Raw genomic sequence first — 253,869 nt, 5'->3', positions numbered from 1 at the left:
GAAGTCCCTCCTTTTGCGGCGGACAGATGTAACCAGGTTCCCGAAGAGAAGCAGCACTTGGCTCCTTGGAAAGTGCGTCTGGGCCTAACGTGGCTACAGAGGTGAGCATTCTGGGGCCACGTGGACTGCAGAATGGGCCTGCTCTGAGCATTCAGTGAGCAAGCCCAGCCCAGGCGCCCTCCCAGCCCGGGGTGGAGCTGTATCCTCGGCAGCCACCGACCTCCTATTAGGGAATGGGGGCATCCTTTGCTTCGTTTGAGAAGACACAAACCAGCACGAACAAGCTAGGAAACTGGGTCAGAATCAGTCCCAGGAAGAGGGTGTCTGGAGACAGGAGGGCCACCACGACACGGCCACCTCAGGCCCATTGTGAGCCTGTGGGTCAGGAGACGGCTCCGTCCATTCCAGAACCCTCCCCGGGGGGGCAAGAGACAGAGACTCACTTGCAAAGCCACCCCAACCAAGGAGCCATTCCCGGTGCTGGCCTCTTTCTCATAGCCATGCTCGGATGCAGCCGGGCCATGGTCAGCCCTCTGTCCACCCGGACACGGACGAAGAGGCCCAGTTAGGGAAAAGGCCACCACCCTTTACTCCCGGCTGTCAGTGTAAAGCTGAGACCCACTCTGAGTCAAATCAAAGTTCCCCACTCACACCTTGCAGCCACCAGTCAGGTGGCCTTCTCTCGGCTTCCCTGTTGCCTGATTCTCCCCTCAAGACGGGGCATGGAGCCTTGTACCATGTCTTGCAGGCAATGAAGGAACGGGGCGGGGGGCGGGACTTTTGCTGAGGGACACGCAGAGAAGTGGCGTGAAGTGCCGTGTGGGCCAGACCCCGCTTGGGACTCAGAGCCGGCTGCCGGCACCTTGTCGCATTTAGAGCTGACGGCAGCCCGCCAGGTGATTCTCTCGTTTCACGGATGAGGAAGCTGGGGCTCCCGCGTCTTGAGGGGGAAGAACGCGGACGCGTGACTCTGCACTTCCTCCCACGCCGACCGTGTCCGATGGACGTGAACGAGCACTGAGGTTAAGGCACCCCCCCCCCACACATTCATTTTGAGTCATAATCCCACGTGCACCAACCCCCGGTGGGCAAACCAAGAATAATGACGCTAAACCTTTATGCAGGTGTCTATCTAACGGGCTCGCGTAAAACGAGGTCTCCTATGATGCCTTAAGAGTTGGTGATTTCGTTGCTTAGCACATGCTGAAGAATGAAGAACACTTTCAGGGTTCTCGCCGTACACAAACAGCCCGTTCATCTGCGCCATGGCCTCCGGGTGGGCTGCGGACCGGGACTGGTACCGGTCCACACACGTTTATTGTCCACTGGCAACCGGTCACGTGCAGAAACTGAGAAACGTGTGTGGCGTTTCGACGTTACGACGTACACATGCACGGTCAGAGGGGCTGCGTTTTGTAAGTCACTCCTTTTTGATTATAGCTCCCAGAACTGTCCATCTGAGATGGACCCGGGCTGGGGGAGGGGCGGGGTGGTGATAACACTGGTCCCCACCACAGACAAGCATGGCCTCTGTGTCCTCGGAGAGACTCAAATCTCTCTGAGAGATTTGGTCGGGATTTTGTGAACTGGTTATCAACTCCTAGAAGGCGATGGCCTGCATAAATACCGAGGTTCTCTCTCTCCCCGCTCCCTCCTGCCCCCTCGTGGCTCTACAAATTTTGAAATTCTGGAAGGACTCAGGGCACTCCGCCCTGAGAAAGGTATCCGCAGAAACACTCACAGCGATGCTAAGACCCTTTTCTGAAATTTTCCTAAACACCGGGTGACCAAGAGCAACTTTCCAAAGGATCGTCAACGCTTGACCAGAGCAGCCGGCTCAAGAAGGGGGAGCACGCAGGCCAGCGGCGAGGACAGAATGATGTGATCTCCCATGATGCTTCGAAACAAGGCCGGGGAGGAGCAGGAGGCAGAGAAAGACCCCGAGAGAGAATCGCCTCTCGCTTCCTCCTCCCTCTCTCACCCCTGGCCTCTCCAGAGCCCTCAGAGAAGAGAAGAGAAAACCGGAATGTGGCCGGGGAACCAGATCGACTCTTCCAGAACTTTCCGCTGACCCTCACACAGGCCATGCTGATGGAAAATCACTTCACGAGCTCCCCGTGCCTTTTCCACTTGGCCGGTTCCTGAGGTTTTCCAGCCCAGTGAGCAGTGCACTGAGATGGGCGGTGTTTGTGCGGCAGGAAGAAAATTCGGGAGTGCTGCGGCAGGGAGCGCCTGGCGGGGTCCAGGGAAGCCGCCCCGAGGGGGCGACCCAGGGCCGAGAGCCGAGTGACAGACAGAGGTCACCTGTGTGAAGGTCGAGGAGGACTGTTCCCGGCAAGGGAACAGAAAGTACGAGGGCTCAGCACCGGGGTGGGGTCGGGGAGGGTGTGATGTGTTTAAGCCACAGGGCAAAGCTCATTGTGGGGGGTGGGGGCTCGTGGGCCAAGTGAGAGCATGATACGCGATCCACGAGGGGGCCGAGGTGGGACCCTGGGTCTTGTTGGTCGAGGTGAGGAGTTGAGGTCGCATTCATGGTGTTCAATGAAGGTCGCCGGATAAAGCAGGTTGCTCAGTTAAATCTGAATTTGAATTTCAGATCAGTTTTGGGACGTGCTTATTCTAAAAAAACAATATTCTTGGAGTGTCTGGAATTCCAGTTTCTCCGGGCATCCTGTATTGTTGTCTGCTGGATGGATTTCCAAGCCCTATCTGGAACGCAGTCGCGGGTGAAGCACCGAGCGGCGACTTGAGCTGATTTATGCCCTGTTTGGGTCGCTCGGCCCCAGGCCCACTGTGCGGATGGCGGGTGGTGGTGGGGCGGGAGGAGAAGTGAGGACGGCACCGGACAAGGAGACAGAGTGGCTGCTGGGCCAGGCTGGGGGTCAAGGGGCACGGCCGAGCCGGTGCGTGGACACTCACCACGGCCCATCCGCTCAGGGTCCGCTGACCTCAGTCCTTGGTCCAGCCCCGGGCTGCAGGCTCCCTTGCCACCAGCAGCAGCGCTTCTGCGCTGGCAAAACTCTGAGACACCTGAGAAGCCTCGTGACACCTGGCGTCTCACTTGGCCACCTCCTTGTTGGATGGCTCTCCAGGCGGACTCAGGATGTGCGTGGCCGAGAGCAAGAGGAATTCTCAGAGAATCATGCGTGGCCTCCAGTGAACAAGCCATGTTACAAAATGTGAGGTGGATCACCCCCGCGCGGGGAGAGCAGGGCGGCCGAGTACCAGGCCTGTGGATCACCTCGGGAACGGCTGTCCCGGAGAGAAACTTGGGGGGACGCCCACAGGCAGGCCCTGCCGTGGCCCCAGGGTCCCAAAGCCTCATCAGTGAGCTGGCACCAACACACACGAGTCCGGACACTGGTGGCTTGTATTTACCCCGCTCCCCCAGAACAAAAGGCTCATTGCATTATTTCCTTGGGGAGTTTCAGGCAAAACTGTGGGTCTTTGGCTCTAACCCCTGGGTGACGCCTGCTGCCTGCAATGTTCCAAACCCAGGTCCAGGCCGAGGTGGGCCAGTGGTCTGGAGGTGCACCCTCGGTGCCAGAACATGCCAGGCAGTGTCACGTGTGGAAATGGGCGAATGCCCCCGACCCTCTCTGTGTCCTGCCTTGTCACCGGGCCCCACAGCGGCATGGCAGACACCCACAAGGCCGTCAGCCTCTTGGAAATCCGTTCCGTCAGCTCTGTCTGGAACCTCTCCCTCCCCACTGGACGGTGGCTGAAGTCTGGGTGACCAGGTACACAACCACTCACAGCCGCCGTGAAGGCACCTTCCCTCCCCGAAAATAAGCTCACGCATGTAGACACCTGGCTGGCTCGTCAGGCATGCCCACTGCGTTGGGCCTCACCTGGCTCTGGCTGCAGCACAGCGAATTCTTTTACTCTTTTATTCGAGCACGGCTCTGTCTGTACGTATCATCCTGTATTCGTTTTCGGTGCCTGCGCTAACCAGTCACCACAGGCTGAAGGGCCTAAAATAGCACGTGTCTGCCGTCTGACAGTTTTGGAGGCCAGAGGTCAAGATCCAGGTGTGGGCGGGGCTAGCTCCTTGGCGGGGGTGGGGGGTGGGGGGGTGGGGGGGGCTCTCAGGGGCAGCCCTCTCCTTGCCCCTTCTAACCTCTGGAGATAGCTGGTGTTCTCTGGCTGTGGCCACATCACCTCAGTCTCCCCTTCCACTGCCTCTGCGGCCTGCCGCCTCCCTCTCACAGGGACCCCTGTGATCACATCTGCCCCTCTCTGAATCCTTCACTTAATCACACCTGCAAAATCCCTTTTGCCATGCAAAGCGATGTTCCCAGGTTCCGGGGATTAGGACCCTGGGGATCTTTGTGGCCATTATTCTGTCAACCGACTGCATCTCTCCGTTCATCCCCTCATTTCCTGTTCTCAATGGCTCTGGGAGGGTGGGACGCTGAAGCTCCAAAAGGTTCCGCCTGTGCGGAAAGTCACCCAGCTGGAGGGCTGGAGGGCAGGGGTGGTGGGTCCTCACCGAACTGAAGAGATTATGAAACGGAGTAAGAGCAGGACCAGGCGTCTGCAACGTGGGAAAGGCCTGCTTTTCTCTCTGTGATTTCTGCTCCTCCACACGCCCCTGTGGGTCTTTGTTCTTCTTCTCTCTTTCAAGGGGGGAGAGCTGTGTGTCTGTCGAGCAGACAGACTGTCCCCATTCAAGGAGTGACCCACATGACAAGACGGAGCTACGCAGGCCACAGCTGGGTCCCGGTCTTTAGGGCAGTTCAGAGATTGCTCGCACCGCACGTGCCAATGTGGTCTGGTAAATGATTTTCTTAATGAAGCTGTAAGTTAGTAATAAACTTCCTGCGACTTAAGGAGATGCCCCATATCCAGGGGACCTGCAGCCTTGACGGAACAGCCAGGAGAAAGGGAAAGAAATGAAACTCATCTCTTTGGTTCTGACCCAGCAGAAAGAAAAAAAAAAGGGCTTTAGAGCAATATAATTGTGTTTTAAATAAGGCACTGTCAGCTCCCTATGCCGTTGGTGTCAGAGGGGGGCAGCGAGCATAATGCCTTCCCTGGGCATCCCTAATGCACCGTCGCCCTTGCCCGTGAGGACACGTGCTCAGGCCGCAGGAAGACATCGAGTGACTCATGCAGGGCTTGTTGGGGAAGCCACGCCATCGGCCGCGCTGTTCAGCGATGCGGAGATTGCAGAGACGTTAACCACTGTGTTCGAGACTCACTGAGCTCTTTCGGGAGCGCCAGGCGCACACACGACCACTCCCCCATCGCCAGCTGCCGTCCTGTGCACGATGCCCGGCTGCCTGCTGCCTTTCCTGGATGCTGTGCCCGAGCTGTCCCTGTCCAAAAGGGCGTCCAGGAGGAAGGCAGGCCCCTTGCTTTGGGTGAGCAGCAGGTCGGGGAAGATGTCTTGGGGAGGCCAAGAAACCAGGGAAACCGCCCTGGCTGGTGTAGCTCAGTGGATTGAGCACGGGCCTGTGAAGCAAAGCATCACTGGTTCGATTCCCAGTCAGGGCACATGCCTGGGTTGCAGGCCAGGTCCCCTCTTGGGGGCACGTAAGAGGCAACCACACACTGATGTTTCTCTCCCCTCTCTTTCTCTTTCCCTTACTGTATCTCGATTAAATTAAGAAAAAGAGTAAGCAAAAAAGAAACCAGGGAAGCCTGTTCAGTGAGGTCAAGGGGGAAGTGGCGTCTTTGCCGCCTCTCATATCAGCTCAGAGGGGATCGTCCTGCCCCCCCCCCCACGCCCCACACGGGTCAGCTGCTGGTTGCTGGGGAGCGGCTGGGGCCTGGATGAGCAGACAGGCGCCTCACTGCTGGCGGGAAGATCTACAGTCACACCCGTTTTCGGAGAGCAACTTGACGTCGAATTGAAGTCTCACATGTCTTTGGACCCAACAGCTTCATATGAAAATATATTTTAAAAATGCATATTTTAATGGGATCATACATACTTTGAGACACTGATTTGTTTTCCAGATTACCAGGACATTCTGGAAATCTCGGCACTAGACGGCTCCAACAATAATGTCTCAATAGTTGCACAGTGTACAGGTGGGCCGTATTCTAGCTCCTTCCTGCTGGTGGACATCTAAGGTCATGGTGATGTTTTGTATTATAAACAGGGCTGCAAAGGACACCTTTGTAGCTAAATCACTGGCTATTTTGTGGATGTTGTGTTTATTGGTATAAATACCTAAAGTGGATTTGTGTAATTAAAAGGGTATGTATTTCTTCAGTATCTATTGCTGAGAGATACAACTCCCCACCCCACCCCAAATGCAGTGGCTTAAAACAACAGTTAACTAGTTCTTATGACTCTAAGGGAGAAATAAATCCCTTGCAGCGCGACCTCCTTCTGAAGCCACTCACAGGGTTGCACTGGGCTGGAGGGTCCACGGGGCTGGAAGCTTCCAGGTGGCCCGACTCGCATTTCTGGCACTCACCGAGGTCCGTGGTTTTTCCCCTCGTGGACTCCCGCCCCCAGCAGGCCGGTGTGGGGCTGCTGTCCCAGGGGACCCAGGGTTCCCAGAGCATGAGAGCAGAAGCTGCAAGGCCCAGACTCTGAACTCCCACGATACTGCTTCTGCCGCATTCCATGACCCAAAGCAAGCAAGCCCCGGGGCCTGCCCAGATTCCGGAGGGCGGGGAAACGGACTCTATCTCCGGATGGGTGGAGCACCAGGCCAGGGGGCGTGGGCGCAGGGAGGCGGAGTCGCAGGGGCCAAGGTCACAGTGATCTCTACCTCAGTAGGTCACTTCCTAAACTCTTTTCTAACGTGCTGCTACTTGGTCCTCAGAAAGGCGACAGCAATTTCCACTGCCGCCCGCCAGTGTCCTTTGGGAACATTAATTTGAAAACAAACGGGCGCAGTCTCCTCTGAAAGAGCACACACAGTATGTGAGGGCGGAGCGGCTTTCTGCCCCGAGTGGCCGCGGTCGTCCTGCTGGGTGGCAACGGGGGGCGGGGCTTCGTGGCCGGCATTCACGCTGGGCAGTGGGGCGCGGACAGAGCGGGACCTGCGCGGTGTCTCTCCCAGTCTGTGTGATCTGCCCCCACTCCACGCTGTCACTCCTGGGTAAACCCCTCACTTCTGTCCAGCTCACAAACAAAGCTGCTTCTTTTTAAAATTTTTTGTTTGTTTGTTTGTTTGTTTAGAGAGGGGAAGGCAGGGAGAAAGAGAGGGAGAGAAACATCAGTCTGTTGCCTTGCACACCCCCCAACGGGGGCCCGGCCTGAAACCCAGGCATGTGCCCTGACGGGGAATCATTGAAGCTTCAGCCTTCCAGTTCGCAGGGCGGCGCTCAGGCCCCTGAGCCACACCAGCCAGGGCCAGACCCTTCTGAAGTGTGCACACTCCCACGCTGCCCGTCCCCACTCCTTTTGCCACGTGTCATCCAGAATGACTTTCACAAAACGCAGATTTCGTCAGGTCAGACTCAGCTCTAAGACCCTTCAGTCTCCGTGCTGCTCGAGAGAAAGAGACCAACGTCCCTCACGCAGCCTCCAGGTTCCTGGGAGGTCCGCCTTGCCCTACCCAGTCTCTCCTTCCTGCTGGCTCTGCCGGCTCTGGCCCCCCCGCCCCCCCCAGGCTCCTTCCGTGCCTTCCGAAGGTGCCAGGCTCCCCTGCACCCGCTGTCAGGGCGGGGATCTTTTCCGGAACCCCCAACCCCTCCGCTTTTTATGCGTAACAGCTTTATGGAGATCTAATTCATATATCATACTATTCTGGGGTTTTTAGCATATTCGCCGAGAACGGCATTCCTTCTCAAGACTGCATAGTGTTCTGTTACGTGGAGAGACCACATTTTGTTTACCCATTCATCCGTCAGTGGGCATGTTCTTTGTTTTCACCTTTTGGCTACTGTGCTGCCACGCACACTCGTGTACGAGTTCCTGCGTGGATATGTTTTCATTTCTCTTGGGTGTGCACCTAGTGGCCCGACAGACGGCAGCTCCTGTGTCTCATCGTTGGAGGGACTGCCGGGACGTCTTCCAAAGTGGCCGCACCGCGTCACATCCCCAGGACAGCGTGCCAAGGCTCCGTCCGCTTTCTCCGCCCAAACCTGCTTCAGCTCCACCACCGCTCCGTCAGCTGTCAGCCTCAGCGGCCCCTCCCTGGAGAGGGCCACCCTGGGGGCCGGGCCGGCTTCTGAGCTTCAGGCTCCCGGAGGACTGGGCCCCCTCGCCTCGGGCGCCCAGGCACCTGAAGGGCGGCCGTCTCGTCCACGCTGTCTCTCCGCAGGGGGCAGGCTCTGCGGGGCGGGGCCTGTCCGGTTCCCCTTCGAGGCCCTAACCCAGGCCAGCCCCACAGCAGCCCCCCACCAGAACTCCGCACGGCGAGTGAATGAGTCAGTCAAAGCACAAAGGGCACGTGACTCATTCCAAGTCACAAAGCACAAAGTGCCCCAGAAACAAGGGGAGCCTTTCGTCCTACATCCGCCCTGTTCAACAAAGTAGTCACGTGAGCCACGTGTGACCGCTGAGCATTTGAAATGGGGCCCTGCAACCGAGCCGTTAAGTTGTTAATTTATTTCGTTTCGATCTGTTTGAATTTAAATAACCACTGGTGCAGGTAGAGGGGGCAGGTGACAATGGTGCCCTGATACAGGACTGAGTTTGCTTCCCTGGCGTGAGAACCTCCCTTTACCCCATCACGGCCTCTCCCTGCCCCCAGGGAGGTGGCATTCACCCGGAGGTCCTGGAGGATGTTTGGGGTGGCCTCGGGCAGAGAGAGCCTCAGGCGTGGCTGGCCACCACGGCCGCACCACCGCTCCAGGGCCTGGGGGGAGCCGAGAGGCTCAGGGCTCTGGGGGTCTCCGGGATCTGAAGAGACCCAGTCCTCGTTCCAAGGTAGGTCCTGATGTTGCCCTCACTGCTCCTTCTAATTGCCGTGTGGCTATTTAGATTTAAATCCGTTAAAAGGAACTGCAATGAAAACCAATTGCTTAATCACACCAACCCCATTTCAAGTGTCCAGTGGCCACCATACTGGACAGGGTGGATCCAGGATGTGCCCATCGCTGCAGAAAGTTCTGTAGGACACAGCTGTCCCTGAGGTTTCCCTCTCGGCGTTTCTCCCCTCTCTGGCTCCTCTGGGAATGCCTGCCTTCCCCGCCCCCAGCTCTCAAGGCCTCGGGCCTGGGGGCCAGCCCCCTGTGTACTAATGGGGCCCAGGGCTTTCCCTCACCCAGTCCCCAGGGAAGCCCACCTTTCTCCCAGCCGCTCAGCAGGCCCCGCCTCTCCCCTTTCCCATCCTAGGCTTACAGGGGCAAAAATGCGCTCTCCCCTCTCGGTGCCACAGACATACCAGTGTCAGGGCGCAAAGCCCTGTGAGAAGGGGCAATGAAAGAAGTAGCTCTTACTCTTTCTAATTCATTCTCATTCTGAGGACCCCACGGGAACCTAAGACACCATTCAGTCCTTCCCCTGCTCCTCCCGCTCCTGGTTCAGAGGTTCAGTCATTGAGTCTTGCTCTTCTCCACTCTTGGAGTCAGAGGCCCCGATGACTGCCGCTGGACACGTCCACCAAGAATGCCCGGTTCGACCTTTCTGTTTGTGCAGGGGGAAGCAGGCCCCCAGAGGGAAGAGGATGTGCCCAAGGTCACACGGCCTCCACCCTCGACAAGCACGAAATGACTCCAAGCAGCAAGGGAGGAAGAGGAGGAACTTGTGTTAAGCACTGACAGCACTGGGTGATTTAAATGTAACACGTACCACAGGTGTCATTGCCAGCCTCAGCGCAGGCTCCGAGGCTGGAGAGGGGAGGTGACTTCTCCAGGACCGCACACTAGTTTGGAGCAAATCCGACTCCGGCCCTTGAATGCCTGAACTCAGGCCCCACAAGAGCGGCTGTGTGCAGAGCGAATCCTGGGCACCGCGGGTGGAGGGGAGGGTGGGGGAGGCGGGCCGGGGGGTGCGGGGGCGGGGAGGAGCACACAGAGAGGGTCATGGGTTTGGCACACGAGATGCCAAACTGATGAGCACTCGTGCTCACTGCCTTGGGTTTCGGGACTCTGGGTTTCAAATGCCAGTCTAAGACATTTCCACTGGTAAGAAGGGCTTGTCGGGTCATCTGAAGGATTTGTATCTCATACTTTCCGAGTTCAGAGGTCTTTTTTTGACGTCAATGCTGCAGATGTTTGAATGACTCAGCCTCACCTGGAATGCACAGAGAAGTTCACTCAACCGCTAAGCCAGGTGCTACACGATGGGCTTTTAAGTGGCAAATTCCTTCCGCGGAACTGCTGGTTCTCATTTTTGAGGCAGCGCTCGCCCCCTAGTGGAAAGCGCTGGACCCTCTGGGTTACAGCGAACGGTTGGCCCACAGGAGGGTGCTTCCATTTAGGTTATTTCCCATTCTAGAAATTTGGTTTTAAAACTAAAATCAGACAAAGTGGTGAGAGAGATTCACGGGTTGGTTGTTGTTGTTGTTGTTATCGTTTTTTAAATTTTTATTTATTTTTTAGAGACAGGAAGAGAGGGAGAAAGAGAGGGAGAGATACATCAATGTGAGGTTGCCTCTCACACACCCACTACAGGGGACCTGACCCACAACTTAGGCATGCACCCTGACTGGGAATCGAACCGGCGGCCCCTTGCTTTGCAGGCTGGCACTCAATCCATTGAGCCACAGGATCCAGGGCTGTTGTTTTTTGTTTTGTTTTGTTTTGGGGCTTGAGGTAAGGAGGACAATCCGGTGTGTGGGTGCAGCAGGGGACCCTGTCGTGACATTAGCATTTTCAGACTGGAGTCTTCTCCGGGTGGGACTGCAGACCTCCTACCTCACACTCCCTGTGTCTCCCGGACCGCAGTTCAGCCTCTCGAAGTTGGGGACCCACCCAGCATCTGCTTTGCACCAGCTCCCTCGTGACTCTGACAACCGTGGCCCCAGAGGCTGGGGCTGGCGATGAGCCTGCTCTCAGCTGTTGGAACGTCCCCTGTGTACCATTTCCCACCAACGGTCCACCTGCAGGGACACTCCCCATCCTCCGAGGCCCACGCACGTGCATGTCCTCAGTGAGACCACCCTCGCTCTGTGCCACTGCCCTCATTGGAATCGAATGCGGTTTCCCATTTGACAGCCTCTGCATAGCATGGCCCGGAAGACCCCAGAAGCTCAGTGCACAGTTCTGTCGAGTGTATAGTGGGTATTTGACACGCACTTGAACTAAACACGCCTAAGCATTCCCCTCTTCTCAGTGGGCCCCGTGGTTGGCGCCCCCAGGCCTGGCACTTGGAGAAGCCTTGGACGTGTGAAGGCCTTGCTGTCTGGGGTTCAGCTTCCTCCCGCACCAGGCAGGGACACCTCACCCTGTCGACCTTACGGGGGCAGGGGGCTGGAGGAATGCAGCGAGAGGGTGCATGTCACGTGCCTAATGAATGGGTCAGAGATGCTCAGTAAGCATCTTCCAACCAGATCTGCCACTCTGGCTCCTCGAGGTGGGGTCCCCCCCATTCCCCCACCTCCACCACCTTGTGCAAGGAAATGGAAATGGTATCGAGTTACCTTACTTTTCCCAGACCACAGGGTTCCACTTAAAATGACTAATGGTCAGTCACTCTGAACCTTATCATTGCTTCCTTCCCTTCCTACCTCTTGTTCCGGCTGAGCCCAGACTGCCAGGGACCACAGGCAGGTGTGTGATCCACAACCCCACCCCCCGCCCCCGAGCCCACCCCCCCTCGCCCCACCAGTGGGAGGGCGTTGTTACAGCTGGTGCTCCCATCAAAGAGCCCCGAGGCTGTGAGAAATCAGGGCGGGGCTCCAGCTGTTTGGGGGTCAAGGACGGCAGGTGGACTCTCTGGCTCAGGTGCTTTCCGCCCCCAAAGCAATGCAAATGTGGGCGCCACGGTCAAGGTCACCTGTTGAACCCTGACCCCCGAAGTGATGGTATTGGGAGATGGGCCTTTGGAAGGGTGGAGCCCTCACGAGTGGGATCAGCGCCTTGATAGAAGGAAGAGGCCTCGGCCAGCCCTGCAGGGGCCCTTGTCCCTCCCCGTGAGGACACAGCGGGACGTGGGCCAGCTGTGAACCGGGCAGCGGGCGGGCCCTCCCCAGACACCGCTCAGAGTCTGCCAGCATCGCGGGCTCAGACTCGGACTCGCAGGCTCTGGCACGGGGAGCCACACGTTTCTGTCGGCTATAAACCACCCCGTGGCTTAGTCTGGACAAGACTGAGCTGACGGGCTGGAGTTCCCCGAGCCCTCGCTCACTGGGAAAGTCAGCCGCACCCTGGAGTCGGTCCCTTCGCGTCACTTTATTGTCTCGCATGCAGACTGGGGGAAGGAAAACAGATCCCGCCGATTCTTCTGGAAATTGTCAAAATCAGCAAGACACTGGGAAGGTGAACGAAAAACTTACGTAGAGCGGGCTGCCCACGGTTTGGACTTTCAAGACCTGGAAGAGGAAGTAAAACAGAGCGCCTGGGGCTTTCACACGAACACCAGTGGCCCCCGACGGCGGGAGAGGGGGCCCTGACAGGTGTGCAGGGTGCTCGCCCTCAGCTCCGGCTGCACACGAGGGTCACCGAGACAAAGCCCTTAAGATAAACTTTAAAGAAATGTAAGTGTGACTTCAGAACAGGTGTTAAGGGGACCGCTTGGTGAATTTGCACAAGTAAGTGCTCCTGGACGGCCACCCCCCTGGGCAGGACAATGACCCCTTCAGGCCCAGGGGAACGGCCCTTGCAGAATTCCAGCATCCGGGCCTTGCCCGCTCCCACCTCCGCAAAGGACAGGACTCCTCGGATTTCTAACGTCATAGAGAATAACTGGGGAAGCTGTGAAAGATGCTGATACCTGGGCGCCACCATGAAATACCTGGTGTCGCCTGGGTGGCACGCAGCCCTGCGGACTTGGCAAAGGGCCGGGCGACTCTGATGATAGCCAGACTGAGAATTTCACTCTCCAGTTGAAGGCCAAGACCCATCCGTCATAAGGGCAGCATGGGAGGCCCCCCCCCCCGGCCCCCCAGGACTCACAACCCCGAGCTCCTTCTAGGACTACAGACAGACTCTTGGGCAGTTTCTGAATGGCCGCCCTCAGGAGCCAGGCCGGGTACCAAATCCGCCTGGATGCTGGCGTGGCCCGTGGAGGCAGGTGGGCCGGGCCGTGGGTTTCAGCCAAAGTGACAGGTGATATCCAGCCAAGAGCGGAGGTGGAGGGGGCAAATACACTCCACCAAGCCTCCCCTCCTCCAGGAAAACACCCTTCGACATTTCTGTAATGGATCTGGCGTGACCTCCGTCAGGCAGTGTGATTTGGGTTACATTTTTCCGTATCCCCAGCTTCCCATTCTAGGAGATTTCCATTTAGCACTATTCGAAGCTGTGATAATCCTTAAGAAACAGAGCAAGCTTTTCCTGTAGGTCCCATGAGATGTGAAGCTGGTGAGTAGCCCCCCGAAACAGGGTGTAGGCAAGAAAGAGCAGAAATGAAGCGGAAGAGAAGAGACAAGACCAGGACTCACTTGGCTTTTGCAGGTGCGCCCGGTGAACCGGAACTTCTGCACGATCGGGCTGGTGCTGAACTCCTGCCACCGGCTGTCCACCAGGGCCTGGGCTCGGATCTCGTACTTGACCAAGCGCTCCGCCCTCAGGCTAATGAGCCCATACTCGCAGGCCGAGGAGGGGAATCCCGTGTCCGTGTGCCTCACCCTCTGCAAGGAGGGAGATCGAGCGCCTTAGGTGGGCTGATACGGGGTGACCTGGAGTCAGCGACACCTGGCTTCTGGCACGAGGACCCTCCTGCACGATGTGTGCGGAGCGCTCCAGGGCATCTGCCCAGAATCCCGTTTCCTGAGCCCGGCTGCTGTTGAGTCACCCGCAAACCGCTGGCCAGTGGGCCGGGGTTCGGCCGATCCAGAGCAACGCCGTGGAGTCGAGCCTGTTGGATTGGAAGGTCTTCTCACCACTTTGCCAGGATTTCAGAACCAATGTAGTATTCATAGGAGCATGTCGACTGGTGTTGTTATACAATCCACCTCTTCCCACCAGTGAAAGCCACAGTGTAGGGAGGGAAATCCCTGAGTCCCTGGGGACCAAGAACTGATCCGAGGCAGAGACAGGACTCCAGGGCATGTGATGAGGTAGTGGCGATGCTGGGACTAAAGTTCAGGTCTCTTCACTCATGCATTTACTCATTCACCCATGCACTGGACGAACCTACCTCCGCTATGTCCCAGGCACTGTGATCGGCGGTGACAGGAAAAAAGGTGAATAAAATATGGTTTCTCAAGTTGTTGAAGTGGGACAGAGTGGTCCTTTACCATAGTTGTCATCGTCATTGTCATCATCACAGCAGGCTTTGTGTGTCAGGCCCTGTCCTAAGCCCTTTGCACAAACTAATGCATTAACACTCCCAGCAGCCCACTGAGGTAAGTTCATGGGCTCGACAAGGTCTCATGGCTCGCCAGGCTTTTGACTTGAGACTTACTGCTCTATTTTTTTTTTTACAAATTATTATTATTATTTTTTTTTAAGATTTTAAAAAAGATTTTATTTATTTATTTTTAGAGAGAGAAGGGAGGGAGAAAGAGAGAGAGAGAGAGAGAGAGAGAGAGAGAGAGAGAAACATCAATGTGCGGTTGCTGGGGGCCGTGGCATGCAACCCAGGCACGTACCCTGACTGGGAATCGAACCTGCGACACTTTGGTTTGCAGCCCGTGCTCAATCCACTGAGCTACACCAGCCAGGACGAGACTCATTGCTCTTAAACCCAGTGCTCTCCTGCCTCTCCCGAACGTCCCACAAGGGTCCCGGCCCCCAGGCAAAGCCATTCGCCCTACTGTCTTCTCCTGGTGCCCCGTGCCCTGCCCGGCTTTGTCACTCGACATGAGACCATTCCCTCTCCCCCTTGGGCCCCTCTGTTCCTCTGTTATCTCCGCAGAGGAACGACCACCTGTAAGGCATCGCCCACCCATTGTGTGGGAACCGAGGATGAGCTGAGCCCCAAGGGTGGCGTCAGAGGAGACTCGAACCCCGGCTTTGCCGGGAGAAGCCGCGTGAACACGGAGACACTGAGTCACGAGACCTTCGCCTGTGCAGTGGGCCTAGGCAGCGGCCTCCCAAGGCTGCTGCAGAAAGCAAGTGATGTCACATCTGCCAGAGGGACTAGCTCCAGGCTCAACAGCGACTGGTCCATTCTCACTGCTCCAGTGTGACCTGACCCTGAACCCGCAGGGCGGCTGCCAACACGCGCCACCCCAGTGCTCCGGCCTCCTTACCTGCATGTAAAAACTGTAAGATGTAGCATCGTTTCTGATTCCCTTTATCTCAAAGAAGAATCCGTACATAGCGATCATTTTTGAATAGTTCGTGCATTCCTACATTGGGAAAGAAACAACAAAGCAATGGAAAAAAAAAACCCCGTCGGCATTCAAGGGCAAGGGGCTAGAGCGAAACAAGTTCTAGCTGCAACAACTAAAGTGACTGATTTGAAAACTGACGTAAAACACAGTAGCCAGGAGGGTGGGGGGAGAAGGGCATGAGGGGATAAATGGTCATGGAAAAAACACAATAAAAAAAACCACAATAGCCATCCGAGCGTGGGAAGCACAGACAAGGCACACTGCGGTGACTTCACAGGTCCTACAGGACAGCACTGATGACCTGTCACTTGCCCTACACGACTTGCAGACCTTCCAAAGAAGCATTTAGCTCCATCTTGATGAGCCTGCCTGAGGGACACCTCCCACTCAGGGCATTGCAAGGTGTCCCAGCCCGTGTGTTTGCAGCCCGTGCAGGTGGGCAGGTCTCTGCAAGTAAGGGGCTGGACCCAGCCCACCCGGGCCTGACCCAGGGCAGAGTCTCTGACCATAGTCTCAGGGCCCCGAGTCCCTGGAGCACGAGGCGGCGTTAAAGAACTTGGAGGAGAGCAGCAGCTGCGTGGCGGGCCATGTGTATCAGAAGCCGTCCGGAGCACGGGCTCTGGCCTGGACACTGCCCTGCTGGCTGAGCGACCAGGCGCCCTGCCCCCGAGCCTCCCAACCCGCTGTTACTTTGATTCCAGGGACCGTCAAAGAGGTGGCTCAGAAGGGCTCACCCCCGTAACCCTAAACCGAGGCTCGGGGTGGGGGTGTTTCTCTCGGGGAGCTGTTGGCATCTGTGTGTGTGGAGGGGAGAAGACAGCCGCCCCACTCACACCAGCCTGCCCAGGCCTTTCCCGGTTTTAGAATGGAGACTCCCGCTCCCTGAAAACCAGGGCTGTGGGCCGCCCCGTGGGGATATTTCGGATGCACACACACATCGGGTTACTGAATGGCCTCTCCCAGGCCCCTGTCTTGAGAATTTTATTTCCTGGGGGGTGGGAAGCCCGCAGGAGAGGCACCTGTAACTTCCTCTTCGGCCCTGGCCTTCCTACCGGAGGTGAGAGGTGATGCTCAGAGAGGTGCTTAAGCCAGCACAGGAGGGGGCGGCTCTCCCCTTACTCAGGGCCCGCGGTCAGTACCTGGCTGAAGAGCAGCCCGAATCTCACGGCCTGGGTGTCGAAGTCTTTCGCGGGAAACATGTCGCCCCCACTTTCCACCTAGGAAGGAAACACGCGCAGCTCACCGGCCGCCTGACCCGCCGCCACCATCCTCACCAGCGCTCGCGGACCCTCACCACCCCACTGTGCTCGAAAGGGTGCCGCCCCGATCCCACAGCCGGCCGTTGCCCCAGGCCCCAGTGGCGGCAGGAGACCTGCTCGGGGTCGGGGGCCGGGCTCACTGCTTTCAGAGAATGCAAAGACCACAACCAGAAAACGGCCCGAGAAGCCTCACTGGGGAGACACCGTGTGTCTGTAAGTAGCCTGATCACGAGGCAGGGAATGGTCACAGCCCTAAGGTCGAGAGCAAAGATGGCCCCACAGAGCCAGCTCCACCTGCAGGCCGGCCGGGGTGGGACGGGGTGGACTCAGGAGCGTGACACTGGCAGCAGGGGGTAAAAGGAAGGAGCTGGGCAGGGTCAGACGGACATGAAGAGGGCGGTGGGGGACTTCCGGAGGTGTCCAGCCCTGGGGATCGTCCTCCCTCCATGGCCCCACCCCTCCCCTCCCCTCCCTCCTCTCCCTTCCCCCGCTGCGTCAAAGCGCAGCTCTGAATCGGGTCTCGGAGACACGTGGTCCCGTGGAGCCCTCATCTGCTGTGCAGGGGCCACGGAGTTCTGCGCTTTGCACACGACAATAGGTATTTGTTGAGCTGAACCGAATTTTAAGTGGTGACTCATCCGTCTTCAGAACCCACACACTGCCCTACTTCATTCCTAAAAATGCAAGACTGGAAACACATAGGAAGTGCCACCATGTGCATGGACAATCCACCCAGGGTGAAATGCCACGTGGAAAAATAGTAACATTCCCCAGTGAGCAAGGAAATGCCCATTAAAAAAACGAGATGCCATTGTTCGCTTCTCAGTCGGGGAAGTTCCCCGAAGGGAACTGAGAGAGACATGCCGTGCATTGCTGAGCACATACAAAGGGAGGCACTTTCATCAATGACCGCGGGGAAGAGAGTCCTGTGGTCCCAAATTTGCTACTATGAATCAAGGACAAAAATGCACATTCCTTCTGGGGCCAGTATTTTCCACTCTTGAGAATCTCCTATAAGAAAATAACTCGGAGTAGAGTAAAATAAACCATTATGTGCAAATATATTCACCATACTGTCATTTAGAATAGCTACCTAGTAATTAGAAACACCATACATTTTCCATGATAAAGAAATGGCAAAGTAGCGTTGGTAACAGAATATCCTCTCAGTGGAAGAGTTTGTAGCCATTAAAGATCGTGTTCATGAGTCCATTTATTTGTGTTTTTTAAAAAAAAAAAGGGTGAGCCCTGGCTGGCGTAGCTCAATGGATTGAACGTGGGCTGCGAACCAAAGCATCGCAGGTTCGATTCCCAGTCAGGGCACATGCCTGGGTGGCAGGCCATGGACCCCAGCAACTGCACATTGATGTTTCTCTCTCTCTTTCTCCCTCCCTTCCCTCTTTAAAAAATAAATAAATAAAATCTTTTAAAAAATTGTTTTAAAAAGGTGAAATGCAATCACATGCAATAAGATGTTGGCAGTGGTTGTCTTTGGGTGAGGGTCTGAGGGTAGGTACTTGGTATGTGCTTTCTGTCATTCAATTTCTCTGCATTTGGAAACATTTCCGTAAGAAGCACATGTGACATTTGTGTCTGCTGGGGACTCTGTTTCGAGGGCAGTGCGGCTGGCGCTCCTCCACCCCGTCTAACGGTCCCGGTCAACCGGACAGATCCCCGGAGCACCTGGGTTCCAAGGCCCCCTCCCTCCAACCCTCCCCGGGCTTGGCTCCCCCTGCGTCCCCTGGCGGAGAAGCCGGATAGCCCGACCTCAAAGGCCCAGAGATTTCAAGTGCAAAACATATCTCCAGAGAAGGCAAAGTCAGAAAGGCAATACATGTCAGTAACTGTTTTCTTGCTGAGCTGGCAACTCACGGCGTGGTAATGGTTGGCGGTGACCTGGAGCAGCCAGAGCTCGGGGAAGAAGTTAATGCGCCTTAACATATCCAGATCCTTGCCTTGGAAGGAACACAGAAGGAACATTTTTCTGGATTTATTCGTAAGAGAATCCCAAAAGTCCCATGTACAGAGAGAAGAAGGAGGGAGTCGGGAGCTGAGGGTTGGAGGTCCTTCCCAGGGCTCCCGGGAAATCGTAAGGTGTGCGGGACCCAAATGGGACATTATAGAGCACCCCCCCTTCGCCCCCAGCAATCCTGTTGGAGGAGGTGGGGCTGAGACCTGACATTATCCAGTATCTTCAGAGAGTCTCAGAGTGACGGGGACAAAACGGCCTGGGCCCCACCCCCCACCCCTGGGGTTTGGAGCCGCCCACTTGATCTGCACACCTGGACAAGTTCCAAATGTCCTTTCAGGCACAAAGGTCTCAGTGGGTGGCCCTTGGGCCAGCCTGAAACCCACTCCCCAGTTTCCCTCCTCTTTCCAAGTCCCGGCTGTCTTCCCCTGGGCCCAGAGTGTGAGGTTTGGGGAGCTGGAGTCTGGAGCACAGCTCCAGAATTTTCTCCCGACCCACGCAACGAGCCACCTTTTAAAGGGGCGGCCGCTCCAGGAGGCAGGCAGGGCCCAGGGAAGGGGGCAGTGACGTGGCCTTTGCCAGCCGTGTGCCTTCACGACCCATTGTCATACTCCACGGGAGCTCAGCTCACAGCCACTTTCAGAGCAATAAACCGAGAGCAGACAGAGGCTCTCCTAACGCGTCACACAGCTCAGAAGTGACCAGGCGAGAGCTCAGTGGATACCGCTGGGGACATCTGGTGGGGCGGGCCCCCCACTGCCTTCCGCGGACACACCCCCCCCGGCCGAGGCTTACCTTCGGTGATGCCGTGTAGGCGCAGGGAAAGGAAGAGGGGGATCAAGCTACGCTCCTCCTCCTGGTCCAGAAAGCAACTCTTCTTGGAGAGGCTTGGCAGGGGCACAGAGAGGAAGAAAAGGCCTTCAGAAAACCACCCTCTGGGGCGAGCTAGGGCTAGCAACAGCCCCTTCCAAGACACTAGCGGTTTCACCAGCCAGGGGCAGGGGAGGCGTGGGTCTCCTTGGGTGGGGGAGGGGTACGGAAGCAAGAAGGGGCGGGGATAACCTCTGCGAAGGCTGGCCCCGCAGACTGTAATGCGACAAATGGTTACATTCCCCTCTCTGTCTACTACTGAGCCTTGCGCATAGCAGGTGCCCAGGAAATACTCGTTACATGACAGAAGGGAGCACACGTTACTCTGTAGAGGGTTCTGAGATACGTTTTCTCACTTGAGTCTCTCCAGCTTCCCAGGGGGCAGACAGGGAGGGCGGGTATCCTAGGCTCCCCCTTGACAGATGAAAAACAACGGCCGCGCCAGGACTTGAACTTGGGACTTCGGACGCCTCCTCTACCCATTGGTGCCCTTTGAATAAGTGGCCAGTTTAGGGACTTCCAAAGCATTTCCAGATGGAATGCAAAAGGGAAAAGGTCGGATGAGAGGTGACCGGTTTCCGCAGCTGGTTTCATGGTCGCTTCTGGGACCATTGGTGTGAATACCGCGTTCCAGCTTGTTCCCGCCCCTTGGCTGGAGGTCAGGCCGGGTTGAGAGGACCAGACTGCCCTCGGGGAGACACGGACGCACAGACACACAGACACACAGACACACACCCACCACTCTGGCTGTGAAACAACATGCTTCATCACATGGCCACTTTTCACACATGGGGACAGGGGGTTATGTTTTCCAAGTGCCTTCGGGCACGCACAGCCCTTTCCTCACGGCAGGCCCTGCAGGAGACCAGCCGAGGCCCTTTTGGATTATTTTTCCATGAATCAGGAGTGATGGCCAAACCACACCTTGTCCCGGCCAGACTGAACGCATCGCTGGCCCGGCGTCCCGCCTCCACCCAAAGGTGCTGCCAACCTGCCCCCGGGACCATCCGTTTTCATGTCGTCTTGGAATTCCTGGGCCTCTCCAACTCCTCTCTGTGCCGGTGGCCCCCAGGAGGGAGGGTTAGGGGTGCCGAGGAGCCGTGGAGAGGAGAGGCATGCGCAGAAGAATGCATGGATTAGGGGCAATGATCATTTATCAGAATCCCCTGGGCGCCTGTCTCTGGGGGGTGGGTGGACCAGGCATAAGTAAAGGAAGGCCAGTCCCTCCGGGAGTGCAGAGCTGTTGGTCCTGGAACCGGCCCCCTGTCCCCCAGGGCGGGTGGAGCTGGGCTGGTGGGGGCCGTGCCCTGAGAAGACAGATCGCCTAGCTGGATAAATGACCCTCATCCTCCTCCTGTCCCTGACCTGGGCATGCCTCCTTCCCAGGCTCTCTGTCACCATTAATGGAGGAACAAGCCAAGTGGCACCCAGGGTGGGCAGAGGTGCCCAGGAGGGAAGAAGGGGCCGAGCTGGCGCAGCCCCCGGCCTAGCCGAGCGCTCCGGGGAGTGAGCCCGTGCCCTCGGCAATGGCCCCCGTGGCCTGGCGCTGCCCTGACAAGGGAGTGCTTGCTGGAGCTGCAGGTCAAACACAGTCTCACCCCAGGCGGAAACGGAGAGTCAGAAGGACAGCGTCTCCCCTCCTCCGCAGAAGCCCCAGCTCTGCAGCTTTGGGGGGAGGCTGCTGGAGGCCTGGGAGGGAGCCGAGGTCCCCATGCCCCCGTGTGAGGCGCTCAGGCCCCCCGGACCATCAGCGAGGACCCCTCTGGACAGACGTTCTCTCCCAGAGGGTTCGGGAAGAGCTGTGTTGAGAAAGGCGATTGGACTTCATGACTCTGTTGGGTCACAGGGAAGTGGCATTGATGGTGGCTGATTGGGTGAGGTCACAGGTCAGCTCATCCACCGCCCACCCAGGTCCCTGAGCTTGGGCCCTGGAGTGAGACCAGGTCAGGGTCCCGAGCCCGCTGGCCGTCAGTCACGGGACCGAGCCTCCCTGAGCTCCAGCCTCCTTCTCTGTCGAGTGGGGGCTTTAGCCACAGGTGCCTCCCGGGTGGCGTTGGGAGGCCTCAGGTGACAGGGCTTGTGAGGGGCTTGGCACAGCCACTGATACCCGGTGACCCCTCAGTGCCAGGGTCACCGCCACTGTCCCCTGGTCCCAGGGAAATGACCTAGACCCAGGCTGCGCAGGACTGTTCTTGGTGGCATCCACTATGAGCGTCACCCTCTAACCGGCCCAAGAGCCGTGGGCCATCTCAAGAGGAGACAGCGGAGGCCTCAGCTCCGCATTTTCTCAGATCTCAGAGCACCCGGCCCGGTGAGCCGACCCGCGTCTCCCTGCCCAGGGGGCCCAGCAGGGCCGGTGGTTACAGAGCCGGGACTCTACCCATGTCTCCCAGGTCCGGCCCAGCACGTTTGCCCCCAAACTGACTCCTCCCAGCTGTCTGGGTGCGGAGACAGCCGCTACATCAGTGACGAGTCATTGCGTCCCTCCGATGTCACAGGAAGTGGGAGGAGGCTGGCTGCTCTGTCGGCGACCTCTCCACGCAGCTGTCGTGGGACTGTCTGGCATGGACAGCCCCCTGGCACCGAGCGTGGTCTGCGCAGAGACCTCGGGGTTGGGCCCGGACTCTTCCGGGGCAAACGTCAGGCCGTGGTCTCTGCCTCCTGATGTGCGTCGACAAACCTGAGGGGTGTGACCCCTTTAGGGAGGACAGTTTGCAAGGCCTGGGCACCGACAGGCACACTCAGGCTGGCTCTGGGGTCAAAAGGGTTTTTGTCCTGTCCTCAAGGCCCTGGGGACAGAACCCTCTTGGAAGGACAGACTTCCTGAAAGGCAGTGGCTGGGGCAGGTCTCCCTGCTTAGAGCAGCTCTTAGCCACCCTCTCCCCCCAACCCATCCTGTTCTCTGTTGGAGCCTTTACTGGTTCTGCTCAGTCCCTAACTCAGAGCCCCCAGGACCCCAGCCCTTCAACCGTTAGTGTTAAAATATCGTACAGCTTCCCCTTGACTTACATGCCGATAAACCCATCGCACGTGGAAGATGCCATACGTCAAAAACGCATTTAATACACTCAGCCTACGGAACACCCGAGCGTCGCCCAGCCCGCCCTGAACGTGCTCAGGACACGGACACGAAGCTACCGCCGGGCAAAAGCATCTCCCTGCCGCTGCCCGGCGTCCCAGGAGAGCCCCGCACCGCAGGTCACTGGCCGGGGGAAAGATCGGCTTTCAAATTCAAAGCATGGTGTCTCCTGGACGCACGCCAGTGGTACCCTACGCGACGTGGAAAATCCCGAGTCAGACCGTCGCGAGTCAGCGACCGTCTGCACGCATTTCCGAATTCGGACACACGCCACGACCTGGGTGAACCTCGAGGACATGATGCTGCTCGAAGTGAGCCAGACACACAAAGATAAATACTGCACAACTCCGCTTCTCTGAAGTCCCCGGAGCCGTCAGGTTCGTAGGGACCGGAAGGATGGAGGTGGGCGGGGCTTGGGGGGTGGGGCGATTTGAGGAGAGAACAAGGTAATGGTCCTCACGGCCGGCCGTGACTCACGGGTGACTCTGCGAATGCTGTTCATTAATCACAAGAGACACACGACCTCTGCCCGTCCTTGGCCCGCTGTGTCATGGAGCGCGTCCCTCGAGATGGCAGCGGGCTGTGGCGCCAGGGCAGCTGCCCTCTCACGGTGCACGGGGGCGGGGGAGAGTGGGGGGGGTTGGCCCAGCTGGTGCGTGCCCGCACAGCCAGCTCCTGTCCTCTCGGCAAAGCGAGGCTCAGGGGAGGGGACCATTCGGTGTGCAGCTGAGACCCTGGGAGGCTTCCTGGAGGAGTGCTTGGCCAGTTCCGTGGGGGCCGGATCAGACAGGGCACGGGAAGGGGCGGCCCAGCAGCAGAGGTCAGGAGCGTCCATCGGGCAGTGGGGATTGTGCAGAAGCCGGCCTCCTTCCAGTGGGGTCGCACGTCCGTGGCTGGAGCCCACCTCTGCCGAGGCTGAGAGGGACCCAGTGAGGGACTAATACGTGGACTAAGGATAAGAACAGCTGGTGTGTGAATGGCTTGCCCTCACCCCTGCGACCTGGAAGTGAAAGGAAGTGTGGGAGGGGTGGTGACTGCGGTGGGGCCGCTAGTTAGGCAGCTGGTCGAGTCCTGTTCCGTGGCCTAGGTGCTGCTGAGGCAGATGAGGGCGCTTCGTGGGACTCATCCACTGTCAGCTTGTGCACTGCTCTGTGTCTGCTTGATACTTTGATTGAAAACATACTCCTGCCCTGGCTGGCATAGCTCAGTGGATTGAGTGTGGGCTGGGAACCAAAGTGTCGCAAGTTCGATTCCCAGTCAGGACACATGCCTGGGTTGCAGGCCATGGCCCCCAGCAACCACACATTGATGTTTCTCTCTCTCTCTCTCTTTCTCCCTCCCTTCCCTCTCTAAAAATAAATAAATTTAAAAAACAAAACGTACTCTTACCCTGGCTGCTGTGGCTCAGTGGACTGAGCGCCGGCCTGTGAACTGAAAGGTTGCTGGTTCATTCCCAGTCCGGGCACATGCCTGGGTTGTGGGCCAGGTCCCCAGCCAGGGACGTGCGAGAGGCAACCAATCGTCGTTTCTCCCCCTCTCTGTTTCCCTCCCTGCCCCCCTCTGAAAAGAAATAAATAAAATCTTTAAAAAAATAAAATAAAAGTAAAGTCATCTAATAAAAAAAAGTGTACTTTTAAAAAGTGAACAATTTGCCTGCCTCTGGCTCTTCTCCAACCGGTGAGTTTGTGCAGCTTTCCTGGACTTCCCGGGCCGCCGAGCGGGATGCAGCGATGACTAGGCCTCCTCGGAGGAAGGCGACAGCGTTGCATATGGCTTTTTTGTTTGTTTGTTTTCCCTACTAGGAAATGTTACATTTTATTCTGGACAGTGTTTTTGTTTTTCTAAAGTAACCATTGCCAGGAACACAGGCTGTGGGTGCCGAGGGGTGGGGTGTGTGCGTGTGTGTGTGTGTGTGTGTGTGTGTGTGTGAGTGTGAGTCTGTCTCTTTCCTCTCTGGAGGCACTTGGGCAGCAGTAAAAACAAGCCTGAAGAGATCCCCGAGCACCTGGCCAGGGAGAGAAACCACGGCTTCGACTCTCCATCAGGGTCCCCAGCATGCAGTCCGTGCGCAATGAATGTGTGTGGGATACACGAAAGATCGGAAAAATCAGTAAAGAAAACAAGAGGGCAGGAGAGGCTGGGATCTGCTGCAGGGTGCAGTGGGAGAGGGAGACCACGCAGATCCAGTCACCCCGACAGCCTGCCCTCCGGACGCTGCTAAGACGGCGGGGAAAAGGGGCCCCTGATTCGTTTTCCTCAGTTGTGGCTGTCTACCCTCTGCAGGTGCGGGGCTGGCCCGGGCTGGACCCGCAGCAGCAGCAGCCGCCTCTGTCCTGTGGGCCACTGGGCCTCGTTCACTAACATTCACGCAGCTTGTCCCCCAGCCCCCACACCATGTGAGTCCAGTTCCGCTGGGAAGTTCCCCTGTTGGTGAGGCCTCCAAATGCCCACTCCGGCTGCTCCTCCCCAACCCGGGCTTTAGCTTATACCTCACTCCGCCATTGAAATGGTTTCCTCAGCAGATGCAACTGTTACACTTGGGCCCAAATAGTCAACTTTCTCGCTGCTCCTTCCCAAGCCTGTGTACCGTCCCCCAGGAGATCCGCTCTCTGCCCCATGCGGAGATGCTCCTGGCATGTCCCTCTTAGTGGTCACGGATTAGCCGACCCCTTGGGCTTCACTGAACTGTGTCGATCGCCTCCCCTGCTGACCCACTTCTGGCCCCGGCTGACTGTGAGTTCCCACAGGCTGGAGGTGAGGTGGCTTCTCGCCGCCTGAGCCCTCGGGCCCCCACCAGCCGCGTTGGGCCAGCAGCTCCAGGGCCCTGCGCTGCCTCCGGCCAGCCCCGGGGAGCCTCAGGAAGGGATGGCAGACTTGGAGCATGGGTGCCACCACGGCCTGCTTCCATGTCCGGGCAGGTGTAGGTGTCAACAACCTGCCGAGACGTTGCTTCTCCCCGAGCCTAGCGAGCGCCTTCGAGCCCGCCCCAGTCTGGCGCACCGGACCGCCCATCCACAACAATGGGCGTCTGTCCGCGAGCCCCATCACTTCGTGGCGCTCCAGACACGGCGTGCTCCGAAGTTCGCGTCAGCAGGGTAAGACCCGCTTCCCTGAGGGGAACTAGGCTGCATGAAGACGTTCCATGGAGCCTCATTTAGTTTGCTATTAGGTGTCGCGCCCAGTGCCGGGCAAGCTTCCTTGAAGCTGCTCACGGTGCACCTGGGCGGGCAGGACAGACACACGCACAGAGATGCACGAGGTTCATGGGCAGGCAGGCTGAGGACAGGAGGCAGAGCCCTGGGCGGGGTGAGCGGGGGCGGCGATGCCGTTCCCTAGGCTCAGGAGCCGGGGGACTCAGGGACGTGGTTTGCACGGTGGAGGCCACTGACAGGTGGACCTCATGGGTCCCACCGTTCTGGGTAGACCAGTGAGCCAGGGTGGGAGGAGGACCGCCCGTGGCACTAGAACTGGGCCACGTGGTGCTCCCAGCTGGGAGTGGGCCTGGACCACCACAGGGGGCGGTGTCGGAGGCCTAGGCTGCCCCATGTTTGTCCTGGGGGCACACAGGGCTTGCCGGAGGGAGAGAAGAGGGAGCAGGGCAGCCGGGGAGGTTCACAGGCCGTCAGGGTTCACTCCTGCGCTTCAGTCATTGAACGTGGGCCCTGGTGGAAGATGCTGTCGGAACTGCTTAGGTTGGGGTGATTTGGAAGCTTGCGAGTGGTCTCCACCCAGGAAAGCTGTGCAAAACTGGGGGCTTAGGGAAGTGCCGTGAGGAGCGATGGGGTTTGGGGCAAAATGGAATTAACGTAGATCCAAGAGGAACAGGGAAGCCGTGATGGTGAGACACACCTGTGTGGGAGAGAAGGCCCTGAGACTGCAACCCGACAACATGTCTGAGGACACCCCACTTTCACTGGAGGTGGGGGGGGCCCACCAGCCTTCGCTCCCTCATCCCCACTTGTTTCTCTCCCACTAAACACAGAACCCCCAATGAATCACCCCCATTCTCGCTCATTTCCTATCTCCTGGTTCCCAGACGTTTCCAGTAGGAGACCGAATCCGGAGCCAAACAGCAACTTTCCTGGTGTGCGTGACTCATAGGAAAAAGTGTCTCTTGAGCTATTTAAAGTGTAGGGGGGAGGGAGGGATGAAAACATTGGGGTTCAAAGCAAATTATATAGAAACTAAGCGAAGTACTTATCACTTTGGCACTGAACACTGCTTTCTCCAAATAACGAGACAGAGAAAGCGGGCTCCGTCGCTGACGCGGCGCACGGATGTTCCAGCAAAGACTTCAGTGCTGCAGCACAATGCAGACGCAACTTGGCTTAAACAGGTCGACAGGCCGACGACGTGCACGCGGAAGGCGTGTTTATCCACCGAGCCCACGGGAGCGGGAGAAACGGAGCCTCCTGACTCCCCCAACCAGGCCTCCTCCTGCTGGGAGGCCCCGCGGCTGGGGCTACGGGTGCGGGGTGCAGGGTCCTGGACCCGACCCTGAGGGTCATGCCACCAATGACTTCCTGTCTGGGGCAGATCTGCCGAGGGCCACCGGGGGACTGTCTTTGGCTGCAGGGTCCCTGCAGTCCAAGGGCAGCTTGGAGGACGTGAGCCTATGTCACGCAGTTTTAACAGAGGCTGAACACAGAAACCAGATGGATCCCATAAACTATCGCTTCCACACTCATCCTACCCTGGTCCCTGGCCTCGGGCTGCCACAGCAGGCGCCACTCACAGGCGAAGGGGGACACGGCGAGGGGGAGGAAAGCACCGCAAAGCACCACACACATTGAGCCCAGAGGCAGCCTCGGGGTCTTTCTGAGCACCGTGCCCAGGGAGCTGGGCTGAACAGCGAGGCCGGGACCAGGGAGTATACCAGCTGCTGGGCTGGGAATGGGCAGCGAAGTCCCGTGGGACTCCGTGGGTCTGCGTGCAAGTCAGGCTCCACCCCTCTCAGGCGTGGGACTTCGGATAAGAGAGTTCATCTCTACTGGAAAATGGGAATAATGGAGCCAGCCCCTGCGTCTCATGCGGATTAAACGAGATTCCAAGTAGCTGCTTGTCAGGATTACTGCATTCAGCAAGCATCCCAGCGCTCATTATTATTCGGCAATTGTTATTTTTCAGTTAAGTGTTGAGGCGTATGCCTTTTAGCATCGATACCTTTGCAGAGCAGAAGAAACTGCTTAATTCTGTGAAACCTGTGCATGTTCAAATATTTTTTCATTTGTCCAGAAAGTTCAGCATGTGTACGCCCTGTAGCGAGATGTCACTGAGAATGACTGGGTCGGATTTAGGTACGTTTGAGATAGGAAGTTTTCAAGGTCAGGGGAGCGTGATCATGCACCTGCACACCACACAGGTAGGAGGACTACCTTCTGCAGTGTGTCTTTTACTGGACACAGAACACGTTCTCAGAAGCGCAGGATGGTCTCGACATGCCAACACCTACACATCCTCCACGTTTTCAAGGACTCTAGTGGGCCAAAGGCATCCCATAATCTCAGGCTCCATAAAGAAAACCGCATTCTGTGCACTCTGAATGACGCCATGAAAAACAGCATCGCTGATGCTTTCTCCCCGATATTATGAGCAAAAAAAAACCGTGTCCGTACACGTCGCCAACCAACACAAGGTGACACGTTACCTGTGAAAGAACGTCAGCATGGCCTCGTACTCCGGGATGGCCCGAGTCCTGTGGTTCAGGTGCAGGTAGACCCACAGGAGCAGCGTTTTCAGAAGGTGAAGCTCACTAAGCGTAAACAGCCTGGGCAAAATAAGAGGTTGAGAGGACATTGTAGGAATAGAAAAAAAAAGACAAAGACAAAAACGAAAACAGAAGAACCCCACTCTGTGTGCAAGACAACGAAGAGTAAACAGGGAGTTTAGGAAGGAGGCAGCACCCCATCCCCCCCCCCCCCCCGAGTGTGCAGGTGGCTTCAGACAGAGCCCCACGCAGTGCCCTGCTTAGGGTCACGGGGCCGGTAAATGGCGAGCTGGGACTTGAACCGCGGCCACCTGGTGCTGGGGCCTGCTCTTTCATCCGCCCGCTGTGCTGCCCCCAAACAATGGCCATCGTGTAATCGTGTCACGAGCCAGTGTCCCCCATGTTTTATTGGTTTATTTATTTATTTGTCAGCCATGTTTTTATTTTGAAAATATTTTTAAAAAGATCTTATTTGCTTATTTTGGAAGAGAGGGGAGGGGAGGGAGAAAGAGAGGGAGAGAAACATCAATATATGCTTGCCTCTCATGTGCCCCCTACTGGGGACCTAGCCTGCAACCCAGGCATGTGCCCGGACGGGGACTCAAACCCACGACCCTTTGGTTCACAGGCTGGCACTCAATCCACCGAGCCACACCAGCCAGGGCTCTTCTTTTATTTAAATCCACACAACAATCCCACAAAGTTGGGAGAGTCCTGACTTTTACAGATGCGGAAGTTGAAATTGCCCATTTATTTAAAATTGTCGTAGTGTGTTCATCATGGTTTTTCACATTTTTATTTTGAAATGTTGCACTAAAGCAATCTGGATGACAGACTGGTGCCCGCCCCTAGATTTGCACCCGAGGCGAATGTGTCTCTTGTCACATTCTAGTCCCGGCCCTGACTGAGGACTGAAACACAAATAGCTTGTTCGAAGTCACGGATTCCAGGGTCAGACCGGGGCGTGGCTCGGTTCTGCCCCAAACTGCCTGTGGACCCTCCCGAGGGCGGTTCAGCGGCCCTGCAGCCTCAACTCTCCCGTCTGTGAGAGCACGGTGACGCGGCTGCCCAGAGGATAGAGGTACAGGCGACACGAAGGGACACATCGTATGAAGCCCACTGTTGCTGAAACGAGCTGCCACACCCCTTGCGGCTTCGTAATGCACATGTTCATTGTCTCACAGGCGGGAGGTCGGAGGGGCGAAGTGGGTCGTACAGAGCTTGGTGCCACTAGAGGCTCCCACTGAGGATCACGTCCTGGTCTGTTCCGGCTTTGAGAGGCCACCGCGCTCCTTGGCTTGCGGCCCCTCCCCCCATCTTCAAGCCCGCAGCAGGGCACCCTCCAACCGCTCCCTGGTTCCGACTCTGCCGCCTCCCTCTTCCACACTTAAGGAGCCTTGTGATGGCCTTGGGCCACGTGACAATCCAGGATCGCACCCCCTTCTGATATCATCCACGTAGGAACCTTAGTTTCACCTGCAAGCTGAATTCCCCTTTGCTCTGCAAACTAACATATTCACAGGTGCCAAGGGCTGGGATGGGGACATCTCTGGGGACTGTTACTGAGCCGTCCCCACACATGCTGATTGCTTAGCACGGTGCCCGGCTCATGGTAACGCGCTCGGCGAACGGCAGCTCTGAGTCACAGGGAGCAGGGCTGGGTCCTGGCTGCAGGGCCCACGCTGGGGCTGCGGCAGCCTGCGGCCCCCTCCGGAGACAAGTGCCGGAGAGACGCTGCTGCCTTCACACGCCAGCTCTGTAACGTAAGTAAGGACGATTCCCGGACAGCTGCCCGAACAGCCTCTGCAGGGGTTCTCCAGCCCGCTGGAATTTTCCGTCTCTGGCCATGGAGCTGGTCCCCTGGCTTCAAAATACATCACAGCCTCTTCACCCACCGCTTACGGTCAGGGTGGGTGGAGCCCCAGCCAGAGCGTGGCTCTAAAGGGCAGTGGAAATATCACCCACCCACCTCTCACGCTATTTCTGGACACAGGAGAATGGTCTCTTCTCTCTTATTTGTTTCTAAGCCACCTACAGATGCTTGAGCTTTGCCCCTGGCCAGACAGGACACATTTGTCACTGTCTGGGCCATGACGGCGAGGCAGCGGGGGGATGTCGTAGAGCCACCTGGTGTGATGTCCCCACGGAGAACTCTGCCAGGACTCTGCCACCACTGGGTGGCGAGCAACGTGACTCTGGGGCAGAACCCGTGCTCCAGATCCCCAGGCCCAGGGGGTTCTCTGAGACCTTACCAAAAGGGCAGCAGCCACATGGGGGGGGCGGGGTCACGAGAGCTCCATGAACTTTATTTTTCACCCTGGTTTTGTTTTTGAGATGGAGGGTAAATGTTGAAATAAAGCTCTCTCCCTGCCTTTAGGCTGAGTATCAGGACCCTAATGTAGCAGTTCTGCAGGAAATCACCACACAGGAGGACTTCCAAGCAGAGTTTCGTTAACCCTAATCAAGACAATTCACCCAGAGCCCCACCTTCCCTCCGGAAGGTGCCGCCCCGCCCACACCCCAGGCTGCTCCTGGGGCCTTTGCTAATGCTCCCCTCAGAGCAGTGAGGCTGGGGCTGGGGCTGGGGCTGGGGCTGGGGCTGGGGCTGGGGCGGGGTGTTCTTTTCTTGTTCTTTACAAGGAAAAAAAATGCTTTTAACAAGACACTGTTTGTCCTCTATTTTTTTTTTGAGAAAACTGTATATAAATAACAAAGGCCTCCTTTTGAATATAGACCTCAGAGAAAGCCAAGAACAAAAAAAATATGAGCCAGGATGCTCACAGCAGCCTGGATGGTTGCAGGGAAAAATACCGAAGCCAAACACCATAAAACAAAGGGCTGTTAGGAAGGGAATGAAAAAAAAATCCTGTCTGTTGATTCAGCGGAACCCTGGACCACGATTAATTAACAAGGCTAATTAGCTCTGTAAGTACCGCCGTGGAGAGAACACAGCACGTGATGTTAGCAGAGGACGTGAGTAGCAGAACGTCAAGGTCACGACGAGAGCATTTATTTGAAGTTCAAACCTTTGCGAAACAATACGACCCAGTATTTACGCACGCACGTGCGTGCAGTGAGGGTATAACCTCACGGACTGGGTCCGCACGGGTCCACAGCAGCGGAGGGAGGGAGGGAGGGAGGGGGGGTGGGGGGGAGGGCTGGAAGGTCAGTAGGCGACTCCGGCTTCCTTGGTAGTTCTCCATTTTCCAGCTTACAACACATGTCACCCTTTGTCCATTTGGGAGGTGGGTCCCTTTGGCTTTTGTAGTACCCTCCCACCTTTGTGAATTTCTTTTTCCAATAAAAAAAAATATGAACGTCAGTCTCCTTATTGATCCTGACCCTCAGTCAGGTGAAAGGGAGGCCGGAGTGCAGCTGCCCAGCGGGCTGACCGCGGCCACGGGTTTTGAGGCCGCTCAGACCTGGACTCCAGTCCCAGCTGCCATGCCGAAGGGCCTCGGGCCGGTCCTTCCTTTCCCATGGTCGTCGCCATCGCACGGGCAAAGCGTGTGTCACACGGCCCCTCTCTGGGCTGCTGTGGGAGCTAGACCCGATAGCCCTCTCAAGGGCCCTGCGTACCACAAGCGCTCAGTAACTGGAGGGTATTGTCACTAACCAGAGAAGCAGTAGCTTCAGGAACCGTTACCCTGGGGAGGGAGGCCGAGGCGGGCTCCAGACGCTAGTGGACCCGCTGTGGGACAGGCATCCCTGGAGGAGAAGGGCGGCTTCTCCTAGGGAATCCCTGAGCCCTGAAGACTCCTTGCATCATAGGCAGGAAGTCAGGGAGAGGTGGCCACCAGGAGGGACGTGGCCCCCCCCCCCCCCGCCCCCGGCTACAGGGCAGCCTTTCGTGGGCAGAGGCCAGATAGGTTCTCTACCCTCTTAGGTCAACAAGGACCTCTGCTTCCAGAAAATCAGGCCTTGCAATTGTTTTGGTCACGTTAGAGTGAGAACAGCATAACCCAGTGGTGACCTCTAGGGTGAACGTTAACCAGAAACCCGAGGGCCAGGAGGTCAGGGAAACCGTGTGTGTGACCCCAGGTCATTTACAAGTTGGGAAGCAACACCCAGAGGAAGATGAGGTCAAAGGGACTTCGGAAGGAGCAGGGGAGTGGCCCAGAAGCGGATGCGTCAGCGGAGAGATGGATGCTGTTCCAACAGGTGGTGGTGTCCTCTAGCCCAGACACCACGGCTGCAGCCGGGACCTGGGCTGCAGGGCGAGCCATCCCTGCCCCGGGGGAGGGTGGCCTCCCTGCCCAGCCAGTCCAAAGCCACCTGACTTCCCAGGCCGCCCCGGTCCCGGCTGAGTTGGTTGCTGGGAAGCCCTGGCCCCTGTAACAGATGAGATGACGGTGCGGTGAGCAGGGTGGGGGCCGGGACCTGGGAGCCAGGCAGGAGCCCAGCCCGGCCTGTGATCATTCCCCTTCTTTCATGGACAACAACTCTGCCCCCTGCCCTGGGCTGTGGGGATGGAAAGGGGCACCCCAAAATAGTCAACAAAAGTGAACGCTCCCAAAACTTTGTTCTAAATAATGTGCTATCCGTGGAGCCTGGGCCTGGGTAAATTTCTCACACTGTCCCCAGATGTGGCCCAAGCCCCCTCTTTCTGCACCCTCCCCCCCTCCAGCTTTAAAGCAGGTGGCCCCTGGACATCAACGGGGCGAGGAGAGTTTACTCTGGAAGATGTGAGTCAGGGAGCCGTTGGCCTGGCCACGCAGGCACTTGGCGGGCAATGTGCCCGATCCATGCAGCGCTGCCCCCTCCCTGTGCCAGGAGAGCCCGGACGGCCAGTGCAGACGGCTCCTGAGGGGGGGACCAGAGGAGCGACACCCAGTCCTCCCCCCGCCCCCCCCGCCCCGCATCAGTCATGCTCCCCACACTCGAGAGTCCAGACACCCGACACGTCATGTCCTTGATTTCTTTTCCTGCCGGGCACGTGTTTTCTGGTGCCTGGACCATCGCTCATGTCCTGGTTGTGGTCAGCCCTTTTTTTTCTCCCTTTTTTGGTTTAAGGCTACCAAGGCGGGGCAGCTGAATCTTTCCAAGGGCAGGGCAGTGTTCCCAAAAGTCCAAGGGGTGCTCTGTTTATCTTCTCCTCGCCCGTTGCATAAGCTCTGCTCCCCTAGGGGGCGGGAGAGTGCCCTCTCGGGGAAAGCCGAGGTGGGGGCGGTGGGGGTGGAGGGGGGCAGGGGGGACTGGCCCCAGGGAGTCTACCCGGTGGCCTGGGGCTGCTCCTGGGACCCCAGGTCCTGACATCTTCAGGGTTCCCTCAACGCCGGAACGCTGTTCTCCCAACCTCGTCCCTCTGCGCACTGCAAGCTCCCTGGTGAGTTCGAAGCATGGACTCAGTCCACCTCTAACGTCAGAAATCCGGGTGCTTCCTGCCGCGGGAGCACGAGCAAACCCTGACTTCCCGCTCTGCCACTCGTGTCTCTGGCAGAACTGAGTCCTCACTTTTGAAATCCACCCGAAGGGAATGCAAACTCGGTAACTTGCCAGCGGGTATCAAAACATCTTTTAACGAGCCCCGGCGTGGCATGGGCAGGCAAGGGCGGTGCGTGAACCTCGAGTCGAGCCGCGCCAGAGGGACAAGCCGTGCCGGAGAGAACAGCTCCGGGTCGGGGTGGGGGGGCATTACTCCGACGTCCAGCTTCCCGAAGCTGCTCGCTGCCTCGGGATGGTGTTTTACAACATCCTCGTTACTAGAACACGGACACAGGGGTGTTGAGGGGTGAGGAAGCGTGGTGGGTGGTGCGTCGTGCGTCGTGCGTCATGCATGGTGCGTCGTGCGTGGTGCACGCTACTTGCCCTCAGGGGGCTCACGAAGAGATGCGTGGGTGGGCGCACAGGGCCGAAATTGGACAGGGCTACAGGCGTACAGATAGTCTCTGTACTATTCCTGTAACTTTTATTTGTTTGAAATTATTTTCAAATAAAGTGTTTTAGGAATACCAATAAAAACAAACAGAAATTCCTTTTAACTGAGTGAGTTCCCTTCTAGGAATTTAATTTACGGCCACCACGGTGCTATTTATGTCGTAAAACCGTGGTAATGACCCGAGAGGCTAGGTCCTGGGGGAGGTTCCCATGAATTAGTTGGGGGGTGAGGAGCCAGTTTGGGGGGGGGCATTTCAGGTGGGAGGGGCACATTCAAGGAGCCGGGGGGAGCGGGTGTCGGGAAGGCCCCCCCCATGGCTGCTGAGTGGCCTGTGAGATGCCGAGGGGGCCCCAGATGCGGAGGGTCAGTGGCTCTTGGCCGGAGACAGGATCGGAAGGCGGTCAGGAGCAGATGCAAGACCCCGAGGTGAAGGTCCCTGCGGGGTCCAGCTGAGACCCTGGAGGCTTGGCCTCCGGCTGCGGGTACCTGGGAGCGAGGCCCATGGTGACGGGCTGGGTCTGAAGCAGGACTCACGGCTCGTGGGGCGGGAGGGGCAGTGGTGTCCGGAAGGGGCGGCGGCTGGGGGCCGGGGCACCGGGAGTTGGGTTTTAGCCTAAATTGTCAGAGAGGCCGTGCAGGTAGCTCTCTGGGTCCAGAGCTGCTCAGGAGAGGAGCCAGGTCTGAGGAGAGAAACTGATTTAGGGGGTGAGCTTTTATTTTCCTGTTTCTGCTTCTCCCTGTTTTCCAAATTGCCCACAATGAATATATGTTAACATTGGCAGGATTAAAAAAAATTCCTTAGGCAATTGGCATGATGAGTTACCAGGTGGGTAGCAAGATAGTGGGCACCCAGAGGGTGCTTACCTTGGTGAACAGCATGAAGGGGATGCCCTCCCCTCCCCATGCACAGTACCCCACATTCAGCACCCCCACTGGCTGGCCAGGAGGGCGAGAAGTTTGGGGCGCAGGGGGTGTGGCCCACGGACTAGGTCCGGCAGGGGTGTGGGTGCTGCCACTGCTGCAGCATCTCCCTTCCCAACTCCAGTCCCGCCTGGCCAGGCACATCTGCAGGCACGCATTACACATACATGCACACATGTGCACACACATGTGTGCACACACCCCGGAACCAGCTCTGACCTGGGAGACATCAGCACTTTCTGGAGCAGGTTCTTGGGGATTTTCCGGAGGTGGATCTGCCTCCCCATCTGGGGGACCAAGTTCATTTCCAGCCACTTCTCACAGGCCGCGATGAGCGGCTCTTCCTTGTACTGAGAAGGCAAGGAAAGCCAGTAGGTAAAGGAATCCCTGAACTCTCAGCGCCCTCTGCTGGACAGTGATGAGGCTGCACGTGCGCTCCCGGGAGTGTCAGGTCCCAGACATGCTCAGACTTTCTCTTCAAAGTAGGTCAACTGTGAGGTCGGTTCACGATTATCCCTATTTTACTGATGGAGAGAGAAATGGAGGCTCCAAGATTCCTGCTCTTGCCCGTGGTCACCTGCGTAAGCGCAGAGTCGGGTGGAAACCCCGGCGGTCTGACCCCAGGGCTCACCACTGAACTCTCTGGACCGGTCAGTGGCGACGGCCGCCGGGGCCCACCCCAGGTGGAGTGCTAAGTGCATACCCAGAAAGGAACGCCCGGAGAAAGTGGCAGAGGCCTCGGGGACCAGGGCCCTGGGCAGGGCTGAGTGTGTGTTGCATGCGTTGGGGACTCTGGTCCTTCCCCCGCCGAAGAGCACCTGGACGATGCTGACAGACGTGCAGAGGCGCCCCCCACCGCGGGGCTGGCTGGTTAGGGAGGGAGCAAAGGAAAGGACCACGAGTTATCTTTGACAAAGTGGGCGTTCTCGACATTCCCAGAGGCAGGGCACCGCACAGGCTGATTGCGCGTGAGCCGGACATTCTGGCCGAACACGCCCGTGTCGGCGGAAGTGGCCTCACGGTGGGAGGCTGGCATCGGAGGCCCGGAGTTCAGGCCTCTGGCGCGGCCGCTGAGACACTGTGTCACCCTGGCCATATTGCCCCCCTCCTGGGCTCTCTGCCTCCTGAGAGGGTCAGGCCACACCCTGTGCTCCCAGTGCCGACTGGGCCCAGGGGGACAAACCTCGCCCACCTCCAACAAGAGTATCCTGGAAGGCCATTTGCTGTTTTGGTGAGAAAAGGCTATCACCCCCAACCCCCCCACCAAGATCAAAACTATTTTCTACCCTTGCGGTGTTCCAATGTCCTTTTCTAAATGAAATGGCTTTTCTAAATTGTTCGCTTGGCGGAAGAAAACATCGGTACCCCTAGTTGGTGACTTCGGATAGGTATGTGTCAGAGCGGGGCCTGGTGGGTGACCCAGACTCTGGGCGCCCTTGCCGTGCCCTAGGTGCCACCTGCCCGGTCCGGGCTCTTCTCACCTTGCAGCCGGCCAGGTAGAAGTTAGTGATGTTGCTTGGGCTGAGTCCATCGACCATCATGGCCACGCACCTGCAGAGACAGAACCGCTGTTCCCCAGGCTCCCAGGCTGCTCTCAGACCCACCGCTGCCCGCCACCTCCCCGAGGGTCTCATTCAACCCCAGGACCGTGGCACAGCCCTTCCCCGAGGAAGGGGCCTCGTTGGAGAGATGTGGACGTCTGGCCAGAGGACCCCCAGGTGGGCCAGCAGGATCTGAAGGCCCAGGGGAAAGGCTGGGTCCCAAATGGGCAGCTGGATGGACGGGCGATTTTGACTCTGATCTTTGACTTTTTCTCTCTCCTGGAATATCTGCCATGACCACGTGTAGCATTTGTAAAAATCATACTATTTACCCGGCAAAAACAAGGCCCGATCGGAAATGAGTGGGAGGCATGAGTCCTAACAGTGATGGAAAAAGTCAACTTGTCTTCGAACGACCGGTTTTTGGGCGTGGGACTACATGGAGAGAGGCTTTTTCCGCCAAAGAGGAGCGCAAGTGACATGGACAAGCATGGCCTGGGTGCTCCTGGGAAGTCACTCTGCACACCTGAAAACTACCTCCCAGGTTGGAAATCCCCTGCTTGCGTTTCATTCCCGTGAGGCAAGAATCATTCATTAAAAGGAGCGCGTCCCTGGGGACACGGCCCAGCTGTGAGCTGATAGTGTCTGACTTGACTCCTTTGCGGACTCAGAGCTGTTCTCTGTGCAAAGAAAGCCCAGGCACCCCGGCCCACGGAAGAGGAATGCTCCGTGAAGTCGGTCAGCAGGACCCCCTCCCGTCTGTCCCAGGGCCGGCCCTGCACGTGCTTCCCGCATCCCCTTACTTTTGAAACAGGCTGCCGAACTGCAGAATGTGAGCGGAGGCCAGCACCCCCAGCACGTCCTCCAAGTTCATGTCCACCTGGCTCAGGTAGAGGTGCTTCAGTGCCGTGGCGAAGCCTGGGGAGGCAGCATCCGAGAGAGGGCCGTCAGCGTGGGGCTGGGCGCCATGTGTGTCTCACTCACGGGCACCCTCCCTGCCGGATGCTCCGGTGTCCACTTGCTGGGCGGCCAGAGAGGCGCTGACCAGGGCGCAGGCGCCACCCGGGCTCCCAGCCTCCCCAGAGGGCCTGAGGGTGAAGCGGAAGAAAACAGCCCCCTCGGGAAGGTTGCTCCTGTGAGCCTCTCCCCAGAGTCTGTGCCTGGGAGGGGGGGTCTTCCCCTGAGCAGGGGGCCGCGGCCTCGCAGGGAGACGACTGGCCGAACAGGTGCAGGGTGCCGTGTGCCTGCGGGGGCGGCCGGAGTCTGCGCCGGGAGTGACGTGTAACTCACAGCGGACCTTCCTCGGAGTCTGGGGTCTTCAGCAAGTTCACAGGCTCCGGGAGGCGCCCGGCTGATTTGGTATTGGGTGGGCCAAAAAGTCTCATGTTTTTTTCCAGGCGATGGCTCTATGTGCCCTGAGGTGTCTTTCACTCCGTGCGAAACGATGTTGTGAGACTGCACTGTCGCAGCTGTCGTGTCGGCGTGCATTTAAAAACATCAGAACTGGCGAATTTTTGTGCGGCCACTTCAATATTGAAGATGGAAGAAAATGCACAACATTTCTGGAGTATTACGCTTTATTATTTCAAGAAAGGTAAAGACACAACTGGAACACGAAAGAAGATTTGTGCAGTGCGTGGAGAAGCTGCCGTGACTGACCGAACATGTCAAAAGTGGTTTGCGAAGTTTCTTGGCGCTGTTGACTTTTTGGCCAAGCAATTCTCTGCTGTGGGGCTGGCTTATGCTTTGGAAGATGTTTAGCAGCACCCCTGGCCTGTACCCACTAGAAGCCAACAGCAGGAGACAGCCGACACACTCAAAGTATCCAAAGGAACAAAGTTACTGGTGAGAGTGGAAAACCTGTCTTTTATTTTACAGAAAAACCTCATGGACTTTTTGGCCGACCCCGTGGTCTAGGCACCGGGCTCCTGTGACGAGGGGCAGAGGGACGCGGTGTGGACCGGTGCACTCTGAGGACACCTGGCCCGACCAGGGCTCGGGGGACGATCTCCTGATCTATGACAGCACGTGACACGTCACGTTAACAAGGAGTCTGTTTCTAGTGGTCAGGGTGGGATGGGAAGGGGGTGAGCCAAAGGGAGCCCCTGGGGAGGGGACCTGGCGGCTCAGAGGTGGGTCCGGGAGCTCCCCTGGACCATGTGGCCCCGAAGGGCACGTACAACTCCCCTGGGCCCGCTGAGGAGCCTGCTCCTCGCTCCCTCCTCTGCGTCCCTCATGCCTCTGTGCCGAGGCCGCGCCCGTCTCTCTGGCAGCATCTGACCTTCTCGCATTTCCCCAGGTTGCCCCAGCCTTCCTCCCCGCCCCCGGCACTGCCCCGCTGTCTGCAAGAGGGGAGCACCGGGCACGGCGCTTGTTTGCTGTGTTGTGGTGTTGTGTTGTGCGTTTGCCTTAGAAGCCTGGGAGGGCTGCGTCCTCCGGAACGGGAGACCGGGGCACATTACCGATTTTGGTGACCTGGGGGTCGTTGATCTTCAGGGAGATGGCCATCTTCTTGACGAGGGCTGTGTTTCTGCTCTTCCTAGATGGCAGCACTGGTGAAGGAAAAGGGGCGAGGGCGCACCGGCGTGACCGTCCAGACCCCGTCTTAAGCACCCCCCACCCTTTGCACGACCCCTGCCGCCTGGGCAGGTCACTCGCTACATTTCGTTTGCTTTTGTTTGCTTGTTGGCTGAGTGGGTGCAGGTGTGAAATGCGTGCTTATTTGGGAATAGTTGAAGAGTCACGAGAAGTTGCAAAACTAGGGCAGAGCTCCTGTGCTCCAGTTTCTCCCGGGAGCTGCCCGTACGGGTGTCAGAACTGGGGAAAAATGCTCACACTGCACTCGAAGTGTTTATCCCTAGCCCCTCCCCCACCCCCTCCCCTTTGCTCCGCTTTCTCCCCCCAGGCCGCTAGCAGTCTGAGGGGGAGGGCGGGGCCTCAGGGCCCTGGGCGCCGCCAGCCCCTGGCTCACACCTGCTGAAGGACAGCTGAGGTGTCCACCCAGTGGCTCTTGAAACTTTGTCCCACCAGGTCTCCAAACAGACAACCCCATCACTGACGGCTTCCAGGAGGGAGGGAAGGGACCGTGTGATTCAGTGCCAGCCTACCCCATGCACTCGGGGTCATTCTAAAACTCGAGTGACCAAGTGACTGCATACACTGCTCTCAGGTCCCCAGGGCGGGCCCACGCCATTGGTGCAGAGCCCAGGCCCCTGCACTAAGGCCCTCCCACCGGCCTCCTGCTCCCCGGGCCCCGAACCTGCCCCCTAGAGGTTAGCTCCCCAGGACAGACCTGGGGCTCCCTCCCCGGCCACCCGACCCTTATGTTAGGCAGCACCCCACCCACGTTCCCCCAGATGGACTTCCTTTGCCCTCTGGACTGGCCACCTGCTGTCCCACCACCTGCTCTTGAACCACCTGCTGGCTGACTCTGTGAGGCAGGCACAGTGGGTGGTCTCCTCGCCACGCCGTCCCTCAGACCCGGCACAGCCTCGCATGCCGGCGCTCAGCCAACGCCAGCTGGGCGCACGGAACGAATGGCTTCCGCCAGCAGCACCCCCGGCCCAGGGAGCTCAAGGCTGTAGGTCATGAGAAACAGCACGAGCCAGGAGCCGAAAAGCGTGCCACCTGCTGCAACGACCAGGACCGTGGAAGAAAGGAAAAGGAAACACAGAGCCATTGTCCTCAGGCAGCAAGGCCGCCCCGCCTTCCCTCGCCACGTTCGTGCCGCGCTCTAGCTCAGCCAACTCTTGCTGAGCGCCTACTAAGTGCTGGGCCTGGCTCCCGGCTCCGGGGCCCTCTCCTCTCCTGGGTTTCCGCAGCCGCCCCCGACCCTCAGGCTCCGTCTCTCAGTCACTCCCCTCCGGGCCGGGAAATGAGGTGATACACTGAGTATCTGACACATAGTAGGCCCTCAGGGCCTCAGGTGGTTAGTATCTCAGCCTTGTGCTAGTATTTATCACGCTTCGCCATCACCGTGGGTGGCCAAGTTCCTAGCGCAGTGCCTGGCGTGAGTTCGGCACTCGGCAGCGGTGAAAGGAGGAAGGTGCATTACAGCTGGGCCAGGTTCCAGACGTCCCCGCCGCTCAACCCAGGCCAGCAACACACACAAGGTCCGCAGGACCCAGGAGCAAAAACCGCGAGATTCGCACGCAACCATCACGGTGAGATACGTTCCGATCTCAAAAGCAGGCAAAGGCTCCCCCGCGGGTTGGCTCAGCTGGTTGCCGCGTCATCCCATACGCCTAAAGGTCACCGGGTCAATTCCCAGTCAGGGCACGGGCCAAGGCTGCGGGTTCGTTTCCCCGTTGGGGTGTGTGAGAGGCAACCGATCCATGTTTCTCATGCCAATGTTTCTCTCCTGTCTCCCCCTCCCTTCCCCTCTCTCTAAAACCCTTGGGTGAGGATTTTAAAAACAATACTAATAAAATAAAGGCACATGAAGACTGTGATGGTCCCCGCTGAGAGCCATGGAGATTTGAATCCTGGGCGTGGTGCCGTGGCTGGTGCCGTGGCTGGTGCCGTGGCCAGGTGCGGGGGTGGGGGGGAGGTGCAGGGAGGGGAGCCCTGGAAAGTCGTGACAGTTCTGGCACTGGGCCCCGTCTCTGCGGCCGCCCCAGCGTCCTCAGTCAGGTCCAGCCTGGAGCAGGGGTCTGGTTAGGGAGACTGCCTTCGTGGGACCAGGTTTCATCTTTTAAGTGAGGTCGCCCGGACACGTTCAAGATCCCACTGTTAGTGCCTCCGTGTTTCCTTCCCAAACTGCCTGCTTTCCAATGTGCTCGCTGTCTGGGTCTCCGTGACCGTTCATGGGCTGCCTCGCAGGAGCTCTGACCTGGGCCCTGGGGACGCGGAGGGAAGGGCTCCATCCCGCTCCTGAAGACTCTGGGACAAAGGCTTAGAAGGGCGAAGAGGCCCCCGAGTGAGCGCAAGTGTGGGGACTGGCGCAGCCCAAGCAGCTCCCAGGGGGCAGGGGAGGGCTGAGTCTCAAGTCTGTGGCCTGGGGGGTTCCAGCAGGCAGCTGGGGCTCCTGTCCAGGCTCCAGGCAGGCCCGTGACAGGGGGCTCCAGCAGCCTGTCCGGCTCCCGACTAACAGGACTCCGCTGTCACGCCCTGGAAACGTGATCCCTATCTGGCTGGCGCACTGGCTGGCGCTAGCGGCCCTGCCTTTTTTTTTCTGCGGCACCTTTTTTGCTTACGCATCGTCCTGCAGTGACGCCACCTCCATTGCCCAGAGACCTGGGCAAGGCTCCCAGAAGGGGAGGCTGGGGATTATTAGGATTAATGGAGGAGAAAACGACAGACAGAAGTGACCTAAATAGTTTTTGGAACGAGGCGGAGTTAAGAAAAGAGAAGGGAGAGCAAAGGCAAAGTAAAACCCGTGTACACGTGCAAACCTCTGGCCTTAACACTTGGGGCCGAGCAAACCCCAGGCGTCAGAACGGTGCCCCCCTTCCAGAAAGCCCCTCAGAGCACCCTCCTCGGGGGAGAAGCTGGAGACCCTGCCCTCGCTGGCCCGGCAGGACTGGCTTTTCGGAGAACAACAGCAGACGTTACTGAGTGCTCACCACGGACCTGGCATTGTCCTAGACCTTCACAGTGCTAACCCCTTCTCGTCTTTCCTGCACCACAGCAGGAACCCCCACTCTACAGATGGGGACACCGAGGTTAGATCCGTGATGAGGCCACACCACGGGCCGGGCTCTGACTGCCGCCAGGGCGACCACGGCCCCAGAGCAGCCGGACAACCCAGGGCCAGGCCAGAGTCCCTCCCTCCAGGCGGCGCGGCCAGATCGCACCTGGCAGGAGCTGCTCCGTTTCCCTCACGGAGCTCCCTTTCAGGGCCGCGACGTAGAGCTTGCTCAAGGTCTCAGACTGGAACAGCTGCGGCGGGTGCAGCTCCCATTTGAAGCCCAGGCATTCGAGCGTCACAACTGCGGAGAGAGCACAGCGCTGAGCAAACCATTCGTCACGCAGCAACCCGGAGAGGCCGCCAGTCCCGCCACGCGCTCCTCCGCCCAACCACGGCGCCCAGCAGACGAGGGGGCGGTGCCTTCGCTTTCAGGCACCAAGTGGCGAAGTCGACAGTCAGGACCCCGGGGAGCTTACTGCCTCCCCGGGGGGATAGGACAGGCAGGCTCACGAGGTGGCACAGGAAGTAATAACCATCCAAGAGGGCAGCCCACCAACAGCTGCAGGACTTCAGAGGGTCACGGGCTGACCTCCAACGTGGGGAACTGGAAAAGGCTTCATGGGACATGGATGTTGGCTGGGACACTTTGGGGGGCCTCACCGTGCCCTCCCCCCATTACAGTTTCTCTGCCTGGGCTCTGCTCATGTTTGGGGCCAGCCAACTCTCTGTGGTGGGGCTGTCCTGGGCACTGAAGGATGCTTAGCAGCACCCCCAGACTCTACCCACCGGGTGCCACTGGGGTGACAACCAAAATGTCCCCAGATATTACCTCCTGTCCCTGGGTGACAAAAATTGGCTCCCAGTGTCCTGTGGAAAACTACGGAGAGTAAGCTGTTGGTGGCTAATTATGACTCACCTGAAAGGCAACAGCCAAGGGCATGCAGTACAGTAAAAGCCCCGTCACCAGGGGGCAGAGCTCACATGGCCTCACTTTCCTCAAAGGAACAGGGGCCCTCAGAAAGGCAGGTCACAGACTGTAAGGGGGGAGTCTCCCCTGTGGGCAGTGCAGACGATTAAAGGGGTAGAGACTTTGACAGGGCAGGTGGAGGGTGCAAGGACGCCAGGCCAGGTGAGGCATAAGAAGCTGTAGGTAAGAGGGCTCAGCAGGACGGACCTGTTAGCACAGAGATGCAGACAGCGGGTGGTGCTCAGATGGAACCCCCAAAACCCTAAATCTCAACACCGGACAGGACCGGAGAGCTGCTAGCCCCACACCGACTTATTTCTTGGCCTCGCCGTGGTTTTGACTGCATGACCCTGGGTACCTGTTTCATCTTCGGTTGGCGTTATACCTGTCATTCACCAGGTCTGTGAGCGTGTTTGGTGCTGGGGTTTAGAACCTGGGTTTGTGCCTCAAGCCTTGGATCGCTGCAGGGGAAGGTCCCGCTTTGCCGGGTGAAAAGAATCCCACCCTGTAGGTGTGCTTTAGGCAGGAGCAGAGTTGCAGATAAAGGGTGCCCCTTCCCTGGACGTCCACGTCCCCTTTCAGGACGACAAGTGTGTGGCCGTTATCACAGACACGGTCTCAGACTACTTCTCGGGTCCCGGTCAACCAGAGTCCCCAAGCGGGTCAGACTCAGCCCCTCCCGGGAGGGAGGCGGGCTCTGGCCCCGGCAGCCACACCCTGGGACCGGGCTTATCCGAAAGAGCTCCTTAAGGAGCTGACCTGTCCAGGTTTCCTGCGAGGCTCAACGGGCCTTTTCCCCGCTGGACCGACCTAGTCCGGTTCTTGGTTTTAACTCAGGAAAGTCCTCCTGGACAAGTGCAGAAGCGACGTCCCAGTCACGACTGGCCAGAGCGGGAAAGGACAGAAAACAGAAGCCCCTCGCTCGCCAGGACCCTGTCCGGCCTTCCGACTCAACGCCTAGTTGTTCCCATCGGCACACCCGTCTTTCCGGTGACCGCAGGCACGGGAAACCGTGTTTGTCCAGCTCGGCTTCACACGTCACACGTTTGACACATGTGTACGGGCCCCTGGGACATGCTGCACTCTGGGCAGGGGGCAGGAACCGCAACTTACGGACGAGTGACATGACCTCTGGCCTTGTTTCCTTCCACGGGGACCGCAAAGTGCCCCGAGGGCCGCACCGTCCTGACCGAGTCCCCTGGTGACGAGGACTCACCTGTGTCCCTGCTGGGGATGGCCTTGTCCTTGTCCTTCAAATTCTTAGAGAGCTTGTTCTGAGCTTTCGGTGTGCATAACCTCAGGGAAAAACACGAACAAAAGGTGCTGGCGTTACCGCTGGTGTTTTCCTCCAGCCGCCCCCTGGGTCGCTGCAGCGGCCACTCGGTCGTCTGTCCGTGTCGTGCCCTTCGGGGGACTTTCCTCGGGTCGCCCGTTGTCGCTGGTCAGGTCAACTGCAAACCCTGTCTGCCTGGGACCCGAGGTCCCCTGCTTCGTGTGCGGGCGGGCCTTAGTGGGAGGTATGTGACGCTCCGCGGGGCTGCCCAAGGAACCCCTGTTTTGAGGAGTGTCTGACTCAGACAATGCCTGGCACACAGTAGGTGCTCCATAAGTATCTGCCAGAGTAAGGCAGAGAAGGCTCTGGGCATTCCTTGACGTCAACTCACAAACACTTCTGCTGAGGGGCAGCGTGCTCCCCTCTATCTCCAGGTGTCCAAAACCTGACCGTGGCCTCTACCCTGAACCCGCGCCTGCCCCTCCGTGGCAGTTGCCTGTCTCAGGAACCACCTGCAGCCCCCTCCTGTTTCCCAGACCAACCTGCCGAGGGGCCCGTGGCCACGTCGGAGCACTGGCCTGGATTTGATAGTACCTTTTGAATTCACCTGCCTCCCTGATTGTCATGGCCTTTGTCCAAGCCCTGATCCCCTCCCCACTCATCCCTGTAGGCCTCCGGCCCCCAGCGTGCTCCCCTGTGATGTACCCCTCACCCTGCATCTCCCGGGCCCGTCTGGAAGACCCCTCTGGTCTTGGCTGTCTCCCCCTCCCCCACAGCGCTCTTCAGCCTGGCTAAGGAGCTCCTGCTGTCCCTGCGCCTCCGCCCTTGTTGCTTTGTCTGGAGAGGTGGGGCTCGTGGCCCTCCCCTGCTGCCCATCTGGCACAACCCCCCCCCCCCCCCATCCTCCTTCCGCAGCGTCCTGGGGTGGCCTTCTTACTCATGCACCCCCCTACCCGGGCTCTGCCTCCCACACAGACAGAGTCAGCGTTTATTCACTGCTGTCACCCCCGCGCAGCCCTCGTGCGAGCGCTCGGTGAGGGCCCGGGCGGTGACTGAGTGATTTGCAAACATAAGATGATTTTCCATAAGCACTACATCCAGCCTGCTGAGCAAGGACATGAAACAAAGTCTGAGTCACACAATCACAGCTCGAAGACAGTCATCCCAGGGAAGCCGACCAGCCAAGTGACACTCGGTGACCACATCTCGTCAGCGTCACCTTCGCCGTGCTGTTCTCAGCGACCGCAGGAGCCTCAAGGGCCAGGTGCGCGGTGGGGGGGCGTGGGGGCGGGCACCTGCGTCCGGAGTGAGCTCGGCCACCGGCTGCCCTTTCCCAGGGGAGCGGCGGCTCCCGGTGACTCAGCCTCCGGAAGGCGGTGAGAGCCGGCCCTGTTTACCCAGCAGCGGCGGTGGACCCGGCCCCCGAGCCAGCATGACCCCCCTCACCGGCGCGGGTCGCACGTCTGGGAAGAGCTGGCCGAGGTCAGGAGTTCAGACGGTGATCTCGAAATGGAGCAATGGGCTTTGGAAGAAACGATGGGGAGATGCCCATGAGCTCAGCGGCCCTCGCAGACATCGGTGTCATCGGTGGAGCTGGGAGGTTCCAGACAACAGAAGCAGTAACACTGGCCGGTGTCACGGCTGCCCGCCCAGGTATACCAGGTCTGAGGGCAGGGGTCATTTTAGGGGCAAGGGGACAGTTCATGGACTAGATGGCACCTGTGACAGGTCCTGCCCGCCGCCTGAGACTCAGTGGCCCGGGGTGAAGCGGCGCCTGGGCATCCTGGAACGTGCTGTCGGGCTGGGGCTCGCTCCGCCCAGCCACGACCCGCGGCGGTGGGAAGCGAGGCGGGAAATGGGAAACTCTATGTGTTGTTGCATCCAGACTGCCCTCAGCAACCATCCCCGGGGGCTTCTGGCTTGGTACCTGCGAGGCTGCACTTTGACCTCCTGACCCTGGACTTGGAGTTGGGCCGTGTGAGTTTGCTTTGGCCAGTGGGAAGTGAGGGGTGTGCCATGGCAGCCGGTCTTGCCCTACTGCCCTCTGCCATTGCCATTGCCAGGACAAGTTCATGTCCAGGCTAGTTCATGTCAGGACAAGTTCACGAACGGCCCGCTGCGCTGAGCCTGGGTCAGCTGACCACCAGACACGAGGGACCGGCCTGCTCAGGGTGCCCTCGACAGCCAGCCTCCAGTGTCACCGAGCAGAGAGGCAGGTGTGTCGTGCGGCAGCCAAGGTGCTTTGAACTGGGCACGGTGCTGAGAGGCAAAGTGAAATCTGGGGCTGTTGGCTGGCACCCCAGGAAGACGCCACCAGGGCCAGTAACTAAACCCACCCCCCGCTCAGGCCAGAAAGGTAGCAGCTCTGTGTACTGAGCATCTGCTCCTTCCTGGGAACAGCACTGGGCATTTTCAGCGCACTGTCTCATTTCATCGTCCAGATAACTCTTCAAGAGAGATGCCGTTAACACCACTTCACAGATGACAGAACTGAGGCTCAGAGAGGTTAAGCCACTGGCTAGAGGTCACAGAGCTGGTTCATGGAGGGGAAGGAATTCTAACGCTGTCCGACAGACTGCTTTTACGAGTCCTAAAGCCCAGCACAGTGGCCGTCGTCCTCAGGTGGCTGGGCCGCATCTCTCAGGCCGCCCCCCCCACCGCACCGCCAGCTCAGCTCCGGGATCCCACAGACCGTGTCCTGGAGAACTCCGCTCCTGCTTCCCCGCCAGCCTCGCCGGCTTGCCTACACTCCCAGGCCCAGCCCACGCCTGCTCTCCAGCCCGGCCCCGGCCCGAAGGAGTGCAATGAGCTTTGGCAGAACCCTAAGGCATTTTCAAGGCTCTAATCAAACAGAACACAAGATAAATTCAAGGTAGTTGAAGGCTAGCAACAGTCAGTGCAAAACCAGCAACTCTCAATAGGACTTGGTTTTTGTAAGGTGGGGTCAGCAGAGAATTAAAAAAAAAAAGCAGGCGGATGTTGATTTGTTCAAACGTGTGTACGAGCGTCACCTGCGGGGCGGGGGGCACCGCAGCAGGACTGGCCAGCAGGTGCAGGAAGGGAGGATTCAGTCCTTGCTCAGCCGACACGGGCAAGCAGCTCTCTGTGATGGCGCTGCCCGAGGCGCCGGCCAGGCGCAGGCAGGTCTGGCCGTGTGCTCGGACGGCAGGCGCTGCCAGCCCGGGAGGGCAGTGGGCCGAGGCAGGTCTAAAGCACCAGAGAAGCAAAGTGTCCCTTCTGCAATGGGGTCCAGCTCTGTGTCCCCAGGAGGGGCGACAAAGAACTCACAGCACGAAGAAGCGGTGCTCTCTAACCCTACTGCTCAGAATCCCCTGGGAGTGGACGGGGCAGGGGAAGCTTCCCACGGGAAGCCCATCATGGACTGGGCAGAGATGCAGACTCGTGAGAGGGTTCAGGCTCAGGGTCAGGACGAGCTAAGTCTTGTTCGTCAACAAATGAGTCGCTAAACTTAGAACGATCCTGTTAGGGTCCCAGGTTCCCAATGCAAAGGAAAGGCTAGGAAAACAGTGGTCAGTCTCTCTGCACGTCCATCGCCACTGCAGGCATTCCCAGAGGAAGTGTCACGCGGACCCTGTCCCTCCCTACCAATGCGCCTCGTGACAGCCCGTACGCCCAACCATGGGCACTGCCCAGAAGTGGGGTTCGTCGCACCGGGGCACCCCCTCTGTGGGCCTTCGATCTCCCTACCTGCCCGGGTCCTTCAGGGTCTCGTCAGGTTCCGTGCCCGTGGAGCTGCTCATCGGGGAGATGGTCCCCGGAGAAGGGCCCCCCGGAGACAGCCCACCGGTCTGTGAGCCAACTGTCTGGCGTTCCAGCAGAGCACTGTGCTTTTTGGGAAACACAGAGAGAAAATCCTTTCTTAACCTCACATAAACGCCAGACCTTCCAAGTAGTCGCGTAGAAAGAGAACCAAGACAAGTTTTAAATGCTGGTTAGTGTTCAGCCATGGCCAGCGTTTCTCCCGAGCCACCTTCTCCAGGCCAATGCATTCAGCACACAGCCAAGTGCAAACTACAAAGCCATTCGGAAGTTGGGTCAAGGCCGGGAGGTGCCCAAGGCAGCCTGTCTCAGGGGGGTGGCGGGGGGGGGCGGGTAGAGGTCATATCTCTGCCCGTAACCCTGAAGAGCCCACCAGCAGGAACACGGTTAGGCTTCCAGAAACTGCTCTCTACGTCCTCACCCTAAAGGGTGACTCGGAGATACCAAACTGGGGAGAGCCTGTGTGGCAACTGGTTTTGTTTTTGATTTGTGGTACAACACACAAAGTATCCAATTCACCCTTTTGTGCATTCTACAGTGTGGACTGAGTGGCATGTAGTACGTGACGACGCTGCACAGCCGTCACCGCGATCCAGTTCAGGACATTTTCATGGCCCCAGAAGGAAGCCTCGTCGGCCAACTCCCCGCGCCCAGCCCCTGGGAACGGCTCATCGGCCCCCGCCTCCGTGGGTTTGCTGTTCTGGGAGTTTTATGTAAATGCTGTCTTACGGTGTGCGGGCTTCTATATGTGGCTTCTTTCACTTAGCAACAGTGTTTTCCTGTTTCATGCATGCTGTAGCGTGGGTCGAAATTTCCTTCCTTTTTATGGCAGAGTAATATTCCACCGTGTGGGTGGGCCACCTGTTCCCTAGCCTTTCGTTGGAGGTGGACACTCGGGCTCTCTCCAGCGTTTGGCTACTGTGTGCAATGCTGCTCTGGGCTTTTGTGTCCCCGTTTCTGCTGGTACACCTGCCCGCAATTCCTTCGTGCACGCACCCAGGAGCGGAACAGCGGGGTCCCTGGGCAGGGGCTTCTACTTATAGACACTTTTGTCAGCCGCTTCCTTTAGGGAGCAGAAGAGTACGTGGCGTGGATGTAGACCTCAGACGCGGGGGCTCAAGGAAACCTGGCCTGAAAAAGTGCACGGTGCGGGGACCCACAGGCATGGGTGCGACTGGTCCCAAGCCACCGCAGGTGCCGGCAGCAGGGCGGGCAGAGCAGGTGCCACAAAAGGGAAAATCTGGGTTCGAATCTCGTCATTGCACCTGACTGACTGGCGGTGTGACACTGGGCGAGCCATTTAACCTCCCGAGCCCCCCCGGTCCTCACATGTCAAACGGGAATGATGACCGTGATCTCGAGGATGAGGATGACGATGGTGCTGGTGGCGATGTGAAAACGGTAAAATAAAATTAAGTTCGGGAACTATGCCTTAGTGTTATGCCTGGGATACGGTGGGTGGTTGAAAACCGTGGAGTCCGAACCTCGACAGAGTGTGAGGTGTGAACAACGACACTGGCTCCCTGACACCCTCTTCCCCGCAGGCGGGACCCACCCCTCGTGGGCACGGGGAGACACGCGTGTAACCATGAGCTTCGGCTCCTCACCGGTGCCTGCCTCCGGGGAAGCTGAGCTATTGGGCTGGCCAAAAAGTTCGTTTGGTTTTTTCCGTACGGTGGCTCTAGTAGTGCTTAGTGGTCTTTGACTTCATTCCAAACGATTGTGTTAGACTGTATTGTGACAGCTGTCGTATCAGTGTGCATTTAAAAAAAGACTTACCAAAATTGGTGAATTTTTGTGTAGCCATTTTAATATGGAAGATGAAAGAAAATAGGCAACGTTTTTTGGAGCATTCTGCGTTATTATTTCAAGAAAGTTAAAAACACAATGAAATGCAAAAAAAAATTTTGTGCAACATATGGAGAAGGTGCTGTGACAGATTGAACGTGTCAAAAGTGGCTTGTGAAGTTTCGTGCTGGAGGTTTCTCGTGGATGATAACGCTCCATGGTTGGGCAGACCAACTGAAGTTGATCGTGATCAAATCGAGGCATTAATCGAGAACAGTCAATGTTATACCTTGTGGGAGGCACCCGACATCCTCAAAATACCCAAATCAATCGAGTTACTGGTGAAAATGAAAAATGTGTCTTATTTTACAGGAAAAAAAAAACCCCGCATGGACTTTTTGGCCAGCCCAGTACTTCCTCGATTTGACATTCTCGGGAACAACAGTGGGGACCACCCGGAGGTGGGTCGGGGGGGGGGGCTCGGAGAAGCATGTGGAAAGCAAAGAGGGAAAGTTTACGTTTTCCCAAAATTCCCAAAGGGTCTCTTTGGGTTGTTACAGAGGAAATTGGCCCAAAGAATCTATATTCGGCCATAAAAGTAACAGTGAGTAAAGCCTCGAGGGGTGGTTATTATTTATCAAATCAAGAGAACATCTAGTGTTTTAAAAGGGCACCAGGAGACCGAGAGCCCTCTGCCGCCGCTCGGGGGAGGGGCTCCGATGACGCGAGTCCTCACCCTCCCCCCGGGGACGGGGACCAGAAGATGGCCGTAAGCAGGCTGACCACGTGATGTGCTACTTGCGCGGGCCCCAGACACTCTGCCTCCCAGCCTGGACCCCCGAAGCCCCTCCCCGCCAGGTCCCAACAGCACCACTCTGGAAGCAAAGTCTTCTCGAGTGGATCGAGACAGCCAGCCACACTTACTACGAAGCCTGCTCGCCCACCCTCTGCGAGCCTTCACAGGAGACGCCGGGCCGGCAGAGGCGCTCTCATTGCATGTTTGTCCCCGAGTTACAGGTCGCTGGGCCCCTTCTGGGGCTGAGTCTTCAGCGCGCTCGCGACATCTGGGGCTCACGGGTTCCCTTTCTGGGCCAGGGTGCGTTGGCAGGGGGGCTTGCCTTTGGTTTCCTGGGGTTGCTGTGGGCGCCGTGGCAACGTCAGGGAAGGTTCCGAGCGTTTCCTGTTCCAGGCCTGCTTTCAGCGAGGCTGGGGCTGGGGGCTGGGGGCTGGGGGCCGGGGGCTGGGCAGCAGAGACAACCACTGGGGCTCCAGGCACTTCCTCCTCAGCCTTTCTCCTTAGAGGAGCAGGGTCGCCCCTGCCCTGTTTCCTGCCATGCCAAGTGCCCTTATAGCAGTGGGGTGACGTGGAAGATTCTGGAACACGGCCACAGTGAGCACCGGCCCCCTAATCCTCAGGCCTCCTCTGTGATATGAGAAGCTTGACCTGGAACAGCGATTTTCAGCCTTTTTCATCCCACAGCACGCATAATTACTCAAATTCTGCGGCGCACCGAAAAGCAGATGACACATTTTGCCGATCCGACCATCTGAGGGAAAAGAGGTCAGTGCCCCTGACTGAATACTCAGGTGTTGTGTGTGTTAAAAATTCTCGTGGCGCCCCCGGTTGAAAGTCGCTGGACTCAGAGGCCCTCAGGCCCCTCCCAGCCTCGGCGTTCTGGGCGCTCTGTTTCTGCCTTTGGGGTCCAGCAGCGGTTTGACGGAAACATTTACATAAAAACTGGAGAGTTTCGCACTGTGGAAAGCGATGCCTGCCGATTGATTGCATCGATAGACGGTTTTCAATCTGCTGTCCCCAGGAACTAAGGACCGCCTCAGAGTCAGGGACAAGACCCAGAGCCTCCCCTCTGGGCACCGGGCAGGATTCCCCCAGCGTCCCCAGCAGCTGGGTCTGCAAAGCCGGGACCCTGGGCTGGGGGGAGACAAGGGGGCCGCATCTGTTACTCCTGGGGAACTCAGTCCAGGGGCGCCCAGGGTCCCCCACCCAGGGCTCCCCGCAATCCCAGCCACAGTAACAGGAGCCAGGGGTCGGCACAGCTCCCTCCAGCCCCTTCCCCTGCAGCCTCCCCCGTAAGTTACACAGTGAAACAGCTGCTCTGCCCACCTGCAATCGCCTCCTGGAAACAGAAGCCCTCTGTCACTGGGAGGCCCCTCGGCCCCTCAGATCTGGGGTTCTACTCTCCTGACACCCGCATTCTGCTTTGCAGAGCAGGTGGTGGCCGTGGGGTGTCCCCACGGGGCCCAGCCACCAAACCCGGCCCTTAGGAAGGGTTCCACACACGGCTCTGGACGCGTGGAGAACTGGGTGTGCCCATCCCTCGCCACTCTGTGCTCTGCTTTTGCACAGGGATGAGCACTGCCTGTGTGTGAGGGTGCACAGTGCCCACGTGCTCACACTTGCACGGGTGTGCGTCTCTGTGTGGGCCGAGGTCACATCTCAGCAGATGTCTTTGCACAAACGGACAGATTCACTCCTTTTTTGTTGCTCCGCCCCAGCTCCCCCAGCTCCCTGCCCCCGGAATGCAGGGCCCCATGTGAGATTTCATTGAATGGGTTTGAAATACCCTGTCCCGGACCAGCTGGGATCCCTCAGGTACTTACTTCCGAGGCACAGCTCAGAGCAGGCCTTGGGCGCTCTCTAGTGGCCACTCTAGGGAAGTCCACGGAGTGCCAGGCTCCCTGCGGTTCCTAAGCAAGACCCCTGCCGGGCCTGGGCTGGGTGGTCACTCCCTAGGGATCCGAGCTCAGGGACCTAGGACATTCAGCCCACCCCAAAGCCTTCCAACATGCATCCCCTATGGAGCTTTGGGGGCTGAGCTATTAGCCAAAGTCAAAGACAACAAGTACAAGTGAACAGAGATGACCCCGGCACTTTCCCTCAAAGCCCTTTCCTGGCGGTGCCCTGGGTTCGGGGAGCTGCTGTGACCCAGGGCCACAGGGGTCATTTCCGGCCAGATAGGCCGGAAGTCCGGGAGCAAAGGCCTTCGGGGGCTCAGACACCAAACCGCATGGGCAGGCTCTCAGCTAGAACCCCCTGGTACCAGAGTCTCCCGCGCCACGGTTACAGGGGGATCCCGGTGGGACATCCACCTTCCTGAATGCTCCGGGGACGAGGGGCTCACCGCCTTACCCAGCTGCCCAGTCCAGCCCCACTCTGACCAGTCACACGTTGGAGAGGCCGTGGGGTACTCTGAAAATGCACCCGGCCTCGACTCCGGTTCTGTCTGGCACAGGCCAGCTCCGGCACCCCGGACACACCCTGACCTCCCTGGTCTTGCGGTTCGGACCCTCCCCTGACCGCTCCTCCCCTGGCCCGTCGCCAGCCACGCAGAGGACCCCCTCAGAGGAGGAACAAGGGGGGCGGAGAAGAGCCGCACAGACTCCCCCACGAGCCCTGGCAGGGCCACTCCCTTAAGCGTTAAACCCTGGATATGACGTCGAGGCCTCGTCGTGTTTCAGCTCCTGGTCCAGGAGAGCAGCCAGACGCCGCAGCTGACATCAGGACCGGCCTTGGCGGCGAACGACCCCCTGCCCGGTGCCAGCTACCTCGCAGGGGCCACGACCCCGAAAGGACACGCCTGGAACGCCGGGGAAGACGCCTTTTCCCTTTATGTTTATTGTCGTTACTAACCCAGATGTCCCCATTTTCTCCCCATCCCCCAACCCCCGTCCCTCCGGCTGTCCCCACGCTGCTGTCTGCATCTGTGAGTTCGGCACACATGTTCCCTTATTGGGACCCTCCCCCGAGACCTCCAGATGAAAACCCTCAAGGCAGAGGCCTCAGCACGCTCCTTCTGTCGAGCACACCTGCGCCCTGCCCCAGACCCGGGGAGGAGGGCGACGAAGGGGTTAGGTCCCGGGGAGCAGGACCCTGGGCAGGCGAACAGGGCGGCTGCACTGAGCAGAGGTTGCTGGGCGGTGGGACGAGGGAGGCTTAGGGTCCTGGTGCCCGGAGGGAGACGGTGGCGCTATTGCCTGAGCTTCTCTGCCGCATGGAGCCCAAGAGAACAGGCTGGACAGCACAGCTGTCTTTCTCCTCTGTGCTGCTGGGGGACAGCCAAGGCCACATGCCTCCTGAGTTATGGAATGGACCCTCCCACCCCTCAGGGCTGGGGGTGGCCCTATGCAGGGACAGCCCACAGCCACATGGCTGAACAGGAGGAAGGGCACTGGAGCCAAGGGCCATCGGGGTCTCCAGTCTAATTTTTAAGCTTACACCCCACACCACACACATCCCCCTGAAAGGTACATCCACGGCCAAACGGCCGCTACCTATGAACATGCGACCTTATTTGGAAACAGGATCTTGGCAGATGTCATCGAGGACACTGAGATCAGACCACCCTGGGTTTGGGGTGGCGTCCTTGGGAGAGGAAGGAGAGACGCGTGAGGACAGAGGCAGAGACTGGAGGGACGCGGCCAGGAGCCAAGGTGCGCCGGGGACCGCCCCCAGGAGCTGGGGCGGAGGCGCGGCACGGCCTCTCCCTCGGAGCCTCCCGAGGGGGCCAGCCCCACTGACTCTTGGATCGTGGGCTTCCGGAAGTGAGAGAGGATCCGTTTATGTGGTTCGAAGCCTGTCAATTCGTGGCCATTTGTTACCCCAGTCCTGGGAAATAAGGACATCTTCCCACCCCCTCTCACCCCCACCTTCCAACCTGGGGTCTCCGAGAGAGTCAGGAGCAGTTAGGGAATCTCGGGGCGGTTACCTAGTTTGATCTCCACAGTGGCCTGGTGGCCTGCCTCCCACCTTTCCTATTCATGCAGAGGGGACGGACCCTCAGCGCGGACTTGGACACACAGAGGGGACAGAGGGGACAGAGGGGGAGTGACAGCCCGCCGCTTCCCCGAGCCAATAACGGGAAGCGGTTCTGCCCCCTAAGGTCAAAGGGACTTTGTAAGAACAAAATCCAAGCTAATTCAATGCACCCACTGAATTATTTAAGTAGCAAGTCAATACTTCCCATTAGCTTCCACTTACCAACACAGCCCTGATAACAAAGGAGATGTCACTTAAGTCTATGGACAAAGTCACGAGTCAGACGGAGGAGAGGGGAAGGCAGACCTGATAGGGTTTAACAAAGACGAGAAAAGCCTCAGCCCCTTCCCAGAAGGAAAACAAATCACAGCCACACGTATTGCCAAGATCCAAAGAAAAAAATTTATTTACAATAGAGAATTTCATTTGAGACATGCATTTTCTTTCTTCTTTTTTTTTCTTTTTCTTTTTTTGTTTTTTAACAAATCAGCAAATGCAGATCAAGTTATTACACTCCTTAAGGCAAGAGTCCCTGTGCAAGCTGTATGTGTTCATATGCAGTCCAGAAGCCGCTCACCCCGGGAACTCACGGACAGAGGGCAAGGCCAAGGTCAGCGATGTGTGTTTTATTAGAGAATCAGACAGTCTCCCTGATACAGGAACTCTGAGGTCAACTTGCTATGAATTTATACTAGGAAAAATGCAAACCAATAGCAAGAAGTTCTGACAGTCTCCTTAGCACTGCACACCATCCAGCCGCCGTTATTTGGAGAGGGGACACAGCAGTGCATACGAAAGACTGAGAGCAGGGCCTGTCCCCGGGCCTGGCGGGACAGCAGTGTGCCGACGGTCATATTGCACGCAACGGTCAAGTCCAAACGTTTGGTTCCCAGTTAGCTTTTCCCCATTTTGGCAATCAGTTCATCGCAAATCTTGGTGAGTTCTTCTATCTCTTTATTCTGCAAGTGAAGACAAAAAAAGAGAAAAGATCGCTGAAATCTCCTGGTTGCTGGAAGTCAAGCCAATCGGAATGGTCATTGGGTTTTTAGGGGGATGGGATGCTCCAGGCCTAACTTGGTCCCCCTGAGAAATGACTGGCAGACAAATGATCTATCTACCTCCCAGCTCTAGCTGTGTGACCTTGGGCAAGTTGCTCAACTTCTCTGAGCCGTGGTTTCCTTATCTCTAAAATGTGGACGACACCCTCTGTTTCTCTGAGAATTAAGTGAGGTCAGAAATGTGAACTGTCCCCAGCACGGTGACCCGCACACAGTGAAGACCTCACTGGTCCTGGTTTTCTTCCCTTTATTTGCCTTTTTGATCACAGAAGGATGGGCTGGGCGGGCTCTGGGTGGCTCTTCTGAGAAATGCTTCCAGGAGGGGTGAAGCGATTCTACACGAATGGGGATCGCTGGCGTCATTCAGAAGATGCCAGATGAGACAGGGCTGCGACCCAGGGGACAGAGGCCGAGGCCGATGGCTCAGGTGTCCCGCACGCCACACCACCTGGCCCGTCCTCTGACTCCCCGTCATTACGGGGAACCAACCGCAGGCTGATCTCACACCGATGACCCGATGACCTCTAAGAAGGGGGATCGGGCGGGATGACACGCCCCCTCAGCAGGAGGGGCTCAGCTGTGGGATGGGCTAGATGCCGACCTGGTGCCAGTGTGGCTGAACAGCCAACCTCAAATGGCCTTCCCTGAGGGGACTAGGTCTTTCCAGTATCATGGGGACATTTCGCAGCCAGTGTTTCTTCCAGGCCCCCTGGAAGCTGAGTCTCAACCACAGCCTGTTCCTGAGGCTGTACGGAGGCCGCTCCTGGGAAACTTGCAACCTCCAGAGGCACGTTCCAGCCTGGAGCCCTGTGTCTCCCCCCGCCCCCCCGCCCCCCCCCCGGGCCACTCATCATTGTGCTGGTGCCTGGGGAGAATCGGCCTCCTTCGTGGAGGAGACGGTCAGCCCTCGCCGATCCTGTGGTCGTCCAGCCCCCCGCCGGGAGGGAGCCCGCCTGCAGCACCGCCTCAGCTGACCTCCCCCCGAGAGTTTACGGCTCTGACACACCCGTGGGAAGATGGTGCTCTTGTGGAAAGCCGCACCAACCACAGAGCCAGAAATTACTACTACAGCCACCACAGCCGCTGAGGCCGGGGCTGCTCATGGTGACTTTGCATTTTATTGGGGTGCTTGGCAGGCACCAGTCACCATGCTAAGCACACCCCCGGCACTGTGGTCTTGCTCAGTTTTCACCACAGTCCCTTCACGGAAGCCACCGCCCCCCGCTACTGTTTGGTGTGGAGGCTGAGGCTCAGAGAGGTGGGGCGCCGTGCTGGCCGGAGGAGGTGAGCCCAGCACGCACATTCATGCCGGCCTGGCTCCTCTTGGGCCTTGCTGGGCCACGCATTACACATGATGTCTAGGGACTGGTGGCCGGCAGGCACGAGCCGACCCCGACTCTCAGTTCCTGCACAGCCTCCCCTCGGCCCCTCGCACCATCGGCCTGACGCTGAGCCAACTGCCCATCGCAAAGCTCGGCTCCCCAGACAGAAACCTGCCGCGGTCCCCGCTGGGCAAAGGACTTCCCCGGGGGAATCCCGCGTTGGCATCTTTTAAATAACAAATAAAAAATACTGGCTGGCGTAGCTCAGTGGATTGAGCGCGGGCTGCGAATCAAAGTGTCGCAGGTTCGATTCCCAGTCAGGGCACATGCCTGGGTTGCAGGCCATGACCCCCAGCAACCGTATATTGATGTTTCTCTCTCTCTCTTTCTCCCTCCCTTCCCTCTCTAAAAATAAATAAATAAAATCTTTAAAAAAAATGAAATAGCTAAATTTCAAATATTAAAAAAATAAATAAAATAAAACATTAAAAAAAAAAAACAACAGAGACTCTCCTTTGTGTCACGTACAGTCCTTGCGGGAAGAACTCGTGGGATTCACTCATTCTTCCTGAGCTTTCATTCAAGACAAAATTACGTTTCCAGATACGCTTGTATCTTTCCTGTTACCCAGTCCCGGGCCACCCACTGTCCCCTGTGCCTTGTTTGCCGGGGAACTTAGCGTCACTTTCATTTCGCAACTGTACCGTCAGAGCAGTCCGGGCGCCTCGCGAGCCGCCGTCCTGGTTCCCGTTTTGCCTCTATCCACCTGAACTGCACCAACGTGTTGCGATGGCAACACCGTCCAATCTGGACAGAAGCAGGAGGGAATGACCTCCACCGTGTTTGCTGTATTTCTCAGCGAGAAACATTTGCTACACCACTGCCTTCATACCCCCAAATGGCTGGAGAATGTGGTCCTTAATTTACGGAGATATTTCACTTTTCAAAAGTCACCAAATACGCCAGGAGTGGATTATCAACGATCGAAGAGTGAAAACAGACGCCCACTCAGCACTAACACTGCAGTGATTTTCAGTAAGTGCCGAGTGGGCGGGGGCTGGCATTGCGCAGCGCTGACCGTGCTGCCTGTCTCCATGGTAACTGCCAAGAACAACAGTCAGAGCCAGCAACATAGAGGTGGTTGAGCATAGTCCAGGCTTTCTTTTCTTTGGTAAAAATACAATTCTACGAAGTATCGCAGGTTCAATTCCCAGCCAGGGCACATGCCTGGGTTGCAGGCCACGGCCCCCAGCAACCGCACATTGATGTTTCTCTCTCTCTCTCTCTCTCTCTCTCTCTCTCTCTCTTTCTTCCTCCCTTCCCTCTCTAAAAATAAATAAATAAAATCTTAAAAAAAAGGTAATTGTTTAAAAAAATACAATTCTAACCCTGGCTGGTGTGGCTCAGTGGATGGAGTGCCAGCCTGCAAACCAGAGGGTTGCTGGTTCGATTCCCAGTCTGGGCACGTGCCTGGGTTGCGGCCCAGGTCCCTGGTGGGACCGCTCAAGAGGCAACCACACATGGATGTTTCTCTCCCTCTCTCCCTCCCTCCTTTCCCCTCTCTCTAAAAATAAATAAATAAAACCTTAAAAAAAACACAATTGTATGACATTCAACTTCCCAGTGGCCATCTGTCTTTTTCATCCCAAGAGGAACAGGAAAGAAGGAAAGTGACCCAGGGACACGAGTTTCTGGCCGTTTGAATTCTGGGTGACTGGGGGGCCGTGCTGCACCCTGGGATGCCGAGGCAGCTGGAGTCTGGGATGCCGTCAGACTGGACCTCAGGGAACTCCGTTCCGTCACTGGAGCCGTATAATTCTCGGGGCCAGAGGGCACTTTCTAGGTCTTCCGGTTTAACCCTCCAATATTACAGACCTGGACACCGAGGGGAAGGGCGAGGCTTGCCCGGGGCCCTGACAGACGGCAGGGTGGGGTGAGGACCCGAGTCTCGCGAGTCCCAGGGCGTGTCCTGACGTCACGCAGCTGAGGTGACAGGTAGTGCCTGCCGCTGCAGAGATCCGTGTTGCTTGACCCAGGTCCCCCCGGGGACCTCAGCCGGCACCACCGGAATCTTGCTGGGTATGGGCTCCTCAGGAGGGGGGCCAATCCGAGGGCAGCTGGGTGCTGCTGGGTCAGCAGAGGCCATTTGGGAGACATGCTGGACTCCTGGGGCCACCTGCCTACAAAGGACCCCCGCGCACTGCCCGCCAGGTCCCGCCTGGTGCACGAGCAGTGCAGCCAGCTTAGGCGCCTGGGCTCCTGGGTGCCGTCCCGGGGCACGCACCCTAAGGCTCAGTCAGCCAAGCAGAATCAGGCTGCACATCTGGAAGCACGCCCAGGGAGGGGGCCTGCTGCGCCCCCCCACCGCCCCCGCCCCGCACTCAGACTGATAGCACTCCTGGGCAAAAGGGGCTTCTCCCTGAGACATCCAGGGAGGGCGTGTGCCGTGGACTGGGCACTAGATTGAAAATCAGGAAACTTGGGACCAAGCAGGGGGACCTCAGGAGGACCCCTCCCCACCACCCAGGCAAATAGGAGGACACAGCCCGTTTTCTGCACCTACCCACTGTCCTGGTGGGTCCCATCCACTCACCAGTAAGCACACTGGATGCAGTGGTTGAAGTACAAGGTAGGTGCTTAAATACTGGACAGGTAAATGAATGAAAACCAGCAACAAACACCCAAGTGGAGAGCTATTCCCAGACCAGCAGGGAGGAGGCCAGTCTGAGGGCAGGATGAAGCCGGCTCTTCCAGGAAGCAGCAGGGATATACCCCTGGAGCCCCAGTGCACCCTGGGAGCCCCGCAGGGCAAGCCCAGCCTCGGTCCCCCTGAGGGTCTGGCCGGCCTGTCTGCACGCGGGCCACCGTGCCCGGCCCGTACCTTCTGCTCCAGCGTCCTCTCCAGGGCGTCCACGCGCAGCTGCTCCTTCCGCAGGCTGGCCTGGTAGGCAGCCTGCTCCTGCTGGGCCTTGCCCCGGACCTGGGCGATCTCGGCGTTCGCCCTGTGGGAATGCGGGGGTGGGGGACTCAGAAATCATCACCCTTGAGTGTAGACATCTCCCGCCTTCCTCCTCCCAGCTCAGGGTGGCGGGGCGGAGGGGGGGGAGGGAATGGCCTGGCTCCAGCTCCCACCAACAAAGGCCCAGCACAGGCGCCCACGAGATCCCCCATCCTGAACCCCGCCCTCACGACGCCCAGGTGCTCTGAGTATGTGCCCTGGAAATTACAACACGCAGTCTCCACTGATCAGAGTGCATCAGAACTGAGTGCAATCTTATCCCGAACCCTACTGAACTGCACCCAAAAAATGCACACGGTCCCCGGGCCCACGTTAGGGGGGCCATCGGAGCTGCCGGCCAGCCCGGGACCAGCACCAGCTGTTACCTGTCCAGCTTCTCCTCTGCGTGCACCTTCAGGGCCTGGTACCTCTGCTCCTCCTTCTTCACCCGGGACAGGTACTCCTGCGCACACTTCTTCAGCACCTCTTCGTTCTGACACGACAGAGGACAGGGGTCGAGCCCGCGGGTGAAAGGCTGAGGGCTGCTGGGCACCCCAACGACCCTCTGATGAGGGTGTATGCCAGACGGCCAAGTCTGACTCCCCAGCCTGCGAGGATGGCCTTCGGGAAGCCCGGCCGTTTGTCCCCCCGCCTGGCCCACCTCCCCAACCCAACATGTCCCCACACACAAACGCACCTTGCGGAAGCCCTCCAGGACCTCTTTCATCTTCTCGTACCTCCTGAAGAGGTCCGCCAGCGATTTCTCCACGGAGTTCAGGTCAGCCAGGGCCTGCTCCTTCTCCAGAACCAGCTGCTGGACCGTTTGGTGGGAGACCGACTTCTCCCTCTGTTCATCCTCTGGCGGGAGACACAAGCACGAGACCATGGAGCCCACAGAACCCGAGCGCGGTCTTGGGCCAGCAAGGCCTCAGCCTGACTTGTGGGCATCTCAGACTCGGGAGAGACCTGTCCCTTGAGCCCACCCAGGCTCTGCATCTAAGGGAATGAACCCCGTGGCCCCTGCATCCCAGGCCTGGACCTGTGCAGTAGTAGATGGGGTGGACGTTAGCCATTGCTCTGTGACCTGATCGGTGCAGCCCCATAAAAACTATTACACTGGAGACCCCAGTGGCTCCACATGGTGGTTGACAGCAAATAAACAGACCCACGGGTGAGAAAGAAAACATCACTGGATTCTGTGCTGGGCAAAGGGACAAGGTCCTGTCGTCTGGGCTGTGAGGGGCTGGCCTTCCTAAGTAGTGTCATGGTCAAGAGATGGTCATTGAGAAAAGAAAGTCTTCTTCACCCTTAAAACATCCCATGGAGCTGCTTCTGTCAAATGAGTCTCTCAGTTTCGTACAAAAGAATTAAGTTCTGGCCCGGTTCCGAGTGGCTGGTCCCGGTGAGTGGGACTGCCCTGTCCCCAACCCCATGTCTCCAGGCCACCACAAACTAACGTTCTGCATGAACATCGCAAAAACCGCCCAGACTCGTGCGAAAGGCTCTCTCTGACCATGCTACATAACACAGCTGCTGGCCCGCATGGTGCGTGCTGTCTGCTGACCCAGGACTGGTCCGGGTGGGCGGGGAGCCATTTGTTGCCATCTGTCTACGTAGGTGACAGCCCCCATGCAGACCTGTCCCTCCGACAGGGGCGGACACCTGGGGCGGTGCTGCCCACTGCTGGGGACGGCCTCCGCATGCCGCCAGCGCCTGCTGCTCTCTTTATCTAACGCTCCCTCGCCAGCACCCAGTGCCAGACTGGGCGCCCAGAAATCCAGACCGGGTCTCCTCCCTCCTGCTGAGCACCCCAGGGGCCTCCCCTCCACCCCTGGGAACACAGTCCCACTCCTTCCCCAGACACGAGGCCCTCGGCCCCTGCCCTCCCCACCCCCAGGGCACACGGCTGCTGTGTCCTCTGTCAGGAACACGGGCCACAGAGCTGCCAGGGCCCCGGCCTCCCTCAGGCCTCTGATCCCAGGTCACCCCTCCCCCCAACCCGGAGACCCCTTCTCCGGACATCCGTGGGAAACAACGCCTCCTCTCCACTCTCTCGTCCTGTGTTCGCCTCCCAGGAGTGCCCACTCCTCCTCCTTACATCACACACACGTGCATGGTGTGCCCACGTGCGCGTCTGCCGGAGGACCCCGAGTTGGTTTCCCCCACTGCTCTGTCCCAGGGCCTGGGGCAGTGCCTGGCTCACAGGACGACTCAACACACACCCGTGCAGTGGACAAACGCGTGACGCCTCGCCACAGCCCCGGGCAGGCTTCTAATCTCCACTCGCAGCAGCTCTAGGCCCACCACAGACTTGCTCAGAAGTCCCGCCTTTCCGGGTCCTAGGGTCTCATTTCCCAAAGAAGGGGCCCTCCCACCTGAGCTGGGATCCAGATCAGGGGGGGCTTCGTTCCACCACAGGCTGGCGCAGCCCTGTCCCCCGGCCCGGTGGGTGCAGGTTCGGTAGGTCTGGGGGAGGCCTGAGAACAGGCGTCTGTGGCATGTTCCCAGGTGCATGGAGCATGCTGGGGGAACAACAGGCCTGGAAGATGCCGATGACCCCTCCGACCCTGCCTCTCAGACCGCCCTGCCACCGGAACAGTGTGGGGAGAACCCAGTGCCAGAGCCTAAGGGTCCAAGCTCAAGGCCTGGCTCTGGGGCCGCCCCGCTGTGTGGTCTGGGGCAGGGTGTCGAACCTCTGTCTCGGTCTCCTTCCCGGAAATAGGGATCCCAGGGCCGAGCTCCTGGCACTTGGGGGCAGATTAAACAAGAAAACGTGTACAAAGCCTCCGACACGCAGTGAGAACTGGGTTCAGTGGGCCGTCATCAATGGCATCACTGGCAGCGGGGAGCTGGCGTGAGGTCAGGTCACCGTGACCCACGGAGGCAGAGCTTCACGCAGGGCAAGAACAGAACCGCCAGCGCCCTGCCTGCTGCACGGTGGCGCCCAAAAGGGAGGGCGTGGCACCGTTCCGCCAGGAGCCGAGTGCTTCTCATTCTTTGAATCCGAGCCACACTTCCCCAGTTCTCAGCACGCTGCACAATGCACGCTCTGGGCCGGCGTGAGGGCATGTATACGTTTCACTTGGCTCGCAGAGGAGCCATTTGTCGAACAGGGCCCCTCTGATTTCCTGGATCGGAGACTGTGTCTGCCTCAGGTTTCCTCTCCTCCCCGTGCCACCCGGGGAAAAGTAGAATTTCCCAGCTCCAGGGAGACCCAGGAGTCCAGGGGTCGGGAAGGCTTCACACATCTTTTTGTCAATTATAGGAAATCACCCCAAACCCAACAGGCTCTGGACTTAACAACACAGCGATGTCCCTGGAGACTTTTCTGGCTTTTTTTCAGGACAAACGTGATGGAACCACACAGGGAGACAGCCAAGGCACAAAAGCGAAAGTAACAAAAACAGAAAAGCAAACAAACAAACAGAGGTTGCAAAGGGCAGGTGTCAAATTAGGTGAAAAGCATTTACTTACCAGGCTTGCCTGTTTTTGTTTTGCAAGCGAAGGGGCAGAAGCAACAGAAAATGGAAGCAAAACAGATAATCAGGGCAGTTGTTAGGAAAGCAGGAAAAAAACTGCCTGCAACCGTCTGCGACGTGGAGGGCGCGGGGTCTGTCTGTCCTGAGTGCTACATGTTCGGTGTTCCGGCTGAAAGCGTCCTCTTTGGGAACATGGGGAGAGAAGGGGCACTGATGGCAGGCCGACGTCACGGTGGTGTGGCGCGTCTGAGACGGTTAGACCAAAGCCACGGAGTCAGGGAGGGCTTGCTAGCGTGGGTGGGTGGACACTGGTGTTAACTCCAACACGCTGTTCTAGTCCCCCTGGGCCCGCATGGCCGAGCTCTCTGGGCCCGAGTTTCCCCTTCCTCAAGGAATGCTGGCTAGGGGGATGCAAACGAGCAGACAGATATGGAATCCCGACGAGACGTGAGACTCGTGGCCCGCCCGCGGCCACAGTGAGTCCCAGCCGTGCCTTGGCCCGCATCCTCCGTCCTCTACAAGGACACGAGGACCTCAACATCTACGGTGGCCCTGATCAGTGACCCGTGGCAGTGATGGACAGAGGACAACCACAGATGTGCCACCTTTCTGGTGAGGCCAGCTCTGGAAACGTGAATGGTTGAGGGACAGGAAAGGGATGCGTGAGGCCAGGGAATGGGGAATGGGGACACTGTGAGGTCCCCATCCAGAGCGACCATGCTGTGGTGTCCAGCTAGGGACACTGCAGGGGGTCTCACGAAGCCAACTATGAAAGTGCAGTGAAAGTGCTCCAAAGGGGTGAGCTCATGGCTGTGCAAGAGAGGAGCCCTTGGCCAGACACACCAGCTCTCCTGGGCGGGGGAGGGGGAGGGAGGCACTGGCAGGGACAGGGGTGGGCTGGGAGTGGCCGTGGTCGCTGGGATCGGGGTTCGGACACTCCTCAGAGCATCTGGAACTGACATCGCTGTTCTGACTACTCTGCCCTGCCAACACGCTGCCCGGAAAGCGTCAGAGCGGACTCGTCTCGTCGCCTCAAGGACAGGCCATCCACTCCCCTGCAGGGAGTCTTACTCCTTGGGTTTTCAAGAGGGAATGTCTTCTATCAAAACTGCCAGCCAAGCAATGGAAGAGGACGGCTCAGGGCAGCCCCTCCCGGCAGCAACAGCTCCAAGCCCCCCCCCCCCGGCCCCCCAGCCTAAACGTCATCGCCAAGAGAAACACAGAAACGCATGACTCTGGGGCGCAGCCCGGCGCTTCCGGACGAGCCACTGTCGGTGTGAGTGGCGGGTTCACGTCCCCGGACTCCGGGGGGCCCAAAGGCTGTGTGGGGCTTGCCGAATGCCGTGCATTGGAAGCCATAAATCCTCCCTCCCGGCCACTTTCACCGGCAGGTTCGATGCCAAAAGTCTTGTGTTTTATCTCATCCATACGTATTCGTGAATTCTTCTATCAATTTAATAAAGGGGTCTGGTTTGATGGGAAACAGGCGCCAGGTGGCCCATCTGTACAAACACCCGAATGGGCTTCCCCCCAGGCTCAGGGAGAAATGGCCTTTATGCTAATAAATCCAAGTTAGAGCTCCTCTGAATGGGAAGCACTCAACTGGCAGCCTCCTCCTCCTCACCCCCCAGGCTACTCCCACGTGAATCTCGGGGGAGGCTGGAGGGGCGGCGTGACACACGCCCCAGCGTTTGAGGCCGAGGGTCCTCTGCCAGCAGAGTCGAACCCGGACACAGAGGCTGCGGTTTGCGGAGAGCTGGCATTTTTACTCTGTACGTCCTTAGCGGGAAGGGTCTTTACAAAACTGGTATCGTGGAGCTCAGTAAATGAACAGATAAATAGATAAACGGAAACTCCCCCTCTGGAGTCCGAGCGTCCTTTTTGAAAAGCGATCATTCGTGTTAAAACTTGGGCTTAAGAACTTCTGCAAGATCTTTTCTCATTCATTATTTAAAAAGGCCCTGGCCGCCACGAGGCCTGTTGAGACGGACTCTGAGCCGTGTGCCCCAGCTCAGCGAGAGGGTGGCGCCTGGGATCAGGTCACAGGGTCTGCTGCGTCGCAGGGGAAGCAGGGGCGGGCGGCTGGACGGCCGCAGCTCTGCTGCCCTTGTCCGAGACCCCTGTGTGAACAGGCCGAGTGGGTATTTTGTCACTTACGTCTAAACTACTTTTCAGGGTTCAGGGGTTTGACTGCTGGTTTCTCCAATGAGCAAACAGGCCCCAGACGTCCCAGGAACCAGCCCCCATCCCTTTCCCCAGCGGGTGGGCAGCCCTGGCCGGGTCAAATGGTGGCCACTGAGGTGGCCGTCGGGGTTTCCCACAGGCACGAATAATGGTGAGGGACATCCGAGCAGGTGTTTCCTGGGGGGCCCCGGCTCTCCGCCCTGGGGCAAGGACCGCGGGGTCTGACGGGCGTGTAAGGGGGCCCGATCGGAGTCTCCACCTTCAAAGCCCTCCCCGTAGTCTGGAAACCTCAGGGCAGGCCTGAGCCCTGCCAGGCACGGCACCCACCTATCATCTGAGCGATGGTCTTCTCGTACTCGGCCACTATTTTCCTGTAAGAGAAGCGAAAATGCGTTGGGACCGTGACAACAGAACGGCCTTTGATTTCCCAGGGGGCCCGCGTGCCAGGCGTCAGCAGCCTGACCCATGTCAGCTCCAGAGGACAAGTCTTATCTGTCCTGGGTGGCTCACACCCCCAGGGCCACCTCTGACCTCAGCCCTCTCCTTGCACACCCAGGTAGGTGCCTTTTCCTAGCGCACAGCTCTGGACACGCCACTTCCTATGCAAAACCTTCACTGTCCCCCCACTACCTACTAAGGAAAAAATAAAGCCAAACCTGTAGCCTGACCATGCAGCCTTCCACAGCCCAGGCCCACTCTTCCTCATCAGCCTCACCTCCCGCCACGCCGTCTCATGAACACAGCGGAGAAGGAATGATCTCTTGTTTGCTCTGGACTTTCCCACCTCCGTGCCCTTGCCCGTGTTATCCATGTCCCTCCTCTATTTGCACCTTTCACAGTCTCTTCGTTTCTCAAGGCCCCCAATGCAAATGCTTCCTCTTCCAGGAAGCCTTCCCCGATTTCTCCTTCAAGCTCCCTAACATTTTATCTGACTCTTCTTCCAGCATTGCATAGAATACAAGTGGAAGAATCATGGCATGAGAGTGGGAGCTCCTCAAGGCCCACAGACATTTCTTAGTCACCTGTGTTTGGTGGGGAGGGGCAGGCAGAGGAAAGAGTAGCACTTCTTGGATAGTAGTGATAAACAGAAGCTAGGAAAAAAACACTAAGGTCCCTTGCGTGTAAGACCACCTCACTGCAGCCCACAGGTGGGAGGATCCGGGAGTGAAGGATCCCCTCCTCCCAAGTCAACCTTCCAGAAGGAGCCTCTTGAAAAAGACTTGGGGGTTCCACCTACATTATCCAATAATTATTCTCCACGGGGAGCCAGGGGCTGCTGACCACCCACAGACCCAGGGCCCGGGTTCCAGCCGACCCTCCCCCGCAGCTGTGTGACTCAGACTAGCCAGTCACAGGCCCTGGGGGCTCCGCTTCGTCCCCAGCACAGGGAGCAGGAGCCTCCATTTGGAATTGCAGGGCTGTGGGGAATTAAACGAGGTTACAAGGGACCAGAAAAGCAGAGGGCCGTCTGCAAAGGTCTCGCAGCTGCTGTGGGTCTGCCCTTGGCTTTCCGACCGAGGCCCCTGGGCCGGCGCCTCCCCCCGGGGCAGACCCACAACAAGAAGGGTGACCGTGACAGGAGCCCACTTGGGCTCTTCCTCACCCTACCCAGAAGCCTCTCTTCTATGTTTTCTCTGGTGAAATGACACCTCCTTGCATCCGAGAACCAGAAACTGGTGATGAATCTCCGCAGCTGTCTTGTTGCAACTATGACCCCTGAGGACACAGGGTGGCCCGCGGCAGGAGAGGGACGTGTCCTCTCAGAACCGCTGGGGGGGGGGGACCAAGGACCTGACGCTGCTCAGCTGTGCTGTACTTTTGCCTCATCCTCACAGTGACCCCACGAGGTCGTGCCCTCCGTGACCCCAGAGTTGCTGACAGGGGTGCGGAGGCACAGCACCCCGCGGGAACCTCTGCAGGAGCACAGCACGACCAAGTGGCAGAGCCAGGGTCCAAGCCCAGGCGTCGGGTTCGGCAGCCTTTGCCTCCAGGGGCTGGGACTTGCCCCCTTTCACAGATGATGGAAGTGAGGCAGAGTCACGGCACAGGCCCGGAGGCAGGGAGGGAGCAGAGCCCGATTTCCACCTGGTCTGGGTCCCCAGGGGGACGGGGCCGGCCCTGGGCCATCAGACACCAGCGCGGCGGCGCCGGCGGGGGACACGCGAAATCCTATCACACCGGGAGGTACCTATGGGTATAACTCCCCCGGGAGAGGAAAGGTGTTGGGGAGCTCCCAGCCTGCCCTGTGTTCTCTGCCTCATTTCAGGGCAGGCAGAGAACTAAAGCTACCTGTCCCCTCCCCACTACCCTCCTGCCCCCCCCCCCAAAAGAAGAAGAAAGTGATGAAAAAGAATGCACCCACAGGGCCTCCGTCTGAACGTGAACTAGCACAGTCACGTAAACCTCCAGGAGTGGTCCCGAGGGCCTCGGCCGAAAGAACGAACTCACAGAATTTTTTGGAAGGTATTACCGTATTTTTGGACCATAAGATACACCTAGGTTTTAGAGGAGGAAAATAGGAAAAAAAAACTTTGAAGCAAAGAATGTGGTGAAATATTGAATAACATAATATTTCACCAATGTAAATGCAAACAGAACTCAACGGCAGCATTAACCACCATTATTCCTCCCAAATTGGGGGGCAGGGGTGCGTCTTATAGTCCAAAGAATACGGTACTTGACCTAGGAAACGGGGTATGATTACCCAGTTTACTTGCTACTCAATATGCAATTGATTTTGATAATAAATGAACCCCTGCTGTCTCAGTGAGATGCCCTATGAACGTACAAATTCTCCAACTAATTTCTAAACGTTCATCCATTCCTTGACTCCCAACTTGGAGGAGGAAGGAACCCTACCACGGATTTTCAGCGCAGCACAGACCCGCCTTGTAACAGGGACCGTGCTGTTATCCCTGCCTTCTCTTGCAGCCGGAACACCCAAGAGGCGACCCAGCCGGAGCGGAAGGAAGGCAGGGGAGAAAACGTGCACCGTGCTTCCTAGGCCAGGACATCCCAGGGGAAATGCTAGCCCCACAGACGGTTTCTCGGTTTCCAAGACGACGAGAAATGCAGGAAGGAAATAAAGGGGACAAGGGGCAGCGGACACGAGAACAAGGCAGGTAGGCCGGTGATGGGTACAGGAGAAAGAGTCTGGGGTTTGCGGTCAGAAAGGTGAATTCAGACTCATGTTCTTCTAACAAGAAGCTCCAGGACCGTGGGCAAGCCGCCTGACCTCGCTGAGCCTCCTGCCATCAAACAGAGCTGACCGTCCTTCTTGAGGGCTGGGGGGAAGATGCAGAGACCGTGCAGCCTGGGCGACGCCTGGCACGTGGCAGGAGATACTATCTAACATGGTACCAACACGCATATTAACACAGCAGCTATCCCACGCCTGTTAAAAAGCAGCAACTGAAAATAAATCCTTCAAATGAAATTTGGGAGAGAACCTAAGTGTTTATCCATGGAGACTAGTGAAATTGGCTATGTTATAACCGCATGAGGACTACTGAGCAATAGTTAAAACAATGAGGTGGAGATGCGGCAAAACTGTCCCAGGTATGCTAAGTTACAAAGGAGTGTAGAATCACAGATAGCTCCACTTTTGAAGAAAAAAAGGAGCCTCTGTGGGTAATGTGCACATTTGCCACGAGAAATGGAACAATCTGGGAAGAAGTCGCCAGAAATGGTGCCCAGCAGATGCCTGAGGGGTGCGGGGCTGGAGGCCGGTGGGGAAAGAGATTTGTTTTTTGACGGTGTGTACACTTACTGCAGTATTTAACCCACACCCTTGTGACTTTAATCACAAGTAGAACGGTAAAAACACTTTCGTGAAAAATGTGAGCCTTGGTGAAACAGGGCAGATCACTTCTACAGAAGACACTATTCGTGGGCCACACCAGCTCCACCTGTGACCAAACCACGGGGACGGGGGCCCGAGCGCCACACTGACCTCATCTCCATCACTTCCCGCCGGCTTTCTTCGTATTTCTCCTTCCACTCGGACACCTCTCTCTCCTTGGTTAGGATCTGGCCCCAGAGAGAAGACGAGAAAGGTTAGCCCCCAGTGAGTGAATTCAGATCTGAGTGATTCACCGACCGAGACAAGGAGACAGGAGGCAAATGTGGGGTTAATGTCTCCTACATCCAATAATAATTGCATTCAGAGAACTTCACGGAGCACAAGAGACAAACAAGCCAGACCTCAGGCCTTCACAGCGCCCACTGGGCTGCAACTAAAAGGCACGTGCCTTTTGTTATAAATCAAGAAAGACCATAGACGCTCGTTCAACAGTTGTGCCCAGAAGGTCAAAACCCACAGTTTGCCGCCTGTCCACGCCAGTGGGGGTCACAGGAGAACGTCAGTGTCCAAAGATGGACGGGGGTATGTGTATTTATTTACATGTGGCAGACACGGGAGCCTTTCCCCGGGCAGCCCGAGCTGGCCTCGGCCGCACCCGGGCCACACTCACGCCGCCGTACCTCTGCTCTGGCGACCTGCAGGGCGGCGTCCAGGTCGGGCGGCTGGAACAGGAGGCCCGCAGGCTTCTCCACCTCGGCGGTCCCGATGCGGGAGTACAAGGCTGTTTTGGAGATGGGGACGTCTGGCGGGTGAGCAGCTTCTCTCTGCGGAGTGGGTTTTAATTAAAAAAAAAAAAAGTTACCCTCCGTCCTATGACAAAGAGGACTGCATTCATCCTCTCGTGAATGGGTCAGTTGTATGGTTTGGAAACAGAGAACATCCAAAGTATGAGAAAATGCTGGGACTAATGGATGGGGGGATGGCGGACACAGTCTATGGAAATCGATCATTCTGCACCTGGGCAGGCGGACAAAGGGGCCGATGGCGGAGGCCTCCCCCGCGCCCAGCCCTCGGGGTCCAGCGTGTCTGGTGCCCGCTTATCACTGCCATTTATCAGCCGCCGAGGCATTTAGGCACAGCGCGTAAGAACTGAGGTCCTGTTCTCCTGCAGGCGCCCCTTGCCAAACAAAAACCTGACGTGAGTGACGGGGAATCCCAGCCTGCGCTCGCCTAGCTAGTCTCCAGTGACGGCAGAGCCGATCATTTTTATAAGACGGTCCACTGTGTGCCAATCCAGGGGGCGGGGCATGCGGCGAGCTCCGTCGGAGAGGACACGGCTCACACAGAGTTTCAGGCCTACCGGAGCTGCCAACCCCCATCACCTTCCACAGGCTAGTTCCCGGCTGCCCGAAGGCAAGGGTTCAGTCGGGGCTACGTGGCCTTCGGCCCGTTGTGTCCTCGGGGAAACCGAAACCCAGATCGAGGGCAATATCCACCTTTGCGGACGAGGCGGTCCACAAGCGGTGACGTTCCCCGCGCCCTCTAACTGATCCCGGATTGACGGTGCTCCCTCAACAGGGGGGGAGGTCTGCGGTTCCCCCCCCCCCCCCACCCTTCGCACAAAACGATCAGCAGTCGCCAACACGCTGGCAATGCGGTGTTAGGAGCATCCCCACCCAGCACAGCCCGGGAGTCAGTCAGTCCAGTTCCACGGCACCAGGAGCGCCCAACCCGTCGACCTCTCAGTCCTATTCATCAACCTCCCGGCCGCCGTGGCTGCCGAGGCCAACCTCCGCCCTGGTTACGAGCGTCCCGTGCCATGCTACGCGGCGGTGGTCTGGCAGGCACGGTGGGCTGACTGCTTCTTCCTCGGGAATTTACGGGAAAAAGCGAGCAGTGAACAGAGCCCTGTGGCGTGGTAGACAGACAGAGATTTGGGGGAAGAACAGTGCGGACTCATCTTGTAAATGGCAGCAGGTAAGATTAAAGAACCAACAGGCACCAGGAAGGGGGTGCACCCGAAGGCATCTGAGCAGAATTTCTGTCCCTGGTCACGGGAACAGGCGTGCCCCCCCCACCACCGTATCCGGGAAAGTGACCCTGAGACGGCCAAGGGAACTGGGGCGGAAGTTGAATGGATAGGACTGGAGGTGCCCGGGTGAGTTAGGGCCGGTTAGTCGTGCGCATGCGTGGTGAACTCAACGGTCCAGGCCATCCTGGAAGGGAGCCCTGTCCTCGGGTTTCACTGCCCCTGCCTGGCCTTGCGCGCTGGGACCCGAATGGTGGCAACGGCCGGTCAGAGAGGGGAGCGCACGGTTCTCGTCCAACCAGACCCTGGAGACACGCTCCCGTCTCAAACGGGACACCGAGAGCTTTTCAGCCTCGGGTCCTAGACAAGCCCGGGACAGGGCGCTGGACCAGAACACAGGTAGGTGCACAGCCCTCAGGAGCAGGCGGGCTGGCCTCTCGGAAAAAAGTCGCCGGCCGGGGCAGAGCCTCTCCGGTCCTGTGCACAGGAAAATCTTGGCCGCTTTAAGTATTTTAAAAGTTCTCCCTGCGAGAAACTTCTCCGGAAGCAAGTGGAAAATTACGCCTCCACATCAAGACTCATCGTCGTCTGTGTTTGTGGATAAAGTTCATAAACACAAAATTCCAAAGAGGAGTAAAAACGGTTCCCATCACTTTTTAAGTAAAATAATGTGTTCTTTGAAAAAAAAAACCAGAATAGTTAAACTTTCAAAATGGAAATCCCGGTCCTTCCACTGCAGATGAAAAAAAAAATGGAGGATGGAGAGATTTGGCCGAGGTTTCCCAGACGGAGATTCAAGTCCTGACCCAGGATCCACCAGCCCTCGGAAGTGCAAGAGGAAGTGCATTACAGCTAACTGTGTCGTGCTGGGCAGAAACGAAAGCTGACCAACGCGGGAATTAATGATCCCCAGGCTGCCTTTGCAAAGCAAGGGAGAGAATGAAAAAGGAGAAAAACAATGAGCTCTCCCAGGAAACACAGAAGGTTGCTGCCCACTGCCGTGACGCCGTGTCCCTCTTCACCTTGGCCACCTGGTGTTTTCAGTGAAGGAGCGGATGACGCCAGAATCCCGTTGGAGTCGCTACCTGAGTGTCTGTGTGAGTGAAATTCGAGGTACGCACCCTGCTTTTCTCTCACAACCAAGACCTGTTTTTAGCCGAAAGTAATAGGTTTGTCTCCCACTGATATTTTAAGATCAGATTTACATTAAGCTTGGTTTTTCTTATATAACCCTCCGCATGCTGCTTTAGAGGAGCCGAAAAGCTACTAGAATCACAAATTAACGTCGTGTGACACGGCCGTGGCTCAGAGGTCACGAGCCTATGGCACCGACTCCCAACCCCTCCACCCGTGCCCTCCAATCGTGCTCCCTGCGGGCACAGTCACTGCGGTCAGATCTGCAGACCTCACGCCTGGGGTCCTTCTAGCCTTGCAGTCAGGGGCCGGGGGCCCGGCCACTCACCCGGACTCAGTCCCCCTGTGGCCAGTTCCCTGGTGCCGAGCCTCAGGGACAAGCTGCCACCTCTGGGACCAAGGCAGGTTCTCTGTCCCCAGGAGCCAGGCTGGCCGAGCAGCAGGGGAGGAAGGCACTGGGGTGGGGAGCAGGAGGAGAAATCAGGCAGGGAGACCACAGCAAGCTGGGCCAAGGGCATGGAGCGTGGACACAGGCTAGGTGCTTGGGGGTGTCCAGGCCACACTGCGCCAGGCTGGGCAGGAGAGTGGCCTCGCCCCAGGGCCGCCCCACCCAACCCTGACAAAATGAGGAAGGCCCTCCCGTGGGAGCCACTGCCAGGCGCTGCCAGACACTCCCGAGTCCACACACACATGGCCCCCATCCTCCTTGACACGCACTGCAGGTGACAACCACACCTCCTCGGAACCCGCGGGAAGCTGGGACCCGCGTGCCAACCCTCTGTCACCGCTCTGCAGCCTGTTCCCGTGGCTTTCAGGCCGCATGCTGCTCAGCGTTGGGGATGGTGGGTAGTTTCCAGACACAAGGGGAGAGGTCCAGCCACTCACCAGCAGGACAGGTGGCCCCTGACCTAACTCTTCAACGACATAAAGTCCAGGCGTCCGCCTCGATAGGCCAGGCCTTCTGGAGGGTTCCGGCACGGAGGATTACCGTCTTTTCCCTCACAACACTGCCTGTTTCTAGGACTTCCCCCAGTGCTGACGCTGGCCACTCGTGAATGCCTGTCCCCAGATTACCCAGACACACCCTTCCTTCTCTGTGTCTCGACCCCTTCATCCAGAGGGGCCAACGGTTTTAGGGATCGTCACCAATGTCTGCTACACACACAAATTAAAGTACTCCCCCACTCCCTGCCCTGTGCGCCCCTTGGAAAGCCACACAGATGGGACTTTTAGGTTCCGTCTAAACTCCCTGAGTTTAGGTGAAACTCAGGGCTGCCATACCACACAGCCATGCCCCTTGTCAGATTTGCTCCCAGGACAAAACTGAATTCGATTTGGCCAGAATCATGTGGATGGATGGCACTAAGGAGCCACAGTCGGACACCCCAGACCCTCAGGAGGAACCTTACTGTGGCCGCCCAAGGCTGGGGAGACCAGCTGCCCACCTAGAGGGAAACATAAACTTAAGCTGCTTGGAGGGACACCCACATATCCCCCTTCTCTTTCATGCCCTCAGTGTGGTTCCTTTGTTCCAAGTGGTTTCATTCTTGCATTGTCAACAACGCAAGGCCATACCACCAGAAAGACCCGCGATGTCACCGGCACTGAAATAGACGGGCAGAGATAACAGCAAATCAGACCCACGGCAGCCGCTGTGTCCCTACGTCGGCGGTTCCCAGTGCCGGGAGGGGCCGTCGGGCACCCGTGACCAGAAACCCCTAGGAACGGAAGTGGGTTCAGGTAAAGGGCTCTCACCTTTGGGTGGGTCGGGAAATGGCACCTACTTCCCCTGGCCCAAGGCCACGCGACAATATGCTTCTTACAAAAGCAGTGCAAGTTACTACGGCAGAAAAAAATGTCCCTTCCACTCCCAGACACCCCCCCCCCCCCGCCACCCACGGGATGTTTCTCTGAGCACGCCCTTCTGAAACACACGCGGAGGTAGGGAAGCTGGGGCTGTCTCTCCCACCCATGCTCGGTACAGTCACGCCGCAGTGTCTTCTAGATCAAAACCGGGGCACATGGTCTGAGGACAGGCTGTGACTGGCAGGCAGTCAGCTGCTGGCCAGTGCTTGCGGACTGCCATCTCCGATGTGGCCTTCGAGGGGGGAGGCGGGGGCACCAGGCACCCCAGGACGTTTGCTACCCCGTCTGAACTACTCATTAGAATATTCTCAATTCTGCCTCAGACTCCGGAACAGGAATGCACCGTATTTGTAGTATTCTGCCTTTAAGCCACTACCCAAGGACATCAAGCAATAAATCTCACGGGGGAAAATGCTCACCGCTTAATGCTTTCTAAAGTTCTCAAGTGCATGGGAATTAAACCCAAGTTTATGGGTTGGCCACAAGAGCAAGGACATCAGCAATCTATTTTATACTCTTGTCCCTGCCCTCTGTCCCACCGTGTCCATTCTGGACACCCAGGGTGACCCCTTCTTTCACTAAAAGGTGTCTCTGCGCCCCCTCACCCCCAGCTCCAGGGAAACCACCAGTGGGTGCTCCGGGTACAAGCGGCAGACGAACCCCTGACCCTGTACGAGGACGAGGGACGGGCGAGACCGCTGACCCCTCTGCCGGGGGAGCTGCTGCTTGGATGGGCGAGGCGCCCTGTCTGGAAGTCTGAGCTCCGGGTCCTGCCAGGCCGGCAAGTCACTGCCAGGCCTCGGGCTGGTGCCGTGGCTCCCTTCCCCCTCGGTGACATGGGACTCAGACCCACCTACTTAGGAGGGGTGCTGCGAGCGTCTGTCTGATCAGGTAACAGACGAGAAAGTGCAGGTGAGCTCACAGCAGCAGCTCTCCTCTATCGCACACCTACTGTGTGCCAGGCACAGTGCTGCTCTGCACATCACCTATGGTGCTCACAGCAACCTGTGGGCTGGCTGTGGCCAGTCACGTCTCACAGGTGTGCATCTCACAGGCGGAGCAGCCGAGGCTCAGAGAGGTCCCCCAGGGTCATGCAGGGCCACAGCGCGGGCCGCGGTCCAGCTCTGGTCTGACACACCAGGTTCCCGGGGCCACTCAGCTTGGGGTGGGCTCAGCCTTGCAGAGCCACATGCCGCTTTGCGAGTCTTTAGCAACCCATTCAAACTGTTAAAAAAAACAAACACCCCACACTTGGAAGCCAGGCAGAAGATTGTGGCATGCCCTGTCGAGAACACTCGCCACTGCAGAGCGGGGTCTGGCAGACCGCGATGCACCGCCGGCAGCCGGCCGGCCGCCCGCCCGCCGGTGTGCACAGGGTCTCGCTCGGCCCGCCACAGCCACCCGTCAACGCGCCGCCCGCGGCCGCTCCCGAGCGCGGGTGCAGAGCTGCACAGACTGCATGGCCCACGGAGCCTACAGCACTTGCCACCTGCCCTCCGAGGAGAGGGACGGCTTTTCTGTGACCCTCCGGACCCTGGCCGAAGGGCCGTCGGACGTCTCGGGACGGCCTTGCTGTCCCTTAATACTGACTCCGAACCGGAGCCCAGGCTCAGCACAAGGAGAGAGTAACTTGTAGAAAACAGAAGAGCTACAAATCGTCTTGGTTCCGATGAGAAACCAATTTTAGAAATAAGACAAGACCTCCACGGTGGTGGTGATCTGGTGGTTCTGCGCAGCTCGCCGGAGCCAGCCGGACCTCTCACCTCACTGTACGTCCTCTCGCCTCTCACCCTCCTCCCCCCACCCCCGTGACCGCACTGACTGTGCCTCGCCCCCTCCTGTTTGCTTCCATGCGGCCGGCTCTGCCCTCCCTGCCGGCTCCCTCGGTCCCGGGTTAGAGGGGGTCTCAGACACGTGCTCGGTGCGCATTTAGGCAGGCGTTACGCTTTCGGCTGTTTGCGGAATTAGACGTGGTCGAACACCAACAACGCCGGCCCGGCCGAGGGTTAGCAGAGAAGCGTCCGCACCGCACACCATTCTCGAGAGGCGGGGCGCCTCGTGGCAAACCGGCAGGTACCTTGGCGTCGGGGCGGCCGCGGGAGGCCAGGGCGATCTGCCTGGCCAGCTTCAGCGCTTCTATCCGCATGATGGCAAACTCTAGCTCCTCCTGCCGGGGCGGGGGTGGGGGTGAGGCGGGGGGGGGGTGGGGGGGCGGGGGGGCGTGAGCCGCGGGGGGAGACGCACCAAGACAGGACATAAATGTGTCCACATCCACGACATGACAGTGTCTCGTGAATGCGTCATGACAGGTACTCAGGCGAACACACGCTCGGGCTCCCTTTCACAGTGACCACCTCAGCAGATCATGAAGCATGTGTTTCATTTTCCCTCTCTCTCTCTCTTTTTTTTTTTTAAGTCACCCTTTGGAACGTCTATCAGGAAATAGTGTGCATTCAAATGTGACCTGATTTTTTTAAAATGCAGTAAGAATTGTTACTGTGCTCTTTCCTCTGATGTCTTTCCTTTTGCTCATTTAGCACAAAGCTGGCAAACAATGTCCTCGAACGGACTCATGTCTCCCGAGCAACAGTTAGCAATCTCTCTAGGCCTGCTCCGAACCCCATCTCGAGGGCATCGGATTAAGCTGTCGAGTTTAAAGCACCGAGCAGGTCACGGGCTCGGCTCCAGATGCGGGACCGAGTCCAGATGCGGTCTCGGCGGGAGTCGGAGAGCCGAGTCTGTGTAAATAGCTCGGCTCCGTGACGATCCAAGACCCTCGTTTCCGTGAATAAATCACGCAAACTGCTTTCGGGGCTATCAGAACTTCTGAAAAATGACCGGGCCCCGGTTCCAAATTGAAATACAATGGTCGGGCCCACATGTAATCACACAATTTATAGCGCTGTGTGTGGTGTCGTGGGAACAGAACACCACACACGTCAGTCTTGGGGGTGGGGGGGAGACATTTCATGCGGAACATGCTCCGCAATGCTTCCTGAAACCCATCCTTTCCAATGGCCTTTGGGGTGCAGAGGTTCATTCTCTACTGAGGTTTTGACAAACTCCCCAAAGCTCACACGTGGGCTACAAACCTGGAGTTTCTGAGCAAAGAGTGGGGGGTTCTTTTCTGCTAAGTCAGGTTCCAGATAGTCCAGCGCACCACAGAGGGAGGCCGGGTGCGCCAGCCTGCTGAGGAGGGCGTCAGCAGAGGCAAAGGCACCCTCCGGAGCTGTCTGGAGGCCGGCGGGGGGGACAGAGGAGAAAGACAGGAGAGCAGAGTGTCATCGATTCCAAGCAAGGACCACGCATCTATTTGCTGGACATTTCTGCCTTCAGGCTAAAGAGAGGGTCAGTCAGGGCCTGCCTAGTACTGCTCATTTCCTCTGGACTGGGTCCCACAGGCTGACCATGGGCCCCTTGAGAGTGGCAGGCCCCGCCCCCTCCCCAAATGCTGCCTGAGGAACCTCCCCGCCCCCCACCCCACCCCCAGCTCCCTAACTGGTGGGTGGGGGGAATGGCACCATTCGCTTATTTATTGGAAAATCTCGGTGGGCAGGGGACAAGCTATTTGATGGGTTTTCCAAACATGACATAATTCTTTGAAAAAATACCTCCCAGGATAAACATCAAAGAAAGTAAGGTTTTGGCCAAGGTCATTTTCTAAACAATGAAAAGAGAATTTCAAAAGACTTCAAAATCAGAAGCCAGCTTTGTAGGTGCACCCTCCACAGCGATCTACTTGCGAGATTATTTGAGTTCTATGTAGACTCTTTTTGCTCATAGTTTCCCGCTATCCAGCTGCCAGACACATAGTAGGTGCTCAATAGATATTCGATGCACGCATTAGGAATTCATTTACTAATATGGAACAAAGGATAAACACGCTCAACCAACAGCTTTGAACCCCCTTGGAGACTGCTAGGAGGGAGGTGACAGGAACACACATAAGATTCGCCTAGAAGGGGGGTCCGTGTTAAATAGACAAGGAGGGGGACATGGGAGTGGCTTCGGCTCGGCCGATGTGCCCAGAGGCAAGAGGCATAAGTCTCTGTCTACAAGACACGAGGGGTTTCCCGTCACCGAGGACCAGAAAAATCACAGAAAGGAGAGCGTCTCCTGCGCTGCCACTGTCTGCCCCTGAGAAGCAGGTACAGACTGAGGACAATCCCAGAGCAATCCTAAAGGGCTACCAGGGGAAAATAAATAGCCCCGAAGGCAATCAAAACACTTGGGTGATCATTCCACAACCGCGTGCGTAAGAACAGAAAGCCCTTCCTCATTATGGTAGGGGTCCCCGAGGCTGGCTTCTGTGGGCCAGGGGGTGGGGTGGGGCCCATGCCAGGCACCAGGTGAGTACCTGGCCCCTTGGTGGTGGGATCCAGTCGGCCCTGGCCTCCACCCCAGGGATCTCAGGACCCTCTGACCTCACTTACAATTTCGATGGTGTCTGAAGCGGTGCCCAGGGCCATGGCCTCCAGCTCCTTCTGGGAGGGTTTCTCTGGCCCCTGCAAGTGTGGCTCTTGGTTGGGGGCCAGCCCTCGTGCGACGGGATGGGGGATCTTTGCCCCAGCGTTCACAAGGGCTTCAGTCTCCTCAAAACTTGACCTGAGGAGGAGGCAAAGCACATCTTTAGCACTCTCGCTGGAAATCCCATGGAAACAGGCCTGGATGCCCCGCCCCAGTGAACATCCCAAGGGCCCGGACTGCCAGGGCTGCGCTCCCAGAGGGAAAGGGCGTAGGTCTTGGGTGGCTGGGGCCTGCAGGCTGGGCACCCCGAGGGGGGGGGTGGCCCAGCCCCATGCCAGGGCCCGCTGACAAGGGCAGGTCAGAAGCACAGACGTCACTGGCTAAGAGGCAGGAGCTGTGGAGTCGAGCAGACTGCCAGCCGCTTGGGTGTGTACCCCCGGGTGGAGGTGACCGGGTCCTATGTCTCCACTTCTGCAAGACGGAGGCACTACACCTCTCTGTGAAGGTCACCTGCATGTCAGGTGCCACCTGCAGGTAAAGCACTTAACGCTGGGCCTATCACGTGGCGCCACTGTTGTAACAACAGCAGCAGCAGCAGTAACCTCGCCACGCCTGGCAGACTCTACGGTGAGTCCGGGAGGTCAAAGCCACAGCTTTTGTTCCTGCCCGGGGAAAGGGGCAGGCAGGAGACCACGGGAGGGTCCCAGCCCTACAACGATGCCCAACCCGTACCCTGTCCAGCAGCACACAGCTCAGAACCGAACCCCGTCGAACGCTAGTATTCATGTCGATATGGATAATCAGCGTTTATGGGGCGCTTTGTGTGTTCCAGGCCCCACGGCAACTGCTTTCCTTAGCGCCCCTCGGCGTGTCCCTCCCGATGGCGCTGGAGGGCAGCTGCCCCACCGTGGGGGATGCCTGCGAGGCGGAAAGCCTCGTTTGATCTTCGTCTGACCCCGACGGGGCCCGTGGTACTGGCACCCCCGCTTCACGCACAAGGCAACGCAGCACGAGGGGCGTCGAGTGGCTTGCGTCCGATCACACGCCCAGCAAGGGCCGGGGTGGCACACGGGCTCCGAGCGCTGCAGCTCACTGCCTCCCCAGGGGACAAATGACAGAACGAAGTTGTGTGTGCCCTGGGGGGCGATGGGAGAGGCAAGCACATTCAGCTGTGAAAGGATTTCGCCTTAGTCCAAAGGGTGGCCAGTAACGAACCCACTGCATTTACGTCTGGGTGGACAGTCAGCTGCCCGGACACACGCCAAGGAGACGACGTCAGGACAGCAGTGCCAGCGCACTCAGAGGCTGGGGGACCCTGGCCTGCCCTGTGACCCTCTTATCACAGCTGTCGTACCCTGAACATGGCGTCGGGGACTCCGACATCTGGACGGGGGGAGACTTGACCGGGCTCTCCTGAGACGTGTCGAACATAAGGTACAAGGCCGGTTTCTTGGGGGCGTCATCGTCCTGCTGTAGGGGGTGAAAATGCACAGGTCAGCTCGGCTCCCACTGGCCGGGACAAGCTGCAGAGACGTCACCAGAGCGCTCTCGATAGGAACACAGCTCATCAGAGAAAAGCCTTTGTTTTGCTTAAGCCAGAGGAGGGGGGCAGACAGAGAGCAACTGCGTGTGGCTGGGAATGTTTTCGAGGGGAGAAGGGTTTTCACAGCATCGTTGGTCACGTTCTCTACGGGGCGGGGTGGGGCGGGTTGGGGCAGGGAACGGTGCTGGCCACTGAGGTTAAACAGAGGGGCCGGCAAAAGCCCAGTCTGGGCATTGCCCACAGTTGTGAGGCGGGAGGAGCATGACGACCCAGCGTGATGAGTGCCGCTATTGTGGCTGGCTGACCTCCAGCTGCAGTTTAGAGGCGGCAGCCCAGCATTGACAACCATGCAAGAAAGACGAAGAGGGACACACGTGGGCCACTCGGTGTCACGGCACCCCCAGACCTCTAAGGGTATCCCTGGCAGCAGCACAGTGCAGAGGTCATGCGTGGGACCAAATGCTCCGTGGCAACAGATATGAGGCCACAGAGACAGCTGCCCATCATAACCACTGAAAATACAGAGGGAGGGGGTGTCACAGGAAGAGACAATCTTCCGTCACATAACGCAACTGATGAGAAGACCCCAGAAAACGGTCCACCTTAAAAACCTCCTGTTTAAAAGAAACCTCTGATTAGTACTTTGTCAGGCTAGGGAAGTTGTTCTGTAGGAAGGCTAACCGCGTTCTATCATTTTCTCCCTGAAAATGTCATCTGAGGTGGCCTGGGTACAACCCTCAGATTCCCAGCCCCAGTTCTCACTCTCACGGTGCCCCCAGGATGCAGCAGGCACTGGGGGCCCTGCATTTGAGGTCTCAGTTTCTGGGGATGCTTTGCACACAGGAGGAGGCCCCTGCTGTGTTTTCACGATGAAAGGACAGGATGGGAAAGCCAGTGCCCTGATTGGCTGGAAGGAGGAAAACTTACAGGTAAGGAGGAGCCAATTTTCTCCATGTATTCAATTTCATAGGAGTTCCTGTAGTCCAGCTCTGCAGAAGGAACAAAAGGAGAGATGTTAGCGCCAGAGAAAAACATGGAGAGCTTTGAGCTGGGCGGGGTGGGGCCCGGAACAAGAGTCTCAGCTTTTGCGCATGTCCATGGACTAGTGATTTCCAGCACAGTCGAAGGGGAGGCTCACCCTGGCTACCTTCAGACAACTGGTAAACCTCTTCCCAGAAAGGGTCTCCTGCCGCTTGAGAGAATTCCAAGGGAACTAAATGTCATGACCAAGCCCAGGTTTGATGGGGACAAATGTGAGCACCATGCACCAAGTTTTCAGATCAGAGTGAACACACACTCGGGGTGTTGGTTCTCTAAGTCTCGCGTGCGGTGCATGGGGTCTTCCCACGTCCCAGTGACGTCTCAGAATGGGACCCAGAGCTGTTCCGCTCCGAGAACTCAGCTGCAGCCACACCCTGAAGCAGGGGAAGAACCGACGTGCTTCCTTCCGTGTGGCATGTCAGGGAAGCTTTGCAGGTCACCTAGGGTATCCCCCAGAGTTCTGCCAGTGCCCACAGGGCTGGTCCAGGTCAAATGTTCAGGTCCACAGACTTTACAAGTCCCATTCAAGGGAGGAGTGACCTGTTTCACACTGCCTGGAGACTTCGGGCTGCAAAGGAAATCGTGGACACTCACACGGGAGACTAGAATCACGCCGCCTGCCTCCGTTTCCCCGTGGAAACCCAGCTCAGACTCCCCGTCCTATACTCGGAGTCTGAGCACCTACCATGTGCTTCAAACGGCGCTGCGCCCAGCAGGTGCCGTGGTGAGCAAGACCCGAAGGGACTCTCCTCACGGAAGCCACCGTCGGCAGCTACCGGATGGCTTTTTGCTCCTTAAAAAGACAGCCGAGAGGTGACCCGTGACCTGCTCAGAAACCTGCTGGACAAGAGTATCAGCGGCAATGCCTAAACTCTAAGGCCTTCATATTTTTTTTTTGCATAAAAAAGGTCCTTTTCGAAGACCAGAGACCAGAGCCCAAGCAAGCACGTGCTCTGGGCGGGAGCTCGCTGCCCGTGACTGTGACGTCAACCCGGCCGAAGACGCGGAGTGTTCCTTCGTGAAGACGTGTGTGCCCCTCCACAAGGAGGTAGAGGCGGGGGACAGAGCAGGACAGGGGGTTTCTAAGGCCACCCCAGACCCATCACTTTCTGTGTGCAGTTCCCCAGGGCTATCATTTTATTGTCCCATTGACGACTGCTTAAGTTAAGAAAACAATTAGGAACCAGCTGCCTCCTCCAAGGTAGCACTGCCATGGCCGAGGCCTGAGTTACCCCTGAGTCACTGGACAGAAACCCTCGCACGCCCCGTCACGGCACAGAGCACCCAGGATGTGCCAGACACTCTCTGGGACCCGTGGCCTTGGGTCAGTGGCCGGCTCGGGTGACCAGCCCGCCACAGCGAGGCGCCTCGCCCGGAATCTTTGCTTGTTTCCTGGCAACTGACCCGGGCGTGTTTCCGGGCAGGGAGCTCACTTACCTGCCTCCTTTCCTACCTGCCAGGAGGGTTTTCCCTCCCACTGCCGGGTGCCCCCCGTTCCTCCCTTTAGGGGCAGCACCTGACGGGACAATAGTGAGGGTCCCCGACCCCCCAGAGCAATATCTGCCTCTGCAACATGCGCGGTTACAGGGGCCCATGCCCTCCCCGGGGTGGTCACGTCTGGCGAGTGAGGGACTCCGTCCGGGAGGTGTTCCCGAACGTGACCCGACACTTCCCGTCATGTATCATTTACAAACCGGCCTGGGCAGCATGTGAAGAAAAGCAAATGCCTCTTCTTCTCAGCAAGGTGATCAGGTGTATTTTGAAGAGAACATTGGATTGCACTCGGTTTTCAAAAATCTCACTCATCTGCTTTAGGTGCTAGGCCTCCAAGGTGGGGTGCCAGAGAGGCCAGGGGCGCTTTCAGCCACACTCACAGCACACGCCACTGGCGGGCGGGCCAGGCAGGGGAGCGACAGCCCCACCACAGGGCACTGCGTGTCCGCCTCTAAGAGAAGAGGCCTGGAGCTATCACCCATGGGTCCTGTCCCACCCGAGGGCTGTTCTAAAGGGTCATTATTTTTTCTGGGGCCCTGCGCAGCGAGAGGGCTGGGCTGCCGCTTTCATCTGACTCAGGTCACGGGGGCTTGGCCGGGGGGCTGGACCGAGTCCCGGGCCGGGGCCCGAAGGTTGCCCCCGGGTCCAGGTTGCCCTTCTCGGGACCTGGGAAGTCCGTTCGCCGACTTCCCTGCACCCCCCCTGACGTGTCTGCAAAGTGGGGCTCGAACAGCCTACGTACGTCGGGCAGGAAAAAAATGAAATCAGCACGGGACAAAAGTAGGTGTACGGGCGTTTACATGGGAAATAACACAGCAATCAGTAAAATAATAAAGCGAGAATAAACTCTGTGTTTTGGGTACTCACAAGGGTACGCATCTCCCATACAGACAATTGTAGACCCACTTTTTACCCACTCTGTAGCGCAAGATAAAAGCCCTACTGTGGGTTATACAAACGTAACGGATTAGGATGAGGCATATTATTGCTCATCGCTAACATTCTGGAAATTTTACTTAATTTTTAAAATTATTTTTATTTACTTAGTTTTAGAGGCAGGGGAAGGGAGAGAGAAAAGGAGGGAGAGAAACATCCATGTGAGAGAAAACATCGATTGGTTGCCTCTCTTACGCACCCTGACCGGGGACCGAACCCACAACCCAGGCATGTGTCCTGACCGGGAATTAAACCTGTGACCTTTCGCTTTGTGGGATGATGCCCAATCCACTGAGCCACGCTGGCCAGGGTCATTTCTGGGCATGTTAACCCAAGTGATGAAGAAAAGAGCTCTTTGGGAGGGGACAAGGATGCTACTCCCAACCCCTTTGCTGTCACCCCGAACCTCTGCAGGGGACGGCTGGGGCGTCCACCCCTCTGGGAGGCGGGAGGCAGGGGCTGACGGCTGTGTGTGAAGGGAGACAGTGGAACTGAGTGACCGTCCAGGGCCACCCAGACTGTGAACCTGAAACAATTTCTCTCACAGGATCTCTTGGGCCCGAGCGAGGAGAGGTCTCGGAGGCACGCAGAGGGACCCCGTGGACGAGGCTTGTTTCAAAAGCCCGGGCCAGAAAAGGGCACTTACTAAGCAAGCGCTCAGAGAAAAGTGTAAGTGCCCATCGGAGTTTTTAATCGGCGGGAGACTATCAGTGTTCCCACAGTGAGCTGATGTAATTACAGCCCAAACATGCAATTTTAATTAGCCGGACATCCTTCTCAACTGGTTGCACTCAGATTTTTCAAAATAGTGAGCCAACCTGCAGCTCTCGTGGGCCCAGGAAGGGACTCGCCCAACAGTGCAACACCCTCACACTACACACGACACGGGGGAGCCCGTACGAGGCTCGCGCGAGGAGTGGGGGCACAGGGCAGGGCCCTCCGTGTCCGCAGGCCTGGCTCTCCATGGATCAGCCCCATGGCACCCCGAGAGTCTTAGCAGGTCAGAGCCTCTGCTTCCTCGGTCTTGGGTGGGGAGCTCGAGCAGCCCCCTCCCGGGAGCTGGCAGGGCACAATGAAACTACACTGTACAACACTCGGCGGGGCTGGCAGGGAGGGCTGCGGGCCAGCTCCCGCCTCACACGCCGCCCTGAGGGTTCCTACAGTCCTGACTGTGCGTTCGAAGGACAGTTATTGTTTCTAAGGGTCGTTCTGTGGTTTGCAACTTCCGTGCAAGTGCCGCAGTCCAGGCTCTTCCTCAGTATCACAACCACGCCCTCGGGGGTGTGTCTGCGGGTGCTGGCCTAGACCTCGTTCAGGTAACGGGAAGGACGATCCAGTAAGAGATCCTGGGTCCTGGGCCTCTAGGGTCAGGTGAGAGCGAGACAGTCACTGTGAGGCCTCCCACCCGCATCCGGGCGCTGGAGGGAGCCGGGGGTTCCAGGAAGGTGCATGCGGGGTCGGCACCCCCTGGGAGGGCCAGTGCCCTGTATTCACACAGAGCACAGGTTTGCTCCTGCCTGCTGGCTGTCCGCGTGGTTGGGACTTCCCAGCCTTAACAAAGTTTCATTCCAAACTTGCAGATGTACCTACTGGTTGAATCTTTGCAGAAAACAATGACTGAGCCGGGGAGCTGTCTGTTTCAGTGCAACGTTAATGATGAAGGAACTGATGTTACCACGGAAGGAGGCGCCTACCTATTCGCTTAAAACGAGCTATAAGCATCTGTGTATTTCCTAGGAAAATAATGCATGTGTTTGTTTCCCGTCGATACAACCAAATGTGCGCACCCCCCCCTCCAAATCATTCCTTTTGATTCTTATCCACAACGGCGAACCCAGGCTGGCTTCTGAACAGCTCTCTGACAGACAGATATTCCTTATCAAGCGTTAAGAGACACGAACCAGCAGGAAACCACAGGTGCTACCAAAACGGCCAGGTCCATGGTGGGGGCCTCGGTACACCTGCGCTTCTGGGCTGTCACCCCCCACCCCACCCCAGATCTCCCTCCCACCAAGGGCGCCCACTGCAAAGACCAAGCTGAGCGTGCTGCCACTGAGCTGCTTCCCTGCCTGGCCTCGCATTTGCCTTCTCTCACAAAGCTGCCTTTAGCCCTTACTGTGTTCAGGGGAGAGTGGGGACACACAGACGGACCACACAGGTGGCGTGCTTGCCTTCAGGAAACACACAATCTAGCCAGGAAGCAAGAGAGGCACGTGCATCATCATCAGGGCGCTAAGTGACCTCGGAACAGCACACACGAGGCTTCAGGGCAGGCAGAGCAAAGGTGGCGCCCAGGGAGAGGCTGGGAGGGGGCAGGACTAGCACAGGACACAGGGAAAGGGGCATTCCAGCCCGGGCCAGCAGCACAGGCAGCTGAGTGGGGGTGTCCCTGGGGAACAGTGGCGGGGCTCACGGCCCAGGTGTGTGTGCAGAGGAAATGCAGGAGTGAAGAGAGGCGGAGGCCAGGTGCCCCTGCCCCAGCTCTGGGGTCAGGTTGCAGTGAGAGGGTCCCTGTTAAGCTTCCCAAACCCTACACCAGAGGGCCAATCCAAGAGCTCACCAAAAGACCCCAGTCTGCAGAAAATACAAGGCCAAAAAAACATACCCCGAGGACACCTGACCTGCGTCATCTTTCCATCTTCACACTTAGAAGCACAGGTTTCCATGTCTGATCGTCCTCATACGGACAACTATTCAATTTTTCAAACTTGTTAGAAATCACCCTCTTGGAAGGGGAAACTCAGAACCATCGGGACAGTGCGGAGGGATGGAGCCGGGGCCCCCTACTGGGCTCCCAGGCCTCGCAGGGAGGGTCGCAGGGTCGCAGGGTCGCAGCGTCGGGGGTGGAGGACCACCAGACCGTGAAATGATTAACCCTTCAGTGAAATGGTGAGCCCTTCAGCTGAAAGCTCTCATTGCTCCCCCGCCCACTTTCCTGACAAGAAAGCAGGTGTGGAAGCCAATACACAGAATGAGAAAAATCAGTGCTAGTGGAGTTAAGTAAATTTTTAAGAATGATTCACCAAAGCACGTTGCTCCGACTTAGGACGGGTGAGTTTTTCCAGCCTAAGAATCAGGCAGAAGGCTGCCAGTGCGTTCACACGAGAGGAAGGAAGGCATGAGTAAGATCAGCAGTGTGTCTGGGGGGGCCCGTTCCGAGCCGGCAAGCTGGGGGGGAACCGCTGGTCCGGGGCTCGGGCAGAAGGGGCGGCCGCACTGTGGACTCCCCCGTGCGGCCGATGCACAGCAGTGGCACCGACGGGCACAGGGAAGTGGACCGACACTGACCATCTGCCTTGAATGATGCTCCTTGGAGCCGTGTGTGCGTCAAAGTCGCCGCGGGACCACAGCCGCACAGCCGCACGGGAGCAAAGCCTGGTGAGCTCAGGACGGGGGTTAGAGGGGGAGCCGGGGGGAGCCCCAAGCAGCGGTCCCGGGCCACAGCACAGCTGCTCCCAGGCCTCGGGCTACTCCAAAATGCAGCCTTAGCCGGCAGCGCGCAGGCAGACTGCAGCCGGCGGCACAGTTACCTGGCTGAGGAGTGTCTCTCCCGGCCTTTGGCTCCCTAGGGGCGGCAGTGTCTGAGGCGGGGTGGGGGTCCGGCTGGCCGCCCGGGCGCTTACCCTCCGTGGGCGAACTGAACTTGGTCTCGTTCACAAAGGTGGACAGGTCCGAGGGCTGCGGGTAGTCCTGTTTGTCGGCCTCCAGGTCCACCGTCATGCACGTCCACTTCTGGTTGGTGACCGCCAGCTTCTCCTCGTCGGTCGCGTGGACCACGGCGGAGATCACCGGCGGCGTTTCTGGCGTCGCCGCTGGAGTGGGGTCCTGTGAAGAAAAGGGGAGCAGTCACTCCTCTCATCCAGGGTCTGCGTCCGGAACTGCTCCTGCCCACGCGTCTGAGACCGCCCTCCACCCCCCCACAGGCTAGGGCAGGTCCCTGTCCAAACCCCTTGGGTATCCTCACACTCTGCTCAAAATGATCCCGAGGAAGTAAACCCTTTCCTCTATGAATCTCCTTTGCCAGTGGCTTGTTTCAGGGGGTGCCCATGGGTTTTAAAAAAACTGGGATTTTGTGCCTTGGTTACTTGAGATGTTCCTGCTCGTTCACTTCGGGGAAAAATAAGGGAACGTTTGTTTCTGGCAGCGCGGTTACTACGACGACTCGGTTACGGCCACACGGCGCTTCAGGCCTGCACGTTGCCATCATCTGACCATCCTGTCGCTGGGGACAGAGCAAGGGGGTCTTATCTCCACCCGCACAGAGGGCGTGCACCTGAGCAAGGTGGGGTGGGAGCCCAGAAATGCCAGAGCGGAGCTGGCTCTGGGGCCCAAGACCCCTGTGCTGGGGCTGGCTGCTTCTCTCTGCAGCCCCCGCCCTGCGAGGGGCTGGCTGGGGCTGGCTGGCTGGGGCTTTGCTGGCCCAGACTGGGGGTGGGAGGTTTGTTCTGTGACCTGGAACGGCTGGGCATACACGCCCGAGGACAGTCTTCCTGGGCCGTATGTAAACAGGGCAGAAGAAATGGGTTATATTTGGTAGCGGACCGAGGAAGCAGGGGCTAGGGATGCGGAGGAAGAAAGATGGACTTCCTCACTTGGGTTTTACCGCCCAGTGCTCTGCACACAGACCCAGTGTTTCTCACGACGTAGCCCTTTATCTCAGCAGACTTCCTCAACGTGACACTCACGCACGTTTCAGAAAATTAACTGGCCAGAGGGGACTGGCAGGTTTCCCACAGAGCCCTCTAGAAAGACTCACTGACGTTTTTCCTGAACAGCCTCCTACTCTCGGGACACGTACTGAGCTCCCCGCCCAGGGAAGGGGTCCAACGGCGTCTTGCAGACACCAAGAGGCGCCCCACGGAGGAGGCCAGGGGAGGGCGCTGGCCACGTGGCCACGCCGGTGGGGAGTAAACACGTCAGCCTCGACTCCCCCGGGCGACATCAAGTCACAGACATCAAGGGGAACATTATACCTGAGAAGGTGGATCAGAGAGAGGAGACCGTTTTGGCGACTTTTTCACCCTAAATGTGTCACTGGAAACAAAATGGAAAATGTCAGCACAACACGGAGCTACAGAACATTCCAGAGCACACAGAGCAGACCGAAGCCGCCGCCTCTGCTGCCTGCCCGCTGGCCTGCCCAGCCCGCCCTGCCGCCCGCACCGCGCCCACGCCAACCAGCAGGCGTGCACGCCGGCGGTTCCTCGGCGTCTCTGACGGATGCTGCCGTCGCCCTCAAGGGAGGATTCGTCAAGCTGCAAACCTTTCCAAGGATGCCATTTTGGAGGGCTGACCCAGATAATGGAGCTAAATTTAACCAGATGTTCTTATTGTGCTTACTTTAAAAAGCAAGTTTTGGGTGAGCAGATTAACGAGTCTTGGAATCCATCCAGGACTGTCAGAGCCACCCACTGTGGAGGGAAGGGACAGAGGTGCCGACACAATTAACAGGATCCAATTTACAGACGGCCGGGCCGACACATCACTTAAGAAACAACCCTCGGAGCCGTGCGGAGAGTGGCAGAATGTTCTGGGTCTCCAGGGAGAGCTGGCGGATTCCTTCCCGCTCACAGGGACCCTGAGTGGGTGGAGCCCTGGGCCTCTGGGCTTCCGGGCGGGGTCCTGACCACAGGCTGGGGCTGGAGGTGAGATGAGTTTCTTAAATGTTGGTAAAAAAGAAATACACATAACATAAACTGTACCATCTTAAATATTTTTAACCGTACAGTTCAGTGCTGTGAAGTACATCCCCACTGCTGACACTCTCCAGACTCTTTTCAGGGATAAGGTGGATTTTTAAAAATTCTTTTTTTAAAATATCTTGTCCTAACCACAGACAATTCAGGACTCTTTTCTCCCTCCCTATCCTTCCTTCATAGGGAGAGTCGGGGGCAGCGAGGGCGTGAGGCCAAGGAAACATTGGACGAGACCCCCAAGGGCTCAGAGGGAAGGGCCTTTTAGCATGGATGGGTCCGTACAATCCACTGGGAGGTCAGGGGTCCCTTCCAAGGTGAGAACGGAGGCTTCTGCACCTGCAGACCGGCCCCTGCCGCCCGGTCTCAGGCCCCTCTGTGGCACGGTCCTGCCCCAGCGATGACCAGGGCCTGGGCAGGGGGAGCCCCTATTCTTAGGTCCCTCTCCCCTCCGCTGCCCTGACAGTAAACTGAGGGACAGAGCAATGTGGCACTCAGGTTCCTTCCCGTGTTCTCTCAGATAAAACGCTCCGACAATGGCATTCATGAAAAAAAAAAACCCAAAAAACTACAAACGGCTTTTTACAGCCTCGATGGCATTTGCCACATGAACAGTGCAATCTCAGCTTGGAGCATGTATTTATTCACGCATAAAAATATATTAACTGCATATTTTTGATGTTGCTAAGTGGCTCTAAAAATACTAAACTCCCTTGGGCCGAAGAGAGCCCGAGAGACTCCACCCTCTCCTGGGGCCGCTGGGGGCTCGGGACCAGCCGGCCTCCCTTGGAAGCACAGGGGGGCAGAGGAGCTGCTTGTCCCTGGGTCCTTGGGAGCTGCCCACAAGACCCTTCCTGGCCGGGGAGACAAAGCAGCAGAGGCACAGAGGTGGTCTGCTCTGTTTCCACCGACGCCCAGCTGGATGACCGACGACCCACAGGCGGCAGGCCGATCAGTACCCAGCCCGGCCCTGAGTGGCCCAGACCTCAGGCCCGGAGCAGCCTGGCCACGGCTCTCATGGGCATGCGCTCCACTCCGAGCCGTCTCCAATCTCGGGGGGGCGCCCGCAGGCCTCAATTTGGAACAGCCCCAACACTTCTGCGTCGCCTGTCAGCAAGGACAAGCACCGGCCACCGCTGCCTGGGGTCGACGGGACGGTTATTTCCATGCAAAGCCATGGTGCTCCGAAAGCCATCGCCCACCGGTTCCATTTAAAGCGAAAGAATGAAATGAGTGAAAAAAACAGAACAGAACGAAACGTAGGTATGGGATTCAGATGAAGGCATCCAATGTGCAAGGCGGGAAAAGCTCCATTCCGTGACAGGCAGGCAGACGCCGCGCAATGCCGCTTTAAACAGCCAAGCACTTCACGCATGCCGATCGCTACGGAGCGAAGCAAAGCAAGCCGTGCTGCCGGGCAGCCCCATGCCGCGTAGCGCCCCGGCCCGCCACGGCTCCCTCCGCGTGAGCAGCCGCCGCGGGAGGGGAGGAAGCGGCTCGGAGGCAACGACAGAAAGGCAGGACAGGGCGCCGCGCGCGGGAGGGGCGGCCCCGTGAGGTTTACTTACAACAGAGAGCACACAGACATCACATCTTCAACCACCCTAAGACACGGAGACAGAGAAAAAGAGAGGCAGACAGAAGGCACTGACAAAAGAGATAAATCTGCAGACGACTGGTTAGCAGCGGGTGAGGGCGCAGCAGCCATTTGCACGGGGCTCCGCTCGGGAGAGGGGGGTGGGCACGTTCTGCAGAGGGGCTCTCGGGGGACGCCTTCCTCTGACCACCCCACAAAGCGCGGGGCGCCCAAAGAGCTTTGCCCCCCAGGGTGGGACTCCCAGCCACCTGCGCTAGAGGTGAGGCCGCGCGATGGGCCGGCTTCCCTGACCCCAGCTGGCTCTGGGGACAGAACGGGGCACGGCCATGCTGGCTGTGGGGGGTAGGGGAGGAGGCGGCGCCATAAATCTGGCTCTCGTTCCAAAGGAGAGAGAACGTGGCTGTGCATTCTGAGCATGCCAGACTTCCCTCGTTTGAGGCTTAAAATAAAGCTACTATCACAGATTCTATGGGGTCTCTAGCAAAAGTCTGGTCGGGTAACTGGTCTGAACGTCCCCGTTTGGGGCCAGGATTGCCTCCCACCCACCACCAGACAGCTGCAGGGTGGTGCAAGGCCAACGCCTGCTGAGAAAACCTCTTCTCGAATGCTAGATGCCCGAGCGCGCCCAGGACGGGAGGTCAGCCCGTCTCGACCCGCAGAGCGCCAGGCAGACTGGGTTCGATTCGGGGCCAGCAGCTGCGGTCCGTCCTGCTGGTCTCCACGGCCTTACTGACGGCACTTCCCACGAGAGCAAAGGCTCCCCATCCCAAACCACACCACGCTCAGACCAAAGTCCTCAAAATGGGCTCGTGGCCGTCCGAGTTCTGGCTGGGTCCTGGGGTGAGTTCTGGAGGCGTGGACACGCGGTGTTCCAGGGTGTCCTACTTAACCAGTGTTCGTGGACACCAGATCCACGTATTAATGGCCTCCTGGGGACCGTGGGGGCAGCTTTCCCCTTCCAGGATCTACGGGGCCCTTGGACTCCTGTCTGCAAAAGACGGCTAGGGAGACAAGGGGTCTTTCTCCCGGGCCAGCTAGGGTGCGGGGAGGGGCCCAGGCCTCCCGGAGCTTGCCACCGCATTCGCCTCCTGGACCACTCCCCCAAACGGGCAAACACTACAGATTTTAACAGTCTCTTAAAAGGCGTATCTCCTAGCTCCGAGGCCACTCCAGAGAGCAACCCACACGCTAAGTGGAAAAGACCAACAGGGAGGCTGGCCGGGTCTCCGCTGGACTCCTCCCTTCCCGTGGGACCCCAACACGGTGCCCTGGAGCCGAAGGTCGGGTCTTCCACTCAAAGGAAAGCCGCAGACCGCTGACGTACGAGGGCATAAGGGTCACGGACTCCAGATCAAGAGGGTAGGTGGGTGGGGTAAGGCCAGAGTGGGGTCCGGCCACCAACAGGGTGCCCTCCTGGCAGGGGAGGGGGGTGGGACGGGTGAGGACAGTGCGGGTTCATCCAGGGAGGAGACCAAGCCCGACGCCCCGGGCAGCCCCGCCCGCTCCCCTGAACTTACGTCTTCAGTGGCGTCTTCTTCTTCTTGGCGGGCTTGTTCGGCCCGTCCCCGTCTGCTCCGTTGGCCTCCACGGAACTGGCCGGGATCTCGAAGGAGGCTGGGGACTTAGAGGGTGAGCTAGGGGTCTTGGAGGATGTCTTAAAGGGGTCCATGGACTCCTCGCAGGCGTCCGGGTCAAAGCTGTACGATTGTTGTTGGGGCAGTTTGGGAGACTCCTGCATTTTTGAGGTGGAGGAAAAAGGGTTAAAGTTGGGGTCATCCCACTTGTCGATGTCAAAGGTGTAGGTGCCTTTGGCGATAGGGGTGTCACTGGGTTCGGCGGGGGACCTGGCAGGCGAGGCAGGAGTGTTGTCGAGTTTCTCGGGCGCTTTTTTCATCTTTGGCCTCCTTAGGGGCATTTTGGCAACTGGCTTTTTGCCTGTCTTTTTGGTAGGAGGGGGGTTCTCCTGCTGGCTATCCCAGCTACCCTTGTCCTCAGAATAGTCAAACTCCAGCCTCACCGACAGCCCTTTGGCCGGGGAGTCCTCTGGCCCCCCGTTCTCTGACGGGGCCACCTCCACCGCCTCCAGGGCTGTGGCGGGAGGCAAAGCCTTCCTCCCGACGGGGGGTGAGTTCTGCACTCTGCCACCTCCAGAAGCTGGGGGGGCAGCCCCCTCTGCACCCTCGGAGTCCAGGGGGCAGGCGGCCTTGGGCACAGTGGCCGGTTCCAGCGGTGGTGCCTCCTGGGCGAAGGCTGGTCTAGAACCTTCCAGCTGCGCCGACTCCGCTTTTGTCTCGGACGCTCGACTCTCCTCACCGGGGACAGGACCTTCCTCAGCTGGCTCTTGCTGGGCCTCTCTCACTGGGGGGGTTTCCGAGGGTTTCTTCGCGACCTGTTTCTTTTTTAAGGAAGGCGGCCTTGGTTTCTTAGTTCGCTTAAGGGTGCTGGAATCGCCGCTCGCACCCGCGCCGCACACATCGGGGGCCGGGGCCACGGCCTCAGGGTTGCCCGAGCAAGAAGCACCATCAAAGTCACTGGCCTGCAGGCTGAGGGAGCGGGACAGCGTGGACTTAGAGGTGGGGGCAGAGTCCGTGGACTTCCTCCGCGTGCTCACTTTGCATTCCAGACTCCTGGCGTCCGCGGAGCGAGGCTCCGAGGTCTGGAAGTCGTCGACCAGCTCGATGCTGTCGAAGTCCAGGTTGTAGGTCCCGCTGCTGGCTATCGGCTTGTCTTCGTCGAAGATGGCAGAGAAGGACTGGGCCGGAGGGCGGAAAGGGCTGCCTTCCACCGAGGTGCTCCGCGGGCCATCGGGGATGGAGGCCGGCTCAGCGCCGCATCCTGGGGAAACCAGACAGAGCCGTCACCTGAGGACACAGGACACTCAGGAACATCTCCCATCTCATGCCGGATGAGCGCCCTCTAAGCAGAGTCTCCCCCCCACCCCCTGTCAACCCAGCCCATCACGTGGGCACAAACCCTGCTCTGCCCCAGCATCAGCTCCGGGCCCCGCACGGGCTCCCCTCTCCGCCCCCCCGCCCCCCGTAATAAGCAGGAGTGGTAGAACTGCCTAAGGAAGGGCTCAGACCATTCAGCCACCAGAGACACGTGCCCAGCTGGGACCAGGCACTGTTCCGGGAGCTGGGGACTCAACAATGAGCAAAACCAACAACATCCTCGTGCTCCTGGAGTTACGCTCTTCAGGGAGAAGAGAGTCAGGAAGCAAATCCCTAAGGAAAATGTCCAGACTATGAGATGTGTGCTATGGAGAAAAACAAGGCCAGGGTAGGGACACTGCAATTTTAACATAAGGTAGTCAGGCAAAGCCCTCCGTGGAGGAGACAGTGAAACAAAGATGGGGTACAAGGCAGAGGGGTGAACCAGGAGGCCACCCTGTGGGAAGCATCCGAGGCAAAGGGAACAGCAAGTGCAAAGGCCCCGGGGCAGAGGAACGTCACGGGCCAGTGGGGCCGCAGCCAGGGAGAGGGGCAGGTGAGGCGGCACAGGGAGACTTTCGTCAATACCAGCGGCTACTGCCATCGAGCCCGTGCTTGCTCATCACAGCCACCGAGAGGAATGGGCAGCCTTTCCACAGGTCCCATCTGCTGCCTGTCCCTCCTCCAGGCATGCCCTGCAACCTCTCCCTCCAGCACTGCCTGCCACGCTCCTCTTCTCACCGCCCCCCATTCCCTCTCCTCCCTTTGCTGCCTCCTCCCAGCTTCTCCACATCCTCTGCCGGCCAAGGAGGCTGCTCTCGTTCTCCAGTAAGATGCTGGCCAAGAGATGCTCCGTTCCCACTCCCCCACCTCCTGCCCCTGGCCCCACGGGGAGCGGGCCAGCCTGGCCTTGGCTTGGCTGCTCTGGGCCCTGCTTGTACCAGGTGGCGCCTTGCATGCATCTGTGGGTTCTCAGCTGTCCTGGGCAGTCAAGGACGCCAGACAATGATTGGCCAGAAAACCAAAAACGTGTCCCCAGACAAAGGAGGGCGAACGTGGCAAAGCGGTCTGCGGAAGAGGAGATTAAAGGGTTGGCACACACGGGCCTGGGGATGGCATGCGTTCCCAGAGTGTGTTTCCCTGGCGAGAGTTCTGCCCCCAGCCCCCACCCCGCCCCCTGCTGGATAACACACAGGACACTTGATTAAATCTGAATCTCAGATAAATGAACAAGATTTTTAGTGTAAATGCGTCCCAATTCCCAATTCTTCGTTGTTTATCTGAGATCAGAACTCAACGGGGCACCCTGTGGTGTCATTTGCTAAATCCAGCAGCCTGGGCCCCCAGCCCAACACACCCACAAGGTCTGGAGAATGCTCATTGGACCCTGAACCGGCTCACACTGTTGATTTTACTCAACGCAGTGCCTGCTCACGGCCGCACATTCCAGGTGGGGAGTACTCTGCGTACCACCCAGCTTCGCTCACGAGCAGATCTTCCCCGGGAGCACGCGGCAGGGCACCCGGACGATGAGGTGCTGCCTGATGGTGACAGCACAAGGGGACTTCACGCCTCCTGAACGAGGCGGGGGCTGGTCTGATCGTCTCCCCCCCTGCCCCTGCCACACGTGCGGCCCCTTCTCTGGACGGCTCAGTCAGCGCCTCCGGACTGGGGAGCACCTTCCGGAAGCACAGCTTCAGCCACACACGGTTCCAAACCTTCCCCTCCTGTCTGCGCCTGATGCCACCCCAGGCCCCCCCACTCGGAGCAGACGTCCTGTAAGACGGAGCACCGGACGGACTGGACGGACGGCCCTCAGCTCCGCTCTGTCGGCCAAATGCCTCCCTTCGCCCTCCTGCAGCACCCCCGCGTCCTGCCCTTCCCACAAAAGGGGGTGCTCCACCCTCCTTCATCCCAAAGTCAACTCCCTCCCTACTTCCTCTGGGCACCCCCTGCCCCCGGGCAACCCGTTCTCCCATGGTCTTCGCCTGGTCTTCCTGCCCCGGCCACACAGCACAGAGGAAGCAGAAGAGCAGGGGGCTCAGGGGACCGGGTGCCTCCAGGTGGGCCTCTCGGGAGGGAGAGAGGGCCTCAGCCCGCCCCATCGCTCCCACACACGGCCCGCGCGGCCGCCACCTGCTCGCTCTCGGGCCGCTACGGGGGCCCCTGGGGCCCGGGGAGGAGCCCTTCCGAGGCTCCTCGGATGCCGGTGGTTCGGCCCGAATCGCACAGCAGTCCGCAGAGTCAGCTTAACCATCTGCTCACTGCTTCCCCCGGAAGAACGGCTCCCGGTCTGCCTAACACGGCGCTCCTGCCTGGCACTGACGTTCTCTAATTAAATCATCATGGCCCAGGAAACCTAAGCTTACTGCGGGGTTCTCGCCCTCGGCCCGGAGCCACTTCCGTCAGCCTGCGTCGTGGGGGCCGGGCTGTGCTGTGCTGTGCACTGGAGGGAGTTCGGAGCATCCTTGGCCCCACCCACTCGACGCCAGGAGCACCCCCGCTCCGGCTGTGACAACTCAAATTGTCTGCAGAAATTTCCTAATGTCCCCTTGGAGGGCAGCGTTGCCCCTGGTTGAGAATCACTGTCTTACTGGGTGGTGACCAGCGTGGACCACGCATTGCAGGCCTCCCACGCCCTCTTCAGAGGGAGCCTTAGACAGGACAAAGGTCGCTGCCACCTGCAGGCCCTGCTGTTCCAAAGCAGGTGCGGCCCAGCGGGCCCCGCAGCGCGCCCCCGGGGGTCTGCAGCCCGCACGCCGCTCTCTGCATGGGGACCGTTCATTCACTCACTCACTGCACAAGCCATCTGGGCGCCCCTCTCTGGCAGCCACCGCGGGCTGCCAGGGACAGCGGGAGGAAGGACAGGACCCCCGGTGCATCCGTCCACGTGAACTCCACCTCATGTCCCCAGCAGGGCCGACCTGGGCTGGGCCCAGCTGATGATGCAGTCGGCATCCCTGGTTCATCAGAGGCAGAGGCCCACCAGAAGGGTCCTCAGCTGTACCAGCCTGCGTGGCCTGCTACAATACAAAGTACCCCAGACGGGGGCTTCAACGACAGGCACCAGTGCTGGAGGACAGAGTCCGAGGTCGAGGTGTGGCAGACCTGGGGCCCCCTGAGGCCTCTCTGCTTGGCCTGCAGGTGGCCGCCTTCTCCCTGTGCCCTCACACGACCTTTCCTCTGTGTGAGCACATCCCTGGCGCCCCCTCCTCTTCTCTCAGGGACACCAGTGCCATTGAACAAGGGCCCTACCCGTCTGACCCCTTTTGATCTTCAGCACCCCCTTCAGGGCCCCCTGGAATCCAGCCCCACCAAGGAGGGGGCAGGCCCTCGGCCTGTGATTACGGGGAAGTGCAGCGTGTCCACGGCACCAGCGCCGGGCAGCAAAGCCCCCACGCCAGCAAGAAACGGATGCGCTCGGGAATAAGAGGGACTTCCGAGGAAAGGGGACGCTAACAGGAGGCGCCTAATGCCACCCAGTGGATGTCACCGTCCTGTTGTCTCCAAAGGCCACATGGCTCAGCCTCGCTGGGCCGTCTCTGACTGGGGCACTCACTGGCAGCTGCGCTGGGACTTCTCTCCCCATCCCCCGCCCCCCCCCCCCGGCTCGCCCCCCTCGCCTCTGTGAGCTCACTCTGATCAGGGACCCGGGGGCCTGGAGGACCAAAGGGGTCAGACCATGATCTGCCCCCCACCCCGCGCTCACAGACCACAGACTCTTATCCTAAACCAGGATTTCGAGGGTGGGAGGTCTCCCACACAGGGAGCTTAGCTTTCACCTTCTAAGTACAGGAGGATGACTAACAACTGCGGCTCGTAATGTCTGTTCTCTTATCTGGGTTGGAGATGAAACATGTCGAGAGCGTAGCGCAGGGCTGGCACGTGGCCGATGCTACAGTGGGAGCTGCTGTTCAACGATGGGACGTTTAATTAGGTCCCCGGTGGCCGGCCCGAGTTCTAACAAGGCAGGCACTGTAGGGCGGCCCAGCGTCCTGTCCAGGGGACCATGGACAGTGCGGAGGGAAGCGTCTCTGGGGGCTCGAGGGTCGCCCTCTGCACTTGAAAGGTAAGGAAACTGGTCTCGGATAGACTGCATCCTGGCCCAGCCCAGACCAGGCGGGGAGACGCAAGGGGAACCCGGCGACTCACCCGGCCTGCACCCTGCAAAGCCCACACTTGCTGGCGGGACCCGAGATAAGGTGATTGTTTATTTTGTAAAATGTAACTCTCCAGGAGGAAAAATCGTGTCTTTATTCCCTGCCAAAGGTCTCGTCTATTGTTTCTTAGGAGTTTTTTTTCAGTCCCTTTTAGCAATGTCCCGCGCACTTTGCAGAGGAAAACGAAACAATAGCTTTTCCTCTCTCGCCCTTCGTTTCCCATGGTTCTCAGAAGGCAGCTTTCTCCTCCGGCCGCCTCCACAGGCAGAGCACACTGCTTCTCACGCCTGCGCCTCGGCCGCGGGCTGTCTGTCTGCGGAACGGACCAGCAGGCTTCTCTAACACGTGCAGCCAATCCAATGGGTCTTTGTACAGCCCGAGCCAGGGGGGCTTTAAGCACTCACAATCCCAACCGAAAGTGCCCTTATTGTGTAGCCTGCATACATTTAGCCCCACTGCAGTTTCCCCAGAGAAGGGGAAGGTCCCCGTTCAAAGACTCCAACCTGGTGTAACCCAAGTTCCCGCAGAAGCTGCGAGGGATCAACGGCTCCAACCCCTTCCGGGTGGGGCCTCTCTCCCCCTCCTCTACAAAGCTCATTCTTTTGGAAACTGCCACCTAAAACAGAGGTGGGTGCTATGCGAGTCTGTGTTTTTAAGAATGGGAATTGTTCTGCTTTGTTGGAAAGGAAGCCGGGGCAGACAGAATAAGCACAGGCTGAAGAAAAGAACAGAAGAGGCAGCCCCTCCCCCCGGAAGTGGTCCGGCTGGGTGGCTGGAAACCCTAGTGGACGCACGGGCGCTCGCAGCAATGACCTCTCTCTGCACGCTCCCTGGCACCTGTGCGTGGACCCTACGCATGGGACAGGCCGTCCTTTTTCTCCCGAATTCTTTTCAGAAGCACCCCACACGGTTACAGGCATGCACGCATCATACCCCCCCAAAAAGGACGGTTTATTCTCAATCACATGCTTGACCTAGGGATTCCAGTCTGTCGTTCGCTTTCCACTCAGCTTCAGGGTGATTTTAAAAATAAGGTTATAGGAAATGAAGTTTTTGTATGCACTTTAGTATATACAAGAAAGTGGGGATGCAAAAGACTCTCAGAAATGTAAGCAGCCCTCCCGGTTGCTTTTGCAAAAAATCAAATACATTCCAACAATTCCGCCCTCAGAGCCCAGCACTCTGACTGGCTGTGCTGACTCAGGCACTAGCAGCCGAGGAGCTGCCTAAAAGGGGAGAACATGGAAAAACTGCATTTATCAGACCTGCAAAGACGTCTGCTCTCCCTGAAGACGGTCCCACCCCCATCCCCCGAGCCCCAGGGAGCACCATTCGTGAGCAGCCAGAGCCCAGGAGGCCCTGCCCTTCCTGAAACAACAGCCCGCGTGAACCTGGGGCAGGTAAAAAGAACTGTACCCATTTCTTTCCAAAACCGACATCCAAGTCAAAATGTTACTTGGTTTTACAGCCCACCTGGCTCCCGGTCGGGGCAAGAGTACAAACACAGGCCTGGCCCTCAGCCTGCCCCTTCTTCTCCCATCCAAGCTCCGTCCTCACCTGGGGCAGCCTGGAGCACAGGGGGGTGGGGGCTGCAGGTCCCACCCCCATTACTCCTTGGCTGAGGGGGTGCACCCAGGGGCAGAGTTAGTCCTGGGAAGACAGGCTGGGAGAAGGAGGCTGGTGGGCCCAGGCAGTGGCTGCTCCCAGGTGTCACAGCATGGTCCCCAAGGAGTGTGGCCCCGCAGGCCCCTCCCACAGGGAGGACTGTGGCCTGAGGAAAGGGAGTCCTCTGAAGTGGGGGCAGGAGCAGGCAGTCCTGGCCTAAGGATCGGCCTGCCTGGCCCCCTGGCCCCCTGGCCAGCCTGTGGGGCTGTTTCCGACAGCCCCCATTTCCTGCCGGGCCTCGAGTTAAACTTTCATGCCCACGGTGGTCCCGGTCCCTGCCGGTGTAACCGGAGGATGCAGGCAGAGGCCCCCGGCCAGGTGCGCAGGCTGGCGGCGGAGAAATGAGATCCACCCCACCCCCTGGTTATCGCCCCATCTCGAAGGTGCAGAAAGGCCCGCAGGAGGGGGAAGGGACGCGGGGAAGGGATACGAAATCGGGAAACTCGGGGCTGATGAGAAAGAAACGAGCCACCCATGAAGGCGGCTATCTGTCCCTTCCTCCTCTCGCCCGCATGCCCTGTGTCTTCCCTCCCCAAGTCCACGGGGCACACATCCTCCAGTGAAAATGCAGCTCCCACGGGCCGGCCAGAACCAGTGTTCTCACAGGAGCCGGGGGCCAAACGGGAGAATCTCAAATGGCACGGGAAACTCCCCAGACCCACCTGCTCCACTCGAACCCAGTTCTGGGTGCCAGGGGAGACATACCCAGAGCTAAGTGAGTGGTTTTCCCAGGAGCCTCTGCGAAACTCCTGCTAAGTAACCACAGAAGAGTCTGCAGTATCTGCTCCCACTTAGCTTTCGCTCACATAAAACACGGCCTGGAGCCCAGAGGCCCCGGCAACTGCGGTCCAAGGAGCTCCAGCGACAGCCCGTGTGGGTGGGCGCCCTGCTACAGCCTTGCCCGGGGAGGAGTCGCTGTGTCTCCCCAGGGGCAGCTGACTCTTGGTTACCTGGTTCTTCCGGGGCGAGTGGCACGCTGACCTCCGGCTCTGGAATGACTTCTGGGGGTGGTGGGGGTGGGGCCGGGGGAGCTTTGACAGGGGTCGTCGACTCTGGGGTCTCAAATGCTTCTTCAGAGTCAGAACTCCTAATGGAGAGAGAGGGGGAGACACACAAGGTTAGACGGGGGCCAGGGCTGAGTTTGTTCCCGGGGCCGCTGAGCCCCGCGCGACCTCCTGACCCGCCAGCGGAACCAGGCTCGCTGCCCAATTAAACTGTAGCAGGGCAGGGGCACGGAAAATCGTTCTGAAGCGTGATTCCCAAGGGTGGATCTCATTAGCATCAGCTTGGTGCCCGAATGATACATTCTTTAAACTCAGCTCTACTCGAAGTAAGTATTTCTGGCCTGAGTGGCAGATCCCAACACAGTGGGAGCTTCTGCTTCCGATCAACTCCGACACAGGTCATCTGGCGTCTGGTCACACTGATACGGGGGAGTTGCAAAGAGCGCTTTCTGATGCCACGGCTCCGACACCCTGCGGGACCCCATCCACGAATCTCAGCGGGGTTCAGCCTCGCCCCGCCCCGCCTGCTCTCCCACGCTTGTCATCACTCGTTACTACAGATTTATTCGCTCTAATCAAGTTAATTATCTTTCTCCTCTACTGAGCTGAAAAGGTCACGAGGGCAGTCAGGGGAATCCCAGCTTCCCCGAGCCTAAACCAGGAGGCAGTGAAAAAACATCTGTTGAATGAATGAGTGAATGAGTGAATGAATGAATGCCTACAGCCAGTCTGCTGGAGGATGTGCCGGCCCAAGACACAGAGCACAGCCTGCTGACCCCAACAGTGTGAAAATGGCCTTCGCTGGTCTGCAGGGAAGTCTGCTCTCAGGGAGGATTCTCCACTCAGAAAAAATGGACCAAGATTCCACCCAGAGGACACCCCACCCGATAACAAGGGGAGGAGGCCACTCACCACACTAAAGCTTTATCCCGGGCTCCAGACGACCCCGAGCAAACAGCCCTTCTCTACCCACCCTCTTTCTGCTGGGGACTCAATTTTAAGCCAGAAAGATGGAGGTCCCCCAAATCAGAGCCAGGCACGTGTCATCTGGCTGGAGGGCGGCCCCTCGGTCTCCGGAGAGGCTCAGCAGTGCCCAGTCCTGGCCCCACCTCGCTCTGAGCAGGCGAGAGTGCAAGAAGCATCTCCTGGGCTGATCTGCATCCCTCAGGATCTTTTACATAGACCCGAATGCCATTCATTCATTTGCACCAAGGCAGGTAATTATCGAGAGGGTAGATACTTAGGATTGCTGCCGGCACGAGTGACCCGATGGGCAATTCTGGGTGAAGTTGCATAATCGGAGTGACCCGTCAGTGAATATGGAGCATCAAATACTCAGGCTGCCCAGCTCCCACAAAGGTCAAAGGACAGTGACCTCAGCAGAGGTCAGCAACTCCTAAAGCCCGTCTGCTGGCCTGCACAGAGACCAGGAACCAACCAATCCCTGCGTGGTCAGCCGGGACTGAAAAAGGGAGCCATTTGGAGAGTTCGCCTTCAGAAAATCGATGTCGATGCTGCTTTTACAACTCGTTTGTCAGTGACTTGCTTTGTCGGTGCCAAAGACCCCCACCCCACCCCTCCAAGGTCCCCGGCTCCTCCAGCCAGCCACAGATCCCTCCTGGGACCCCAAAAGATGAACAAAAACATCAGAGCTGTTTTTGATGGGATCCCAAGAGCTGGAGCCTGCAAACTATCAAATTTCATGAGTAAAGGCTTAATTCGTGCAAAACCAGCAGGGGCCATACGGACTCACAGACAGACATTAACATTAAAGGGCTCAGCTTTCGTCCAGGGGGAGACTTTAAATTCACGCTTGGACAACAACAGATTCGAGTACCCGAAGTTTTGCCGAGTCTGTTTACCAGCAAGAGAAACACAAGGACGTTACGAAACTGAGCATCAAAGAGGAATGAGAGTTTGGATCTGCCTGGTGGGCCCTGGGCGTCGCCCTGACCCCCGGCACGGCAAGCATCAGGGACAATGCCAACAAAAACACACGGAGCTAATCTCCCTCCTTTTTTAAAAAAAAAGTTTTTATCTATTTATTTTAGAGAGAGGGGAAGAGAGATAGAACCACTGATGTGAGAGAGAGACATCAATTGGTTGGTTACCTGGCTCGCCCTCCAGGCATGCGCCCTGACCAGGAATTGAACTGGCGACCTTTCGGTTTGCAGGACAACACCCAACCCACTGAACCACACAGGTCCGGGCTAACTTGCCTCTTTGCAGGGCTTCCTTGCAGGACCAACACACTGGAGTCCCCACCGCTGGTCACCGCCGTCCACATCCACCGAGCCCACTCCACTGGGGGCCACATCCTCCAGGAGGTAAAAGCCATCTCTGCTGAATTACTGCCTCTGTCCCCCAGACTCCCCCTCCTAGTTCCCTTGCTGGGATCTCTGGGACCTAAACCTCTTCAAGACGTCACCAGAAAGTCAGCTGCACGGATGCCTTGAGCTCTTCCAGCGTCCAGCAGAGATCCAGAGAAAGAGAGGCACTCCTGCGGCTTCTGCATCCCTGGGCCCTGGGGAAGTGTGGCTCTGGAGCACAAAGGGCCCCAGCTCTTTCCCAGCAGCACCAGCAAGCGACAGGGAGGGCCGGATGCTCTTGGGTTCAAGCTGCTGAATTCCAATGAGGCCTCCCTGCTGCAGCTGCCCGGCCCGCACACCTGCTCTGCAGGGACCACCACGCAGCTCCGCCCTGCACGGGAGGCAGCGTGTGGGGAGGCGGAGGGTGCTTCCAGCCGCTCTGTGGCTCCTGGCCCGTTTACTATGAACTACTCATTCTGCATGGGAACGGCACGGGCTACCATGGACGCCCGGAATGGCATTCGCTTCCGACGCAGCCCCGGTTGTTTCCCGATTTCCACGCCCTCTCCCAGGAGCGGAGGGCAAGTTAATTAGAGGAGGCGGATAGCAGCTTTTTAAATTAGCTCTTTCTTTCCCCTCGTCGCTTTCCCAGTGGGCGCCACAAACACTTCCAAGAGCAGGGGTTTCTGCGGTCCACCCACAAAGAGCCTGTGCGTAAAAACAAAGCAGCGTTTTACAGCGCCGCCGCACAGAAGCGGTTCCCCACGGCCGTGAGGTTTTCTCCCACGACAAAAAAGCTGAAGTACAGGAAAGGATTCTGTGAAGGCTCCGAGCACGTTCCAAGTGGAAGAAAAGGAAATTCATTTAATTTGCGATGAAGATGTATCAGAAAGAAAAACGTGCCACTTCGGTATGCTAAAACGTCTCTATAAATTACAGGAAAATGTATTTACCAAGGTATGCACACGCTAAGTTCTCTGTATAAGTAAATATGCAAATAAAATAACGTGTGTGTGTGTGTGTGTGTGTGTATAAATACAGCATAAAGAGGCTGCTCTTAATGGCCAGTGGTGAAATACAGCGACTTCAATGGCCAGCATGAAAAGCATTGGAACAGCTATCGTGTGTAAACCTTCTGTTTTGTATCAGGCACTGGAGTGGGCCCACTTACACAGGTCTCTGGGGAGCGGGCCCACCTCACAGAGGACACGGCCGAGGCCTGGGGAGACCCGTTGCTCTGCCCGAGGCCATCTGGTCGGTAGGCAGGGCTCAGACCCAACCCGGTCTGCCCCTAACACCCGTGCCCACTTCCCGACGTCCGTGGCTTCCAAATGCTTTTAGCAATGGGGCTCTTTTCCCGAAGACTCTCTCTCTGTTCACCCCACACGCTCGCTTCACAGCTCGTCCCTGCCAGAAAGCCCATCGCCGAGAACAGCTCAGCGGCTCTGATGAACCTGCAGACTCAGCACGGAGGGCGGCAGCGTTATCCCTGTCGATGCCCCTCCAGGGTAGCGGGAAAAGTCCTGACCCAAACCCCTGAGGAGCGCAAACAGTGCCCGAGTTTCAGCGGCGCGGCCTCTGACCGTGGGCTGTGGCTCTTTAACGGGCGGACGGGGCAGGAGGGCCACCTCACCGAGCAAAGCCGACCAGCAGCACAGGTGGGGCAGCGTGCGGGTGGTGCCCCCACCGCGCAGCCGGCTGCACAGACGCGGGGAGATGGCGAAGTGTGACGCCAGCCAGCCAGCACAGAGGCTGCGCAGCCCCCGCGGCCCGGGCTCCCCAGGTGTGTGCTGGTCGAGTTTTACATATTTTTTCCACCATTTGCCTGGATTTCAGAGACTCTCTATGGGGCTCTGAAACCCCAGTGAGCACAGTCTGAAAACCTCTGCCCCACGCGACGAGGAACGCGGGCCCTGCGTTAGATGACACGCTGGGCCCAGACCGGGCACTTCATGCAAACTGTCCCTGGAACCCACGGGCCTGCTAGCCTGTATTTGTGCTCTGGTTCGTGTTTTACTTCTATGAACTACAACAACAAAACAGTGCAAGGTCAGCACCCACACACAGATACATTATCGTATAATTAGTATACTACATAAAATAGAAAAGTTGGCATAATGCAGTACAGTGTAATATTAGAATGTCATTAAATATATTAGTGCAATATGGTAAAGTTAGGGTAATATAATATACATACACACCGACACACATATGTATGTGTGGATGTGCATATGTAAGTAAAACATGGCTGTCTTTTAATAAAGAGATCCTATAAACATAGTTTGCCAGCATATCATTAAATGGTTACATCTGCTCAAGTTTTACGGGCGATAATTCAAGGGCTTAAGAGTAAGAAATTTCAGAAACCATAGATTCTTCCACCTTTGAAGCAGGAAGAAAATTTAAAGACCAACTTTCTATTCCAATGCATTCCTCCAACCTTTTCACACAGGTGAGAAAAACAGAGGCCAGAGGGTGGAAGTGACTTCCCAAGGTCACGGCCCACGCAGGGGCACAGGACCGGGCTCGCCTTCCTTAAACACTGCCTCCAAGTAGGAGCCTGAGTTCTAAACACAATGCCCCTCACTTGCCCTGGAAATCCCAAGGCACCTATACTTAAATGTTACCTGATTATCAAGAAATATCTGTTCTTGCCCTGGCCGGTGTGGCTCAGCTGGGTGCCATTCCGCAAAGCAAAAGGTCACTGGTTTGACTCCCAGTCGGGGCACATGCTTGGGTGGCAGGTTCGGTCCCCGGTCAGGGTGCGTGTGAGAGGCAACCGGTCAATGTTTCTCTCACATGTTAATGTTTCTCTTCCTCCCTTCCCCCCCCCTCTAAAAATAAGTAAATAAAATCTTAAAAAAGAAGAAATATCTGTTCTTAAGCAGTGAGAAAGGAGTGGGGTTATTTCCATGAACATATCTATTTCCAGATCTGTTCCTCAGAATGGCAGTCGGCAGCTTCCAACGCAACAGCATCTGGGGATGGAGGTTCTCGAGACCACCCACGAAGACTGAAGACACAGTTCGGACCCTCTGGAGGTGGGGGGCTGCCCCTGACGTCAGCCCCACCCTGGGACTTCCTGGAGGAGGGTACCACCCAAGCAAGAGAAGCAGGTGAGCTACCCAATCAGAACGGAGGCCCTTCTTCTGCCTCCCTCCCCTTGGGGACACATCCCTGGGAAGGCGCCGGTGCTGACCCGAAGCAGTGCTGACCCGGAGCCCTGCGCCAGGCGAGAGACCATCTGTCTGCTGTCCCGAAGAGATGGGGAGGCCTTCCACAAAGGACACGGAGCTCTCGGTGGACCGCACTGTCTCATCCACCCCTTCGGCCCACGTGCGTGAGTGAGGGCTGGGTGCATTTGTGAGAGGGGATGTTTTTGAAACTGCTGTGTGCTAAATTACACTCATCAAAATATTCCGCCTCGGGCAGCCCTGTCAATAAAAGCCGTCCCTGCTCTCTCTCTCTCACTCTCTCTCACACATACACACACGCACACACACACCCCTCCTACCTAAAACAAAAACCGACCAGACAGGTAATTTTTCCAGGCTGACTGCAAAGGGCCTGCCCCTTGCCCATCCTGCATCTAGAAAAGGAATTTTCTCTGCAGTATCTAAGGCTCCTTGGTGTCTGGGTGAAGCGAGGGCGTGGTTTCAACACAACCAAAGACAAAGATGCCTCCTGGACTGGCAGGTGACAGGGAGCCCGCGGCCAGGTGCTGCCTCCCATACGCACAAAGCCAGCTCCGGCGAGCGGGGCTGCCTGAGTTTTCCGGGCCGGCACTCTGGGGACGATCCAGGCAGAGGGTGTCACAGGATCACAAGACTCCTCATGTCTGTCAGGTGGACAAGGCAGGCCCCGTTTTCAGATTCAAGTCTTTGTCACACGGCGGCTGCGCTGACACGTCAGCGGGGCACGCTGGCCACGCTGGGCGAGGCTGCACCCCCACTGAGGGGGGGGCATGGTGAAGGCGAAAGAGCACACAGACGGAGGGGACCACAGACCAGGGGACGGCCAGCTGTCCACGGAGCAGAACCACACGACACAGGAACTGACTCTGGGTAAGGACAGCAAACGTGGAATTAATTGGAAGGCGCGGGTGGCTGAGGAATCAGATTTAAAGAGACAGAGGAACATCTAACGGCGTCAGTCACCTTGAGTCCGTATGATAGGACATGTAGGGAAGACAGAAGTACCCCAAAAGCCAATCAGGAGGTGGGATGGAAGGTAGGCAATCAATCCACAAACAAGTATCTAGCACAGAGTTCCTCCCAGCAACGTCACTCCCTGCAACTGTATGGCCTCAGGTGAGTCACCTGAGTTCCCAGGCCCTCCACTGTTTCTCTGACACGCAGGGATGACGTTTAAACATGGGTGCGTGTTTACCTTGGTACGGGGAGGACGCAGGCTCGAACAGGACAGAGCCCAGCCCTGCTCAGCCCGTTCTCCCAAATCTCAGCTTGGTCCAGGGCCCAAGGAACGGAAGGAAGCTGGGATCTGATCAGCCGAGCTTGCCCAGGGCGACGGGGCACAAGGGGAGAAGCTGACAAGGAGTCTGGAGGCAGCTGGGACACGCCCTGTCCCTCTGCAGAGCCCAGGGCAGACACGCCTGCGGGGGCTGCTCGCCCCAGGGTCTCCCCGTAGGGTGCAGCGGCACCACCCTCCAGGTGACCCCTAGCCAGCGGGAAGCATCCATCCTGCATCTGAAGCTCACCTTCCACAATCATCAAGCATCCTTCCGATGTCAAGGTGGCTTCCCCGCTAGGTGCCTGGGTACCAGGCGAGGGGTGCCCCAGGCAGGAACTGTGAAGCCCACAGCTGCTCACCTCAGCTGACATTTTACACCAAGCACCTCAGAGCTTCCTCATCCATCCATCCGCCCATCGGACCCCCACAACAGGTGACGCACCTGGATGTCGTTCCGTGCCAATTTCAGCAGAGCCTGCCATGTGCTGGGCACCTGGGCAGCTGAGTCAGACAGATCAGCTGCCCACGCTCAAGAAGCCCGTGTCCTCCTGGGCCCTGAGCACGAGAACCCAGAGCCCAGTGGCTCAGCAACTGGCCCAGGGCTCAGAGCCGCGCAGGGGCAGCGGCCAAGGTGAGAGACCACATGTCCTCTGTCCCTGGTGGTAACCCAAGTGCCTTTCTTTGCGTCCTAGAGGTCGACAGGCTGGACTCCTCACTTCCAATCAGTCTCTAGTGTGTCTGGGTTTCCCAGAGCGTCCTCACCTCCAGAGAAAGGACCACAGGGAGTTTCCGCCTGTGCATCTGGGACCACCCCACGGGCGGGCACCAGGCGGGCAGCCAGGCCAGCTCAGGTCTCCTGCTCTGCCCCCTCCCCTCCCCCTTTCTTCCGGCCATACTGTGTCCCCTTCCCTCATTTAACCCAGTGGATGTCTCAGTGTCGGCCACGCCATCCCAACCACGACAGCCTGAGGTTCTCGGAACCTGAGGGAGTGACGAGGGGAGGAAGTGGGCCACCCAGACCCCGGGCTCGCCACAGGCCCTCTGCAGAGGCATCAGCTCGGCCCATAAACCCTGTTGCCGTCAGTGACCCCGAGCAACGGGCAGCACCATCCGAGGGTCACGGGAGGCTGAACACGGCTGCACCTCAAGCAGACGCTTCCAGAGGCCACAGGACTCGGCTGGGCGGGGAGCAGGGCCGCTCCGGCCACTCTGGCCTGGCTCCCGAGATCTTTAATGCGTCCTCACCAGGGCGTCCATCTGTCTGTCTCTGTGTCTGTCTCTGAATGTGCCCTCAGCCTCTCCTCATCTGGGTATTTGCCTTGCTCTCCTCTCCGCGTGTGCACATGTACATATGTGTGCCATGTGCTTGTGTGCCCATGTGCATGTGTGTGCCCGTGTGCGTATGTGCCCACATGTGTGTCCTCCGCCTCCCGCTCTAGTCCACACGAGAAAGGCACATCTGCAGGCTGCCCAGAGGCTCCAAATCCTGCTCCATCCATAATTAAAGCTCGTGCGTTTTGACGTCATAATTCATCACTTATAATTTTGCCTTTAAATTGGTCTTTTGAAGCCTTGCAAATTATTATTAATAACAGCAATCAGGAAAGGATGGGAAGGCTCTCGCTGCGTCGGACACCAGTATCGCTGGGATATATTCATCATTTCTCGATGTTTCTCAAGTATCGATGGACCACTGAGGCACACTGAGGAGCCCCCGTTGTCACAGACACACACACACCCCTCACACGCGCATGTCCACCAGCGTGCCGGAACTCAGCACTGGGAGCATCTTGTGAGACCATCATTGCAGCATCTCGCCCCACCCCGCTGAGAACGCCGACCTTGAGCGAGGCCTCGGGAGACCCTGAAGCTCTGCCTGACAGAGAAAGAATGTGCTTCTGAGCGGGTTGATTTCTGTTGTATTTCCCTTCCCTGAAAACTGGTCATTCTCGCCCTGGCTGGCATAGCTCAGTGGATTGAGCACAGGCTGCGAACCAAAGCATCGCAGGTTCAATTCCCAGCCAGGGCACATGCTTGGGTTGCAGGCTATGACCCCCAGCAACCACACATTGATATTTCTCTCTCTCTCTCTCTCTCTCCCTCCCTTCCCTCTCTAAAAATGGATAAATAAAATCTTAAAAAAAAAACAAAAAAACTGGTCATTCTCGGGGCCCTGCCCAGGGGCCCTGCCGCACCAATACCTCCGACAGCCGCTCCCGCTAACCAAAGACGAGTTCTCCTGAACGTTCTCCCAGCCCTGCTGACGCAGCCCTCAGCAGGTCCCCGCTGGGACGCTGCACGTGGAAATAACACGCGCAACCCTGGACTTGGCTGGGGCGGCCAGAAGAATACTTTAGTAAAAAGTCCGAAATTTAGGAAGTTTTCAAAGCTCACTTCCTACCACCGTCCTTGGACAGTGCTTTTGCACAATGGAGAAGGCGGTCCTGAAGCTTCTGGTCCTTTCCCTCCGATCTCTTCCCAGGAGAAGAGGGGAGCGCGGCTTGCAACCAGCGTCTGGATGGTGGGGGCGAGAGTGCCGCTCCCCACCACCTTGCCAACGCGCTCATCTCCCAGGCGTGGCCCGCCCCGGGCACCTTCACACCGTTCTCGCACACACAGCGCAGCTCGGCCTTCGACCCACTTACTGAACAGTCGGAACCGGTGAGGTCTGAATCAAAGCACCGTCAAGTATCACATCAGAGTGATACGGCTCTGCTGATCTCGCAGAAGCAAACGGCACACGCGAACATGGAAACAAGCACAGACAGGTCTGGTTCCCAAACTCACGCTGGGCCTCCCGGGGAGAGGGGCCTCATTGGGTGGGGCTCCTAGCTTCCCCGGGCCTGACTTCCCCCATCTGTGCCTCGGGGACTGGAGGCGGCGGCACCGCCACCGCCACAGCGGGGGGTGCTCTGAGAACTAAGTCGATGCCTCTAAAGTAGCCTGCACAGCGCCTAGCATTTCCATGGCATTTTCACCGTCTCCAGTCCTCAAAGTGTTAAGACCCTATGACCAGGATGGTTGTGCCCTTCCCATTAACGTCGTCAGAGACACAGCAGAGTGTGGCCATGTTTGCTTTAAAGCCCCCTGTGGCCCGGGGACAGCTGTACCAGCGATGCAGGACTTGACATACCGGTGAGAAAGGAACATGATCTCCTTCTCCCCACACACCCGACACCCCCTGCGCACACACACTCACGCTGCCACCACGGCTGCGGGCGAGGCATTGTAAAATCAAACAACACACTTCACTCGCTTATTCACTGAATTAATTCACAGCCACTCGGAGACACGCTGTCATCAGCATAGCAGGAGTGCTGACAGGCCGGGTCCGCCCGCCTGTCCACCTGGAGTTTCTCTCTCGCGCGCCCGAGAAGAAAGGTCTCTCAGGGGCACGAGGGCAGCCAGGCATTGCACGGCCGGGGAGAGAAGGTTCCAGGCAGAGAGAAGCACAGATGAAGGGCCCTGGCGTGGGGAGGAGCTTGCTGAGTGCAAGCCAGGCGCATAGGCCCCGAGGGAGAGCGAGTGGACAAGGGGGACAACGTCCGGAGGAGGAGCTGGGGTGTCATCCCATGGGGGGGGGGCACTCAGCCTGATTTGTGTTGCTAAGGCTCAGTGCGGCCCCCGAGAACAGTCGCAGGGATGGGAGTGGGCAGAGGTGGTGCGTCCCCCATCAGTGAGGACGTATCCAGGTCCAGGAGAAAGGACGCAGAGCCTCGGACTAGGACAGCAGCCGGCACGAAGGCGGGGGTGGGCCGGAGCGGAGACACCTGCGGGAGGCTGAGGGGACAGGCGAGGGCAGGGAACGAGCTGGGGGTCCCGGTGTGCTTTCACCGAGGTGCGCCCCAAACACGCACCTCTTTCCTCTTGCGCTATAACTGACACGAGGGAGAAAATAGTTTTTCTTGACGCCAAGAGGCTGAACCATCTCACACCAGGGGGTTGGGTAATAGCACGAATATTGGAGCCCTCATGGGTGGCTCAGGCACGACGAGGCTGATGGATAACCTCGGTTTCAGTCACGCGTAACAAAACCCCGCGTCCCGCAGGCAAACCGCCTTGAGTTAAGTAAGGCATTTGTGACGATAACCCAGCCGAGTCCCAACAGACTATCAGAGCTTACTTCTTGCCAACAAACTACCCAATTGCATGATAAAAAGAACAGAATAAAGTATAAACCGGACAACAGTCACCCGGCTATTGCTATTTGTCAAGCCCTCTGACTTACAAACACCCCCCAGCCTTCTCCCTTGCTCTGGGGGCGAGGTGGAAAGGGCCGGCCTCGCGCATTATTTCTCCGATCTCTCGCATCAGACGCTCAGCGTGTCCCGTGTATCGCAAGGCTCCTGCTATTTAAAAGTTGTGCTTCTGGCTTCAGCTGGGATCTTAATGTACATCGAATGGAATAATTAGGGGCTTATCTCTTCTTGATTTGTTGCAGGCCGTGTTACCGGATCGAACATTAGAAATACGAGAAGGAAAGAATCAAGGATTTCACCTAAGTTTTGGCTTATCCCCCTGAGTGAAGGGCGGCGGGATTGGTGCACACTCATGCCTTAGCCTGAGTGGAGAATCCAAGGGCCCAAAATTAAACTGGGAAAGTTCTGACTCTTGACCATTTCCACATCGCCCTTGCTTTTTCTAAAGCTATGAGGCCACACAATGTCCAGGAAACAAATCCATTTTTTCTGTCCGCACATACAACGAGATATTAAATAAAACGACACAGTATTCTCCCTGTAGGACGAGAGGTGGGCGCTGGGCACATGTCACTCTGTCCCCTGCGGGGCTGCCCCGCCCAATCCAGACGGCTCCCCCTGGTGGGCAGCCCCTCATGCACCAAACCGTCACCCGTGTGGGGCAAAGGAGACGGAGCTCTTTACTAACCAGGCGGGGCGTAAGGGAAAACTTCAGGAAAGCCAAAGTTCCAAACAGCGCTAAAGCTAGAAGCCACGCTCTCAATTTGAAAGAGGGTCCAATGGACAGAGCCAGGCCGCCCAGTCTCTGAGGCTGCAAATCTGGAAATCCAGAACGAGAGAAATTCAATTATGGGACCCAAAGCGAGACAAAAAGAAGCAGAGAACAAAGGTGGGCTTTTTCTCCTTCTTTGTCCCTGAGCGCGGCTCAAATCTGATCACAAGGCTCCCTTTTTAACTCCATCAAAGCACCACCCCACCCCCACCACCCCGCCACTGTTTAAACTGCTTAACGGGGGCCTTTCAGGATTTCGCCCCAGTCGCTCCTTTCTAGGGCCAGCCCCCACGCCCACTCCCTGTGCGCCCAGTACTCAGGCCGAACCGCACCCCCTCCCGGCCCCTTCCAGCCCCTCTGCACTTGCTCTTGCTCCTCCCTCCACCTGGCGTGCCATCCTGCCCAGCAGATACCTACTTGTCTTTCTAGGGTCAGCAGAAGTGTCGCTTCCTCCATGCAGTCCCCCCCTCCCCCCGTCCTGCTCTCTCCATTGCTTCACCCCCACAGGAGGCTGAGGTCTCATCCCAGTGCTGACCACACCCATGTGAACAGCATGGGTGCCTGGCCCCCAATTTTCCATGGGCAGCTGTCACTCTGCCACTTTGGCCTAGTCTATGGGACAACTCGACTGTGCCAAGTTCATCTAATATTCATTACGAATAAAAGATTACATCGGGGAATGGGGGAGATGTTTCCCAGGACCCCTGAGATTCGGGCAACTCTGGCTCCAGGAAAGCCTGCACCCAATCATGCCCGCACCTCCGGTTCCCTTCCACACGCCGTGCGTGCCAGGCTCTTACACCCTGAGTTTTAGGGGAGGGGGTCACATCGAGAGAGGTGGGAAAAAGACTGAACCCAAGAAATTCCTGGTATCGGATGGTGGAACCGTCTGAGCACGGACGGGAAATGTGCCATGTACGCCCCGGAGGGCGGGCCCCGGGAACGGAAACTGCGCTACGGAAGGAGCCCCATGTGAACAGGCCAGTTTCTGAGGCTTCGCACCTTCTGTTCCACCTCGCAGGCACTACGGGGTTTTCTTGACGGACACAGCTGAGGTGAGTGGTACTAACGTGTCCTTTTGCTGATGTATTAGCACTTCAGGGTCTTCTTCACCAGCGTAATCTGGGAATTATGCTACATTTAAAAAAAAAACACAAAACCACAAACACCGGGCATTTCTTCTCCAGAGTCCCCCCAACACCAGCAACGCAGTCTCTTACACGCAGACTCCTCCTGCGGCAGCGAGGGGGTGGGGTGCGCCCCCCCACATCACGGATGTCATAACGGAGGCTGGGGAGCTGGTGGTTCTGAGTGCAGGGTGAGTGGCAGCGCCTCGTGCCCAGAAACCCAGGGCAGGTTTGCACTGAGCCAGCGCCGTGGTCCATGAGTGTTTTTTACAGTGTATTCGTCACCTCTGCACCACCTCTCACAGTGGAGAAGGGCTGGTTACTGCTGACTAGCACATGCTCTCACCTCTTCATCTCAGGGGCGGCCGGGCCAGGGCATCAGACACCCCCCACCCAGTCTCAATGCCGCCTGCCTCGCTGGTCCGCATAAAACACTAACGGATCTGCTTCACCAGTCGGAAAGACCATGAGGGCTTCCGGTCAGGAGGAAGCACCCAAGCCCGGTCCACGGAGCCCACGGGCAGGACCCCGGAGCAGGGACCCACTCGCACAGGGAGGGCAGACGTGAGGGAGAAATGCAGGGGGCCGAGAGCTCTGCCGGCCGCAGCCCCCGCTCAGCCCCCGACCCCTGTCCTGACTCCAGGGCAGGCGCCTGGTGGCCACAGGGCACAGGCTCAATCCCACGGGGCCTTGAAGTGTGGAGGCAGCCCCAGGACCGGGCAGGTGTGGTAGGAGCTCTGCCTGGGGGGAGACATGTGTCCACCGAGCTGGCTCACACCCTCCTCCCGCCTCTGTTACTAGAACAGCCGGACACGAGGGATGTCGAGAACAAATGTGTTTCTCCTTCGGAAGTCCTGCTTCCCTCTCTCGTCACTGACAGCGCCTGGAGGCACCCCCTCCGCCAGGTGACCCCTCTCCCTTCTTACCTGGAGCTCTGCCCCATGGACCCCCCTCTGTCCAGGGTCCAGAACCATCAGCCACAAGGCTCCCGGGCAAACACTGCCAGAAGCTTCCAGCCGTGCATAATGCCTCCTGCTCCTTGCCGTGCCTGTGTCTCGGGTTGGCCAGCTCTGCCCCTTGGTACCTACAGATGCTACAGGTGCCCAAACACCTAAGGGTTGTGCAGAAGCAGGCTTCCCCCCACAGCACCCCAGCTGGGGCAGATGACACAGGCAGGGTCACTGAAAGGCAGTTCACGGCCAACCAAGGAGCAGGGCCCAGAGCACTGGCTCTCCTCCTGGTCCCCCCACCTCCCCAGCTCGGCTCCAGGTCCGTGCAGATGCCCCAGGGGCTGCACGTGGGACTCCCCCGGCGGCCAGCCGCCCACCAGAGGTGGCAGGAGGTCAGCGAGGGGCAGCCCCAGGAAGCCTGGGCACACGTCACCTGTCTCAGATCAGAGAAGGTGGTTCTATTAGAGCCACAAACTCTGGTGCTTTAGGTTTTTCAGGGTTTTCTTCCCCTAGCTTTCTTTTAAAGGGAGGGCCCCCTTTTTCTAAAGCCACCCTGACCATTACCCCTGGAAAAAAACCCTGTTACTCATAGGAAACAGATTCCCTCTTTTCTTTAAGTCAGTTTGAATCATCCCCCCGCCCACCCCTCATTGGAGACATAAGGTGCCTGTCGGGCCACAGACAAGGCCCTTGAGAGACGAGACAACTCAGGCTACAGTGACACAGGGTTAGTGTTAGGGACACTCGTGATCCCGCCCCTACAGCCCCTTCCCACCCCCACCACCCCACACAGCAGCTGCCTCCCTTGCGGCGACTCTGCCTCTCCCTTCTCCCCCAAGAGCAGAGCCCCTTGGAGACAGATGCCGAGTGGCGGCCCTCGCCCCCCAGCAGCCCTGCCCGCCAGGAACAGGGTCATGCTTCCCCTCCCCGAGCATGAAAGAAAACCGACACGAGTCACTGGATCCTCCTTTGGACGAGGAGGGGCTGGGAGACTCCACGCGTGACCTGCGTGTGTGCAGATGGTTTCCCCAGAGCAGAGCCAGCCTCCCCTGCCTTCTTCCCGGAGCGAACATGCTCTCAGACCACCCCGGCGGCGTCCCTTTAATGTCGAACAATGCACAATCGGCAGCTCCGCCACGGCAAGGCCTCTGCAGCCCCTCTGGAGCCAGGCTGCTTCGGAAGTTCCCCGGGGACCCTGGTCTGATCCCCATTAAGGCTGCAGGAAGCAGCCGCCCCCCTGGGGTGGGGAAGCCACAGACAGGGTGGGGACTGTCACCGTGAGGTCCTCCCCCAGGGAGCAGCCCCGGGTCTTGAACACTCAAGGCAAGGCCCGAACCCAAGACCTGCTACCGGTCATTTTTATCCTCAAATGAACTGTCCACTACGGGTCCTCGGGGGAGAGAGAACTGGCAGCCTAAGCTATTTCACTGCCGGGGGGAGGGCGCTTTGATTTTAGCCTACCAAAGGATACAGTCCATCTAAAAATACATTTCCCAGCAAACTGGAAGTTAAAGCGAAGGGATGAGACGACTGCCTGACTCACTCTGAATAATGACCGGCTGGACAGGCCTGAGTGAGACTTGGCAGTTGGCGTGCTTGCGGGACGGAGAACGACTTTCTGTCGAGAGAAAGCCCCCTGCGCTGTCCAAGGCCCTGACGTGTCCAGCCGGGCAGTTCTCAGGCTCTGAAACCCCAGACACCCCGGCGGCGTCCCTGATGCTGGGATGCTGCTGGCAACGCGGCCCAGCAGGGGGCCTGAGCTGTCAGCCCTGTAAGGACACAGAACTACTACCATCTTCCTGCAGCGCCCGGAGCCCAGGGCTGGAGCCCGGGGCGGGGCTGCTGCTGCTTCCTTTTAAGGAGACAGTGAGGAGGAAGGGAGAGCAGCGGAGCTGGAAAACTAGCTCTTCTCCGGCAGGTAGGGCACCTGCAGGGAGGACCGCTCCCCCGCAGCACAGCCACCTGTCTGGGCACCCCCCCCAACCCCGAGCAGGAGCAAAGGTAATTCACTGCTCACGTCCTTCCCAGCCCCCTCATTAGCGCCTGCAGCACTTGCAGGTGCCTCCGCCACCCAGTGAAGGGGGGCAGCTTCGAGGGGCGGGAGGAGATGCAGGCAGGGCGAGAGACCCGCCGAGAGAGGGACAGAGGACGGCGCTCTGGGGAGTGGCGTGGAGCTGGGCGCAGAGCTTTGGGAGAAAGCAGACGGCCAAGAAGAGCCAAGCATCCAGGAGAGAGGAGGCATGGGGGGGGCAGGGGGAGGGGAGGGCTGTGTGGCATGTGAGAGGGGACAGGCCCCCACTGCAGCAGCCTACAATGCATCCTCTCTTGGGAGGTGCACAAGAGCACAGGCAGGGTCACACTCCTTTAACCAGGGACACCAGCAGGATCCCGGGACGCCACACGGTGACAATAGGCAGGCCCTCGTGGCAGTGGGCAAGGTCCTCGCGCCAGGCCCACAGAAACTTAACGCCGGGGGTCCCGCCGAGCCTCTCCCTGCCCCTCCAAGACCCCTGCTGCGGGGCCCCTTGGTGCGGCCCAGCGTGCAGCAGGGGCCCGTGACTCTTTCTGCTAGTCAGACACTCATCTACCTGTTCCCGCGTTCCTTCATTCCACACGTTATTTCCTGAGACCCCACCAGGCACCGGGCACTGGGCTCGGTGCTGGGACGCAAGCACGAGCAAGCAGAACGTGCTCACGCGGCTGACGTCCTGACGAGAGCAGTCACAAGAGACCCAGCCAAGACCCACCACGGGGGGTGAGCGTCATGAAGAACTGAGACGAGACCGTGCGGAGCCGCAGCGTCCAACACGACCACCACTTGCCACGTGTGGCGACTTGACTAAAACTCAGTGGAATCCAACATTCGGTTTCTTGGGTGCACTGCTGGTCTGTTTCTTGGGTGCACTGTTGGTCGGTTTCTTGGGTGCACTGCTGGTCAGTTTCTTGGGTGCACATTTCAGGTGCTCCACAGGCACGCGTGGTAGTGGGCTACCATGTCTACCACGCGGACGGCACGGACTAGAGAACCTCACAGCCTCACAGACGCGTCTACGGGACAGCACTGGAGAAGGGGCCGGCCCGGGCAGCTTGCTCTCTGCCAGCGGACGGCAGGTGCAAAGGCTCCGAGGCAGGTGGGCGTCGCCTGTTCAAAGAACTGACAGGTGACCGGTGTGGCCGGAGAACAGCAGGCAAGCGGCGGGGGATGGGGGCCAGACCTGCAGGCCTGGAGGACCCCCACAACGGGGGGTTGGATTTTAGACTAAATAGCAATGGAAGCAGAATCAGGGAAGGAGCGTGATTTTTAGGAAGACAGACGGGGAGGGGAAGGAAGAATACTTGACCAGCAGGCTCCTGACCGGAGCGGCTGGGTGGATGAGGTGCCGCGTGCCGAGGTGGGGACTGACCTAGTTTGCACGCGTGTTTGTGTTATTTCGTTTGGAGGGGAGGGAGGTCGTCAGGTCTATTTGGGACTTGCGCAGCCTGAGCTCCCCTAGAAACCCCAGAAGAGGAAGTGAGCAGCTGCGTGAGTGCAGTGCTCAGAGGAAGGGGACGGGACGGGACGGGCAGGGTATTCTGTGTGGTACGTTACAGCATTAAATCCACGCGCACAGATGAGACGCTTGGAGAAAGAGAGCAGAGAAACAAAGGAGGTGGCCTCAGCCAGACGCCGGAGGACCGCGAATGGATAAGCAGGCCCGAGGTCGTGAGGGCCGGGGGCACGGGTCCTCATCAGCCAGCCGTGCGACCGGGGCGCAGCCACTGACAGCCCCCTCCTGTGTTGGTGAATGAAGTTGCGCCGGAACACCGGTCTTCTAATCGTCTGTGGCTGCTTTCGCGAGCTCATGGCACAGTTGGGTTGTGACGCAGACCACGTGACCTCCAAAGTCGAACATATTGGCTCGCTGGCCCTGTACGGAGAAAGTTTGCTGACCTCTTGATTTAAGCCACCAGATTCCAAGCTTCAGGTTCCAACAGAAAACTGGGGTAGTAGTGCCTGCTTCACTGGGCTAGTGGATATACTGTTTCCGTGACGGAAAACTACTCCGGAGGCTACCCCGCGAGGCTAAGAGAAAGAGCTCTGCTCTCTCGGCTCCAATCCGGCAGCGCCCAGCCCTGTCTCCGCGGTTGGTGACGCACGTAGCACGCACCTGCTCTGCAGAAACAGCCGCTACGCCGAGTCTTCTGTGAATAGGAAACAGAACCAGCGTCGCCTGAACCACCACTCCTGGTGTGGGATGGGCGTGTGCAAGCAGTCTGACCGAGTCCGTTCTTCCTGGCCACGCGGTGCCCCCCAGACCCCCCTCCAGCCCAAACAAAAGCATCAGTCCCTGAACAGCCGGCTTTCACGGGACCGCTGTTTACAATGCCTGAGTCCTCGTTGTGCATCTCAGGGGCAAAGGATGGAGTTGCTCAACATTTTCTGCTTACCCTGGTATGCTGCCCTGGCTCAGGCAATCCATCTGTCAGGAACAGCCAATCATATTTCAAGCTAGAGTGGTTCCTAGGCAACCAAAACTACAGCCACAGAAATAGGCCCGAGGCAGTAGAAAGAAACACAGGGATGGGGGCAGAAGGGCCAATGGGGAGAGACTGGCCCAGAATCCAACGACCTGGATGCAACACTTGTCCACAGTCAGCACCCCAGTCCCGGCTACCTGCCCCCCAGGGCCCTAGCAGAACGGGAGGGCGTGACCCCTCCGGCCACTGATGGCACCTGGAGGGCCTCGGAGAGTCCTTGCCATCAGACCACCTTCGAGAAAACCTGCGGCCAAGTCCCACAGGGAAGGCAGCGAAGGGTCAGGAACCGCTGCATACGGGCACCTGGCCACAGGAGCCATGCGGGACTTACCCAGGCCTGACAGCCCAGGAGAAAGCACCTGCTATGGACTCCATGCTCGTGTCCCCCCCACATCTGTATGCTGAGACCCCAACCCCCGGTGTAGTGGGATCATGATGGGATTAGTGCCCAGGTGAGAAGAGACGCAAGGGAACTCGCTTTTCTCTCCCCCGCCCCCTTCTCTGGCACGTGAGGACACGGGACGGTCATCCGGAAACCAGGCAGCGAGCCCGCAGCAGACGCTGATGCTGCTGACACACTGACCTCGGGCTTCCCGGCCCCAGAACTGTGCGAGGCCAGTGCCTGCTGTGGGAGCCACGGGAGAGCCGGGGCAATCCCGCTGCGGCAGCCCGAACTGAGACAGCCCCCCCGGGAGGTGCCTCGGGGGCTCAGGCAAAGGGCAACGCCCGCTGCAGCGAGACCTTGGCGGCTGGTTCGGTTTTAGGGAGGGGGAAACCACAACTTTTGTCCAACGATAGCGTCCGAAGGGAAATCCGCTTCCGGGAACTGAGGAACTACCCCTGTGAAAGGTCATTCATGTAAGCCGAATGACAGCCAAGGGTCACCTCCGGAAGGAGGGCTTGGCATCAGAGACCCCAAGAGGCCTAGGGGAGACCCCTGCCAGGAGCCCCAGTGGCCCTCGCTGGCCTCTGGGTGACTGCGGCGCTGGCGGTGTTCAGGCCCCCGGTGTCCCCGCTGCCGCAGCTGGGCGGTGCTTTGTCTCCTCCGTCTCCAACCACGTGGCGCCCCACGGCTGAGAGTCGCTCTGAGGCAGGTGGGACCCAACCGGTCGCTGGCGCCACACGAGGCAGAAAGCGATCTCCCCTTTCTCGAGTGTGACCACAGGTCGGGGGCGGGGGGGGGGGCTCCCACCCTCCCAGTGGAACCATTCGCCCCCACCTGCTTCTCGGAGCCCAGCCCGAATCCATCAACTCGCCCCCAGCCACACCCCCCGTCCAGTTTTCTCGCCTCAGTCGTCGGAGCCTAAGACCGCCGTGCCGTCTTCCCGCTCCCGCCTTGTCCGTCACCAGGCCTGCGCCCTCGTTCCTCCCCAGGTCCCTCCCTCCATCCACCCCGGCCCTTCCACCTCCATCCTCACGGGCCCTCGGCCCCCGGTCTTCCTGCTTGTGATTGGCTGTGCAGAGCCCAGATGTGGCGGAGGCACAGTCGAAGCCGTCTGAGCTTGCCAGTGGAACCATCCCTGGTCCTTTCCGATGGCAATGGCCCCGAGCTGCCCCTCGGTGGCCGGGGTGTGAGAATGTGCAGGCAGCTGACGGAGCCCCTGGAACGAGGGTCCCCAACTACACAAAGGGCAAAGGACACAATGCTGCTTGCTCAGCAGAAGCCGAGCCACGAGGGGCTGCCGCGGAAGGAAGGCGGGACTAGTGGGTCTCATGGATAGACGCGGACCATGTTCGCCGGAGCGCTTCCTGTCCCTTTCCTGCGCGTTCCCCGCCCCTCCTGCTGAGAAGTGTTTCCGCAGCGGGGTTCTCCTCTCCCTGCCACCCCTCCTCCGTTTGGAAGCAATGAGACTGCTGCTACCAGGACTTCTCTCCCAGGCAGTAAAGAGGCAGCTAGAGAAGTGGCCGGGGGGTCCACATGGACCAGGGTAAAGAGAGGCTGAACTCGCTCAGGGCTTCTTAGACTTCCTTGCCCATAAATCACACGGCCGTCTTTACAAACCGGCCGGCCTGGGGTGGGGCGGGAGCTTCTCCATTTTGAACCAGCCCCCAGGGGAGATGGGGGACCGCCCTTCCCCAGAAGGGGGGGGACGCTGGACTCCCAGTCTCCCTCCCTCCTCACCCTGCAGCACCCTGTCCAGAAGGGAGCTCTCAGCCAGGCTACCAAAGCTGCCCCAAAGGAACCCCAAACCTGAAATCTGAAGGAAAAAAAAACCCCTAAAACTAAAAAAAAAAGAGAGAGAGAGAAAAAACCCTGTAAGCACCGCCAAATCATCTCCCACCTGCCTCTGTCCCCTGGTTTCTCTAAGACGTGAGACTGGGACCTCCACAGGCCAGTCGTTTGCAGGGAAGCACCGGAGGAAAAGAGAAACATCCCCTCCGGACCCCGCAGCTGCTGCAGACTGTGCCTCAGAGCAGGCGCACCGTGTCCCCGTGGAAGCTTCTGCAGGGCCGCAGGCCACGCGCTGCGCTGCCTGGTGTGCTTCCTACTCCGTGAATGCGTTTCCAGGTGCCTGGAAACACACGGTCTCATGAAAGACCTGGGCCCGTGCGTGCAGAAGGGAGTGCTCTCCTAATACACTTTCTTGAGCCTCTAGACTGGAAATGAGCAAATGTAGAAAAGCCAGCCCTGGTTACTCAGAGAGCGGAGATGGAATTTTAGAGAAGAATGGTTGCTAGGAAGGTAACCAGCCCCAAACATTTCCTCTCTCTCTCCCCGTTTTCAAGAAACAAAAATGTTAGGGGAGAGAAGGTGGGGTTTTGTGAATGAGTAAACACACTAAGGCACAGAGATCCGTATTCACAGACAAAGTAGCAGCTCCAGGGAGAGGTGCCTCAGGCTGGGGGATAAGGACCAACTTGCAACCTTGCACAGCTGCTGCTAAGTAGCTTCCATTACAATGTGGCCAATCCACTTGGGGCTTTATTTAAACACCACTGTCCCCGCAGGGCAGAAGCTTAGGAGACTTTATCAAAAAAGGCAGTGTATCTAACAGAATCTCCCCAGGCTCAGAGGCTCAGACCTCAGCGGAACACTCACTGGTCATTCATCGACTGCACTGGGGTCGCAGGCAGGGAGGCTGGGGCTGGTGGGCTCCCTTTCCAGTGGCTCAGAAGCCTCTTTTCTCAAACCTATAGAGTCACGTTATTTTCTCCCAGTCTCATTCCCTTGGACAGGTCTGAGCTCGGCTGGCTAGCTAGCTCGGGGGCTCGAGGGGACCAATTTCCAGCACAGAGACTTTTTTAAAAAGAGGCTGAAATGGTCCTTTTCTGCTCAGGCTCGCCTCCTTCCCGGTAGCCTTGTATTTCCATGCCTCTAACAATACTCCACGTGGACGAAAACCAGGGCGAGGATAGGCTGGCGGCGCTAAAATAAATAAATAAGTGAACGACTCCTCCAACCTGATCTGCCTCCATTGTAAGGCGACGCTCTCCGGAGCGACGGGGACAAACGAGCACACACCTGCTCCTGAGCGAGGTTCGCTGGAAACGTAGGAGGCTCTCGGCCTGGCATTACATCACCGCGCCGAGCTCCTGGCTGAAGCCCCCGGGCGTGGGGACGCAGGAGGGAGCCCCGTAGGGCAGCCTGTCCCTGCTGAAAGGATTGCTTCGCCGCCCCCCCCACCCCCGCCCCCAGAACCTGGAGGAGAGGCTCTTCTCTCTGGGAAAGGAGCGTGGGTCCGGCTGGAACGTGGAGGCTCACTTTGCAGACAAGCCCGGCCTGCTGACACGGGGCCCCGGCAGCCACAGATGGGCCAGACCCATTCGCTGAGCCCCAGCCTCCACACGCGCCTGGGCCCAGGGAACGGAGACAACCGTGCAACAGACGGCAGCGCTCATGGACACCCACCCAGGAGGAAGGCCACTGTCAGGGCACATTAGCCCTGTGGTGGGGAGGGAAGATCAGGTTCCTGGATCGATGCACAGTCCAATCCTGCCTCCACTAATGGACCAATGACAAGGCCGTTCGGCCGGCTTTCCTAAGGATAGCAAGCGGCCTTGTCCTCGACAGTGGTCCCCGCAGAGTGAGCATGTGGGTGCTCGGGCTAACCCGGTGCAGGTCCGCCGCGATGCTGCATGCCATCTGCCCCACCGTGCGAGTGGACGCCCCTAAACTGGTTTGTCTCGTGGGCACCCAGCTGCCGCACTCAAGGGCTCTGCCCAAGAGGCCCCAGTGGATGCCTGGCTGTTCCCTTGCAGGAAATACCACAGTGCTTTGGGGGGGTGGGGTACAGAGCTAAGATGTTGATGGCAGGAGAAGCCCCCCACCACGCATTGGACCACTGAACAACAAACACAATTCCAGGGGGGGCATTTCTGCCCCTGGGGCAGCATGCTGGGGCTGCCAGATGCTCATGCCAGAGCAGTCACCAAAATGCCAGGAGCAGGTAAAGCCATGCAAGGCTGCCGAGATCCCCGGGGCCGGGCTCAGCTCCAGGCTGCACAGGCGTCAGGGGAGGAGACACTAACAAAGCCCAGGCAGCCTTTCCTGGGGGAGAGGGGCTCCCAGGCGGCCAGGGGAGCACTCACATGGCCTCGGAAACCTCCAGGTTCAGGTCGCAGGCGGGGACTGGCTGCAGGGACTGCGACCCTCCCATCCTCGCTGCGCCCCGGCAAGCAGGCTAGCCGCGAGCAGGGCCAGCGTCCTGGCGCGCTTCCTCCAGCCGGGAGCCCGGGGCGGGCCGGCCGGCGGCCGGGGCTGGTGCACTGCAGAGGGGAGCAGCTGCTGGCATCCGTGACGGCGGCGGCAGCAGGGAGCTGCGGTTCGGGCCGATCCGGAGCCCAGGGAGCAATCGCCGCGGAAGTGTGTGCGCGAGGGTGGCTGGTGCGCGCCCAAGGGTGTGCACGAGTGTGGCCGGCGCGCGGCTCTGCTGGGGCGCGCGAGTCTCAGCGCTTGAGCGCCGGTGTGGTCGGGTCCGCCAGGATCTGCTCCTAAACCCCCGGCAGCCGGGCTCCTGCGTGTGACACGGTGATGTCATCATCCCCCAGCAGCCCCGACCACCGCATCTTCACAAAGCTCCAGCGCCGACTCCTCCGGAAACGGGGCCAGGAGGAGGGAAAGAGAAGACCCTCCCTCCGCACCTACACCGCCTTCCCCAGCCGCCCTCTACCGCTCGCATTGTGTGGCTTTGAAATGCAAATGTGCTGCGGGCAGGGGGGGCTGGGGACGCGGAGCAGGCTGGGGCCCCGGAGGGGCGTGGTGGTCCGCCCGCTGACCGCAGAGTAGTGGGGGGTATTCTCCACCAGGCTGGCTCATCCCTCCTGGAGGAAGGGAATGGACTCTCCCGCCCCAGTGCGGAGGGTGGCTGGAGGAGCAGGTAAACGGGGCGGCCCCAGGAAACCTGAACTTGTTTGCCGGCTCCCCTGCAGCCCCTGCCTCCCTCTGCAGGTAGCAAGGCTGTGGAGGCACTGAGGCCTGAACAAGAGAGAGGAGAGTGCCTGCCGCCCCCCACAACAGTGAGCCCAGGTGGGACCTCCGAAGACACCTTTGCTCACACGACTGGGGAGGCGGGAGGGGGTGTTGAGGCAAGCTGGGGAGAAAGAGGCAGGGGGCTCCCTTCAGGGTCTGCCACCCCACTCCCCACCCCCCGTTGGGCCACTGGATGAGTTCTCTGCAGAGCCAGAGGCTAGGCAAGCCCAGCGGCCCTGTGAGGCCCCTAATGCTGCACGAGGGTGTGCAGGGGAAAGGCAGCTTGCAGCGCTGTGCAACCAAAGGGCCCTTCCCAGTGGCTATGGAGCTCCGTCACAGTGCCCCAGCACCCAGCCCATGCTCCCATGCTCCCATCTCCCAGCTGGGCCAACCGAGCCCAGCCAGCCAGGTCCCCACTCCCAGCTTCTAGATGGCCCCCAAACCCTCCTCCAGTCCTGGGCTCCCAGGCCTTCTCACAAAGGCCGGAGAGGAGCTGCCTCCCCTTCTAGGTTCCGGAGGTGCAGGGCACACAGGGGAACCTGACCCTTCTCTCCTGCCCGCTGGTCAGTGCAGCTCCCCTCCGACCCCCAAACCCAGACTCATGGACTAATTGAACAGGGACCCTCCTCAGTGTCCCCCCCCCCCGCCCTGCCAACCCCCACACAGAAAACCTAAGTGTAGCTAAGTTGTGGCCAAGAGAAAACGAAATGTGAACAAAAATGCTCAAAACATTTTAAAATTCTTCCGACACACCGCGTGTTTGCTCAACGGTGGCCAAGGAGGCTTGGACCGGTCCGTCTGCGGTTACGGCTGGCGACGTCAGGGTGGTTCTGGAGCGTCGCGGTGGGCCGACTCGCCCCTGCTCGTGTTCAAGATCCGTGTCAACAAGAACCCAGAAAAATCAAAATTGCTTCCCAGGACGCAACAACAGGAAATCCCCAGGGCACACTGAGGTTTCTGTGAAAGGAGCTCAGTCTCGCGGGGTGAGCTCGCGGGGAAGGTGACGAATGTCAGGGGGTGGCCTGAGGAGCCCTGCTCTGGAAGGCATCACTCGCGGTCAGGGCTGGGTGTCCTCCGTGGCCAGGGCCCTGCAACTCGTGCATCCTTGGGCCCCCCCGCCCCGGCCCCCGCAGGGTGTGTTTCTCTGTCGGAAAACAACTCTCTCTCGGGCCCCACACGTAGTTGGGAGTCCGAACAATGTCACCACGTGGAGCTGCAAATTTCATGAGCACTAAACCTGGACTTAATTGTTTGAGGAGGCGGCTCCTTCCCTGGGCACCGAGGGTATGGCCTTCAGCCAGGCTTGTTACTGGGAAAGTACGTGGGGGAAACCAATGAGGGACCAGCAACTTGAACTCATCTGATGGCGTTTTTTTCCCCATGCAAAAGCGCAGAACCCCTTGAGTCCCCTTATCCTTAGCAGCGAGGCGTTTGTTACCATAAGAGAGGGCTTTGAAATGAGACGGGAGTTCAAATCCTGACTTCTCGCTCATTTGCTGTGTGGCCTGGGGCCCATTGCTGAACTGTCCCGGGGCTCTGCTTCCCGGCAAAAGAGAGAAAGCAGCCACTTTGCAGGGCATTGGAATACATTAACGAAACCCCCAGGAAACACCGAGGTGTGTAGGAAAATAGCTAACGATCGTGTCAGTCTCGCAGGGAAGGTAACTGACGTCACACGTGACTGAAGGAAAGCCCCTGACCAGGACCCTAGCTGGCGCTGAGGCGGCGCTAATTTCCTTGGCTTCTCTATAAGAAACGGTGTCCCCTGAGCATATACCACACAGGAAACGAGGGGGCATCAAAAGTGTGGCGCTTTTATTTAGAATCCCTCCGACCGAAAAGTAACAGTGTAGAGACAGGCTGACCCGTGTCTCGGACATCAAAAACAGGCCCGAGAACCAGGGGAAATGCAAATACAAGGTGGGCGCTGGGGTCCGGGCACCTGCAGCCAGGGCACCTGCAGCCACATGTCACTTGGTTGTGGGAAGTCCTGGTGGGAGAGCTTCTCCAGCTCTCATTTAAGACCTTCGGATGCTTCCTTTACACGTAATTTAAAACAGGTGGTTATCTCGTAATTGAGCCTGTTGTAAAGCTGGGGTCAGGGGCAGGGGAGGGAGAGCGGTGAGTAAGGAGAAGCCGCTCTGTGGACTGAAACTCTGTGTCCCTGCAAAATTCTTATGTGGAAGCCTGAACCCCCAACACCAAGGGACTTCTGGGGGGCGCCTCTGGGGGGTAATTAGGGTTAGATTAAGTCACTAGGGGCCTCTCGTGATGAGATTAATGCCCTTACAAAAAGGAAGAGGCTCCTGATATGCCCCTCCCCACCCCCTCCAGGTGAGGACACAGTGGGAAAGTGGTCGTCGGCAAGCCGGGAAGAGGGCCCTCCCCCAGACACCCAGACACCCAGCTGAGCTGGCGGCCCGATCTGGAACCCGCGGACTCCAGAACCATGGGGAGTAAGTGTTTCTGTGCAAGCCGCCCAGGCGAGGTTGTTTTTGTTACAGCAGCCCAGGCTGACCGAGACAGGCTGCTTAAAACACTCTCATAGGACCAAGGAAAACAGCTAACGAAAAGGGAACAGGTAGACAAACTATCCAGCCGGATCCAGGCAACGCGAAAGAACAGCCCCCGGCCCCCACCCCGCCGGGTTCCGATTAGCCGATTGGCCGCAAGAACGGCTCAAGACGCAGAGACCACCCCTGCGCAACACACCACCTCCCGCGCTCCCCCTACCCCCCCCACCCCCCCGGCAGCCTCAGATTATTCCTTAAAGGTTAAGTCATGGGGCTGTACAACCAAAACACAGATCCCATTTAGAGTCATTCAACTGCACGCAGTGAGCATTCCAGTCGCTCCTCCCTTCTCGTGTTCAGACCGAGCACCCACTCGGGCCGGGCCGTGGACCGGAGCCGGGACCCCAGACTGTCCCGGATCCCGCTCACTCACAGAGACCCCCCCTCCTTCCAGGTGGCGCTGCCTTCACGAGCCGGCCGCTCCTCCCTTCCTTGCACCGCCTCTTCACCCCCTGGTCCAGTCTCCAGGCTCCACCCTGTCTGCCTGGTGAGGGGCAGAGGCTCAGCCTTTACTTTCTAGACCAACCAGTGACGCCCGGTGCTTCTGGTCACCGCCCTGGTGAGACCCCGAACTCAACCCCTCTGGGACCTGTGGACCACGGTGCGCACATTCCAGCACCCTCGACATAGGCTCAGCCCACCACCCACCCGCCTCCTGACACCCCCCCCCCCACCCCGGACAGCCTGGACACCGGGGTACCTCGAGGAACGCACCCGTCATAGCTAAGACAACGGGCGATTCAATACACACGAAGGCACTTACCATGTGCCTGGCCGATAAATACAGAATAGGCTGAGTTTACTCCCAAGTTATTCACGGACGCAGACCAGAAAGACCAGCAGACCTGCCAAGTCCGTGTAACCAAGACACAAACTATGTGCTGCAGATGCTCACAACCCGCTGAGGTCCGTGAGACGAGCCTGTGGAGAAGGGCGGGCCCTTAGGAGCACCTCTGCCCCCCCAAACCCCGCGCCCCCCAGAAACAAACTTGAGCGGCCCTGGCTCTGCCTCTGGCTTCCGGGAGCCTCCAGTTGCCATAGCAGCGACGCTCTCCAAACACCACCAGCGGACCCCGCACTGCTAATTCGCCCAGGCACACAGGCTGGAGGAAAGTAGGTCAGGTCGCAGAAAAACCCATCTGGAGAGGCCTAGGAACGTAAACACAGATGGAGAACAGACCTGGGCAGGGCCCTGCTGCCGCGCGTCCACGGCCTCGGCCAAGAGCTGCCGGCTGCGGAGTGTGGGGGGGGGGTGGACCGACCCACACCGGGAGCCGCCCCTTTGGGATCCAGCCTTGAGAGGGGCTCCCCGCGTGGGCGGGGCTGGCACTGCTCTCTTGCAACCTTCCCTCCATCTGAGGCCCCAAAAGCCCAGCAACTCCGTGCTGAGCGCGTCCCAAATCCAGAAGCCCTGTGAGGGGCCAGCTCACGCCCTCCCTAAGACTCTAAGGCAGGGAGCTGTTTGAGTTCAGGCCCCCTGTGGCCCGCGTTCAGCAACCACAGGTACATACGAGCGTGAGCCCCGCCCCCACCCAAGCCACCCAGGGAGCTGGACCGGCCTGCAGAGCAGGAACAGCCCATTGCTAGCACTTTCCTTGCCCCGGTCTTACAGCTCTGGGACCCTTCTATTGGGCTTCTGAAGACACGGCTTCCATGTCACTCAGACGTGCTCCAAGAGTTGTCACCACCTTCAAGGGGAGGAAGTAAGTCCCAGTTCTGTGTCTTGGCCTGGGTCCTGTCTCTTGCTCCGTCCTGCCTTCGAGCTGACCCAGGGTCCTTGCTGTGACCTCGCCACTGAGGAGGCACCCCTCCCCCCAACTTCCCCAGCTCTCTCAATCCCTCCCCGGCACCCAGTCCCAGCTCCAGGCGGGGGGGTCTCGCCCGGCCCACAGACCTTCCCATCCTCTCAGCCTCCAGCAGATCTAAGCCTCGGTGCTTCCCCGCCTCGTCAGTCTCCCTCCAGCTGCGTGTCTGGGTCTGTGTCTGATGCAGCCGCTATGCCATGCCATGCACCCTATGTACAGGCACAGACAGACACCTGCGCAGAAAACCTCAGAGGGGGCCCTGGCCAGGTAGCTCAGGTGGTTAGAGCTCGTCTTCCCGATACGCCAAGGTCGAGGTTCGATCCCCAGTCAGGGCACATACAAGAAACACCCAATGAGTGTGTCAGTACAAGTGGAACAGCAAATCGATGTTTCTCTCTCCATGTCCCTCTGCCCCTCTTCTGCTAAAATCAATTTATAAAAAACCCAAAACCCTCAAGGGACACGGAAAAGGGCCAGCGAGTCCTCAGTCTCACGAGGCACAGAGAGAAGGCAGGAGGTCGAACGGCGCCACCGGCGTTCCGCTCGCCGCACGCCCCAACATCCCGTCTCTCGTGCTTCTGCCCCGGGGGTCTCCGTGGTTCTCTCGGGCTGACATTCAAGCTCAGGCAAAACCCCATCTTTTCCAGAAGGTTCTCTTGCTCACTCCTTGAAGAGGGCTGGTCTGTTGGGTGACTCCCGCCCTGCCTTCCCCATACAGAGTGGAGCAAAAGCGGGTGTACAGCGGTGAGCACACGGAGCACGCAGTGTATTCTCGCATTAGCATTTATTAATTGTTGTATTATCTTCCACTGGCACAACATCCAACCTACTTTCTCCCCACCCTGTGTTTACAGAGGAGGCGGGGTGGGGGCAGGGGCTGTGAAAACCCCAGAGCCTGTGCGAAAGGCAAATTAACATTGAGAGGTCTCATCCATATGAATAACCTTCTTTCATTACCAAATTAATTCATCTTTTTTGAGGTGGCAATAGGAGATATTCTTTTTTTTAGATTTTATTTATTTATTTTTAGAGAGGGAAGGGAGGGAGAAGGAGAGGGAGAGAGAGAGAGAGAGAGAGAGAGAGAGAGAGAAACACCAATGTGCGGTTGCTGGGGGCCGTGGCCTGCAACCCAGGCATGTGCCCTGACTGGGAATTGAACCTGCGACACTTTGGTTTGCAGCCCGCGCTCAATCCACTGAGCTACGCCAGCCAGGGCAATTGGAGATATTCTTAAGATGAATTTTTAGACAAGTAATGCTCTACATAATTTTGGAAAAAGTAAAAAAAGAAAAAAAGGACTTAAGCTTGCTATTCGGGACGGCACAGAAGGAAGCCGGGAGAATGGTGGGGGGAAGTCAGAGCGGGCGAGGCCAGGCCGGAGACACGCACCTGAGCCCTGGGGGTAGCCGCAGGCCTGGCTGTAAGTGTCCAGTGGCCGAAAGCCAAAGAAGAGACAATCGTCAGTCATAGAATCCAGAAAACCCAGCCGATTAAAAATAGATAAATAAATAAATACAGGTCACTCCCCGGGGGAGCAGACGTTTTTGTGACGGATGTCTCGGCAGGCGCTCTCACGTGGCCCTCCACCAGCGGACGGTGCCTATGGCGGGCGGGCTCTGCGAGAGTGTCCTCCTGCCGACACCACACGCATGTTCCCACGGCCACTTCGGTGGGCGTGTCGGCCGCTGCTCGGCCCCCCCAGCCATCGCTGTAGGCGTGCAACCGGGAGGTTCCCGGAGGACGCGTTTCTGGTTGCCCCGTCCTGCACGGAGGGGCCCACCGTCCACATGCTCACAGCGACAAGGCCACGCGGGGAAGCAAAGGTCGGCGTGAGGAAGATGTCCCCCAGCGAAGCGGACCCAGGCCTGCCCCCCGCCGGGCACTCCTCCTGGCTTCCCAAGTCCTTGCCAGCTGCCTCCTGTCCTTCCTTGGGCCAGACATACAGCGCCACCAACGGCAAGCGACACCCCCCGCCGAAAACGCCGGGCACCGTGGAGCCCGTGGGACGGAGCCCGGGGAGCGGCTGGAAAGCCAGCGGGAACCACGGAGAAACGGGGGTCTGCACCACTGTGGAAGGAAGGGAAGCCCACCAGGATGGGGGGGTGGGGGCTGCAAGGAGAGGGCCCAAGGCCAAAGAACAAGAGAAACAAACCCTTCGGGACACCGTTCGGGTCCTTCTGTATTTACGGAAAAGTGGCTCCGCGTGGGCCGGGAGGGCCCGTCATGAGGCGGAGAGTACGCAACCCTGAAACTACGGCAGAAAGATTCGGCCAGAAATCTCTGTTCATTTGAAGCATGAACATATGGTTATCATCAAAGTCTGCACCTTGTTAAATAGAAGGCAAATCCTCTTCATAATTTTATTATTTTTTTTTGGCAAGGTAAAGTTCCAGTTAAACATTTGCCCCACTGCAATTCCTTACTTCCTGGGTGGGTTCTTTTTAAGTGGCCTTTCTCAGGTAACAGTTTACTTTAGATAATCCAGACCCCTTCGGGTGACTATTTTTATAAACTAGGTTTAAGATCACAGGGGAAAAAAACCCACCGGGAGGCCCAAGGTAGACATGTGGCGAAATAAAACTCTAACCTCCAAAGTGCAAGCTCGTACTTAGAAAGAAAGTCCAGTTTCATTCAAAACTGGGGAGAGAAAACCGAGTGACTCTCCTCTGTTTGGGCTCCAAAACGTGACCGGTTTTATTTCTCTTTCTTCTCGGGGACCTAGTCCCAGGAAGAACAGAAAATCCCACCAGCACTATACAAACGTTGTGGTCCGGTTAAGGGAGCTTAAACTCCGTGTTTGGTTTGAACGTTGATGTGTTAATCCGTTGAGTTCCTCCAGAGCTGAAGCTTACTGGTTGCAGAGGCTACAGGGGAGGAGGGATAAGAGGCCTTTTAAGGAAAACATTCAGGTGTAAACAGAGATGAGATCTCTCGGCTGCCAAAAAATACAAGTGCGAAGCTGACTTCTGGAAAAACAGGTCGAGACATGCAGGTCTCGCCCACCGGCAGTGGAAGCTGGTTCCCCTCGGCGGCCCCAGGGGCTGCTCGGGGCGCCAGGGCTTCCGAGATGAAAGGGCACGCTGGCTCGCTTGGAAGCACCGAACCCCTGGGCCCTTCCTGCATTGCAAGCAGGGAGTAATTAGTTTCCACGCTTAAGTAGCGGCCTCACCGAGCCTGACACCGGGCTGCCCTACTTGTGGGAGGGGCGGCGGAAAGCAGGAGCCGAGGACCAGAACTGCTGAGTCAGGGCTCCGGGATGGGTGGGAACCCAGAACGGCTGGGCCGGAAATGGCACCCAGGAGCATCTCCTGAGAGCGTCATTAGCAGAAAGTGTGGCAGAGTGTAGAGGAGTGGGCGCGTGTGGGCGTGCACGTGCTTTTGTAGGCGTGTGTGTGCACGCACTTTTACACTACTCTGAGCCCTAAAACTACTCTTCTTGCCCTGGCTGGTGTGGCTCCAGTGGACTAAGTGCCAGCCTGTGAATCAAAGGGTCGCTGGTTCAATTCCCAGCCAGGGCACATGCCTGGGTTGCAGGCCAGGTCCCCAGGAGGGGGTGCACAACCACACATTGATGTGTCTCTCCCTCCCTTCCCCTCTCTCTAAAAATAAATAAAACAAAATCTTTTTTAAGACGATAAAAATAAATAAAACTCTCCTTCTCTTCCATAACCCACCCAAGGGACCTTGACTGTGTATATTCCCTTTGCACCTGCCTACTCATCACTGGATGCAATTAGCTTATAACTGTGCCTAAGGGAAGGGATTTTCTCCCTAATACTCAGATTTATAGGAATTGATTTGCCCACGTGAAGACAGTCTTTCCATGAAAACAGCCTGTCCCACTGCTGCCTCACACCGCTGACCTCAAGGAAATGTGCTGAGACGTCACCAGGTCTCCTGACAACTCTTAGAGGCTGGTGACATGTACAAGTCAGGCGCAGGATAAGTGCAGGTATATGTACTTGTGTGTGTGTGTGTGTGTGTAATTGAAGCTTTTAGTCCAGAAAGAGATGGCATGTTCCTGCCTTAGGAAGGCATGTCCGCAGGGCAGGGCCGCCCAGCCCGAGAGTCAGAGGGCTACCTCTGACCCCCAGCACGGTCCAGGAGATGAGCATCTCTGACCCCTTCAGACCAGGGTATGTCACCCCCCAGCAGCCCTAGCAGCCAGTTTCCCCTTAGAGAGAGAGGCGTGGGCTCCTGGAGGTCTGAGGCCACGCCTCCTCTACGCCCCACAGCATGCCCAACACTTAGCCCCGTCCTGGGCACAGAGGAAGTCCTCAATGACTGTGTGCACAGACGGATGGACAGACGGGTGGACAGGCCTGTGCTTAGAGACACAGAGGAGAGAGGACCAGGTCTCCCACCAGTATCACGGGCAGAGCCCAGAACCGCACTCCGCCGCAGCCCCCCGGCCCCAGACCTCCCCCCACCCCCCAGTGCAGGTCTTGGTCTTCTTGTGTGTGGTTGGGGCGGAGAGGAGCAGGCTGGCTGCCCAGGAACGAGGTTTGAGGTACACGCTCTTCCTCAGACAACCCAGTCAAAAGGATCAAGGATGACAGGGCACGATTTTCCTTACCCGAATCCTTTGTAACTGACCCTGGGAAGTTACCTGACGCCCCTGTTCTTCAGTTTTCTCATCTGTGCAACGGAGTCAAAATAGGACCCCGGCAAACCCCCCGCAGCCTGGCTCTGGGCCCCTCCAAATCTGATGACTGCCTGCTACGGTGGCCACCAACCCCGCTGCTGTGTCCACTTCCAGGGAAGGCTTCCCTCTGTGTCCTCACCCCCGCGCCCCTGGCACTGCTGGCCATTAGGGGGCGCCAACGTCGACGAAGTGCCTCCCACCCATCAAGCACCGAGCTACGTTCTTCTGGGTTTCCTCCAATTACCTACAGCCTCATTTTAAAGATGGGCAAACGAAGGCCCAGAGTGGTCAAGTAACCTGCCCAAAGTCACACAGCTCATAAACGGCCCAGGGGCATGTCTCTCCAACTTGATGTTCCTCCCCCCGACCCTTACACACAGGGGGCGTGGATCAGAATCCACCCAGGCCGCGCCCGCCGAGCAGACGGGCAGACGGCTGGATGAATGGACAGACCGGTGGACCCAAAGCACAGCTCGCACTACGAGATCCACAGTTGGGGGCCCATTTCTCCACCTGATCCTGGCACCTCTGCTTCCACACCTCTCGCCGGGTCCCAGGGCTGAACGGCAAACCCTTGGTTTGGAAGAAAAGTGACCTCCTGCAGTACGAACCCTGGAGCTATGGAGCGGCAGCTGGGAACGGAGGGCAGGCCCCTGGGCCCCGGCTGTCCCGGAACCTTCCACCCACGCAGAGCTGCGCTAGGCACTCCCAGCCTCGCCTTCGCTGGCTCCTCAAAGCTCCGCGGCTCTGTCTCTTCCTCACTGAACCCCACGCCAGGTCGGATTCCCTTCCCGGCTGCCCTAGGGGCCCGGGGACTCCAGCCCAGATGGGGTCCCAAGCTGAAGCCCTGGAGCGCCTCCCGGCTGTGCCCCAGTGAGCAGGGCCAGAGCCCCGCCCCCCTGGCAGCCCCTGTCCTCCGCTGAAGGGCTGGGGTCTTCAGGGGTCCCGCCCTGTCCCCACCTGCTCCTCCCAGACAGAGGGGGCCGCCTCCTGCCGGACTCCTGTGGAGAGTGAAGGGACAGCCTCCTTCTGCCCAGGCTGCTCCCACCAAAGCCAGCGAGACGCAGCTTCCGGGCATGCCCATCCAGCCAGCCAGCCAGCGCCGGGATGCTGGGTTCCCATCCACAGACTGAGACCCGGGTCCGTGGCCTCTGCGTGTCCGGCCAGGATGCCAACACCATCTCCTGGCCCGGGCAGCCCCGTGGGAAGTGGGTGTCCCAGGCGGGAGAAAGACCGAAGTGAAACGCGGTTTAAGTGAACGAGGAACAACAAGGCCGATGGGACGCGTCTGCTCAGGCAGCATGAGCATCTACAACCTCATGAAGACAAGGGACGGTCCCCACCGCACCCGCAGCCCCAGCTCTGAGCAGCCCGGGAGCTGGCTCTGAGGGCGAGGTCGTGCAATAGTTTTCAAGGGTTGGGCGGAAGGGTCCCGCCCTCAGAGGGGCCGGAGAGAAGGGCCCTGCGCTCCTTTTCCTGCCCGGGAAAGGCTCTTGAGCCTGGGAGAAGTGCTGATAAAGAGATGGCAGGGGTTCAGGGCTGCCCACAGCAGGCAGGGGCTGGGGGCACGCACCAGAGCCCCCGGTGAGCTGAAGCCACCTGCCCCTGCCCCTCCCGCCATGGTGCATTCAGGACACCTTTTTTAGGGGTGTGTCCCCTGGCCTCCAGCTCCAGCACCGCGGAACCAGCTTCCTCCCAGCAGATACTTGGCTGCCTCTCCTCTGTCTCATGTTTTCCTGGTCTGTCCAGGCAGCCCTCGGCCAGGTTTCCAAGTTACCGATTCCTAAGGGGCCGCTGTCCCCAGCAGGCAGAGTGGGAGGTCGGCTCTGAACAGGGATGTTGTTTGCTCAGGTTCACGCCCTGCCCGGCCCATGGGGCAACACGCCAGGCTCTTTGCAACACACCCCCGTTCCTCCCAGAATCCAAAACCCCGTGGTCAGCCGTGGCTGCCTTGGCCTGAGTGAAGGCCATCGGCTTTGCATTCCTGGAAATTCTTTATCATCAGATTCCCAACCTGGCTTCGGCCCCTTGGAGCTCACTTGATCCCTGCATGATGCTCTCCCGGTTAGCCAGGGAGGGGTGGGGAGGCGCAGGAAGGGAGGGCCTGTGGGAGGCTTGGCCACCGCAGTGGACGGTGTCCCTCCCAGGAGGAGCTCTGTGCCTGGGGCAGGGCTGGCAAGCGGAGAAAGGAAGCTCTCTCTGCTCCCCATGGCCTCTCTCAGTCACATCTGTTCTCCCCACGGCGAACGGTTACCAGTGGACATGGGGGAGGGGCGGGGCGGGGAAACTCCGGGAGGAAAGCCATTTGTCCTGGGCGTCCTGTGTCACTTCCACAGCAGCATGGGATGCAGGAGGAGGCAGCGGGAAGTCGGCCAGCACGTTCGCGAGCACAGAACATCTGTCAGTCGGCAGTGAGACGCTGCCCCCGGCTTTCTCTGCCGAGACACCAGGTCTCGCTGCCCTGCTGCTCCCCTCCAAGGCCCAGATGTGACACGGGCTGCAGCCGCGTGTCCACGGTGGAAACACGCGGGAGGCGTGCCGGCTCCCACGAGGGCACCGTGGCTGGGAATGGGGGCGGGTGGCGGACGCATCTCTGAATCACGGGAGCAACAGACACCTCAGACGCGGCCCGGGCTTGGTGACGGCGGCTTCCGGTTCAGCAAAACGACTCTGTCCTCCCTGCGTTTTCGAAACTGGCTTTGAAAACCTCCAGGGAACCGCCGGAGGGGAAAAGACCAGATTTATTGAGATCCCTGGATCCAGGCCACGGGGAGAGTGGAGTTGGCAACACCGGGAAGGTGCAGGGAGGGTGTGCTCAAGGCAATGGGATCACAGACATTCCGGTCCCTGACCCTGTCCCCGTCCTGTCCCGTGCCACCAAGCCAGACCACGGGGCCTGTTACGTGCAGAACTTGCTAACAAAGGAAAACATCAGATCAGCTACCGCCCAAACGATCACAGACATGGCATCGCGGGTCCAAACTGCCCACGCTTTGTTGGCGCCATGCCAAGTTCAGCTCGCCCCGAGGCCCAGGGGTGGAGACCACCAGGGCCAGTGACTGTGCAGGGGAAGGGCTCTGTACCCTACCTGGTCAAGTCCTTGGCCAGACCCTGGCAGGAGGCAGCAGGGGCTTCTACTCCATCACTCGCCGAGGCGGAAGGCAAAGACGCGTGTTGTGAGGCCGGGGGACAGGGATCCACGCGGGCAGCGGCTGGGGAGGTGCTGGGACACAAAGGGAGAATTATTCCCAGTGGAACTCGGCTCCTCAATGGCACATTCATCGGGCCTGCACACCCCACCCGACCCACCCACCCACCCACCCACCCACATGGGACGGGCTATTTAAAGACCCAGCACACTGCTCCCCTGGGCTCCCCGCCCGGTTCCTGGGCCAGCTGAGACACCGTGGAGGTGCACCCCACCGTGCAGCAGCCCCCAGGCCGGGCCAAGGGTCCCTCCCTCCTGGGCTCTGGCAGAACCTGGGTGTCTGTGAACAGAGGCCGCCTGGCTGTTCAGGACACTCTGTGTGAGTTGTCTTGTTTGATCTTTGTTTGGGGATGAGGGCTTTTGTACGACCATTTCTAATAGTTCTTTTAATTATACTCCACATTGAGTTGGGAACCAAAATATAACCTTGTAAACTCCCTGAGATTTGCCCCCAAAACCCAAGGGTAAGAAAAACGTCAAGGCAAAAAGGCTGATGGATAATCAAGAAACCTTGTCCCTGCTGGATTTCCACAGCAGAGCAATGCCCCCTCATTCAGTGGGTGAGTGCCCCCTGCTGGACAGCCGGGGAAGCGCTTGGAGTGCAGGGAGGCACTCTTGGGATAGGTCGGCCATCCTCAAATTACCCCCTCAGAGGACAAAAGTCACCAGGGTTTGGAGCTCGTAGCAGGTTGATTTTCCCCTTTGGCGAAAAGCAAGGCCAGCAACACCGGCCACAGACTAAAGCCTGGAGCAGTTTTCAGGTGGAGGTTGGGGGGCGTGGCTCTCCAGGTGTCCACGGGGACGGTGGCGGGCTGAAGTGGCCGAGTGGGGGTTACTTGACTCAGCACCGAGAGCCTGACACCCGGCCTGACATCCAGCCGGGCCCGGAGGCCTCACAGCCCTGCGGGTGGAGGCTTCTTCCTTCCCCCCGGGCGCGAGCACCTGCAGGAAGCCCCGGACTGCAGACCCGCCAGACGCTCGGGTTTCTGGGTCAGCAACGCCCGGCTACCTTCCATCTCCTCCAGCTCCACCTGCGAGGCTGGCTCCCGGCCTGGAGGGCGGCCCGCCCCAACCCACGAAAAGAATTCTCGGTCTTGCCCCAAATCCCTGACACAACTTAGCAGGTCTTGCAGCCAGGCCTCGTCCTCAACCCCACATGTCCTGCACCACTCTGCTCCACTCCAACTGGCCGGGCCCCCTCCGCACCCACATCACCGCCTCCCGGGCTCGCGACCCTCTCCCCGGGCCAGGCCAGCAAGCCCTCAGCTTCCGTGCTTCCGCTCGGCCGTCACTTGTCAACAGCTACAGAAACAGCGGCAGCTCACCCGCACAGGGTGCCCCGCCTGGGTGCGTCGTGCCGGGTGGGTCGCGCCGGGTGCCCAGTCCTGCGTGCCCAGCGCGGGGTGCCTGGTCCTGTGCTGAGTGCTTCACATAGGTGACCTCGCAACAATGCTTTGAGGAGGGTGTCATCATGCTCACTTAACAGAGAAGGGAACTGAGGCCCTGAGAGGTGAGGTCCCTCAGCTGAGGTCACATAGCTAGTAGGGGGTGGAGCCAGGACATGAACCCAGGCAATAAATCCTTAACCACCTCCACGGCCACTTTCATTTTTCGTTTGTCTATTGTATTTTATTGTTTATGCTATTATAATTGTCCCCGCTTTTTCATGTCCACTTTCTAAGAGAGTCCTTTGATATATATACCTGGGAGCCCCACGCTCCTCCTTGGTGACACAGATCACAGAGGACTTGAGGGCTACTAGGGAGACTGGACCCCGAGCTCCCTGAGGACAGGGTGGCATCTGTCATGTTCACCCCAGTGTCCCCCAGTGAGCCGGGGTGTCCCAAGGGGCTATGACCAAGCGGGGTGTTGGGAGTGGATGCAGGGCTGGAACCCGCAAGGAGAGAAGCAGAGAGCAATGACCCCGAGCGAGGACGAAGTGCCCGGACAGGGGGCCCGGCAGGAGTGCGGAGGAGTGGGTTCCCAGCTGGAGTGACGCCGCGCTTGACCACACTGCCCACTGGAGCAACTCGGACAGCAGCTAAAACGACGCGTGTTGTAAAGGAATGACTCAAATAATACAAACTACTGGGCCTCTTAGGCTCTCTAAGAGCCATTCTCATAATTTGGAAGCCTGTATTTATTCATATTCGTAAACAGTAAACAGGCCACTTATGAACCCAAACTACCCAAATTTAGCTTCCTAAAGAAATCCCACGGGCCAAGCTCCATGTTCTGCCCACCCCACGGTGCTTGTAATTCACCGAACCCGAACTGAGGAAAGGCGTACGGGTTGCGGTTCCGTTCCCTTAAGGGTGTTGCATGGATGTGCAGGGAAAGATTTCTATCTCCGAAAACCGCGACAGCGGGGCGGGGAGACTGCCTTGGACCTGTGCCCTCAGAACCGGGCCCACTCTGTCGGGTGACACACTGGGACAATCACAGTGCTCTACTGAGGACGCCGCACGCTGCCCGAGGCCCCCACCCCTGCCAACGCCCCGGCTCGGCTGGGCTCTGCAGCCTCTTCCAGCCTGCAGGCCGGGCGCCTTCCCTCCACTGGCCCCGACCACCAGGGCCCCACCCTTCCTGCCCGGGCCGCTCCCGTCAGCCAAAGGCACCAAACAAATGACTCAGCAGCTCTTTCAGGAATGCCGCCTTCCCTGCCTCCAGGACTCCAGCCTGCTGCTGGCTCGGGAGGTCGGCCTCCAACAGGGGAATGCTCAGGGACTCACGACCGAAGCTCTGACACATGGACCCCCCACGGACACCTCCTGGCCCCAGCGGGACTCCTCCTCCTCCCCTGAATTTCCCCAGCCCGGAGAGCGGCACCCCCAAGCCAGCCGGGCCCTGGCACCAGAAGCTGGGATGGTCCTTGACGCTTCCGGTTCTCTCGCCCTCGCCCCCCATCATCACCTCCTCTTCCTGCTGAGTCATCTCCCCTCTCCTTCCGGAAGCCTCTCTGTCCTGGCCACCTCTGCGGGTCCCGGCCCGAGCCTCTGAGAGCAGGGTTCCTGCACACCCCACCTCCCCTTCGGTCCCTACACATCTGGGTCCTTTCCTTGCCTAACACCGCCCCCCCCATGACCCCCTCCCGCCTCCGAAGGCAGATGAGACTCCCCAGGCTCCGGCACCCACAGTCCGTCTCTGTCCCCTCCCAGGCTTGTCCTCTCCCCCTCCAACCCACCGAGCCAGCCCCACAGTGCTCCTGGCCGTTCCTTGCCTCCGTGTCTTTGCTCAGGCAGACCCCGCCCCGAATGCCCACCTGCCCCTCTCAGACCCACTCCTAGCCCACCCCCCAGTCATCCTGAGGTGCCACCCAAGCCTGGCCCACCCTGCTCTGCCACGCTGGGCTGGGCCTGACCTCTGAGCGTCTGTTTTCTGCTAACATGTCCTTTCCTCCTACCGGAGTCTCCGCCATCCTGGTCTAAATCGCTCAGCACAGCGCAGCCCCCTCCCTCCCACCCCGGGCTTCCCCAACAGGCCACCAACGGTGGGACAACCGTCCTATCTTTTTGGAATCCCAACCCTCTGAGGCGGGACCAGCAATATAATAATCTGGAGGCCAAACGGAATGGCAAATGGAGGCGAGTGAAAACGTGAGCCCCCGGCTTTGAAAGTGCCAGAATTTCAATGACGGCAGCATCACAGCACCGAACCCAGCCCAGGTGGCGGCCACGAGGCCAGCCCTGGTTCCAGGCCCTGACCAGGAGCTTCCACAGGTTCCCTCTCAGCCCCCTGAGCTGCCATGTGGCCACGGCAGGAGGGGGAGAAGCAGGAAGGACAGCTCCTGTCTCCGCCCAAGTCTCCCTCGAGCAGCAGTGACTCCTCTTAAAGACATTATTCTCTGGGAGGGAGTTGGGCCCTTGCCGATACCCAGCACCGCTCCAGCCCTCGGAGAACTCCTGACAGCTGCCACCCCCTCCCTCGCCCCCCACCCCCCAGGGACAGGAACAGCATGGAGGTGGGGGTCTGCACATCTGTTCGCCTTTGACCTCCGCAGGGCATTTACACTCTTTCCCCAAGTCTCCTCCGGGGAGTGGGCCGGGGGGAGGGGAGGGCGACTTTCTAGCCGTAAAAGTCCAGACCCCTTTTCCCACTGAAGGAGTTCATCACTTTTTTCCACGCCTTATTGGAGTAACAGAAAGTTGAATGCGATATCACACAGAGTGTCTATATTTTTGGAAGATGAAGGGAATGATGTAATTTGCGTGTGTTATTTTCCTTTAAGAGGCGAGTTGACAAAAGAACGCACCCGACCCGCCGTACTTTTCGCAGACAGACATGACTTCCTGATCAAAGCATTCTCTCTGCGTGGGCCCAGCTGGACGAGACCCCAAAGATCTTCCCAACCCAGGCCCCCCGGGGGCCGCCACTAACGGGTCGGAGAGCGCCCTCCCCGATCCCGTGCCTCGCCAAGCTCTGGGTGCGGCGCCCGCCCACACGGGGCCGGAGAACCGCGGGGACGTCCGTGCAGGGCCTGCGTTCGGCCCGACCGCCCGGCGAGTGCAGCCGCGGCAGTCCCCATCAGCGACGGCCATCCTGTGATTCCCCATTCAGAGCTCCTGAGTCCTTCTCGGCCGATCCCTCACGGAGCTGATGGCAACTTTCATTTCAGAGAGCAGCTAGAGCTGCCAAATTAAGCCCCTGTCCGGGGACAAACACCAACGCGACCCTGGCTGTCACCGGAGGGCAATAACAGTCCCCAAGACACAGGCCGAACCTATCAGGTCCTGCGGGGCCAGATGGGCGGACGGGGTCTCATCTCCCGTTCCGCATCGCCATCTGGAAGGCATTAGCACAGTGGCCTCCCTCACAGCCTTCTTGGGTTTTTTTTTTTTCCTCCTTGAAATCCCCAAGTGCACACAATGACGTCATGGGGTGAGAGCCGAGGCCAGAGACGGCTCGGATGGAAAGTGAGATGCAGGCTGCCTCGAGGCGAGGGCTCCTGCCGAAACTGTTGGTTTGGGGAGCTGGGCTCGCTAGGCCGGAGCGCCAGACGGGCAGCCCAGCCGAGCCTGGGATTTGACAAAACGAGCCCAGCGACGGCAGATACAACACACACCCCGGAGACGCAGCCACTGAGCAGCAGCAGAGGCAAAGTCAGGAGGCGCCCAGAGAGGCTGGCCAATGGGCTGGAGACTCCAAGGCAGACCCACTGAGCTATTTCGCGCGGCCGGAGGGAGAGATACACCGGCATGAGCACCCCAGCCCACGTGAGAACGAGAACGGCCCCCCCCCCGACACCGCTGATGGCCAGCCAGGGGTGGGGGCTGCGCACCGTTAACCCTGACCCGGCGTGGCGGCTCCTTCCCAGCGTCCGTCTTCTCGCCCCCTTCCCCTCACACAGCGAGTCTGTGCTCAGACGCCAGGAATTACTGTCGCGCTTGGCTGAATTGGGAAGGAGATATTGACCAAGGAAAAGTCATAAACAGCGTCCCAAACTGCACAAGGGGCTTTCATCTGGGTAGGATGGTCCAGGTCGTTAATTCCCACCACTCTCCCCTGCGCGGCTCCCTGGGTCCTCTTCCCAGGGACAAGAGGTGCTCTGATGGGCCCCGGTTACGGGGAATGCAGAGATGGGGGGACCGACAACCGAGGAAACCGACCTCAGGCAGGCAAGTTTAACTGTTCAGAAAGTCGAGAGATCTACCTACATGGATAAAGCAGTTCACGAAACCATGATGAACGCAAACAACAAACGCCCGTGTTAGCGTGAACCACAGGAAAAGGTCAATATTTGACAGTTGCCGAAATGGCGATTCGTGTTCTTCAACAACACAGCCAGCTGGGCCTCGGAAAGTCCAAGGCTCTGAACAAACATGTGGGCGCACCCCCATTTGCTCAGTGCGCTGGGTGCTGGTTACATAAACCTGTTCCCTGAGCTCCTTTTAAACAGCACAAAGGAATTCTGCTACTTGGAGAAGACTTTTAGGTGATCATTTTTCTAAATTAAGAAAATAATGCTCCCTGGCTGGCGTAGCTCAGTGGATTGAGTGCGGGCTGCGAACCAAAGTGTCGCGGGTTCGATTCCCAGTCAGGGTATATGCCTGGGTTGCAGGCCATGACTCCCAGCAACCGCACATTGATGTTTCTCTCTCTCTTTCTCCTTCCCTTCCCTCTCTAAAAATAAATAAAATCTTTAAAAAAAAGAAAATAATGCCTCCATTTCATGCAGCTTTTGGTTGGTGTTTGCTCGAACAAAGGTTCGTCTCAGCTCTAAGGTATAGTTGATCCCACCAGTGCCCCCCCGCCCCCGATAGCTGACGGACAGAAAGATCTGCTGTGCCAACAGCTGAAACCAGAATAAACCACATGCTTCGGACCAAGAGAAAAAAACAGAAGCCGTCAGTCAGTCTGAGTTCCTTGCACTTTCAACTGCGAGAAGTTCTGAAAGTCTCTGTGCTCTCTCCGGCTCTGACGCTAAGCAGGAGCTGCCCGCGCTCCTGGCTCTCTGAGCAGAAGGCAGAGATCGGACGGACACTCAGCCACCAGCAGCTGGGACAGGCGTCCCCGACCCTGGGGAGCTGTGAACGAGACTGCGATTCCCCGAGGGTGGACCCCAGACCAGCAGCAGCTGCAGCAGCCTCACCGGGCACCTTGGTGGAGACGCAAAGTCTCAGGCCTGTCCCCAGGACCCCCTGAAGCAGAAACTGGGGTGTGGCAGCACTCTGAGCTGTAACCAGGTTATTCTGATGTTTGCTGAAGTGTGACTGCCGTGGGCGTGAGTCAGGCGAGCGGTGTTCCAGCTGTGCCCGCGGGAGCCGGCCAGGTCTTTAGAGACCCCGCTGTCCGGGTTCCCAACGGTGGGAAAAGCAGCGGTTCCGGACCCAACCAGGGCGCCCTGTTCCGCTGCTTAATAAATGGTGATACAGCTGGAAGGTTCCATTTGGGAAACAATTCTGCTGCTTTGAAAAACTGTTTTTGAAAACTCTGAACAGATGGGGCCCTGGCTGGTGTGGCTCAGTGGATTGAGTGCGGGCCTGAGAACCAAAGAGTCCCAGGTTTGATTCCCAGTCAGGGCACATGCCTGGGTTGCAGGCCAGGTCCCCAGTAGGGGGCACCTGAGAGGCAACCACACACTGATGTTTCTCTCCCTCTCTTTCTCCCTCCCTTCCCCTCTCTAAAATAAATAAATAAAATCTTAAAAAAAAAAAAAAAAAGAACATTCTGGACAGATGGGACTAGGGAATAATACAGTGCCCATGGGTAATCTAGTCCCTTGCAGAATGTTCTCGGAGGTCTGGACTCAGTTTCCGGTGCCGTCCAGGGAGGCCACAAGCACGATGGGCATTCCGCCACTTTAAGTGGGTTTGGGGCTCTTCCCTGAGGAGGGGGCAAGTTCTGATGTCCTCCAGGGCTTTAAGAAAGAGAAGGGGCGGTCAACATCCCTTCCCTTCTGTCTGAGCACTGCCCCCGAGAGGGGGTGCCTCGGAGATGGGGTGCCCCCTCTCTACTTCCCTGTTCTGAAAGAGGAGCTCCTCACAGGGGAGGAGGTGGTACCCAAAGAATTAGCAAAGGGAGGGATGAAGGGAGGGGCCTGCTCTCTTTCTCTCTCTGGCAGCTTACAGCCAATGCTCCAGCCCACTTTTTAAAATAATTCTTTTAAAAACATACTCTTAAAATTTTCATTGCAATTTATATCTTTTGTGTGGGGTGCCAGCCCTGCTTCTGCGGGGAGGCAAGCCTCCCCTCCACCCGGTTTTCTTCCCCTCCCACCTCCCTGCCGCGCCCTCTGCCTCCCCTGGCCTGACTCCACACAGGAAGGGGGGTGGGGTGGGAACCCACAGGTGGTGCTGTGGGCTGAGTGTTTGAGTCCCCCAAAACTCACAGGTGGGAATCACAGTCTCCAAAGTGAGGTGATATGGTCACGTGGGTGGGGCCTGAGTTGGGGCCGCGCACAGGGTACAGGGGGAACCGTGGTGGGTGCTGGGGCTGCGGGGCGTGACGTACACACAGGGCGAGTGAGGGCAGACTGGCGGGAGACGAGGCAGGAGAAGCCACCCCGCCCCAGGCCCGACTGCCCGGCAAGGGCACGAGGACCTGGCCCTCCCCCCGCTGTGCTGCCGGCCCTCTTCTCCGACCACCACCCAGACAAAGAACAGGCAGTGAACCAGCTGCTGCCCGGGAGGCCAGAAGGCAGCCAACTAAGTCACTCCCTGAAAGGGTATAAATAGCACGCTATCTCTCTCGGAGGACTCCTGTCGTAAATAGAGGTGCTCAAAGTCCGCAAGGGAACTAAATCTCCGAAGTGGCCTTTGTCGGGGGTCTCCTGGTGTCTCCTCAGATCCCCCCTAAGTCCCCAGCCCCGTGCAGGAGGCACGCAGGCCTGTACCAGGGTGGGACTGCCTAGGAGAAGGGGGGAGGGGGGGAGGGGCAGCCTCGGGGATGGGGCCCAGCCCCCACCGTACCTCTGGGCGGTCAGGTCCGTGGACACCTGGCCGATGACAGCACCAGGGTGGGAAGAGGCAGCTAAGAGTGGGTTTCCGAGGTCTTCGCGGGCAGCCGGCCGGGCGGCATCATCTGCTACAGGTGACCTGGGGAGAGAAGAAGACGCCAGGCTCACAAGTGTTCTCTGAAGTTGCATCTGGACCCTGGAGAGGCTGTCACCACTCGGTGACGAGCCAGCACAGAGGCCCGGAGTGAGAGCTGGGGAGCTTCAGAGCAGCCTGACGGAGCAATCTTCGTCCGCCGAATGAGCGGCACCGGCCGGGGCTCGCTGTGTGGGCCCTGAGCTGTGATCCCACCCGGGGGCGACCCTCGCCTCCAGGGGCACCTGGCGAAGTCTGGGACAGTTTCTGGTGGTCACAGCTGGCGGGGGAGGTGCTACTGGCACCCAGTGGGCAGAAGTCGAGGATGCTACTGGACACCCCGCAGTGCACAGGGTGGCCCCACAACAGAAGATTATCTGGTCCAAAATGCCGGTAGCACCAGGGGCGAGGGATCCCGGCTTTGCGTTTTGTGCCATTTTCTAGTAACCCTGCAGATTGAACTGCATTTTCAAAAGTTCTGCTCTGCGCTTCGGCAGAGAGAAAAAAACAACACAGGCCCTCGCCAACGGAGAAGGTCCGCTCTACGTGACCTCCGACAGCCGGCCGCCTCTGCAGGTCCAGAGAGACACGGGTCACGGGGCCCCGTCACTGTCGCCCACACCGGCTCGTCCCGCAGGAAACCCCTCCCGAGCGCAGTTACTGCGTCTCGTTAGTCCATCGGAGGCGGCGAGTGCCGTGCGTTCTGACCGACTGGCCCTTCAGCAGTAAGCAAAGGGACGGTTGTCTCCGCCCCGGAGCAGAGGGTGACCCGGCAGCAGCGCCACGCGGGGAACAAGGAAGAGGCGGTCCCTGCCTTCGAGGAGCATAGTCTCAGGCAGGAGCCAGCCATTTTTATCGGTTTACTTTACATTGTACTTATTTATTTTTAGAGAGAGGGGAAGAGGAGGAGAGAAACATCGACTGGTTGCCTCTCACATGCCACCCACGTGGGACCCGCCCCACAGCCCAGGCATGTGCCCTGACTGGGAACAGAACTGGTGACCTTTCAATTCGCAGGCCGGTGCTCAGTCCACTGAGCCACACCAGCCAGAGCAGGAGACTGACATTTTTTTTTTTATCTGGTGACCATTGTAGTAACCACTCGGAAGGAAAGACACAGACGGCTAAATATCACCATACTTGATCCCCACAGCAACCCGTGAGGTGCATGCTATCATTATCCCAATTTTACAGACAACAAAAGTAAGGCACAGAGAGGCTGAGTAACTTGTACAAAGCTGCACAGCAGAAAAGAGACAGAACCAGGACACATACCCAAGCCTGACTCCAGGAGCCAAGCTCTTAACCGCCACACCAGGCTCCGTCTCAGAGGGTGGAGAGGAAGAGAAAGGGAGATGCCCTCTGGCACAGGGAGCCACGCAGCTGGAGGGCCGGCGTCGGGAGGGGGTGTGGCATTCTGGAGAAAGGTAAAAAGGGCGTCGTGGCTGCACTACACCCGAAGCAGTCCAGGCAGGGGAGAGCTGGGAGGAGCCAGATCCCAAGGCCAGGTCCAGGTCCTGGGACTTGGCTGTTAGCTGAAGAACCAGCCGGAGGCTTCAATCCAATGCTCAGCCACAAACAGCTACCCTTGACATTGAGATGGGCGAGGGGCGGGGAAGCCCAGGTGAATTTCCCAAACTAGGTTCTCAATACAGTCAGAATGGCACTTGCGTGTGCCACCCTCTACTGTTTATTCCCCTGGTCTTCTGATGTTTCCTTCTCCCTCCATGGTTCCCACCCCCCCCCCCCCCCCCAAATCTCCCAGAACCTGATCCCTCAGCCCTAAGGCCACGCCCCAGGAGTCAGCCAGAGGGCGGGGCGAGGGCAAAGGACAGAAGGAGAGAGGATGGCGGGGACCCTGGCTGTCTTTGTTGGATCATGATTCCGAGAGTCCTCACCTACAGGCAGTATTGACTTTCCAAAGCCGTAAAACCTGAGTGGGAAAACGTCACCCGGGAGTTCTGGCAACGCACGCTGAAAGCCATAAAGGACGTCGTTTTGTCTGACACAGCCATTCGTCCAAGAATTTACTCTGAGGACATGATTAAGGGCGTGAGTGAGCAGGGAAGCTGATTGCAGCTGTGACCAGAACAGCAAAACAAAGACGCCCAACAGTAGCAGAGAGTTCATGAAATTCAGGCACAGACACAGAACAGACTCATTGGCAGCTGTTTAAAAAGAATAAGGTAGCTCTCCACGAATCTAGAGGCAAACGTGTCCATTAGGACCTTTTACAGGTTTAAAAACTACTGGCACTGTGATCCAGATTTTCTGTGCACACATGGGATTGCCATGTCTGTGTGTGTGTGTACATGCATGTAGACGCATGCTCAGAAGGAGAGCGACCACGTGAAGAGCACCTGGCCTCGTGGAAGCACACACACGCCAGGGTGCCCATGGGGTGGAATGATGCCTGCTCTTTTTTACCTTCACTGAGTGTATCTCTATCTTCCAGTTCTGTGCGGAACATGAACTGGTTTTAGAAGCAAAATAAACACGAAAACACGTGTAAGGAAAATCTGAAGCGCCAGGGAGCATCTCCGGGTCACAGCTCAGTGACGATGGCGTGCGAGAGATGGGGCAGGCGAGAGAAACGCCGTCCCTCCTCACCTCTGGGTTCCGACTTCCGCTGTGCCCGCCCCGCCGTGTCCGCCCCGCCTCACCCCTCGGGCACCAGCAGGGACAGCGAAGGTCCCCGGGGAGAGTGTTCTGGGTAACAGACGCCTGCCCACACACTCCGTGGGATGGCACTTTATTTGAACTCTTTGGGACAGAAGTATTTTTCATCGCCTATTGGACACGTCCCTGATGTTTTGAACAGAGAATCTGTGCATGTAATTAAAATGTTCTCCGTGACATGTGACCAGCAGCATCCCGAGCAGCTGGGATGTGAGCGGGGGGGAAGGACGCTATGGCACGAGAAAGACGATTCACAAATCGAGGCAAGAGGCCTGGACGCCGGAGCGGCCCCGCCATGGGGTGGGTCTCAGCGGGGCGACGCCCCATCTGGGCAAGTCAGGGCGCTGGGCTCATGACCACCGAGGGCTCCTCCCAGCCAGTCTGGCCCCTCCCTCAGAGGCTGGCAGCCAGGCTCCTGCTTACCAGCCATCTGACCGTGACTTTGCCTTCAAGTTCCCTGCTGCTAATGTGCTCCAGACCGACATGGCTGAGGGGTCAGAACAGGGTGTAAGTCAGGAATTAATGAGCTCTGATAAAGGTTCACAAACCTCCCATACAGCGTAATTCTAACAGCTTTAAAATAAACATGGATGGGTGTCTATGCAGATACATTAGATCGAAGCACAGGAAACTGCTTTAAAAAAAAAAAAGCTGTGAAATTGACGTTGTACCGTCAGCCTGGGGCCTTCCAGTCTCACTTGCTGAGGATCTGGTTACGCCCCAGGGGGAAGGACTGGGAGAGAGCTGAAGTCTAGGGACGCACAGAGCAGTTCTCCATGGACCAACTGGAAGAGGCTATAAATGGCTTCTAAATGCTAGCAGCACTGGTGGTGCTGGGACTACAGGGACTGAACTATTTTTCAGAGGGAATAAAGAATCTGTCAGAGATCTAACCCCCAGCTGCTGCCACCAGCTGCTGGGGCCAGCCCACTGTAAATTTAGGCAGGCCAGCAAAGGGTTGATTTTCCACTGGAATGTCAAGGTGGAAGCTTGTGTCAAGTGCTTCCCCAAAGGGCTGTGAGTCACCCCCCACCCCTGCTTGCAGACGGCAAGAGGCAGACGGGGCTGTGCTTCTAAGAGGAAGAGATTTGCATTCCAGTCTCCGAGGGCAACATCTTCAGTTCTACCCACGGGACCAGGACCACAGGAAGAGCTCTGGCAGGCCCCAGGATGAATGGAATGGGGTCACAAGTAGTAGTAGTAGTAGTAGTAGTAGTAGTAGTAGTAGTAGTAGTAGTAGTAATAATAATAATAATAATACACAGGCAGGAGGAAACTTTGGGAGGTGATGGAAATATTACGGCCTTGAAGGTGATGATGGTTTCACAGGTATAGACTTATCCCCAAACTCGTGTAAGTTATAAAAATTAAGTGTGTACAGCTTTTATATATTGATTATGCCTTAATAAGATTTTTTATAAAGATTTCATTTACCTATATTTAGAGAGAGGGAAATGGAGGGAGAAAGAGAGGGAGAGAAATATCAATGTGTGGCTGCCTCTCACACGCCCCCTATTGGGGACCTGGCCTGCAACCCAGGCATACGCCCCAACTGGGAATTGAACCAGCGACCCTTCGGTTGGTTCATAGGCTGGCACTCAATCCACTGAGCTACACCAGCCAGGGCAGAAGATCTTTTTTTAAATAGGGATCTCACATTCCAGGGTTGGCTAACCAAGAGCAAGGCAAGTTCAAAGTCTGAAGCAAGGAGAACTGGGAAGGGTGGTAACAGAAGAACAAACTGTCATAGGAAAATGGGCTTCTTTCAGGCTGGGGCGAGCTGGGAAGGTCCGGAGGGACAGAGTCAAGTCAGGTGCTTCGACTGGCAAACATGCGCGCGGGCTTTCCAGAAAAAAAAAAACAAAAAAGCTTTTCCCTCCCTCTCCCTGCTGGTTCAGTGGAACACTAGCTCGGCTTCCCCTCCCCCCCCTTGGGCACAGCAAGGAAGGGCACAGGAGAAGGGACAGGTTCTGCAGAGGCAGGGAGGGGACTGCAGTCTTAAGGAAATCATTACCTACAGGAAGATTAGCGGAAAAACACACACCAAGGGTAATGGGAGCCAGGTTCTCGTGGCAGAGACGGATCTGCTTGCACAAAAGCTGAGTCAGCTCCACAGAGCTCCTGGGGCTGGGGTGCGGTCAGAGGCGTCCGGGAGACACGGAACTCGATAGGAGGGGTGTGCGAGTGTGCACACGCGTGTGTACATGTGCAGACACCTACTTCCCAGCTCTGTCTGCGGAGAGGGGTATGTCAAAAGGACATAAAAGCCACATCAAAGAGCCTGCCACTGGCCAAATCCTAATCTGGGAATAATTTAGCATAAAAAATATGGATGCTAATGGATTACAATCCATTGAGAAACATAATAATCCAAGAGTTCATGTACATATAAAAACATGCGCAAATGCATATATGAGGGAGAAGAGAAAGCTCCTCCTTCCAGTACAACACCAACCAGCAGATGCAGGAAGAGGGATGAAAACGGAAAATCGCCACCAAGTTCCCCCGGGATGGTGGTCGGGTCCAGCAGGAGCCCCTGGAAGGGGCCGAGCAGGTAGATGGGACAGGTGTGAGGAAGTGAAGGGCACCGGCGCGGAGCACCTGCCCAGCACACACGGCCGGGTCCCAAGGGGAGGGTGGTGACTTCAGGGCGGAGAAAGGGTACTGAGTAGGGCCACTGGGGGGCACCGAGTAGGTCCGGTGTTGCCCCGCCTTACCTACCGTCCCCAGGGTGGGACGGTCCTCACCCCGTGCTCCAGGACGTGACCCCCTGGGAAGAGCACAGCCTCGCCTCTGTGGGACCCCTGACCAAAGGGGACAGCCAGAGACCTTCATGAGTCGTCTCTGGGCGGACACAGGTTGAGGGACCCTTCCAGACTGGAGGGGCCGTCCTCTGCGAGGCCGTGAGAGGCGGGGAGAGACCGAGACGTTCTTCCGGACTGAAGGAGGGCGGCGGGCACGCCGAGTGTGGCTCCTGCTTTTGGACGGGGTCCCCGGTCAGACGGGGAAGGGGCGGAGCCGGGGAATCGGAGTGGGTTCTGCAGACCAAACGGTGCGGCGACACAGAGATGTCCAGAACAGATGGCCTTATTGGTGTTGTCCCGGACAGTGTCCTTGTTTGGGGGAACTGAACTCTGGAGTGTCTTGTTTTCTTTTGTTTGGAGGGGGACAGCTCCTTGTCTGCACCTTGCTCTCAGGTGATTCAGAAAACAGGTAACGATAGCGGATATGTATCCCTACATGGGTCCGCCCATAAGCATATGTATGTAAAGAGGGGGTGGCAGAGCACGTACAGTCAACTGTGAAGAATTGAGGGATTGGGGCAAAGAGAATAGGGAACTCTCCGTACCGTTCTTGCAACTTTTCTGCGAGTTGGAAATTACTTCAGAAACAAACGGAAAATGGCCGGGGCACGGGCCCGCAGGCACCTGCAGGGCTCGGTTCAGGGTCTAGAGGACAAAGGGGCCGGGCCGGCTACGCGGGAGGCTTCCAGCCGTCCACCCAGCCCCGGGGGCGGGAGGGAGGGAGGGACCCGAGGGGCCGTCACAGACGGCCTGGGGTTTGAGCGCGGCCCGGGCTAGAAAGCCCCGTCAGGAGTCCCCCTGCCACACACGCGATTCCTTGATCCTCCCGCGCTATTATTTGCTTAATACTTATCTTTCAGTGAAGTCAGTTGTTCAATTTAGAGGAATTTACATCATTCTAAGTAATACCACCTGTGAGTCTGTGGCTTCAGTGTGCTGCTTCTACTTTTTTTTTTTCCCTGATACCGAGTAAATACCATGTCCCTCTGACCGCGACCGGGCGGCCTCCGAGCTCGGGCCAAGGCCCCCGGCAGCCGCACAGCACGCTCAGCGAACACCGCCTTCAGTCTCACCCACGCGGCAGAAGGGGAGCCCCGCACCGCTCACATCTGCTCACTCCTTTCAAAAAAACAAAACAAAAACAGAGGCCAGGCCTGCCATCAACCAGCAAAAGAAAGTCTCCTGAGATCTCGCCTCTTTGGGAGCTGCTGGCCAGTGAGGAGCGAGGAACGACCCACGAGAAGCCGTGGCAAAGGCGCGTCGCATGCAGAGCGCACATGTGGGCTCTCCGTGTTCCGACACAAAACCTCCGTCCTGGCCCGAGGAGCGGGCACCCCCGGGCTCCCGTCTGCAGCCGTCTGTGAAGGCCGTGCTCGCCGGGTACCGGCTCCGGGGCCCTGGCACCTCCTCAAAAGGCTTTGCTCCTTTCATCCGCATGGAGGACTGCTCGTCCTTGCTCGGTCTGGCAAATGATGAGTGGGACAAGTGTGCCTGGCGCCCCCGCGGGCCAGGGCCAGGGGCTGGGCCGGGCGGATCAGCAGATTCCTAAGCACAGAGAGTTCCGCTGTTCCCGGGAGCAGAGACAGGTGGACAGGCCGGGTGCGTGGAGGGGCAGGACCACGGTCCCGAGCGTGCTGGCTTTTACGGTCGATGGTAGAATTTGAACATACACTAAACATTGGGACAAATTTAAATAGTGACAAGGAGCATTCCAGGGCTAACAATACATGCCAGTCACGAGAGCAGCTGGCATGGGTGGGTGCTCGTGTCTGCCAGGCACTGCATACCCTCCCCGCCCACCCTGGCTCGCCCAGCCCTTGGAGAGGGGGTGGAGGGCGGCCGAATTCGAATCCAGGTCCAAGAGCCCAGGCTCCAGGCGACCCTGTGGCGTGTGTGCCCTGGGTCTGGCTGGAGCTGGGGCGGCTCCCACAGGACCATGGAAAGAAGCGTGTCTCAGAGCTCTGAGTCAGGGGGAAGAGAGAAAGATTTTTCCACCACCAGATTTTTTTTTAAAAGTCCACAGTTTAAAGATTTAGCCTTCAGTTAAAAAGAAGTAATGAAAAAATCCACAGCTACTTGTATTAGTGCAGCACCTCAGAGCTTTGCCAAATGCTGCCTTTTATGTCCTTCACTCCCCTCCCCCGTGCAGACGGCCGACAACTAATTTTATGGACTAGGAGCCTGAGACTGAAGGAACTAGGAACCTTGGCAAGGAACCACAGGGGCGAGAACCAGGCCTCGGCCACAGACTTCGTCCTCGTTACAGGGGCCCAGGCCGCCCCCCTGGGCCTCTCAGCCAGGAAACCGTGGGCCCCGCGGCAGGAGGGGGACCCTCCGCCTTGCTCCCTGCTGCCCGTGCAGCCCAGAGTCAGCAGGGCAAACAGTCCCAGGGACGGATGAACTGGAAGGGGCAAAGCCACAGGGTGGCGACCCCGCGGCATCATCAGTGCGGTCACCGAGTTCCAGCGAGGAGGTTGGCATGGGATGTTTTACAGACACTTAAAATGGAACATGAGTGCATGTCAGTGACGAGCTGTGCTTTTCACGCTTGGAGCCACATTCTTCTCAGACCTCATGCAAGGAGCAAGGGCCCGTGCCCGCAGTTCCCGAGGTCCCCAGAGAGGACAGCTGGGAACGCGACGGGCTGAGCGTGAGGCTGCCAGGAGAAACGAGGCGGGGTCTCGTCGGCCCGCAAGGAGAGGGCTGACCTCTCCTGACCTCCATGCACCCGGCTGACCGCAAGATGACCCGGGAGCTGTCGAATGCGGGCTCCAGGGCTGGGTAACTCACAGGTGAGCCGGCTTCGGTCAAGGTGCATCAGAGAACACGGGACCTTTTCCTGTTTTGTGCAAAGCAGGCAGCCACCGGGAGCCCGAGGGTTGGAGGTCATGCTGGATTCCGACCTGACCCGACTCTTCCCACCCCTTCTCGCTTTGGACCATGCCCCCATCACTGCCACGAGGTGAAACCAACCCTGTACCCCCAGAGTGTCAGACCCAAGGACGCTGGCCAGGAGCCATCCACTCTGAATGACACAGCCCCCAGGACGGCGCCTGGGCCTCACGGACCCACATGGACACGGCCGTACAGGGAGCAGCAGCAGGAGAGGGACTGGACGTGGGCAAACGTGTGCAGGAGGCAGCGAAGAAACCGCTTTCGCCGTCTAGGTCATTCCCCAGACTTGACCTCTGGGGGCGGAGCTGCCGTGAGCTTCCTATCCGTCCACGTTTGTTCCCTTGCTTCCTGGGTAAAGTACAAATGACCCACGAAAGGGGAAGGTGACAAAACAAGGAAGGATGGCCACAAAGTGAGCCTCCACGGCCGGCTTCCAAATAAAAGAGAACTCCATGGACTCGCCAGCCCTGTTTCCATTTAAAAATAACAACAATAAAAATAAACTCTCGGAGGTGTCAGGAGATCTACCTCCCCTAAATAAATCCCTTTCATCATAACGAGGAGAAAGATATCGACACGACTTCCCATTTGCGCGGATCTTCACAGTTTGTTAAGTATTTCCATCACATGATCGCACTCTCCTTCCCCACCCCACCCCCCACGCCGCTCCCAGAAGCTTGGGCAGCGGTGTCACCACCGTTAATGACAGGAGGAAGTCCTGACTCCGAGACGGTCGGTGACTTGCTCAAGGTCACACGGGCGCTGAAGGGTGGGGCAGGGATTCTCCTACGGGATCTTTGTCTCTAAACTTGAAGCTGTTTCTACACTGCCTCTCCCTGCCCCGGGGAGAATCGGCCTTGGAAACTTCGCTTCCTTTTAATGGGCAGCACCGACTAAACGCACACACACACACTTGCTCAACGACAGGCTGAAACCAGAGACCAGAGCGGACCAGAAGGGAAGGGAAGTGGGCGCAGCTGATGCTCGCGCCTCCAAAGTGCAGCCTCCATTACAGTGAGTGCTCGGTGGTCCCTGGGGTGCACGTCTTGCCGTCTGTGAGCAGAGGCGCCTCCCTGAGAGCGAACTCACGCTCCCCGGCCTTCTTCTCCGTGCCCTTCCCTCCTGCCATATGATTTCACCACCCCTGGGCTGTTCTGCCATCACAGGGGGCTGCTGCGGCCGTGGTTATTTAGGTTGTAAGCAAAGGACCGTGACCACAACAGGGCAGAGGCACACAACACCCAGCCACCAAGACAGACTTCACGAGCCTCAGTCACAGGCCGCGGGCAGGAGGGAACGGGGCGCCGGCCTCTCCTTCTCATCTGCGACTCCATCACCAGCGTCCTAAACTTTCTCCTGACGGTCTGCGCACAAGGTGCCGGACTGCTGAACCCAAACCACAGCTAGCCAAGGTTTGCTGTTGGTCGTACAGCTGGGTCCCAGCAGAATAAACGCACACACAGACACAAACACACACGCCCACACACACCAGCCCCGGACCCAGCCTCGCCCACACCGGTGGCCGGGGACCCAGCAAGCCCACAGACCCCCGTCTCTCGTCTTCCCTGCTAGAACTGGTCTCTCCCAGTTCCTCAAGCCCTTCCGGTGTCTTCTAAGGGGGTGCCGTTGGCATCTGGGGGTGAGGCAGTTCGTGGTCGTGCGGGACTGTCCCTTGCTCAGCTCCCCTGGTTCTCTCTGCCTGGATGACAATAGTGCCCTCTCCGGTCATGGGGACAACCAAAACACCCCCTACTGGGGTGTGCCCCTCACCATAAAAACTGACCAAGGTGCGCATGCTCAGTCATGTCACACACACACACACACACACACACTCACAAACACATACGTATTCACACACACACACACACGCACGCACAACCTCCTTGAAAGCAAGAGCTGTGGCTCATTCACTTCAACCACCACCCCCCCCCCCCACCATGTCACTCCTGTGCAGTGGTATTGCAACCCCGGCTAGTCCTCCAGGGTCTGTCTCCATAGAAACGGCAAATATAAATAACCACCATACAAAGCAGGATGGAACCAAAGAGGCCACTTAGTCTCAAGACTTCGCTGAGAGAACACCAGGCAGGCCAGATGTCTGGGGTCCTAGGCTTGAGCCCGGCTTTCATGTGTGACTGTGGCCAAGACCCTGGACTTCTCTGAGTCTCTCTTATCACAGCTGTGAAATGAAACCTTGATCTTTATGTTTCCTTTCAGCGAAAACAATTCTAAGCACCCGAGCCTAGAGGGCGAAAGGGATGGACGCGAACCCAGGGCCCAGAGGCTAGTTCTGGTCGGGTTTCCCACAGGGGGCACACTGGCCCCGTGGACAGGCAGGGAAGCCTGTGTGTGCCGTGCCCCATAGTGCCTGGCCTAAGGGAGGTAACCCCTGGTGAGGGACTGCTGACCAGGAAGGAGCCAAGAGGCTCTGGAGGGCCGAGAGGTGCCCGCGGTGTCCTATTTCCTGCTCCAAGGCCGCCCACGCCTGGCCTGGCCGGCGGGCGGGCGGAGCCTGCGAGAAGGAGCCCCTGGGGACGCCTCTCCCTTGCGCTCACCTGCCCAGCACAACTGGCCCCATTCTCTGGGACAGCTCCCAGCCTGACCTCAGAGGGGGAGAGCCAGCCGCTCTGGGAGGCCACGAACCCCACAATGCCCAACAAAATCCTTCCTCTGAGTTCTGTCAACTGTCCGAATGGGCCCCTGTGAAATACACGGAGCGTCGGAATGGATGAAACCCACTGATGAAACCCGGCCTCAGGACGTGGGTCCTGACCTTTCCACGGTCATTCCCAAACGCGAGGAAAATGGCTTTTGAAAGGTGGGATCCTCCATAGGGGATCCCAGAAAAACTAGAACAGAGTTCTCCGCCTTCAACGAAGCTCACCTTCCCCTGGCAGAGGGCAGATAGGAAGCTGCAGTAGGACCCTTGGTTCTCCACGCACGGTGACAGCAGGGGCTTGGGACAGTGCTATGCACACGCACGTGCACCCAGACGAAGAGGTGCACAGGCACTAACCCAGCCCCCCCGGCTGCCCTTCCCTGAACTTCTCTCTTTCCGCCTCCCCAGGCCTCCAAGGCCTCCCAGGCTTGGAAGACACGCTTCTCTGTTTCAGCCGTGTGGTAGGCAGCCACCACAGTTTTCTGTCCTAACATGGGACAGAGGCACAGGACAACACCGGTATGATGAGGATGCCGGTTTAGGGAAAGGCAGCCCCCCAGCAGCACCGCAGTCTCCACAGGGGCGCCGGGCAACAGTCTGCTGCGGACGCGGCCCTGAGCTGTGCCAGGAATCACAGTCCTTGCGAAGTCGCGCGACCAGGACGGTGCAAAGGCAGAGGAAGACTCCGGGGGCCAAGGACGCGGAGGGGAAGCGCCACCGGGTCAGGTCACGTGCTGAGCCGGGGCCCTGGAGGGCGCCCGGCCCCGCTGACGTAACTATTCGAGAATTTAAAAGTCCCAATCTCAGAGGGAATCCAGCGCAGTTTTATGGCAAATCCACGCACCCGCTGCTGTGGCCCACCGCGGGCGGGGGGGGGGGGTGGGACCACAGGAACTCGGAATGAGCCCAGCGCGGAGGGCGCGTACTCAATCCAAGGGGATGTGCCCGAATTGCCGGTGGAGCCCCCGGCCACAGCACAGCCCCCACCTGTGGGCGGGGACCTCAACCACGGGCAGGCATCCCAGCCACAGGCGTGCACCGCGACCGAGGGTGCGCATCCCGACCCACCGACCGACCGGCGGAGAGATATCATCGCCCAAAAGAAGGAGCCTCCGGGGCAGACGCGCCTGGCCCCGCCGGCTCCCGGGCAGACACCCTCGTCTGCCAGCAAGGGAAACTGCTGTGTGTTTAGCCACTTTCCTCCCCTTCACCAGCCCCCCGTTGGGGAAAGATGGAATGAGCCTTGGCTTCCACCTCTAGCACACCTTCCGCGGCCAAGGTCCCAGGGGGCGCCAGTCCCACACTTGGCCCCGGGTGCCCGCCCTCCCGCACGAGCATGGCCGCAGCGCACTTACCGGCCTTGGGGCTATCGGGCATGGCCAGCGCGGAGCCGCCTTCCTTTGGGGACGCAGCTGCCAAAGAGCCCCGAGCGGCTGAGTTTTCGGAGCCGGACAGCGGCGCACGCAGTCTCCGCAGCAGACCCCAAGAGGGGACGCGAACTTTCCCGGGGCAACGGCGGCGCGGGGCGGGGACAGGGGAAGCGCGGCGCCCCGACGGGCTCGGGCAAAGTTGCAGCACAAAGGCCAATGCCTGGGAGCGCGGCGGCGGCCGGGCCAGGCTCCTCCCCCAGCTCCCGGCGCTCCTAGCCCGGCAGCGCAGCCAGCTGCTCCAGCAGGGCGCCCGCGGCGCTCTCCTCCCGGCCCAGGAATGTGCGGGCCGGCCCGCGGCGCGCCCAGGCGCACCCAGGGGCCCAGGCGGCCGACAGACTGCTGCCGCTCCCGAGTGCGCTGCAGACTGCTTCCAGGAGTCTTTGAGTCGTGACAACTTGTTACAGTTCCTAGTTTTTCCACGGCGCTTTCCACTACGCATGGCATCGTGGGGAAGGTACTGGCGTGTGAGATGACTGAGAAGGCCAAATACGGGCGGGCTGCCCCAGTTCTGAGGTCCAAGGCAGGGGGAGGACCGGGTGCTGGCCCCGTAAAGAAGCTGAGGATGAAATGATGCCTCGCTGGCTGCTGGAACCAAATGCTTCAGCAGCATTGTGGAGACCCAATGCTGCTTAACCACGGATCCTTCCAGTGCACCGCGCTCACGGGTTCCAAAACGTGTCGTCTGAGTCTCCAAGGCTGTCCCACCCTTCGAAGCAGGGAGAGACGGAATGCAGACCACTTCCCGCTGCCATGTTTCTAGCCAGCATGTGTGTTTCTATTTGTGAGTCGTGGGTTTGGTCTTGTTTTTTTACCTTGCATGGCCCCACATCAGCTCCTTGGCTAACATCGACCTCACACCCAGAAGTGACACTTGCCTGCCTGCCCACACCACTGGAACGTGTCACCTTTTCTCTGGAAATTTCTGCAGCCCAGCCCCCCACATCCAGAAGAGCCTGTGGCTATCTGTGGAGGCCAAGCTCCCTGCTTTAAGTTCAGTGTCAAGAAAGCATGGCTATATTTTATATACATGGGGAGCAAAGGGCAAGAGGCTCACAAATGACTCAATGCTTCCTTTCCTCTTCTTAAAGAGACAGACGCCCAAGGCTTGATGGCCCCAGAAGAGAATTCTCTGTAGAATGAAGAAGTTGGCTTTCACTGCCTTCTGTTCAAGTATTATTTTTTAGAATCACCATGCTTCTAAGAGTCACGTGTCGGGTGGCAGTTTAAATAGATCCCTTGTTCACATGGTCTTCATGTACCCATTGCACAAGTGTGGAAACTGAGACTCGAATGGGCTAATTTGTCTAAATGTGTACCGACACTGTTGTAAAAAAACATACCCCACTCGCCAGCTTCCAAAAAGCTCAAGCACGCCCTGGCTGGCGCAGCTCAGTGGATTGAGTGCGGACTGCGAACTGAAGTGTCGCAGGTTCGATTCCCAGTCAGGGTACATGCCTGGGTTGCAGGCCATGACCCCCAGCAACTGCACATTGATGTTTCTCTCTATCTTCCTCCCTCCCTTCCCTCTCAAATAAATAAATAAATAAATAACAAAAAATTTTTTTAAAAAAAGCTCAAGCACCACAACCAGGCAAAGGGCTAAGACACATGTGAGGTGCCACCCCTTCCCCGAGAAAGAGCCCCTCTCCGGAGGCTGGACACCTCCCCGGAGGCTGGACACCTCTCCTTCACGACACCGGCCGGCACCACTGGCTTCGAAACATGTTGGTGTGGTCAGCGGAAGGAAGCCCCCCACCCCAGGGTGTCCCCATCTTAATCCTGAGGTCTGTGAATATATTAATTTACATGGCAAGGAGTAATTAAGATTATAGATGGAATTTAGGTCGTTGCCATATTTTGTTGTATATAATGTGAACTTTTTTTGCCTGGATTTTTGAAGGAAAAATAAGGGGGCGTATTACACCTGGGTAGCACCTGAAACACCTTGTATCTGTTCTTGTGTTTTATTATTTGTTACCTAAAATTTCTTGTACCATAACATATTCAAAAAAAATGCTAAAATTCCTTTATGATACAAAAAAAACAAGTATCTACATATAAATAAATAGTTGAATTAAAAAATTTAAATGAAACATTTCTTTTTCCTGAAAGTTTGGGCCAAAAACATGGGTGCGCATTATACACAGCAAAATACAGTACTCATCTGACCTTAAAACAGGGAGGTTATCCTTGATTGCCCAGGGGGACCCAGTGGAGTCCCAAGGGTCCTCAGAAGTGAGAGGGAGGAAGAAAGAGGCGCCACAATGGGAGAGGAGTCGGAGAGAGACTTGAAGATGCTGTGTTGCTGGCGCTGAGGATGGAGGAAGGAGCCAGCAGCCCACACACCACCCGTGGGCAGCCCCCAGAAGCTGGAAAAGCAGGGATTCGGGTGTTTCCCTGGGGCTTCCAGAAGGGAACACGGCCTGTGCCTGGATCCCAGCCCAGCGAGACCCATGCCAGAGGTTCCACCTACAGACCTGCAAGGAAGTGACTTTGCATGGCCTTCAGCCACTGGTTGTGTGGTCATGTGTTACAACAGCCACGGGAAACTAGGACAGTAGGTATCTGGGTATTACGGTGACTTAATCTCTTCTTTGAAAGATTTTATGAAAATATCTCGGAGTTCATGAAGTCTCCGGAGTCTAAGACCATTCATTTTCTCATCCAGAGTGTTGCTGCAGAAATGTTCTGGCTGCGAAACGCTTAGCCCCAGCACCTCGCCAAAGTATCTCCAAGCTTCAAGAGCCCCAAGAGGCTGGGCGGCCAGCATTCGGACAGAGTCATGCATGGTCCAGGTAGGGCATACTCATTAGGAGATGTAGTCAAGAGCTCCCAAACCTCATGATATAACAGAGATACATCCACACTGGAAACTCTTAGGCCACCTGCAAAGCCCTGGTCCTAGCCACAGCCAGAACTGCTGCCCAGACAGGGAGCCTACTGCTCCAGGTCAGGGTAATGACAAAACGCTGGTACAGAAGAGGACAGGTAGAGGATGCATGTCTGTGTCCTCCCTCTTGGGATACCTAGAATCTGCAAGGAAAAGGGGGGGCGGAGCTTGAATCACAGGCAGGAAGGATGTGCCTTATAGTAATTGCATCCATGGCTGAAACTTTACATCTTAAGGATTTCTTAAGTACAAGGCCAAGGTCTCTGCGGAAATGTAGTCTGTGTGAGTGTTTTTAGCAATGCCCTAGGGCAACAGCTGTTAGACTGTCTTCTTCAGAGTCCTACGGTTTCTGAAGTTGTCTTAAAGACTGCCTGGGAGACCCCCAGAGCTGCCGCAGCCAGAGCCGTGCCACGCTCACCGATCCTGCCTTTGGGGTCCACGTAAGATTTTATTTGGAGAAAAGGTTCATCTGGAGAGAGAGGGGAAGAAGACAATGCACAAACACTGCCTGATGGGAAAGAATTTGTGCCGTAGGAATCCTAGAATCCAAGGGAGACCCAAAGAAGGAGAGTGACACAACGTATAAGGGTTCAAAGGCGGCGTAGTGGCGGGAGGTGTCTGCAAGGAGGATTTTAAAAAGCTTATGTAGAGCGAACAGTGTAATGAGCCCTGTGTAAGTTCCTCGGTTTCAGTATTGTCACATAGTGGCCAATGGTGTTTCGTTTATACGCACTGTCTTCCCTCTGCTACCCAGGCTGTTCAGAAGCAAGTCCCAGATAGCCTCACCGCATCAGCTGATACATCTGTTTGAATTGCCAAAAGGCAAGCGCTGGGAAGGGAATTTTGAAGTCTAGCTCTTTATTCCTCCTCCTTTACGCCTCAAAAGGATCCTCGCAGCTGAAGGGTCATCTAAGTACTAATCGGAGAGCATCTCAGACACCAGAGTGCTCGGGAAACGCCCTCAGCCCCACCCCAGCCGTGCTGTGCTGCCCCGTCCTTGCAGCTTTCTCTACTACTCTGTGGCGGCAACGGTGTTCTGTTTGGGCTAGGAAGTGACAAGCCACGTGACAATGGGAAGCCAGGCTACAAAAGGCTACAAACCTGTGTCCAAGTGTGCCTGACACAGAAATAACGAGGAACTTATCGAATACTCAGCAAGCACCTGCAATCACTGCTCCAGGTGCCCGTGGGAGTAGCAACGTGTAGGAGACAAGGCCCCTCCTGGGCAGACAGACTGGTGCTGGAGGTGGACGCAGGAGTACGGAAGCAAGGCCGCCAGCAGACACTGGGGCAGTGGGCATTCACAGCAACAAGAACCGGGGGTCCGGCGTTAGTTATTTCAGAAGCCTGAAAGGAACCCCCATTCTCTCCAATTCTATCCATGCTGTCTATTTGACCTCCTCCACCCCACTGGGCCACGGGCCCCTCCCTGCACCACCAAGGCCGCCGTCTGACACACGGAGAAATCCGGGCAACAAGGCCGGCCCCTGGAAACGTGCGAGGCCGGCTGGCCAACAGACAGGGTGTGTGTGGGGCCGAGGGACCCAGGCCGATCTCTCCCCAGGCAGAGAGCGCATGAGCTCCTCTCTGGGCGCGGGAGTCCGAATGGTGGGAGTCTCTGACCCGCTGACGGGCACTCGGGTGGCAGCTGAGGGGCCCTGGGGCCCTGAATTATGGCACGTTGTCCTCAGAGAACGACAGAGCATCCACTCAGGGCACCCACATGTGGCCAGACAACATGGCCTCTCCTAGGCTCAAGGCGTGACACACAGTCACTCAAATCCACGCACTGAGGACCTACTATGATCCTGGCGCCGAGCAAAGTAAGACGCCTCGTGGTCCCCGTGCTTGGTCCTGTGGCCGCCCGAGGAAACGGCCACCACGTGGCAGAGGCAGAAAAGGACTGCTTCCTCAGCCCTGGGGTTCTCCAGAGGAGGGAGTACCTGAGCAGAGCTTTAGAGACTAAGGTGGTGTTACCACATTAAGGGTTCTTACATTGGGGCATTTTGATAGGTATGTAATTAAAGCATATTAGGAAAAAAGACAGGACTTGCACAGCAAACCCGTAACCTCGCAGACATTACCTAGGGCAAAACTAAAGTAATACACCGAAACACAAAGGAAGCAACGTCAGGAAAAACAGTGAGTAGATAACAACACAAGTGATGCCCAGGCGCGGTCAGAGGTGTGTGAGTGGCGTGTGAGTGACAGGCATCAGGAAGACGCTGAGCTAATGAGAAGGAGAGGTGGGCGGGGAGAAGAGACACAGCCTGTTCCAGGGAGTGGGAGTTAGCCCTCCGCCTGAATACACTTAGTAACAGGCTGTGATAAGGAAGTACACGGTTAAGTCATTCGACAGGTATCTTCTTGAGCACTGACAATGCATGAGGTGCTTCTAGGTGCTGGGAGACGGGAGTGAACGGAAGAGACGAAATCCACGCCCCCCGGAGGATACCTTCTAGGGAACTAAGTCCTAGCGGCCGCCTCCGTTAACTGCCGAATGGGGAGCAAAGGTAACGAGGGCCATGAGATGTTTGGATCTTTCCACGCCTGAGCGCTGTGTCTGGAACCGGAGTGGGTCTCCTCCGGGGCAGAAAGCCAAGCCTTGCCCGGTGTGCAGCCAGCAGCCGTGTGGCCTGAGTCTCTGCTGACTCTCAGCCCAGTGCTCACGCCGCCCACCTCTTTCCTCCTCCCCCGGGGCCAGCTTCCACCTGCCGAACCTTCTGCCCCGGACCCCACGGCTCCTCCAGGCCCTTTTCTCTGGCAAGGCGGCACCTCGGGGCTTTACCCAACCACCAGAAACCCAAACCGAAAGGGCATTTCCCCCTAGAAGACGATCCTGTCATCTGCCAGCTTTGAAGGCCGGCAAGGAACCCCCACATGGCAGCACACACTCTGCCTTCCCCATTTAATAATCAGGTTTAAAAAAGAAAACCCAAAAGGCGATTGAAAAACCGTTTTAAATGTCCATGCTAACAGGGACCATTTGTGAGCACTTACTGCCCAGCTGGCATCTGCTAAGGGGCTTACGTCTCCTCTCCCCCCCTAAGCACCGTCTGGGCCTATGTGCCGGTCACTGCCCTTGTCCTCAGCTGCCCAAGTGGGGAACGGACTTGGAGTGGTGACGTCTTTGACTCGGGGTCACACCACACAGAGCCAGGTTCACACACAGGCTGTGTGTCTGCGAACCAAGCCCCTGGCCGGTCCACAGTGACGCCGGGCTCCACCCCGGAGACATTTCTATGGGCTTTGACCGTGTCACTGACTTGGGCTCCTGAGTCCATGCTTCGAGGTCCATTCCTGAACTTCCAACTCAGCAAAACTTAGCTGTGAGGGCGACTAAGAGAAACATGTAGGCGGGATCCAGGCCTTCAAGACATTCAGCCGGTCCCTCCACCCACGCAGACATGAAATGTCAGCTGGAACCCAAAATACACGCGGGGGGTGTGTGGGGGCCGCTTCCCCGTGACCGCTCGGCCCCATCCGGAGTTTCTAGACATGACCTTGGGATTTTCCTTGCGCGCACACAGTCCTACCTCACACACGCACAGACCTGCTGGGCCTGTGTTTGCACTTGGCTTTAGTCCTGCTTTTCAGCAAGTCTTTGACCATCTCGAAGGACACTGGATACTGGGGGTGGCGCCCCCTGGGGACTGGGAGGGTGGGGAAGGCTTCCCAGGCACTACATTTGCCTGAGTCTGTGCAGGTTCCTGAAGAGGGATGTGGTCTCTGGGTGGGGTGGGGGGTGGGGGGGGTGGAGGGGGGGGGGTGACGAGGGCAGAGGGTCAGCCTGGGAGCAGGGCGCGGGCGTCTGGCCCGCGGCTCTCAGCCACGCTGAAGTTCCTGCCTCCGATGCCTTTAAACAAGGGCTGGAGCTGCCTCGGCACACACACCTCTCTGCACATCTTCCCCTCGAAGGAAAGGGGATTTAGAGGAGAAGACACCAATGCCCTTTGTGAGATGTGGGGAATCAGTGGCTTCTCAGGCGGGCCGGGGGAAGGAGCCGGAAGCCATAACATCCCTGTGTTTGGGTCAGTTATGGCCCCCAAATGCCCAATGCAGACGGAGCTCTGAAAAGAACCCCTGCCCCCATGCGGGCCATTTCTGCAGAAAAATTCCATTGCACTGAAGATAAAACACGAACCAAATAAGAGCTGTAAACACAGTTCAACAGGGAGCCTGGTGGTGTCTAACAGATACACTTCCCATCTTCACGCAAGAAAGCAAAACAAAACACAAACTAAACTGGGGCCTGCAAAGGCCATTAGGAGTGTTTTATCTCCCAAGGATGCACGGTCCAACTGTGTGTTAAAGAAACTTGAAACAAACTGTCGTGTCCTTGGAGAGTTTCCTCGATAAATTGCTCACACACACTCCCTCCCTAGATGATGAAACTCAAGTTTCAGCTGAACTTTCTCCCCTGTTGACTCTCATCGGAGACTGCCCTCCCCCCAATCAGCATCCGCACCCCCCACCCCGCCCCCGAGAGTCCTGGGGAATCTGAGAATCTGCTTGTCCGGCTGCTCCCCACAGAGTCCTCCCTGCAGCCCTCTTGCAAACGCCCTCGGCCACAAGTGAAGCGAGCAGGGCCTGTGCACGCACAGGGGCGGCAGGTCAACTCACTCGGCAAAGGGAGCGGAGCAGGCCTGCAAAGGCAGCTTGCCCGGACCTGACCGGAAGACCAGCACCCCCGGGAAACACTCCCTAACATCAGTTCCCACCAGGCTTACCTGGGGTGCCCGCTGTGCACGGCCGAGGTGAGGCCGGGCCACTCCCCAGAGTGCCAGTGGCTCTGCCGGAAAGGACACTGGGCCCGAGGCCGGAGGAAGTGCACGCACCATGACTCAGACCGGTGGGCACCCTCCCCGCCCCCGCCCCCCCCCGCCCCCCGCAATGCGCTGGGTGGTCTTAAGGAAGTCGCACAGCCTCTCTGGGTCTCAGGTTTCTCGTCTGTGAGATGAGGATGCTGGAGGTCGTGCTGGAGGTCCTTCTGGTTCTAGCACCTCATGAGCCGGGGAGGAGGGGGGGCACCCCTCCTCACAGGGCGAGCACCCCTGCTACCAGGACTCAGGAACCAGCAGAGTGTCCACCCCAGACATCCTCCACAGGTGGCCCCGGAAAGGCAGTCCGGCCTTAGCCGAGACTTGAAGCTCAGGCCTGGCGTTCTCCTCTCCCCCCGAATTCTTCTCACTTTCTGCCAGCTCTCGCCGTGCACATTTAGATACCAGCTGCTCGGTCACCTTCCAGGAAGGGTCTCCTCCTCCAGCTATTGTGCTGCGGTGTCTGGCCGGCAGGCAGGGCTGGACAACTTGCAACAACACTGCCCCTCCCTGCAGGGTCGAGCTTTGGGATGGCCTAGCAGCTCCAAACGTCGTCGTGCCAAGAGAGTCGGGGCAATTTGTCCCAGAAAATGCGCTCAGAACTTGCGTTCCGCGGGCGCAGCCCAGCCGGGCTCACCCACACGGGCGTTCCCTCCCTCCCACAAATGTTAGGTTTCGGCCTCTTTGTGGCCACCCTTGGCAAGAGGTTAACCCCAAAGCCCTCGTTTCCCCACGGAAGAGAATGCACTCCCCATGTGTGCCGGATGGCTTGACCTTGCATCAAATACAATATTGCAACACCGAGGCCACCCCCACGGGGAGGCTGGTGGCTACGGGATGGGAGGTAGCGTTAGAGGGTAGTGACACATTCCAGAGAACCCAGGGCAGATGCAAATGAACTTCAGCGAACTTCAACAGGTTCATGTGTCAGAGCACAAGTGTTTACCAGTAGCCCGCCTTAATAATAGTATGAGTGTCATTCAAATGATGGTAGTAGTGATAATAAAGACAGTAGTAATAAAAGCAATTACCCCTGATATCTAAGTGCTTACCACGTGCCAGATGGGCATGAGGCTAAGCTTTTACACATATAGTTTTTATATAATCTCCATAATAACGCCACGTGGTGGCCTGGTACGGGAAACAGGCTTAGGGTGGCTGAGGTATGTGCTCGAAGGTTCAGAGTCATGGCAGAGCCGGAAATTGGACCAGGCCACCTGCCTCCAAAGTCCTGTCCAACCCGGTTTTCTAGGACAGGACGCCTCCAATTCACCTGATAGCAAGTGGGGTTGAATTATTCAGCAAGCGTGTATGGGGTGCCCACTGGGCGCCACGCAGGGTATCGGGTGCTGGGTAACCAGGAGCCGTGTCTGCAGGCCTGACGTTCCCAAGGGAACAACATCGTGACATTCTCTTGGCCAGAGGCCGAGGCCCACTGTCTCTGCCGAGATGACCACGGACAGGTATCCGAGCGAACATGTCTAGACAGAGAATTGGACATCCTGACTCCCCACTCCGGATCCTGGACACCGCGGTCCGGGGAGGGAGAGGAAGGGCAGCCCCCGGGGGAGACGCACAGTGGGGAGACGACAGCCAGCGGGCCACCTGCTGCCTCGGGACTGTGTGAGCGCCGGACTGGGGGTCAGCAGACCCCACGCGTTCCTCACTCACCTGCAGCGTGTCAACTCACACCTGCCCGCCCACCTTCCCGTTTACCCCGGCCCTCTCTCCAGCGGAGAGGTCTGCGCTTAGCGCGTCCGGAGCGCCCACCTGAGCTCTTCCCCGCAGGAGACACCCTGGCTGCCCGCCCAAGCACCCGGCCTGGGTGCTCACTTGCTGCAGTGTCTCGGGGATGCACTTGCCTGGAGACTCCCCGAGACTCAGGGCCCCTGACCGTGGGCCAAGAGCTGACAGCCACCAGCTACTGAAAGCTGGCTTTGCACGGAGTGCGCTGTATCCTGCCTCCTCGGATCTCCCTTAAATCCCAGGGGATGCCGGTGGCTTCGTTTGCCTGGGAAGGAGCTGAGGCTGGAGGAGCTGCAGGGCCATCCAACATGACCCCTGGGGTTGGGGTCGGGATATGAACCCCTAACTTGCTCTGCCTCCAACCCCACTTCCGGTCTCTCCTCTTCTGGCTCTGCTCTCTCACCTGGGGCAGCTTCGGGGGCTCTGCTCCCCTCCACCTTCGGGGGGCTCCGGGCCTGAGAACTCAGCGCGGACCCAAGTCCCCTCGCACTGTGGTCCTCGGTCCTCTCTGGGCCCACCCTGCTCTGCTCACTCCCCGGGTGAAGACGTGCCCCTCCCCCGAGATGCTTCCTCCCAAATACTCCCCCCCCCAGATGCCCAGCAAAAGGAGAGGGCATTTAAAGTATCAGTACTCAGACCTGTTCCAGTCCCTTCCCGGGAAACAGAGAAACACTTCCACAGCCTAGTCTGAATCAGAAGGCTGCTAAAACAGTTAACAAGGACTTCACAGGCAGGCCCTGTGGAGAAAGGGGAGCCCAGGGCGCAGTTCGCTGGGGCCTGCTGGCACCGCACAGCCACGGTGCTTCCCTTCCCACCCGGCCATTTCCCAGCACAAGGACCGCACAGAGCAGAGACGGCGACTGGAAAGCCGGGGTCTGCAGTGAACAGGCGCAGCCTTCCTCCCACCCTGGTAGGTGTGGCCGCTGGGGACGTGTTTGCAGGGAGGGCTCTAGACTCTGTGCAGCTTGACAGCCCGTTGACTGGGTTACCTGGGTGGGGGCGGGGGCGGGGCCTGCATGTGAGGTTGACCCACCGTGAACCTGCCTGACTCAGGTGCTGGGGAGACACGTCCCACTGACCAGTGCTGCCGGGCACTCTGCGGTGCGTACGCCCCAGTCTCCACTCCAGAGACGCAGCCACCGGGCTTCCCCACTTTCGGGGCCACAGGGCACAAGGAGGAACCCTGCGCTCGCTCCCTGAGCACCCCAGGCACCCGAACCCTGGCCAGGCTGCGCACACAGAACCTCACAGCTGACAGCAACTGTCAACCCCCTACATGTGCGTGAAGGAACCATCTTCGAGTTGGGCTCTCCCGTGCAGAGGCCACTAGCCCCACGTGGCCATTTCAACGGTAATAAATCAGAGTCAGATGAAATTCACAAGTCAGTCGCTCAGTGGCCCTGAAACTGACCCTGGACTTTCAAGTGGCCTCATCTCAGGTGCTCAGCAGCCACCTGTGGCTGGCGGCTGCCATGGCAGGCAGAGAAACAGACTCGTTCTACTGTTGTAGGAAGTCCTGGCGGACAGCATCGTCTCGGCCAGCAACCGCCTGCTAATGAGCTAATGATCGGGAACCTAAATACGGATTCGGTGTCTGAAAGCCTTTCCAGCAGAGGGTTGTAGAGGCTGCTCTAACTCTTATTAGCTTTCTGACCTTGAACAAGCCAGGTCACCCGTCTGAGCCTCCCCTTCCCTCCTCTGCAGACGGTGCCTGTTAGAGGAGGTGAGGCTGAAATAGCGTGCTGGGGCCTGGACGTGGAAGAGGACTAATAACGAGTCTCTATTTTGTGTCAGGTGCTCAAACTCAAGTGCCCTTTAATCCTAGGTACCATGTGTCCCGTTTTACAGGTGAGTAAGCAGGGTCAGAGGGTCACGCCCCCAAGGTCACAGAGGTGGAACTTGAGGCTTGTCAACTTTGAGGCCTCTGCTTGTCCCTCGGTAGAACTCAGAATTGTACGGTCTTCTCTCAAAAGCCTAGACACAGGTTGTGTGTGTGTGTGGGGTGGGGGGGCGTTGTTGGCTGATGTTTCGGGGTAGACCAGCCCCCTCCCCTGCGACAGCGTGCTCAGGGCAGCTCGGGCATCAGGGGGGAATATGCCACCGGGGCCATCAAGGGGCGTCGGGGTCACTTAGTTCCCTCGTCTCTTCCCACTTCTGAGCGTCGTCAAGGACACCCCACGCTTCCTTCCTGTCAGATCAAAAATATCCATTTCTCCAACGTTGCTGCTGAAACAAACCTGAATTCCGGTCTAACGCAGCGGCTCCCGCCAGCAGCAGTAATGAGAGGTTCCAGGAAGAGAAGTCCGGTCCGTTTGGACACATTCATTTGGAAAATCACCATCTTGCCCTGCAGCTGCCCCTCGGGTCCAGGTGCGACGGGACAGGGGCCGTGGGCAGAGGGCTCGGCAGCCCCGCGGAGCCGGGAGCCATGGCCGTGCATGCCCACGGGAGGTGCCTGGTGGCAGAGACTCAGCCCCCTGCCCCTGAAGGGACTGCCACCCTCGGTGTGGGTGCCTCACCCACCAGCTTGCCAAAGTGACTTGGCACTTTGCCAAGGGACAGGTGCACCTTTAAGAAAACTGCCTTTAATTATGGAACACGAAAGCTCCAGAACATAAAGGCTATATCCACTGTCAAAGCTCCTCCGACCTTTACAGTGACTGAAGCTGTTGGTAACAATACACATCCAAGTCGTTTGCAGAGCCTTTGGTTCCTAGGTACCTTTGCACCCCGTAACAAGCTCCGCATGAGCCGAGCAGCATCAGCGAATCCCCTGAGGACGGACAGACAGACAGAAGTCCGCACAGAGAGGGCCAACGGCTGGGAGCTGGCTCTCGTCCGGTCTCACGGCGCCCTGTTCCCACAGGGGCTGTGACCACTTCCTCTGAGCCTTGGGCATTTTCTCCTTTTGCTTGCCGGCTGATTTTGAGTCAACACAAGTGACATAATAGCAAGTTGCCATTTTTCTTATGCGCTTACCATATACCAGGCTTCAGGCTAGATGCTTCGGAAACTTTCCAGTTTTATTCTAACTTCAATCCCAATTACTTTTCTCCTTTTATCAATATGGAAACGTAGGTTTGGAAAGTCAAGCGGCTCACCCAAGGTAGCACAGCCAGCGAGAAGCCTCTGAGGTCTGAATGGGCCTGTCTCAACTTCACTGCCTCCCACCGGGGAGGAAAATCGCTCCCAGTGAAAGGGGGATCAGAGCTGTAGCCCAGTGGTAGCCCCGTATTTCTCAGAAGGAAGGTTAAAAATAATAGAAGCAACGTAATATAAAAATCAAACCCCAAGGGATCTTGAGGGGGCAGGATGGAGGGGGGGCGGGGGGTGGGATTATTGTTCCGGCTTTATCTGCTAAGAGAACTACACTTGAATGTTTTCTTTTTCTTTTCTTTAATTTATGCAGCTGTAACCATCCTCAAAACCTTATTCTTAAACTCGAAAACATGGTGTCACAGCTGGTAATTTTAGAAGGAGGCGGAGGAAAGAAGGAAGAAGCAGAGACCTAGTGGGAAGACCGCGTGGGAGGACGGGTGAGGAGCAGGCCCGGGCTTGGTTTCAGGCCCCGCCAGGGCTGCCTCGGCCCCACGCCAGCCACTCCTCCCCGTGGCCCCGCCCCCCTCAGCTTCGCAGCCCAGCCGCCCTCCCGCCCTGCCGCCCTGCCGCCCTGCGTGAGTGAGCCCAGGTCTGCGCAAAGACCCCGAGCATCTGGGAATCATTTAATTCTCTCGAAATGCACTAATAATTGAGAAGGATACTTTTCCAACTATTTTCCCACATGGGAAAGAAAAACCTCTCTTAAATAAAAACCCAGCGAGAAGCCGGCTCGGCGATGCCCGGGACGGACCCAGAACAACGGGTTTGACACCGGTGGTGTGGAGCACAACCTCCCACCCACACGGAAGCGTCGTGTGCACCCCACATCCACAGCAACTCAAACGCCTTCTGTGGAACACCCTGAAAATGAAGCGGGCCTGTCCGTGGGTCCCAGACTCAGCCACAGGGAGGGACCGCACGATGTACAGAAACCCACAGAGCCACCTGTCAACCCTGCTTCTTGGAGTCGGGGGCCCACAGATTACCACCCCCCCCCCCCCGAGTGCGGTGGCGGCAGGAGGTCCACAGGGCCTCAGGACACCTGTGGCACATCCGCCGGCAGGGCCGATTTCACTCCCAAATCGTTGGGAAACAAACAGTAAGCATATCTGTGCTCCCCGCACCCACGTGCGCAGCGTGAGATTGAGTTATCAAGCTGTCCTGCCACGGAGACAGAAGAGACACGTGTTCAGATGCTGAGTCTGGTCTGCGGTGTCAGCCCGTGAAGTCAGCAGCACCCCCCGAATTCCAGAGTCCACAGAGGCCTGCCGCCCGATCTCTAAGGACAGAGAGAGTGTGGTTTTGATTTGCTCTGCTCTTCTCGCGGCAACTCAAAATACTACTTTATGTTGAAATATAGTATGCTACAACACGCAGTAAAAGATACATGTAAGGTTTTGGAATAAAACACAATCTCAAAACCTTTTAACTGGAAGCAGATTGCTGTGGGCTCCACAGTAGAGGGTAAGAAAGAATTCACTCGCCTCAGCCATTAATACATTTCAGCAGACAGCCCTGGCCAGTGTGGCTCCGTTGGTTGGAGCATCGCCCCCTACATCAACAGGCTAGGGGTTCGATTCCTGGCCAGGGCAAACACCTAGGTTGTAGGTTCGATCCCAGGTCAGGGTGCCTATGGGAAGCAACCAACTGATGTTCCTCTCTCACACTGATGTCTGTCTGTCTTTCTCCCCAACCCCTCCCCTCTCTTTAAAATCAATAAACTTTTTTAAAAGATTATTTCAGCACAGAACTCAGTACTGGAGAAGAACGACAGTCAGGCTGGAACCTCAGCCCCAGGAGAACAGGCCCCACCCGAAGACGAAGGGCAGGCGGTCAGTTCTCTGCACGGGAAAGGCCCACCCCCCACAAAACCGTGATGGGAGCCCAACTCCCACCCAGCCCCAGAACCTGCGGGCGCTGCACTTGAATCAGCTATGTCAGACCTCACGGCAACTGGCTGAGGCAGGCACAGACATGCCCATTCTATAGCTGGGTGAACTGAGGCCATGCTTGTAGCCAGGAACGGGCGGAGCTGGGGTGGGAATCCGGAGCCCCCGCACGAATTTCATCGCCACCAGGCCCTGGCAGCTTCCACTGAAGTGTGGCCACCTGGCTTCTCCCAGACTGCTGCTGGACTTCACCTTCCCGTGCAACCAGCTGCTCCCAGGTCACACACATGTCCTGGCCTGGACCAGACTTTCTCTGAGACCTGCCCAGGTCCCTGGCACAGCTCCTCGTGGTGAACAGGTTCACCAGAGGTAGTAAAGCCTCCTCTTCAGGGCAAAGAAGCATTCCCAATGTTTATACTAAACTTGCAGGATTGCGGTTGCTGGGCATAGAGATGCAGGACTGTGGGGACCCCACGGGAAGGCTTGTCGAAACTGTCACAACACTTTGGGGGCTGGGGGGTACAGGGTGGCAGCCACAGGCCACTCACAGCTGCTGAGTGCTGGGAATGTGGCCGGTCCACACTGAGATGTGCTGTGAGCACGAGACACACACAGGATCTCAAAGACTTACTATGAAAACAAGAATGGTCCTAGCTGGCGTAGCTCAGTGGATTGAGCGTGGGCTGCGAACCAAAGTATCACAGGTTCGATTCCCAGTCAGGGCACATGCCTGGGTTGCAGGCCATGACCCCCAGCAACTGCACATTGATGTTTCTCTCTCTCTCTCTTTCTCCCTCCCTTCCCTCTCTGAAAATAAATGGATAAAATCTTTAAAAAAAAGAAATAAAAGTTAAATTAAAAAAAGAAAACAAGAATGGAGAGTATCACCTGGATAATTTTTATATCAATTACATGTTGAAATGAAAGCATTTGTGATAGGCTGTTAAATAAAATATATTATCAAAGAGAATTTGGTAGTTATTAAATTATATATTGTAATTATTTATATATATAATCAAAATTTGTTTCATTTTTAACATGGCTACTAGAAAATTCAAGGTTACATCTGTGGCTCGTGCCATAATTCCACCAGGCAGAGCTGGTCTGGACCCTTCTGGAGACCTTTGACTATCGACTAAGTATAAGCTGGAATCTGTTGCAGCCTATTCGTTCAGAGGTTGATGCCTCTTTAATTCCCCTTAAGGGGGGGGAGCCCAGAGGTCACCTCACCTGGCAGGCTGGAGGGGAGGGCCCAATGAGAATTCTCCCCAGAAATCCTCAACCAATGACAGAGTGGGAGAGCAACTTCCCCAGAGCCCAAAGCACAAGAAAGGCCCGCCCTCTTCATCCTCACTCCTTCAGGGAGCAGGGCAAAGCAGGCTCTGGAAGCAAATGATCTAAGCAGAAATAGACCTGGAACCACAAATGCAAGCCCTGTACTCAAAAGCCACATGTGGGATTTCAAAATTTTGGGGTAGCCACATTTAAAACAAGAAAAAACATAAGTGAAATTCATTTTAATACTATAGTCTAACCCGATACATTCAAAATACGAGTTTAACCTATAGTCAATATGGAAATAATTAATGATACATATTGTCTTTTTCAGGCTACATCTTCAACCTCAGGTGTGTGCTTACACACACAGCACAACACTCACGTCTGGTGAGTGCAGGCATCCCGGTCGGCCCAGCTCTGGAGAGTCTAGAGGGCTATGACTCGAAGGACACTATGCACAGCGGGCAGGAAGCCTCTGTCCCAACCTGAACGCCCACTGCTTGGGAAACTGTGGTAAGGGATGCGACTTCAGCCGCTAAGGCGTGTTGGCGAAGAGTTCTGATGGTGGGGGGGCGGGGAGGGGGGGCAGATCAAGTCTCTGAAAACTTACACAGAAAAAAAGTGGGGGGAAACACACTGAAACGATTAACTATAATCATTAGGTGGTATGGTTGTGAATCCTTCCCTTTCCCGTTATACTTTTCTGTACCTTACAAATTCTTTAATATTAATTTAGAAACTATAATATTGCCCTGGCTGGCGTAGCTCAGGGGATTGAGCGCAGGCTGGGAACCAAAGTATCGCCAGTTCGATTCCCAGTCAGGGCACGTGCCTGGGTTGCAGGCCACGACCCCCAGCAACTGCACATGGATGCTTCTCTCTCTCTCTCTCTCTCTCTCTCTCTCGCTCCTTTCCCTCTCTAAAAATAAATAAGTAAAATATTTTAAAAAAGAAATTATAATATTAAAACATATAGTGATTAAAACAATGAACCATAAAATATTCATTAACCTACAGCACGTTTGGTCCTGAGTTCTCCAAGAAGGGGATAAAATACCCAGGGACACTGAACAAAGAGCTAATCCCTCGTTTGTGGGGTGAGGGAGGGTAGATATTTCTCCTGGTTGGATGTTTTGCCTCCCCTTGAACTGGGAATGTCGAACTGCATGCCGCCAAGGGCTGCGGGGAGATCCGCGCCCGGTCAGCAGCAGACGGCGAGCGTCCGATGCAGACGGAAGCCGCATCTGTCTTGGCCGCAGCGCCTGCACCCCTCCGCCCAATTAGGACAAGCGCTGCCCTTGTCGGGCAGGGCGGCAGCTGGGTGTTGGTGGGTGTGCTCAGACGCGAAGGAACAGGTGACCGCACATTCTTTCAGCGTGCGCACAATGTGAGTCCAACCATTTATAAAATGCCTGCAGCTGTTTGGGAGAACACAATAACAGCCCGTCACAGGTACCAATGTAAAGGCGAACTCCACCCTGCTCGCGTGCGCGCGCATGCTCGCGCGCTCGCGCACGCACAACGCCAGACAGCCGCAGGTCTGAGGAAGGATGTTGTGAAGCCTGTTCACGAGGTACCTGCCCACAATACCTCCATTTCCCCCCAAAGATGAAACTTCCCGGCGGCAAATTTTGCACAACCAGAGGGGGCACTTTGCTTAGGGACGAGGAGGCAGGCACCCTGCAAGTGCCAAGGACTGGGATCTGTTACCTCTGCCGTGTGGCCCCCTCTAACCTTGAGATCTCTGCGGAGCGATGGCTCCTGGTGATCAGAGATTGCTGCTCCAGAGAGTCAACCCGTGTTGAGCCCATTGCCTCAAAAGGTAATGAACTAGATCAGTGGTTGTCTAGGGCTCGGGGGGGCGGGGGGGGTGGAGGATTGAGGTGTGATGTCTAAGGGGTGCAGGATTTTTGGCGGGGAGAGCTGCCAATGATCTAAAATTGTAGTGACGATCGCATAACTCTGATGATACTAAAAGCCATTGAATCGTATACTGTACATGAGCGACTTACACAGTATGCGAATTACCTCTCAGTAAAGCTGGCTTTTTCAAAAGAAATAATAAGCCCCGCTAAGAAAGCCACTCGCTCGGTCCCTCTTACAACCATGGAGCTCTCCGTGACCTCGGGGGCTGCTGCACCCGTGTCAAGAAGGGGGTGGCTCTCTGCTTTCCTCCTGTGTCAGGACTCGTGCCTACGCGGTGCCCCCCTTCGTAAAACACTCCGTGTGCCCCCGCCACGGGCAGGCACCACAGTGCTCCAAAGGCTCCTACCTCTTTGCTGACCTTTCTGCTCCTCCCACACTGCTGGCCTCCTTGGAAATGACCTCGCCCGTGACCTCTGGAGCACCCTTCTCGGGAACTGAAGGGGATGGGCCAGGCCCCGGGCTCGTCCTGAGATGGCATTAAGAAAGCAACAGATGGCCCTGGCTGGCATAGCTCAGTGGATTGAGCGTGGGCTGCAAACCAGGCATCTCAGGTTCGATTCCCAGCCAGGGCACATGCCTGGGTTGCAGGCCATGGTCCCCAGCAACCGCACATTGATGTTTCTCTCTCTCTCTCTCTCTTTCTCCCTCCCTTCCCTCTCTTAAAATAAATAAATAAAATCTTTAAAAAAAAAGAAAGAAAGCAACAGATGGTACGAAGGGCACCGCTCTTCGTGTCCTGTTGAAAATGATTACTAAGTCCACAGCCCTGGGACAGAAATGCGTTTGGGACAGTCCATGGGTTTGGGATGCTTTCGGATCACTTAGGCGTCTCTGCGTAAATAAATACAGATTCAAAAGCAGAGCTGTCTGGACTCCGGGTAAACAGCGATCGACTGTAGCCTGTGACCCAGCGGTGCGCGGCCAGCCGGCAAACAGCTCGTGCTTTGGAAACAGTTTGAGCAGGATGAGTTAACAACACAAGGGAAGGCGTAAGACTGGTTAAACAAACAGGTCCCACGCCTCCACCCATTCCGCCCACAATTTCCATAATCTCAGCACATCCAGAGACGGACTGTAAGCAGGTAAACTGTAAATAATTAGATGTGGAAAAACGTAGCTCCTTAATAACGACCCACCTATTTGACTGACTTACAGAAACCAGGGTGAGAACCACTTGTGAAGCGGACCCCACCTTCCCATGGGAATTTATTCTTTTAAGTACCTTTCAGCATGGAGTGCTTCTGGAGCCAGGCTCTGCAGTTTAGGGTCCCGAGTTTCTTCAGGTCCTGGAGGCGAGGAGACACGTGCCTTCCCGTCCCCAGCAGGAGGCGGAGGCTCAGCCTGCTGGTGCCCAGCTGGGCTCTCCGCACCCAGGGCGTCTGCAGCCTCCATCCCCGGAGCCCCCTGGGAGCAGCCGGGGTCCCCACAGCTCCCTGGCGGTACAGAGGCAGGAGGCACTCCAGGGAACATCCTCGTCGTACCTGTTTCCGGCAGGTCACCAGACACACGTGCCCCGGTCTCAGCTGTGCTCAAAGTGACGTCACCCTCCGCTTCCCTAGCAGCCCCTGCCACCACGCCGGGCTCCGGGGGAGTGTCTGTCACTGCTGCTGGCTCAGGGACACTCTGGTTGCCCGGGGTACTTTGTTCCTCTGAGGTCCCAGCAGCGCCCCCAGGCCTCCTCTCTCCCCCAGGTGTGTCGGGGTTCCAGGGCTCGCTGGCGGCCTCGGCCGTGACAGGCATGTCCCCACGGGGGCCAGATGCTCCCAGGCCAGAGGTGGACACTGGCACGGCACCTGGAGCTCCGGCGTGAGCAAAGCCGCAGGCACCGCCTTCTCTGGGTCGACTGCTGCTGGTGGGTGTGTCCTGGTGCTGCTTCCCAGAAGGAATCCTGTCACCTGGAACCGAGTCCCCTTCTCTGGGGCTCTGCGGAGCCACCGGCAAGTCCGCAGCTTTCCCCGTAGGAGTCTCTGGAGAAGCAGCTCGCGAAGAAGGGCCCGGAGCTGGCGGCTGCCGGCCGCTCCCCTGCTGTGAGCCGGCCTGGCCTCCCAGCCCCGGCCCCGCTTCTCCAGCCCCCTCCAGCTCCTTGCACTCCTTCGGCATCAGCGGGCTGCCAGTCATTTCCTTCCCCACACCGGCACCTGCCGGGCTCTGCCCTGCCAGCCCCAGCAGCTCTTCTGGAGCTGGAGCCTGGGGAACCTCGTGGGAAATCTCAGCCTCAACCGCCAGCTCCGGCTTCTGGTTCTTTGAGTCCCCCCAGAGTCCAGCAGGAGGGGCAGGGAGAGGGGCTACGGCTTCTACTTGAGTCCCACCCGGAAGCTTCTCTGGGCGTAAGGGCACACTGAGGTCCTTGCCCCCCACACTCGGGCCAGCTCCCACCTTTTCTCCTGCCGTGCGCTGGGGCCGGTCGGCAGTCAGGCCTCCGAGCATGGGTTTCTCGAAGATCTTGGTGATGTGCTCCCTGAAGTCAGGGAACCCGGCCGTCATGCCGGTCTGCTTGGAGCCTGTGTCCACACCACCGGACGCGCCCTTCCTCGTGTCCTGGGAAGGTTCTACCATCCTCCCCACGCCCCCCTCACTGGCAGGGCGAGCAGGAATTTCCTGGGGCCGAGTGCTTGCATCAGGCGCTCCGGCCGCTCTCTCCTCCTCTGCTGTCTGCTTGCCACTAGCCAGAGGCAGCATCCTGTCCATGTAGGGCACAGGGTCTGCAGGTCCTTCAAAGTTCCTGGCTTTGGGGCTTCCACTGCTGGCCGGCACTGCAGAGACATCTCCACCTGCAGCTCCTGGGTGGGAGAGGGAGAGGGAGGGGGAGGCGAGGGGGCCCGCAGCCGGCTTCCCGGAGGCGGCGTTTTCCAAGGCACACGGGGGCTCCTGTGTGGGACAAGGGCTTTCACCAAGACCTCTAGGGCTATCTTCTGCCCCTCTCCTGGCAGCACTGTCAATATGCAGGTAAGGAGTGTCAGGAGCGGCCTCTTCTGGTGGCCCCGATGGTAGGGGCTTCTTGGGGTCGGGGACAGCCTGGGCTGCGGGACTAGCCACCATGCTCCTGGAAGTCCCAGCCAGCTCTCCTGCTGGCGGCAAGGCGTCCTGACAGCTGGCTGAGGGCTGCCCAGGGTGGCCGGCTTCCCCTTGGGCAGGGGTGGGAGCTTGCTCCCCTGGGGCGGGACACGGCTCCGTCTGCAGGAGGCCGCCACCCAGAGTACCTTCTCCCGGCTCCTCCGGAGCGCGCGGCCTCCTCGGGTCTCCTTGGCCAACGTCCCCACCAGTCTCGGCAGCAGCCCCTGCCTCACCTCGCTGCCCCTTGGCCGATGGGGAACTTCCAGGAAGCTTCTGGGCCTCTGCCTCCGAGGTGGCAGGACACTCCATTTCCTCCTGTGGGGCCAGCCCTGGTTGCCGCCCGCCTTCCTGGGTTTCATCACACGCCTCGCTCTCCGGGGCATCCTGAGTGGGTGTGACGCCGGGGCTGGCAGGCGCTGGGCCCGGCGGGCCCTGAGCTGCATCCGGGAGAGCTACCGAGTCAGGCCAGCAGGGCAGGGCCCCCGCTGTGTTCCCACTTGCCTCCTGCGTCTTGCCCAAGCCCTGGAGTGGGGGCCAGGCGTCAGCTGCTTCAGAGGCACCTGTGTCCCTGAGACATGCTTCTTCACGCTGGCTGCTGGCTCTCAGCACCCCGACCGGCTCCTGCTGGGACTTGCTCGGCCCCCGCCCAGTGCAACCTTCGTTCCCGCGCAAGCTCCCTGCGAGGGAGGAGTCTTGTGCAGTGTCCGCTGCAGGACGCACGATGCCACAGGGCTCGCTGCCCCTGCACACCACCTCTCGCCCGTCCTCCCCAAGGGCAGGCAACTCGGGGCTCCCTGGGGCCGGCGGCTCCAACTGCTCTGGCACAGGGCTCTCCGGAACCGGGTCCCTGGGAGCCGAACACAGAGCATCAGACAGACTGACTTTGGGGAGCTCCCTTTGAAGCTCTGGTCTGGAAGCCTGCTCCTCTCCTCCGTGCGCGGACAAGGTCACATCCTCCCGAGGTTCCAGGGGTACAGGGATTTGGGGGGAGTCCGCACCTGGGTCCTTAAAACCTGGGTCACCTGGAGAAGTCTTGTCCTCATTTTCACACTGTCGCTGCTTCTCCCCGAGCATGTCAAAGACAGCCCCTTCCGGGCCCGGCTGGGATGGCTGGCGGTGGTTCTCAGGAGAGCCTGAAGGTCCCTCAGGAGCAGCTACTTGGATTTGGTGTCCTGGGCAGGACAGGATTCCCTGCTGATCTTGCTCTGGAAGCCCACGGTCCACTCCTAAGCTCTCCCCCTCAGCGGGATGTGGCCCTTCGGCTTGGACTTCCTGTCCAGCTGCATCTCGCTCCAGCCCATGGGGTCGCGGGGACGTCAGCGAACCCTCCCCGTCACAGCTGCCGGGCGTCTGCGCAGACGGGTGGCCCCTGGTCTTCATTTCTGACGAGCTCTCCACCTCCCCGGCTTCGGGGACGACCTCTGCAGCAGAAGTCGACAGGAAGTCTGATTTCTCAGATTCTAAAGCAGGAAGAGAGTCCATTCTTCCCAGTGCCCCCACGTCCTGAAGGACGTCGTCAGGACATTGGGGCTGCAGTCCTGGCCCCTCCTGGACAGCTCCTCCGGGAACGACATGTTTGCCAGCTCCATCCGGGGCGGGGGGTGTGATGGGGCCCTGAGCATGGAGCGTGTGCAGTGAGCCAGGTGTCTGGACCACGCGGGCTTCTCCCAGAGCCCCACGGGCCACTGGGCTGGGAGCCGCACCCTCTGACGGAGACCCGGGCCCCTCCTTCCTGCGGGGTTGTGCTAAGGCCGTGCTCGGAAGGACTTCGCTCTCCACGTCTCTGGTTCGCTCTGACACCTCCTCTTTCTCCGTCTCTGGGTCGGGCTTGCAGCCGAGGGCCTGGGGGTGCTCTCCCCACGGGTTCGCAGGACCTGCGCTGCCACGTGGCTCTGGGGCTTCTTCCTGTCCTGTAGGAGCAGCCCCAGAGTGTCTGCTTTCCCCCTCAGCCACACCTGGGCTGTCGGGGGCCTTGGCTTCATCCTTGGGCCCTGGTGACCTTCTGGCACTTTCGTCTGGTGCGCTGGGAGGAGGGGGCGGCACCCCTTGTTGGACTTCTCGGCTTCGCTCCGTGCGGCAGATCTCCCCGCTCTCCTTCTGGGGCAAATGGGCGGGACCGTCGGTGGGGGGGCTCCCTTCCGGACCCCCTCCCTCACCTCTGAGGTCTGACGCGGGCGTCTCCTGTCCCGCCAACCCTGCCTCTGCCGGCTCTTTGGCTGGATCTGTAAGCACAGGCACCGCAGGCCCCGGAACCGTCTCCCTGGTCAGCCAGCCGGGTTCTTCTGCGGCAGCCGAGGCCTGGGCGCCGGGCTGGGAAGTGAGGCCCGAAGCTGGACTCGGCTGCTCAGCACTCACAAGCAAAGCCGCCTCAGGCTGGTCCCCTGCTGCCCCACCGGCGGCTTTACTGGGCTCGGGTCCTGGCATCCCTGTCTTCAAGGGATGCTGAGCGTCACTGGCGTCTAGAGTCTCCATCCGAGACCCCCCGGCCCCCGGAGCCAGGGCAGGACCTGGCAGGTCGCAGGCTGGCTCCGCGCACGGCAGTTGTGCCCCCGTTTGCTGCCGGCCGCTTTCCCGGGGGGAAGCAGCGGCCTCGGCTTCTGGAGCAGGCCCTGAATGGCTCCTCGTGGGACAGCGGGCCCCGAGGGAAACTGAGTCAGCGACTGAATCCTGCGGCGGCATCTCTGTTTGGCAACTTCCTCTGTCTGAGGCTCTGGGGGGTGGCACTTCTGGGGCCGGGGTCTCAGGCGTTGGGGGGCCCTCCTCCAGGGCAGCTGAGCTCTTCTCGTCTGATGGGGCTGCAGAAGGGTTTGTGGGGGCCGCCTGCACTCCCGACACCGGTGGAGGGAGGCCACCTGCAGCCTCTTTCCTTTGGGAGTCAAAGCCACCAGGCTGGCCCGCCTCTCCAGCTGGCTGCCCCACCACGGGCTCTCTGGAAGGTGCTGGGGAAATTCCTGGCGACTGATCAATGGAAGCTGATTTCCGCCCCTCTCCTTTTAGGTCGTTCTGTCTTCCAGCCCTGGGGACAAAGGCAGCTGCACTGTGCTCAGTAGGGCTGTCCCCCTGAGGGGCAGGCGCTGCCAGGGTGTTCCCCTGGACATTTGGGGAAGGCTTCTTCCTGGGGTGCCGACCGAGGGGCCGGATGAGGGGCCAGCCTTCAGGGGCAGCTGGTGGGCTTCCTGAGCAAACTTCGGGGGTGCTCTCAGCAAACGGCATGTGCCCCTCTTCCTCCAGTTTGTTCCTTATTCCGGCCCTGGGGACAATGGCAGCTGCACTGTGCCGAGTGAGGCTGTCCCTGTGAGGGGCAGGCGCTGCCAGGGTGTACCCCCAGACATTTGGACAAGATTTCCTCCTGGAGTGCTGAGTGAAGGGCCGGATGAGGGGCCAGCCTTCGGGGGCAGCTGGAGGGCTTGCTAGGCAAGTTTCGGGGAGACCCTCGGCAAAGGGCATGTTCCCCTCTTCCTCTGGGTCGTTCTGTCTTCCAGCCCTGGGGACAATGGCAGCTGCACTGTGCTCAGTAGGGCTGTCCCCCTGGGGGGCAGGCGCTGCCAGGGTGTACCGCTGGACACTTGGGCAAGATTTCCTCCTGGGGTGCCGACCGAGGGGCCTGATGAGGGGCCAGCCTTCAGGTGCAGCTAGAGGGCTTGCGGAGCCTGCTTCGTCAGCGGGGCCCTCGGCAAAGGGCATGGAGCCCGAGGGGCTGTCCTGCTCCCAGGGCGCTGGTGGGCTGGGCAGTGGAGAGTCTTCCGGGCCGCTGGCTTTCTGTGGGTGCTTCCTCGGTTCAGTCACCTCTGGGGACGCGATGCCCGGATCTGAGCTGGCAGCACCCTCAGGAGCGGAGCAGGAGTCTCCGTGCGCGATGCTGTCAACAACGAGAACATTTACTGTGTCATTGGCTCTCAGCGATGCCAAGGACAGAGCCACAGCACAGGCAGAATCACCCTCGTGCTCCCCACCAAAGGCCACGAACCGCACCGTCCCCCCCGTAGCTCCTTCCTCCACACGAGAGATGCCCCCAATCCCGTCCCTCCCAGAACCACTACACGTGGCGTCACTTTCTCCAAAAAGCAACACCAGGAACCGCAAACACTTAGTCTGGGCCTTTCCGGGCTGGTCAGCACTGAGTGCGGAAATGGGGAGACCAGCTCATCGTAGCCTAAAATGCGGGGACTTCAGAAAGTTTTTAAATAAGTTTGGCATAATAGAGGGTGTGAACCATTCCGTGTGGTTTACGAGGAGGTCCCACACACTCCCGGGGATCCTGAGATGTCTGGGGGAAAGGCCCAAGTGAGCACAACTGTGCTTTGAGACAAAGATAATCGTGAGCTTGACTCTTCACATTCAACAGGTGCTACTGTGAGAGGCACAATTCCCAAGTCAGTCCTGCTTGGCTTCGGAATTTCTGCATATGTGCTATATATAGCTCCCGGGGGCCGAGTTCCCTTATGCCCGTATTTGTGCTGAACACACTCAGCTGGGCAGGGCGGGCAGAGGGCCTACGAAACACGCAGGGCCCGACAGGGAACTGGGCTCAAAACTACGGACTCGCTACAAATAACTACCCAGTGACTGTCAAATAGCTTGTCTCCTGCTCTATCTGGGCTGTATTTCTCGGTTCCACATAGTTTTCATTAAGTGCATTTTAAGAATTTTAAAAGAATATTTTGCCAATACAAAATTTTGGGAATGTAGAAAGGTAACAGAAGTATGGTGTTTTTAAAGGCTTTTTTTTTTTTTTTTACCATTTTCTTTAAAGTTATCATAGGGAGGAAAATCGCAAAGGAAAATGTATGGAATCTTCTGGAAACTGTTTGTCATATCCACACACATCCACACATACACAGACCCACAGTGTTTTCAACGTGACCAACAAAAAAAATCCTACATGTTCACTACCCAAATTCTAGCTTTCCATGCAAGGCAATGAGTCTATGCCCATAGGAGGGACTCATACAGTAGCAAGGTCAGGTACATTCCTGCTAAAATTTAGATATGTGTGCAGTGGACTGAGTCGTGTCCCCCACGAAACCCATATGTTGAAGTCCTAACGCCCAGTACGACTGCGTTTGGAGACAGGGCCTTTAAGGAGGTGACCTAGGTTAAAGGAAGTCGCATGGACACAGTCCTGATCCGATGGGGGTGGCGTGCTTTTAAGAGGAGGAGACACCAGGAATGGCCTCTTCCGTGAAAGAACATAGCAGGAAGGAGCCATCTGCAAGCCAAAAAAAAAAAAAAAAAGGGTCTCACCAGAAACCAACCCTGCCCACACCCTGACCTTGGACTTCCAGCCTCCAGAACTGCGAGAAAATAAATGTCTGTTGCCGAAGCGACTGGGTCTGCGGCGTTGTCATGGCAGCCTGAGCAGACGGATGCAGTAGGTACAAGGAGATTGACTGTGCTGTCCCTTCCACATGTTTGAGGTCTCTGGTCTCCCACAATGAAAAGGTGGGAAAATGATAAAGGATGAAATCCGTTAGACATCAACGCTTTGCACGGGTTGCCTCACTGAACCGGGCCGTCACGGTGTGAGGTGGCAACTATTGCCCCCGTTTTGCAGGTGAGAACCACGGAGAACAGAGAGGTTGAGCTCGGATCTGATTGGCCGCCATCTTATTCCCTCCGTGCCGCCTCCGCCTCCGGGAGTAAAACCTTCCAAGGAGGGCCGCTGAGCTGCGTCCCCAAATTCCTCTGTCGAAACCTAATCCCAAGGCAATGATATGAGGAGGTGGGGCCTTTGGGAAGTGATGAGGTCAGGAGGGTGGAGCCCTCACAAATGAGATTAGTGTCCTCATTAAAGGGACCCCAGGGAGCCCCCTGGCCCCTCCCACCGTGTGAGGACACCAGCGAAGATACCTAGGGACTAGGGGGCTGGCTCTCACCAGATGCGGATTCTGCGGCTGCCTTGACCTTGCACCTCCAGCCTCCAGAAGAGGCAGAAATAAACGTCTGTTGTTTGAGTCCCAGTCTACAGCATTTCTGTGACAGCAGCCTGAACCGGCTGAGACAGAGGGGAAGAAGCTTTTGACCCGCCTGCAGTCCAGCCTCTCGCCACGCCCCTCACCTATGATGAGATGCATGTGACGTCAGCCGACATCCTGGCAGGAGGTGTGTGCACCTCGCCATCCTATTCAGTGACCTGAGGATGGTGTGCCTGGGGCACTGGAAAGATTTCAGGTGGGCCCAAGACAGAGGTGGCTAGTGTCTCAACCAGATTATCACTGCATCACCCCAAAGCAGAGCCGACAAGCGCAAGGAAGAGAGAACTCAGAGGGTGAGTTATATGCAGCCCTCCAACTCCCAGATGGTCACGAGGACAGAAGTCCCCGAGGAGAGCCCTGGCCCAGTGCTGGCTGGTGCAAGGGAAAGCCCCCCGGTGGGGGGGGGCAGTTAAGGAGCCAGGCCTGGCCGTCTGGAAAGCACGAGGTTCAAGAAGGTCACAAGCTGTGAGGCTGTTGGCTCAATGGACTTTTCTAGAACCAGCACTTGAACTTCGTTGTGTGTGGGCCATTCGCTAGGGGGTCAAACCACTTAGTAGTTGGGGAGACGAGTGGCGTGTCACTCCAAGATGGAGCCCCCTGTTTATTCACATCTGCTCGCTCACTCAAGGAGCGCAGAACGCCGTCTGCTAATAAAACAGACCAAGCTGCTTGCTCGCCCCCACCTCGGGCAGGACCTGCCAGCTTAGGGGAAGTGCGTCTTCACCGTCCAGAGACAAGATGATAAACTCACTCGATGTGGACACCTTGAAAACTTGTGGGTCTTATCCCAGAGCACCCAGGACCAGACACCCCACTGAGTGTGAGGCCCTCTCTTCTCCTCAAACACAATCGGCCTTTGGTTTGTAGAGCGGAAGCTGAGCAGCACCAGCCCCTTTGATCACCCATCGTCGGAAGCCACTCGCAGGAGTCGATGTGCCTCAGGGCAGGGAAAGTTCTGGGAACGGATCTGTTCAGGGCTCCTCATTAATCAAAGCTCACGTCATGTCCTTTTATGCTTCAAGACTGAGTCAGAGTGTGTGGGATGCCGGTTCTGTTCGGGATTCAAAGGCGCGCTCTCGTGGGCTGGGCTCTCAATGGAAGGCTTTCAGCCCCAAGAGGGCGCTGCCTTTGTCTCGAGGTCAGGAGGGCACCCCGACAGCAGCCGCCTTGGTGTGGGGCGGACACCCCCAGCCCGACAAAGGGGAGGCATGGAGTGCAGACCTGGGGAGGGGGGTGATTTGCTGCAGCACAGTTCCGAGCACATGTGGGGAAGCAGAAAAGGCCCTGCCCACTGCCCAGCGGGAGACAGTCACATCCAGAGGAGACACCCTAACTGCGCCGAAGTCCTGAGCCCAACACACCAGCAGACTAGCAACGCTCGCAGAGGGGAAGGAGGCCAGCTGAGGGAAATAAAACGAGCTCGGCCCCGCGCCGCCAGGCTTGGAGACCAACAGGTCCAGGACGCACCATTGGCAAGATGGAGAGTTCTTGTGCACTGAACATTTACTGAGGTTGGGTCCGTGGGAAACATGTTTCAGTTATGACTGCATTTAATCCACATGGTGCCCCAACAGAGGGAGGACGTCCCTCCTCTTGCACACACAACGAAATATTTCTAGAGCGGTTCAAGACCAGACCTGGGGTCGCAGGGTCACTTTGCCATGCAAGATGGAGCCCCACGCTGCCCGCTGCAGCTGCCCCGCTCTCCCATCCACTCCAGCCCCCTTCCTTCATTCTGGTCTCCAGGTGACCGCTAGAGCAATGGCTTAGAAACCAAAGCCACTCCCTGCACGGTGGGGGGGCAGAACTCTCCAGTGGCCTCACCACGTTAGGTAGAAGCTGAGGCCAGCAGCCCACCTTTCCTGCCTCGGCCAGCACAGAACTCCCCATCCTGCCTCTGCCTGGAGCCTGGGGTCCTCCCCCACCCCCAGCACATCTCAGCTCCAGTCTCCACCTCCCAGCAAAGCTCCCTGGCCTGGCTTCTCGGATCCGAGCTCCTCTCACAGGCCCGCCTGGGGATGACGCTCGTCACAGCTGCCATCACCATGGGTGGATGACCTCCTCCCCCGCTGGGTCTTGTCCTATATCCCAGTGCCCGGCAGGGAGCAAACACGGACTGTGTGAACGTCTGACTGGATAGAGTGCTTGTCGGGGACCCTCACTGGGGGAGGCGTCTCCTATTCCGGAGACCTTGGAAAAGCAGTGTATGTTCTGAATGACCTGTGCAGAGGAAGGAGTTCTCAGGTTACTAAGGAGATGGACGCTGCCATGGTTTCTCAGCCTTCGGGGGGTATTTCACGTGGAAAGGCACCTCCCTCAGACACTTCTTGGCGAGCCTCACAGATTGGGTCCTGTCCACGTGCGTGGGCCTAACGAGGCTGCGCCACGCTCCCTGCACGATGCCAGGGAGCCCACTGACCTCAGCAGCCCTGCCGGACCCAGCTTCGTCTTTTCAATCCAGTTTCAACTCTTGTTTCTGTGCTCATTCTGCAATAGGAGACCAACAAACAAACAAAAACCCACAAAGACCAACATGCTTGAGCAACCTAAGCAACAGAGAAAAAAAAGAAACTATTGGTAGGTTCTAAAGAGCTACTGGGGCCCTGGCTGGTGTGGCTCAGTGGGTTGAGCGCCGGCCTGTGAACCAATAGGTCACCAGTTCGATTCACAGTCAGGGCACATGCCTGGGTTGCAGGCTGGGTCGCCAGTAGGGGGCGCACAAGAGACAACCAACCAAGGTATCTCTCACACATTGACATTTCTCTCCCTCTCTTTCTTCCTCCCTTCCCCTCTCTCTAAAAAGTAAAGAAATAAAATCTTTATTAAAAAAATAAAGAGTTCCTGGGGAGAAAGGTGCATGGCGGGTGCAGTGCATGAAACACCAAAGTATCCTCAATATTCAGCCTATACTTTGCCGCAAGAACTTCTATATGACTTCAAGGTCAAGGTGTCAGTCCATACATGAGGATCTGCCATTCAGCATAGCGGAGGACTGAAATCCAGAAAAATATTTCACAACTGCCTTCTAACACATTTCTTGCAGCCCCCCTCATGGGGTCCTGAGAAGCAGCAGGATAATTAGGGTTTTTCAGAATAGTTCAGGCTGCCGGGGGCTGCCGGGCTGCCGTGCAGGAGGGCCCCCCCCAGCCAGCACGAGCTCCGCCGCTCACGGCGCCTCACCCCCGCCTGTCGTTGTCCTTCAGGGGCGCAGAGACTACCCGTCACAGTGAAACGCCAGTCCACTGAAACACGCTTCTAACATGATTACTTCTGATCATTCGGACGTTTCTTAATAATCGACCACCAAATGTAAGCCTACCATCCCGTTAGAGGGGAAATCTGTTTTTACTCACATGAAAAACAAACAAGAGTTTCGCTTGTGTGCTTGGAGTGTGAGGACATATTTCTTTTCTTTTGATGCCAAGAAAGAAGAAAGAGTGGTAAACAAACACTTGTTATATTCCTTCTTGATAGGACTTCCAACACGTATTAAAATCATTTTCCTGCCTTAGTCAATACAGTACAAAGTAGGGAATATAGTGAAATGCCCTTCACAACTGAAAAATCTTTCTGAGCTCTGGCTGGTGGGGCTCAGTGGACTGAGTACTGGCCCATGAACCAAAAGTTCGCTGGTTCGATTCCTGGTCAGGGCACATGCCTGGGTTGCAGGCTAGATCCCCAGTTGGAGGCGTGCAAGAGGCAGCTGATCGATGTCTCTCTTGCACATGGATGTTTCTACACCTCTCTTTGTCCCTCCCTTCCCCTCTCTCTAAACATAAATAAATCAGACAATAAAAAAAAAAGAAATTAAAAAAAAAATCTTTCAGAGAATTTGGGCCACTCACTGAACAATAAGATGTCACCGGTGTCACCTGTGAGGCTGAGCTCATGTGGACTGAGCTCAAAAATGTGGCTACAGGTTTCTTAAATGTGGTTAGAGTAAGTGCCGGTCACCAGCCTGTTCCACTGAGATTTGCCTCTGTCACCCACTGACCTAAATGAGGGGGTGGAGAGGGGAGGAGTCGACAAGTTACCGGGAGGGAAGTTGATTCAACGTTAAAGACACAGAAACCATTCCAGCCCCTCCCAGCAGTCCCACGGCTGCAGTCGGGAATCTGGGAAAGGTAACTGCCGTCACGGCGAGCATCTGAGCCCGTACAAGACAAGAGACTGCCAGCGCATGAGACAAGCTGCTTTTGATGAGAAAGAAAAACAGTTCTCACCCACGGCCTCTTCTCTCTTATTAGTATTTTTTTCTAGAAGGGTCTCCTCACCTCTCCCAAAATAAATGCCAGGTGACATGCTGCATTTCCATTTAAAACCAGAGGAAGAAATTTGATAGGATGGTGTTTTGATGTTTCCAGAGAGCCCGGATGGGAAAGCATCATGTAAGAGATTGTGAAGTCCAACAGGAGCCCCGGGGAGTGAAAGCCAGTGGTCCTGGTGACGGTGACAGGACACAGCAGAGTAAGCACTGCTGCTGCTCAGAGTAGGGCCTGGGGGGCATGGCCCAGGGAGGCGGGGCCCAGCTGGAACCTGACAGTCCCCCTGACCTGTGGGAAAGACAGAGCTGGGCATTCAGGGAGACCCAGGCAGCTGGAGGTCCCGAGGGACCCAACCAGAGAAAAGAAACCCAGACAAAGAGAGGACGCAGGAGATGTACAAAGTAGCAGCCGGTGCACGCATGTGCAGAAACCACCGAGTCTAGGAGCAAACCGCCCAGAAGGCTTATAGGGAAGAATTCTTGAAACTCACAAAGGGCTGGGAATAGTTCCCACTTCCAGCCAGTGTGGAAAACCTCCTAAGGCGTGGGACACTTGCTGGAGCACGAAGGAGAGTCTGGCCTCCATGGAGGAGACCGTTAACCTTGGACTAAGCACTGCTGTGGTGCCACCTGACAAAGCTTAGAAGCAAAAAACCAAAGGATTCAGCAGTTCCAAGTAACTGCATCCCAGAGCAAAGTTCAAGAATATTTATAGAGATACAGAAATATCCAGAATCCAAAAGCATAAACTCCACAGTGTCTGGCATGCCAAGAAGCAGGAAAATAGGACCCGTAATGAAAAGAAAACTCAGGGAATCGAAGCCAAGCCAGAAATTAGGCCGACGACAGAATCGGTACGCGAGCCCCTCTTGAAAACGGCTATAACTGTATTCCATCTGTGCCGGAGGATGGAGGAAAGATTGAGCACGTTAGGTACTGACAGGGAAGGCGTACAAAAGACCCAAATCAAAGTTTAGAGATGAGGACAGCAGTGTCCAAAAGGAAACCCACTCTGGGGGAGGGGGGGATTAATAACAGATTAGTCATTACAGAGAAAGAGACTAGTGAACGTAAAGACCTAGCAACTGACATGCTCCGACGTGAAACAGGGAGAAAAAGACTGAAAAAAAAGAGTTAAACGGCATCCAGGATCTGTGGGCCAACTTCAAGCAGCTGAACATTGTAATTAACATCCCCAAAGGAGAGGGGATTTTAAAAATTGTATGAAAACATAATGGCTGAAAGGTCTCCAAATATGATGTAAACGGGAAGCCCACGGATCCAAGAATCCAGCTCCAAGCACAAGAAACAGAAAGAAACATACACCAAATCACATCATACACCAACATGTTTCAAACTGATAGAAGGTCAGAAGCAGCCAGAGGAAGAAAGACCAAAGAACAAAAGGAAGGGTGAAATCAGATTTGTTTGTTGGGAACGATGCAAGCTGGAACAGAGTGGGGCGGTATCTTTAAAGTAAACAAAGGAAAACGACACCTGCTTGTCTAGAACTCTTTGCCCAGTGAGGATGTCTTTCTAAGGCCCAGGTGAAGTGAAGACTCTCTCCAGCTACACAGAAAGAATTCATCACCCGCAGACTGACATTCCAAGAAATGCAGAAGGAAATCCTTCAAGCCGAAAGAAAAGAATAACCGATGGCCATTGGGATCAACATAAAAAACACCAGAAATGGTAGTTATGCAGGTAAACATAAAGTCTTTTTCCTTATTATTTAAATCTTTTTAAAAGATGAGGGGCTATACAAAACAAAAAGAACAGAAACTGGATTTGCACCACAAGGAGAAAATAAAATGAGTGGCGGCTGCAGGAGGGCTGTGGGGGACTCGGTGGTAGGCCTTCTTTATCCACACAAAATGATACAGTATCTCGTGACAGTGGGGTGTGATGCCTCAAAGATGCAAGTTACAGATCCCAAAGCAGCCACCTCAAATAGTACAGATAGTCCTAGTAATAAGTCAAAAGGGAGATAAAGTAGAATCATAAAAATGATATCCTCCCCCAAAAAAGATACAAAAAGAGGAAGTTAGGAACAAAAAAGAGATGGGCAGAAAAAATAAATACCAAGTTGTAGATTTAAACCAACTGTAGGAATAATCACATTAAACGTGGATATTACAAACACTCCAGTTAAAATGCACAGATACAATGGATTAAAAATGCAAGCTCCGACCTTGAGCTTCAAAGCACCTATAAGAAAGGTGCTTCAAAGTTTGCTTAGAAGGCACAAATGGGTTAAAAGTAACAGATTGGGGGAAAAAAGATAAACATGATAACCCTGATCAACAGAAACCTGTTGTGCCCGTATCCTATCAGACGAAGAGGGTTCTGGAGCGGAGACCAGGACCAGGCTCACAGAGGGTCACACAGCGAGAGAGGGTTCCGTGTGTCACAAGAACATAGACGTCCTAAAAGTTTATCTCATAGCGGAGTCTCAAAGTCACTGAAGCAAAATGGATTAAAGGAGAGGCAGACACATCCACACGTACAACCTGGTAGTTCCACATCCCTTTTTCAATGATCGATGGCTGAGTGATAGGAAATCGGTAGGGATGCAGAAGATCTGGACAACACTTTAGCCAACACGCCCTAACCGGCATTTAGTAACCGCTCCCCCGCAGTGGCAGAGCGGCATTCTTTTCGAGCGCAGAGGGGACACCTACAAAACAGGCCGCAGTCCACACATAAAAATGTCTCACGAAATTAAAAAAGATTTAAATCACTCAAAGTACATTTTATCTGGTTACCATGGAATTAAATTAGAAATCAGTGACAGAAAACTGTCTGGAAAATGTCTATTTGGAAACTAAATAGCATACTTCTAAAGAGCCCATGAGTTCCAAAGAAGAAATTAAAAGGAAAATTAGAAAGTGTGTGAACCAAATTAAAATAAAAACACAAATATCAAAGTGTGTCAGATGCAGGACTTAGAATCCCTTTTAATAAACTAAAACATCCATATTAAAAAAGAAGGTCTCGCCCTGACTGGTGTGGCTCAGTGGACTGAGTGCAGGTCTGAGAACCAAAGGTTTGCTGGTTTGATTCCCAGTCAGGGCACATGCCTGGGTTGCGGGTCAGGTCCTCAGTACAGAGGGCACGAGAGGCAACCACACATTGATGTTTCTCTCCCTCTCTTCCCTTGTCTCTAAAAATAAATAAATAAAATCTTTAAAAACAAAAAGGAAGGTCTCAAATCAATGACCACAGCTCCTCCCTTAAGAAACTATGGAAACATCTGTAGTTCAACACGAATATTCTTAACACTGCTGGATTGTCCTGAGAGTTAGCTGAGATGGTAAATAGTATGCTATGCAATTTTTTATCACAATAAAAATAATTTTTAAAAAAACAAGAAGGAGCAGTATATAAAAGGAACTAGAACATAAACTGTTTAATCCCATTTACACGAAGTTCAAGAACGGGCAGCCCTAGTCCGTGGCGGTGAGGGTCAGGGGAGTTGCGGCCCGTGGGGGCGGGCCCTGCCCCAGAGCCGGGTGTGAGCACACAGGTGTGCGGGGTTGGGGACCCTCCTCGAGGTTCTCAGGTTCCTGCTCTAACCGTATATATTTTATACTGATAAAGAAAAGATAACAGAAAAAAAAAAAGAAAGAAACCGTGGAGACCGTGAAAAGGTCAGTGTTGCCAGGGGTGACGGGGTGGAGGGGGATGCAGAGAGGGCGCACAGGGGCGTGCAGGGGGCTTTAGAACAGTGAGGCTATCCCGTCTGACACCCTAACGGCGGGTGCGTGGGTCACGCATCTGTCACCCACAGAACGCGCACCACGAGGGCGAACCTTAGTGGCGACTGTAGATTTCAGTCCGCAGTGGTGTGCCCATATTGGCTCGTTAATTGTAACAAACGCACCACAGCAGTGCAAAGTGTTCGTGACACAGAAAACAGAGCACCGTGGAGAGAGAGGTGCGTGGGAGTCCTCTGTACGGCCCGATTTTTCTGTAAACCTGAAACTGCTCTAAAAATAGTCTATTCATGATTTAGTTATAGATTTTTATACTTTTATACATAATGTAGCATATAGGGTAATATATGTTACTTTCATGTGTTTTATATTTAAGGATATATAAGGGTGTATATACACACACAGTTATCTCACACTCGTTAAAGAACTAGAAAAAAAGAAAAGTTTGAGGAAAAACACTGATATTTTAAGAGCAGTTTTCTGTAAGAGGTGGGACAACCGGTGATTTTCTCCCTCTCCTTCCCACTCGTGTCTGTGTTCCCAGTGGTTACAGTAAATGGGCATTGTCTCCGGATGGAAAAATACTCCTCTTTCCTTGAATGTTCTGTTGAAACCAGAGGAGCGGGGAGCGGACACACCCCTGGTTCAGCAGCACCTGGCCCTCTTTCCCAGCCGGCGTCCAAGTGGGGCCCTGGCTCCGTCCCTGCCGGCCTCCCGCTCCCCTCTGGGTGTCGGCCTCCAGCGGGAGACAAACAGTGAGTCAGAAGCAGGACTGGGCGGCAGCGGAGGCTGCACCCGGCTCTGCGGGCCACGCCCTGCCCGGCCGGAGCGTGCAAACAGGCCCGGCTGTCACAGAGGTTTGTTGGGAAGGGGCAGGAGGCTGCAGCTTAGCGCACTGGGCTGGGCCACGAAGAGCTGGCCCCAGTGCTGCTCACGAAACTCATCAGATCTTTTGGGTTTTCGTTTTTTTATCCTCACCTGAGGACATTTTCTAAAAATGTTTTTTTTTTAGATTTCATTGTTTTTAAGAGAGAGGAAGAGAGGGAGAAAGAGAGGGAGAGAAACATCAAGGTGTGGTTGCCTCTCATGTGCCCTCCACTGGGGACCTGGCCTGCAACCCAGGCATTTGTCCTGACCAGGGATCGACTGGTAACGCTTTGGTTTGAAGGCCAGCACTCAATCCACTGAGCCACCCCAGCCAGAGCCTGAGGACACGTTTTCATTGGTTTTAGAGGGAGAGGAAGGGGAGGGAGGGGGAGAAAGAGGGGGGAAGGGGCAAAGAGAGAGAGAGACCTCGATTGGTTGCCTTCCATATGTGCCCTGACTGGGGATTGAACCTGCAACTTGGGTATGTGCCCCGACTGGGGATCGAACCCACAACCTTTCAGTCTACGGGACAATGCTCCAAACAACTGAGCCACACCAGCCAGGGCATCACTTCTTTTGGATTTTTCGGTTTTTTCTGGGTCTGAGAACTGACCTTGTTTAGAGGGAAATGAAACTTGAAGGACAGACTGCGGTTTGCTTTCTAGTTATGAGACCACAACGCAGACATTTTCACACACCTGTGAGAGCTCAAGGAGACCGTTATAGCCGGCGCTTCGAGTGGCTTCAGACCAAGCTGGGTGCTGGCCTGCGTGACCTGGGGCAGGCTCCTTAACCTCTCTGACCCCGGGTTCCCTCACATGGCCCCTCCGTCACCCACACCCAGCTACACTGAGCCTCTCGGCGAGGTGATGGGTGAGGCCCTGGGTCCAGGGCCCAGCATTAGGCAGATTTAGGCCACATGACTAAAATGTGCATCCAGTATAGGGAAAGACATATAAACAAGCAATTCTAGAATGAGCTGAATGCCATAGATGACCCCCTAAAATGACGGGGGGGAACCCAGGGGGGCAAGTCCACTACTTCATTATTTTCGAACCATTTTTCTTCCTTCCCTAATCCGCTGCTACCCAAGCGCCATGGAATTTTTGTTCTAAATTCATCTTTTTTAAAGGCCGAGAGGTTGAGCTTCATAAACACGCTACATCGCCTATTTCCCATATTTAAAGAAGCGCTGACATTTCCTGGTTGAGAGGCCAGTAGGGCTAGTCCTCCCCAAGTGCCGCTTCCCGCAGCAGCGCCGTGATAATTCCCGCGGTCCCCTCCGCCTGGAACTGCCGCTGTCCCCCGCAATCCCCGACTTCCTCTCCGTTTGGGAGCCGCTTCCTCCTGTGCCCCTGCGTGCCCCTGCGTGCCCCTGGAGCCTGCCCACGGCACTCGGCTCATTCTAGAATTATTTGTGTACCTGGCTCTCTCTGTACTGGATCCACACCTCCTGCTCCTTGCTGGGCCCCTGGCCTTGGGCCCAGACCTCCCCACCTGGGGTGGGCCGCGTGTGGTGCACGTTTGTTAGATGGACCGAGAAGCCTGCCGCCCCCGCCCCAAAGGACGAGGTACGTTTGGGGGTTTGAGGTGTTAGGTGCGTGGCAGGAGATAACCTGCCCCCGAAGCACCAAGGGCACCTGGCTTTTCTCTCGAAGAGGGTCCCCCCCTCAGGGTCCCCCAGGATGGGACTGGGCTCCTGACAGTCAGCGCTCTGTCTGGCCTGACTCGCCTGGCTCCAGCAGGATCTCCCCCCAGACGCTGCATTTGTGGCCACGGGGCTCGGCAGACAGACCTGATTCGGCCCGTGCTCCCTGTCTCGGCGAGCGGTCCTGTCCACTCCATGGCCCACGCCAGAGGTTCGGGAATCTCCCTTGAGCCCTCTCTCCCTCCTTTTAAATTCATTCATCGGCAAGTCCTGACATCTCCAGCTCCCAGGGCCCCACACATGCAGAGCTACCCTCGTTTCTCCGCCATCACTGTTCTCCCTGTGCTATCGCCGTCACTGCCTACATCACCGTTTCTCCCCAGACGGGCGAAAACTGGCTCTCAAGAGGGGTGAAAAGTCTTAGCTATGACAGTGGGAGTGTCTGGTCCAAAGACCACAGTATGTAAGCATGTGCTGTATGTATATCGATGGTAATGACATTTCTTGGGGAGGGGTGGGCAATCCGTAATAAAATGTCTGCAGAGGTTCCTGGGGTGGGAGAGGGAGGTGGGGGGAGAGACCATGAAAATAAGGCTGAAAAAGCCTGCCCTGGGTCAAGGCGCCCCTCTCACCCACCTGGGGCCTGCAGCAGCCTCTTCCCTGACCTCCTGGCCTCCAGTCTCGCCCCCTTGCACTGTCCACCAGCAGCCAGAGAGGCCCTCTGAGAGCACGTATCAGTGCATGTCACCTGAACCTGAATTTCTCTCCACGGCCTCTGAGGCCCCGCCCTCCTCCGCACCTCTCCCTATATCCTCGGTCTCCCCGAGTCTAACACCGAACTCACTCCCACCCCAAGCCCTCTGCCCTGCTTGTCCCCCACCTCATCTCCCCACGCCCGCCTCCTCATTACCATTCCAAACTCAGTTCAATACCCGCCCCTTCCCTGAGTATCTAGTCCAGCGGCAGCAGAGTCCCCGGAGGGCTCGTGGAAACACAGATGGCTGCCGCCACGCCCCAGGGTTTCTGATCCAGTGATCCAGGGTTCTACCTGGGAATTGTCCCCGGACCACCACCCTTCCTGCCCTCCCAGCCTCCCCCTTCTGTGCTCCAGTTGGAGCCCCTGAACTCATCTTCTGGGTGGATTTCCTTGCATGCGTGAACCCTTGTTTAAATTCAGACCAACCCACCACAGAGCGCTTCCCCACTTCCTGTCACCGGCAGGACACGTCTCAGCCTCTAACCTGACCCCCAAGGGCTCCTCCACCTGGCTCAGTCCCCCAGTTTTGTGTGTAGTCAACACCCACCACGCTGGTCCAGGCTCACTCCCCGCACAGCCACAGGGCTCCAGTTCAGGAATCCCGCCCCTACCCGGACTGCCTCTGGGGCAGTCCCCTTCGGTTCCAGCTCCCCGTGGCTGCCGAGAGCGTCTCCTTGTCCAGTCCAGCCCTCACAGAAGGCCACTTCTTCTCATCTCCAACGTCACTGAGCCTGTGTCCCTCATGCAGCAGTTCTCAAGCATAGTCCCAGGTCAGCAGCGCCTGTGTTGCCTGGGAACTTGTTATAAATGCTCGTTCTCGGGCCCCAGCCCAGCCCTACCAACTCGGAATCTCTGGAGGAAAGACCTACGATCTGTTTTAACCCGCCTGGTAGGTGAAGAACCAGGGACGACAGCTAAGACTCTAGGCTGTTGAGTTTCCATCCCTCCGTCTTCAGTGACAAAGGTGCCAGAAATTCACCGGAAAAGTCCATCATCTCGGAAGTATTGCCTACAGCTTTTCTTGGACCAGTGAGCAAGCACAATGTTGCAGCACAGGAGTGGCTACTACCCAGCAATCTGTTACCTAATTCCCTCTGGGGCAACCTCACAGCTCCATGACGTGCAAAAAGTTTGCGTGATAAGATCTGTTATGTTTCGAGGGCTTGAGAGGGCAGGGCTGCCCATCCCTGGCTGTTGGTACCCCGGAAGGGGAAGGGAGTCTCCACAGGATGGTGGGCGGTGGACCTGGAACCAATCTGGATGCAGGTATCCAGGGCCGCTGCGCTCGGGAGTGGACACTGCTGGGCAGTAAGAGGTGCAACCTGGGGTTAAGCTTGGTCCTAGGAGGGCAGGGAGGTCCTGCCCCGCCTCTGCTGGGGTTTGGCCAATGCAGGGCTAAGTTACCACAGCGACACCATGTGGCAACTAGGAGGCAAGGCAGTTGAACTGATGGGGCTCCCTGATCAGATCAAAGATTTACCCCTTTGGGGATGCATCAAGTTCTAGTGTAGTTCGGAGGGAGGAAGAGCCTGTGGGGGAAACAATGGACTTTCTACCGCTAGGGCATAGATAACACAGAGCTCCAAGCCTCAGTTTCTCCATCCGTAGCATGGAGGTCTCGCCTGTGCAGAGGGACGGGACTGGGGATCACTGACATCGGCCTTGCTCTCTCTGTTCTTTCCTTGCCTCCAGCTCCGGCAGGAGCCACTGGGTGTTCTCTCTGGAGATTTTACAAGGGGGAAGCAGAAACCGTCTGAGGTCAAGGCTCCTCCCATTTTCTCTCCCACTTTCTCTCCCACTTTTTGTCCCAACCTATAACACATCCTTTGTGTAGACAATGCCGGTGGTCTGATGCGGCAAAGGGAGGAGACAAATGCATTGGAGCTCAATGGGGAGAGAGCAGGGAAGGGTCTTAGAAAGTGGGCAACGTCTGACCGAGTCCTCGGGCTTGTAGGGCTGGACACGCAGCACCGAGGGCCTAAGGGAACGGCCCTGGGCCCCCGGCCTCACCAAAGGGTCCCCAGGGCCAAGTGTGCACAAAAGGAGTGCAGTCATAGGGCGCGATGGGCAGCGTGGCCCGGACCAGCAGGCGTCTCAGTGGTGACGGGGTGGGGGGCAGACGGATGACGGCTCAACATGCCAGGTGGGGGGAGGGGACTCAGCGATAGCTGACTCGGCATTCCCAGCCGCCGGGCTGAGTAAGCACACGGAGTCAGGAATGAACTGAGTAAATGAAAAGAAATGTTTATTTTGTACACATAGAGCATGTGGCATACTATCTGGTGTCCGTCTGCAAAGTGACAAGTGCTGTTTTCACCGTTACTGTAGGTGCAAGGGGGGCCCGCCCCGCTGGAGCGGCACCAGGAGCCCGTGCCCATTCTCTCCTCCTCCAGACGCCCTGACCCCCCAGCGAACTCCGGACCCTGGAGAGCCAGAGCTCTGTTAGCGAGCCCAGGCCCTGCAGAGCCGATACTCCGACATGTATGGAGGAGAACTGTGTTTGCAATCGTGAACAGTGAGTTGCTTCTTTGGGCTCGCTTTTAGAAGGCACCGCCTTTATGCTCAGTGCGCATGTCCCTGAGGGGCAGTCCTTCAAGGTCAAGATCCTAATTGACTAAAGCTGAGTGAGGAATAGGACACAAAGGACCTCTGTGGGGCTGTTTGTCCTCCTTCCGGCTGTGATACAGGCCCAAATAATCTGCAACCCTCTTATCCCACAGCCTCACAAAGACGGCCAGCGGTGACCTTGCTTGTGTAGATTTCCAGAACAGATCCAGCCACCCATTAATTTCATGACCACTCGGAGCCAGTGGAGACCTGTCAACTGGTCTTGTAAGAACCGAATATTAAAATCTTTGGTCCGGGGTTACCCTGATAAAAAGCCTGTGCAAGTAGAACAGAGGTCACAGGTGTTGATCAAGGGCATGTTCTCTGATTCTGCCCCATCTGATCGCCTGTGCCCTAGAGAACCCAGAGGTTCACGCCAGGAGGGTCAAAGGGCCTCCTCTAGAAGCCCCACCCAGAAAAGACAAGCCGGGCACAAAAATTCCTGCCACCAGGGGTCACTCTCACTCACCCATGACCAGCCACAGTGGGAAGCCAAAGCAACAGGTGGAGCTTCAACTCTTAAGCTAAAATGCTATTGCAAAGCATTCATGACCCAAAGTCTCACTGTCCATTATCTATGGCAGGGGCGGGGGGAGGGGCCTATCACTCCATTGTTCACATTTGTTCCTTGGAGCTCCTGTTCATCCGTTCATTTAAGGCTTGTAATTACAGCCTCCCTGCAGCTGGGCCTTAATCTTCCAGGAGGGCTTTCCTCACCAAGTCACGCGCTCGACCCCCTGGCCATTATTAATGGTCTCCAGAGTCGTTGGCCTGTGCCCTTTCTGGGGACTGAACGTTCATGTCTGCTGGGCCTCTGCTGTGAAGGCCCCCAAAACTGTGGGTGCTGAACACCCCTGGGAGGAGTCTATGGGACTCCTTCCCAACAGCCGGGACCTGACTGTGGGTCAACGAGGAGCCACAGACCCGTGGGTGCCGGCTGCCCTGGCCACATTCCACTGCAACCATGCGGCCGTGCTGGTTTCTGGAATGCATCCGCCCGCCGCCCCGGGACTGAGGACGCCGGTCACTGGAGCAACACGCCTGTGAACCCTCTGTCTCGCCCTCTGGTGCCTGCAGTGGAGGGGTTCGGGGCAGGCCTCCCCAAGATGAGCCACTTCGGCATGAGGGTTATTTTGCTCTAAAGGCCATCGAGACCCTGTGGGCTCAAGAGAAACTTCTGCCCCCCCGCACCCCACTTAACCACCTAGAAGAATTTAAATTAAGGGCTTTGCCCATCATAAGAGTTGTAACCAGAGATAACTCTTTATGCCCTATCTATACAGCAGGGTGAACATATAATTACTGAATATCTGCTTTTGTTATCGTCCTGCAATGACCTTCCTTCCCTCCGAAACCCCGGGGCTCTGACCTCCCCCTTAGCTCAGGACGCCACGTACACCTCAGTTTACCTTTCTGTCTCGGAACCTCTCATGGGGACGGAGGGGGGGTCTCTGGATCTTTCATGTGTGGGATTCCCATACGTATGCAAATAATTAAATTTGGTTGATTTCATTAGACCAGAGGGAAGAACCTAGAAGGGTAGAGGAAAGTTTCTTCCTCCCCCACAGCCAACCCCAGCGTAGCCACAGATGTGATGCTCCTGAGAAGCTCCTCGGAACAGCTTCCGCCTCCTTTATTTTAAGTTCTGACAGTGACCACGAACCACCTGGAGCGTTGCTGGCATGGAAGCCTGTAATTACTCATTTCATTCTGGGTCAGAAAAACACTAACTTTAAACTTAATTTTCCAATCACGCCGGTCTGGGCTACCACAGAAAGGTCTGTAAACCACTGTTTTGGATATCTCGCCACTGAGGAACACGTCACGGGTCGTGGGGTAAGTTTTCCAAAGCAAAGGCTGAGCAGGCGGTGAGCGGGCCATGCTCCCCTGGACCCAGCTCCTACCTGGGCAAGTCTCCACGGTCAGTGCTCCTGGCCTTCTCCTCCGGCTTCCCTGCTATAGTCTGACGATTCCCAGGTGGTCGTAGGGGTCCCGGGCTCTGAGCGGACGAGGTCCTCTGGGCCCAAGGAAAGAGAAATGGGAGAGGAGGTCAAATAGGAATCTCTGCAAGCACAAAAGCAGTCGTCAGTGGGCTCTGACCGCCGCACTCAAGGGCCAGACGGCCTGAGGGCTTTACCCTCCAACCGAGCGCGACCATGTGCTGGCACAGAGCTACACCGGGGGACGAACGGTGGGCAGAGCAAACGTGACCCCTGCTCTCCTCTAACGGGGCAGAAACACAGTTAAACAAGTGACTCCCGGTGAGGCGGGCTGCTGTTTTAGCAAGAAACCAAGACTGGGGACTCCTCCTTCCTCGCCCATGGGGGCTTCCTCTGCTCCCTGGAGAAAGTAGGGATATTTAACTTCAGATCTCAAAGCATCCAGTTTGTTTGGGTCACCAGCCAGATGAAGGCACACATTCCTTCCCCCGCCCCCAACCATGGTTTTCACTCCCAGAATCACCTGGAAACCTGGGTGGGGGGCGAAGAATGAGGGAAGGAAATGACGGGCCCCTGGAAACATACGGCCACCCCTTTGAGGTCCTAAGTACTCCAAGAATTGGTCACCTTTTTTTTAAACCCCTACAACGTGCTTGTCTGCGGTTTAGTTGATTTTTAAAACCAAGATGCAAAAAATAAAGCACAGTCAAAACTTCAGATCACAGGACAGAAAGAGATGAGAGATGTTTAAAAGCCTCCATTTAAGTGATGCTATTCCAAGCATAATCTAAACACCAGGAATGAGGAAAGGGCCTTTATAATCCCAAGCAGTGTTTTCCAAAGCAGGGGGTAGCCTTTATTTCGTCTTCCCTGACGCAGGCACTAGCCTCAGAAGGCCCCTCCCTGAAGAACACACACCCGTGGACTGGATTGGATCTGCCTGTTCCACGGAACTCTTCCACCCCTACCCTCTGTTCCGGAGGTTCTCAGGGAGACGCCAATCCGTGGTACCCTACGGCCCCACCCGTCAGGGTGTGCACAAGACTCAGGTCCAGCCGGGTCCTCCTGGGACACCCTGGAGAACCACAGGGTGGAGAATCTGGTGGCGGGTTCAGTAGCCTATGAATGCAGAGAGACTGGCAGCCTGTTTCCAGTCACTGCAGGCAGAGAGAGTGGAGCCAGCAGGTGGAGAAAAGCCCAGATGAGACGTATACCCGTCTGGTACGTTTTTCTGAGTGGCTGGCGGCTTATGTTCACGCAATTGTGCCCGAAGGTAAAATATAAAAGATGCCGCAGCTCTCGGGGGTCCATACGTTCCGGCGCTAACACAACACTGCAATGAGCAAAGCTTCGTTCACCTTTGCTAGAACAGAGGATGTTCACTGAGCACTTACTAAGCGGCCGGCGCTGCGCCAGTATCCTGCCATGAACCGTGTCCTTGCGTCTTCACGACAGTCTCATGAGGGAGGTGCTGATCGTGCCCCTCTTTAGGGCTGTGAGAGGTTAAGTGTGTGGCCATGATCGCACAGCAGGAGGGTTTGGATGGACCCATTTCTCTCTGACGCCACAGCCAGGAAAAGGCACCTGTGTTGGATCCCTTCGATGGGAAAGTGTAGAAGGGGTCAGGGAGGGCTGGTGCTGATTCGTCACCCAAGAGGGCACTGCTGGCCCAGGGTGGCTCGGCCGCCCTGCTGAGGGATCAGTGGCTGAGCCACTCCCTGTAATGACAGCCCCTGCCATGTCCTCAGGGCCTCAGTCTCCCAGTCTGCGTCCAGGGTGACAATCATCCCTATAGGACAGTATCAAGATGGTACAAACTTTATTCTTTTTAAAAGAGATGTGTTATTTATTTTTGAGAGAGATGGGAAGGGAGGGAGAAAGAGAGGGAGAGAAACATGGATGAGCGAGAGATGTATCAACTGGTTGCCTCTTGCACATCCCCAACCGGGGACTTGGCCATGACCCAGGCACGTGCCCTGACCGGGAACTGAACCGGTGACCCTTTGGTTCGCAGGCTGGCACTCAATCCACTGAGCCACACCAGCCAGGGCAAGAAGGTACAAACTTGAAACCACCAAATGCGAGCACCAAAGTATTCCTGACTCTTGTGCGGAAAGTGCTTCATCTACAAGATATTATTCCTTTGGATGCATGATTTCAAACGTTTCCTATGGTAACTCGGGAATCACAGTACACAGTGAGTGGCACGTTCATATCGGGGCCCTGACTGTTTAAAACCGTGACCTAGCTCCTGCTCCTCCGCCCGCCACGCAGGCCTCGGCTCCAAACACCTTCGGCAGCCAGGCTGCCCTTCCCGCCACGGTCACCTTATCTGCAGTGAATTCTTCCTCAAATAATTTAACAGATAAATCTCCTGCCTTTTATTCCACAATCAAGGCTACTGTAAAGTAATTCGGAAAAGACACTGACACGAGCAACAGATGGAACAGGAGGCGGATCTTTGCAAAGGGGGCGGGGCCACATGCCGAACTGCCTCAGTCCTCGGAGATGGGACGTGGGCTCGGATTGGCCTTGGAAGAGGAAAGAAGGGTGGGCCTTTCTCCCTTTTCCGCCCTGCCCCTCCCCCGAATAGAAAGCTATTCTGGAAGAACACCAGCTCCCCACAACACAAACATTATCTAACTCATCTGGATGCATTAGAAGCAAGCAATGGCACTATCCATGGGACTGGCACATTGCACTTCTCCAAGTTTAGTAGAAATCACTGTGAGCTAAACAGGTGATCAGACAATGTTTTCCGTTCTCCAGCTGAGAATCGGGGCGAGCGGTGGCTTGGCCTGGTCTCCCGCCTTCAAGTCCAGCGCCCTTTCCACAACAGCAATGACCTCCCAACGCCTACTGGCACGTTCTCTGCCGTAACAGCAATAGCAAACTTAAGATTATAAACAATCTCTGTGGGCTAAGTACTCTGCAGTGCTTCCCGTGTTTACACTCATTCAATCCTTACAACAACCCTATTTTGCAGACAAGATCCCTGAGCACAGAGAGGTCAGGCCACTTGCCTAGGGTCACACAGCTTGGACGTGGCAGAAACAAGGCTTGAGCCCAGATGGCCTGGGTCTGGAGCCTGTACCCTTGACCTCTACCTTGTGCAGCCTCACCAGACCGTGGACAAAGGCAGCCTGTGGTCCCTGCCATCTCCCTGCCACGTTGCATGTAACTAAAACAGCCAGACGTTTATGAATGATGAGGTGCAGGAGCCCAGAGTCGACGCCCAAAATAGCACCTGGCACGGGGAGGCACTTCATAAATATTTGTCGAAAGCATGAAAAACAGATCGTCCCCCTTTCATCGGGTAGCCACTCCTGCAAATCGGGAGAAGCACACCCAGCCCTTGGAGTCCTCGCTTCGGCCACGTCCGGCCCGTGCCTTTGCCTCCCCCCACCCACTTTCCCCGCCCTAGCAACAGTACTAAGCCCTGTTGCTAGGAGGATGGATTCCAAGGGGTCTGTTGTGTCAACAGGCATCACTGCAAAACAGCATGCGCTTCAGAAGTCTCCCCTTACACTCCCCAACCGCAGGCTGGGGAGAAACTTGGCAATCCTCCACGTGACCAGCAGCCTTGTCAAGATGCCCCTTCAAATCTTCTGGGGCGGCCACTGCTGGGGAAACAGACAGCCCTGCTCCGGCTCTGGAGCGCTCCCGGCCCTGCGTCCATCATGAAGCAGCCCTCCGACCATCATAGGGATGTTCCGGTCCCGAAAAACCCGCTTTCCCAAGAGCCCAAGTGTTTCATCATTTTAAAAAGAACTCCCTGACCTCACCTCTTAAATGAGTGTCACCGCTCTGGACCAGGGCTGCCTGCTCATGCCGACCAAGAGGCCTCGTGGACAGGGTGGGACCATGACCAGAGTGTCTTGCCAGCTCGCCCACTCTTGGAACGGGCGCTTCTTGGGAGCAGCGGGACGGCAGGTGAATGCCGGGAAGTGGACCAAAGGTCACCCCCCTGGCCTTAGGAATCGGATTTCAGAAGCAACTGCCAGGCCCCCAAAGAGGGAGGAGGAACACCTGCTCTGTGCATGCGCCCCTCTTCCCCAGCCCCGGAGGGCGAAGGTTCAGACCACTGGTTCCGCTAGACCGTCCCCCACATTTCTTCCCCTCCAAGGCAGAAAGAGCAGAGGGAAGCCGCTCACCCACGGTGGCAAGCGGGCACACCCCAGCCTCCAGTCACCCCTGGCAGGCACCCGGTTGGGCCCAAGGGTGGAATTTTAGGCTTCCCCAAAGAAATGGTTTCTGACGGGACACGGCAGAGAAGTGAATAAGCTCCGGAGCCAGAGAGAGCTGGGTGTGAACGCGTCGCCACTGTCCCCGTAAAAGCGGGAGAGAGGAGGAGAGCTCAGTTAGCAAGAGGGAGAGAGGTGGAGAGCTCAGTTAGCAAGAGGGAGAGAGGAGGAGAGCTCAGTTAGCAAGAGGGGGAGAGGTGGAGAGCCCAGTTTGCAGTGGGATTTGATAGCTCTGCCTCGTGCCCCGGAGGGGCTGGGTCTCGGTTCCAGGCGGACACGGAAGAGTTCAAAAGACAGAGTGTAAGGCATCGGATTCAGGGAGAGCTCAGCTCAGCCTAGGTGGGAGTTTTCTGTGCTATCTGCGCAACTTTTCTGTGAACCTCAAAATATTCCCAAATAAAAAATAAAAAAGAGAGATGGTTCCTACCCTCCTGGAACTTACAGTTTAGCGAGTGATTGACAGGTACGCATTCCATAAACGATACCTGCTTTCCCTGACTCCCTAGCACCTGGGTAGGAGGGTAGGAGTTCCCCCGAAAGGACCCAGGAGCCCCCCAGAGGCCAGAGCTTAGCTGGTGTGACCTCTTTAACCTATGGGGAAAGCAAAACCTATGACACTTGAAACACACGGCTTAATATCAATGTATGTTTAAGGCTTCAGCAGCCATGTAATTTACAGAGGGCTGGACCAGCTCGGAAAACCCAAATCCCTTCACTTCTTGGAGCCTCTCTCTCCAGCTGACGGGAACCACAGTCCCTGGCCGGCCTGCCTCGGTGGGCAATGGGAAAGCCTTGCCGACACGGCAAAAAGCTGTGCAAATAGAGAAGAAAGTCTCTTTATATAAAGAGTTGAGTTCGTCAGGATGGCCCATAATGTCCTGTGATTCGTACTCGATTATGTTTGCAGTACAGGCGTGAGTCTTATTTTGTGCCCTTCTAGAATTCCCACATCCACTCATTTTCATGCTGGAACATCATGGGGCTTGATTCAAGAAGTAGAGTGCAGGAAGCCGCGGGTAGCGGTTAAAAGCTGAGCGTTGCCGCTTATTTAGCTGTAAGCCTTTGTCTGGGCTCTGGCCTCCAGGGCTGTATCCAGAAAATGGGGGTCATCATCACAGGGATGCGTTCAAGGTCAAATAAAACACTACACGAGAAGCACTTCACGCAAGGCTGGACCACAGTGGACACTCAGCGATGCTAGTTATTATCATTACAAAGAAGAAACGGACTCAAAACTCATGAACTAAGAGCCCCAGTGGCGACCTCCACTTAGAGCTAAAGCAGTTGATCAGATTCTTCAGAAGATGTTCCTGGCCACCGGGACCCATGCAGGTTCACTGACTGCCATAACCGTTTCGGGGAAAAGTAGCACCAGCCCTCTGGGCTGGGCGACTAGACGTGGCAATAAAGAAGCTCCCTGTTGTTGTGAACACTGAGCTTCTGGTGTTTCGTGGTCTCTCCTCTTGATGTCTTTCTCATTAAGTGCAGTTAAATCATCCCAGATGCCCATGTACTGTCTGGAGACTGTGAGAAGATGCTGGCTCTTGCGCCGCTAGCCTGATGCTGTCATAATGTTGGGTTCCTTGGGCTCCCGGGACCTGGAGAAACTACCCCCACGTTAAACGGGGGGCCCAAGCATTTGAACAACACGGGCATGTACTTATGGACCATTTATCTATCTAGCAAAATAACGGTCACACAGCGTCTGAGCCACGGCCAGCCCCAGCCTGCGGAAACCTGCAGGGGCAGGCTCCCGGGGACCCAGATCCCAGGGGCGGCTCACGGAGCACCAGCTCTCCGGTCCTCCTGGCCCTCACTCCTTAGCTGTCAGTGAATTCCACCCCCACCCCCGGGCCCCTGTGCTGAGGCTGCCTAAACCTCAGACCCAAGCTCCCTCTTGGCCCCTGAGCCCGGAGCAGGGAGACCTGCCCCTACGAGGCCTGGGGTTTTGGGGGGCAGTGTGCAGAGTCATCTGCTCTCCATCCTCCTGGTCCCATCTCCTGCTCATCCTTTGGCTGTGAGCTCCAACAGCAGCCCCCCGGGAGAGCTGCCCTGACACCCAGGGCCGGCTCGGGGGTCCTTGCCCCTGTCGCCTTGCTTCATAGCATTGACCACGGGTTTTTTTCTTTTTAGTTGAAAATTATTTTTTTCTGGACTCTAAATACAGAACTATCCAGACAATGGTATTGCTTTTTTAAAAGTTTTTTTTTTTTTGCTGATCATATATATAAGTTGAACTTAGAATTACCACATGATACAGCAATTCCACTTCTAGGTGTATGCTGCAAAGAATTCAAAGTAGAGGTCAGAGCTGATGTGGCTCAATGGACTGAATGCTGGCCTGTGAATCAGAAGGTCACTGGTTCGATTCCCAGTCAGGGCACAAGCCTGGGTTGCAGGCCAGGTCTCCTGTTGGGGGCATGCGAGTGGCAACCTATTGATGTATCTCTTGCACATCAATGTTTCTCTCCCTCTCTTTCTCTCTCCCTTCCCCTCTCTCTAAAGATAAATAAACAAATTCTTTTAAAGAAAAGAAAAAAGAGAGCAGAGATACGAACAGATACTTATACCCCAAAGTTCATCCCAGCATCGTTCACAGCACTTGAACTCGGGAAGCAACCCAGAAGTCCTCCAGCAGGTGAACGGACACACACACCGCGCTGTAACCGAGCTACAGCTGTACAGTGACACTGAGCCATAAAAAGGAAGTACTGGTACACGCTGCAACATTACGTTAACTGAAGGAAGACAGACACAAAAGGTCCCGTATCGTATAATTTGATTGATGTGAAATCACTAGAATCAGTCAGTCCACTCAGACCGAAAGCTGATGAGCGGCTGCCGGAGCCTGGGGGCCGAGGGCGAGGGGGAGTGTCCGTTCGGTGGGTGGGAGGTTTCCTTGGGGGCGACGAAAACACTTTAGAACAAGACAGAGGGGGCGGTTGCACATTGCGAATGTACTGAATGCCGCTTACAGTGGTTACATTTACTTCATATGAATTTCCTCTCAATAAGAAAACAGAAAAATGGCCCCTACTGAACAAGTGTCATGATATTAGACTTGGGTGATTTCTTAGTTATCACACCAAAAGCACAAGCAACAACAAAACCAACAAGAAAAATGGGTGACGATGTTGCCCATCCCAGGGACACCATCCAAAGAAGGAAAAGGCAACAATGAAATGAGAGAAAATGTTTGCAAATCATGGATCTGGTAAGGAATTGATATTCAGAATATAAAAAGAACTCCTACAACTGAACAATTCCAAAAAAAAATACAAAACCCTCAATTTAAAAATGGACAGCCCTGGCCGGTGTGGCTCAGTCAGTTGGGCACCATCTTGCACACTGAAAGGTCGCAGGTTCATTACCAGTCAGGGTGACGACTTTGATCCTCAGTTGAGATGCATGCAGGGGGCAATTGTTCAATGTTTCTTTCTTACACCGATAGTTCTCTCCTCCTCTTTCTCCCTCCCTTCCCCTCTCTCCAGAATCAATACAAGAAAATAATTGTTTTTATTTTTAAAAACTGGACAAAGGACTTGAATAAACATTTCTTCAAAGATGCACAAACAGCCAATAAACGCATGAAAATATGCTCAACACCACTAATCATTAAGGAAATGCAAATCGAAACCACAATGAGATACCACTTCACATCCATTAGGATGGCTATTAATATGAAAAAAAATAGTAATAAGCCCTGGCTGGCGTAGCTCAGTGGATTGAGCGCGGGCTGGGAACCAAAGAGTCACAGGTTCGATTCCCAGTCAGGGTACATGCCTGGGTTGCAGGCCATGACCCCCAGCAACCGCACATTGATGTTTCTCTCTCTATCTCCCTTCCTTCCTTCTCTAGAAAGAAATAAATAAAACTTAAAAAAAAACATTAAAAAATAGTAATAACAAGCGCTGGCAAAGATACGGAGAAATTGCTGCTGGAAAGGTAAAATAGTGCAGCCCTGCGGAAAACGGTACAGTGAGTGATTCATAAAAGAGTTAAACGCGGCATGACCATACAAGCCATCCCAATTTCAGACACATCTCCAAAAGGAGCGGAAACAGCGGCTCGAGCAGATCCTTGCACCCCCGTGTCCAGAGCAGCCCTTTTTACAGTTTCTAAAAAGTAGAGGCCACCCACGTGTCCCTCCATGGGTGAATAAATGAGTGAAATATGGGATAGACAGGGGACTGTGTCTGAGCCTTAAAGAGGGAGGAAATCTGGCACCTGCCGCCACACGGATGAACTTGAGGACAGTGAGCGAGGTGAAACACGCCAGGCACAAAAGGGCGAAGACTGAACGAGCTCACTTGGGCGGGGGGCGGGGCCCGCAGTCGTCAAATGCGTAGTCAGAGAGCAGAACGGCGGTTGCCCGGGACTGGGAGAGGAGAGAATGGGGGGGGGGGGGCATTCTTGTTTAATGGGTCCCGGGCTTCGGTTGTGGGGTGACAAAGTCCTGAAGATGTCGGCGGTGACGGCCGCACGGTCACGGGAATGCGCTGAATGCCACTGAGCCCTTAAAAATGGCTAAGACGGTGCGTCTTCTATCATGTTTATTGCATTACACTAGAAGAAGAGAGAGCCCCCGTGTCCACGGGCAGTGTTGCTCTGTGTGTATCTGCCTGTCAGCTCGCTGTCTGTCGCCCGGTACGGGAGGGAAGCGGCGCTGGGGCAGATCCAGGCTGAATTATTCACGGCTGCGTCATCTCACACGCTAGACTAGCGCCTGCTGCCCAGAGAGCATTCCTCACCGTTTTAAATAAAAAAACGTTTTGCTGACTTCTTGGTGTGTCTGTTCACGTGTTTCCTGGCTGACGTCCCACTGGGCGTTCGGTTCCACAAGCCAGGGACCCGGTTTGTTTGGTTCTGCTCTGAGTCCCCAGCACGTGCCACCCACCGAGGGCTCCATGGCTGTTCGCCGAGTGAATGACACACCACGTCCTCCTCAGGACGTGCAAGTTCGTCGCTGAGACCGTGAGCGCGGCCGCCAAGTGCTGTGGGAACTCCCCAGCCAGACACCACCACTGGCCCAGCTGCTCCCGAGACCCTCTGGAGACCAGGGTCTCCGGCTCACTCCTGTACCCCCCCGGGGAGACACAGGGGACCAGCCCTCCCAGCCTGTGCTTGTCCAGGGAACAGGAGCAGAGAGCCCGGGCCTGCCCACCTCCCGGGCGTGTGGCAAGAATCAGATGGGATCACATGTACCAAAGGGCTTCACCGGGCTCGGCACGGTCATTCCACAGCCTCCAGCACATGCTGGGTGGGACGTGTGGAGACGCAAGGGCACCAGGCAGACCCGCCTGGCAGCCACCCCTGAGGGGTGGGAGGGAGCGGCTCTTTTCTTCAAGCAAAGCGCAGGTCACTCGAGTGTCATGGGAATCCGGAGCGGGAGGCCTCCCCCTGGCCCTCCCCCAAGTGCACCTCACCCCTCCAGCTCCACACCCTCTCCGGGGTGAAATGGCTGCGAAGCGCCCAGGGTGCCCTCCCCCGAGGTCAACAGCCAACGCCGGGGGCAGGGCTAAACTGTGGGACTCAGCTAGCTGCGTTAGCGCATAACGACACTGACGAACGACACTGACGAACTGATCGGGAACTCGACCTTTTTTACGACCCATCAGTTTGCCTGCCGACAAAGGGGGGCCGCCGCTCCACCCCCAGCCTCCCTCCACGACAAGGGAAATCCAAGCAGAAGGCTTTGGAAGGGTCAGTACCGGCTCCCAGCATCTGCGTTACGTCGAGAACCTAGGCCCCGTTCAGCATCTCACCACAAACCCACTGAGCCCATCCTCGGTGGGCTCACCAACACATTATTTGTAAAACACCTAGACATGTGTGGCAGGTTCGATTATGTCGCATAACTTATGTAGGGCAGCTCCCAGGAGGCAGTGAGAGGAAGAGAAAAGATAAGAGGCCGTCCAGATGTTGGGGGGCAGCTGAAGAGAAGACCATGCAGAGCACAGGGTTTGGAGGCCACGGGATGGTGCTGGGCAGGCCGGGGTCCTGCTGCTGCAAACAAAGGGGTCTCGCCACTAGGACGGGCACAGGCAATGGTATGCCCTGCAGGACCAGAGCGACAGTCTTGGCAGTTTCTATTCCCAGGCCCAGCCTGCTGGGTGTGCTCCCCTCTGCCCGTGGCTACAGGGGAAACCAGACGACGGAAGGAGAGGGACCCACAACCCGAGGGTGCACGGGGCAGGCCTGTCCCTCATCCTTCGCCCTCATGACGCGGCTGGTCCCCAGTGCACGGTCCTTAGTCAGTGAATGGAAGACTCCTTCAGACCTCAGCTTCCCGTGCAAGAGTCCATCTGTAAGCAGCACGCAGGGACCTCCACGTGCATCACCACAGAGAAGGGGCCTCGGAGAGAGGGCGGAGGCAGGGGCGTGGGTGGGCAGGGGGAGCAGGGAGGCAGAGGAACCAGTCTGCAGTGTTAATGAATACTCAGGTGTGAGGTGACAGCATTGTGAGAGTGGGAGTGGAGAGGAGGAAAATGCTAGAAAACAACAGAACCATTGTGAGTACGGGCTACGTGGTTGTCTTTGGAGGACACGAGTCTCGCGATACGGTGGGCGGTCATCACCCCGGGCCCGCCGTTCCCCGGCAGAGGTGTGTGCATGACTAGGCCCGGCTCATTCTGCCGCCTGCACTCCAGGGCACAGTGATGGACCCCGAGAAGGCATAAGCATGGCCATCCCAGCCAGTCGAGGTCCCATAGAGGGGGCCGATTCAGGGGGCCAGCCCATCAGCAGGAAGGAGCTCGGGAACCTGGAGCTGCCGGCAGGGGGCAGGGCCGAGCGCACCTCCCAGAGCCCTAGGCCACGGTGGAGGGGAGCAGACCAGCATCCGGAGGGGACGGGTCTCTGGAGTCATCTCCACCACCTCTGGAGTCTGCGGACTTCTTAGTCCAGCGAGCCAAACAAGCCTTCTCTGCCCCTGCTCACTTCAGAGGGGCTTCTGTTTCTCCCAATCAAAGAAAAAGTCCCAATCCAACAGAAATTCAGAAGACTACCTGGTGAGGCCATTCGTGACTTTATGACTTACTAAATCAATGTGGAGAAGGGGAGTGGGTGGAGCCAGGGGTGGCTCCAGGTTTCTGTCGTGGAAGACGGGGACATGGCTCCCAGGAGGAACGGACCGGGGAGGGCGGCTGAGCTCAGGCTTGAGGAACCTGGGGCGACTGTGCATCATCCAGGTGGAGACGCCCAGGAGGGAGTGGAAGGGTGGGCCTGGGGCCCCAGCCCCAGGGGGAGCCCTGAGTCTGCAGCCAGACTTGCTTCTCTGTGGAAGGGAAGCCCTGTGCTGATCCTGGGAGGCTAAAGGCAGCCCCCCCTAACGCCCACTGGGTCAGGCTGACGTTGGAGGTGTGAAAACCTGGAGTGCCAGGAAACCACCTCCTGTCTGCTCCAGGGGGGCAGGGACTCAGGACGGAGGAGAGGGGTGGAGCCGGGGGTGGGGGGCGGGGGGGGGGGGGATAGGTAGACTGCCACGAGGGTCCTTACACTTCCCAGCATCCCCCCCCACCCCCCCCCCCCGCCCCGATCAGCAGAGACTAAAGTATTCACGGCTTTTCCAGGACAGAGAGAGATGGGCTCTCATACCCTGATGAGAGGAGTCTAAGTTAGAGTCACCTTCCAGAAAAGCATTTTGGCCGCAGACCTAGAGATGGAGATGGAGAAACAGAGGGAGAGATCCAGACAGAGATAGAGACGGAACAAGAGAGACTTACGTTTCCTTTGACGCAAGAATTCCATTCCTGTGCGTCCACCCTAAATCATTCTGGGCAGTGTGATTTTGGTAAAGATAACGGAGAGAAAAAATGTAAGCTCCTTGGAACTTAGCGTTCAGGCAGGAAATTCCTCCTAGGTTAGAGAAGTCCAGCCCCTGCCCCCACGAGCTCTCCTGAAGCAGGCAAGGCAAACGTTCCTCCACGCTAGGGGGTCTTCACGTCAGCACCTTTGACACTTTGGGGCGGGCAGTTCTTCGTGGTGGGGCTGCCCTGTGCAGTGCGAACATTCAGCAGCATCCCTGACCTCTGCCCACTGGGTGCCAGTAGCATCTCCGCTCTGGAGCCGTGACCCCAAAAAATGTCTTCGGACATCGCCAAATGTTCCCCGGGGATCACGAAATAACGTCCCCTCCTCCCCCAGCGAGAAGCACTGCATTGTCCTGTTTGTAGCCAGGAGTGGAACCTGCGGAGGGCTTGGGGCCCAGATAGACCCGGAGGACCTTAGGGAAGGGCTGGGATGTGAGTTGCTTGGTTCGTTGGTGAGCGGACGAAAGGCCAGAATCCAAGTCCGGGGCCTTTACAGCGTCGGCACCTGCAGGCCCTCAGCCGGTGGCCACGCCCTTCTCCTCTCTCAGATCTGAGACAGAACATTCTTTTAAGTCCAGATTACACAGTTACAGCACGAACCAAACCCAGCCAGCAGGAAATTTTTTTTTTTTTTGCCACAGAGTATTGAAAAATAATTGAAATTGGTTGCCAACATTTTACAAGTTGTAAGATTTCTTGACCCAATCTCTTCTAGAAGACAGAAGAGAATTTCCCATTTTGTGAGACTAGTATATCACCCTGATACTAGCACCAGACCCCCCCCCCCCGCCAACAAGAAAACCACAGAGCAATATTTCTCATGAAGTTAAATGTAAACATTCTCCATAAGCTGTGACCAAATCAAATCTAACCATGTTTAAAACTAATCATACACCATGACCAAGTGGGATTTACTCCGGGCATGCAAGGCCGATCCAACACTCAGAATTCAATCAGTGCAACCCAACGTATCCACAGGCCAGAAGAAAGATCGTATCATGACATCAACTGATACAGAAAAAGCGTTCTACAATATCCAATACCCAGTCACAATAAACATCCTCAGCGAACTAGGGCTGCAGGGGAATTCCCTGAACTCGGTAGAGAGAGCCTACAAGAAACCTACAGCCAGTATCTTCCTTAACAGGGAGAAACTGAAAGCTTTCCCCCCGAAGACAGGGAATAAGGAAAGGAGAGCCACTCTGACTGTTCTCAGTTAACACGGTTTTGGAATTCCCAGCCACTGTAATTAGGCAAAAAGAAATGAAGAAGAAGAGGAAGAAGGAGGAGGAGGAGGAGAAGAACTATACTGGCATATAGAATTAAAAAGAAGAAATACAACTCTTCCTATTTGCAAATACCAGAATCGTCTACATAGGAAATCCCGAGCAATCTATAAACAACCTCCCAGTCCTGATAAGAGAGTTCAGCAAAGTCACAGGAGACGAGCTCAACATAAAAAAACCAGCACACGGACAAGGGACATATGGAAGCCAACACTGAAATCACATTGCCGTTGACAATCACTGCAGAGGAAAGAAAATGGTTCAGCATCAACTTAAAACATAAGCAGAATTGGCATGCCGAAAATGATGAAATGATGATGAAATAAGTCAAAGAAGACCCGAATAAATGGACTGGAAGGCTGAACGTAGTAAAGATGCCAATTCTCCCCAAACGGATGTGTAGTTCTAATATAATTCTTATCAAGGCCCCAGCAAAGATGTGTGTAGACATAGACGAGCTTATCCTGAAATTTACACGGGCAGCCGTGGGTCCTAGGAGAGCGAAAGCGATTTTGAAAAATAGTAAGGTGGAAGGAATCACTCTACCCGATGTCAAGACTTACCGTACAGCAGCAGTAAATCCAGACTGCGTGGGGTCGGCAGAAGGATGCACACACAGATCAACGACATAAAGCAGAACCCAGAAGTAGACCCACACAAATATAACCAACTAATTTTCTGATGAAGGTACAAAAGGAGTTCCATGAGAAAAGGAGAGTATTTTCACCACATGGTCCTTGAGAGAACGGACATCCACGGGCAAAATGAAACAAAAACACACCAAAAAATGAACCTCAACCTAGATCTTACACCTTACCCTAAAAGTAACTCAAAATGGATTATGGATTGAAATATAAAATGTAAACGTATAAAATTTTTAGGAAAAAAAGAAAAAATTTCAGGATGTAAGGCTAGACAAAGAATTCTTAGGTTTGAAACGGAAAGCACCATCCATAAAAGGAAACACTGAAAAGCTGTACCTCATGAAGACTTTTGTCCTGTAAAAGCAAAAGACAAACAAGACTGGGAGAAAACGCTTGCAAACCACAATCTGACTCAGGACTAGTATCTAGACTATATAAAGAACTCTCAAAACTCAGCAGTAAAAAAAAAAAATACAGTTAGAAAATGCAGTCAGGGCAAAAACGTGAATAGATATTTCGCCGAAGAGGATGTACAGATGGCAGTATGCACACTAAAGATGCTCAACATCATCGCTCAGCGGGGAAATGCAGATGAAAACCACACGTGATGAGCGATCGCAGCGCACACATCAGAGTGGCAGCGCCAAATCCTGACAGCGCCAAACGGTGGCAGAGGGTCTGGGTCACTCCTGCACCGCTGGCGGGGATGTAAAAGGGCACAGTGACGCTAGAAAAACAGTGTGGCAGTTCCGTACAAAACAACACATGCAACTACCATATGACCCAGCGACTGCGCTCTTGGGCATTTAACTTGGAGAAATGCAAACATATGTTTCTCTCCCCCCCCCACACACACACACAAACTGTGTATACAAATTTTATTGCAGCTTCATTTGTCACAGCCCCAAACTGGAAACAACCCAGATGTCCTTCGCTGAGTGGAAGCTCCACCCAGCTGCCGCACTCTGCACCATGAACACTACTCAGCAGTGAAAAGGAGTGGACTACGGACGCACGCAAGAACTGGGATGGATTCGAGGAAACTGTGCCGAGTGAAACCAGCCGATTCCCAAAGGTCCTGTGCCATGTGATCCCGTCCATCTATATAACATTCTCAGAGTGTTACAATCATACAACAGATAGAGAACAAATTAGAAGTTGTGGGGGGTTAGAAATGGGGGGTAAGAGGGAGGTGGGTGTGGCTGCAGGCATAACAGGGGGACCCCTCTGGGGATGCAAATGTTCTACGTGTTGACTTTAGCGATGTCAGTATCTGGGCTGCGATACTATAGTTTCACAAGAGATGACGCTTTGATGTTACCAGGTAAAGGGCAAAACAAAAGTAGGTAAAGGGTACATGAGACTTCTCTGTATTATTTCTGGTAACAGCATGCACACCTATTATCTCACACTTAAGCGTTTAATTATAAAATTTTAAAGAGTTCACAGGAAAAAATGTGGGTTCTGACTCCCCTTGAGGAACTGGGAAGATCTTGTACCAGGGGCTCCCCTCCCCATGTGACACCCATCGGTGGGAGTGGGTGGTGGCTGTCTCCTTTAGACAGCAGGACAGGGACCCTCCAGTTTGCCACAGTCCCTACCTCTCCCCATTGTCTTGCACCCAGTCATTTAGCACAGTTACTGTTTCTTGCCTGCCCCTCAAGCCTGGAGTTTCCTCCTGTTCTGTTAGTGATTCTTTGTTTTCCTGCTTAAGAAAAGAAGAGGGGAACCTAAGTGAATGATGCTGGCCCTTACATCCAGTTTTCTTCTTCAAAGAACTGAATACCATTGAGCGAAAATTTTCACTGTGTGCGAGATAAATGGGAAAGTGTCTCCTTGATTTTGTTCACCAGGGCATTGATTTTAAAATTTTGAACTTAAGCCCTGACCAGTGTGGCTCAGTTGGTTGGGCATTGTTCTGCAAAGCAAAAGGTTGCAGGTTCAATTCCTGGTCAGGGCACAGGCCTGGGTTGAGGGTTTGGTCCCCAGTCAGAGGCCAGTAGGGGCACGTGTGAAAGACAACCAATCAATTTTACATTGATGTTTCTCTCCCTTTCCTTCCCCACTTCCCCTCTCTCTAAAAATAAATAAATAATATCTTTTTTAAAGATTCAAACTTAAAACGGATAACTAAAATCTGACTATAATATCCCAGCTGTCTGCACAGTTAAGCAGTCAGAGTCCATTCCTCAATTGTGAAAACCTTAACTAACCTGGAAACAATATTTCACATGTAATCTGCTCAACACTGATAGATTAAAAAATCACTTTTTAAGGTCCATAACTTAATTTTGGGGAGGAGTGTGCAAAAGCTTCTATTTTTAGCCTTCTCTGCCGCACCCCTGTGTGCTGATGGGGAGATGGGGCGGGGACTGGGACACAATCCAGGAAAAACGTGCCAAACTCTCATTATATCAATTTTAAAAGCACAGAATAAAAAGAAAAACTAGTTTTCATGGCTTATGAAATTAGGGCTCACGGGAGTTCTGAGGACGAAGTGAAAAATGCCCACGCGGATCTGTGTACTATGCCACAAGTGTCTGGAGAGACTGTGTTTTAGCTTGTTCCTTCCTGGGCAGAGAGAAGATGCTGGAAAGAAAAGCCTAGCGGAGGTCAGCGCAGAGGGCTCCGGAGATTACGGGGGCGCTCCCCGACACCCACCTGGTTATCCGGGGCGCTGTTCTCGTTGCCCATGGCGAGTCACGGTGCGCAGCGACCCTCGGGATCTTATCAGAGGAGACTGGGAAAAAAAAACAAAAAAAGAAGGATATTCACGTCTGCAAACCGGAAGAAGGTCTGAGGCTTTTGCTGTCTGCTTGCTCGTCTCCCCAAACTCAAAAGCCAGATGATGGGAAGCGTTGGTCTCTGCAGTCACATCAGGGACAATTGCTCTGGAAGGGTTTTCTTTTGTGCTGTGCCACCCAAGACTCCTCTCCCAGCGCCGGCTGGTGTTTGGAATCCCCGCCCCGCCGTTGGCAGGCACTTCTGAAAAACGAGTTTGCGGCCGCGTCTCTGAGCCGATGCCAGTGCACACATACACGAACATACACAAACAGAGCGACGGAGCGGCCGCTTTGCCAGGGGCAGCGCGGGGAGTGCCGCTGCCACCGCCGCCGCCGCCGCCGCCGCCGCCGGCGGAACACGCGTTCTGTTTCCAATTGCGCGCGGTTTGCAAACGCCGAGTGTGGCTGGGTTCCCACCGGCGGCGACAGCACAGCTCGGTGTCGAGCATGGGGAGGCGTGAAACCCGCTCGTCTTCAACAACATATGGTTTTTATATTTCCCACTCTAAACACTTGTTCCATCAAAGCAGTTTCACTTCTGCGCGCGTTTCTAGGCAGGCAGGAGGGGCTTTCTCGGCGAGGAAAACGGGTCTCGGGGGCGAGACGAGGGAGAAGTGGCGGTGTAGCAGGGCGAGCCGCCGCGCGGCTGGGGGCCTGCCCTCGGGCAGGCGCACGTGGTGACGGCGTTCATGAAGCATACTCCTAGGGAGGGTGCTTGCCACGGCTCACAGAGGAAGGCAGGACGCCCCCTGACGGGACCCAGCTGACTTCTGTGTGACCCCAGAACACAAGCAGGCCGTCCCTTGTTCTGGGTGGGGAAACGGAGTTGCAGAAAGCTTAAAAAAAAATCATAGACGTTTAGACCTTAGAGACCAGCAGCCTGATCCAGTAAGGAAGCAGGCTGGAGAAGGCAAGGGGCCGGCCCCAGACCCGGTTCTGAGCAAGCAAAGCTGAAATAGAACAGTCTCCTTTCCTCTAGTTCAAGGCTCTTCCTCGGCACCAGGGCTGACGTCCCAGTGTCTCCCCCGAAAACCTCGAAGACTGACTGGCAACAAAACCTGCCTGGTGATGTGCTCGTCACCTGACCAGCACGGTGGAGTGGTCACCGTGTGCTCTGTCTACGGAACAGGCACCGGAAAATAAAATTTAAGTCCTTTGAGCGGGCTCAGTTAAAAGGCTCCCACGCTGAGAAAACTGGGAATGAGGTCCCCACAGTGATCAATTCTCTCACTCTTAAACTTTTCACCAAATGGGTACAATTTCCTTAATCCTTTCTTGCCATTTTCTGTTTACCAGGTGGACCCTCCAAAATTATAGGCTCACCTACAGAATGCAAAAATATTCGTTTATTTACAACTGCTCACTTCAGGTAATTTTTTTAAGTTCATTTGGAAAATGATGCCTCCTTAGCAAACAATGTTGTGTTACCATCTTTACGTCCTTCTCAATGATTGTGACTTCCTTGTCCCAGCCCGCTTAAACCCCATGCAGCTGGAATTCCACATGGGTCAATGTCATACTGATTTTGAAACTCCTTCACCAAACTAAACTCAAGAATCGTATTCAAAATTAGAACACCCAAACCAGCTTTTTAAAACGGGTCAAGAGGTTCAAGAAAACAGCAAAACTACTCCTACGTCATGCACAGTTCAGAGCTGCAAAGGGGAGGCCCGGCTGCGTCTGGAACTCTCTCCCGTGGCCTCCAGAGCCGCCACCCCCTCAGGCTGTCAGAGAGCAGAGGAGGGACGGCTCTGCCAGCTACTTACGTTTGGGGACGGCCTGAGACTTCGCAAAGTCGCTTTCCCAGCAGTGGGACTTTGTCTTCCTCCATTCAGAAGCGAGGGAGGTGTACGCGGAGGCGCTGACCCACCTCAGCCAGCTGGGCAAACCAGCTGGTCTCCACCCTCGTCAGGTACACCAACCAGCTGCGCTTCTTACCTGGGCAGTGGTGGCCGTGCCAAGCCACGTGATTGCACAAATGTGCCGTCAGCATTGCCCGGGCCCCTCCACACGGGGGCTCTTCCCCCTTGTTGCATGAGTGGGGGCTCCTTTCAGAGAGCGCTGACCCAGGCTAAACCTGGCCACACCCAGGGGGGTGGGACTGTCCTGCACCGGGAGTGGGGCGCAATAGAGCGGGGGACAAACCTTGCTTTCTAGAAGGGCGTGAAATGCTCAAAGGGCTTCTGTTGGCACCTGGGAGACTTGGCCATGAAGGGTGTGGGGAGACAAAGAGAACCTGTGGAAGTGGGATGACGGCAGCAGTCTGGCACCTGTTTATGGCGTGGGGTGGGCAGAATGTACTTACCGGGGCGTGGCTTGAGTTTCAACTCGTGAAGTCATAAAAGCGGCAGGCTGGCAGGCTTGCTGCTAGTCAGACCTGCCCACACAGGCTGGAGGAGCCCCTGGGCCCCGTGGGCGGGAGCCAAGGGCAGCCATCCAGAGACCCTGTTGCCCAGCAGGCTCCCACCTCGCAGGATGCCTGCAGTTATTACCAGTCAGCCACACTTGGGCATGAGTGCAGCCAGTTCAGTTCGGTTTCCGTAGCGGCAGAGACTTTCATTCAAGTGAAAGCTTCTGCAGGAGCCCCTTACCCCTCCCACGAGGCCCAACCCTTCTGGGGCAATAAATCAGCATTTCATCAGGAGTTCAGAGCAGTGTCAGGAGCTCCCTGAGGGGGAAAGCTGGATGTGGAGTGTGGGTGGGGGGTGCCCAGTGCCCCACTTCTGGGTCCAACAGAGCAGAAAGGTGTATGTTTCAACAGGTGAACGGAGAGCAAATTGTGGTCTAAGCGCACAATGGAATATTACTCAGCCCTAAAAAGGAGTGAAGCTCTGACACCTGTTACAACTGCAAAGAATCCCAAGAATATTATGCTAAGTGAGGGGAACCATGGGTCCTGTATTGTGTGAGGTCATTGATAGGAAGTGTGCAGAACAGGCAGGTCTGGGAAGACGGAATCCAGGTCGGTGGTTCCCACAGACTGGGCAGTGGGGAGTACCTTCCTGACGGGCTCGGCCGTTGGCTTTGGCGTGACGGAATGTTCTGGAACTAGACAGAGGTGGTGGCTGCACAACACTGTGAATTTTTTAAATGCCCCTGATTTGCTCACTTTAAAATAGTTAATTTTGTATTATGTGAATTTCATCTCAATTTTCTTAAGTATATAATTTTCACACCTTGGGGTTCTGCCTAAGATATTTGGGAAAAAATGGAATTCCGCTACTGGGTAAAAAGAAAAGTTGGAAAACTGTTGCTTTGCATTTGTTACCACTAGGTTTCTGGACAATTGAGGATTGGAGGGTGGCAAACAGGAACGTTTGCTTGCCCCCCACCCCCACCCCCTCAAATCACAGGAGAATTTTTCTAAAGAGGAGAATCTTTTTCAGCCAAGTATCTTGGATGAGCCAACTGGGAATGAAAAGAGGTTCCAGGTAAGTCTGCAATAGATGGGCAAATGTTGCAAAAGCCCTGACGAAAAGAAGGGGGGAATGGGGAGGGGGAAGCGGGGGGCGGGGAGAGCGAGGGGAGAGTCCCACAGGACTTGGAAGGCAGGTGGGGTTCAATGCCCAGCGTTCAGGTGTGGACCTCCGGCAGCATGAACTTCCTCCACGAACCACCCTCTCCGTCAACTCCGGAGCCTCACAGCACCCCTGTCATTGCCACCGCTGGCCCCTGGACCACCAAGACCATGGCTGCAGGATGCTGGGCATCATTGCCAACACCCGTCCCATCGCTGCTGTCCTGGCCACCCCTGGCCACCAGAGAAGCTGTCATTTCCACTGAAGGAAAGAGCAAAGGAATGTTCAGACTTTTCGGCTCCCATGGCAGGAGCTGGGGGGTCTGTGTCTTACAATCATGGATGGCCCTGGCGCGGTCCAGACGCTGGGCACTACACAGCTTATAGGGCCCACACTTCTTAGCCACCACGCCTGCCTTTCTCCAAGGCGCCACTTGAACTAGAACCCAACGTCAACCTGCATGACTGACCGCTGTCTACAGGTGTCCATGGCCGGCCAGCTTCCCTCTCTCCGTGCTGTCTGCCTCCAAGCCGGGCATCAAGCAACTGCCCAGGCTTCCACTGCCCCCCACAGATGGGCCAACATGCCCCTATGTGGGCTCACTCATCTAACCCTGTGGAGACCGCACATGAAGGGTTGTGATTGGGCCCCAGGCCCCAGGGCCAAAGGGCCGCAGGCTGGACACCGGCTGCACCACTCGCCCGATGTATAAACGGGTCGGTTATTTAACTTCTCTGTGCTCGGTTTTGTCACCTCTCAAGTGGGAGTCACGTGGCCGGGGTGAGTCTGCCTCAGTAACGCTCTTGGAGGAGATTAAGCGCTAGACAAACTGTTGACTGTCCCAATATTAATGGCGGTGTGATCCCGGGGGACGGGACCCTGCACTTGGTCCCAGTGACTCGTGCTGCCGGCTGCTGATCCGTCCAGGCGGCTCGCCGCCACCAGGGCTGACTTCGCCGGGGTTCTCTGCTGCCCACCGTCCTAGGCACGGGGTCCCGGCGGCCAGCTAAACCTCAACCCAGTTTCTTGTAGATTGAAATATAAAATTCATTTTAAAACATGGCTGTTTGGGAGAATTTTTATTTTCAGCTGGTGTATCGGCGTCACCTGGTCCGAGCCACAAAGGGCCCTGAACACACATCAGCACAGCCCTTGATTCATGAAGTCACGCATTTTTCCACTCCACAAATATTGAGCCTTTTGTACGTGCGAAGCACTGAGGGACTAACGCTTTTTCTTTTTTCCAAATGGGTTTTTTAAAAATTTATTGAATGTATTGGGGTAGCCCTGGCTGGCGTAGCTCAGTGGATTGAGTGCGGGCTGTGAACCAAAGCATTGTAGGTTTGATTCCCAGTCAGGGCACATGCCTGGGCTGCAGGCCATGGCCCCCGGCAACCACACATTGATGTTTCTCTCTCTCTCTCTCTCTCTCTTTCTCCCTCCCTTCCCTCTCTAAAAAATAAGTGAATAAAATCTTTAAAAAAAATTAAAACTTTAAAAAAAGAATGTATTGGGGTGACATTGGCTAATAAAACTGTAGAGGTTTCAGGTGTACAGTTCCATGATACATCATCTGTGCATTACATATTGGGTGTTCCCCACCCCAGGTCAATCTCCTCCCATCACCATTTACCCGCGCCTGACCTCTCCTCCCTCCCCCACCGCCTTTCCCTCTGATCGTCACCATCCTGTTTTTAATATTTACAGAGAAACTATGGTGTAGGTATTTTCTTTTTTGTGGATAAGCAACTAAAGCCCAGAGACGGCGAGTGGCGTGACCCAAGACCAGCAGAGAGCAGAGGAGGAGTGGCATCCGGGGGAACCGAACCCCTGCACCTGGCGAAGGACGCAGTGCAGCCACCCGGGAGGATTTTTGTAGAGTCCAGAGGTCATTCACTGCCTCTATCTCTTGTGCACTCAATTCTGTCTTAGAGCATGGGTTTTCTAGCCCTTGCGACTAAAACGGGCTGGGAAGGCTCCGGTTTATGGGACGCCCCTCCCCCACCCCGCCTCCCCACCCCCGCCCCAGTCATTGGTCTGGGAAGCAGGTAGCAGGTCCAGGTTTGAGGCCGGTGATTAACCGTCGTGGCTGAAGCAACCCAGCAGGCCCGGGGTGCGAGGAGCATGCGTGGGGAACGAGGACCCAGGGCCCGGTCTGAAAGGGGAGGGACGTGGAAGCGTGAGAACCAGCGCGGCAGCTGAACTGTGCAGAAGCTGCCTGTGGGCGGGGTGGGGCTCGGAACCCAGGCCCTGCAGGCCGGGCGGGGCTGACGCCCCATTTTACGTGCTGCGTGTGCGTAGGGTGGGGGCTGCGGGCAGCTGGGGAGCCAGAGGCAAGACCACGCGGGCCCCGTGCCACCCGTGATAACACGGAGGCCACAGAGATTTCGCAAGTGACCTCCCGCCGTCCTGCGAGAAGAGCCTCCTGGGACTCGTTGATCCATCAATCACACCGAGTTTTACATTCGGGGTTATCGATTCTCTATTTAAAAAACATTTTTGTATGTGCTGGAAACACATCTGTTTTAAAGGTTTTGGGTTTTCCGCTGCCGTGAAGAATTGAAGTCATGAGTGCTGGGGGGACCCTGGAGATCATCCTCCCCGACCGCCCCTTCTGCAGACGAGGAAGCCGAGGCCTAGAGGGTGGGGACGATTTACCCGTCATCTCACAGTAAGCGAGGGCTGGAGCCAGAACGAAACACAGACCGGCCTGCTTTCGACAGGCCCGCCCGCTCCGGCCAGGCCCCCGCAGGCCTGCAGCAGCCTCCACAGGAGACCAGCGAGGCCGGACGAGACCCGCCTGCCCTGCTCTGGCGCTGCCCTCTGGCCACGGCGGCCTCCAGCTAGCCAGGTCGAGCGTCAGCCAAGGACGGGGGAGGCTCCAGCGGAGGAATCCAGGTAACGTTTGCTTCCTGAGGGCGAGCTGGGGTCACCTGACCCCGCCGCGCTCCTTTGGGTCCTGGACCAACCAGCTGCCTACGCCCCCTGCCGTTCCCAGGGGCAGCCCCAGGTCCCATCCCGGCTTCTCCCTCCAGTGGCTGAGTGCGGTGGTTCTCTCTCTCCACCTCGCACAGCTGAGCTCGGGGCTACTTATAGCTCCGTTATCATGTTCCTGTTTGAACACATGTTCCCGTTTGAACACAAACAAACAGCCGTAGCCTGGGCACGGGACTGATGACGAGGCGCTGCCCAGTCTGCGCTCCGGCAGGGCAGGCCACCTCCCTGGGCGCCGAGGGCCTGGCTGCTCTGCGGCCACTGGGTGCAATGACTGTCTCTTCCTTCACGCTCTCTCCTTCGCCTCCTATCTTCTTCCCTCCCCCATGTCTGAGGCCAATGAGACGTTTTGATGTGAAAAGTCCCGTCTTGTGGGACGTGAAGACCAGGAGAAACTTAGAAGTCACCTGCACTCAGGCCCCAGAGACCAGGGACGACACTGAGGCGCCCAGCTCCTCTGGCGGGAAGAGGCTGGGCCCATCACTGTTGTTACTCTTTCTCAGCTCCAGACCCACTGCTCTCAGAGGCAGCCCCCTTTCTGCTTTGCCAGAGGAGGAGGGAGGAGGGAGGAAGGAGGAAGGAGAGCACACACTTCCTGTCTACCTCCTGTTTCCGGGAGCATCACCCACCCCCTGCTCTGCCCACCCAGCGTGGCAGTGGAGTCCAGTCTGCCGTTTCCCCAGGTCTTACAGAGCCGGCCTCGTGGCCCCACGGCTGCACCCCACCCCCCCACACAGAGGTCTGAGGTCCCCGTCTGTGGGGCCCCTCCTCCGAGCCGCTCAATTGTAACAATTCCAACTTCTCATTTGCTCCCCCAGCCTTGGGTGCCACCTGCCCCTGACTCACAGGGTGGCTAAGCTGGGATCCAAGCCCGGTTCTTCTCCTGGTGCGGGACTCCCTGCACGGCGGCCACTGAGTGTTCAACCACACGGCTGCGCAAAGTGGGCTGGCTCAGCCCTGACTTTAATAACATGTTCAGGGCTCACAACCACCACCCCCGACACTAACAGCAAGTCACCACCTCATCACAACCCAGACTTCCTGTCACCCAAGTGTCATCTCTGTCACAGGCTCTCAGAGCTGGAGGGACTACTGTCTGGCTCCGTCGCAGCGCTCCCCAGCCTTTTGACATCTCGGCTGGCCTGTGGTCACACTGACTCAGCCCAGACCTGGGAAATGGGCAGGGGCCTCCCCACTGCCCGCCCGGCCACACTGAGCACTGAGGGGAGTCACAATCTTGGCCCACCTGTAATCTGTGGGCACACCCTTTATTGATGATGAATGTAAGGCCAGAGAGGGAGGGCAGCTGGCTCAAACGGAGAGCATCAGCTGTCGGCTGGGACACCCCAGGTCTCCGTCCTTCTCCAGCAAGCCAGGCTGGGCTTGCTCACAGGACTAGCCCCCAGGTTTCCTTGCGGGAAGGAACGGCCTTTGCTGGGGGAAAGGACACGGTATCATCTGTGCAGGTGTCGAGTATGGCAGGAGCTAAAGATCCGTAAAAAGAGATGATGACATTGCTCCGCAAGGGAAACGAGAGTAACTGGGGTTGGTTCCTGGGGAGGAAGGTCAGAGGAGGAGACACGGGGGCAGAGAAAGGAACGGGAGGGAGGGTGCGAGGGACCTGGGCTCGGGTGTGAGACAGAGAAGGGCGGGGCCGAGGGCCAACTGGACGCCCCCTAACAAGGGGCGACTGGGACATTTGAGTGACAAGAGTGCCTACTGTCCCTTTGAAGTTGTCCTTTCTTGCAGTGCAAAGCCCTCCTCTCCACCCGCATCTTCCCACTGCACTCACGATGGCTTTGTGAGCGCTGTGTTTTGCTTGGGGGCTGGAGGGTGGAGCTTGAAGAAGGGGCTGTGCTTCGTGTCTGTCTGGGTCAATACAATATAGACGAGAGAGAGATGGTGCAGGAGCCCTGGGGAAGTCACAGACACCTGGGGCTGGACCTTGGAGATCCACCAGGCATGGGCTCCAGCTGAAGTCTGAAGGGGCAGGGAGACCCCAACTGACTTCTGGGTTAGCGTATATTCACAAACGTAAATACGCCCCCCCAAACAAATTCAGGGATTATACAGACTGTACTCCTTTCAAAACTGCTTTATTTTTTCCATTAATAGCAACATATCAAGGACATTTCTCCATGCATAAAACATCGTCTTAATAGCTGCAGTGGACACTAAGTTGTTTCCAAGTTTGAGCCGTTTAAAAACATAGAGCTCAGCCCTGGCTGGCATAGCTCAGTGGGCTGAGCTCGCGGGCTGCGAACCAAAAGCAATGCAGGTTCGATTCCCAGTCAGGGCACATGCCTGGGTTGCAGGCCACAGCCCCCAGCAACCACACATTGATGTTTCTCTCTCTCTCTCTTTCTCCCTCCCTTCCTTCTCTAAAAATAAATAAAATCTTAAAAAACCCCATAGAGCTCGATGAAACTAATACAAAATAATATTGAATGGTAACCTGTAATTGAGAAATAAAATGTAAGAATCGTGTGACTCATATTTTTATAGTTTGTCTGTGTAGGGGAAGGTCAGGAAGGTTGCAGAGTGAGGTGGGTGGGTGGGTGGGTGGGTGGGTGGGTGAGGGCCACCTGCATCGGCCCTACATTCGACCAAGCTGGGAGGTGCTGACACCAGAGAGCTGGGAATGGGGCACAGTGTTTGGGGGCACAGTGGGGCTGGCAGGATTAGAAACGGGGTTGGGGCTGCACCAATGCAAGCGGTCAGCGTGGAGAGCAGGCGAAGGGCTGGGTGAGCGAGAACTCCGTGTGGTTGGGGGCAGTGGAAGGGCTGGGGCCAGCTGGGCACAGAGGAAGCGCAGAGGCTTCTTGTGTCCGCAGAGCTTTGCAGCCCCGTGCTGCCTTTTAATGGGAGGGGGAACCCGGCATCTCCAGTAGCAGTCACATCCGAGGATGTCAGAGAAGTGTCGTAAAGGGTCTAGTTCATCAGCTGGAGTCTGGTTCTTTGGGGACAGAGGCCAGATTCCTTTGGGGATAGTGCTTTCCAAGTTTTGAACCTCTGAACCAGAAGCTGGGGATAATCATGGAATCTCTGTGCCTGCTTGAATACTTCTAGTGATGGGACACTCACTACTTCCTGAGGCATCTCCTCTGGAAAGAGTCATACTGGATCCCTGGAAAGTTATTTCTGCTGTTCCATAATCCAGACCCCACCACTGATTTTGTGAGCAGTTGTCCCAGGGCCCGGGACAGTGAGGATACCACGAGGCATGGGCTGGGCGGCAGTCAGTGGTGAGGGCTGAGGACCAACAGGGACAACCTAGCTAACTTTACGGCCCATCATTTGAGAGTGGGCCACAGGCGTTAATCAAGGCCCAGTCTTAAGTGTGACTTGTTCTGGGACTACACCGAGTCAGCCTGCAGAAAGTGTGGCATCTTCATGGCCGATGAGTGGACAGCCGGCCAGCCCACAGCTGGCCACAGACACATGAGGGATCCCCGCTCAGAGCAAGAGAGCCACCCAGGGGAACAGCGGAGCCCTGCCCAAATGGCCAGTCCGCAGGACCCAAAGCTAAATAAACATTATTGTGCTAGACCACCGAGTGCTGGGCAGTGGGTTACATGGCCCAGGCTAATGGACAAGACCCTCCCCGGGGGGCCTACGGAACTTTCCTTCACACCGGCCCCCAGCCTGACTGGCTGGCTGCCTTAATGCTGTGCCCACTGAATCACAAAGGATGCCACACGAGGGAGGGCTGGAGGGTGGATCAAATACGTCTCCGTGAAAGGACAACTCACAAGCGTGGCTCCTGGACCAGTGTCCACTAGTGTCTGCTTAGTCTGGGCCAGACTGAGCGCCTCTGCTCTGTAGCTCTCTGAGGAGGAAGCTCTGAGCGGCCCAGGTCGCACACCAGGTGCGGCCCCTTTGCCCAGACGAAAGCATGTCGCTGCATACCGCTTTGCAGTGAAGGGTCTCTTTTCCTCCCCAAAACAGATGATAGTTGATGACAGCATCAAATACAAGGGTCCCCTCCCTCACGATTTCCATACCATCCTTCTCTGCAGACCAGAGAGCAGCAAAACCATATTTATTATGAAAACAAGCTGTTGAAGCCCACAACAATTCAGACATCCATTTGAATCCAAGAGCTGAACTGTGCTGTCGTTTTTGGAAATCAACCACCGTATCAACATAATTGGGAACCGTGTCATGAGGGGGCGGGGAAGCCGTTTCAATGAAAACAACACGACAGAGGCCTGGAGTGTAGATGGAGCATCTGTGCCGATTACATCAGAGCCAAAGGTGTTAGTACTGAGGAGCCATAGGTTAGAGCCGCACCGAGAAACTGAAGACATTTGCCTTCTACGGGCCATAATAAGGCTTCACAAATGCAATTATTAGGCTCGAGAGAGAGAGTTTCAGCTAACATCAGGCAATTTTATTACCTGGAAAAATAGAAAGTGGATTTTGAAAACCTCTGTTCCTCAGAGAAGTATATTGTAAATTTATATTTTTAAAGATTTTATTTATTTATTTTAGGCAGAGGGTAAGGGAGGAGGAAAGAGAGGGAGGAAAACATCAATGTGTGGTTGCCTCTCACACACCCCCCCCCGACTGGGGACCTGACCTGGCCCTCAATCCAAGCACGTGCCCTGACTGGGAATTGAACCTACGATGCTTTGGTTCACAGCCTGCACTCAATCCACTGAGCCACACCAACCAGGGCTGTAAATTTATTTTTTTTTAATTTAAGGAATCAAGCAGGGGAAATTTCATAAAGGAAGGAGCCCAGAGAGGGAGCCCAAAATCTGCACACAAATTCCTCCTCAAATCCCTGACCGATTCCTAAAATGCAACTACTCAAGGGAAACACCAACAGACCCAGGAAAAAACAATGGCAGGAAGCTAAACTCTCTGAGGAGCAGAGTGTTTGCAAGAAAGTAGTTTGGAGCTCAAGTCCCATCGAGTTGGAGGTGCTAGGTAAAGACCTCAAGTATATCACTGAAATCGCAGATGAACCAAACCTTAAGAATAAGGAATATATCCCACAACTGAGGAGTATGCCCTAGGAATAGGACTAAATCAAAATTGACCTACCTCAACCAGGCCTGAAAGTTAAGCTTTCACAGTTTCTGGCAATTTAGCTGCCCGATAGGAGAAAATGCAACAGTGTTCAGAGGACGAGAACAGAGCCCAGTATCTCCGATGTATCACTACCACACCCAACACACCATAACAGACAATTTTCCCGCATGTAAAGAAGCAGGGAAACAGGACCTATATCAAGAGGGAGAACAATCAATACAAGCAGACACACCTATAACCCAGAAATTGAGTCAGCACACAAGGACTTAAAAATAACTCTCAAAACCATGACAAATAGAACTTGCAGGAAAAGACAGATACAATGGTGGAAGACACAGGAAGTTTCTGGAGGACACATATGTAACGGAGACCATAGGAGAGAGGCGGAAACTGGGGGGAGGGGCACGGAAAAGGGCCTTCAAAGGTAAGCTGTATCAATCCAAAGCAACCTGTGGTTCTTGTTTGGATCGTGATGGAAATAAACAACAACAAAAAAAGAGCAATCAGAGGTAGGTTTGAACACTAACAGAATTTTTAATATTAGGGACTTACTGTGATTTTCTAGGTATGATCACAATATTATGGTTATACACGTGCAAAAAAGAGTCCTCATGTTTTAGGGATACATACTTCCATGTTAGTGACTGAATGGCGGAATGATGTGCTTTAGAACAGTACGGACATTGGGGGAGGGGCAGGCATCGATGGAATAATACATGAAATAAGATTGGCCATAAATTGTTGAAACCCGTAGTGAGTGTGTGAGGATTCTTGCAATATTCTCTCTACATTTGTGAATGCTTGAAAAGCCCATAATAAAACATTAAGGAAGAAAAGGAGGGAGGGTAGCGGGGAGGAAAAGCAATCCTTCCCCCTCCGCTTGTGACTGGAGTCCACTCCAGGTCCCGAGCCAGTCCTGGCTGAGCCCATCTCTGCCCATCAATGGCGAGCTGGGGAATTAGGCCGCCCCTTCCTTCCTAAGCATGCATCAGGCGATCTGCCAGTAATTGAAGCCACTTTCAATTTGCATTTTCCAAACCGAATTTCCCTGCTGAACTTCAGGTGTGGGCTCCAGTGCCCCAAGAAGACCTCTAAGTGTGAGGGTTGCCTACCAAGTCCTAGTTCAGCCCTTCTCTCCCATCCGTGTTGGTTTAGTCCCTGGTGCGGTGTGTCCGGCCACTACTTCCTGGCTCCCAGCAGGTGGGTCTGGGGACTTCTCTCACCGGGTGTGAATACACCTCTCAGGGGACAGCTTCCTGAGTTCCCTGCTACGAGGACCTGCCCATCTAGTTTGCTTCTCCGAAGTTGAGATCCATAGTTGGATGACTTCCCTCCACACCTGTCGACCGACAGGTCAGCCTGAATCCTTTTCTTCACGCTAGACGAGGAGGAGGCATTTGCAAAGAGTATCAACCGTCCTGGGCAGGGGAGCAGGCCCGGGGCTGGCGGAGTGGGGTGCATGCCCGACAAAGGCCAAGAGCGAAACCTCTACCAGGGAAAGCAAATAGTGTCGCCAAGGGCTCTTCAAAGACCTGGAACACACGAGCGGATGATCTTGTGACTGACTCCGGGGTTGGTTGTCTCATCTGTTTGCTATGAAACATGAGACGCAGAATAACTTTGTCAGATCCGAACTTGAACCGCGCGGGCAGTTTCGGCAGCAGCACGCTCCCAGCAGGGGGACTTTGCATGGCCGAAAAGAAACTGCAGAGCCACATTCTTTAATCTCACAGGGTCGCCTACGGAATGACGCCCCTTCGAAAAGAAAACCTTGGCCTCACTTAGAAATGATCACTGTGGCTCCCCCCACACCCATGCCCTTCACGGCCCTTGCACACGAAACAAGCACAGCCAGAAAGAAAGCGTCTGTCACGACCATGGTGTCACAGCTCAGGAGTTGATAAGCACTGCAGGCAGCTACGACCTGAGGAGGGTCACTCTTTGGTAGAATCTGGATACTTCTTCGGAGCCCCAGAATACTGAGACACAACTATTTGTCTGCCATTCCTGAGCTTCCTGCGGACGTAGGCAGCCTGACAGCTTGAAGCGAGCTAGCTCCCTTTGCTTGCACGGCATTCGCCTGTGTTGCTGGGTTTAATCCCTTTCTAATTCTTTGGCACCAATTCTGACACGGGGCTCTCTGCTGAGGCTGTTGCCTGACTGGAGCGTGGAGCAGAATTTCCCCTTTTTAGGTCACAAACTCAGAGCGCTCCCTCGTCACAGTGACTCTCTCCCCCATGTCGCTTTTCAACGCCCCCGTGAACAACATTTTATGAAACCTTGGCAAGGGGGCAGCTATCTGCCGTCGCTCCCGCCGTCTGCGGTGCTTCCCAAGAGTGAAACGGGCACAAACTTGCCCCAGCAGGCTCGGATGATAAAAACACATCCAAACGCCCTGCCCTGAACACAGCTGGATAGAGAACCCTAGGAGAGGCGTCGTGAGTTGTCCGGGGACTCTCGAAGGGTGCAGACAAGCCAACACGGGGCGGTCTTCCTGTGTCGATTCCTCGGTCGGTGGAGGGCTATTACCTTTTCTAGTGAAATCACACACTGGAACAAGTAACTTTTGGGCACTTGCCTTTGTCCTTTACTCTGAAAAAGGCCCTTTCTTTATCCTCCCCCCACTCCCACCATCCTTGCACTGAGCCGGTTGGCTCACCACGCCAACCCACCTCCTCAACCCTGCCAATTGGACCAGGGGTGGATGCTGGCTTCAGCTCCGCCAATCTGGTCCTCTCTCTTGATATTTGATAGAGGCCCTAGAAGTCCATTGGCGGCTGCCAGTCATGAGGCGATGGGGAAAGAGGGCCGGACCAGTGCCGGAGGAACCCCGAGTCTGTGGGAGGACCGGGTGGGGGGGGGAGGACCGGGGGGGAGGACCAGAGCAGGAGGACCAGAGCGGGACCCAGCAGAGGGGACCAGCCCAGCTCACACCAGAATAAAACAGCAGAGAAGCAGGGATGAAGGGTTGCTATAGCCCAGAGCTGTTTTCTCAACCAATTGCCCCCTTTTGAGTGGGCTTCTCTTTCTCATTACAACCAAACGTGTCCTGATAGAAAACGCCCTCAGACGTCGCCCCAGACTCTGGCCCGTCCTCAGCCCTCATCTGCCTTCGGCGTCTGACACTGTCGCCCCCACTTTCCTCAAACCTCCGTCCATTTAACGAGGCGCCGCAACATCCTGTTCTCTTTTCCCTTCTCCAGCTGTTCCCACCCTCCTCCTCAAGCCATTTAAAGAGACGCAGCATCTGGCCTTCCAGCCGGGTCTTCTCCTCGGAAGATGTCATCGGTTCCCGGAACTTCCTCTGTTGAGTCCAGGCAGGAGGCCCCAGGTCCACATGCGAACCCGGACTCCCACCCCCAGCCGTCAGTTTTGACTCTCTGATGCGTATCTCTGCTTAGATGACGCACGGCCACTCAGCTTCTTGGAATGGAATGTGCTCTCTCTCTCCCCCTCAAGCCAGTCCTTCTCGTGACTTTCCCATTTCCTTTGAGAGGAGCTGTTCTTTCATCCCCTGGGACCCTTGTGGTGATTCTGCACCCCGTGGGGACTGCTTGCTGCGTACCCGCCTCGCCCTAGCCCAGACGGTCCATGAGGGCCCGGGGGACGTGAACGTGCCGTACAACTATGACCTCCCTCCCGGGGTCTGGCACGCGGGACCCCTTGAGAGTCTGCTGAGATGAGCGGAAGGAATGAAGGGTTGTCACGTATTTTTCTCTCTGTTTCACTCCTCCTGTCTCTCCACCATGCGCTCGCCAAGCTCTCTGGATTCTCCCTTCCCAGTGTCTCTTTCATTGTGTCCTTCTGCTCCGTTCCCTTCGCTTCTGGGCCGGACCCCGATCACTACCCCAATCAGAGCTGCTGCAGGAGCAAGCTGGTCTCCCTGGTTGCGATTGAAAACCGACACGTGGGATTCTGGGAAGGGGATGACCGTGGACTTCTTACATCCTCCCAAATCCCCCCAAATAAACAGATGGAGCAACTAGATTAAAAGGAAAGAAAAACCTATGCACATTTACAGCAAAATAAATGTGCATCTGAGAAGGTTCTCCCGGAACTCAGCCGCCAACAGCCATAAGACCCACCTGGTATCGGTGTCCCTGCAGGAGGAAGCGGAGGGGAGGAACAGGGTGGCTATCAGCTGGACCCGAGAGCAGGAGGACCCCGAAGAGCCAACAGGTATTTGCAGGAAGGGCGCTGGCCCCTGTGGAAGCAGCAGCTAAAACCGGGTGGAGTTTTGGCCCCTGTGCACACACATGTGCAGACGTTACACGCTAGCTAGCGAGGGCCGCACGTGGGATAAAGAACTGCAGTCTGTGCATTTCCGTTTCATGGAGCGTGCCGAGAAACAGGACACACACGCACACACACACACGCACGCACGCACACCCCACTGTGTTTAACTGGACCACAGGATTCTCTCGGGAGCTCAGAGTTCGGCCCCACTTCATGGTGGCCCAGTGACTCACTTATCACCGACACCAAGTCAAACCCAGAAACACACAGTTTTTGCTGAGCTCCCTCGGCAGCCCCAACCGGCAGCCGCAGCAGCAGCAGACCAGGTCTGGAGAGGTACTCGTGCGAGTCTGGACAAACACTGGGCAAACCTGTCCGAGTCAACACGGCGGAGGGCTGGAAAAGAACTATTTCCCACACAGTCTTGGTGTATTAGGGCGTTAGGGGCTCTCTTAAAGCACCCTTCCATGGAATCCCAAGTCCTTGAACACCTTATTTGCAACTGACAGAACCGTGGCAGTGTCCAGACAAGCTGCTCAATTCTTATTTTACAGATGCAGAGACTGAGGTCTAGATCTGTGGGGCCACGTCCCCCCCCTCCAAAGTAACTTATTGGAAAGAAAAAAAGACAGTTTATGTGATTTGGAAGACAATCAAAAGGTGGGGAGGGGGGACATTAAGAAGCACAGATACACCTTTGATTTTCCTTAATACACACACAAAAGAGAAAGACAGATAGATACAAATGCATTTATCCCTCCAATCTTAGTAGCCAAACCAGTTTAAAGCCACACGCTGCTCAAGGGGAAAAAAGCCATTGATTGGAGACTGACTTACCCGGTGTCCTCTGAGCACGGGGCGCAGGCAGGGGGAAGGCTCTCTGTTCCTGACACGACAGCTCTTCAGCACTGCCCTCTGCCCGCACGCCGCTGGCTTCCCCCAGGATCACATGGAAGCGTTCTATAAATGTGCACTGGCTTAGGGTTGGGAGCGCTGGCCTGGGAGGCAGCCGCGTGGGAGCAATCTGACCCCGGGCGGGAGGCAGCTTTCCAGAAGGCTCTGCAGCCCGGAGGGAGGACGGACTACAGGGGGCAGACAGCCTGCAGGTACGGGGGGGAGCCTGCTGGCTCCGGTTTTCTCTCGCTCTGAGTTTATGTGGGACCTGAAGCCAGTTTCAACTGCCTTCCACTGCGGTTTCATTTACTTGGGGCAGTTCCGAATTTTGGCTAGGACCAGCCACTTTCCAAAACAAAGCAGCCCTTAAAAAAAAAATAAAAGAAGGCTCTAAAGTGAGAAGCGCTTCTGGTCGATAGGGACAGGTCCTCGTCAGCTTCTGCCAACCTCGGAAAATCAGGTTGCCCCTTACGGAAAACGTCCACACGCTCCCTTGAGCAGGGAGGATGAGCAGTTACTGTTAGGCTGATTCTAAATGGCAGCGCTGCCTAAGAGGCCAGCAGTATTCAGTGGTTTCCATGGGCAGCCGCACGATGGAAAACCTGCCATTGTAAGAAAAGATGTGGAGTTCTTTATGTATCAACACTGAAAACTCTCCAAGAGACATTGTTGAGTGACAAAGAAATTAAGGTAGGGAACAGCGTGTATAATGTGCTACATTTGTGTAAAAAGAAGGAGGGTTTGAATTTATGAGTGTGTACTGCATTATGTATATTATATGTTATACATTTCAATAGTAGGTAAATCCTATGCTCTAGAAATCATACTATATTATAATACATAAATCAATGACTCTGGAAACTCCCACAAGAAACTGGTGACTGTGGCTGCTGCGAGGAAGGGGTGAAGACGGGGGGACAGGGAAGAAGGAAGATTATCTCTTCACATACTTCCTTTTCTGTTGTAGAAATTTCACCTCACGTGAATAGTAAGTTTTCAAAAACATACTCTAAAGGCAATCTAATTTTCACTAGAAATATTTAATCTTCAAACTTCCTATTCAGAGCATTGAATTCAATGGACTATAACTCATTTTTTTCACATACTTAAAATCTGAGCCCTTCCCAGGTGCCGTGCTGCAAGGCAAGGGGTAACCGGTTCAATTCCTGGTCAGGGCACATGCCTGGGTTGCAGGTTCCGTCCCTGGTCAGGGTGCATGCAAGACGCAAACTGCTGATGTTTCTCTTCCTCTCTTTCTCTCTCCCTCCTCGTGTAGCTAGAATACATAAATAAATAAGATCTTTATAAAAATAAAATCTGAGATTGGGTTGGGAAGAAGTTTTCTGAAGAAGATAGAGTTTTGCAACAACTAAAATATTCTGATAGCACAGGACCTACCGGTGCGTTTTGAATGAGGGAATCTAGACTTTCTGTCCCAATTCATCTCTGTTCTGGGCGTGACTTTGTCACGGCCCAGAGGCTTTGCACCTCGGTTTCATCTGGTGTAACATGGTCCCACACCCCACCTTCTCCACAGACCCAGGGTGACCTAAAGAAGGCATCATATATTTAAAAACCCTTTAAAAAGTAGAAACTCCTTCTTGAAGAGTAGAATTGTGACAGGTGATCACATTTTATCATGTTTTTTTCTGAAGTCCTCGTGTGACTCAACACTCACATAGTGTATGTCAAATTTCCCCTTAGGAGCAAGCACACAAGTAAAGGGAGTAGTTTCCGAGGGCCGGTCCCCGCAGCCCTAGCGCCGAGCGTTTGCCTGAGCGCTGTTTTCCAGTTTCCCGACGTTACCGCTCATTGGGAGCCGAGAGCCTTCCCCTAAATAACTCGGGGGCACATCGCGGTGGGCTCCCCGGCCCCCTTCATGGTTTTCTATCCCATCTAACGTCCGTTCCCAGTTTATTCATCCAGAAGCGTAGTTTCGGTCCTCACATGAGTACCAACGCATAATCCTCGGGTGGAATTGCCTTGAGATATAAACACCTTTTTACACTGAAATCGCAGGTCAGAGTTTCAACGCTTACAAACACTGCGGTTCCCGCAATCCTAAGAAAAAACCGCAGGCGTCTGCTTACCAGCTGAAGTGGCGCCACCATGCGGCCGTAGTGTAAGTGCAGTTTTTATCATTCATTCGTCCAGCCAGCCGTGAAATGATTCTTGACCAAAACACTAATTAATTAACAAAAGCAGATGTTTTTTCTTAATTGGGGAGATTTGAAGTGTTTCAGAATTTGCTCATGTGAGGTTTTATTAGTGTTCTTTATTCATATTTTTCCCAATACGAATTCACATAAATGCAACCTTGCTGAAAATTACTAGCATATGGCAGAGAACACAAAGAAAACAAAACATTTCCCAGGCGATGCTTAGAAGTGATCATTATTTACAAGTTCTGAGAAGACAAGAAATACGAAGTAATGTTTAGTGTGACAGTAGACAGGTAGGTTTATAAAAATCAAAAGATAACATTCAAGGTCCCTCTCTCCACACCCAGAGAAAAAGAAACTCCCATCAATGAAACTAACAGAAAACACACAAATTTAACTCCTTTCCTTCTGGAGACTTTGTTAAAATGACAGCGAAGAAAAAAACGGTTTACGTTGGTTGGGACAATAACAAAGCAAACTAGGGCGGTGCGTCAGTGGGCAGAAGATGGCTCCAGGGCTGTGGGTTGACGGGCAGAGCCCGGAGGAATCCGGGCACAGGAGTCTCAGGCTCCAGCTGCGGGGAGAGGCGGCGGCCCAGGGCTTCAGCCCAAACAAGACCCGGTCTGCCCCGCAGCCCCAGGAGAGGCTGCGAAACACCAAGAGCCGTGGAGGCAGCCGAGCTGGGGCTGACAATTAAAAACAGGTGTAAGCGGAGCCTGCCCCTTCACCCTGACCCACCCGCCCCGATGCCCACCAGCCAGACAAGAGCAAAGGAGGCACATACAAACGCCACACCTCCCATGTATTCCAAAACTAAAAACTCAATAGAAGGCTGAAGGCAAACGATGAAATACTTCAAAATATAGAATTAAAGAAGGATTTAAAATATTAGAGGCTTAGAGAGTTAATCCTCGAGGTCCCACATCAACGGGAGACACAGGCATATAACAAAGAAAGGAAGGAAGAAACGACCAAAGAAGTAGTGGAAGGATACTCCCCAAAGGTGAAGGGTGTGACTCTCCGGACTGAAAGGGTCCAGGATGTCCCTGGCACAGTCACTCAAACATATCACAGTTCTAAGGGGAGATTGGGCTCAGCTAGTGTCAGGGGCTGGAGGGAAGGTTGTGCGGAAGAGGGAGTCACTGGTAGTAGGTATGGGTCTTTTTTTTTGCGTGACGAAAATGTTCTAAAATTGATTATAGTAATGGCTGCATAACTCTGTGAATAAAATAAAACCATTGACTGGTACACTTTAAAAGTGTGAAATTCATGGTATGTGAATTATAACTCAATAATAACAATTTAAAAACTATTTTACTCTGGCTTTCAAAGGGGGATAAATACAGCTAAGTGGTTCTTCATCTCCCTACTCCTAGAGTTCAAAGTGTGTCCACAGTCAGCAGCATGGTGTTCCCTGGGAATTAGAAATGGACGATCAGAGGGCCCCTCCCAGACCTATAACAAATTACCTGGTCTCCCATTTATTTCTCCTTTGGTTGCTTGTGCTGTCAAATCTAAGAAACCATCACCTAATCCAAGGTCACAAAGATTTACACCTGCATTTTCTTCTAAGTGTTTTCTAGTATTAGCTCTTACATTGAGGTCTGATCCATTTTGAATTAATTTCTGTATCTAGAATGAGGGCAGGGTCCAACTCCATTCTTTTCCATGTGAAAATCCAATGGTCACAGCACTATTTGTTGCAAAGACTATTCTTTTCCTCTTTGCCTTGTCTTGGCACCTTTGTAGCAAATCAATTGACCATAGGTGTATGGGTTCATTTCTGAACTTATAAGTCCATGATCTATATGTCTTTCCCTATGCTAAGAAGGAGGTAGTATCCCAGTCTTAATTACTATAGCTCTGTAGTAAGTTTTCAGACAGAAAAAAAAGGGTCTTGCCAACTTTGTCCTTTTTCAAGATTGCTTTGGCTATTCTGGGTGCCTCGCATTTCCATGTATACTTTGGAGTCAGTCTCATGTTTGTCTGGAGGCAAAGGCAGGTCTCCCAGTCGTGTCTGTGACCTGCGGCCCTTTGCAGCGTGTCTGGTGCATTAGTACACATCGAAAGTGTGTTGACTGAATGAAATGTTCTAGATCCTTTTTTTTCCCCTGGAGCTTGGAATAATTTCCACCTAGGAGAATGCTAAGTATTTGTTTCAGTTCCAATGCGTGGAACTGCACGTAGTAATGACAAAGCGATTCACAGTGCCTTAAAGCACTGGCTATTGGTGGCTTAAAGGGGTGGAGCCTGGAGGTAGGCAGTTCATTCAGCAATTCAGCCAGGTGCACTCCCCATCAGTAGTAAGCACCATCACACCAGGCACCGTGTCCTCGTGACAGCATGTCAAAGGAGGAGACGTGGAGAGAGAGACTTTCTTTCTGGAGGCTTCTGTTTCATCCAGGTAGGAAGCGCCCTCACAGCGCACTGACGGAAACTGGGTCGCGTGCCTACCCCGAGCCCAGGCACTGGGGACTCACTTAGGGAGTCACCTAGGCCAACCACACTTCATCCAACGGAGCAGGCGCCAGAGCATAACTGTCCTGAAATCCAGGTAAGCAGGGGTAGAGTGAGGTATCGCTATTCAGCATCGAGGAGGAATGGCCTACAAGAGGCAGAAAATGACCTTTGTGTAGGCTTGTGTAGTAACTCAACGTATAATGTTGTTCCAGTGACAAAATGTGTTGTCAGCACCCAAAAGAACTTTGAGAAAACAACATTTGCCACAAAACTCACACATTTATCTTTAAAACTATACTGAATATAATCCCATCTGTCTTGGACACTTTCGAAGGTACTTTACAATTTTTTTTAGCTTGAGAGCCAATTATGAACATAGACTTGTCATGGTGCAGACGGGTAATATCTAGAAGGGTTGGTTATCCGAGGGTAACAGGTGCTGCGTGCCCAGGTTGGGCCACAGCCGCGGTCGTGAGCTGGGGCGCCCTGCAGTACCGCTGGCGCCGCTGGGAGGCGCCCTAGCGCCCGCGCGCGCCTGGCCCGCCGCCGGCCTCCCGCCCACAGGCGTCGCTGTGCTGCGGGGCGGGCCCCGAGCCGCGTTCCGCAGGGAGCAGGCGCTCGCGCCGAGCAGGGGTTTCAGTTTCTGGCGCGAACTTCCGCCGTTCCGAAGTTGCACGGCGAATTGGCGCGATGTCCGGGGACAGCAGCGGCCGCCGGTCCGAGGGCCGGGGCCGGGGCCGCGACCCGCACCGGGATCGCCCCCGCTCCCGCTCCCGCTCGCGGTCTCCGCTGTCCTCCCGCCGCGGCGCCGCGCCCGAGCGCAGGGAGGCCCCGGAGCGCCCGAGCTTGGAGGAGGGAGAGCCGTCGGACTCCGGGGACGAGATGGTGGACCCCGCGACCCTGGAGGTGGAGACCGACCACGGCCTGTGCCGCCAGATCCGCCATCAGTACCGGGCGCTCATCAACTCGGTCCAACGTAAGGCGGGGCGCGGGGCCGGGCGGGGCAGGTGCCAGGCGCAGGCCCTGCGCTGCCCGGCTGGTCAGCGGCGCTGGGGCTCAGCCGCGCCCGGATTGGCTCCCTAAGTGCTCCCACATCGGTCTTGTCCATCGAGCCGCACGACCTTGGCGGGGCCGCACGGGTCCCCGCTGGGCTGAACGACACTGCTGGAGGCCGGGCGCGGTCGGTGGCTCGCCCGAGCCCAGACGGCCAGAAGGGGGAGAGGCGAGACGCACGGACCTCCCGGGGGTCCGCGCGTCACGCCTTGCGGAGCTGCTCGGTTTCTTGCAGTCGGCGGTTCCCCGGTGTGGTCGCCCGCGCAGCAGCGGCACGGAGAGAACTGTCACAACTGCAGATACAACCAAACTCGGGGAGGGGTGCGCAGGGGGGTGGCCCTCCCTTCCGTTGTGTGATCTCAAGGGTCTCGGGTGACTTGCAAAGTTTGAGAACCACTGTTAGGAGAGCTTCTCCAAGGCTGCGGCAGAAGTTGAGCCCTTTGGGGGAAGGTTAGAGGGAGCCGGTCTCCTCTTAAAAGTTCCCGTTCTCAAAGGGTACAGTCTGGACGCGCCATTTTGGTTAAAAAGATGAAGATGTTTGAACTAATTAGCCAGAGAGCGGGGGGCGGGGCTTGGCTTTACTGCTGGCGATCACTTTGTCAACGACTTGTTGGTGAATGATCACATTTCCCAAAGCTTGTATTTTTTTAACATAGAAAACCGGGAGGATATACTGAATGCCAGCGACAAATTAACAGAGGTCCTTGAAGAGGCCAACACTCTGTTTAATGGAGGTAACTCACTCTTTTATATGTGAATGATCTTTAGAATCGTATGTCTTGGGATCATTTAAATTAGTTTTACAGCCAAATTATTGACATCAAACAATTCCCACATTTCTTATAGTTCTTTTCTAGTGTGGGGACCTTCTCTGTTGCAGTAATATTGCAGTAATGTCACATTTACTTTACACATTCCATTCCTTAAGCATGTGTATAACTAAGGACTGTACATGAAATTCTGGCCGTGGGGCCAGCAGTCTGTTTTGAGGTGGTTCTGTTGTTTGAGAGCTTTACATGCATCATCTTGGGTCTTTCGGTTGTATTTACTGCTGTGTCCCCAGGAGATAGGCAAACACTGGTTGAATAGATGAACGAGAGAGCAGAGCCGGCCTCTGAAGTCCTGTTTCTTCTCCTGTCCTGTCTGCCCTCCCTGATCTCTGTGCTGTTGGTCCATCTATGTAACCCGGTGGGGGTGGCCGTGTCTACCAGTGGACCTGTTAGTCTGCAGTCAGCGGGGGGGGTGTGAGTGACAGAGAGAGAGAGGGGCAGAGAGATCTCTGCACTGAGCTCTAGACCATGGGCTGAGGGGCCTTAGAATATCATCAGAGCTTGAACAGAAAGCAGCCGCAGTGTAACAGTAGCAGCAGCAGCGTGGTCAGAGACAGAGGACAGGTCAGGGTACTTCCCGATGTGGGCCCTCGGTCACGCAGCCCTAGGGTCAGTCCCCAGACCGCCTGTCCCTCCAGGCCGGTCAGTGGCAGCTCTGTGGGAACAGAAGGAGACCGCCGACACTCGCAGCGGTGGGGGATAGCCAGCAGACCTTGCGCTGGCTGGGAACCACAATGCCTCCTGTTCTTGCAGAGCCAGAACCTTTGTTTCCGGTCATTGCCTAGCATGGCTGCTGGGTTGGCGTTGTCCCCTTTTAACAGTTTTCTGCCTGCTGCTCTCAGAGTGTTAGCTTTCCTGTCCTGACCGCACCTCCCCATCTTAGTCTACCGGTTCGCTCAGTCTGGTCAAAACCTTCCAGAGCCAGCCTTTCCCTGTCCACCTGGTCAGATCCCTCCTCCACGCTCTAGCTTTTCCTTCTCCCTCCCCAGCCTGCACCCCCAGGCCGTCAGCTCGAGGTTACTTTGATTTCCCTCGGTGTTTTATTGTGCATCTTATTAGTTCCTGACCCAGAAGTCATTTCCTCTCTCAGCTGACATGTCCACTGTGCTAGCTGGGTCACCACTTTGAGACAAAATAATCCACTCCGCTGGGCCCAGGGAGCCGGTCAGCAAACACGGAATTATGGGTGGGATTTAACGCCGTAGAAGCCTTAATGCTGCCCATGGCAGCCTGTGCTGTGGCCAACCGGCAAGGGAGGCTAGGCACCTCCCAGGAACGAGCCTCTGCGGTTTCACTGTCGCTTTGGCAGTAACTCCTGAAATCCAGCGGAGGAGGAATATGACTTAGAAAAACAAAAAACTGGAGGCAGCAAGTTCACCAGCTTGAGGAATGTCCAGGAAATCGACGGTTCGCCTGCAGTGGCCTCAGGGAGCAAGCCAGGCGCAGGTGTGTCTGTGTTTGGACTTCGCCGTGTTTCTGTCTTGGCTGCCTCTTCGGGCGCCTTTGCGTGGTTCCCAGAGCAACTGTTCACACGCCCTGTTCCCCGTGGGGCCCGGTGAGCCCAGCCTCTGAGCCCTGCCTCTGAGCCCTGCTGGTCCCTCCGGTGGACCCTGTGCTCCTCTCCCCAGACTTCATCCCCGGTTTCCCTGCCTGTTCCCTTCTTGTGTCCTTTTATTGATACTTCAATCTCTTCTCCCTGTAGCTCGTCTTCAACCCTATGTCCTCTGTCCCATCCTTTTGGATCACCCACCCTCAGAGGTCACTGCCCTGCCGCCTCTAGGGTGGCGCCTGGGAGCCACCTGGAGGCGTGAATCTCCTGCTGGCTGCCCGGCCCGTGACATTACCCCAGCCGAGGCTCCTTGACAACTTACCGATTGCTGGTCTACGAAAGCATAGTGCGTGTCCACCTTGACTTATACCGGCCCAGGCAATGACCGTGACTGAGCTGGGGTATTGGCGTCGAGGGAAAAGCCACGTGATAGAGATGAGAGCGGGGTTTTTTGTTTTGTTTTGTTTTGTTTTGACCGTGGTTATCAAGAGGTTCAGTTCCAAGGAGCAGGAAAAGTGGAGACAGAGCTGGCTGTTAGGAAGACTGGTCAGCTTGGATTCCAGAGTTTGGTGACTTGGGCAGGGGAGCCAGTGAGGTGGATACGTTGGGACTTTTTTTGGTCCGGTGGGAAATGCTGAGTGACTAGCTGGAGACGGAAGGGAAATGCCTGTGGTTAATGTGAGTTTTGTAATGTGTGTGTTTTTCTTCTCTTTCGAACAGTGTCCCGGGCGAGAGAAGCGGTCCTTGATGCCCACTTCCTTGTTTTGGCCTCCGACTTGGGCAAGGAGAAGGCCAAGCAGCTGCGTTCTGACCTGAGCTCATTCGATATGTTGAGATACGTTGAAACTCTAGTAAGTTCAAAGCCATAGAATCTTAATTAAAAAATGTGCTCGTCTGTGTAACTATCTACGTTGCTTATATCCATATGCAAATAGCTTTCACTTCATTTTCACTCTCTGCGGGCGTGGGCTCAGGTCCCTTCTGCAGAGACCTGAGCAAACTAAGTAGATGAGAGAGGAACTGCAGGGCGGGCCCCAGGCCGGGAGCCCAGAGCAGTGTGAAAACTGCCAGCATTCTACGACTCGGGGGCACTACCTTTATGTAGGAATGGCCGTTGTTTTTTTTCCCCCTCAGCCACCGCTCAGGTCACTAAGTGTTCTAGTTTATCCTTAGTGGCCTGGGACCTTTGACCCAGGGGTCAGCCGAAGCCCCACCCTGCAGGTGGCAGGCTCCCTGGAAGGGGTCAGGGGTCAGGTCTGGAGTGCGGGCCTGTTCTAGTCCGTCTTTGAGAAGATTTCAGAACCACATGCATACGAGGGGAGCCCTGCTTTTGTGGGGGGTTTTATTTTTGGTTTTTTGCTCTTGTTTTAGTTACCTTTCTTTGCCTCTTAGTGAGTTTGTGTGCTTGTTACCTGGAATTTTGAAACTTTTCCGTGGTGGATTGACCCCAAAAGCAGTGAGACTGACCTTTTATCTTACTCTGTTGCCTATTTTTTTTTTTTTTTTAATTCTACCCTGAGCCCTGTGTTCCTGCCGGGGGACATTGACTGGATGTGTTAAACAGTTACTGAAATGATTTAGTACCATGTGACCTGACCAGCTAAATGAATTATTTTTTAAAGGAATGAGGTTATTTGTTGTTTTGTGAGCCTTAGGTTTTTTTTTAGTTTAACTTTAACTTACTTAAACTTCAAACCTTAAGTTTTTCTTTTTAAAAAAAACTTTTTTGTTTTGAAATATAATGCAGTTTTTTTAAAATGCACACTAATGTACAGTTCAATAAAGTGACCCAGTATTGGGCTGTCTTTTTTTTTTTTAATTACCGTTATTTATCAGGATTAGCTGTGTGCTTTAAATAACCTATCAAAATAAAGTCCGGAAGTCTAAAGCATTCCACGTAAAACCCTAAATCAGTAGCTGCCCAGTGCCCGTGTCGGGAAGACCTCTGCGGGTATAACACTAAAAAGGCGATGAGGCAAAGACGGGTAGATTGGGTCAGACGAGAACTGAAACTCCCTCCTCCTCCTCCGAGTGGGCAGGCGGGCGGGCGGGCAGGCGGGCGGCAGATGCCGGGGGCGGGGCCCGACCGCAGCTCTCGGACCCGGTTCTGCCAGCCCGCTGTTTTCCTTCAGAGCTGGATTCCCCTTAATAGGGTTAACCTCCCTCGGGGCTTTTTGATGATCGTTTCTGTGAGATACTACCACTTTAATTTGATACCGACTAGCCATTTTAGAATTGTATAATGGAATAAACGTGTACTTTCCTGCAAGCACATTTAATCGCGTGCATTGTCCGTGAGATAGCTTGAGGTGGGAGGGCGGTTAGATCTCTGCCGGGGCTCCCCGGGGAGGCAGCTCCCCGGCCAGCGGCGCCCGCCCTGGCCTTGGGCTCCTGTTCTCTGGATGCGCTGAGAGACGCGGCGAACAGGGCTCAGGGCTCGGGGTGGGGCCGAGAGAGAAAATCGGATCGCCAGCTCAGCGTCCCCGTCCCATCGTGGAGCTTTCGTTCGGGGACGTGATTTCATATGTCCATGCTAGCACGGCTTTACTAATATTTTACAAATGAACTCCTGGTGACCCAGAGGTTCCCAGCAGGCTCAGTGCTTTTGACGTCCCCACACCCTGCAGCCCGCGGCCTGCGGCGGGCTGGAGCAGGGCTCCCCAGCCTGGGCACTCACTGGGGACATTCGGGGCGGAGCCCGTCTTTGGTGCGGGGGCCTGCCCCATGCACTGGAGGATGCTGAGCAGCATCCTGGCCTCCACCCACGAGATGCCGGGAGCACCCCCACACCCAGCCGTGACCACCACAAATGTCTCCCGGCAATGCCGAGGGACCCCGAGGGGACACACTTGCCCTGGTGGAGAGCCGATGGTCTACACCACCTCGCTTCCTCACCAGAGGTTCTAAGTGCGTTGAGGAATATCTTTCGCCAATAGAAGGTTCCTCTGAAAATAGCAATTTATCCGTTTAATTATCTTTATAGTAATTATGAGCTTGCGCCAGCTTGCTTGGGCACTGAAACAGACTCGGCCTCTGGCCTCTTAACGTGTAGAGATGCAGGTTATTGGACGCGGGGAGTGACTGCCTGTGGCCTAACTGGGGTTTTCTGTTCTCCTTCGTTTTTGTAGCTGACTCATATGGGTGTAAATCCGCTAGAAGCTGAAGATCTCGTCCGTGACGAAGATAGTTCTGATTTTGAATTCATAGTCTATGACTCCTGGAAAATATCAGGCAAAACAGCAGAGAACACCTTTAATAAAACCCATACATTCCACTTCCTGTAAGATTACTTGAAAGATCCGACAGACCCGTGCTGTGTAACCCTTAAACTGTTTTTTATTCTAGAGACCAGAGTGATTGGACGTTGTAGAGGCGACCGTCACGCTGCCATTGTTTAGAGGCTTTGTAAACTCGGACTTAGATGCCCGCACCATCTTGATGTGGAGGGAACCGCACCCTGTTTAACCTCAGCAGGGAGGGCCGCGGGCCAGAACCTCCTTCCCAGGCCGGGGGAGGCTTCGGGTCTGCGGCTGACCCTGGCTTTGCTTTATTGTCATTCCGACCCTTACGGTGGAGGAGGGTAACACCTCCTCTAAGGGTATCTGAAGCTTCCAACGATGTGTGCGAAGTGCCATTTGTTACATGTTTCCCTGTTGGATGAGGACGGGCCCTCGTTTGAAGATTACTCGAGTCACTATGTAAACTTCCTAGTTCATTTTGAGATGCAGTTCTAATTTTGGAAAGTTTTTCTCTATGCCCAAATGAAATGCATCTCTGTCTGCATTTCCTGGCTCGGTCCTACGGAGAAGCTAAGCACAGCGCTGCACGGTTCTTCTGGGAGGCCGGCGTTCCAATGTGTGGATCCCGTTCCCCAGCAGATGCCTTCTCCAGGGTCGCCGCCCACATCAGTTCTTTCTTAAGTGGCGTAGCTCCTGGGCATCTGTCTGTTCTGATTCACCCTTCAGGGCCTCTCGGGGTGGTGGTGTCTCCGTTAGAAGGTTTTGGAGGTGCCTTATGTCGCAAGTCTACGCTATGGGGAGAGGCACTTGTCTCTAACACGCCTTCGGGTAACTCGGGTGCCCAGGGTCACGTTGTATGTTACAGCATACAGATCAGACCTCTTTGCTGGATGACACCCCAGTCTTGGTTTGTGCTGCTGAGCTCTGGGCTCTGCCATCGATCCCACGATGCAGGGCTAGCCTTTCGTGGTGTGACTTAAACTTGACTCACCATCTCCAGCTCACCTCCCCGCTGCCATGAATCGCTCACAGCTTTGCACCTGGCACTTGCTGTTCCCTTGGCCTGCAGTGTCCTTTCTCCCTTCTTTCCAACTGGTACGGCTCACGTACCCGCGGGCCCCAGCGTGGGAGCCTCCAGAGCCGTCAGTGTAGGATCTCCTTTCCCAGCCAGTTGCTCCCGAGTCACCTGGGCAGCTGCCCACAGCGGTCGGAGCACCCGAGTAACGCTCCAGTGCAGCGCTGTGGGGCCTGTCGCGTTCTGCTGAACCCTGCGTGCCTGACTGTGTCTTTGTCTACGTGGATACTTGGAGCTTTTCAAGTGTAGGGAGCTCGTGCGTCTAAATTCTTGGGGCCTTGGCCTCCACACGATGCTTCTATTGCTGTAGCTTCAGTCCACCTTAGGGCTTCTTGGGGGAGGTAGAGGGAGTCCGAATGGGAAAGGAAGAACCCCAGGGCCTCCGCGCGACCTGTTACCCTGAGACGAGTGTGTCCTGCCGTCCCGGGCGGGGAGCCTGCTCCCTGGCTCACCTCGTCCAGAGGCTTTTAACTCCAGAAGGATGGACACGTGTTCCCCTGCCCTACGTGTTCCTCCTTCCCCTGGTCTCTGAACTTGGCTTTGCAAAATAGACGGCAGGCCAGCTGGACTCCCAGGGGCCTGTTCCTGGGATTAGTGCTCGGGGCAGAATTAGGCAGGTGTTTGAGGAGGTGTCCAAGGCCGAGTGAAGCACCTCGGAGCTCTTTTTAGAAACACGCTGGGAGCAGAAAGGGTGTCCCGGTCCCGAGAGGAGGGTCTGGTGTCAGCTCGTAAATCGCTGGGGACTCCCGGCCTGGATTTCACTGTCCCGTGGAACCGTCTTCGGTTCGTGAAATTAGCCTGTTTAGAAGGCGTACGAGAAAAGACATGAAGGCGTGTTTCTCACTAGGTTGGGTTCGATACAAGGAGAGTGCCCCGTGCCGAAGCCACGGGCGGAACGTCCAAGAAGAGTGTGCACGGCAGAAAAGGAGAAGGAAATGCCCGAGCAGGTTGGCCTGTTTTTTTTTTTTAACTTTCATTTTAAAAACGCCCCAAATGAAAATAGCCATGACTATAATGCCCATGCAAATTGGGCCGTCCTTTCTAACCTTAAGGTTCTGGAGTGACTTAAATAATCATTTTATGTAAGTCTAAAGACTTACCTAAGTCATTGTGTACATAATGCACATTGTGTACACTAAGTACGTAAGTCCAATAAAAAGTCATTCAACTTTTTTTTTTTTTTGGATTGGCCACTTGTCTCAGTTTTAACTCATTTCTGTACTTGGGGTCAGTTCGGAACCAGGGTTCCTCAGCCACGGCACTGCCGACTTCCAGGGACGGACCCCTGTTTGGACGGTCTGTCTGACGTCCCGCAGGGAGTTCGGCAGCGCCCGCGGCCCTTCCCCGCCAGATAGATGCCAGCAGCACCCCCGCCCCAGTTGTGGCAACCGAACGTCGGCTCACGTCCCTGGGGGCAAAATCCCTCCAAGCGGAGAACTGCTGTTCTACTACAGCGAAGTGCCCTGTTGTGTTCTTGGAGTTCATGTTCAACCTCAGTATGGTTGGTTCGGTCATGTCACTCCTCTGTTAAAAAAATGAGTGTACAAATGTTACAGAACCTTTTTTCTTTTAACCCTTAAGTTTTGAGATGAAGATAAGCGCTCTAGCAGTCCCCAGTGGAAGACACTCAGGGGAGTTTGGGTGGGAGGGAGAGCAGGCAGGCAAGGGGCCGGTCAGCTCGACGGTGGCTTTGTATTTGCAGTTAAAAAGAATGGAAGAGTCTCATCAAGAAGCAACAGAAAAAGAAGTAGAAAGGATCTTAGGGTTGTTGCAGACGTATTTCCGAGAAGATCGTAAGTATGATGCCAAGTTCAACACGGGGCAATTTGTATTAGTTTGGTGTGGATTCGCTTCAAGGAGAAGCTATTCGCATTTGTATTTAAAAGGCATTTTCAATTATGTGGAGTACTTGCATCACTCTGATTTTTTTGGCATACATATTGAATGAGGCTTCTCCTCTTTAGATGTTCCATGTGAGAATGTTGGTGAAGCCACTTTTATTTTTAAACAATGGGGTGTTTTTTTTTTCTGTTAAAAAATAACAACATGACAGAAGTGAGAAAAGTAGACAATACCTATTCCACCTCTCCTCGCCCCCCCCAGAGGTGGCCCCCTGTCAAACAGGGTAGGTGTGCTTTCAGATTGTCTTACGTTTGTGTCCGTCATGGAAATATGCACAGAAGTAGTTAGAATTTGATTGTGCTTTTTTTCAAAGCCCAGCATCGTACACACATTCTTTGGCAGCAGGACTTTTCCATGTTTTCCGTGCGGTTCTTTTCCACGATCCCTATTATACGGCTGTATCATGAATACAGTGCATGTTTCAGTTTCTCTATTAGTGGACAAGTGAGTTCTCCCCAGCATTCTCCGCATGTCCAAACTGGAAGTGGAGAATCCTGGTGTGACTATGCACATGGGCTAATATTTATATGGGGCGGCTTTGTAGAGGGGATGGGTCGGTCCAGGCCATGCCTGTTTTTTTAAAGGTTTTATTTATTTATTTATTTTTAGAGAGAGGGAGGGAGAGAAACAATGGTGTTCGAGAGAAACATTAATCAGTTGCCTCTCACACTCCCCCAACCTGCAACCTGGCTGGCAACCCAGGCATGTGGCCTGACCGGGAATTGAACCGGTGACCTTCCGCTTTTCAGGATGACTCCCCACCCACCGAGCTGCACTGGTCAGGGCCACACGGGTTTTTAATAGATATGCCAAGTTGCCCTCCAGAAGGGTTGTGTCGATTTACACCTCACAATGGGATGAGTGCCCATGTCCTTCCTCTGGGTAACACCGCACAGCCTTGGTCTTATGGATAAAAATAGTTCTTTTCCTGTCTTGAAGAATTTTTTTCCTTTTTTTTTTTTTTTGTCTGTAGCTAATACTCCTATGTCCTTCTTTGACTTTGTGATTGATCCACACTCTTTCCCCCGCACGGTGGAGAACATCTTTCATGTCTCCTTCATTGTAAGGGTAAGATTTATTTCTATGATTGCTTTTATGTGCTTTTTAAAAGGTAAATAATAAAAGCTATTGAGGGGAGCGGGCAAAGGTATTTACTAACCGGCATGCATTTGGACCTGCTGTAGCTAAACACTAACTGACCGGGAGGCAGAAGAAACCAGCCGAAACAAAAAACAAGTTAAAATTTTTTGCGCTTGCTTTCCCATTTTAAAATTATTTAGTGAGAGAATTGGCAAAATTGGAATATGGAACCATAGAGGTTCGATAACACTCTGGTATAAATGTTAAATTTCCCGAGTGTGATAGTTGACATGTTATATAAGAGAACATCCTTGTTCTCAAGGAGCATGCACCGAAGTACTAAGGGAAAGGGTCAGGCTGTCCATTACTTACCCTCTTAAAAATTAATAACAATATGGGGGGGGGCAAAAGTAGGTTTGCAGTTGTGGGTACGTGGAACAGTTTATTCTTGTATTTATTGTACTTTTTTTTTTCATATGAACAACTGTAAACCTGCTTTTGCCCACCCTTGTATATACAGAAAGAATGAAAAAATGTGGCAAAACAATGGGGGACGTTGAGTAAAGGATAGATAGGTGGTCTTCAAGTTTGAACTTATTTCAAAATAGGCCCAAAAACTGTAGTATGGAAATTTGCTTTGGCCCGTCTCTAGTCTTACCAGGTTGCTTTCTTGCACATGTGAGACGAATATGAATTTAACCCAAGATAAAAAATCTCATATTGACCCAAGCGTTTTCCCAGAAATGATAACAGAGGCCTATTTTGTCAGTGGTAAAAGATAGGATTATGCATAATAAAATGTCGGTATTCACAACTATGTGTGTATCAGCTAAAGAGGCAGGACGGGGTTTTGTCCACGAGACCCGCAGGGCGGAGGCGGGGTCTGGAGGACGGAGCCCACGAGGACCTGAGGGACCCGCCCACAAACCCGATGTTCGAGGCTTGTCCGTGGGACCGCCTCCCTGCTGTTACATTTTCGCCGTCTGAGATGCAGCACTTTCTAACCGAGTCATGTTTTTATCCAGTGGCGTAGGTTTTGGATCTAAATTTTAGTCCTCTCTAAAATCATTTTTTTGTGTGTGTTTTAGGATGGTTTTGCAAGAATAAAACTTGACCAAGACCGACTGCCAATAATAGGTAAATGACCCTATGTCCAGAAAAATTAGTTTTAGAGAAAATATATTTGGTACTGAAGTTTATGAAATGCGTTTTACTAAATGTAAAGGTTTTGCTTTTAGGTAACTTTTATAATGCCGTATCTGGCTAAACTAACTGAAAATGTGGTCACCATTTAAAACAGATGGACTTATCTGTATTACTGATTCAATATCTGCTGCCGTCAAGATTAACAAGAAATGATACAATTTCCCACAAATTTTAATTTAGAAAGTTTGTAATTGCAGTTATTTTTGTAGCTTCCTTCTTTCTATTTTTTCCCTCGATGCCAGCTTCTACTTTCCCTGAGAGAATCTTTAATTCTTAGTTGAGTAATTGCACACTCCCCATTATGCTTCTCCTGGTGAGGTCTCTTGTAGAGAACAAAGCACTTTTATTACATTTGCATGTTATGCAATTTCATGTTGGACGCAGCAGGGCTTAGTCTGTGGTTGGGAGGCAGATGTGTAGAGGTTCGCAAGTGAGAGGAATGTGTTTCTCTACTACATTTTCTAATGGAAGCAAATGGATCACTCGCTACTGTACTAATAATACAACTCATGCATGAAGTCCTAAGTATGTACTACTATAATTACCATCTCGATACAGGTTTTGTTCCTATGATTCATCTTTGCTGTTTAGCTTGCTTCTGATTTGATAACCTTTGAAAACATTTGTCTTTCAAACAGAACCTGTTAATATTAGTGAAGAAAATGAGGGCATTGATCAAAACACCCAGATCAGGAATCAAGGAATCATAGCTTTGAGTTACCACGACTGGAAGGTAAGGCTCTGCTCCTTGACCCCGGGATGCTCCGTCCCTGACCTCATGTGCCGTAAACCCGTGCCCACGTGTCCCTTGTTCTCTGCCAGGAGATTGTGAAGACCTTTGAGATCTCGGAGCCTGTGATTATCCCAAGCCAGAGCCAGCAGAGGCCGAGCACTTGACGGCCACTGAAGGTAACGTTTCCTGTGGGACCAGTGCAAGTTTTCATTCAACTTTATGTGGCCTTCCAGACCGTCCTGTGTTGTCACGTGCTGGTGGAATTTGGATTTTGCTCCCTTTGGTGCCCCATGCTTAGGACTGTGTGCTGGTGACAAGGGCGGAGGGGGACCAAATGGTCGCAGGCTCCCTGCTTTGGGTTAATCACGCTGGTGCTCCTCAGACGTGTGGTTGACAGGGGCAGAGCAGGAGTTTGCCCCGGTTTGGCTTTCGGAGCCCCTGGCACAGCAGACCGATGAGGAAGATGAGGGCAATATCGGATCCTCCCATCGGTGTTGTTCAGCGTCCCCTTAGCTCTGCTTGTTTTGTAGAACCCAAGCAGAAACGGAGGATTATCTTGAAACGCGGTCAGTGAATGGCCGTTTCTTAAATTTGAGTTATTCTGTGAAAAGATGCTCATGTGCGTGAAGGAGAGCCTCGCGAGAAGGAAATCGGAGCTGTGGCCTGGCGGTCTGTGCTGCGGGCGGCCGCAGGCGGGAATCGGGAGACCTGGGTCCTGCTGGCTCCGCCCCTTGACAACCTTGGGCAGGCCCCTTATCTCACGCAGCTTCCTCTTCCTTGTCTACGAATCTATCGATAGAATGGGGAGGATTTTGAATTAGAGAATTGCTGAGGGTTTTTTTCTTAGCTCAGATTTTTTATGATTTTGAGAGTTCAAGTAATCTTTTTAGTCCTTACTGTAAATTCTTCATTAGTGCCTCAAATAACGGAGCTGCTTTTGTTCTGGGACAAGTGCGGGAGGGGGCGGGTCGACAGCAGATAACACGGGGTCAGGCAAAAGTAGGCCTGCAGTTGGTTGTATGGGAAACAGCACAGTGATTAATAATAATAGGAGAACAGACTCTGTTTCAAGTACGCACAACTGTAAACGCACGTTTGCCCCGCCCCGTCTGATGGGATAGATTTCATTTATGCAGATTACATCAACTTTTGACTGATAAACTGTTAACTGGCTATTTTCCCTCCTCTTTTTAGGACTCCAGTGGATCGTGAAATCCAAAAAGGAGAGCAGCATGCGTTGTATATATTGTATGATTGAACATTTTTAAAGACAGATTGTTTTTAGTAAAATGTAGCTTTTGATAGTTGATGCGTTTGTCATGGTTGTCTTTGATTAAAGGAAATTCACTGCCATGTTCACAAATAATCGTAGTTACTCCTTATTTTCTGTCATCGGGAGAGTGTCTCCTATCTCCAGCCCTGTCCCACTGGAAGTTTTAGATAGCTGGTTAATGGCCCTTAGATCTTCATGGTTCTTGTTACATCTCTTTAGCCATCAAGTTATCTAGTCAGCACACATTAAGTTGTACCGTATAAAATAGTTTTTATGGCTAAAACACGGCCGAGCATCCACAGTGTCCTGGGAGTCAGCCTGTGATTACACACAGGCAGCGCTCCGGTCCTCGGCCGGGCCGCTGGACTGCTCTCCCAGCAGGGCCAGCCCGGGGCCCGGGGCCCGGGGCCGTCTCACCGGCTGTCAGTCCTCCCTGTGCCCAGGGGCTGCTGGCCGCGCGGAGGGAAACCGCGGAGCGGGGCGGGGCCTGATGCTCCTCCCGCGCATCTAATCTCTGCTGGGCCTTCAGGGCCGTCCTGGGTGTTCTCTGAGTCCTGGTTGGTTCCTTGTCCACTCCCCAGCTTTCCGCATCTACCCTGGCTCCCTCCTTCCCCCGGGTGTCAGAGGTGGAAGTGTCTCTTCTGTGGACGGCTCCGAATTCTAGTTCCTCCTGCGTCCTCAGGGGTCCGCTGTGCCTGTCACACCTGCGTTCCCTTCAGTCCTGCTCATCTCTCCTCAAAAATCATTGTGACCCCTAAGTTACTGCCCTATCTCCTCTTTAACTAAGAGCCACTTGCTAAAGTAGTCCATTCCCACCTTTCAACTGAGGCTGTTTCATGCCAGATTCATTGGTGATTCCTTTCCAAAGTGTAAAATCCAGTGGGTAAGTGCTATGCATTTGACACTTGAAAGTGGACTTCTCAAACACTGCATCCCGTGTCTGCTGCTTCCCCTGGTTTCCCTTCCACCATCTTTCTCTCAGGATCTGGGCTCCATCTGTGTCCCGATCATTCCTGGATCTAAAAAGCTACACGTGCCAGCTGAAACCAATGGCTTCTCAGACAGCACGTGGGCTGTTTGGAACACACATAGAACAGCCCCGCATCTTTCCTCCCTGCCACCCCTGTGCCACTACTGTGACCACTTTATTTCCTCAGAAAGCAAGCTGTGAATTCTTTCCTTTTTTGCCCCCACAGTCCTGACCTGCATCGGTCATGATTCTCATCTGGTCTCTTGAATCTCTCCATCTTGCCCAGCTTTCTGCCAC

The 253,869-nt window shown here is 56.4% G+C and overlaps 3 protein-coding genes across 17 annotated transcripts; 1 reads left to right on the top strand and 2 right to left on the bottom strand.

The window, feature by feature from the left end:
- Nucleotides 1-12,314: 12,314 nt before the first annotated feature.
- BTBD16 (BTB domain containing 16) lies at nt 12,315-48,150 on the bottom strand. The gene is made up of 14 exons (XM_045854526.1): nt 48,098-48,150; nt 44,333-44,412; nt 42,316-42,450; nt 38,983-39,072; nt 37,324-37,438; nt 36,461-36,530; nt 35,199-35,329; nt 28,121-28,240; nt 19,320-19,411; nt 18,428-18,510; nt 16,436-16,513; nt 15,213-15,311; nt 13,458-13,646; nt 12,315-12,386 (listed from the first exon to the last, which is right to left on the bottom strand). Exons 1-14 carry the CDS (start codon nt 48,148-48,150, stop codon nt 12,315-12,317), a joined length of 1,407 nt encoding a protein of 468 aa, XP_045710482.1.
- Nucleotides 48,151-55,110: 6,960 nt separating this feature from the next.
- On the bottom strand, nt 55,111-234,132 carry TACC2 (transforming acidic coiled-coil containing protein 2). 14 transcript variants are annotated; one of them, XM_045854245.1, is made up of 23 exons: nt 233,984-234,132; nt 217,237-217,315; nt 200,555-200,667; nt 176,985-182,675; nt 145,528-145,653; nt 137,000-137,134; nt 101,080-101,216; nt 92,892-94,209; nt 91,346-91,381; nt 89,058-89,118; nt 87,615-87,909; nt 81,541-81,602; nt 80,425-80,540; nt 79,037-79,208; nt 77,696-77,836; nt 76,681-76,770; nt 70,255-70,398; nt 69,725-69,801; nt 66,100-66,143; nt 60,807-60,967; nt 60,496-60,602; nt 59,993-60,113; nt 55,111-55,690 (listed from the first exon to the last, which is right to left on the bottom strand). In XM_045854245.1, exons 2-23 carry the CDS (start codon nt 217,267-217,269, stop codon nt 55,625-55,627), a joined length of 9,246 nt encoding a protein of 3,081 aa, XP_045710201.1. In that variant the 5' UTR covers nt 217,270-217,315; nt 233,984-234,132; the 3' UTR covers nt 55,111-55,624. The 14 variants fall into 14 exon arrangements, with proteins under 14 accessions (XP_045710201.1, XP_045710206.1, XP_045710202.1 ...); XM_045854250.1 differs by having other exon boundaries at nt 87,708-87,909; nt 233,984-234,131; XM_045854246.1 differs by lacking the exon at nt 233,984-234,132 and adding an exon at nt 219,125-219,265.
- Nucleotides 234,133-239,255: 5,123 nt separating this feature from the next.
- On the top strand, nt 239,256-252,695 carry NSMCE4A (NSE4 homolog A, SMC5-SMC6 complex component). Of its 2 annotated transcripts, XM_045854260.1 has the most exons (11): nt 239,258-239,638; nt 240,372-240,449; nt 242,815-242,945; nt 245,223-245,374; nt 247,256-247,355; nt 248,111-248,201; nt 249,284-249,378; nt 250,479-250,527; nt 251,235-251,329; nt 251,419-251,505; nt 252,524-252,695. In XM_045854260.1, exons 1-10 carry the CDS (start codon nt 239,353-239,355, stop codon nt 251,491-251,493), a joined length of 1,152 nt encoding a protein of 383 aa, XP_045710216.1. In that variant the 5' UTR covers nt 239,258-239,352; the 3' UTR covers nt 251,494-251,505; nt 252,524-252,695. The 2 variants fall into 2 exon arrangements, with proteins under 2 accessions (XP_045710217.1, XP_045710216.1); XM_045854261.1 differs by lacking the exon at nt 240,372-240,449 and having other exon boundaries at nt 239,256-239,638.
- Nucleotides 252,696-253,869: the final 1,174 nt, after the last annotated feature.

The sequence above is a fragment of the Phyllostomus hastatus genome, unplaced genomic scaffold, assembly GCF_019186645.2.
Source record: "Phyllostomus hastatus isolate PE091 unplaced genomic scaffold, TTU_PhHast_1.1 phas_scaffold_1066, whole genome shotgun sequence".
Classification (NCBI taxonomy): domain Eukaryota; kingdom Metazoa; phylum Chordata; class Mammalia; order Chiroptera; family Phyllostomidae; genus Phyllostomus; species Phyllostomus hastatus.
This window is presented reverse-complemented; position numbering and strand designations above follow the sequence as displayed.

Bases quoted from the DNA above. Each gene is read 5' to 3' on its own strand.
- TACC2 (XM_045854245.1), bottom strand. From the start codon at position 217,269: ATGGGCAACGAGAACAGCGCCCCGGATAACCAG. The intron at 69,802-70,254 runs GTACGGCGGCGT...CTCTGGGGCCAG, and splicing joins TGCAGGTCGCCAGAGCAGAG to ATCCTAACCAAGGAGAGAGA. The intron at 60,603-60,806 runs GTGCGTTTGTGT...CTGTCGTGTCAG, and splicing joins TCCTGGAGGGCTTCCGCAAG to AACGAAGAGGTGCTGAAGAA.
- BTBD16 (XM_045854526.1), bottom strand. From the start codon at position 48,150: ATGAGCAGCTCCACGGGCACGGAACCTGACGAGACCCTGAAGGACCCG. The intron at 42,451-44,332 runs GTGAGTCCTCGT...CTCTCTCCGCAG, and splicing joins CATCCCCAGCAGGGACACAG to TTGTGACGCTCGAATGCCTG. The intron at 13,647-15,212 runs GTAAGGAGGCCG...CCCTCCTTGCAG, and splicing joins CTTACAGTTTTTACATGCAG to AGGGTGAGGCACACGGACAC.
- NSMCE4A (XM_045854260.1), top strand. From the start codon at position 239,353: ATGTCCGGGGACAGCAGCGGCCGCCGGTCCGAGGGCCGGGGCCGGGGC. The intron at 250,528-251,234 runs GTAAATGACCCT...TCTTTCAAACAG, and splicing joins AGACCGACTGCCAATAATAG to AACCTGTTAATATTAGTGAA. The intron at 251,330-251,418 runs GTAAGGCTCTGC...GTTCTCTGCCAG, and splicing joins TGAGTTACCACGACTGGAAG to GAGATTGTGAAGACCTTTGA.